The sequence below is a fragment of the Aotus nancymaae genome, unplaced genomic scaffold (genome assembly GCF_030222135.1).
Source record: "Aotus nancymaae isolate 86718 unplaced genomic scaffold, 86718_ANA_hifiasm-v0.15.2.pri h1tg000014l, whole genome shotgun sequence".
NCBI classification, from domain to species: domain Eukaryota; kingdom Metazoa; phylum Chordata; class Mammalia; order Primates; family Aotidae; genus Aotus; species Aotus nancymaae.
This window is the reverse complement of record NW_026988425.1, coordinates 45,000,622-45,288,979: the sequence shown is the minus strand read 5'-3', so window position 1 is coordinate 45,288,979 and position 288,358 is coordinate 45,000,622. Positions and strand designations below refer to the sequence as shown.

Below are 288,358 nucleotides of genomic sequence, written 5' to 3'. Positions count from 1 at the left end.
TGCTACTACCCAAATTCATGCTGCCCACTTATTTCTCCAGGACTACAACACTGCATTTCTTACTGGTTTCCACATTCACTCTTGCGCTCTCCAAGCCCATCCTCCAAATTGCAGTGAGAATAATCTTTCCAACACAGTAAGTCTCATCATGTTAAGTCGCTCTACCCTCTCTTCCACTCCCAAACACCCGTTAAAAACTCTTCCTCTTAAAAAAAATTATAGGGTCCGACTACATCTCCAGCCTCAACTCAGTTCCTTCTTTTGAGTAGCTGCACTCCAGCCAGAGCATTCTTTCTGTTCCTTGAATGCTCTGTGTTCCCTTCTACCACCACTGGGCATCTGAGCAGGCTACTGCCTCTGTCCTAATATCACCTTGGAGAAGTCTACTCCTTCACGTGTTCCTTCTCTATAGCAGCATTTCTTGACCTCTGATGTGTAACAAATCACAAAAGATATAGAGGCTTGCGACAAGACAAGTTTATTATCACACAGTTCCGGTAAATCAGGACTCTGGTTAACTGAGGTTAACTGAGTCCTCTGCACAGAGTCTCACCAGACTGAAAAAAAAAAAGGTGTTTATATGTGCAAACTTATCTAAGGCTCAAGATTCTATTTCAAGCTCATTCAGGTTGTTAGTGGAATTTAATTCCTTGTGGTTGTAAGGCTGAGGTACTTATTTTCTTTCTGGCTTCCATCAATAGGTAAATGAATAAACAAATCATGGTACATCCATACAGTTGAACATGATTCAGCAACAAAAGCAGTGCACTCTTAATGCACACAATAATGTGAGTGAAATTCAAGCTAATTATTCTGAGTGACAAAAGCCAAACAAAGAGGAATATATACTGTATGATACCATTTATATCATCAGGGAGAAAAAGTAACATCTTTTCCTCACCCATCATGAAGTTCACGGCTGAGGCTCCTGTAGCAAAAATGCAGGTTAGCAAGAGAAAAATCATACAAATATATTTTATATAAATTGTATGTGGCATGGGAGCCCTGAGAAATGAAGATGCAAAGAAATAGGGAAATGTGTGCATTTTCTAGGCTTACGTTTGGTGAACAGTGGACAATTGTGCAGAAGTGTGATTGGGCAAAGGGGTATGATCTAATGGTAATAAACTAGGGGGATCTTAGTCCTGTTTATTCAGATTCTTTTTGGCATCTCTGTGTCTTCAAGGCTAAGGATGTCTCTTTCCTCTAGATATGAAATATGCCAATGGCATCTCTAGAATGAGAGTTTTATGACTTCCTTCAAGAAAAGATCAGCTTGGTTTTATGGCCTACCTCAGGGGAGAAAGGGTGAGGGGAATTTGAGAGTGACTTTCTTGCTTTTGCAGTTTTCTCAAATGCCAACATGTCATATTTGGGGGTGGCATGTCCTGAGCCCTAGAAAATTTGATCTATCATGGCAGAAAGCAGATTGTTGGTTTCCTGGCAATGGGGCAGGTAGAGAATTGGGAGGGAGAGTGACAGACAGGCATGAGGAATCTTTGGGGAATAACAGGTGGGCTTCTGATCAGATTGTAAGTTTTAAATATGTGTAGCCATGTGCAATGACTCATACCTGTGATATCAGTGTTTCTGGAAGCCCAGGTGAGATAATTGCTTGAGGCCAGGAGTTCAAGACCAGCCTGGGCAACATAGTGAGACCCCATCTCTACAAAATATATACAAAATTAGCCAGGCTCAGTGGCATGCACCTGTTATCCCAGCTCTCAGGAGGTTAAGGTAAGAAGATTGCTTGAGTTCAAGACTTCAGTGAATGATGATCATACCACTTCACTCCAGCCTGGGTGACAGAGCAAGACCTCAACTCAAACAAAGTCTTAATTGAAAACAAATTACTTCATGCAGTTTATTACATATCCAATATAAACCTGTAAAAAAAGAAGAAGAAGAATGGGGTGTCTCATATGTCTGAAACCACTGTTTTCTCTCACCTGACCTTTGTCAGAATCCCTGGGCTTCTTTCGAGTGGTTTCTCTCAGTTCCCAGGACATGGTACACTTTGTCAGATGACCAACCTTTATATGCAATCCTAGGAAAAGCACTTGCAATTATTTAGCCCAAGGCCAATTTTGAGAATTGATGAACAAATTTCAATCTTGTCTGGTAAACGTTCATCCCTACCAAAGAGATTTATTCATATAGGGCTTTACACCAAATGGCACCTTGAACTAAAAATAAAGGATGCCACGAAGTTTTGCTGAAGGTAGCAGTGAAATTAAATTCGATGTATAAAATCTATTTTTTAGTGACCAGTAAGTCAATTCAAACTAAGCTAAGGGTTTTTCAAGTATGTACCCAAGAAATTAATTTTAACTGAAATCAGTTGTATGTTTTCTGAAATGATTGAGAGGAGCAGAACTAGAAATGTTCAAATGTCACCACAATACTGAACCTGAACCCATTTATTTGATTCAAGTAGTTCAAGTTTTTGTTCCTGACTTTGTCCCCAGCGTTACAGGCAAAACAATGTCTGTGGTTTGTGGGCATCTCGGTGTATCTCTCACCAGATGATATCCTAGTATAGAAAAATTATTGTAATTCCCCAACTTGCATGGAATAATTCTGTAATAAATGCAACTGATTAAATTCTAGTTAGAGTCGCACTAGGCTTCCAAGTACCACAATTAGAGTAAGTTTCACCGCCTAAATCTGAAAAAAAATTCCTATATGGAAGAAAACTCTAGTTACTGTCAACCACATAAATGAATACTTGAATACCACAGCATGTATACAATTAGCTAATAAACTTCAACTCAGTAATTACCTGAAATTAGGAAAGCATAAAAGAAAGAAAGGAATGTGCTACATAACAATTCTACATTTTTCCCTGAAAGCCTTGCTCTCCAGTGGTGACAGTCACAACATGTTTGGGAAAATGTTATTGGACCTCGTGGAGTTAACAATATAGTCTGGCTTTCAGCTGGAAAGAAGGCTTTAAAGCAGAGTCATAAGAATATGGTGGTAATTGTGTTCCACACCAGGGAAAAGAAGTAAAACAGCAAGATGTTGAAAATAATACATTTTAATGGAAAGAAACATAAAACAAACTTCACAATGGTGCCCTTTTAATGTACTCATGATAGCTGTTAATTTTGAAAATGAAAGTGGACTGTTTATAACATATTCAGAAGTAGAAGGTAAAGGTTAAGAAAAAAACTATTTTGGGGTAATAGAAAGTATGGTACTAAATCTTAAAGCAGTAGCTACTTAAAATCCTGTCATTTTCCAAATTTAGTCCATGACCTAGAAAACTTTGCAGTACAATCAATTTAAAAGTTTTTAAAGACTCCATCTCCAAATTAAGACTCATCTCCAAATAAAGTCACATTTGAAGTGCTGGGAGTCAGGACTCTAACCTATCATTTTGGAAGGACATGACTTAACCCATAATACATGGATTACATAAAAACTAAATTTATTTGTTGTTCTTTTTTTACTTGAATGTTACAGGTAAAATTTGTCAACTGGCTGTGAGAAAACATGTTTTCTTTTGGAACTAGATATCTCATTGTTTTAATGATTTGAGTGGGGAAGTGACCTGTGCCTCCTTCAAACTTACTAATCTCTAACTCACCATTGACTCTGTACCTAATAAAGTTGCTTCATGTAGTTCATGAAAAAACATTTAAATAAACAATGTCAAGCGAATCATTTGTTTTAATTTTCTGATTGTTTCACAAGATCTTGGATTCATATAAATAGCAAAGAAACATATATATTCTATGGTTAACACTTTCATTTGTGTTTAAATGGTTGATCACTTGTTTTATTTTATTCTTTTTTTGCAATGGTGAGAATATTGCTCAGAAGAAAAAAAAGAGTCTGACAACATGTTACAGAATTTCCTAGTCAGGTCAGGCTGCTATAACAAATTGCCAGAGACTGGGTGGCTTACAAAAAGCAGAAATTTAATTTTTACAGTTCTGGAGCCTGAAAGTCTGAGAACAGGGTGCCAGCAGGGTCAGGTTCTGGTGAGGGCTCTCTTCCTGGCTGCAGACTATGGACTTCCTGTTGGGTCCTCATGACATGGAGAGCAGAGACTCTAGGGACTCTCATGAGGATACTAAACCCATTCAAGAGGTCTCTTCCCTCATGACCTCACCTAGGTCTAACCACCTCCCAAAGGCCCTACCTCCTAACACTATCACAATGGGGGGAGTTTCAACATGTACATTTGAGGAGAATGTGAACATTCAGTCCATAACACAGTGACTAAGAAAAGAAGAAAATTGTAGCACATTTACTAGAACATTGTTGGAGAAATAAAAGCAAGTTAATACCTTGGTTAACAGGATGAATGTGAAGTCTGATGGTTCCAGGTTAAAAAAATCTGCCATCAGCTAATTTTATGATCTTGAACAATTATCCAAGCTCACTATGCCTCAGTTTACTCCTCAATATATTTGTGATAATACTATCCTCATATGGATATGAGAATTAAATTGGAAAATGTTCCTAAAAGTGCTCATAATAAGCATCTACATGTGATAGCTCTTGTTAATAAACAATGGATGAGGGTTAGGAAACTAAATTACTGCATAACTGGGAGCCCAATATTATACTAATAAGAACTGTGTAATTCAAAACTTGTAATGATACCCAAAAGGAAAACAACAATTTGGAAGCAGATCCCTTTCATTTCACTTTTTTTTCATAATTACAATAATTTCTACAGGCAACACTTAAATCATTTTTACCTCAATAATGAATTTGAGGCCAGTTACTTGTATTCACTTTTCTAGTAAGACTTTTTAACTTTCTTATTTTTATCACTTTTTTCAATCATAAGCATATAAAATCAGATATTCCTAGAAATTGGTTTTAGAGATAATTTCGTCCAACCCTTTCATTTTACTAGTAAGAAGTTGATATCTAGAAAATTTAAGTGATTTTCTTAATGTTACGTATTTAGTTTCTAACCAAAGAAGGTTTTTTGACTCTCAGTTCAACAATTACTGAAGGGTGGAATAATACTAACATATATTAGCCACACCTTCCAACAGTTTTTTTACTTAATTTTCTGCCAAGGAAAAAGATTCCATTGGATTTACTAATAGGAAATTAATTGCAGCACCAACACCTGATATCATTCAAAATCTCCCCATATAGCAAAAGCTAAAAAGTACCTACCTCATTGATACATAAACAGATATAAATTATCCTAAATTGAAATTTAAAACTAAACCATACTATACTTATTTAAAAAGGAAAGACACCCTTAAACTGACAGTATACCAAAATGAAATTAAGTTGATGCTTCAGCCCTTGGCTAAATTCATCTAATCGATCAACATGACAAACTCACTAAAAGATAAAGTAAGAGGCAGACAGGATGGTTTTTAAGGTAATCAGATCTGTCTACATTAAGTCCTCTTGAAGACAGCCAAACCCACAATGCCTTGCATTATTTGTTTGTTTTTGCACTGATCAAGAGATTAAAAAGAAACTGATGTAATTTCTATTGACAAGGTTTCTAATCATTCTCACAACTCTACTTTCCCAAGAGTTTTGAGAATAACAGCCAGAGGAACTCTTGAAATGATGAAAAGTTAAGTATTAGCATCAATTTTGGGAAGGACATCTCTGTCTTCTCTTAAGGAAAGAAGAGGGTAGGAGGGAATAGTCTGGTTCTTGTCAAAGATGTGCTCCTAGGACAGGTAAATTGCTGACATTCCAGACACTTTGCCTGGTCTTAGAGGAACTGCACAGGGCAGGTATTAGCAGAGGGAGAAATCTATAGACACTATTAGAAGGAAGAGGGTCAGAGGCAGGACCACAGTAGAGAGACAGAGTGAGCAAGTGACAGAGGCTCACTTGGTCATGTCATAGCATTAACTGTGGGCCTACAGTGTGGAATGAGCTTACGCAGGCAAACCTGTTGGGGAAAACAAACAAACAAAACTTCTGTGTGGAATGGAGGGACATAACTTGCATTTGTAAAATAAGGTTGAACTGGTGTTTAGATTTTCCAATTTTTGTTTGTTTTTATGTTTAGAGTTTGCCATTTGTCACATTTAATCTATACATAAATTCATAGGAAATGCTTAGTCCCATGCTAGTTTACAAAGCAATAAAAATAAGCTGGTTCTAGTTGTATTTTGCTTTAAAAAATGAAGTCAAATGCTTATTGGCCTTTGAATTTAAGATGTTTTTAGATGATTTCCTCATTAATTCAGTCTGATTATCCTGCAGGCCTGCTGGAGCCCTTGTTTGGTGACACTATTTCATGTCTTGCATCTAATAACTTTTTCTCATTTTGGTTTCTTATTTTGTTGAGCAAACCTTTTTAAATTTAATTTTATTGTGGACAACTTAACATTAGATTTACCTTCTTAACAAATTTTTACATGTACAATACATTATTGTTGACTATAGGTGCCATGTCATGCAGCACATCTCTAGAATTAATTCATCACGTCTGACTAAAACTTTATGTCCATTGATCAGTAACTTTCCATTTCCCCATTTCCCTAGCTCTTGGCAACCCGTTGAATGAATTTGACTGTTTTAGATATTGCATATATGTAGAATAACACAGCACAGTATTTGTTTTTCTGTAACTGGTGTATTGCACTTAGCACAATGTTCTCAAGATTTATCAATATACTAGCCAGGAGCAGTGGCTCAATACCAGTAATCTCGATAATTTAGGAGTCTGGGGCAGGAGGACTGCGGGAGTGCAGGAGGTTGTGACCAGCCTGGGAAACATAGTGAGACTTCATCTCTACAAAACATTTTTAAAATTAGTCGAACATGGTAGCACATGCCTGTGGTCTTAGCTAGTTGGGAATTTGAAGTGGGAGGACTGCTTGAGCCCAGGAGGTAGGGGCTGCTGTGAACTGTGATTGTGCCACTGCACTCCAGCCTGGGCAGCAGAGTGAGATTCTGTCAGAAGAAGAAGGAGAAGGAAAAAGAGAAAGAAGGAAAAGGAGAAGAAGAGAGTGAGGGAGAGGAATGGGGAGGGGTGGTGAGAGGGGCAGGGGGAAGGAGGAAGGGAGGAAAAGAAAGAGAAGAGGGGGAAGAAGAGGAAGAAGATTTATGCATATTGTTGAATATAACAGAACTTTCTTGTTTTTGAGGCTAATACTATTCTATTGTATGTATATGCTACATTTTCTTTATCCAGTCATCTGTCAATAGACATTCAGGTTGTTTTCACATCTTGACTGTTGTGAATAGTAAGGCAATGAACAAAAGAGTGCTAATATTCTTTGAGGTCATTATTTTTATTCTTCTGGGTAAATATGCAGAAGCAGGATTGCTGGATCATTTGGTAGTTCTATTTTTAATTTTTTGAGAAATCGCATACTGTTTTCCACAGCAGCTACACCATTTTGCATTCCACCCGACAACCTGCAAAAGTTCAAATTTCTTCATATCATCACCAACGATTTTTTTTTTTTTTTTGGTTATTTGATAGTAGCCAGACTGAGAGGTGTTAGGAGGTATCTCTCATCATGGTTTTGATTTGCCTTTCCCTGATGATCAGTGATGTTAATGTTTTTGCATATACCTCTTGGCTATTTGTGCATCTTGTGATATGGTTTGGCTCTGCGCCCCCACCCAAATCTCATCTCGAATTGTAATTCCCACAATCCCCACAGTTCAAGGGAGGGACCTAGTGGGAGGTGATTGGATCATGGGAGCAGTTTCTCCCATGCTGTTCTTGTGATAGTGACTGGATTCTTATGAGATCTGATGGTTTTATAAGTGTTCAACAGTTCCTCCTTCACAGCTTTCTCTCACCTGCCACCATGTAAGACATTACTGCTTTCCTTTCCACTATAATTGTAAGTTTCCAGGTCTCCCCAGCCATGCAGAACTGTGAGTCAATGAAACCTCTTTCCTTTATAAATTACCCAGCATCAGTAAGTTTTTTAAATCAGTGTGAAAATGGACGAATGCATCTTCTTTGGATATGGTCTATTCATGACCTTAGCTCATTAGAGGCATTACACATAATGATTTCACAATATATTACAAGACTACAGTAATCAAAATCTTATGGTACCACATTAAAACATGCATATAGACCCAAAGAAATGAATAGAAAGCCCAAAAATAAACTGTTGTATATATGATCAACTGGCCTTTGACAAGGGTACTAAGAATGAGCAATGAGAAAAACATAGTTCCGTCAACAAATGGTGCTGAGAACGCTGCAAAAGAATACACATATAAAATAATGCACAGGCAAAAGAATAAAATTGAATCTTTATATTACATCCTTATACAAAAATCAACTCGAAATAGATGAAAGACTTAAACATAAAACCTAAAAGCTTCACAACATTGGTTTTGGCAATGATTTCATAGATAGGACACTAAAAGCACAGAAGACAAAAACAAAAATAACTAAGGGAGATGATGTAAAACTGGTAAGATTCTGCATAGCACAGGAACCAACTGACATATGGAATGGGAGAAAATATTTGTAAACCATATATATGACAAGGAATTAGTTTTCAAAATATATAAGAAACTCCTACAACTGAATTATTTAAAAAATCAATAACTCAATTTTTAAAAGCAGTAAATCTTCAAATACCTTACTCATGAGAAAGAGTAAGTGGAAAGTTGGGTGTTTTTTAGACCATTATGGTCTCAGTTAACACTTGAACAACACAGGTTTGAATGGCATGAGTCCCCTTATACACATTTTTAAAAATAAATATATTGGAAATTTTTTTGGAGATTGGTGACAATTTCAAAAAACTTGCAAATGAACTGCATTGCCTAAAAACACAGAAAAAAAACAAATAGAAAATGTTATGTGTGTCATCAATGTGTAAATTATACATAGATATTAGTCTATTTTATCATTTACTATCATAAAATATGCACAGATCCATTACAAAAAGTTAAAATGTATGAAAACTTATACACACAGACTGTACATGATGCCATTCACAGTCAAAAGAAATGTAAAGAAATGTAAAGATCGAGTGTTATTAAATCATAACTGTATAAAACTAAATGTAGTACATACTGTACTACTGTAATAATTTTGTGGCCACCTCCTGTTGCTTTTGCCACGAGCTCAAGTGTTGTCAAGTATCCTCTGAAAATGCCATGTGATGCTCATCATCTCCCTATGAGCAGTTCATCTCTCCAATAAAATGCAAATCACAGTAAAAAGTGATCTCTTGTGGTTCTGGTGTATTTTTCATGTTTAGTGCAATATCATAAACCTTGAATAACACTGTAGGACCCATGCAAAGTACCTCTAGTGATGTTGGAAGTGCTCCCAAGAAGCAGAGAAAAGTCATGACATTACTAGAAAAAGTTGAATTGCTTCATATGTGCCACAGTAAGATTTGCAGCTGTGGTTGCCTGCCATTTCAAATAGACAGTTTATCTTGTAAACAGGCAACATAAATTTACAGTATGGATAAATACAATACAGTAATGTAAATGGATTTTATCTTCCCTATGACTTTCTTAATAACATTTTCTTTATTAGCCTACTTTAAGAATACAGCATATAATACATATAACATATAAAATGTACTAAAAGACTGTTTATGTTATGGGTAAGCCTTCCAGTCAACAGTAGGCTATTAGTAGTTAAGTTGTGCGGTAATACAAAGTTATATATAGATTTTCAACTGCACAGACGGTCAGCCTCCTAATCCCCCACATTGTTCAAGGGTCAACTATATTTTTCCTAGTTTCTTTTTTTAAAAACTTAATTGAGGTATAATTGATAAACAAAAAATCCCACTGCACATATAAAGTATTACATCTATTGAATAACATAATTCTATACAAAAGAAATGAACAAATCCCAAGATAACTTTTGAAAGACAAAAAATGTGATACTTGATACAAAATATTTTACATAATTTTTGAAGACAATATTGAAGATATATTTCAAAAAGTAAAACCAAAAACATGTAGGTTGAAAATAGAAGAGTCCAAATACATGATATTAAAGGATCAATATAAGATGTCCAGCACCCAAATAACAGGACTTTCAGAATAAAAGAGAATATAGGAAATTTAATAATGATTATAGTAATAATGAAAATAATAAATATTTCTGAAGTAAAAAGCTCAAGTTTCCATCTCGAATGAGCTCTCTCAGAGCCTAGATCACAAGCGAGAAATGACTCATACCAAGTCATGATATGATGACATTTCAGTTAACAGGAAAAAAGATCTTAAAGCTTTCAAAGAGAATAAAAATATGTCCTGTATAAATGATCAAGAATCAAAATGACATTAGACTTCACAGAAATAACACTAGAAGTTAGAACACAGTAGACTAAAGCCTTCAAAATTTTGAAAGAAAATTGATCAAACTTAGAACTCTGTAAGTAACTGAGTTATCAACTGGGTATGAAGTTAAAGAAATAAAATGTAAGATATTAATGGTCTTACAGGATAAATAACTTCTAGACATCTGCTGTAGTGTCTATAGTTAACAATACAGTGTTATGCACTTAAAAGTTGTTAAGAGAGTAGACCTCATGTTAAGTGCTCTTACCACAAAATAAATAAAATTACATTAAAAAGCAGAGGGACACAAAGAAACTTTGGAAGTGATAGATGTGCTTATTGCTCTGATTGTAGTGATGGTACCCAGGTGTATACAAACATCCAAATATACATTAAATATGTGCAGTGGGTTTTTATTTGAAGTAGTGAAATGAAGGGAAAGAAAGCATTGCATGGAGGAACATACTATTCATAAGTTCATGCAGCTGAAATGAATATGAGTGTTATGTATGTGTTGGGAGTGTGAGGGGCAGATGCAATGGGAAAACCAGCTGATGGAAGAATTTCCTTTGAGGAAATGTGGAAGATGGTTCAATGGGAGCCAGTTAATTGGGGGGGGGGGGGGCCTTGAAGGCTGAGTTGCAGAATTTGAAACAAATACAAAAGGTGAGGGGAGGGACTATTAACAACTATGACTCGTGATGAACGTTGCATGTGATTGAGCAGAGAAGTGGGAACACCAGTGAAGCATCTTTTCCGCATGGCAGATGAGAGGTAGTGAGAGCGATAGTGAGGCTGGGAATTCTCAAATGAACTGGATATGAAAGATGAAAGAAAGATATTGAGAAAAGCTCTTAGGAACTCTAGATGATAATTGCTAGGAACTAGATATCAGCCTATTACAGTAAGGTCACTTTCAAGTAAAGAGTAATATCAAAGAGCCTAGGGTTTGTCTTTATGATTCCGGAATGTCCACATGAAAACTGGAGTGTTATTCAATTGTTCAAATATTTCTATGGACAAGCATTTGAGGAAGATTTGGAAGCTGGACAACATTACGCACTTCTAATAATTGGTAGATTTATAACACTTATGTCAAAGGCCACCAGAAGAGAGAATACTTCATAGCTATAAAAGAGAAAACCTTTCCATGTGCAGACAGAATCCCCAAATATGTCCTATGTTACCTGGGCAAAGAAGTGAGGCTACAATTATTTCACTGAAAAGTGGATGAGCACGGTCAATTCTTCAAAAGCTATCAGGTGGAAGAGGATTGATTACTAGAATAGTTTTAGACATGGTTATTTTTCAATAATGCTTATTTTATTATGAAGAAGATAAAATCAATAACAACTATAGACCCATGCTGGTTTTACAATAACAAAGCAGATTTGAAGTTAAGCATATTCCAGTACAAAAAAAGGTAAACAGTTAATTCAAGATTTTCTTTTCTGGATTTTGTGCCTTCATAGATGTTCGGCCAAAAAACCTAATTCAGGTATAAACTTGTGCTTCGTAAAGTATGCCTTTTTCTCTGGCCAAACCAAAGCTTTTCTCCTGAAATTACAATGGTAATTCAATCAGACACAGTGTAATGGCTACGTCAACATTTGCTGGGAACATTAGGACCAGCACCTGAGTCCCAGGGAAAATAACCCTCAGCAATTTATGGACCTAAGAGGAGGTGCTCAGTTTTATCTCCTCTGAAAGGCTGCCGTTTCAGCAATTTAGCATCTCTCGTCATCACAGCAGCAGAGTGTTGATTAGTGTGATACTGAGAAAGAAAAAATATGCCACCTACAGAGTAATCAGTTCTATTTCTTTACTGGTGGGGAAGAGGGTAACTGCTACTTGTCCAGCTTCATGAAGAGGAGAGGGCCAAGTCACAATCTTTCTTCCTACCTGCCCCTTGTCACACTCTTCTCCTCTCCATGAGAACCAGAGAGTCTGGGGAAGCTGCAGCAGTCTGGTGCCTCAGGAGGAGTCTTCCTTATCTTGGGTGCAGTGGCTTGGGAACTTTAGAGCAGGAATGAACTGAGGTTAATCCACTGTGAAGGCCACCTCTGGTAGACATGTTTAATGGCTGAAGTCGGGTATTCACACTGCCCCAAACTTCTCTCCTATGAATCTCTCTTTTGTTAAAAAATATATCTAGTTCACTTTTTACATCACCCCAAAACCTTTCTTCTTGGGATTTATCTTCTTAAAAAACCTCAATATGATCATAGCATTCCTTAAAATTAGGCATGTGTGTCACCTCACTTCTAGGATTAAAATCAAAATTATTGTCATGGTCTAAAAGACCTCCATGATCCAACCACTGACTGATACTCTGTGCAGCCTCATCCCCCATCACTCCCTTTTTAGATCACCCTCTACTGTCCAGACAGCTTCTTTCTGTTACCCCAGGCCCCATGCTCCTTCCTGCCCCAGTACCCTACGGGGTCTGTTTTCTCACTGGACAATGGCCTTATCTCATTTCTACCTGGCTAATTCTTCCTCCCCTTTTAAATCTGAGGCCATGCCGCTTCTCACAGAGGACATGTTTTGCTGCCAAATTCAGATTAGATTCTACTTGTTATACACTCTGATACATTGTAGTTTTCCACCATGACACTTAGCAAAATTGCTGTGACATAATAGTTATTTGGTTGTTGGGGTTTTTTGTTTGTTTTTAATATCCCTCTCTCCTACACAGATGTAAGCTCCATGGGTCAGGTACAGAATCTTCTCTGTTTCCACCAAACTTCAGCATGGTGCTTGGCACATAATTAATGTTCACTAGGTATTTGGCGAATGTAGGATTTCACCAAATCCTTACATCCCCTACTAGGACCTGAAGTAATAGTAATGTGTTAATATCCAACATTTTGCCACAATTAATATGTATTCTAGTAGGACTTCTAGAAAAATGAGTTTAAAACATCATCTAAACAGTAAGATTTGCAAAGACTGTACTAGGTCTGAGACCTGACTTCAAAAGTCAGCTCTGGTCGGGTACAGTGTGCTCATGCCTATGATCCCAACAGTTTGGGAGGCCAAGGAGAGAGGATCCCTTACAGTCTGGAGTTCAAGACCAGCCTGGGCTATGTAGTGAGACCCTATCTCTACAAACAGTTTTATTTTGAAAATTAGCCAGGCACAATGGCATGTGTTTGTAGTCCCAGCTACTTGGCAGGCTGAGGCAGCAGGATTGCTTGAGCCCAGGAGTTTGAAGCTACAGCGAGCTATGATCACACCACTGCACCCCTGGGTGACAGGATAAGACACAGTCTCAAAAAAACAACAATAGCAAACAGTTCTGACAGCATTTCAGTATTATACCTAGAATGCAAAGAATAAAATTACTGCTGTTGAGAGAAAAGGCTACTGAGTTTCAGTGAGGTGGTCAGGAAAGGCTTCTTGGAGCAGGTGAGGTTTTGACTAAGCCTTGAAAGATGACAAAGTTTAAAAAGGTATAAAAGGGATGATAGAGTAGAGGTTACTTTAAGCAGGAAAGATGTCTGAAGTTAAGAAAGAAATTTTGGTGTGAGCACAAAGTTTCCATGGGGAGAACTAGGCAACACAGCTGGAGCAGATTGGGGTGAGACTGCTGAGGACTTTAGATAGTATCCCAGGACTTCAGCATTGTGACTGCAGCCACCACAGGAAGAGGAATCAGGGTGCCGGTGGTCATATGGGCTGAGCAGGAGAGTTGATGCAATGGAAATGGACAGGCAAGAAGGGGTTGATTGACAGTTGGAGGCAGCGGCTGAACGGGGTCAGGTGATCAACTCTTCATTGGAGAACAGATGTGGGAAGACAATGGGAAGGGATTAGAAGTCCAAGCTGATCTGATAGATCATTGGCAGCCTCTCATGTAAGTGTCTGAAGAAATAGGCGTAAAGAAAAGGAAGTAGGGAGGACTTGTTTGCACACAATTGAGAATGACCGAGGTGGCTAATGTTGAGTCTAACTGGTCTCTGTGACCTTGTAAATAACCAGGCATGTTAGTCTGTTTTCACACTGCTGATAAAGACATACCCAAGACCCCGAGACTGGGTTTTTATAAAGCAAAGGAGGTTTAATGGACTCACAGTTCCACGTGGCTGGGGAGGCCTCATAATTATGGTAGAAGATGAAAGGCACTGTCTTACATGGTGGCAGATAGGAGAGAGAGTGAGAACCAAATGAAAGGGGTTTCCTTGTATAAATCCATCAGATCTCATGAGACTCATTCACTACCACAAGAATAGTATGAGTGAAACCACACACATTATTCAGTTGTCTCCCATCAGGTCCCTCCCACAACACATGGGGATTATGGGAGCTACAATTCAAGATGAGATTTGGGTGGGGACACAGCCAAACTATACCACCAGGCTTATGACACTTTGGGTTTTTCAGATTATCTTCATCAAGAATGGGAGCCATAGAAGGTTTTGGAGTAGAGAAGTGACAAGCTAAAAATTGTCCTTTAAGAACAATCATGCAGGCTGGGCATGGTGACTCACACATGCCTGTAATCCCAGCACTTTGGGAGGCCAAGATGGGCAGATCACCTGAGGTCAGGAGTTTCAGATCAGCCAGGCCAACATGGAGAAACCCTGTCTCTACTAAAAATACAAAATTAGCCAGGTATGGTGGCACATGCCTTAATCCCAGCTACTCAGAAGGCAGAGGCAAGAGAATCTCTTGAACACAGAAGGCAGAGGTTGCAGTGAGCCAAGATTGCACCATTGCACTCCAGCCTGGGAAACAAGAGCGAAACTCTGTCTCAAAAAAAAAAAAAAAAAAAAGAAGAATCACGAATAAAGGCTAGTGAGTGACATATCTATTCTGGACAAATGAGATCTGCCACCACAAACCCTACGGATGTTGAAGGTAGTTTTACCTCTGGGTACAATGCAAGGGTAGGGGTGGGGGTGATTCTCACAGCAGTCTGATAAAATAATTAGAATCAATATGAATCTTCCCTTTTGACCAAGGGGGAAAATGTAAAATTGGCAGTGTAAGTAGCTTGTCTAAAGTAATAATTCACATTAGTGTCAGAGCAGGGAGTAAAGCTCTCTAGTTCTGAATCCATTTTTATTAAGCTGTGATTATTGTTAGATGTGTCTATACTCTCGTGTAGTCTGGTGCCGGTCAGTTCAGGGGATATTTCACAGGCCACTGCTGGGGCCTTTGGCCCTTGGTCCTTCCCTGCTGTGCAGTCCAAAGTTGGCCCCCTCCACTTGCAGAGACCTGAAACTTCTTTGAAAACCAGAGATTATACCAACAGCCTCATCTACCCACCTGCTGTAATAATTAAAATGAATATATTTCTAGGAGAGTGGGCCCAGAAGCTCAGGGCTCTAGCTGGAAGAAAAACAGTTGCATAATTTCTCACACATTATACTTCATTTATTTTAGAGAAAAGAATACTAGGATCCAGAGATGTCAGTTGACTGGTCTAAGACTGTACAACTACTTACGAGTGGATCCAAAACTAGAATATACATGTTATGTTTCAAGTTATGATTTCATTGATGAGTCTTTTAAAATTCTGCTTATTCTGTCTGTTTGCAGGTTTGGAAGGCCAGAAAGGGAATTCAAAAATCATTCTTTATTGATGCCTTATATTTTCCTCTGTCTAATAGCATTCTGTGTTTCTGCAGTATCTATGATTTGCTTGAATCAGTTCTATAGGTTAAGAACTAGTTGAGGCCGGGTGCGGTGGCTCACTCCTGTAATCCCAGCACTTTGGGAGGCCGAGGCGTGTGGATCACGAGGTCAAGAGATCGAGACCATCCTGGTCAACATGGTGAAACCCCCGTCTCTACTAAAAATACAAAAAATTAGCTGGGCATGGTGGCGCGTGCCTGTAATCCCAGCTACTCAGGAGGCTGAGGCAGGAGAATTGCCTGAACCCAGGAGGCGGAGGTTGCGGTGAGCTGAGATCGCACCATTGCACTCCAGCCTGGCTAACAAGAGTGAAACTCTGTCTCAAAAAAAAAAAAAAAAAAAAAGAACTAATTGAAGGAGAGCAACAAGCAGTCATAGATGGTTGGAAATAATCAATTCACTCCCTACCTCCCACCCTAACCTTCCTTTGGGAACTCTATAAAGTCCTTGATATCAAGATAATGGCTTCTTAATGTTTTTCTGTTACCTTAATGATGAGTTTATAGGGGATAATAAATACTAATTGACTGAGAAGGAGAAAACCCCTCTGAAAACCCAGTGCTGGAAAACATTTATAAATAGGAGTCCAGCCTGATAAAAAGGCCGGCTTCCCAGGGCCATGTGCCTCAAACAGACAATAGCAGCAGCAAATATGGTGTCAGTAGCCATCCCTCTTGGTGACTGTGTGGGTTGAAGAATAACCTTGCGTGTGGAGAACAAGGATGCAAAGCTTGGGAGTTTTCAAGAACTTCTGAATTTATTTTGAATTACTGTCATGACCTGAGATGAGGTTATTATTATAAGATAGTGTCCTGACATGAAGTCCCACCTCCAATTTGCGACAATAGACAGCATACCCTCAGGGACTAGCTTACAGTTAAACTCGAATGGAGTGGCAAAAAGAGGAAGGCCTCACTCAAGGGCCATTCTTTCCTGGCATAGTACTACCAGCTCCAAGAGGACACCTGGGCCCTGAAGAAAATGGCAATGGCATGCCATTTTCATTATGCCAGTTTTTGTTCTGACTTCTCTGGTCAAAATCTCAAGTAAGTCAAAGTGCTCTAGACTCGGAGTCATAAAACCTGGATTTTCTCCCACTGGCCAACTGTTACTTTCAGCAAGAGGTGACCCTTCTGCAAAATGGGCATAATAATATCTACCTCAGATATCAATTGTAACAATAAAATGAGATAATGGGTAAAGAATGCTTACTCTGGGGCCAGTAGCCTATAAAAACTAGATGGCACTAGGGTCACTTTGATGAGAAGGAAACTGATGCTTTGAGCAACTAGCAAGTGCAGCACCTTGAATTCAAACCCACACCTCCCCCAGACTCCTACATCCATGGCCTTCACTGATATGCTATATCGCCTTCCCTGACATTCAGTAACATTGTTTAAAAACCTCCACTCTTCTCACGCCTGTAATCCAAGCACTTTGGAGGCCAAGGTGGGCAGATCACCTGAGGTCGGGCGTTCAAGACCAGCCTGACCAACATGGTGAAACCCTGTCTTTAAAAAAGAAAAAAAAAAAAAAATCCTCCACTCTTCCACCCTTCTCTCAAAGGAATAATATTTCTTCCATTTGATTCTCAGCATTCAATGTAGTCTTTTTTAATGGGGAAAAAAATAAATCATATTTATAAATGTTTCTAGCAGCATTCCTGATGCATTTTTAGTATTCTAAAATTTTACTTCTTTCCCCTTCCCTTTTCTTTCTGTCTCCCTCTCTTCCATCACCTACTAACCTAATACACATAGTCTTTAAGCTGTCATCACATCTCTATATGTCTACAGAATATGTAGATATTGTGATGCCAGCAAAGAGAGTAATTCAAAAATATTCAACAACTGATTCTACAGTAGAGGTTGTAATTTTGCAATTCATTTTCAAACCGCATTTGTGCCTTCAGATGGCACTTTAATACACACACAAATCATATCTCAGAAAATAAGTCCTCTAGGTTTTAGAGCACAATGGAGATCATCTCAAACACACTTTGTCTCCTTCAAGGTTTTCCTAGGGCTACACTTTCCTACTAATTCTTTCTAGGATATCCTAGAAGGAATTTTGTGTCTCCAGAGGAAATCTTGTGTCTGTATTTTTATACCTCCACTTTTCTTTTTCTTTTGACTCCTCTGCCAAACCCAGATTTATGAAGGGCATAACGTTCCATTACCTATCAAAGATTTAGGTGCATTAATTATCCTCCTTCTTCCACTGCTCTCACCAGCTTTTCACTTTCCAGGCCTCTATTGGTGCAGTTCTGCTGCTGGTCAGAGCTTCAGGAAGGTTTCCATACACGGGGTGCCTGGAATACTTCAACAAACACAAATCAGATTTTCAACAACAGCCAAATTACTTCTTTCCAAAGCTGAGCCACTGACATGTACCAGAGGCATGTTTATAATGGCTTTGGAGTCCCATACTTCATAGGGGAAAGATTCATTTCAGCATACTTCTTTTTAAATTCATAGTAAAAAAAAAAAAGCCTGCTCTTTTGAAATTTTGTCTTAAGAAAGTTGCCTATTTGTACTTCAGCTTATAAGAAAGATTGAAACAAATGTTGATTTATAATAAAATACAGACAAAAACTCTAAGCATAGGGAAAAACATAATTAGTGACTTAGCTATCCCAAAATATTGTTTGTGAATGTTTCTGAAGAAGGAGGAGAACAAGTGTAAGAAAGATAGTCATAGCTTCACAAAAATACTGATTTCAGATGGAGGAAAAAATCACATGAATCACCTTGTTCAGATGCTTCATTTTATAAATGAGCAAATGAGATCCTGAGAAGGTGACTGACTTAGCCAAGGCCACCTGGCCATTGAGTGAGACTTAGTCCAGAATAGGGCCTCTGAATGAAAAGCTACCACTGTGCTGTATTCTGCGGTTACTATTTGAAAGCAATTGCCCTGGAAATACAGTGTCTTGCTCTTACACGATTGCAAGATTCCTTAAGCCTAACTGATTATTAGTACTAAAGGGGTCACTATAATACTATTAGAGTTAGCTAATGTTCAGGGGCTCACTACCATCCTCATCTCGTAGATGAGATTATCCAGTTATATCTTGAGGTCTCTAGATGATATTCATCCGTCAGCCTATCAGCACCATTTTCCTTTTGGTATCCGCTGACCTGATCCTCAAAGTCACTTGCACATGTTCTTGGACACTGCCACCACTCATTGTGCCCTCCGTTAGAGAACTGGTGTCTGCTCAGGATGGTTCCACATTAAATACAAAACTACCTTCCTCCTCTCGAGGTTACCCTTTGTCACCGGCAACCACAGGTGTACCTCTTGTGATCTCAGTTTCTAGAGTGTCAATATCACTCTCCTTTCTCCCTTTGCTGACCCAGTTTTCCCTGCTTTCCTTTTACCTGGCAGACTCCATTGCTGTGACTACAATGTAACTGTTTATATGATTCAGTTTCATGGAGAGACTTCCTGAGTATTCTGGAATTTCTTCAATTCCAGATTCACAGGAAAGAAAATCAAAATGACCCATCTTAAGTAGTATGTCTACTCCAGGTACGAAGGGATTATGTCATACACAGTATCTACAGGACATCTACCTCTAGGGAAAGAGAGTACATTTCAAAGGAGGGGAAATGGCCAGTAGGCTGAGAAGCTATCAGATGGACTTGTTATCAGTGGCAACCTCAATTCCTGCCTCCTCAGAAGAAAAGAATTTGACTGAAAGGCATAAGGCAGAAGGAGAGATCAAGGAAAGATTTAGAGCAGGAATGAATATTTATTTAAAAAACAACTTTAGAGCAGGAAGGAAAGTACACTCGGAAGAGGGCCAAGTGGGCAACTTGAAAGACAAGTGTGCAGTTGGACCTTTTAACTTGGCGTTTTACACCTTGGCACACTTCGGGAGTCTTGAGTTACTCCTCCCCTGCTTCTGCCTTTGGGGTGGGCTGCCTGCATGCACACACTTGAGCCCACTTTATCAGGAAGCTGCTGATCACCAGTTTCAGGTGTTTTCTATCTGTTAGGAGACTGCCTTTCCCTGGAACCAGCTGTGACCATTTATTATTTTAGAGAGACAGTTAACAATAGCCTGACCATCACCTGATAGTCACCTGACATTCCTGATGTGTGCCTGTGGGACAGGGGCAGCCAGCCCTCTACCCTGCTCATGTCTGACTAGCTACCTCCTGTAACAGACTCATTCTGAGACACATATCTGGGTCAGATATTATGATGCCCATCCCAGTTCCCTCCCTTTCTTCTTTTCTGCACAAAAACTTGCCCTGTGATAATCAAAAAACATAGATGATGCCACCTATTTTACCAACTTGTCAGATAATCCTGTACATCCAACAGTGAGCCAAACATGGGTTCAAGCTGACACCTAACTGCATAAATTAGCCTCTTAATATTTAAAGTAATAATTGTACAGTTCACCCAGAAAATATCATCCATTTAATAATTTGAATTTATAAGAATGTAATAGTTTGCATGGCTTAGATCTCCAGCATAACAGAGAAAATACCCCAAGCCCACACTGATTGAATATTAAGTTATAAAAGGCAGCCTTCTGCCACACCTCTCCACTCTGCAAAACCTACCTTAAAATTCTTGCCTTTGAACCACACATTTAAGTCATAGCTCTTCTTCCTGTCCAAATACTTCAAATATCCAAGTGTAATTTTAAATATCAATATGTAATCTCCTATAAATTAATTCTCTCATTTACTGGCAAAACACAGTAACTCATTTTCATAGTTCTAGAAAAGAGAAAATCGTCCCTTGATCTCCAAGTTAGTCATCCATAAAAACGGCATATTCCATTTTTTAATTGAATCAGACCTTTTTCAGTCCCCCCAACCCAGGAGGCATGTGAAGGGCTGCGTGCTTCAGAACAGCGAAGCTCTCATCAAAGGTGCCTGGCTTTGGCTTTCAGTATAGGCTTTCTCAAGCCAAGTAGTTTCTCCAAGAGAAGAACAATTTGGAGAGAAATTCAACTCATTTGTTGTAAAACATGAAAATGCAATTATGTAATTTGCAATGAAAATGAGACTTTCAATCTTTAAATTTAAATTGCTGAATCTCTTAACTTGCTGCTTACATATTGCCTTATATATTTTGTATTTCCTGAGATTATATCTCTTTTTCCAAGTGATGGCAGAGACCATGCATTAAACTCTTTACATCCGCCACAGCTATTTTTATGTTACCTTCTGCATAGTAACATCAATTGCCTATTGACTTAAACTGGGCATAAAGCACTTACATTTTAATTGCATTTTTTAGATTAAATTGAATCCTCCAAGTGAACACTGAAGGGCATAAACACAATGCTATTTACCATTCTTTATTTTGTAGAGACTCTATTATGAATTTTGAATGATCTTTATAAAATACTAAACCTTCAGCTTTCTATTAAATCTAAAGTATTTTAAATAAAATAGAAGACAAAATTATATCAGACCTAAAGTAAAAGTTGCAATCAGCAATCCTAGGTTCTGTTGCCAGCTTCAGTTGAATTTATCCCTTTCTCTGAAACAGTTTTCCCTAATCGTAACAATCTTCTCAGAGGATAAGTGGAAGCACCCACTGAGAGATGCTGATCCAAGATTCTTCTGAGCAAAGCTATTAAGGTAAACACTTGGTAGATACTGTGTCACTGAAACTCTGGTTATCTGGTCAGGGACATTTCCTTCTTGGAAATTTACTCATCACAGAGCAACCTGGGCCAGGCCAATAGTTTATCAGCAAGAATCAGAAGGAGAAGCTAGTGTCTTGCCTACTGAATCTTTTATGTTGCAGAAGTTACTAAGATGCATCCATTTTCTGATTTTTTTTTTTCATTTTTTTCTGAGTAGAAGTGTCAGATAAGGGCTCAGTGTTGCTCTGCTGAGCGGGAGTGGGAAAAATGAGGGGGGCATGACCACGGGGCATCATTTAAGCCAAATGTATTCCTGATGTTTGAGGTGGATGTCAGTTGCAGAGACACGTCATTATTTGGACCATCCTCCAGCTTAGACCACTAACAGAGACCTCTAAAATTTGCTTCTTGTTTTCATCCATTTGTAATATTTTCCAAGGGTAGCTCTGATTCTTGTACATTCCTTCTCTACAGAGTACTTTTTTTGAAATTCTACTTATAAAGAAATCTACTCTTCAATGACCAGTAAGCATCCTATATTTTCCATGGCATTTTCATTAGTTAAAAGAATTAAAAGAAACCCTTCATGTCTCAGCATTGCTTATGTTTTCTGTGAGAATAATTTATATTCCAAAGGACATCATAACATAACTGTGTATATATACGTCTAACCTTCCCAGTTAGAGTGTAAACTCTTGGCAGGTGGGAACCAGGTCTTAGGTGGTTTTGTTTTTCTCTTTGGTGTTTATTATAGAGTCTACCCCCCTTGTATTTTAGAAATAAATATTTACATACTTGCAACATGTTAAATTGATGATAATGCACATGAATTTCACTAAGATTTTTAAAAATTAAAATGAATAAAAAACATGCAGGACAAATGAATATTCTTTCAAAATCCCTTCCTGAGTGTTATAATGCATTTATGCACAAATTTCTTATTTTCAGGAACCAAATAATGTTCTTTTCCCCGGGATTTTGAACCATAATAACATTTTTAATAGAGTAGATGGCTGGAGATAAGATTTACTTCCAGAAAACTGGAATATTGCTTTGCAACATCTTCAATGCTGTATGTAGAAGCTAGCACAAGAAATCTTGCTCCTATTTCATTCATATGAACATTATTGCTGCAACTTCTATAAATAGAAAAGCCAGGATAGAATTTTTAACACAGGAAAAATAGTTGCTCAGGAAATCTTGTATAAATGGTAAATATTCAAATAATTTAGGAAGTATTAAAATAGCCATGTTCTTAGGACAAGAAAAAGAAAGGATCAGCCAAGGAAAACAATCTGAAACCTTAATTTAATATGTACTCACAACGTTAGGGGATTTGGAGAGTTTTTCAGAGGGAAAGAAAGTACTGTGCTTCCTTATCTGTGTCCTTAAATTCAACTTAATCTTACAGCCTTATTGAGTTACTTTAAAATTCCATTCTGCAGATGATACAGGGGGCAAAGAATGGGAAGCCAGGCTAGATAAAATACCCAGCAGAGAAGTACAGATCAAGTGACAACTCCTACACCGAAACCCACACATCTGATGGAGGGGGTGCATCTCCCACTTCCTCATTGGTTGATTCATTTATACAGTGATTATTATTGAACATCTACTAAATGCCAGTGACACTGCTAGATACTGTGTGTACACTGCTGAATGCAAAGGCCCACCACCTACCCTAGTAGAGCATTGCAGTTTTAGTGGAGCCGGGCAAGCAATAAAGAAGCAAATGGACAACTATAAACAAAAGCTGTGGCTAGTTCAGGCCATGAGAGCATTTCTGCTTCAGGATATGTGGAGGGGTTCTACCTAAGGCAGTGTGGTCAGAGGACGTTTTGCTGAGGAAGGCATAGTTAAGTTTGTTGCCTGAAGAATTAAAGGAGTCAGACACATGCGTGATGATGGTTGGATGTGTTCCAGGAAGAGGTATGAAAACTTGGAGAAGAGCTCAGTGTCTTTGGGAAACTGGAAGAAGCCAATGTGCTGGTGAACGGAGTCTGAGGATATGATGCAGATCTAGCTGACATCACAGAGATAGCGAAGAAGAAATTATGTAAGATTTGTCTAAACCATGGTAAGTAGCTTAGATTTCCTTTTTTAGGTCAAGATGAAATGAGAAGTTATCAAGGATTTCAAGTAATGAAATAATCTGATTCTGTTTATATTTTAAAAAGATTATTGAGGCTCCTTTGCTGAGAACAGAAAGAGCGGAAGGATGGATGGATGCAGAAAGACATGTGGGAGGCTATTACAGTCATCAAGGTCTAGGAGAGGAAGGAGGGTGGTTTGGGCAAAGAGACAGCCATGGGGCCAGAGAGAAATGGATGGACTTGAGTTACGCGTTGAAGGCAGAAGCAACAAGACTCAGTGATACCTTCACTGTGGAGGATAATAAAGAGATAAGAATGAAGAATTATGCTGAAGTTTCTGATTTGATAGTAATATCATTTTTACCAAGGTGGGGTTAACTAGATAAGGAAAGAGAAGGACATTTTGAAGTGAAGGAAATTTTGAAGTGAGATTAAATGTCACTATGCTTTTAAAACTTAAATTTTTCTTTTGTTTTTTTTTTTTGTTTGTTTGTTTGTTTCTTTTTGAGACAGAGTCTCACTCTGTTGCCCAGCCTGGAGTGCAATGGCACAATCTTGGCTCACCACAACCTCCGCCTCCCGGGTTCTAGCAATTCTCCTGCCTCAGCCTCCTGTAGCTGGAATTACAGGTGTGCACCACCATGCCCAGCTGATTTTTGTATTTTAAGTAGAGATGGAGGTTTCACCATGTTAGTCGGGCTGGTCTCAAACTCCTGATCTCATGATCCGCCCACCTCGACCTCCCAAAGTGCTGGGATTACAGGCATGAGTCGCCGCACCCAGCCTTAAATGTTCTTTTTTAAAAATAGGAGTCTTATACAGTCAAAATGCATGCAAAACTTCTATTTCTTTCCCCATGCATGCACTTTCTCTCTTTCATACAGAGACAGTTGAAAAAACTGCAGATTTAGCACATTTGGAAACTCATTCTTCTACTGGTAGCAGATAGTAAATGCAGCCATAATCTCTTGGATAGAAATTTGCACACTTTCTCAGTTCATGGTTCCTGCTATGTTCTGAATGTTTGAGTCTCCCCAAAATGTGTATATTGAAACCCTTGTTAACATGATGATTTTGGGAGAGAGGTGATTATGTTGTGAGGGAAGAGCAGTCATGAATGGGATTAGAGCCCTGACAAAGCAAGCCCCAGGGAGTTCGTTCCCTTTCTACCGTGTAAGCACACAGTGAGAAGGTGCCATCTATGAACCAGAAAGCAGACCCTCACCAGACACTTGATCTGATGGCGCCTTGATCTTGGACTTGTCAGTTTTCAGAGCTGTGAGAAATAAAGTCCTGTTGTTTGTAAGCCACCCAGTCTATGGTATTTTATTATAGCGGCCCAAACAGACTAAGATAGTAACCCTTCGTATCTCAAAACATATTTCATAAGTGTGCATACATACATGTACTGGAAGCAATTTTATTTTATGTCATCCTTAAATAACCACAATCATTTACTAATGGGTTGCATGTGTGCACCTCTCGGCACTGCACAGCTTCTCAAACCTTGTAAGCAGATTGGACACTGCCACCTTTATTTCCCCTTTTACATTGAATTCTGCATGCTACTTGCTTTTTGTCACGGAGTCCTTAAAAAACTCAACTCTTCAAAGATATGACATCATTAAGAGGAACGTAGTACAATCCAGTGGTGAAACTGTGAATGTTTTTAAGCTAATAATTTGCTTGTGTCTGACAGATATGGTTTTGCTTCGCCTGAAAATTTAAAATATTCAGCTGTGCCCCTATGAGTTTCCTGAGATGCCCTGGTGGCCCCTTAGTCATAGTGTGGGAAATGCATCTCAGTGAGCGGCTAGAAAAGCATGTAAACCTTAACCTATGTTGTTCAGCAAACAGCATTCAGACGCAACATTAGCACAGTCCAGATCTTTCCTCAAATCAACTTTTCCTCACTCTATGGCACCAAGTTCCCAAGATTACTTATTTCTCCCAAGTCATTTCCATTATAAACTTCCCACACTCATGAGCCTCCAGTGGATTCCATTTGTCTATTGGATTTCAGTGCCAAATTTGGACTCTTGACTGTAGATCCTGCATCAACTGACCGTCCCTATCATAGTTCTCCCAACTCCTTGCTGTGACACCCCATGAACACCTCACTTCAGCACAGGAAGTCTTTTCCAGCTCCTTTCTCCTCGATGGCTTTTGCTGCTTCTCATTGTGTAATGCTTCTTACCTTTCTACTACCTTTCCATGCTCCTTCAGTGACTATGAACTGTTTCATCCACAAGGCTTTTCTGAGAAAACTCCACACCATCAAGTGCCTGAGCATGGAGTTTCTTGCCCGACTGCCTGCATGTTCATCCTGTCTCTGCATGTATCAGCAGTACAGTCTGAAATCACCACACTTCTTATGCTTCTATTTCCTGAGCTGCAAAACAGGGAATAATATTATGTATCTCAGAGGATTGTGGGAGGGTTAAATAATTCATTACTGTGAAATACTTAGATCAGCACCTGACCCAGAGGAAGCACTTAGTAACTGTTAAATAATGACTATTATAGTTGTTGTCTCCTTTATTTTAATTACAAATTAAATGTGCTTATTTTTCTGTAACTACAGTAAAAGGTCCTCCTCAAAGATGAAACACAACAGTGTTTCAAGTTCTGAAATTGAACTGGACTGGAAAAACAAATCATTTTTTGAGACAATTGTAAAATGATCACATAAGTAAGTACACTATTTATATGTACTTGTTCCTCTGTAACTGCAGTAAAAGGTTCCCTCAAAAATTAACATCGCAGTGTTTCAAGTTCTGAAATTGAGCCTGAATTGGAAAAATAAATCATTTTTCAAGATGATTATAAAATAATCATGTAGGTAAGTGCATTATTTCATTAGCAATCTGAGTTTTATGTAAATAAAGTTTTCTCAATTTGACCGTTACCTGTATTGTACACTAAAAACTTTTTTTAAAAAAACGTTAACCTGTCTACTTGGTAGCTTTCCGATATACTCCTCTGCTCTCTTAAAGAGAGGCTACTGACTATAAATTATATTAGTTTTAACTCATTATTTTCAACACAAACAACCATCACCACGCAGTGGCTCTGTCTAGTGACCTCCCACCTGTGTCTCCTTTGCCATTTCTCTTCTCATCATGTTTCCCTCAAACTATCCCTTCCTTTTAGTCAGTGAGAGGAAGACATAAGAGGTTATTTCATTTGTAGCCTTACTTTTCAAGTAAGAGGTTTGTTTATCACCACAACATGTGATGGCCTGAGAAGGCACCTAACTGGGCTTGGTGAAGGCTAGAAGAATAAACTGGGACCAATGAGGCCACACGTGACGACTGAAACAACGACGTGGGCTTATAAAGCAGAATTTTACAATAATGGTTTCAAATCAGCAGAGAAAAGTTTGCTTTTTTTGTGTGGTTTGGTTCTGAAGATTTGATATTGCCAGAAAAACAAGATCTTTCCCTGTTTTTACAGTATGGTGTTTTAAAATGGTGGGGTGGGGGTGAGGCCCAGCTGTGAAGAATCCACTGGCACCAGGGCATGGTTGGTGCTCAGTTTCATTGCTATGCTTCCAAACATTTCATTTGAAGGAAGGGTTCAGAAGCCCCCTATTTTCAAAATATGAATCCACTACTTTAAAATGATGATGAGTCAGAAATCACATCTTCGGTGATACATAATGGATTCAAAAAGCCTGACTAACGCACGAGGCTGTGTTGTATGGTTCTGTGCCTGCAGGAAGCGAGCATTTAGCATGCATATCCGTTCTTTGTGTATCCTTCCTGGATGCATTATGTAGCTAATGCATGTAGAAGAGATCATTACGGTACCGATTATCTCCACATTAACATGCCTGTACAACAGATTGACTGACATCACCACCTTTATTAGATGCCTAGCGGTGGTTAAATCACAGCAAGAACATGAGCTGTGCCCTTGGACATAGTGTCACAATGATTTGCCACCACTGTACTGTAAAATCCACTTGTGATGGCTAATTTTATGTGTCAACTTGGCTAGGCTAAGATGCTCAGTTGTTTGGTCAAATGCCAGTCTAGATGTTGCTGTGAAGGTATATTTTAAATGTGATTAAAATTTATATCGGTGGACTTTGAGTAGAGCAGATTGCCCTCCAATCAGTTGAAGGCCTTAAGAGGTCCTTTGAAGAGAGAAGGATTTCTGCCTCAGTCCATCTTCGGACTCAAAGCTACAATATCAGTTCTTCTGGAGTCTCCAGCCTGCCAGCCTGCCTTGTACGTTTTGGACTTGTCAGCCCCCACATTCATGTGAGCCTATTTCTTAAAAGAAATCTCTGTTTCTCTCTCTGTCTATACACACACACACACACACACACACACACACACCTTATTGATTCTGTTTCTCTGTAAAGCCCTGATTTACATAACACCAAACCTAGCTGATAGCTACTTTTAATCTAGCTTCTTCCTCTGATTAAGAGTGAGATTTTCTTTTCAAATATAGAAGCTGACAAGCTGATATGTTGCAAATGGCTTCCACTTGGGCTGACTCCATTTCAAAATATTATTGTTATTATTATTATTACACAAATGGAAACAAATCAGAACAGTAGCACTGAATGTCCGGTGCCCTCCGAGATACAGAAGAGTGTTACTTCATACCAGGACAAAGGGAAAAGCTCTCCCAGGTTCCTGTGATAACACCACTCCTGCTACATCCCAGATTTAACATTCTAGAGTTTATATGGAGAGTAAAATGAGACCCCACTGGACAACATCCATTGTTGCTACCTAGCGAGGATTTTACCAAAAACACAGGAAAGGAAACGTCTTATTTAAAACTCTACTTCTGTAAAGCAAGAAATATTTCTCTTGTGACCTTTTCAACTAATGGAATATTCAGTTGGCTACACCTCGTCTCTTCATTCTCTAGATTGCATTTCCTTACAACAGTCAGGAAGAGGAGAAATGTGGAAAGAAAGGGTGATGCTTGACATATAGCAGCAGATTGGCCAAAGGAAGGTGGGAATTCTATGGAGAGGAGGAGTGAAAAGAGGAAATAAAAGTGGGAAATCAAGATAAAGCTGTAAAAGGGAAGCATTAATTCATTTCCATTCCAAATCTAGATACTTCTAAGCATTTGCAAAACTTGAAGTAGTTTTGTTTTGTTTCGTATCAAATCAGCAATTGAGGCCTTTTTTTTTTTTTTTTTCCAAAATAGAACCATCAGTGTTGTTATAATCTTCAAACCATGCAAATAAATTGTTGGATGAATTTCATTCCACCATGTAAGGGTTTATGCTGAAATTTCCTTCAGGTAGATAAGTTAGATGCATAAGGATATGACAAATTCTCCAGGGGCTGGTGATGAATTCTTAGAGTGTAAAGCTGCTCCCCTCTGTTGTTTGTAGATAAGGACTTTTCAAAGCAGTCTGTGGATTTGAGAAATAAAGTAGAGGGAAAATTTCTCCAAGTAGGGCATATTTCTGATGACTAAGCTGAACACACTGTATCTATCCCAAGCTAAGTCAATAATGGATTGTTCCCAGATAAGCAAACAAAAATGGGTTATATGTAACTTAGAGCTGAAAGAGCTGACATTAATTAACTAATTTAGTTCACCATAGAACTGGCCCAAAGAGACAAACAAAAAAATCCCAAAAGACCCCTCCAAATCACTGACTGGGGGAGCATAACTTTCATCAGGTGATTTCATTAAGGTCACCAATAAATGCAGGACATGATGAACTCATTCTAGTTTCTGTGGAGCAGCAAACAGTGTGCATTCTGAATTGCATAGTGCTGTTTATCTTTCAAGTTTTCTTGTCTTCACAAGCCAAGTGAAAAACAGCACTCATTGCAAGAGAGGAAAATCAAACTATAGAGTAAGTCATAGATTTGCACAGTGCTGTATTGAAAAGCACATCTTGAAAGAGGCATCACTGTGATTGATGAGAAAAACCTCTTAAAATTTTTGTAAACCATTTTTCATTGAAGATTTTTTAATCTTCTGATTTTGTTTTTAACTAAATCGTGACTGTTTTTAAAAAGGTCTCAAAAGACAGGCATTTAAATGGTAACTTTCCTAATTCCAGAGAAATTGAATTCAAACAATAATTTACCTGGAATTGAAATCAGCATAGAATGTCCCTGTTTTGCCTCTTTTCATGGTAAACCTGTGACAGTAGGGCCATGTGTTTTTCTTTACATTTTAAAACTATAAATATTTGAAAATGCTAGAGCTTTTCAAAGTATAATTAAAACTATAAAATGGAAGTGAAAATGTATAGCCTCTCATGAAAATGGTAATTTAGCTTTCTTGAAACTTAATTCACATGAAATATATAAGATACTTATGACAAGAAAAGAGACAGGGGGAGGGAGCTAGATTCTTGGGGTAGAAGATGAAAAGTGGGCCCAAGATGAAAACTGACACGTTCTACCTAAGAGAACTGTTTCTCCAGGAAATATTTCCTCTTGTAAAAATGTGTTCTTAGTTTACTTCCTAGAATTGGAAAGAAACCCATTCTCCTGAACGTTAAACAAGGAACCCAGGTGATGAGTCAAAATCCTTGCATTATGGCTGCCTCTTTATTGCTAGTGAACCCACACCAGCTGTTCCACATCTCCCTGCCTCCGTTTTTCAAGTTGTCAAATGGAGAGAACATCTTGTCTAAATATTTTATTGAGTTGAGGAAAAGAAAACAGAGATGCTATACATGAAAGACTCCTTAAAGCTAAAAAAAAAAAAAAAAAAAAAAAAAAAAAAAAAAAAAAAACTACTTGATTGCAATGTTTTATTGCTTTGATTCCCCTACTTCAATAGTTTTTTTTTTTAGATCCTGCAGGTTTTTTTTCAATCCTCATCTCAACAGCAAAGCAAACGTTCCATAAACTCCAGTGGAGAAAAGAAACCTCCTCTGACAAGCTCCTGAATTTGCTACTCAATCATGTTCTATCACATCAAAGTAAAATTGCTTTTGGAAGTTAGTGGCCCCATTAAAGAGAGTATAGCCAAGAGCTGGACTGAGATTCATTTCAGAGGGCTGTGTTCCAATGTTGAAGAAGCACTGATCACAAAGAGAGTGCAGGAAAATTCTCCTCAAGCCCTTTTCATGTAAGATCTGTCCATGGCTTCCATCTCAAATTCATTTGACGATCTTCCTTAACTCACAAAGTACAGAACAAAAAATAAAAATCACATTGTCTTAATCAGAATAACACATTTTCATATGAGGAGCTGATGCTCTTCTGTCAAGTTATAGCTGAAAGGGCCCTCAGGAATCACCTGGACAGGTGGTTTCTAAACTTTTTTTTAATGCAAACTTTCTTTTATCAGATGAGGTCTTACTCTGAACACAGATACATAAGACGGTATAGAAGTGGCTCTGCTTAGTTGAATTGGGAAAGGTGAAGTTACCCACCCAGTCGCCTCACTTACCCACTGGAATTGTCACATTTTCAGAGCGCTAAAGATCTGTGGTACGCAGTTTTAAAATAATTCATCTTTTCTCTCATTTTACAGACAAGGAACATTAATTTGTGTCCCTGGTGGAGGGACCAGAGCCCACACCTGCTAACTACATCCAGTGCTCTTTCTATTACACCAGTCCTTTCCTTCGTTTTCTTCCAGTGTCATATTCCACTGAGCGTAAATGAGTTGGTGAAACCTCTGGCTATGCTCCATGAGGGAGCCTGGGGGTAGGGAAGGATCTGGGTCTGTGAACAAAATAAAAGAAAAAGATGTAACGTGTGCCTCATAAATAAGATTCAGTCACTCAAAGGTGAAATAGAGAAATAAGAGATTAAATGAGGGTAGAGGAAGCAGAGCAGCAGTTCACCAACCTTTGGTTGCACTTTAACAGGTTTCAAATTATTGAGGATTCAAAAAAGCTTTGGCTCTTAAAGGTTTTATTTATTTATTTTTATATTTACCTAAGAACCACTATGACTGAAAAATTGTAAAATATTTATTAATTCATTCATTTAAAAAATCATGTAAATGGACTGTTATATGTTAACATAAATAACATATTTTAAAGAAAAATAACTATTTTCCAAATAAAAGATAGTGAGAAGAGTGGCGTTGTTTTACCTATTTGCAAATTTCTTTAATGCTTGCCTGAGAACACAGCTGGATTTTCATATCCACTCTGCATTTCAGCCGATATGAATGAAATCAGTTGATTTGAGTTATCACATACATGCAGCCTCTGGGAAATGCCACAGTAGGTTCAGAAGAGCATGAGAGTACAAAAGGCAAATGACATCTTGGTAGTATTGTGTAAATAATTCTGACTCCACAGACTCCTGAAAGGTTTTCCGGGACCCAGACAGGTCCTTGGATCACACTTGGAGAACTGTTGGTTTACAGAGACCAGATATATCATGGGATCAAGCCAAACCAGATAAGCAGAATGACAAAGATAGCACTTTTCAGTCGATCTTTCAGCAGTGATGTTTCTACTTGGAAACTGATAAGAAGTATGAATCAAAGCTGACAACAACAAACACCAAAGTGGTATTTGAAACCCAAGGTAGCCCAATTGATTTGTTCTGGGAACCGAAAATATATACATTGGCCATTTACTTTTAGACAGTGTAAGGATAGTGAAGAGTAAATATAAACATCATTTCAATTAGATAAACAGAAACTAGGCAAAAGGCAGAGTGTATTGCCATCACTCTATCTGCAAAATATAGAGAAGATTGTTATCACATGTAGAAAGAATCTGCAGTTCTAGGACAGGCAGAATGTCTAGAATTTGAACATGGAGTTTCTGAGTACAATATCGTAAGAAATCTATTTTATTCAGAGAGAAACTGAACTCATTAAGAACCTTTGCAATTTGTTATAATGTGTGGTCATTTTTATGTACTCCATGCCAGGCCTGTAGAGTTTAAGAATCATCTTTAGAGTGACTTGTGAGTGTTTCTATAGGGACACTCTGGACTGAACGTTAAACCTTCTACCACAGTTCTCTTTCCTTTCGAAAACTGGCCACACGCTGAGCCAATCCACTTGTCACCATTATCTCAAGTTTCTTTTGTATGCTCCCCACATCCAAATTCTCAAAACCGTACAAAGCCATGTGCCCACAAGACAATTTCAGAAGGCCCCAGGGGCACATGTTGTGAATGACTCAGCCTGAGACTTTTGGCTCCATTCTTAAACCCCTCCAACCTTGGTCTCAGGCTCTCAATTTAGGAGAACACCCATGATGCATTTTTAAATCTGAAAATGTAGCGTTTATTTTTCTTTTTTTCTGAGTGAATGGCCAGGAGAACGATAAGAGGAATGTCGCTGCATTAGGAATTCAACTCATGGAACCTTAGTAAAAAAAAAATCAATCTTGTGAAAGCAAACATATTTGTCAATTTCGCCTTTTGAATATACTGCAAATGGTACGTTCAAAGTATTTCAAATAATACCTTGTTGAGGGAAAATTGATAAAAGAAATAAAAAGCAAAGAAGAACAAATAAAAGTAGAAATTGGAGAAACTGCATAGACAAAAACTTCCTTAAATGCAATCATTATTTCTTTTGTTTCTATCCTTCCTCTGTGAAACTCACTTTAGGCTAAAAGAAATATGAACGCATTTGAAGGTGAAAACATCTTAGAAGAGAAGTATCTCTTTGATTACTTTTGAAGCATCGAGCCTCCACTATTTGTTTTTATTATTTGAATGTTATTGTGGCAGATAAAACATTAACACTTGCAGAATTTGATAGAGACACCAACAGTGGAATAATGCAATTGCATGCAAATAGAACGTCCCAACAAGAAGAAAGTGTCAGGTGAATAATGACACATACCAGAATCCTGCTGGCATTTAGGGATTACTTTAATATGGAAAAATAATGAGGCAAGCAGGAAAAAAAATAGGTAGGTGAATGTTTCCTAAAGAAATACTGGTCTGGAAAATTTACGTTAGCCTTTTCATTTTTCTAAACTAAAAATACATAGTGTAGTCTTACTGGAAAAATTTGTGTGCATACTTTTAATAGGAGGCTCCGGTTTGCCATGTAAATTACCCATCAGGGAACATAAGAAGAAAGGACCGGCTATAGAATTAAAATGACCTCAGTGGAAGCTGACACAACACAGAAGTGAGAATTTGCTGTGTTCTGTCATGGGTGTCCAATGATCAGTACCAGAGGACTGTCCCCTTTTGGGGTAGTGACTGGAGCAGTGAAACCAGAGTGGTTTTTCTGTATGGTAATTATGCAACTGAGTATAAATACATTAAACCTGATTTGAGATCAAGGAAGCAGAGAACTTGTGCTCTAATTCCTAGCTCAGTTGCTTTAGCTTGTGGCCTTGGGCAAGTCCATGAGCCTTCTTATCGTAACTGTGACAGGTGATGACAATAATAAAGCACTTAGGAGAACCAAGTAAGAAATAGAAATGTGATGTGTTTCTTTTTGAGATGCCACCAATCTTCTGTCTTCCCTTTCTTCTGGAAGAGTCAAGTGGGGTTCTGTAGACAACAGCTCAGTGCCATGATAGTTTGTGGCAATATTCACAAGTTTTTATACAACTGAAAGACTTTTGCCCAACAAAGACTTGTAACATAGGGTATTTGCTTGATAAATATAAAATAAACATATAGCCTTCATATTTAAGATTCTGTCCACATATACATACAGACTCTTCATGAGGTATTAGAAAAGTCTGCATTGGTTGATTTTCAGAGAGAATGGATCAATGTTTATCCAGAGAACTGGGGACATGACTGGGACTTGGTGTCAAATGTTTTTTCTCCCACTCCTTCTCCCCCACCATTCTAGCTTCTGTTCTTTTTTATACATTGTTTAACCTTTCTTTGGTTCCAGGAGGCTTTTCCCTTCTGTTTGCCAAACACTTTTACAACCTCCACCCACCCCTGCCTTGGGGGTGTTTGTGTGTTGTGTGTGTTCGGGTAGCACCTGTGTTCATCTTTATTTTTATGTACTACTTATGAAGTTTCTCTTTTTCTTTTGCAACTATTTATATAGTTTCTGTTCCCAACTTGCAAATAATACTCAGGCTTTGCTAACTGTTTCCACCGTGAAGCATGAAACTTACTTGCCCTGGAGATACACAGTGGCCATAGATCTGCCTTCTGCACCTAAATTTGCCTTCTAGAGAATGGAATGCTTCTGGGGTTTTCTTCCCAACTAATTCTTGGCATGGTTGAAGGCCAAGAAATTGGTCCCAAAGAAATTCTGTCTCCTAAGTTTCCTGGCCAGTACCTCTGTGAAAAGCACACCCCCGCAAAAATAAATCTCCTCTGCTGATGCGTTCTTTTTTCATTGGTTTTAAACATCTTCACACAGCTCAGAGACAGCAGCAGAGAGGCTGCTTTGGGAAGTAGTGGAAGCTCTTTTGTCTTGTAGTCTCCTCAATCTGGGCATTGCTTATAAAATAATGCTGAAATTTATAAAGCCCTATAACATTTGATTTATTTTTAATCCACTCTTGGGTTGTGTAGCAATAAAAATACAGGCAATGATGAGGCAACGTTCAATAAAACAGTATTTTATTGCCAGAAAACTCGCTCATGAAGGCCCTACTCTAAAATCACTTGGTCTGTAAATCCAGGGAGCAGCAACAAAGAACAGACACCAAGGTAACTCTCTCTTTTGTATAATTCCCCTTCCTTAATTAATACAAACTGTAAAAATGCAATTTTAGGATATCTTCTAAATACTCAATATTACATAAGGGTTAGAAAAAAAGAAAGGAAAAAAAATCACTTGCAAGCTACTGCTACCACACTTGGAGTTTATTTCTTAATATGCTGAGCACATTATTTTGCATGTTGATTTTTTTTTACTTAGTGTATCCCAGAAATCTCTTCCATATTTCTATGATGTCTTTATAACTGTCATGATTAATATTAATATAGCTGTTATTCTTCAGCAATGAGATTTCCTTCTGTGACTTCATTTCTGAGTTAGTCTAGTTGATATAGAGTTATGAGTTCTCTCTTTCTTATCTGATGCATTAAGCACAGAAGAATTGTTATTTTACTCAGTCTATGGCTTTAGTGAAGGCTTAGAACCACAAAAGGTGGGGTAAGGAGCCAGGGAACAAGCCACGGCAGGGAGCTCTGAAAGGTTTATTTTAGTGGCATGTCTGTGACTAGGAATCTCTTCCTGGTGTCTCAAGATGGCAGCACCACACTGGCCCATTTGCATCTGGGAAATGACCAGAGTACCTTGGCTTCCAAATAAGTGCCAATGACCTTGGTTCCTTATAAAGACTAACATTTGTCGGGGGAACCAAAGGAGTCATAACATACACTTGTCTTCCAAATCTTGCTTGAAATTAAATCAAGGTGCTTGAAACAAACCACTTCATGAATAGTTCAGCAGAGCTACGTTTTGTTGCTGAGCTTGGAATGGTATGTTGAATAACAGGTGATGTGACATGGTGCCTCAACCAATATCCTCAAATAGTCCAGCTCACAGCATCACTCATCATTCATCATCCACGCAGGCTTCTCAACCTGGTCATTTTCCTATGGTGCTACAGCACATTACTGAAAGCTCAGGCAAGTCTACTTTCCTATCATCCTCATCATGAACTGAGGTGAATGCAGATGCATGGTTAGGAAGTACTGATGTTAATCCATGTGGGAAGTAAACGTCACACTCTCTTGTTATTGCATCAAGATCTTTTACTGGATTTAGGATACTTGGAAACATTGTCAAGTCTCTAATGCAGTCAGGAATTCGTCTCCTAAAATCATAGTTAAAAAATACTCTTGAGATGATATGACAAAATTAACTTTAGATAGACAAAAGGATGAAAAATAAAAGAAAATGATAAAGTCATTTCTAAAATCTGAAAGAAAATATGGACAAATGTTTATTTGATATTTGGAAAAGGAAAGACTTTTGAAGCTTTATGTAAGGAAAAAAATCACAAAAGATTTGACTACATAAATATTAAAACTTTTATATATCAACATTGTAATTGGAATTCAGGTCCATTAAAAAGCCAGTAAAATACTTGCATCAGTATGGCATTTTTAATAGTCTTAAACAATAAAAATAGCAATGATAATTCATGAGTTAGAAACATAAAAATCTTAAGCACAACATTCATGAAAGAATAAAAACAAAAATCTCACAAAAATGAGAAATCAGTGGACTTCCACTTCTTGGAAGATGGAGTAGACCTATTTTCACTATTTCTCTACTAAGTACAGCTAAAAACTATTATCCATAAAACAAACAAAAGAAGTCTATGAAAGGTGGAAAAAAGATGGCAGACTGGCTAGAGACCTGGGAATTTAAATGACAAAATAGTGGTGAGTTCTCTAGGATTTAATTTTGTCTCCTATATTCTGGATTTGGAGCTGAAAAAGCTGGTAACCTGGAAACATCAACAGACACAGACAAATGCAACCCAAACAAGATCCTGTTCCCCATAGTCATAGAATTAAAAAAGGGGTAGCTTAGCATGAAAGAGAAGTTTTAGATGATAATCACTCTGTTCTTCACAAGCACACGCCACAGACCTTGTCGGGGGCCTAGACTTCATTCTCATCTGGCAGGCCTAAAGTACCTTTCCACTCCCTACTGGAGTGGCATCCGAGGATACTCAGTAGGGCCAGGGTTACCATTATAGCCCAGTGATGGTGAGGACAACACTCCTCCCTGGTTTCAGTTAAGGTTATGTGGAAAGCAGTAACAAGGCACTCTTGCCTCTCTCAGCCAGGAAGGCACTCATGGAGTCCTAGCGAGAGCCAGAACTCCCTTCTCATCCAACAGTAGCTAGAAGTCCATCTGCTCAAGTCTCTGTAGAGACTGAGTGGGCAACCTGAATTTCTACCTGACCTGGCACAAAGGAGGTAGCACCCCTCATTCCCCAGCCAAAAAGATGTGGGGGAAAAACAGCTAAAAGTAAAATAGAAGCTTTAGCTAAATCCAGAATCTTATAACTTAACACCCAAAATGTCCATGTTGCAATTAAAAATCATTTCTCACACAAGAACCAGGAATATCTCAAACTGAATGAAAAAGAGAGATGGCAACATCTAGATGGCAGAGAGCGCAGAATTTTAAACAAGCAATTACAAAAATGCTTCAGTGAGTACTTATGAACATATTTGAAACAAATGAAGAAATAGAAACTGTCACAAAGAAATAGAAATTCTCAGCAGAGAAATAGAAGGTATTTAAAAAAAGAACCAAATGGAAATTTTAGACCTGCAATACAAAACTGAAATAAAAATCTTAATAGCAGAATGGAGGACACAGAGGAAAGGATCAGTGAACTGCAAGAGAGAACAATAGGGAATACCCAATCTGAATAACAGAGAAAATAAAATGAAAAAATGAACAGTGCCTCAGGGACTCACGAGACTGTAAGAAAAAGATCTCACATTCATGTCATTGTGGGTTTCTGAAGAGAGGAAGAAGATGGCAGGATTGAAAAACTACTCAAAAAAATAATGGATGAAAATCTCTCAATTTTGACAAATAACATAAACCTACAGACACCAAAAGTGAAGTAAATCTCAAATGGGATAAACCTAAATAAATCCACACCAAGATACATCACAATTGAACTTCTGGAAAGCAAAGGCAAAAAGTCTTAAAAGTAGCTCAAGATAAATGACACCGGATCTATAGGGAAAAAGTAATTTGAACGACAATAGACTTCTTATCAGAAGTCATGAAGCCATATGGAAGTAGCAAATGTTTCCAAGTGCTGAAAAAAGGCAACTCAACCCAGAATCTTTGGATCTCCACTGGAAACATATAGGAATGAAGGGTATTCTTTGATAAAGGAAAACTAAGAGAGTTTGTCATCAGCAGACGTATCCTTCATTTTGTATCAATGCACTTGTGCTAGCATTTCCAGGTAGCACAGCAACCAAGTGGGGTTAGGGTGATGGTGGGCACTCCTTCAGGAGGAGCAGTACAAGTTTCCTACCCAACATGGGTCCATGGACCTCACAAAGTTGGTCTATGGTTGGACTTCAGAAAGGTCCACAACCTCCCAATATTGTATGCCCAATTTATCCCTCACATGGATTTCTTTGTGGTGATAGTCAAATGCTTTCATCAGATTCTCAAGGGATCCAAGACCTAAAGATATTTAAACCATGGCAATAACCCTGATGACACAGTGACTTACGTTGATGCTGTATACTGAATTAACTTCTTTGAGAAGCTTTGTCCCCATTTGAGTTAAGATAGGATATGGTGGATAAGCTAGAATAAAGAGATACTCATTTAAGAAGCTGGGCATTGTATTATTTAAATTCCTTATTAAGTATTCTAGTGAGGAATTTGAAATATAGTGGCATGGATAGCTGATGAAGAGCCAGTGAGGAAACCCCAGTGACGGGTGGTTGAAAGGATTTAAGAGCACAGAAATCGTACACATCAGTGTCCAGGAAGTGAAGGAGACCTCTTTGCATCAACACTTTATAGAAATCTTGAGTAAGGTTTTGGATTTCCACAATGCATTGACCTAGGCATTTGAGCCAATCATATCTAAAGTTCAAACGGTAAGGAAGCAATAAAATATTTTTTAAAATCTTTCAAAGCAGGTGGTGCCACCATCTCTGTGCTTCACAATCCAAGTCATCGTTAATGGCTCCTCCTCCTCCGTATGCACAGACGATGAGTCAGGTATTCCTTTCAGCAACTGGGGCTATAAGGTAAACTTAGCAAAGCTTCCAGATTAACACAGTTGTAAAAACACGGCTTCCTAATAACTTGTCATCTTTCCCAATTTCGATATAATTTTAGTCTATAGATGACATTCTTGTGGAGTTTTAGGCGACTGTCATATTGCAGCCATCTGGCAGCCTGCTTAAGAGGCACAACTCTGACATTGTAAGATGATGCATCAGTGCTTAAAAACAAAACAAAAGGTGGTTGATGTTTATTGTAAAGGAACCTCGTAAAATCTGAGAATATTAACTAATTAGTATTCATTAAAGCATCTTCAAATTGAAACATCCATTGCCATTGAAAGTCATTTTTACCTAGATAAAATATTTCCCCAGGTTGCTTTTCATGACACAAAATAAACAAAAAAAAGTGGACATTCATTGATTATAAAATGCTTGTTTTGCTTTTGGAATGGGCATATCATGTTTATCAGGGTTATCATGGATAATAATCTGTACAACTGTTTCATCCCATTTATCTATTCGTTCATTTAAATATGTGGTAGGGCAGGGTGTGGTGGCTTATGCCTGTAATCCTAGCACTTTGGGAGGCAGAGGCAGGTGGATCACTTGAGATCAGGAGTTCGAGACCAGCCTGGCCAACATGGCGAAACACCATCTCTAATAAAAATACAAAAGTTAGCCAGACATGGTGGCTACGCCTGTAATCCCAGCTACTTGGGAGGCCGAGGTAGGAGAATTGCTTGAACCCGTGAGGCAGAGGCTGCAGTGAGCCGAGATTGCACCACTGCACTCCAGCCTGTGTGAGAAAGTAAGACTCTGTCTCAAAAAGAAAAAAAATTGTGTGTGTGTGTGTGCACACGCATGTGGTAGACTCACAAATAAACATGTGGTAGGCTCTGTTCTAGGCACAAGAAATACAGCAGTTATCTTAATCAGGGTCTAAATAGAAAGTATTTTGAGTATTTACAACAAAGGGGGTTTAAAGTGGAGTACTGGTAATTCAGATGATAGAGGAGACTAGAATGCAAACAAGGCCCATGGAAGCAGCCAGAAGTTAATAATAACAGGAACCACTAGCATCCCAAGACTGGAGAAGCTAAAAGAGGTGATGTTGCAAGAGCCCAGGAGCCAGGGTCACCCTTCATAAACTGGAACCATGGCTACCTGCCTGTGAAAGCTACCTGCCTGTGAAAGCTACCTGAAACCATAAGGGAGAAACAGCTTCTGTTGGAGAGGCCACCGCAGGAACTGACTGAGGTAGAAAAACCCTGGCTGCTCCCTTCTGTTCTTCAATCTATTAGTGCTTTCCATTGTTATTAGTTCATTTGGAAGCCCGTGATTAAAAGAGCCTGAGAAATGTCATCTGTAGGTTTGGCTCGCCCAGTGATACAGAGCACAGCAGAGGAAGAGTGCAGAATGGATCGTAAGGCAAAAATGCCCAGGATTGGAACAGTGGTGAACGGATCAGAAAAAATTTCTCAGGCTTCATTAGCAGTCTGAGCACTTCATTCTATTTCATCTCTGTGTTCCTAACTCCTTTTGCGGCAACTGCACATTATAAGTGGCCAGTATACATCTTGATTACCTTAATGCATAAATGACACAAGTACAAAATAATCATTTTGAGCTCACAGTTTCCTCCACAACTCCGACAAACTGCTTCACAGGAAGACCCTTTGAATGGCAGTTTTATCACATGATATCAAATAAGCAGCACATAGCTTTCACTTCTCTTGTGGGCATTTGAATTCTTTATACATATGGTATTTTCTGTGGTGTTTTGTCTTAGGCCTCATAAATCTGATATCATTCCAAGGCTTCATAGTCCTGAGGATTGTCAGTGTCTCTGTATTCCAGATGATGTAAATTGTGACAATTTCCAGGTTTCATTCTGTTGTACTTTGCAGGACCTAGCCTCTCCCAACAGCCCTTCTTGCAGATGTTGCACTCACCATTCTGTGAGAAGATCATTGGATTTACTTTGTGCAATCTGGGCATGGGACGGGCGTTGGAATTGATCGCAAGCTTTTCTGGAGCAGACATTTCCAAGATTCTGCTGAACTTGTTGGCAAAACTCTCTAAGTGTTATGAGTAGCATTTAGATTAGCAGCTGTTCCTCTTATTCCTATAAGGATTTTCTCCCTGGCCAATGTCTTTTTCTGAGCTATTCTGAATGCCAAAATTAGTTCAGAAAACATGGATGGAGAGATTGTATGAACACTGCGTACAAAGTGATTCAGTTCAGTAAACATTTGGCCTGTGGATTCTGTGCTTAGAACTGTGCTGAGCAGAGAGTGAGGGAGACAAAATCACAGAGCCGTTAAAAATGTGAGCTTGAGTTGGATGGCTTTGACTCCACTGTTCACTGAATATGTGCCCTAGGGCGAATTGCTGTGTCTTTCTGCATTGGTCTTCTGATACATAAAACGGGGATAATAATGGCATCAACCTAAAAGTTTAAGTATTAATGAACTAAGGCCCTGTGGAATGTTGAGAACAATGCCTTGTACATAGTGTTGGGCATCATCATCATCATCCTTATTTAAAAGCACTGCAGTCTGCACACTGCTGAAGGGCAAGGATTGAGGCACCTTCACCATTCATCCCCCCAGTGCCCAGCAGAGTACCTGGGCCGTGGTAGCTATTCCCATTTTTAAAAAGTATTCAGATGCAGTGAAATGCTTCAAATTGCTTACTGTTTCCTATTAGAACATGCCCTCATTTCCATCCCTGATTCATTGTCAAGAGAAATGAGCCCTTCACCCAGCATCCTGGCCTCTAGGCTGACTCCTGGCTCTCTCAATCTCTGTTCATGTTCAGTTTGCATTTTGGGATAATTGGAGTTCAAGAGGAGAGTGAAGACAATAAGAGAAGCTACCAGCCACAAGAAAGGCAAAATCAAATTAACAGAGTGCGCCAGAATAAGATGAGACAAATCCTGGCACTAAAATGAATAGAATGAATGGAAACTATGCCCTTTCCTAATGCTTGCACACTTTATGGGTTTCCACTCTGATGAAGGCTTTCACATAGGTCCCATTAATTAGAATGCCTGCCCCTCCTTCCTCCAGGCACCCAAATCCTAACTATCCTTGTTAGTCCAAGGATGTATTTCTCCTGGGGCCCACAGGAGTATTTTCAATAGAGGACATAATTCCCTTATAGATGTGAGTAGGTATTGCTTAGAGGCCTCCAAATTTGATCTTGTTTTCACTTAATTCATTTTTTCACTGGGTAACCAGCTCATTTATCAAGGTATATTGAGTGCCTTGTCTGTATCAAGCCCAGGGCTAGAGGACAAGAGACAGATGAATAACTCCAGGGCTTTGATCTCACAAAACACAAAGAGACATCATCGTATGAACAGTTACATTAGTGAGAAAACTTTAAGCAGAAGTCTATATGAGTGCTGTGTGGGCAGAGAAGTAGGAATGACTAATGTTTTGAATACAGACATTTTTTGGCTACATATCCAGTCTTTCTCAAATCCTAACTTTCTCATTCGCTTAACATTCAATTAACTGGTCAATTCAGTTTGCTCGTTCAATAATTATTTATTGAGTTCTTGCTGTATGTTGACCTTTGCAGAAATCTAAAGTACAAATGAGGTTTCCTTTCACCTAGGAGTTTAAAAAATATTAGGAGAGAAAATAAAAACTCACAAAGCCCCTCTAAACAGTAGTGGTTATAGTTTGAAAAGAGTTCACGGAGGGGGTGGATCTTAGCTTGACCTGCGGGTATTTACAGGAGTCTAGTAACTGGAGGACAGAGAAAGAGGACCCTCTAAGCAAGGGATATGACTTGGGGGCCTCCTGACAGTGAACAGGCCCAAGTTGTGTTGAGAGGACGTACACAAAAAAGGAAAACGATTCAATTCAGGGAGTTGAGAGGCAGACATGATAGGAGGTAAGGTTGGATGGGAGAGATCAAATTAGGCAGGGCCAAAAAAACTCAGAAAAAACTATATAATTAATTAGAGTATCTTATGCATACTCTGTGCCCAACACCCCATTCTACACCTTCCAGGAAAACAGAAGGTGAATAAGTGAATCATAGGTTTTCTTTGACAAGCTGAATACACTAGATCGTTCCGTAGTGAAGAGAAGTTGCTATCTTGTAGCCTGCACTTTATATTTACCTTCTTGTCTTTGCCACCTTTATTAAACGTCAGCTGCCATCACTGCCTTTAAACCTTTTCTCTTTGATCTCTCTGTTGTTGTGGAGTCTGCTGGTGGTCATGTAGAAAATCGAGCTGGTTGCTGGATTCCTAAGCTATGCTCACATTGCTTGCCTTTTGTCTGCAACTCCTAAGATGGTGACACCTTGTCAACAGTGTCACAGCCCAATGTGGGCCAACCTTTCACCTTGTCACCTTCCAGACTGATGTCTTTGAGAAGATGTCAACAACACAGATGCTTGCAGGGCAGTTCTGGAGGTGAGGGTGTGGGTAAATGTGTGTTATAGTCACGTGGAGGAAAAAGCTTATGTATACGGATAAATACAATGAAAAATCACAGAAAAATAAACGTGTAATATTTTTGACTTGAATAGCTAGACAATTTCAAAGCAATAAAACCAAGCAAGATAAACAAGCAAGTTACTAAGACAAAGTAAGTTGCTTGAAGACAACCGAGCAAGTTACTAAGCATTTAAACAGAGGTTGAATATTTATAAAAATTAGCATGAAAAATAAGTGTGGAATAGAGTCAGGGTTCATATGGGGCTTCTAAGGAGGGGGCTGAAAAACAAATTTCTCTTGACACTCTTCTTGGTTTCAGAGGGGGCCCAGATCATCCCAGAGGCCTCTGTGTGCTCCCTCTCTCTCCCTGTCTCTCCCTCTCACTGCTGCTTTTGGCCTGGGCTTCCCTCCTCTACAGCCTGTGTGATGAATACAATTCAGGCTTCTTCCCTTCTTCCTGGTGCCCAGCTTCTTACTTCACATCAACAAAGGAAAATACACGGCTGCTCTTCTAAGGTTTTCTGAGGGCTTCTCCAATCATGCCCTCAGAAAATTCTAGAAGTTTTCTTCTCCAAGAAAACTTCAGCCTCTTGGGTTGGGGAAGCCTTCTGAAGACTCCCTCTTTTTTCACCTGCAGAAGAAAAAGTAGCCACATGGAGACCAAAATATCCATTTTAGTGAGTCTCTTGAGACTTTCATAAAGGAAGCTAAAACAGGAAGTTTGTGCCAGTGCAGCTGAGGGCAGGAGCCACTGGAGACTGGAGGCCGCACGGCTCTCCAAGAAAGGAGAGTCTCAGGGTTTAGCTTCCCCTTTTCACTCTCACTTCTGTAGCCAACAAACATGTTAATCTCAGCCAGGCCTGGCCAGGCTTTGCTGTGAGGAAGGCATGAGACAGCTGTATTTCAAGGCAAAATAGGAAACACGAAGAACAACCAGGATCTCGGGTTGAGGTTTGACATTTTCGCTTTTCTCTGAGAGGGGATTTCCAGTTGCTATCTGCACAAAAGGCAGCCATTTTGCTACACTGAATTTGTAAAACAGAGCTTAGATATAGCATCTGTCCTCAGTTTGGTTTGCTACCATTGGCGTGGAAGGGCAGAAATCACAGAAGAATGTGATGATGGCATACAATAATACTGTTTTACCTGCAAAGTTTCCAAATTACATTTTAAAAGTTTATTCACTCAAACATGCTTGCTGATTACATACTACTTACTTGGGGTGGTGGAGGACACCAGGAAACAAAAACATACAGTTTCTTACCCAAAAGAGCTTCTAGGCTTGTGGAAGAAATGCTGGGAACCGATGTCCCCCAATGCAAGATATTTAATAGCAATGAGACTGTAGGGAGGAAAGATTGCGCCTGGTGAGGAGCTTCAGACAGGAAGTCGGACTCCCTTTGAGATTTTAAGGAAGGAGGATTAAAATCAACTCTTCTGATAGTGAGAATGGGCAGAATGATTCAAATCAAAGGGAAACAGAGTGAAGAAAGGCATAGAATTAAGAAAGTCTACAGTTTGTAGATTTGGAATTAGTGGGAGCACTACTTTGACTGAAAATAAAAGGTATATGAGGTGATTCTGTCACACATTAAAAAAAAAGATAGAGAACCATTTAGTTTCTTTATAGATGGCTTACATGCAAGGATGTGTCGTCTCTATAGCAATGAAAGCCACAAGATTTATTGCACAGGATAGTACCTTGACAAGGTCTTCAAGGTTCAGCAAGAGGTTTCCTTCCATGTACCTACTCTACGATATCATGCATCATACTGAATTGTAACTGCTTCTCACATATATTCTTTTATAGACTGAAAATTCTTTTTAAGGCAAGAACTATTTTCAAAAAATGAGCTTTTAGAAAACACTAGTCAGAGCTCGGTACATATCACAGACTAAAAAAGTGTTTTGAATAAATAACTGAAAATATTAGAGCTGACAAATATTGTTCCAGTCCAGGGAAGTCAGGGGTATCTTGGATAGATACTTGACAGTTCTTGGGGACTGAGTGGACGGGGCAGGCAACAGAAATGGTTTTCAGCCTGGTGACTTTGGATGGTCATGCCTTGGACAGAAGTAAGATATTAAGAAATTGTCACTGCTATTTTGATTGGAAAATGTGCTAGCACACGCTTCCAAACCCACAAAATGCAAGCTAAAATAGCATGCTTGATCTCTATAAATGTATGACACCAGACGATTATAAAACAAAATCAATATGCTTATGAAATTTAATGTTTGCTCACATGTATATTTTTTAAACCTCCATATATTGAAAGGAAACCTGTGCATTTGTCAGGTGTTTTCTGAGAGTCAACATGCAACTTTATCTTGCTTCAGGATCAATGAACAACCAATCTATTTTACCCTCAAAAAATTAAGGAAACTCCCATAGAGAGGATGAAACAAAAGTGGTGGATGTGTTATTCATTAAAGTGTTAGAGTATGGGGCTCAATGGTAACTCTGCCCTGTTACTCCCTACAAATCATCCCGGTGATGTAAAAGTGGAGAAAGTATCAAAGAAGTGAAGAGACTGTGGTTGCCTTCAGTTCAAAGTGTCTGAGATCCCTCTTTTTTTTTTTTTTTTTTTTTTTTTTTTTTGAGATGGAGTCTCGCTCTATCACCAGGCTGGAATGTAGTGGCGCGATCTTGGCTCACTGCAACATTTGCCTCCCGGGTTCAGGTGACTCCCCTGCATCAGCCTTCCGAGTAGCTGGGACTACAAGCGTGTGCCACCACGCCCAGCTAATTTTTTGTATTTTAGCAGAGATGGAGTTTCACCATGTTGGCCTGGATGGTCTCGATCTGCTGACCTCAAGATCCGCCTGCCTCGGCCTCCCGAAGTGTTGGGAATACAGGTGTGAGCCACTGCACCTGGCCTGGACTCACTCTTTGTAACTTCCTTCAATACTACTAATTGAAATGTAAAATGCTGTTTAATTACAAGGTTTTAAAAAGTTAAACACTGAATATTTAACAGATCAAACTTACAGAATTAAGCATAACATTAACAGAGAGAAATTGTCAGTGGTGGTGGAGTGTTACGTTCAGGAATGCAATTTTTTACACAAAGAGCCCTAGAAATAGCAATAACTATAAATCAGTGCTCCAGGAGAACTACAAAATGTTTAGGTATTTGGAGCAGAGAGACATCTTTTATGGCTAGACAAAAAGTACAAGTATTCATGTACTCCAGAGTACATGAACTTGACCTTGAATTATGGGTAGATTTGCAACAGGAACAACTCAAAGAAAAAGAATCCAAATAATACACTACAGAAAGCTATCCCACTCCTGAGCTGCTGTATATTAGAACTAGAAAATTGACTCTGCCGTAAGCCTGTAACTATTAAGAAATATGTATCCCAGAAGTTAACCAGGAAACACATAAAGAATAGAAATGTTCCCAATTACAGAGCTGCAAAAATTAAGTTAGATGTTGACAGAGAAAAATGCGTAATAAAATTCAGGTTAGTTACAATTTATACTATGTTAGAAGAATGCAATTCCTTTGGAAGAAACTTCCATTGACTTATAGATGTGCTTAATTTCATCAATGATTTATTTTTATTGGTAATGAATATTAGTACTATCATTTAAAGTAGCTCTCTCTCTTGTATGTCAAGTAGTTAATGACCTGTAAATGAACTCAAGTATGCTAGGGAAGCTCATTATTTAAGGTAACTATTTAGCAAAGCAATGATCCTTTGGTTATGCAAATGACTGACATTAAATTATAACTTTCTAAGTATCTAGTTTTATGTTTCATTCTGGGCCCTCACAGTGACCTTCCAATCCAGGTATTGCTTGATCTAAAGTTAAAATGAAAATACATACTTCAAGAGTGGCAGAGAGTGTATATGTTACCAGCATTAAGGGATTTCTACATTTTCCTGCAGGTCATAGAGCTGGAAATGATGCCCAGGATGATAGTGATGATGGTGACTAGGACAGCGATAACCTTGGCTTGACATGTCCCCTCCATGGGTATTTATTTAGGTTTATGAATCTAGTATGTACCAATATAAGACATATACAAAGATTTTCTGCTTTAATGCCACTTTATTTGAAGACTGTTTTTCTCAGGTAGACATTTGTATTACTGTGCATGTGTACATCCACTTAAGTCTCAAACATTTAGTCGGTACTGGAAAGAATCTGTGCATGGTGGCATGGAGGACAGGTAGTCAGGGAGGAAACAAAAAACAGGCAGATCAATAAACCTTTTCAACACTGTGTGCTAAGTGAGATAGATGAACTATGGCCAGATACTTGGAAAAGATCTAGAAGGACCATTTGGTCTAGACTGGGAATAAGTTGAGAGTCAAAAGAAGTATAAATTGGAAATGGGGAGTGGGGCAGAAAGAAAAAGCAAGTGAGAGGAGGTGGGAAGCAATGGGCTGTTCTCAGAACTGCCAAGAATTCAGTGGGGTTGCAATGCTGAGTGGAAGGTGGTGAAAAACGAGGCTGGAGTGGGAAGAGAGGGAAAGCAGGGGCCTGACCGTGAAGGGTCACGTGTGAAAGGTTTGGTGAGAAATTTTTACTGAGTGAGAAATTGGGAGATATTGAAGGGATTTTAAGCAAAGGAATTACAAAATTGGATTTTCATTTTAGTAGGATCACTTTAGTTTCAGCATTACAAGAGTGATGGGTCAGGAAGGAGGTAGAGCCATTCATAGCCTATTTAGCAGGGACCAAAGTGCAGGAGGAAGGTCCTGTGTGTGGCTAAGCTAACATTTTTGTTGCTGCATCTGGGCCATATGACACTGGATAGAGTATCTACTAATACACAGAGGCATTCAGTATCTTACTAATCATGTCTGTACTATGTGCTAGCTGAATTTGTTCCCAGTAAAGGGTACTGGTCTCAGTCAAGGAGAGCCGCCTGGAGGATAGTGCTGTCACCGACATGAATGTTAGCAAAGGAAGTCACGGGGGGATTGAGATTGTCCAACCCATCAAGACACTCAACAAGAAAAATTAACAAGGCTTAGCTATTGATTGGAGGATGGGACTGGGTAAAAGGGAAGAGGATAGGGAATAATTTATCTTCTCAGTTGGGCACGTGAGTGGAATATGTGTCTATTCACTGGTTCAATGATAACAGTGCAAGAAGAGTACTAGAATGGTGGGGGATGGTGGCCGGGCGTGGTGGCTCACGCCTGTAATCCTAACACTTTGGGAGGCCGAGGCTGGCAGATCACCTGAGGTTGGGAGTTTGAGACCAGTCTGACCAACATGGAAGAACCCTGTCTCTACTAAAAATACAAAATTAGCTGGGTGTGGTGGCACATGCTCCAGCCTGGGTAACAAGAGTGAAACTCTGTCTCAAAAAAAAAAAAAAAAAAAGCAGTTGGGGGTGGGGACATTGGTTAGAGTTTGTTTGAGGTATCCCTGGAAGATTCAGGAAGAGATGTTTGTTTGGAGGTGTTTGATCATGTAATTTTGAAGCCCAAGGAAAAAATATAAACAAGAGCTGCAGATTTAAAAGTCATGAGACTACAGGTCAGAGTTGGAGTGAACACACAGTGGGTTTCGTCTTTCAAGTGGAGTATAAAGATTAGGATGCCACCATTCTGGGTGGTGAGTGCTAAGTGTTCCCCAGGCTAGAATGCATCTCGCGCACACACACACACACACACACACACTAGATCTTGGAAATAATAAATGACATTAAAACAGACATGAGATTTACTGCACTACTGCAACCATTCTCTTACAGCTCTCTGTATTTGGTAAGCCTGGTTTTACAGGTATAGGGGAGATTTGTTCTCAAACATGTCCCTATGTGAATCAGAATATTCTTTCTCTCTTCTTTCCCTTCACATGGCTGAGTATGTGCTCACAGACTTCTTAGCATAGAGCCAGCATAGCCAAGTCATTTGTCTTCATCAGTCCTTCTCAAAATGCTAAAACGTATGGAAGAATCTTAATTGATCTCCAATAAAAAATCAGGGGGGAAATTATTCTCAGTTTGTATTATTATAAATAAGATCTCTGTTTCCTAATTGATTACTTTTTCCTATATCCTATTTCTTATATCCATTCTTTTCTCAGTTCTTCTTCTCTAAGCCTTCACTCCCGTCAGAATTACCACAAGAGATATGTAACATTTCTTCTCACTTTCTGCCTCCTTCTCGGAAATCCTTTCTGCATACAGCTGCCAACATGCTTCCAAAACTCCACTTCATGTCACTCACCCAAGGGTGACAATGATTTCTCCATTGCCAATTACATCAAGTGCAGACTTCCTTCCTTCCAAGCTCTGTGGAGTAAAATCACATCCAGCCTATGCAATGGTATTTCAGGTTTCCCTGATAGAGCTCTTCAAGGCAGTCAGCAGTCCCTCTTCATTGACTCTTCCCACTAGTCTCCTATAATTCTTACCTTTGCTATGAGTTTTGCCAAGCTGGGATCTCAGCAGTAATAAACCCAGTTTATTAGAAAGCTCAGAGATGAGACTCGGAATCCCTGATGCTCGGTTTGGAGCATAGTGACCTCTTTGGCAAGTGATTAGCTTCTCATCCATGAGACCAGGATACCCACTAACACATTTCATAGAGTTATTTTGAAGAGGAAATAAGACAATCGATATGAAAGTGCTTTCTACATTATAAAGTGCTATATAAAGGAAAAACTGTTTAATCAAAATTTTCTCTTATCTATCTGAAAATGAAGAATACATGATTTTTAAAAACACATACATGTTGGTTATGTTTGAAAAGATCAGTCTTCTTAGATCCGCATTACAAGTCACTGTTATTGGAAATAATTAAAAAGAGGGACCCAGAAGTTGGGAACAGAAATAGAGGTGAAATAAATTCAGTACATTTTAAGTAATTCTTAACATTGGCTTTCCAATAAAGCCCCCTGTATGATTCTTAAAAGCACCGGGTGATTTTATCAGACTAGCCAGCAGCCATTAAAAGTAGGGGGACTGGGCAAGGTAAACGAAGCTAATGGAAGAGTTAGAACCACGCTCTGTCCGGCTTCCATGAGGAGGACAGATAAGTGTCACAGGAGTAATAAACATCATTAAAAATCTGAAAAATCAACAAAAAATTAAGTGCTTTCTAATATATGTATTATCAACAACAAAGGGCATGTCTTGATTCCAGTCACTCTAGAAATACTTGTTAAGAGCCCAGGACGCACCTTCACAGTCAGTATAAGGGCCAAGAGAGGATTAGATTTTGTTTTAGAATTGTGAAGTGTCTGGTGAATAAGTAAATGAAATTAATAATATTAACATTACTCATTAGTACTAATTTAAGGATTCAAGATATTAAAGGGAGTTTTCATTTCGGTTAATGCAATGGCTTGTTCTTTCCCCCAAGTTTTGCTCGCATTTGTCTTTTCCATTCTGCATTGTTCATCTTGTACTATCCTCGAATTATTTCCAAATGCGTTTGCTTTCTTTTTACAAAAGAATTGAAGGTTCCTTAAGGGCAAGATAAAATCTAATACTCTCTAGTCCTTGTACTGTCAAAAATGCATGCTAGAATCCCAACAAGTATTTCTAGAGTAACTGAAATCGAGTCTTACAAAAGAAGTTTGCTATCTGAAGCTTCTCAGTTATGACTATATCATGAGTAAAAAAATTTTTCTTATTGTAAGAATGTACAGTAAGCTCCTCATACATAGTTACTATTAATGGGTTTAGAGAACCATATTTATTTATGGACTAAGATCTTATTCAGTTACTAAGATGTATTTTATAAAAAGTAATGCTTTAAAAATCATTTTCTGATTATTTTTTAGGTCAAAAACGCTTAGAAAATTCAGGACAGTTCATTTGAAATGCTCCCTTAGATATTATGTCCAGATGTTACAAACTGACACACAAACAAACATAAAAGAATCTTTTGTTTCAATGCTATACTTCTTGACAGAATTTGAAATTAAAACGGCACTCATACGATCAATTTAAATCTATTGAAACGACATGGGGAATAATGAAAAGAGGTTTTTTTCTTTTTTTCCTTCATCTTAAAAATAAAAAGGGCAACATCAGTTTTAGAGCTTCTTGAGTCCTTCAAATACACAGTCCCTAGAAGCAAGATTCATCAAGAGGAGAATCTAAAGCCTGAGTTTTCAAAATACTGCCCACATATACCGTACTTGTTAAACAAATTCAGATTTATTGAAAGTAAACATTTACATTGGCTACAATGTTGGAACTATTACAAAGCTGGATAAAAGAGGCTTTAGTAGCAATAGAAAGCAAGAGCAATAAAAAGTGAATAGAGAAAATATCTGGCCTTACTGATCTCTTGGCAGTATTTACATTATGTACATATTGTTAAATATTTATAATAATTCTAAGGCACCAAAGGCTAAATAGCAGGTTGCAATACTATTCTGTGCACAAAAATCAAGAAATTTATTATAAAGAGGCTGTATCATTAAAGAAACATAGGCATATCTTAATGTTTACATAAAGGAGTGGCTGCATTTTTAAAAATCTCAGATGATACATTAAATAGGCAGATTGAAGGTAGTATTTTTAGAACATTAAATTATATTGACTATGTAAATAAGCACTATTTTTTACTGACTTGCTGGTAAATGCGTAATGTAATCTGTTCTTCAACACGGCTTTTTCACACTCATGGATATGTTTTGTCTAAAAACTACTTGAAATTCTTTTGACCTACAAAAACTTAGCCTAATATTTCATAGTGTATACAAAATTCCCAAGAAAAAATTTACTGGGTAATAATATACATCAAATCTATATATAATCTGACAAAAATTTAGCTGACATTAAATGCCAAAATGCTTGAATGTTGAGTCTGCAATTCTAGTGTAGCAGTTGGGTGTTTTCCTCCTTTAACTCTTTAGAGTGGGCAATTGTGGCTTTAGGTAATGGACATAAAATTGGCCCATGTAGAAAACCAATCTCAAAATAAACTAATTAATTTCAAATTTTGCAACCCAAATTCTTTCAAATAACGTATTGGGTGTTAACCCTGTCATATGTTACCAGTGACTGAAATATCCATGTTACCACATTGTCCAGAAGTAACTGACAACATCTGTGTCCAGTACGGTCTTACTGTTGAATTATTTGATGACTTCTATTTGTAAATTTTTATTTGTTCCTTACATTGAAAACCCAATTTACCTTACCAACAGTCTATCATTTGTCTTGAGGTAGTGTTATAATAAAAATTCAGCAAGACAATAGAATATCATAATGTTTGCAAAATGTGCTTCAAATGCCACCACGAAATCCATATTTATTGAGATGGTAGATGATCCGATGTTCAGTGGCCCCTTCATGACATATTAAATTACTATCTGGTGAAGTTATCCAGACTCTTTAATGAGGATGATGAGTTTTTCGTTAAAACTTTCTGAAATCCCATGGTCTAAGGCAAGTTATAGTTTTAAAAATATTTTTATTATACAAAGTACTGCTAAAATTCTTTCAGTTATTTAAAGATTCATAGACTTACATATTACAGATTTTCTTACTTGTAGCAAAGGGGAGAAAAATGAAAGAATTTCTTCTCTAAACTTAAAATTTCCAAAGAAAAACATTCAGAGCATTAACAATAGTTTGGGTTGGTTTTTTTAATACTACATAGTATTTGACAGTAACTTTAAAATGTGGCACTTTCAAAATTAAACTTTAAATTAAAAAAACAGCTTCAAACCCAACATGTGACTGAGATTTACTGAGCAACAAGTATAAAATTCATTCCAGCATAGTGCACTCAAAGGCACCAAAAGTGCCTTACTATAGTGCATTTTATAGCTCTAGATTATTTGTATATTATTACTGTTTTCTGTTCTCAAACCTTCATTTCCTTCTCATTTAATACAGTAAAAGGGAACAGATTATTCATAGTAAAATCTTTACAAAATCAGTAATGCAGGAAAAAGTAGAGCTAATAAATTAATAATTTTCTTCCCCTACTTCAAGGGTGAGAATAAATGATTGCCTTTGCCCAGTGGGTTACTAAGTAGCAATGGCTACACAATTAATAAAATCGTTACAAAGCATCAGTGAACAGATTTCAAATAATTATAAAAACACAATACAATATCAAATGTTTGGAATCATCAAATAAGTCAATAGATAATATTTTAATGAATGACTGAATCAAAGCATGATAACAGTGTTTGAATCTATAAAGTGTATGGACCTGTTTGGATTTTGGAAGCATATTTAAATGCCAATGATAGTAATTGAAATTAGATTCTTTAGAAATACAGAAAAGCATCTTTGTCAGTATATTGTAGTATCCCCAATTTCAAAAAGTTCAATTTAAAAATAAGACTGATTCTTCTTAGACTAGTTGCTTACAAAGGTTCTGACACAATTTTTTGAAACAAAATCTGTCATTCTGCATCATGACACAACACAATTAACTGTCCTAACGAGACATCTTGCTTTATCATAAAAGATGCCTAGCATTAAACTATCAACTACTTAATCTCCTCTGATTGGTGAACCTACTCATATTCTTAAGTCGGCAGCAGCAGTTTTTATTATGCCAATTTTCCTTAAACAGCCTTTCTTGAGTCCTACAAGTTACCCTTCAGTTCAGGCTTCAATACGATATTCCTTACAGATCATTCAAATGTTAAGTAAAGCCATAATGGATTAGGTCAGTGGCTTTTAAATTATGCTGGAGGCACTCTACAGAGCTTATTGGAGGTGCTCAGTGGTCCTCGTGGCCAAACAGGTGGCATTCCAAGATCCCCTCTCCCAAATCTTGGTATTACACCTTTATGCTTCTCATGTATAGACTGTCCCACAAAATTAATTTGAAAAAATAATTCTGCTGCTTAAAAATGTTTTAAAAACATAGTTAAAGTGATCTGGGAGACTTGCAGCATCTTGGCAGAAAAAAGCAAGTGGTCCTCATGTCCCACACTAATCTTCAAATAAGTGGTCACAAAACACTGAATAGGATATTATATCTTTGCCCTGCCCCATTACTAATATCCCTTAGCCTAGCCCAGAGTTCAGAGGCACAAGTCAAAACAGATCAATGTTTTAAGTAGATACTATCAAAATGATTAACATCCCAACCACTTCAAGTCTATTTTTTTTTTGCAGAAATAAGTGGCATATCAATTATTTGCAATATAACAAAACAAATGATTAGCAAATACTTCCTAAACTGCAACCCGTAACAACATGTATGACCTTTTTCTAACCTTTTATGCCAGACAAACGAAATAAACACAGCAGTTATCATATTATACTTGCAAATGACTATACATTTTTATTTTTTCTTTCGACATAAATTAAAATCAGATAGAGCCTTGATTCAGGGTTTGAACAGAGTGGCAGACTCACTAATTAAACTGCTTTCATGAATGGCCTTATTCCAAAGACAACATGTAGGAAAATAAACACCGTCAATTAAAACTTGATGAATGAGAACTCTAGGAGTCAAAGAATAAGAAATGATTTTGATGCAATTATGACTCTTGAAAAGGAAGTGCTGAGAGCTGGTGTTATTGTTCTCTATAAACTTATTTGTGGTCTTTTAATATAAAAGAAGCTTCAAAGTTTGTGTTCTTTCTCAATATGAAAAAAAATAAGCAGAGGTATTAGATGAACAAATATAAAAATGCTGGTGTGGCATAAATAAAATTGTAAAATGTTTTCTTGTAGTAAATAAAAAATATATATGGTTTCTTTAAATTCCGAGGCCTTTCTTTTAAATATTTAATCATTTGAATATAGGTTCAGTCTACCAGGCCACATATGTTCCCCAAATTATGACTTTTAGATAGCATTTTAAGAGTTGACTTTCTTTAGATAAGCAAAAATATTGTCAGCAAATATTTTCAGTGAATGAACGGTGGTAAATTTGGCTCATATCTTGGTTTATGTCCAAATTTACTGCTTATTAAATGTTATCTTCTTTCCATTAAATGAGGATAGAATTGTAAAGCTAAGCCATCTTTCTTGTCAAAACATACGTGTGAATATACACAAATATATTCACAACCACACATTTTGATGCATGAATCTATAAATGTTTATATTACATACTTTTTGGCAAAGCACTGCTACTAAGACCTAATTGTTTTCATATGAAGAAAAATAGAAGAATAGGGAACATCCCTTCCAAAACATTAGAATGCCCATACAACTAATTATATAGCACATCAGAATGTGCAAACATTATACTTATTGCAAAGTATCTGATAGATTTAGATGCTATTATAAAATGTTCTCAGTTCCATTTTGGTAACCTAAAATGTCGGTATATAATACCAAATATCCAGTGAAAGAGCTTAATATAAAAATATCAGCACAAAACTGTTTTTTCAATCTGTTTATTGTGTGAGCAACCCAAACTTCAGTTTAAGTGCTGTTGAAATTTTATTACTAGATTCCATAACCCTACAGTTGATAAATTTTATACCATTTTAGGTATTTAACGAGATACTTAGAAATACTAAGAAAAAAATCAGTATTCAAAGGGTTAATTTTGTTTATAATAACAATAAATTATTTTATCATCTTCTTCAGTTCAAAATCCAGCTTTGAACCCGAGGAAGGCTTTCAAATTATGTTATTTAAATGGTGGTCCTTTAACCAGTAGCAGTTTGATTACCAATTACTCGGAGGATCTCTTTGTGAATGCCTCCTTCTTGTGTATTAATATTTGCATCTCCCACTTGACCGTCTTCATAGCTAAAATATGAAACATAAAAAGATAAAAACATTTTAAAAGATGACAGCATTTGAAACAGCTTAGAAATGCTATTTGATATCTAAAATATAGCCCAAGAGAGTCAAAGCAAGTTGTATGGCTATTTTTCAGTTGTATTTAACAATGTGTTCTTATTACTAAACACAGAACAGCCCATTATTCTATGTCATGCCTAAATTTTCCCCTTTCTTGCATTTTTGTAATCCCCACATAAAGCACTGTCTGAGTTTTTGCATGAAGCTCCTCAGTGTCTTTGACCTTGCAGGCATTTCCCACAGCAGCTGCTACGAAGTCTACTATAAAAAAATATAACAGCTTTAACTTTATGTTGCTTAGGGTCTGGACTTCTTTACTCTACTCCTACTTCAATCATTTCTTCATTTTCTGACTGATGACATTTCTGACTGATGCCACTGCTTCTTTGCCATGTCTGCTTTCTAATAATTATTCAGCCATACCCAGTGCTGCCCTTTTTTCTTAACACTGGTTGCACTATTTAGTCTGACTGTAACCTATTCTTATTTATGCTGGAACTTCACAGAAGAATGCAGGCCTGCTAAGTTTACTTCAGCAGTAGAAGGGAAAATATAATATTAAAGAACAGCAATTACTAAGTTCTTTAAAAAGAAATAATTACATTTTAGATGATAATTCATTTTTCTCAAATAAACTTACTTGGGCAATAAGAATTTCCTAAGAATGAATTTTCAAGCTCTCATGATCATATTCAGAGGGGAACAAATGACAAATTAATTTTACTTCATAAAAATGGCTTCAAGACCGAAGCTTTAGAAAAGTGGTAATTACTTGAAAACAGATAACCAGGGATATAAGCACAGTGTCTCAAAGATTAATACTAGCCACTATCTTTTCCTGAAATAGCACAATATAGGAAAATGAAAAGATGACATACAGCAAAGAGAACCTAGGTCCTTACATAATCCACTGCTTCAACATCAAGTGATAATTGCATTTGTACCAAGTCTAAATTCTTAACTAAATGACCCAAGGTTGTCTATTTGGCTAACTCTTACCCTGTAAGTTTGTGGTTTCAGATATACTTAGTAAGCTTCAATGTACATATACATGGAAATGACACCTCATGGTAAAATATTACCCTAAGAAAAAGAATGGGATATGTGGTACACAGCCCAATTACAAGTATTTTCTCAGGACAGTAAGTGCTCTGTTACTGAGATTAATTCTCAATCACTTTTATTGCATCCTCTTCCTTGGCCTTTCATTTTGGTGATGGTTTTATACATGAATCACACCTCCGTTTTCTCTCTTCTCATGATACGCAAACTCAATTATTTCAGCCCCTTCCAAGTTTTAACTATCACCCACATGCTAATTCCTAAAACCTACCTCCTATCCTTAGATTTTTCTCTCTACATAACTTTCCTACAGATAACACAAATTCAGTATATCAAAGCCCTTATTTTTTGACCCTAGGACTGCTCCTTTTTATTCTATTCATATCTCAATTTGATATATCCTCACACAGCAACACAAAACCTTTAGTCATTCCTGGCCTTTCTCTGTGCCTAACACCAATTAATCACCAAGCCATCTCTCTTCCATTTTCCTTTTTTTTGAGATGGAGTTTTGCTCTTGTTACCTAGGCTGGAGTGCAATGGCATGATCTTGGCTCACCGCAACCTCCGTCTCCTGGGTTCAGGCAATTCTCCTGCCTCAGCCTCCTGAGTAGCTGGGATTACAGGCACGCGCCACCACGCCCAGCTAATTTTTTTTTTTTTTTTGTATTTTTAGTAGAGACGGGGTTTCACCATGTTGACCAGGATGGTCTTGATCTCTTGACCTCATGATCCACCCGCCTCGGCCTCCCAAAGTGCTGGGATTACTCCATCTCAAATAAATAAATAAATAAATAAATACATAAATAAAAAATAAAGAAAAGAGCTTGGATAATAATTTCACTTAGTCAGTGCTTTGTGCATTTAATTGAAGTAAGGTAAAATGAGCTCTATATGTTGCAGAATGCCATGTTTTTATTTAACTAGCAGCCTGTATGGGCAAAGAATAATCACAACACTGCTTTAGGAAAATGAATATGGTATAAATAGTATGATCTTAGAATTTTATTAGCATAGGAACGTAGGCTGTACAACAAAAGATTAATCCGAGTTAACTCTAAGTGGGGATAATATGGGACATTTTCTCCCTTTTTTGCTTATCTTCAATTTCTGAATACTAAAGAGGTTTATCACTAGTGTAATAATGGTAATGTTTAACAAATCTTGCATCGCACAAAAGAGGTTGAGAGTGATGAAGAAATTAGAAACAGAGAGAACTAATAACCTTTTGATGTCCTCTGTGGGAGAGAATAACATATCCATGGGAATAAAGGCATTGGGAGAAAATTGTGAAAAGATAAACTTGGGAATTGATGACTATGGTGAGCAAGGAAAAAGAAATGGAAAACTACAGCTCGGGTTTCAAGTCTCTTTGATGTATAAAATTACTGCAAAGATTGGAGAAGATGAGATGTTGGCCAGGGAATTTAAATAATGGGTTTCTATTTGTATACTGGTTTTAAGGTATTAGTAGGCTTTTCGAGGGCAAATACTCACCAAACAGTTATAACGTGAGTATTTTATGCATTCTTACATTCACATCTCCAAACCTTTTGAAAACAGCTTCTTTATTTCTACATATGGGTCTTAATGTCCTAGTACACATGCATTTCAAGGTTAGTCATGTAATCAAGCTTTACTCACAGTTTCCAGAAACTAGGAATTGGCTTGGATCTCTTTATAACATCTGAACTATTACATTTTGCCTGGAGCACTTATATTTAATTAAATTTCTTCATTTTGGAATTTTGCAACAAAAATTTTTTGAACTTCTAATTCTCCTCTTGCCTTTTTTTTAAATTGATATCTTCCTTTAAATTTTACTTTCATTTTTTTGATACACCAGCCTGTTCCCTAAAATTTCCCTCCAATTTTTCTCTCATTTTGTGTTATTTACTTGTTGGAAAACATGTGATTAGTATATTATGTGACTGTTTTATCATCTCAACTGCGGAAATCAGGTTAGCATGGGAGTTATTTTAATTTTTAATATTTTTACCTGATAACAGATTTTTAAAAAAAGATAACCACATTAACTCAAATCCTAGTCATTAGGCAAAGCTTCTAACATCCAGGATCACCAATTTATCAAAAATTAAAATAAAAAGAAAAGAATTTGAGTTTTTGTCTTATCTTCATTCTCATTGATTTATTCTTTTTCTAGGCGTTACCATGCACTAGGGAGGTTCCCCACTAGTAGAACTCTGCGATCATGTCTTTTACAGAGAAAGAAACTGATAGTTGTAATTAGAATGTACATTAATGAGTGGATAGATTCTCCTTCTGATGTGTTTTGAATTTATCAATTTTCCTTAATGAGTCTCAGAGAAAAAGGATGAAATCTCATTTGTGTTTATAAAGCAATGAAAATTATCTTAATATGATATTTCTCCTTAGATTATTTAGGAAGTATCTGAGTGTACTTCTCTTTTCTTCTTATGATTTATCCTCAATTTTTGCTTATGAAATACAGAAATGCTTTTCTCCAGTAAACATCCCCGGAACACTTACATCCCTACAGATAGGCTTTATGTATAATTTATCTAAAAGTTCAAAAGAGATAATACTAAAAATGGTACTGTCTATTTAAATATCGAAGGTTGTTTATTTAGCTTGATTAATTTGCATTTTAGCAGGATGCAGGAGTAAATGAACTGATTCAATGACAGGCTAAAAAAAGGACTCTGGAGTTACTTTTCTGTCAAAATCTCAAGATTTCTCAATGAAATAAATTCGTGACTGAAGGTTCCTTTTTGGAAGGCCAAGCATCTAACAGTGGATAACAATCAAGATAGTTAAGAAAGAAGGGAGAAAAAGATATTTAATGATCTTTTCAGTAGCCAAGACCTGCATTGTGCTAAATTAATCCTCTTAATAACCTTTAAAGGCACTGTGTGCAGACAGCTTCTCTAGGAGCCCCCAGGATTCTCTTGGAGTCCTTCTGCCCCAGGAGCCTGACCTGTAAGGACTTTCTCAATAAGCTACACTGTTCTCTAGCTTCTGGCAGGGTTTGGCCAATGGAGCTTCCCAGCAGGACTGCTTCCTGCCTGTGTCCTTTTGTACCTGGGAATGTATAACAGCTCTGGTGCTAATAGATCCAGGTTACTACACAGGACCAGCGGTTTCCCTATAACCATATCCTTGTAAATAATCTAATTGTGGATGACACAAAATTATTTTTCATGGGTCATCTGTTTCCTGTTGGATTCTGACTGATACAGAAATTGTTATTACAGAAATTATTATACAGAAATGATAAATATTATTATCATTTTACTGATGAAGCTTAGATGGGTTATACATCTAGGCAATATCACTTTACTAATTACTATTCAGCCAGGATTCAAACTATCTAATCAAAAGCAGGGCTCTTTCTACTATACTCACTGCTGCCTCACTGTTAAGAAAGAAATCTATAGCCAGTAAATATCTATCATAAGAACCATCACAGTTTTTAAATAATCCAAAAGAAAACCAGGCAGCTCATAAGTTTCACTGGGAATAGTCTGTCAACAAGCCAACAGATCCAATGCTGAATGTGCAGGGTTTTAGGGATACGCAGTATACTGAAGCAATCTTAAGAAGCAATTTTTCAGCTTCTTTTAAGAAAATGACGTAAAGTACAAAACAGATACGCTCAATTCTTCCCTGAAATCCTTTCTGTGACAAGATCATGGATAAGGTGTGAAAAGCACGGGAAAAGGGCTGGAAGCCAAGGGTAGAGTGAAAACTAGACTGGTCTATTGCACTCATTATTTAGGAATGAAAAATAATGCTTTTATATTTTAATGTAGCTCTTATGACACAGCCGTGCCAAAAAAACCCACATCAAAATGTACTGCACTGCCAGCCCATATTATATGGAATGTAGATCAATCTTTTATAGGAAGACTTTTTCATGATTGTGTTCTTCATCCCAGTTCTACATTTTTAAAATAAAAGTATATGTATGTATGTGTATATATACATGTATACATACACACAGAGAGATGGCTAGAGAGACAGAGATGATGTTTTTCTTTTCTTGTTTTTTCTTCTTTTTTTTTGAGACAGATTCTCCCTCCGTCACCCAGGCTGGAGTGCAGTGGTACTATCTTGGCTTACTGAAACCTCCACCTCTTGGGTTCAAGCTCTTCTCCTGCCTCATCCTCCCGAGTAGCTGGGACTACAGGCATGGACCACCATGCCCCCGTAATTTTTATATTTTTAGTAAAGACGGGGTTTCACCATGTTAGCCAGCCTGGTCTCAAACTCCTGACCTCATGTGATCCACCTGCCTTGGCCTCCCAAAGTGCTGGGATTACAGGCATGAGCCACTGCACCTGGCCAAGATGATGTTTTTCTTTAGTTCTAAGTTAATAGCTGTTTTTCATCAGCTCTTCTAAGTTAATAGCATTTGACCATTGTTTAGATTTTTTTAATGTTTTATTGAAAATAAAACAAAAATATTAGTTGCTGTTAAAATCAATTACCTGTTATATCTTGTCAGCTAAAGAGACCGAACAATAATTCAGTCACCACTAACCCATTTGTGGCAAAGACGGTAATATACAAATATATAAATTTGAGCATTTACACTTACACGAAAAAGAAACGTGTGCAGACATGGTCAGTATTGGGGACAACCCATATCTCTCCATGTTTGTGCAGGTCGGGTGAGGTGATCACTATAAGTGGAAAAAAAAAGTGAAGAACCACTTTATTCTAAAGGAATCCTAGTCCATTCCAACTTAATATATCCCTCCTCTTTGAAATCTAAAGCAAAAATACAAGCACTAATGAAAACACAAAAGTTGTTTAACCTTACTGTCTATCAAGAAATATAGATTAAAAACAGTGAAAGGCCATGTAACAACTTTATAATTTAAATAACAACTGGTATAACAAAAGGAACTCATCTAAGTATTACAAAAAGAAGATAGGTCTTGACTTAAGAACTATGTAGACAGCAAGTTCATGTCCTTCATAACCACTGTGTGTTGAAAACTTAAGACAGTTGACAGTAGCTACTAAAATTCCTAACACAAAAAGAAAAAATAAATTTTTAGCCAGTCATATTTTAAAGCAAGAACAAAGAAAGGTATATGATCTTGCAAATCACCCATCAATTTTTCTGTCCTAAGTACAGAATAAAATAGTAATTTCAGTGTAGGAACAGGAAGACCTAATAGGTTATCTCCTCAGTGCTTGGTTCATCTTTCACATTTTTCATCATATCATATATTCAAATACCAACTTTAAGAGGAAGGTAGCACATTAACTAAAGAGACAAGCATTACTTGATCAGAAAGACATAATTACCATTCTGGAATCATCTGCCAGAAATAAAATATATCACTGTCTGAATTCTTGCCAATTCTGCAATTTGGTTTGAACCTTTATGATCTCCACTGTATCCATTTTTGCATTTGTGCCCTCTGAGATGGTCACAAGGATTAATGCTTTCCCTAATCCACTATAAGCACTCTGTAAATATACTTATATTCTTAATTATAGATGAGCTAGGAACTAACACTACGAGGTTTGTAAAATTTTCAACTTACCTTCACATAAGGCTATGCATTTTAAGTTACGGCTTTGCAAGAATTGAGATTGCTGTCCTTTTTTCTGTGACTAAATTTCAAAAAAAAAAAAAATTAAAACTTAGAGTCAGAATGGAACACTATAGTAAAAAAAACTAACTGTTCATCATTAAAAAAATAATAGTCACTGAGATGGCTCTGGGGGGAAAAAAAGGCCTATTTAGACCAGCATCAATTTCCTTGCATTCTCTTACTGTTAAACTATTTTTGTTGTCTCATTTAATTTCTGCACATAACCATTACTAAATTATTCTTAAGATGAGTGAACTGAAAAATGTAAATTAGGGTTCAATAACCTCACAACATAGAATTATAATTATTTTTACTAAAATAAAAATTATTTTTACTAAAAGCTTGGCCTCTTTGTTTCAAGGTAAACAAAATTAAATTTGCATGATCGTTTCAAACATCTAAATCAATTACTTCAGATCATCTAACTATCCCAAACCAATCCATGTTTTAATACCATCATCTACTAGGTCACAGAGGTTTCAGGAACATCTCATGTGGAAAAACTGGGATGTTTTTGTTTTCAGATATTACATTAGCTATACTCTTTTTTAAAAATTTAAAGTCACATTATTTACCAGATGAATTTTTAATTTGCCCAGAATATACCTGCTTTCTTTGAAAAAACATGGGATTGATGGTCATTCTACTCTCTGCCCAGAATGTTCTTTCTCCTAGAGAGGCACATGACTCATGCACTCGTCTGTAGGTCTTGACTCAAATGTCACCTTCTTAGAATATCCTTTCCTGACCATCCCATTCAACATTCATCCCAGATCCCTCTTCCACTTGACGGCATTAAATGTCTTCTGTCCCTGATTTATTTTTCTTCTAGCATTCTAGAAGAATATAATATAATATCTATATATATTTATATATATCTATATATATTTATATATGTATATTTATATAATATAAATATATATTATTTGTATATTATATATTTAAATAACATCTATATATATTTATTATAGATATATTTATATAATATAAATAATATCTAGCATTCTATCTATCTAAATACTTATTTTATTTATTTATACTCCTCAGTAGAACGTAGGCTACAAGAGAACTGGAATACGTGTCTACTTTTGGCCATCACTGTATTCTACTGTCTAGGAGTATCACTGCTATTACAGTGGGAGATAAATAAATACCTGTTGAATAATCATCATGTGGAGGTAATTCAGTTATTGCATCTCAGAGTGAGTTTTATTCCTTTATAAGTAATGAACACATGAAATAATTTTGCAGACTTAAAAAGCCTATTTTTCCAAGTTCTGCTGGCTAATGAGGCCACAGTTCACTAATCATAAGCAGTCACTCAAGTCATTACAACACCTGTGATGCATTGCTGCTTTTACTGCTCGAAGCTGGCTCGTCCTTGGCCGACACTTTCTGTTTCTTGTTCATCCCTGAAAACATCAGCAAAATAATAATTTAGGGACAAAGCTGTCTGATGCAGCTCAAAGTACAATCCACCTACTATGAAAAGTTCCATTCTAGCTAAAGTTTGATCACATCAGGCTAGAGACAGTAACAAAGGGCTGTGCCCTTAGCACCTGAGTCTATTTTTCTTGCATTGAAAGCAAGAATAAAAATTCTTCTGCATAAAATTAATATAACTTAAAAATTCTAATTAGAATTTAATATTCCTTTTCATTGAGACAAATTATATTAAGTTTTTTTGTCTGTGATAGTCACAAATCTTAGCTTACTCTGTAAATGCCATAATTTCTTACTGTGGATAAATCAGAAAAGCAGAACTAAAATACATATTTGTTTTATAATAGGTAGATTTGTATCTATACTTTTTTTAGAAAGTATTCATCTATTATTAAACCAGAAGTTAAGACAGGTGTTGATTTTTGTAGTTGTTTCAGTAAATGGCTTAATAAGATGGGGAAAAGCCTGTTTACAAATTTGCAAAGTATTCAACTTTTCCAGGCCTTCCAAAAAGGTCCAGGGGTGGATGGGGATAGGTTGAGGAGAAGACCTTGCATTTCAAACACAATTCTGACCAAAAAGCAAAGGGTACATATGCAGAGAAGCTGTCCTGTTCTCCTACCTCTACCATTTTCAGCCTTCAAAATCAACTACAGATGCTACATCATCTTACTGTAGTGACTCTTACATTTGTTTCAGATCAAGAGCCCTTCAAGAATTTGACAAACCTTATGTGCTCCCTCTCCAGACAAAAGCACATATACACAGACAAATTTTTACATCCATTCACACAGTTTATACCTTTCCTCGATTCTTTCCGTGTACCCATCAAAGGTGTCTATATACCAGTATAAAAAGCAGAAAAGCACAATACTTTGATAATTTGCTGTGTTTTTTCTTTATGCTGAGGAGGTATTTATTTATTTAAGCTGATTTCTTAGCTTTTTATTTTGTACTGTTTTAGCAAGATTTAGAGTCTGATTTTAATCAATTTCTTCTTTGTTATTCCATTTCCTATCTCTAAAGTATTTTACACTTTCTGGTTTTTATTTTCTTAGTGTTATTTTGGCATATCATATTTTCAGAGATCACTGCAACAGTATTTTTTTGCAAGAGATGGAGTCTAATTCTCCAACTCCTGAGTATGAGTCAGGCTGTCTCAGACCTGCCAGTGTAGTCCATCCATCAGTTGAGTGCCGCTCAGCTGATACTTCAAGAGGCTAAAGAATCACCGAGCCAGGTCCCACCCCAGATTCCTGACCCAAAGAATCTATGACCATAATGAAGTTGTTATTTTGCCCTAAGGTTAGGGTGCTTTGTTGAACAACAATAGTTATTACTTAAATAATTATATTTTAATTTTTCATACAGTTTTTATCCCAATTTTTCTTTTTTCGTTAACATGCAACCTTCTAATTTTTTAAAGTTTTCTTTTCATAAGTATTTTAGCATTTATCAATGTTCCTGTTTTCTTTTAGCATTTCTAATTATAAATCCAGTTTTAAGCATTCCAAGTTTCCTATCACTGAGAAAAAACTTGTTATGGTTGGAAGAACATGAACTTTGGTAAATGAATTAGGTAGTTCTCATTAATGTTCAGCTAGTTATCAGATCTCTAAGTATCCTTTCCTATAACATGAGGATATTAAGGCTTACCATTCAGGCACCATGTGAATGATATCTCCTATACATATAATGTGATTGTATAATCTCACACACACACATACAAGCACACAAGCAAAACTAATTACATATGCAGTTATATGTATATAAAACCACTTAAAAGTATGAAGGAAAATACACAGAACACTGAAGCTGTAGTGGAGAAAATTTTCATTTGCTCTTCAAAAATTCTGTGTAGCTTGAATCTCTACAATGAGCATAATTATTTTATATTTAAACTAGAATAGGTAAGTTGTTATATAAATCATACTGATCATTATAAAATATTCCAAAAATGTTAAAGTGCAAAGAAGAAAACATCACAAACTCCACCAGGGATAACTAATGCTAACAATTCGGTGATCATTCTTTCTGTATTTTGAACTCACCAGGCTCCTTCGAAGCACAAGCTTTCAATTTATTCCAAAGTATTTTTTCCTACAATCTCACCATATATACAAGAAGTTGTTAAAAAGAAAGGTGATTTTGAGGGTGTTTTTCTACTTCTAATGTTTCCATAATGTTCAAAACTTCTTTATAGACAATATAATAATTCAAAGATAAGAAATTAGCATGATGTAGAATTACACTTAAAGTTATTATGTACGTGTACTTCTCAGTGCCCTACGTAATGCTTTGCATATAATACAGTCTCAATATTCATTTGTGGAAGGAATAAATGTAAGAAATATTAAATAAAATATCTTTTAATTGACAAAACATATATTCCACCTTATACACTTGACATTGAGCTTTGTTTTTGCTCTTGATATTTAGCAAATAAATTTAATAAAAATATACCTAATAAGGCACAATAGAAAGCTGTGCATGGAGTATAAACGATAAGAAAATTAAAACCTAACAAATTTGAAGTAAGAAATGAAATACAGGATTACCTGAGTAACCAAATGATATGCTTGACATTGGACTAAGATAGATTCCACTTCCATACATTGCACCATGGAGCTAAGATGAGAAGAGTGGGAGAGAGAGAGAGGTCTGTCCACGGTTTAAATGTTAATATTTGACAAAAGAAGGCAGTCATTTTCATGTCAGAACATTCAGTCTTAGAAAAAAATGATAGAGCTTCTATTCCAAGGTCTCATTTGAAAATAGTACTAATATCCTTGTGCTTAAAACTCAGTTTATATATGAAAAATGATATCTAGAGGAAAAAGATTCTTACTAAATGTTTTCCATCCTACCAGTAATAAAGACAGTCACTTATTACACTTATTATAAAGTATACTAGTAGGCCTTTACTTTAATAGAACTAAAATTTTAGAAACTAAATTTGGTCTGAAAGACACAGTAAGGCATTTTGATTAGGATTTATATATTGGTGTATAAACAAAGTGACCTGCTCAGATTTTCATTAAATAACACTATCTGTCATCCTGTTCTTATCCTTTGTTACATTTTTTAAGTTACATAAGTTTCATTAACTGAAACCCTTCAACTGGTCTAAGAAACTGCTCAGAACAACTAAACTTCTTTCTTATTATCTCTATATCCTGAGCCCTCACATGCTATTAGTATGAACTGAATACTAAATGCATTTAATGTTTAACATTTAATTGAATCATCTAAAATGTCGTCGTAATATGAGATCTGGCTCCAGTGACTGAGTTAAGCATCTCATTTCCTTACGTCCTATGCTGTCAGATGCAAACAAATTCAGCTGCATGAGAGTGAAGTGAAATCTGCAGGATGAAAGGCATAAATATAGATGAAGATGACAGCCACGATATGCTATTAACACCAAGTACTGTCTTGGAGGCGCAAAGGCAGGTATCAGATGGCTCTCTAGTATCCAATCTCGACTTCACTTATTTCTACATTTTATTCTCTAAAAGCATTCATATGGAGGCCTAGTACTCAAGAAATGTACGTTGAATTAAGAGACAGAATGTCTGTATGATTTTACTTTGTGCATGATAATGTTTTTCCACTTAAGTTAGAAGTGTGATTTGCTTTACTATTTCCTCATAAGAAATTAAACTCTCTTTCCTTTCTTTTCCCTTTTTTTTTTTTTTGAGACAGTCTTGCTCTGTTGTCCAGGCTGAGGTACAGTGGTATGATCTCAGCTCACTGTCACCTTTGCCTTTGCCTCCTGGGTTCAAATTATTCTCTTGCCTCAGCCTCCAAAGTAGCTTGGATTACAGGCATGCACTACCACACCTGGTTAAATTTTTTTTTTTTGTATTTTTAGTAGAGACAGGATTTTGCCATGTTGGCCAAGCTGGTTTCGAACCCTGGCCTCGAGTGATCTGCTTGCCTCAGCCTCCCAAAGTGCTGAGATTATAGGTGTGAGCCACTGCGACCAGCCTTTCTCTTTCTTTTCATTGTATGATCCATTTTGGGTTTAGATCATCGTGTATAGATGACTTCTGCTTCAGTTCTAGTATGCCTACGAAAAATTCCATATAATGTTTTAAAGCTCACATACTTCCTCTTTGGCAAGTAAAAACCCAACAACAGAGTTGCTTACTGAATCTCAATTCTGAAGAAGAATGAGGTCTTATTAAAGCATTCAGAAAATTTACCTGCAATCGTGTATTAGAAGCAACAACCAGACCATTCCTCAGGATGGAGTGCCAGTTTTCAATGTGTGAGCCACTAAAAAAAAATGGAAAGGAAAAAGCAAAACCAGAAAATTAGTTATCTTCAAAGTGGGTCGCAACATAACAAGTCATGACGCCTTCTGAAGGTTCTGGATTGCCAAATCGAGTATTATGTAGTTGGCTATTCAACATGAATGACTTTTTACTGAAAGTCAGTGATATCTTCCCCATACATTTCTGGAAAACTGGGTGGAGCACACCCCCATTAACATTAAGCCTTACTCACTGAAATGCAAAGGTGCTTCCAAAGAGTTTTTTAGCAGCTCTAAAATTGGATTCTTTGGCTGGTGGACTGCTGAGAAGAAGGAACTGATGTGGAGTGTGCATAAACTTCAATTGCTGCCATTTTAAAATAACAACAAACAAAAACATGTAAAACTTAACATGTATTCAGGCTGAAGACAATTGCAAATTTTATTGGTTTAAGAGTTACCCACTTTCAAACTATAGTAATTTTACACTAACCACATTAGCAAGCTAATTTGTATAAGTTTTTTTAAAACTTGACATAAATCGTAAGTCACACGGAATTACAAATACGAAGAATAATTCTTTGGGCTAATGGGAAAGGAATAGGAAACAGACAATCCAAAGTCATTTATATTTAGCTCTGGAATACAGTATGCAATCATATTTAAGCAGATCTGCCTTCTTAATTACATTTCTTTTAAGACTTATTATTGAGTCCCTAAGTATATAATAGCTATTCAACTGGGGAAATATTCTGGAGTTTGCTAAGCAGGAAAGTTTATAAACTGCAAAAATTCTTATTATGCTTTATTTACATATATTTATAAAATTGGGAATTTTTGCCTACATTCAAATATAGTCTCCCCCTTGGTCATGGAAAGAAATGAAAAGCAGAATCTTTTGGATTAATAGCTTGATGACATCTTCTAAGGAATATAGTTATACAGGAAAATAGCACATAGGAATCTTACATTTAGAGACTCATAGATGGCGAAAATGAGATTTTTAATACAGTTCTTAGGTGATGATCAGAACTGAAATTCAGAGTCTAATAGCTTTTTACAAATTATTATTTTTTAAGCTTACTAGTCTGATTAGTAAGCTGAGGTCAATAGCTTCTCAGCTATAGAAAAGTGGAAATGTGCCAACATGAAACTGACAGTGATTACAAAGCACATTAACTTCCTTCTGATCAGTCTCCATATAACATTTTTCTATTGCTTGTGGAATGACTAAATGACTTCATATCGATGTTTTTATTTACTTGAAACAGCCTGAAGATGAATTTGTTATCTTGGAAAGGCTTGGAGCTAGTGAACAAATGGCTATTTCAAACTAAATAATTAGATTTAACCTGGTTTTATTCAGTTCTTGGAGAGGCTGCCTAAAAATCGCGAGGCTACTTCTCCCAAACGATAAGTACTTCTCCCATTTCTGTATGCATACATAAAGAAACAACTTACCCTGTTAACTGGCAGTTTCACAATATGTGACCTATTACTTGATATCACCCTGAAATTAAAATGATCCATTAGTCACAAACATATGCCAAATATATTTAAAGTCCTTTTTCTTAGCTGGCAAGTGATTAAAACTTACTTTTGCTCTTCCATAAACTAAACTTAGAAATAATTTCATTTAGTTGCATAATTTAGGTTTGCTTCTTGAAACAATTTAAAGAGCTTATATAACAAAAAAGGTAATATTTTAATCTGAGAGAATACACTAGGAAGTAGTTTCCTAAAACCTAAGACATAGCTTTTAATAAGCACAACCTCGAGTATCAGCAAAATGAACATTTGAACATTTCCGAATGTATTTTCAAATAATGATAATCCAAATACAAAGACGAGCGAGTGATTCATGGATCTGCTTCTTTTATTCCTCTCTTACATTGTTTAAATTAAGGATAAGTTCTCATTTCTTTAAATATTTGAGGATCTCTTTGAGCTGATATATACAGTGGTTTATATATAAAAATCCAACATACGTAGACACTGCAATTGAAAAAAAATAAATTCAAGTATCTGAAAGGAACTGCTTTATACTTTCAGCACCTAAAATAATATGTAGGGAAGAGTACGCCAAGTTTTGGTAGACTCTCTTTATCTTGGAAAAAAGAGTGACTAACAAGCTGAAGGAAACGATCACCAGAATTAAAAGTTAATCGTCTGACTTTAAGGAAAAAAAGAAAGCAACTAGATATTGCAATTTTACCTTCAATCTGAATGTAACAATGAGAAAAACTTAAAGGTTACAATGGAGATTTAGTGTTATTTTACTTAACGTATCAGAATTTAGTAACAGATCACAACATATACAAAGAGGGAAGGCTTCTATATCTAATTTTTGTTATAATCTTGTTAAGCTAAACTAAATATGTATTACAAAATTTTAATGAAGTGAAAGTTAAGTAATCAGAATCTTGAGGAAGCCAGGTTCTTTTGCCTCTGCCCACCTTTACATGTTTTTTAAAACTTCCCGGTCACAGCATGGAATAAGTGCTCATTCATATCAATCTCTTACAAGCCTTACATTTGCATTCTGTGTGGCAAATCTCATGGAGTTGGAGTTTTCAAAGTTACTTCAAAGAGACATGTGTATAAAATCCATATAAGGAATGCTGAGTAGAAACTAGTGTCTTCATTTTGCAAATGAGAAACAAGAGGAGAAATTATTTGAAATAGAAGAGGGCAAATTATTTGGAATGGGCGCCACAGCAAGGTGACTTCTCAAACCACTTTTCCTCTTCATAGTCTGGCTCTCCTTCTAGAATTCATGCTGGGCTAACACTATATCCATCACTTGGCTCACTCTGAAACTATGCATCTTCTGCAGTGAGCAAGCAAAGAGTTAATCATATTTATACTGCCCTTGTTAAGGGAGCAACATATAAAAAACATTTACTTTAGATTAGAAAGATTTCAATAATAAAGGGTGAAACACCGAGTTTGATCACTTAGTCCTCACTCAACTAGAAAATTAAATGAACCAAAATGCCTTTGCCACATAATCTAGTTAATCACATCTTTTAAAACTATAGGCAAACTGCTGTCAAATGCACTATTTATCCCGGGTAGTGCGTGTGACAGCATTCTCCTCTCCTTGTGATGTATAAGATTTAATTAAAGTGAGAGTCATTAAGGACTCTCAGGCTGTAAAATCACCAGGTCTCATAAGCTTGTAGAACTGCAGCACTGCAGAGTTTGTAAGACAGGCTTTTTTTTTTTTTCTCTTAAAGCAAGCAGTAGAAAAGGATGCTGTCTTCATTAAGATGAAAACTAAAATTTTATACCATTGCAGTAAGGGATGAGCAAGGGGGTCCTGTTTATCCATCTGCTTCTTGATTTCCAGATAAGGTGCCTGAAAAAAAGTCATTATACTTTTGATTTTTCATAAAAATTCCTTTTTCCCTTTTTACAACAGGAAAATCAGAACAATATGCCTAATCCAGTAAGATTTAAAAATCTGTGGACTTAACATGGGAACAACAATTACTGTAGCCTTTTCTCCCAAGATGATGGGAACTATGAGCTTCCATGCCACAAAAATGACTTGCCCAAACACTGTGTTAAAAGACTTGTCCAGATTCTAGTCTGGCTTCCATTTACACTAGGCTATGTCTCTAAAGATGACCACTCTCCAGTGCCCTGTTGAGTTTCTGCTCAAGAAAACACGATGCAGCCAAACCACAAAATGTATATTGTACCAGTCCACTTTACCAAACCATTTTTGGTAATTCTCCACTTATCCCCTTCTGTAACTTTCCATTTTTACATAACTCTCCTAGTCCCATCTTCTTTTCCTTGCCTTTTCGCTTACTTGTAGCCCCTTTTGCTTCCTCTCCTCTACCTTTAAAAACCTGGAGTTGAGTTCAGTTTATGCTGCAGTCTCTCTCCCCTACTGCAGTGCTCTGAATAAATCTGCCTTGCCACCTTTACTAGTGTCCTGTAAAGATTCTCTTTGACAATGACCGTTTTAACTGATAACTAGTATTAAAGCAAAGCTTGTGAGAGCTACACTCTTGCTCATATCTGAAGGTCCAGACTTAGGTATAGATCTTTACATTAAAAAATTGGGCACAGGCCGGGCGTGGTGGCTCACGCCTGTAATCCCAGCACTTTGGGAGGCCGAGGCGGGTGGATCACGAGGTCAAGAGATCGAGACCATCCTGGTCAACATGGTGAAACCCCGTCTCTACTAAAAATACAAAAAATTAGCTGGGCATGGTGGCGCATGCCTGTAATCCCAGCTACTCAGGAGGCTGAGGCAGGAGAATTGCTTGAACCCAGGAGGCGGAGGTTGCGGTGAGCCGAGATCGCGCCATTGCACTCCAGACTGGGTAACAAGAGCAAGACTCCGTCTCAAAAAAAAAAAAAAAAAAAATTGGGCACAATTTACCTAAGATAAACCCTTCTCTAAAAAGTGTTTAATGGGATTTACCCAGAAAACCATTTCACAAAACAAAGAGCAATCTCTCTGTGACAATTTAGGGCTATGTACAGGACAGTACATTCTAGAAAACAGCACAGTATAATGTTGTATTTATTCAGCAAGGTTTGAAGAATTTGACAAGATAAACCCTGTCAAAGAGAGCATCCCTATGAAGTACACACTGAAAGAGGGTGCAGCAGTACTATTTCCACCTTGACAGTGAAGCACCAAGCAATTAAGCAACTCGCCAAGGTCACAGGCCACATTCATTGACAAGTCAGTTATACAATGTTGGCCTCTAACTTCCTAGGCTGATGCTCAGTCGTCTACATTGCCTCCTATTAAAATAGCTTACACATGACCCAGAATAAAGAAAGCAGTTTTTGGCAGAGAGCTGATTCCAGAGTCAGAGTTGGTAGCTATTTTTAAATCCAAGAATAATCAGGGTCTAGGGTATAGTATAAATACGTTCTACCAAAGTCTTTTTCATGACTAAAAATGTTTATATAACTTTGCGTAAGATATTGCAATATGTTCTTTTTTTCTCCTAAGTGGAAATGCATTTTATTGTTTTCTTTCCCTATACAAATAAGGAGTGCTTGTCTGAGAAAGAATTCAGATAATACAGAAAGGTACTGACATAGAAAAACAACCCGAAGGGAAGGTGGTTTTTAAAGCAAATAATAGCATCTGTGAATTAAAGGATCTCTTGTTTACTATTTGCCAGACACACATTATTTATTGAGTGAATGAATGAATATTTGACTACATGAATAAATGATGATCAAAAGAATCAAGAATCAAAATGGAAATGCAAAAATGTACTTTTTGAATCTTGTCTTCCTACAGAGGAGTAGAGATGACTCTGGAGGTTGGTAGTGGGAGGAGAGAAAGCTTACTGAGCACTGGGACAGGAGGGTCCCAGGATTCCCTCCCCAGAGAAAATAAAGGACCCAGGGTAATACTCATTATAAGCCTGCAAGGGTCTCTAGGTCAATGCAAGCCTTGAAACCACTACATGCAAGCTGCACACATAATGTGTGTTGTTAATCTTGGATTATTAATTTCTACTTACAATGATGAGTTTTAAACCTCTCTCCAAGTCTTTGGCAGTGGAAGGGCCTTAATAATTCAACGGTGTGTGCTTTTCCAAGTGCTTGATTATAGCCCAGGGGTGTGTAAGATTTTCATAACAAACCCCAATCCTTCCTCATCAAACTTTTCTACCAAAGCCTCCCTCAATGACCAAAAACATAAACCCATACTCTACGGCAGTCTGGCATCTTCCAAAGTGGTTTTGGGATTCTGTGTTATATAAAATATTTATGGAAAATTTCCATTTTAAAAAACATTTCTGATTTTATTTTAATACTCAAATAATGTTTTGAAATTGCTACCATCAATTAAAACTGATAGTCTAAGAAGATGGTACCAGATTTAACCTTTGCCTTAAAATATCCCGACATATCTACATGTACCCAAGGCTCTTGCCTGAGTTTGATAAGTATAATTATCTTATAATTATCCACTTACTTTCCTAAAGTCACAGTGTTACATGATAATACACTGGTGTGATTTAATTAAAACATCTCAATATAGCACAGATTTTGAAATGATTTTAATTATACCCAATACAATAGAAAAGTCTACATTTCACTACATAGCTAGAACTCTCAGACATTTTAAAAATATACTACTGTACAAGACCAGATGACATACTTACTTGTGTCATTTCTCTGATAGAAGTTATGCTATCCAGTGCTTTCATTACTCGATCATAGTTCTTTTTCTGTTTAATGAAAAAGTGATGTCAAAAAACAGCATTTGCTTATAAGTTGTTCCAAGTCTACATATCACTAGAGAAATATATTAGTTTCATATGTGAATTTTCCAATGGCGTCAATTTGAAAGCAATTACGGTTTTGTGTACATAAGAGGGAAGACTATAGTAAGATGGCTCAAGGACTTGAGTCAGAGGGAAGAAACAGAGAAAATAATGCCAATCCTTCTATAAGTATACAAGATCATATTTAGCCATGGAAGAAAAATCTAGAAACATAAAAAAGTTATGGGGCTCCTGATTCAGGTTTTCACTACTAAAACACTAAACCATAATGAATAAAGTCAACATAGAATCCTTCTAAAATACAAAAACCCACTTCAAATCTCACACATTTGCTTTTATTTTCTTTTGATTGGAATATTGTTAACAAAAGAGTATGGCTGAGAGTGTACAAATGATAGCATACAGTCATGTAGCTGACAATTTGTTTTCAAGCAAGATCTAAATATGTGCACTGTTGCCATTTATGAAGAAGAAAGTTCTTCTAAGAAAATTTTACACAGTTGTTTCTATAAAATTATTTCAAGCTGAGTAGTAATAGAAACTAAGGCAATTTTAGCTCTTAGGCAATTTGAAAGTTTTGTAATTTCAAAAGGATTCTGCCTTATCTTCAGGAACATTTATAAAATTGCTCCCTTAAGAAAGGCATGTCCATTAACAATATGAATTAAACTTTCACTAACCTTCAGATAGCTGGGGGGTAAGAAGGGAAAGAGGAAAGGAGGGTTGAAGTGAGAATGCAGAAAAGAAAGGAAAACTTGTCCCTTTACCCATGATCTTTAAAATGAAAATGAGTTTATATAAGTCAAATCCCCAAAAAGATATGATGAAATTAAAATAGTCATGAATATGCTTGATGAGATAGAGATTTCAATAGAAAGAGGAAACCTAATGAGACTACAATCTCAATTTTGTTGTAAGAAAATTTTGTGATTGATGTGCCAGGATAACAACTTACCCTGGGGTTGAAGGCCAACATCTGAGGATCATTAGGATCTACCACAGAAGGATATGGCTCGAAAATCACAACTTTTCTAGGAGATTCCAACGCAGACCTACACATGGATACTAGTAGATCTACCACCTTGAAATATACACATAAGACAGTTACTACTCTTCAAGTTTCATCCAGTGCTTTGCCATTGTGTCTCCCTCTCAAGGTAGCAGAAGTTAATGAGGAGGAACCAGGGCTACTACCAATCTCTCAAATGAGTAATTCAAGACTTGAGACCACATTTGGCCAAACTTGACCATCAATTTAAAATAACAAACATGTGCTGCCTCTCATTACTCACAAGTTAGTATCTCATTTTCAAGGGCACACATTATATGCTAGCATTGTTCTAGGCCCTATGGTAAGACAAGGCACAAGACAGACAAGTCCCTGCTCTGGTGAACTTTACATTCTAAGGGAGAAGATACACAATAAAGTATCAGTTAAACAAGAGATGATTCAGTAGGATTTCTGGTATTGTCAAATGTTATAAAAAATTAAAGTAGACACTAGAGAACAATGCAGAAGGGGGCACTGTTTTAGAGTGGCTAGGAAAGGTGGTAAATCTCAACAGAGACTTGTGTGGGGTCCAGGAAGGAGACATGTGGCCATCTGGGGAGAAACTGTAGCAGGTGAAGGAAGCCCCATGTGCAGGAAAAGACTTTGGCATGCTCCAGGAAGCAAACTGCCTGACATCATCTGACCTCTTCCTATTCTCCTCTGTCAGATGCCGCCAATGACCTTTGATTGGCTAAAGACAATGGCTAGATTCCTGTGTTATCCTATGATTCTTCTGCACAATCTACTAAGAGGTAGTACTACATAGCAGTCTTAAAGCATAGCTCCCCTTTCCAGTCCTCAAAAAAATACATTCTGGATACCTAATAAAGAAAACTGATACTGTCTAAATAATGGGAGTTAGCCTGAACAGACTTATCTACAGTGTGAATACAAGTGACTTAATGAGGAAGCAGCAGACTTTAAATATATATACATGTATCTTTAAAAGGAAAGCTATTTCTAAACAGTTTTTAGACAGGCATTCAAAAAATGCACAGTTAAGAATGGGCTAATTTTTTATTACCCTGCTTTGAAGAGATGAGTATTGTGATCTAATAACATAGGGCTCACTATGTTGCATGGGTACTCACAAAACACACCCACCCAATCACAGCATCCAGAATTTCCAGTGACCTAAAATAATTAGCAATCAACACACAAGGCACCAGACATAACATGCCCTGAGTACACAGACATGCGTATCCACAAGGCACACTCAGAAAAATGTTCCTGACTCACTATTTATGTGTGTGTATATAAATATATGCATACAATATATATATATGTGAGGTTATGTTCCAAGCAATAAACATAATAAGGACATAATAACACCCTCCTTTTTGTTTTCCTCTCCCACACTCACATTCCTTCTACCCTAGAGATGCACATTAACCCCAATACAGATTGTTTTCAGCATTATCTGTTCTCTAATGAAAACCCAAACAAGAACTCCTGACAAAGAAGAATCAGTAAGATAACATAGCCTTTTCTGAGACCTTGTAGGGAGAAGGGGAATGGCACAGATGGATACACTCTCACTAAAACCCTTTAAAAATTATGTCCTACTATGCAATTTAAGCTTTATAAAAGTTCATGTATTTTTGACCAATATTTTTACTAGTGTATTGAAGTAAATTATAATGTAATAATGGGTAGTAAATGTAATCGGTAGAATATTTCTGCTAATATATGTCCTAGCCTAACTTTAATTTAAAAAGTGTAACTACTATGGCATAATTACATGGCATGCACCAAAGTTTCAAACTCCTTGCTCACTTTCAGGACAAAGAGCTAATGCTTGGAAGCAGCTGCTCAGCAAGGGATGTTTCCACCTTTGCATCTGATCCGAATAAGGTCTTATGACTGGCTTTCACCAGATGATCAGTGGAAAGGGGCTGACCTGATTTGAAGAAAGGTATGCCTTCCTCACTTTCTCTACTATATGCCATAGAGTAAAGACAGCAGGGCCACATGATGGAAGGGGTCCAGTTTCCCCAGTCACCACACAGAAAGTGGCCCATCAAACATTCTAACTGGAGCATGTGAATGACAAAATGCTACCTTATGGTTTATCTGTTACAGAAACTAGCATTACACTTTTGAAGAAGAAAAACATTTATGATACAATTTGGATTTATATTCCCTTGCATATCTTAATTTTTCTAAATATTTCATGGACTAAAACATCCACTTTAAAAAATAAAAGGCTGGGGGTGGTGACTCACACCTGTAATCCCAGCACTTTGGGAGGCTGAGGCAGGAGGATCACTTGAGCCCAGGAGTTCAAGACCAGCTTGGACAACACAGTGAGACCCTATCTCAAAAATAAATAAATAATAAATAAAAATGTAAGAGAGGCTGGGTATGGTGGCTCATGCCTGTAATCCAAGCACTTCGGCAGGCTGAGGCGGGATGATCCCTTGAGGTCAGGAGTTCAAGACCAGCCTGGCCAACATGGCCAACCCATCTCTACAAAAAAATACAAAAATTAGCTGGGTGCAATGGCATGTGCCTATAATACCAGCTACTACAGAGGCTGAGACAGGAGAATCGCTTGCACTCAGGAGGCAGAGGTTACAATGAGCTGAGATTGAACCAATGCACTCCGGCCTGGGTGACGGAATGAGACTCTCTTGAGGGGAACAAAAAGAATTAAAAGAAAATAAAACATAAAAGTGAGCACACAGCTATGACTTCTTTTTTTTTTTTTTTTTTTGGACCAAATAATATATTTCCTCACTCTCAAAATTTAAAATTAAAGATTCTGAACAGTATCTTAGTATATATAACACATGCCTTAGGCAACAAGTTACACTCATATATCTGCCTTCTTTGACTGAATAATGTAACTGAAGAAGCAATTTGGAGGTTGACTAAGATACTTAGGATGGAAATGCAAAGAAATACTAAGTTTAAGCAAAAAAAAAAAATTAGGACATTTGATGAGCGAAGATAAAAAGGTCTGTAAATTTACAGAATCAGGTGCCTCCAAAGGACATTACCTACAGTTCAAGTGGCAGAGCAACCCTCTGTGAAAGAAAGGCCATCAAGCTCTTGCAAATGAGAAACATTTAGTCATTAGTCATTAGTCTTCTACTGACTCAAAGTCCATGTGACTAAGAAAGGCACCTACAGGAAGAGCCTACAATGTAGTCTAAAAAAGAGGACTCAGAATTATGAACCAATCATTGTCCAACATTGCAAGAGTAATTTTTAAAAAAATCTTACATGAGAGCCCCATATCTAAACAAATAAAATGGAACTGTTCTGTTGAAGTAGTATTTGGGGCGCTGGAATGGCAGCTGTTTGGACCACAGGACACCGTTGTTCAGGTGAGTCCCCTGCAGTGGTCCTGAGGAATGTCTTTGCAGGCCCTAGAGCACCACTTTAAAATGCAGGGGTAAACTGAGGCAATGAGACTACTGAGGTGGTTTCTTTTTGTTTTAATCTTTAGAATTATGACCAGAATACTGGGGAACATGTTTTAAGAAATAAAGTGTGAAAAAAATGCTGTCTTTGGAGTAGAATTATTAAACTTTCTGATCTTTGGATATTGATCTTTAGAATTAAATCACTAAATTGAGCTGATCAGATACTTGTGCTTTGTATCTATCATTATGTAACTTAAAATTCATTTCTATTCAAAACCATTAATTTTAAGATGTAACAACGATTTTAAAAAGCCAACTATTATTCTATCGACATACCATACTGTTAGCATATTAACTTTTCCTTCTAATTGATCATTTACTATTTCTAGCCTTTTATTTCTTTTTTAAAGGGAAACTTGCATAAGTGAAATGTCTAATTTTTAAGTATAGTGCTTGAAGAATTTTTGATATACATGCATATGCATAAATCTATATAAATATACACGTGTATATTTATACAACATATCCTTGTAAGGTTTTAATATTTTTACATAGCTATAAATATCACATATATTAAAGTGCCTTTTTCTTTTCCTTTTTGCAATATTATTTCCAAGGAACAAGAAAACCTTTCACGTTTAAAAAAGAAGGATGAAAAAGAAAAAATCTCTGCATGGTCAGATGCGTTTTAGTAACCCTCTAAGTATAGGCTAGCTATTGTCTTAGTTTTAGGGATGGTCAGAGTCTTTAAAATGCAAATGTGTGCATGTTGCGGGCAGGGAATACAAAGCTATAGTTTAGAAGTTTATTTTAATTATGGAATCACTTTTTTCACATCATATAAAACTAATATTCTGCTGTTTGTGTTTGTTTTTTATTTATACTTCAATTACATGAAAAATATTGCCCTAAATATTTCATCAGGTGGAGGCATCGCAGTTTTAATCAGTGAAATGACGAGGCTCAGGGATGTGCACATTCCTAAATTCTAGGGTATCGTCTGTATTACTTAACTGTTGTGCCTTCATAAGCCTGATGCACTGCCTCGTGTTGTGCATGTTCCATTTTACTCTCCTATAGTTTGTATTGGTACATAATTTTTTTAAAACTAGGTATTCATTAAGCTATCTGGAATTTGTTTTTACACGCAGTGTAAGGTAAAGTGCTAAACCAATTCAATCTCCTGTTACAGGACATTTGTTTCCACTTTACTTACTAAATAACTCTTTAGTAAGTGAGGAGGTGATACCTACTTTAACATATATTAAATTATTTATAATCTGATCCATTTTGGGGACAATCTGTCATTGATCTGCCATACCACTCTCTGCCAATACTATATTTTGTTAAAACATTATAGCACAGCAAATAATATGTTTCTGTATGTGGTTGGTCTAGACTCTCTTAATTAACGTTCATTAATTTTTAGAGGTTTTCTTTGATTTTTTTTTTCTTACAGATGAATTAGTAGTTTAGTCAGGTTCTCTAAGGGGAAAAAAACTTGAAATTTTGATGGATTGCTTTTCTTCCTATCTCATAAAAACTGCTACTGTAAAATTGAATGTTCTCTTTTTATTACATATTGGGCCTCTTATCTTTTCACCTAAGTTTTAAAAATAAATTAGCTTCCATTTTATAGCAGTATATCTTTACAAATAAATTTTACATAAAGCATGCATGAGGGTTTCAATATCTCCACCGTGTAAGAAGAAATTACAGTTATTTTTCATACAATAGAAAGTTGGTTTAATTTCTCTTCTTGGCAATTGCAAAATGACAAAGCACACATTAGATGAAGAGAGATTTAGTTTATATTTAAAAAATATCAAATGCCAGTTTGCCACTTAACAAGAAGTTATCACAAATTTCCCCCAAAGAATAGCAGAATGAAGATAACTAGTGGACTGGAACAATTTTTCAAAGCAAAATAAGAAATAATTAGTATCCTGTGTTACTACCTGAGCTCCAGTTGCTATTTCATCAGCAGCCTCATTCATTACTCCCAGGGTTTGAAAGGCAAACACACACAGCTCCCGTTCACACACAGTAGGCTACAAAAGAAAAGAGAATCAATCACAAAACTTTTTTCAAACTCTCAATTTCAAAATTAAATTCATGACATTTCACATAATAAATAGAAAATGCAAAGTTTTAGTGTTTTTTAAAAAGGAAAAAATACCACTTTAATAAGAAACAATTTCTTGAATTTAGGTAACAACTAGTAAAGAGTCATTTGCTAATATAGAATCACAAGTATTATTAAAAAAATCCTTTTCAGTTAGTTTTAGACACACTCAGAACAATTTAGCAATAGATAAAAATATTCTTAAATAGGAAAATTTATCTCTCATGCTTTAATATACATTTGCATATGAGATGCATAGAAAATGTAAATACCTAAGCTGGTGATATAATAATAAATGAGCTTAAATATGAAAGCTGTATAAAACAAACATACAAAGGAGAATTCCACCTTTTCCTAGGAAATTTTGTTTGGAAAAAAAAAAAAAGCGGGATTCTGTTTACTTGCTACCCAGTTCTTGAAAGACCCATTTTGTTACAAACACTTTTGACTTCAATAACCTCCTGAAGTCAACAGCACTGAAATATACACTCTGCAATTACTTTGGAAGAGCTCTCATCTTTCAAATCTAATATGGTGTCATCCCTCTGATTTATCTTATCTCCCAAGTTACATTGCATTAGGTAGCTGATGAAGCCTAACACGATGCAATCCACGGTGCCTCTGCACAGCAGACAAAAGGCATTTGTCAGTGCCATTGCTCCTACGCTCACTTCTTTCAGAGGCCAACTGGTCTACTGCTTAACCAGTGGGGACGTATGGCCTCATTCTGAACATCCTTTATGTTCAGAATGGGTGCATATGCGTGGCTTTATAGAGAGAAAGCCTGACCAATTACAAAGGTTTCTGGTTGATGTTGCTCCAAAGAGAATTTTAAAGAAAAAAAATGAATTGATATATTTCCTTTGTCAGACTTAAAAGTGCAGTTTGATGCCATTTTCAGAAACTTCAGAACCATGAGAGGAAGTAGAGAAAGTTCTTCATCTAGACTTAAGCTATACACTCTACAATATATATTTAGATATACATAGACCAAACTGTTCAATTTCTACTACTTTTCCTTTAAGTTGAGTGTTTATTTTAAATCTTCTTCAATTTTTTGTGTGTATCTACATATGTATATGCTTTATCCTCAATTTTCCCCATGGATATCAGATTGCTTCTTTTGTTCATTTTCTGGGGCTTAGATCATGGTAGGATCTGAAATAAGAGTGGCAACCATTTACTGCATATTTACTAGTGTCAAATGCTATTCTGGTGCTTGAATATAATGAAACAGTACCCAAACAAGAACCCAAGGAGAAGATAAACCTTGAATATCATAAAAGGCCCTGGGAACTTATTCATTTACCAGCTACTGAGGAAGTAAACAACACACAATGGGCAGTTTGTTTTCTAATAACACTCTGATAGAATAACCATCACTTTTATGTGATTAAAATCCATCAATCCCAAAGGCTCATTTACTGATGTGAGTTACGATTAGTTTTTGTCTGAACCTTGAACTACACTTTGATCATCTAAATATGTGTATTTGTGTGTGTGCAAATACATATACACACACATTCCAGGGAATATAACAATAGACATTGTTCAGTACCAAACTGTTGTTTTAAACAATGGAAATAAAATGAGATAAGATATCTTACTATATGAGATTGAAAGTTTAAGTAGTTTTCAATCCAGGAAAAATTGCAAAGCAAAGGAAAAACATGGTAGACACAGTTATTCTTATAAATCTCTATCAACACACTTTGTCACCAATCTTTTCTGGCTTTGTTGCAAATCACTTTTGGCAATGTCACCCAGACCTCTCTATTTTCTATCACGAATAACAAATAAGCAAAATTTTGGTGCTTTTTCTGCATATTTGTTTCAATGTCCCCCACCCTGGTTGTTTATATTTAAATCTTGAAAGCTCTAAATCAACTTCACTGACTTGTCACCTGACTAATTATTTTAAATAATATGCCTGCATTCTTCAGGACAAAGCTATGATTTGATTACTTCATGGAAACACTTTTCTTTCTTTGATGTTTTTGGTTGAAAGTAACCCTCTTCCCATACTCAAGTGTGTAAAGCAGATTTCTAGGTATATTCTGCTACTCCAATAGTTTGAAGAAGGAAATCAGACAAAAATCAGGCACCTTAGAAAACCTGCTTTTTAGAAACAAAAACCAAAACACTGTGCCATCATACTACAAAGAAGTAAAAGTATGCAATATGTTTTTACAAAAATAATTTTACCTTTCCTTTCTAACACAGCAACTATGAAGGTCATAATGTGATTAATTTATATACCGTACACCATACTAAGTAAATGCTAGTAAATTTATAAAGTAACAATTCTGTATCTCTTGCTCATTTTTACTAGAAGGTGCAGCAGTATTTAAGATGTAAGTCATAAATCACTTTAGTTTTGAGGCATTTGTATATTTATTTTTTGTAGAGTAGTAATCCTCCCTTTTCCTTATTTACCCACACTTTATTTCCGAGAAGTTCAAAGTGTCAACACAAGATGCTGCGCTAAGAGAAAGTTCTCAAATTATATTAAGTGATTAGATGTCTCTTTCGCTAACAGGAGGAACATCTTATTCAAGAAAGAGAAACTGAATCATTCCTCCTGAAAGACACAAAAGTAGTTACATTGTAGGACTAACCTTACCCTATTCCCACCCAATCCTCCACCCTGACAAATTCTACTATGACTATGTTATTTACACAGAAAATGCTAGCATCAATTCAAAATAGCACACAGTCATTTTAAGAGCTATTATCAGTTAAGCGTATTGCCATGTTTTATTGTATATAACTTAATACAAAGTATGTAGCTAAATAAAACAAAGTGTTGTATTACTTATTAATTCATTCGGAGTTTACAAAAAAACTGTTAGTTTCAGTTTGTAAAATACTACCTATTCTTAATATTATATTGCCTTGAAGCAATTAACCTCTGTAATTTAGACTGTAAAACCATGACAAGTCCCTCTATTATCAACACACATATATTTGCTTTAGAATACTCATTAGGCATGATTTAAAAGCATGAGGAACATATTTAATATGTGTCCCTAAAATAAGATATATTTTAGAAGTTTTTCACTAAGAAAAAAAACATTTTTAACTTTATTTGAATCGAAGCAATTTAAATTTGAGCAACAAAACATGTTTCAAAAAATGTTTTAAGCCCCAAGGAATATTTTAAACCTAATTGTATTTTAGAAAATTTGTGTTTTCCATTTATTTAAATTATCCTTTACTGGTAATAGAAGTAATACAACTCTAAAGAATCGAACTATGTATTTATGTAGAGAAAAGCATGGTGTAGGTGAGTGGTTTTCAAATACTTTTTGCCATGGTCTTTTTAGTTAAATAAAACATTTCACAGAAGTCCAGTATATAAAACAGATAAAAGTGGAGTTTGCTCCTGTTGGAGCACATGTGCACAGTTCAATTTTCCTATCTATAAAATGGAAATAAAAATATCTAGCTCTCAAGTTGCTAAAAATAGAAGTGAGATAAGGTTTAAAAAATATCCCTGAGGTATGGAAAGCTGCTTAAATATTAACAACATAAGGGAGCTTGGAGAAGCTATCTCTACTGCCTTAATTCAATGTGTATACAATGATAAGTATTTAATAAAAAATAGTCTTCTTTAAGACATATTATAAAGTAGCATTTTTATTTGTATATCCACAGTTTAAAACTATTGCTGTGTTTTTTCTTACTAAAAATGAAATAAGCAGAGTAAATATAAATTCCTGATTAAAAAACTGGTGTTGAAAAAATTGTAAGAAAAATTATATGAGTATCTTCTAGAACCACAAGTCTACAAACCTTTAATTTTCTGTATTTACGGTTTTATAGTCAATGCTTTGGGTTCTGTTTGTGGTCAAGACACACACTCAGGGAGAGGAAGGGTTTACTGTCCGTTAAGAGAGACAGAATCCACCAGCAATTAAGGCAGATCCACATAGGACAGGATCAGGTCTAATTAGGCCTAAACACGCAGTAGTCTCTATTTGTCTCATACAACTAAAGATGCTGTTTGAGTATGAAAACTAACTTCCATTCAGTTTGGATATATTTTTTAAAAATCATGTTTTTGAACTAAAAGTTTTTTGGCGTGTTTATTTTAGCATTTCAGAAGTTGATATCTGAACTTCCATGTTGAGGGTTGGGGGAGGGTTTTAATAGGATGTGCTTTTTCATCCATTCTTCAAATATTAAGGTCAGGTCTAAATACAAGCAGACCTACCTGTTTTAGAAGGTAAAATGAGATATGCCTAGGTTTATCTTCATGCTCAGTTTCTCACGAATTTTCATGGGAGAGGTCTTTGTGAAAGAAAACAGAATCAAATACTGAGACCCCAAACTCACCATGCCAGAGGGAAAGTGAAGCTTGGGAACTGAGTCAGGCCACACTACTTTCCTTTTATTCCCAAACTGATAGCTGTAATTTCACAACTCGGTGTCATAGCCTCACCCTTGAGACAGGTTTCCACAACAGTAGAAGGTCACACATCTACTCAGATGGCCTCGCCTCCCTCATAAGGAAATTCCTTGAATCCCCCGAATCTTTCAGGAGACATACCCACTATAAACTAGCCCTAAAACCAAGTTCTGTTGAAACTCATCCTGACAATGTCAGTTATCAGCTTATCTTCACAGGGCAAGAGCAAGGATCAAGACCAGAGACATCCCTGTGCCTACCCTGTGATTAATACATAACTTTTTCCTCTACTCCCTCTTTTCACATGCAAAATGTAGATTTGCTGAAGCTTATCAGAGCCTCATAAGAATGTAACCATTTGCCTCACTGCTTACCCCTCCTCTTGTTCCCTTCTGCTTGCTAATTCCCCATTAAATACTGAACTTCCCAAATCCCCTTGAGAAAGGGTCACAGACACTTTTATGATCTCCCTGGATCTCTCATTCTCAACTCTGGCTGAATAAATCTTTATGGACTGAGACCTGCCTCAGCTGTTCTTTGGTTAACACCTACAACTAGACCAAATTATAACTGAGTGTTGTTAATTTTACTTGGAAAATAAGAACCATAGTTACAAACATCTGTCTAACACTGGATACACAAAAATATAGATTCTCAGGTTTCACAGTTGGCTTTGCTTCAGTAAGAATGGGGATTACTCTAAGTGGGTGATAGACATATGCAAACATATTTGGGAATCACCAGACTAGAATCTCATGCCTCATCAAACCACTCAGAGGAAGTAATCCAGGACATTTCACATGATAGGAGAAGAGAATGAGATCGTAATTCTCATATCACATGTTGATGTGGGAAATGAGAAAGTCTATTAATCAAGGACACACAGAAAGATTGCCAAGTATCAAAGACAGAAGCCCAGCTTTGCAGGGACTTTCATATGCGGGCACACAACCATGTGGTTTTCTCCAGCAGAGTTCAGCAGCTCACATCACTGTACTGATCCACAATTTAGGTGATTAAGGTGAGTATAACTAAAAGAAAAGAGCATTAGGAATTTAGAGGCTGATAAAACTGGCATTTCTGGCAATAAATCCTTGTTTTCTTGTTTTTCAAAAACACCTGAAGACACAGACTACATTTAAAAAGGATCTCTAAAACAATAGGCATAGAATTCTATAGAAACCTGAGTTTTATCTAACCTATTTAATCACCAATGGGTTATAACTTACCCTCTTTATGTCTCTGGGACTTATTGCAGTCTGTAATATGTCATATCTAATGAATAATGGTCAATGAATCAGTTAATTGGTTAATATCCCACAGGAAATTATATATATATTTTTAATACATTACTCAAATTTATTGCAAAATATATTGCAATGTAAATATAAGTAACATACAGAAAAAAATAAGGGGGACCAACTTAGGTAAAGCCACTGTTTCACAGAATCAAGAGGTAGTTCTTCCTGTGTTTACCTTTCTTCCTTTCAACATAAAGTTTCTTTAATTTTCATTTCCTGATCTGATTTCCTATGTCACTTATCTTATTTAAGAAAGTTTTCCGATTTCCTTAGGTATCAGTCTGTATCACAGCAACAATAAACCATTTGATAATCATCTGTATTAATTTAGAAAATGCTTTCTCTCTTGCTTATATAAAAGCACGGCCACTTTTAGAAAGACAGCAATAGTCATTGTTGCAGATATAGATAAAGTCAAACAAAATTTGGAGTGAGACATCAAGAATACTAATAGTAACTATAATTTCCACTACTTGCTATGGGAATGAATTGCCCGCAATTAAACCACAAACAGTGAACTCCCAACAATTTATGTAGTACATTTCCAAAACATAAATGTAGTCAATTTAAGTCCACAAGTCAAGAGGAAGAACCTCTGCCTAGTGCCGTTCTGTCCGTATTAGAATCCTATTTCTATTACTTACTAGCACAGTAACACTGAACAAATTACTATTTTCCTCATCTATAAAGTGGGGATAGTAATAATACATATCTCAAAGAGTTATTAAGAGGATTACATTTGAGAATCCACATAAAGACTTTGAACACCCAGATTACATAAAAAAAAACATGCAAAAAGCATTTACTTTTGATAACATTACTATTATCTTTTGTGGTAGAAATGGCATTGCTATGGAGCAAGCAATAGATCAATACCAAGGTAAGCACTGACAAAGTGAAAACACAGCACCTAAGTGGGGCAGGTTGAGATGACCGCAGAATTCTCCCTGTATCCCATGGAAATGACAAAATTTCATAATTAAATGCTGATTTAGTTGATTTAGGTTTCAGAATAACATTATACCCTGAGAGAAAAGTTGGCTGGCAAAAAAATAGCACATGGATTGTTTCCCTTAAGCAAATAAAATAAAATATTTGACAGATGATTGCATTCTTAAATGGCTACAAGGAATGTTTTTTAAAAGTATAAATATTGACAGAAAAAAAGTTCTAATAACATTTTTGCTTTCCAAGTTTTGTGTTTTATCTTTTCAAACATATTCCAAAGGGCAAGACAGGCTTCTTTTAAAAAGTGTAACAGAATCTAGCATGGTGTCTTCTACTTATAAAATGTTAAATTAAGTGTTTGTGATAAAGTTTTGAAGTCAGACAGGATTAGGTTCAAAGCCAAGATTCTACCTATATATTCTGGGTGGTGTTGAACAAACTGCTTGACTTCTATAAATCTTAGTCTCTTTATTTGCAGCATGGAAGCAAAAGTACCTAAATCACAAGTTTGGTGAGGATCAAATAAAAAAAATATGCCAAATATCTACCCACAGTGCCTGGCACACAACCCTCAATTATCTTCTTCCTCTGTCAACTATGATAGATATTAGCTCAACCATTATGTCCATATTTATCTACATAAATAAGTTATTATTTCTTAACTCAAAAGCTGGACCTTGAATACTATGTAGAACCAGTACAATGTACTTGCTTGTTTAAAACTTTGAAATAAGGAATGTTAACAGCAAAAAGGGATTAGTGAGGAACCCAGACTTTCACGTCTCTATAAAATCTTTAATAGAAACTGGTAAAAATGGCCTGAGTCAATTCTTCTGGTATTCCGGAAATTAATTTAAAAACTTGCAGCAACCCAAGGAGTATTTACTCAGGACAAACAGCTGAATCTTGGTAAGAATTGCAAAACTTGTGACATTTAACCCTTTTTCTGTTTTGGAAAAAAAAAGTGCGGCTCGTTGCCAGCGCTTATTTAATTCTACATAAACATGCTCTTTGAGGCTTGAAGCAAATCTGATTTTCAATGTGAAAATAAAATATAAAAACTGTTGTTGGAGCTATTTCTAAACAGAACTAACATCAGAACTGTCCAAATCATAAGAATCATCTATTTCTGAAAAATCAGATTCATCAAATGAGTCTTCAGCCAACAACTGTTCCAGAACAATGTTAACATTAACACGTACAAGTGGTATGCCTTTTAGGATCTGACATTTTCAGCAATCAAGCATTACTACCATATTTTGTAAATGGAAATACCACTACTAAAACCAAAATGCTGTAAGTAAAATAATGTCTTTTTTTCCTAAGTAGATATACTAGAACCATGCAGAAATAATAATAAACGTGAGATATTTCATGGCAAAGTTATCTTGGGGTAAACCCTGTAGCCGTATGCGCCGCTGACAAGTCTGAGACACAAGGGAAAAGGGTTAAATGCACCCTAGTCTAATCTTCCATTCATCAGCTCAGGTAGCCTTAAAAACAATAGCCTGTATTTCTAATACTAGAAGGAGCAGAATGGAACTGATTCACAAAGAGCTGTCTGATAGTTCTCTGGAAGACAAGTTGAAAACACTTGTCTTTATTTCTGCCTGACTTGGAACTCACCCAGTACTAATCCATTACCTAGAGTGGGGATTGAAAACATTTACAGTAAATGTTTTAGTAAATGTTTTAGTTGTATGAGGCAACAGATAACAACTGAGACAAACAACAGAATAACCAAAAAGCTTAGAAGAAAAGATTAGGAAAAGAGATGTCTGTCGATAAGGACTATGAAAAATTAATATATATTCCTGAAAATCCAAAGCCCAGATGGTTGCCTATGACTGTGTGCACACTCAAGAAAAACGTCAGAAGGCCTTAAATCTCACCTCTGGCTAATCTCAAGGCTCTGTACAAGCAGAAATGAAGTCAAAAGCCTGCCAAAACAGTTTGGCTGAGATTTAAATCCCACAGTTCCAGCATTGTTATACTCAAAATGTCCAGTTTTCAATATAAATGAATAAATAAATAAATAAGAGGCATGCAAAGAAACAAGAAAGTAAGGCCTATACACAGGGTAAAAAGCAACTAATAAGGGCCAGGCGCAGTAGCTCACACCTGTAATTCCAGAACTCTGGGAGGCCGAGATAGGCGGATCACAAGGTCAGGAGACTGAGACCATCCTGGCCAGCACGGTGAAACCCCGTCTCTAATGAAAATACAAAAAAATTATCTGGATGTGATGGTGCATTCCAGTAATCCCAGCTACTCGGGAGGCTGAGGCAGGAGAATTGCTTGAACCTGGGAGGTAGAGATTGCAGTGAGCCAAGATCATGCCACTGTACTCCAGTCTGGCAAAAGAGCAAGATTCTGTCTCAAAAATAAAGCAACTAATAGGAAGGGTCCCAAGGAAAGCATAGATGTTAAATTTACTAGACAAAAACTTTAAATTGGCTATACTTAAAATGTTGAAGAGCTAAAGAAAACCATATCTAAGTAACTGAAGGAAAGACAATGTCAACAAACAGAGAGTATCAATATATAGAATTTATAAAAATAATATAAATTTTGGAGTTGAAAAGTACAACAACTGAAATAAAAAATCAGATTTGAGTAGGCAGAAAAAAAGTCAGTGAACTTGAAGATAGGTCCATTGAGATTATCTAATCTAAGGAAGAACAAAGAACAAAAAAAAAAAACAAAAAAGTGAACAAAGTGTAAGAGATCTATGGGGCACCATCAAACACACATATATACAGCTAAATTCCAGAAGGAAAGAGGAGAGTAAAATTGCAAGAAGAATATTTGAATAAACATGGCTTAAAACATCTCAATTTTATTTAAAAAATTAATCTATACTTCCAAGAAACCCAATTAACTCCAAATAGGATAAATTTAAAGAGGCAATTAGCCACACCATAATCCAGATGCCAAAAACCAAAGACAAAGAAGAAATCTTGAAAGCAGCCAAAGAAGTGAGTCATCACATAATAAGGAATCCTCTATAAGAAAATAGGTCGTTTTTCATCAGAAAACATGAATACCTAAAGGCAGCAGGATAACATATTTAAAATGCTGAAAACAGCACAAATCCCCCTCCACCACACACAAAAATTTTCAACCACGAATTCTATATTCAGCATAATTATTCTTCAAACAATAAAGGAGAAATTAAAACATTCCCAGGTAAAAACCATCAGAGATCATCATTAGCAGAGATTTCCCACAGGAAATAATAAAGGGAGTTCTTCAGATTAAAATAGAAAGTACACTACATAGTCCTCACAAAGAGATAAAGAGCTTGGGTAAAGGTAACCATACATACAGGTAAATATAAAGAATTGCACGCAAATATGTTTTTTACATTTTAAACATATATATAATACATTGATATATTTGACTTTGAATTTCTTTTTCCTGTTTTGTTTTCTGGTTTGGAAAACAACTGCGTAAAGCAATAATCATAAATTTATGTTGATGAGCACATAATATAAAGATATGACTTACATATTTATATATATAACAGCATTTATATGTAATTCCACTCTGGGAGTGGAGTTGAAGCTATGCAGGAGCAAAGTTTTTATATATTATTAAATCTTGGTACAGTGGCTCATGCCTATAATCTCAATACTTTGGAAGGAAGGGGAGGGAGAATTGCTTGAGGCCAGGACTTTAGCCTGCTCAACGTAATGAAAGCTCATCTCTACAAAAAACTTTTTTAAAGATTAGTCAGGCATAGAGGCTTGTAACTCCAGTCCTGGTTACATGAGACATGAGAGGGTGAGGCAGGCAGGAGGATCACTTAAGCCCAGAAGTTGGAGGCTTCAGTGAACTATGATCAGCACCACTGCACTCCAGTCAAGAAGACAGAGCAAGATCCTGTCTCTTATTAACAAAAAAAAAAAAAAAAAAAAGGTTGGTATTAATCCAAACTCGATTTTTAGAAATTACGATGTTAATTGTAATCCCTAGAGCAGTCACTAAGAAAAACTGAAAAGCTTCAACATGGTACACTAGAAAATACCTATTAAACACACAAAAGAAGGCAGTAAGGGAGAAGCAGAAGAACAAAAATAGATATAACACAAATAGGAAATGAATAACAAAAAAGCGGAAGTCTTTCCTTATTAGTAATTATGTTTAAGTACAAAGATTAGCAAGGATTTAAAAACAGTATCAACAATTTGCTATCAACAAGAGATTCACTTTAGTTTTAAAGACATTAATAGGTTAAAAACATAAGCATGGAAAAAGATATTCCATGTAAATGATAACCAATAGAGAGCTGCAATGGCTACACTAATATCAGATGAGACTTGAAGACAAAAATTGCTTCAAGTCTCAAGAGAAAGACAGGAAAAAAGAGTCAAAACATCAAGAAGATAAAACACTTATGAACATGTATGCATCCAGCAATAGATTTCCCAAAATACATAAATCAAATACTGAAAGAACTGAAGAAAAAACAAACAATTCAACAATAACAGTTGAACCTTCAATACCCCCACTTGCATAATGGTAAGAAAGAATAAATGAATTTGAAAGAAGAAATAGAGATATTCAGTGAAACAAAGAATCTGTTCTTTGAAAAGGTAAATAAAATCCACAAGCCTGTAGCACAACTGACAGAAAGAGGGATGATACAAATGTTCAACATCAGGAATGAAATGAAGGGTAGCACTAAAACTCTGCAGACATCAAAAGGATAATAAGAGAATACGCTAATAAATTACTCACACAAATTTGACATCTGAGACAAAATGGACCAATTCCTCTAAAAGCACAAACTATCACATTTCATTCAAAATAAAATAGATAGTTTGAATAGCCATATAACTAATAAAGAAATTGAATTCATAAATTACAAATTTTTCACCAGGTGTGTTGGCTCACACCTGTAATCCTAGCACTTTGGGAGGCTAAGGCAGGAGAATTCCTTGAGCCCAGAAGTTCAAGACCAGCTTGGGCAATATGGCAAGACCCAATCTCTACAAAAAATTTTAAAAATTAGCCGGACATGGTGGCATGTATATGTAGTCCCAGCTATTCAGGAGGCTGAAATAGGAGTATCACTTGAGCCCAGAAGGTTGAGGTTGATGTGACCCATGTTTGCATCACTGCACTCCAGCCTGAGCAACAGAGTAAGACCCCTGTCTCAACAACACCAACAAAAATATCTAAAACAGAAATCTCCAGGCCCATATAGTTGTTAGCACATATTTAAGTATCAGCATAATACAACATATTAATAGAATAAAAGAAAAATATAGTAATATCAAGAGACACAGAAAAACAAAAACAGACAAAACTGTTTTCATGATTATAAAACCACCTAACAAACTAGGACTAGAAATGGATTTTTGTCAACCTGATAAGGGGCATCTAAGAAAAATCTCCAGGCCAGGCATGGTGGCTCATGCCTGTAATCCCAGCACTTTGAGAGGCCAAGGCAGACTCGCCTGAGGTCAGGAGTTTGAGACCAGCCTGACCAACATGGAAGAACCCTGTCTCCACTAAAAATACAAATTTAGTGATGCGTGTGGCACATGCCTGTAATCCCAGCTACTTGGGAGGCTGAGGCAGGAGAATTGCTTGAACCTGGGAGACGGAGGTTGCGGTGAGCCAAGATGGCGCTTTTGCACTCTAGACTGGACAACAAGAGCAAAACTCCATCTTAAAAAAATAAATAAAAAAATAGAAAAATCCCCAACTAATAGGGAAAGACTGAACATTTTCCCTCTAAATCACAAGATGAAAATTTCTTTTCTTGCCATTTCTAATCAATCTTGTATCGAAGGTTCCAGTCAAGTACATTAGATAAGGAAAAGTAATAAACAACATCCTTATTAAAAAGGAAAAGTGAAACTATTTGCAAATGACGTGATTTTATATAGAGAAACATGAAAGAATCCAAAAATAACTTAATAGAGCTAATAAATAAGTTCAGCAATGTTGCAGGATAAAAGATTAACATGCAAAAATAACTTCTATTTCTATATAATATCAAAGAACAATTTGAAAATGAAATAAAGCAACTTAATTTACAGTAACATCAAAAATAATAAAATGCTTAAAAACAAACTCATCCAAAGAAGTGTAAGACTTGAATACCGAAAACTACAAAATAGCATTGAAAGAAAATTTTAAATGCCTAAATAAATAAAACGATCTGGTGTACAAGAATTGGAAAGGTTAATATTGTTAAGATGATGTCTTGGTCTATTCAGGCAGCTATAATCAAATACCACAGGCTGGGTGCTAGGTGGCTTATAATAACAAATATTTATTTCTTACAGTTTTGAAGGCTGGGAAGATAAAGGTGTCAGGAGATTCAGTGCCTCGAGGGACCATCTGCTGATTCATAGACCAGGATGACAGTAAGGCCACCAATTAATCTTCTTGCTGTGTCCTTTCATGGTAGAGGAGTGAGAGAGCACTCTGTGCTCTATTATAAAAGCACTATTCCTGTTCATGAGGACACCACCCCATGAACTAATCACCTTTCAAAGGCCCCATCTCCTAACATCATCACGTGGGAGTTAGGATTTCAATATATGAATTTTGGGGAGACACATTCAGTCTGTGGTCAATGGCAATAGTCTTCAAACCGATTTACAATTCCAATGCAACTCTATCAAAAGTCCAGCTGTCTTTTTGCAGATATGGACAAGTGAACCACAGAATTGATATAGAAATGCAAGAGAACCCAAACAGTCAACACAATCTTGTAAAAGAAAAACAAAGAGGATTTATGCCTCTTGATTTCAAACTTACTGTAAAGCAACATTAATCAAGACAATGTGGTACTGGCCTAAGGACAGACATACAGATCAGTGGAGAAAGACTTGAGAGTCCAGAAATAAACCAAAACATCTAGAGTCAAATAATTTTCAACAAGGGTGTCAAGATCATTCAGTAGAGAAAAAATAGTCTTTTCAAAGAATGGCGCTGAGACAACTGGGTCTCTACATGCAAAAGAATGACTTTGGACCCCAACCTAACACCATATATAAAAATTAACTCAAAAAGTAATGTGACTTAAATGTAAGACATAAACTATAAAATTTTTAGAAGGAAACATAAGTGTACTGTGTGATTTTGAATTAGGCAAATACTTTTTAGACGCAACATCAAAAACACAAGTAACAAAAAAAATTGATAAATAAGACTTCACCAAAATTATTAAATTTTATTTAATAATTATTAAATTATTAAATTCTTTTAATACTATTAAGAAAATGAAATGACAAACCATAAAATAGGAGAAAGTATTATGTATTCTGAATACAGAAAGAACTCCTACAATTCATGAATAAGAATACAAATAACCCAATTTAAAAATAGAAAAAGGGTTTAAATAGACATTTCTCCAAAGATACACAAATGGCCAATAAGCACATGAAAAGATGTTCAAAATCTATTTAGCAGAAAATCAAAATATTTTAGCATCTTTTAGTTAGTCATTAGAGGAGTGCATAAGAAAACCACAATGAGAAACTACTTCACACATAGTAGCATGGCTGTAATTTAAACAATATTAATAAATGTAGAATGATACGTGGGAGGATGTATAGAGACTGGAACTGTCATACGTTGTCAGTGGAAATGTAAAATTCTGCAGCCACTGTTGAAACAGGTTTGGCTGTTCCTCAAAAAGTTAAACAGAGTTAACATTTGTTCTAGCAATTCCATTAACTAATGAAAAGATAAACAAATGTGGTATATCTACAAAATATATATTATTCTGCCATAAAAAGAAATAAAAGTACCGACACATGCTACATGGATGAGCCTTGAAAACATTATAGTAAGTGAAACAAGTCAGAAACAAAAGATCACATATTGTACAATTTCATTCATGTAAAATATCCAGTATGGGCAAATCCATAGACACAGAACACAGATTCGTAATTGCCGGGAAATGATAGGAGGCAGACATTGGGAGTGACTCCTAAAAGTTAGGGTATTTCTTTTCGGGGTAATGAGAATTCCACTATCTGGAATTAAATAGTGGTAATGGTTATATAATATTGTGAATATATGAAAAACCACTGAATTGTATATTTTATGTAGTGACATGTTAAATTTTAACAATAAAAATTTGCAAAAAAAAAATTTTTAAATTGAATAGTTCTCCCCAAAATGCATGTATAAACTGATTCTTACTTTCACACTCCCTTGATAATGTCCCAAATGTGTCAGGATGTTAGCATTTTTGGAAATCTTGATTCTGATCCTCTCTCTACTACTGTGTACCTCTTTTAAATGGCAGAGGACCTAGACTCTCCTTTCTGTATTAAGCATCTTAAATTGTGAAGTTTCGAAGGAACACTGCCTAAGCATCCTTGTAAACACTAGTTCTTCTAAATTCCACAATTCAAATGCTTAATGTTATACAGGTATAGATGGATAAACAGCTGTTAGATAAACATATGTAAAAAACATAATAAGAAACATTTTCCTAATATCAAACTAACCATTCTTTCACAGACTACTTTAGAATACTAATTCATTTTGTCAAAATTACACGTAAATAATTTGCTCAATAAAGAGTATTTGCTTTAAACTGCATATATTTACTTATTTTTGTATTTCAAACCTTTTCTATATTTCCATATTCTAAACCAACACTAACATTCTATCAATAAGAACTTACCCTAAGCATAGGGCCATTTTGAAACACATGTGGCTCATCACAAACCACGCAGTATTCATTCAATACAGGGATCCGCTGTTCAGCAAACTCAATTGTCTGAATAAAACAGTAAGGAAAAATAAGTCAAGCTCATACATGATTTAAAAACCCAGTAAGAACCAAAATATTTCTACAATGGATAGAGTTTTGGCTCATACCTGCACCAGGAAGCCGCGGTCTCGTATTGGAATGCATTTTGCACCATTTGGCTGAAAAAGCAAAGTAAAAAAATGCAATTTTTTAAATTAAAAAATGTATAAATCACAGTCTTTTACTCTTTGCAATAGTGAATACAAAAGTGATCTAAGATCACACAAAATATGAATTGAGTCACTGGTGATGACATCAAAATTTAAAAATGTTTTTATTCACTCTAGTATAAATACCCTTTTCTATCATTACCAATGCAATTTTTGCCTACAGTAAATGAATAGCATTCTTAGTTGCTGATCTTCTAGCAAAAATGACTGGCACCTTTACATGACCAAAAAAAGAAAATTCATTTCCTCTGCTACAAATCAGTAAATGTTTATCTCTCTTCATTAGGGGACTTCAGTCTTATTTTACAATCAGATACAATTATTCCTCCAAAGAAATATTAGATAGCTACTGAAAGTGTCATAACAGAAAACTATATATTATGCTTAGCCATATAAGAGGTCATTAAGGCATTTTCTTTTACAGAATATCTGAAATGATCTTTCTTGGATGAAATTAACATGGGAAACATTCCACTATGTAATTGTTCTACATTATTTTCTCTATGTCCTTAAAACTTATCTTTGAGTAGGAATGGGCTTCCAGGATGCTCATGTGAAATTGACAACATACTCAAATTTTCATAAAATCAATAGTGCAATTTACAGTTTAAATTTAGAAATAAACCTATATAAGAATAACATTACTTTCCTAAAATAGTATCTTATCTTTTTCAATTTCATCTCTTGCTGAGTGAATACACATTAATGGTTAGAGCTAAACACATACCCCCAACAAACACACATAATATATTTAGCAAAAGGCAACAAAACTTTTCGTCAATTATTTTGAATATGTTAATAATATACATAAGATAGGTCTATGCATTTACCACTAGCGTGAAATTGGCTATCATGCCAATCATGCTAGTGATAAATTTTGTGTAAGTTATTCTTGATAAATACCGTCATAAGGACTAAAATTATTAAAGTCATCTTCTGATCCCACGTTCCCCAAAAGCAGCTCCAGCATAAAGTGACTTCAGTATAGAATGGACACCAAGAACAACTTTCAGTGAGGCTCTGGGATAAAGTGGTAAATGTTGCCTCTCTCCACAGGTAGCCACATGCATGAGCAAAGTTCTCTTACATATAATTGAAAGGAAGTTACTCTCAGTTTACCCACAAGAAAAAATGTGGTTCTCCACTACTCATGTGAGAAGACCAGAGATTAGATACACCTACTTAATAAAACATTAAAATTAAATGTTTGTTTAATAAGTAAAGGCTTTGTGAATCTAATGCACTTCCTTCTGTTTTTAGTAGCATTTGCTGCCATGACGAGAATTTGGGCTGGACCTCAAATCAGTAGCTACATTTATTTGTTTTTCAGAATCAAAACTGACATTTCAATGCCAGTCGCAAATATGTGGTAGGTAAAACAATATCCAAAAAGAAAAAAAAAGATAAATTAAAACAAAGTTTTGCTTCATTTCTCCACCAGATCTTACAAGAAAGAAAAAATTCTACTGCACCTTAGCTAACATTTAAGAACTCAAGATGAAAATATTTACGCACAGCAGGCTGAGAAGATGAAGATGAAGATGGTGTTAGGATACCAATAAGCCCTGAGGTAAGAGAGAGCCTCCTGCCCTCTGCGTTAGGTTCCTTGAAAAGCTCAGTTTTGGATGACTTGGGGGCACTGGAGTAGGATTTGCTGAGCAATTTGTGATTTTTCAGTCCATACAATTCTTCCATTCTGAGATTACTAGAGTAAGACCTGCTTAACAGTTTGTGGGGCTTCAAGTTTGTGTTGTGCTCACATCGCGGATCTCCAGAACAAGATCGAGTCAATAGTTTATGCGACTTTAGAGTGAGGCATTCCTCTGACTTAACAGCTGCAGGGCAGGGACGGTTCAAAAGTTTGTGCGATTTAATTGTTGTCAGAGCCTGTTCAGCCCTGGGATCGCTGGACAGGGAGCGGCCAAAGGTCCTGTGTGACTTTGTGGCGCACATATCATCAGTCTTCACTGTGCTGGAACAAGTCCTCCGCAGCAGCTTATGCGTTTTGGAGATTCCATCCTGCTCAGATTTCAGTTTGGATTTGCTTTTACCACAACCAGGGGGAGGATAACTTGGCGACCTTCAAAATTGAACAAGAATTAATACAAGGCAAATTACAGGTATAGCAGACCACGAAGAATGCCTGTCAAGCTCAAACTCAACCTGACTGTGCTATAAATGTTCTACCACCTCATACTAATATGGCCGACCCAGTTAAAACTGAAATCAAAGGTATGTGCAGAATGATCACAGGACTTGAATCCCATTTTTCCTGAAAAGCAAAAGAAAGATTCTAAGATGTTTTTCCCTCCTATCTATCCCACAGCCCTGTAATGAAACTAATTTTGGTAGGAAAAACTCTAGGTAATTAGAAAGCAAAGAATTTAATGTTAGAAAATTTGACCAATGTTAAATAAATATTAATAAAAACTCAAGACGTACAAATGAATATGTTTTTGATGGAATGCATCTAACTCAGTCTTTTCTTCAAAGTTATAAAGAAAATAAACAGATGTCAATACTATAGAAGGAATGCTGTAAGCATGAACTATATCACACACTCAGCATTTAGTAAGATAATGATGAAGTTGCCTGTTACCAACCTGCGCAAAGTAGAAAATAAATGCAGGGGAGACTTCACTTTCTTCTCTGACAACTTTTTACTGTGCAGGCAATTGGATTTTTCTTTGCTCTGTTTCCACTGCTGTGTAACAAACGTCTGCATGATTCTGTCAAATCCAAAGGTAATTCTGTTATCACCATTCCAAGGCAATTTCAACTAATGTTACTATATTTATTATGTAGAAAATGCATTTATCAAATAAAAATAAACACACAGAAATCAGTAAGATGCTAATTTAGAACAATACTAAATTTTTCATATGTAGGATAGCATCACATACACATAGCAAATTACCAGAACTTTACTGTGACTAGTTATATCACAGTAAGTGATAATGATTACAATTTATTTAAACAATTAAATTATAATATTACCAGGATATGATAATCCAAATGGTAGAAGAATGAAGATATAAAGAGAATTATAAAGACTGCATTTAGGATCAACAACCTGAGCTGAAGTGGCCAAAAAAAAAATTTTTTTTAAATTTTTTTTGGTGCTAGAAATTCAATTTTTAAGAAATTATTTGTTGCTAATTTTAATGCTATTTATTAAGATAGAAGTAAAGCCATTTTCTTTTTACTTGACTTGCTTCTATATCTTCTTCATGAAAAGAAAAGCAAAATACAACTATAAAATCGTATATAAAAAGAAAACACACAGAACTGGCTCTATGTAGAAATATGTGGTCAGAAATTATATCTTCAACCCAGCCATTCACCTTTAAAATACTATATTTTAAAAACTGGGTATCCTTAAATTTTAGTTAATATCATACTATATTTTAAAAACTGGGTATCCTTAAATTTTAGTTAATATCATAAGGCAGGAGGTTGGTAACTCCTAATCTCAATATTTTCTATGTCAAAATCGCTCCCTCAGTGTTTCATGGTAAAGAATTCTGGAATGTCAACTGTGGACTTGGACACAGTGTTCTTTCCTGAGAGAGGTCCCAGGTTTGGATGGCGTCTCTGTATCTCCATTTTCCACATGGCAGTGGCCCTCAACACTAATACTTCAGTAGACATAAAATTTTACAATTAAACATCAAGCATGCAATAAATTAAACATTTTTTCCTTCAAAAATAACTTCAGGATAGCCTGTTTTTCATGCTTTTATCAGTTATTTCTAATACATTGCTTTGGGATCAGGAAAATGATGCCAATATTTGTTTACCACTCACAATATGTCACAGAGTAAAACAGAAATGTTATATATACATTTTTCCCTTTGATTCTCAGAGTATCCCCAGCAAGTAACTGTTATTCCACACACTTCATAAGTAATGAAATCTGCCCAAGTTAGCATAGGCACAAGTGACAGGGCAACAGTAAGTATCTTTTCAAATATAGGTTTTGATATGTATTACACGTTATTCAAAAAAGACAAAAGTGACTGTTAGCATGAGGCCAGTTACTAAGTTCTCAAGATCCTTCAGGTCTTAACAAACTAACTGTGATCACCAGAAAGTGTATTACTTAGGCTTTCTTCTGCTAGTTTTGATAAGTTCAGGAGAAGAAACAGTTACATACAGAATTATTTTGGAGTCCTTTTAGCAGTGGAAGTGGTAAGAAAAAGAGGGTAAACTGCAATAAGGGATGCCATGATTCCAAATTCACAGTAAATTCTCTCAGTCAGCACAAGAAACATTTTATTTATTTATGTTTGAATTTTGTTTACCCAAAATTTCAGCAGGATTTTAATGTAATAATAAGATCATCATTTCTCCCTGCGCCTAATTGGAAATCTCCATTGACACAACTCTTTGTATCAAGCAGAGTTAGATTTTCTTCCCATAAAAAAATTGCTACTTCTGTGCACCATTCTCGAAGACAGTCAGCAAGTGCTTGCCTAATCTTGATAAGCTAAGTGGAACAGAAAAAGAAACAGGTCAAAATGAAATATGACCAAAATGTACAAATTTTCCCACTTTTATGTTACATTAGGATCCTAAGGTGATCCTAACGTAGATGTGAATTCACATCTAAAATCGGTAATTCTTAAACTTGGATACCCAGGTTCCTAGTTGTTCTTGGATGCAAAAGAAGTTAAGTGTTTTCTAAAAGACATTCAATGTTGCGTTTCATTTCAGAAGTAACCTGGAGTGTACATATGAGCACATTTGATATAACAACCACCTCCTTACAACAGAGAACAATGAAGGGACTTCAATATTTACATTTGAGTTTGTGTTTACTATTGCGCTGGTACCAAAAGAAACTACTATCATTGCCAGTGATTGGCTGATGGTAGGGGGAAGAAAAGAAAAAAAATTCAAGGTGAAGTATACATTTGCATCAGGTCAGGAGCAGATGATGTCACAGCCAACTATGTAAACAAAGGTTCCAGTGTAGCAGAAAAAAGCAAGTACATAGGGATGACATCATAATTTTGTACATGTTGATTTCAAAAGAACTATGTACTAGAGCAGCCAGTATTATATTCAAATTGTGGTGGTGTAACAGCTTTAGCAAAATAACATCATAAACCAAATTAATGGTATTAATGTGATTTTCAAGTATTTTATTTTGATTTGCACTTAAGTTGGAAATTGAATTTGGTTTTATAAATGTGGAACTATACATATGAAGAATTTATACCTAATTTTATGTTGTACATATATTTAAGGGAAAACTGAAGATTTGCAATGTTTTCTCTCCTTAAAAACAACTAAGGTTTGATCAGTGCAGATTCAACATAAAGTCATATAAAGTCGAAGATTATTTACATTGTCTGTGATATGCTGAGGTTTTGAATGATACGGTACCCTGTGCAAGACCGACCACTGTATCTGTGTCAGGTCAGCCATGAGAAAATACATTATGTATTTTTTCTTTCAGGTTATTTTGACTTCACATTCTCTCAATATTCATTCAATGTCAAACATATATTCCATGTCTTATCTCAAGCAAAGGAATATCTAGCATTATATGAGAGGCAGACTAGTTTACCGCTCATAAGTACTGGTTTGGAGTCAAATTCTGGCTCTATCACTTTCTCACTGTGTGACTGTAAGCAAGCTGCTCAATCTCTCTGGACTTCAGTTTCATCGCCTAGGAAATGTGATAGTAACAAGACCTGTTTCATAGAGTTGTTGTAAAGATTAAATGTCTTATTATATGTTAAGTACTTGAAATAGTGTATGACATATAATAGTTACTACATAAGCATTGGCTGTTGCTATTGTTGATTTGATTATTCTACTGTTCGAAACACACCAGAAAAAAATTTTTCTGTGGAAAAGTTATTCAGTAAATAACAGTGTCTCTGACTTACTAAAAACAAAACAATGGGCCTAGATTCTAAACTTACCTTCCTAACTTGCTGTATGTTTCTAAGAAAATAACCTCTTTATATTTAGTGGGTTTTTTTTTTTTAATAAATTATTGTGAGGATGAAATTAGATTGTTAAAATTATGGGATTTTAAACTGGCAGTGACCTTAAGGATCATAGCCAAATCTAACTATTTATAATTAGGGAAACAAACATATCAGGTCAAAATGTCTCAAGGATCATAAAAAAAATTCTAATCCACATTAACAAACTTTCCACATAGCTAATATTTATCCTTAAAAGCAAGTAACTCTTTAAAAACATTAATCACTTGGATGGAGATATTAATAAAATATGTTATATATGCTCCTAGGTACTTAAACAGTGAAAAAGGCTCCTAGCTTTCTTTAATTTCTCAGAGTTGGGATTATATACACAATTTCTTTTGTTGAGCCCATATAATGTACTCAGAAGCCATGAAGGGTAGAAAGTTATTTATTCCTAGACTTGCATGCTTTTGTAATTCTTATCTTATTTTGATCAACTCTATCCCACTTAAAAAAATAGTTCATAAGTGGCTTGCAGAAGTACACAAAGTGGAGAAGTGTAAAAACAAGGGAGGAAATCGGGTGTGAATAAAAATCATAGAATGAAAAAAAATGTGTCAAGGTGAAATGGTACCCAACTTGGGTAATGCCATCCATGCTCATCATGGAGGCAGGCTCCAGCTCATCTCCAAGACATGTAGGATACAGGCACAATGCAGGAAACAAAATCCAGTCAAAAAGCACAACCAAGTGCTCTGGGAAAGTATACCTAATTCTAGAATGGAAAGCTGAGAAAATTTATCCTGTGAGTCCTTATAAGAGAACACTGCATAATATAATATGCTAAACACACATTATAAATTGAATTTAGTTTTAGAAATGCAGAATTCTAAACATTCGGGGTTTATTATCTAATTTTATATTTGCACATCTTTGAACTTAACACTGGGAATTTATAAGAATGTTTTTTATTTTCAAATGTGGTAGGTACACAACTCACATTTGATTAGTGCTGCCTCAATTTAAGTCATAAAAACTTGAGAAAACTCTAGAACTCTGTGATATGTACAATCCTAAATATAATATATGTGGCTTCCTACATCAGGCAAAATGACCTCAGTAAGTTCTCTATTTCATATATCAAATATAGTTTCAATATGTTTTCTCTCAAAATATTGCTCAATAAAAGCCAATATATGATGATGCCAAATTAAAATTCATTAAAATAAAAATAATCATGTAGACTATATCATTATGAAAGGCCTAACCGTGCTTTAAGTATACAGTGATCTAATGGTCTTTTTTGACAAATGCACATTTAAGTTAAATTTACAGATTTGGAAGCATATATACTCCTCTGGGAATTCTCCATAAACACAAACTCTTAAAGCTGTTATTAAGTAAATAATTTATTGTTTATATTCTGATCATGGCAAACTGAGGTACGTGCCTACATTTTAAAAGTCAGTTCAAATAGGGTAGCTTTATGTCTTCTGAAATCAAGGCCCATCTGGACTCTAGGTCTAAAGAGAAAGTTATAATCCCTCTGCATGGAAGGCCGCCAAAGGAGAACACGTGGATGGCATCATTATTTTCTTCAGGAAAAACCACAACAAGCCCTCTTGATCCATACAGAAACACAGGCCAATGAGCCCCAAAAGTCTGTACCTAAGATCACATCAGTGATCATTTGATTTTAGAAAAAGTTGAGAGTCAATTCTTGTGTCTGTAATTTATCAGTGTTCTCTATTTTCTTCTAAGATGCTTTTTTTTTTTTCTGGTGCCATTGTATCCTGACTCTATCAGCGTTATCTTTTTCTGTTTTTAAAAAACAGGTCTTTATATAAAATAGACTTTAAGATAAGAAAACAAAATCAAGGTTCAAACACGAAATAGTTTATTTATAAGAAGAATGTTTCAAAGGGGTAGTTATGGGAAATAGGGATATAGTGCAGTAGTCCAGAACAAGTGGCTGCTAAACTGATACCAACTCTGGGCCCCAAGGAATGAGCAGTGGGAGCCGTCAATAAAACCCAGTAAGAGAGAAAGTCATGTAAATGCTGCAGCCTGGACAAGAGCAGCAGGTTTCAGTGGAAGGACTAGTCAGCTTGGGACGACCTCCTAGGCAGGAAACCAGGGCAGTAAGTACTTCCATCTTCCTCTCCTTCCTCCTTCCACTGATCACATTAGGGACTCACAGACACAGAGCCTGTGTCCACACAGGTCAGCCTCCTCAGACAGAGGAGGGTACTGAAAGAAAGAGAGTGGATCTGGGATGGCAATAGAAGGACCCTGGCCCAGGTGGAAAAGTGAGCCCTGCTAATAAATTTAGCATCAGGATGACTTCCTCTCTTGAGGGACTTGCTTCAAAAAGCTATTATTGAAGAGAAAGGTTTTTTGTTGTTTTCTTAAAGGAACAAAATGAGAACTCAGTTCTCTTTAACAGAAATTTATTTTTTTACACTTTGGCAAACTTACTTTTTCAGTTGATGTCCTAATCCAAATCGCTCTTTTGTGGAAATCTGAAACACATCAACAGTGGGCACTGGAAAGAAAAAAAAGAGCACAGTCACATATTGACTTGAAACTGAAACTCAACCATCAGCCAGAAAAAGACGGAAACTGCATCATATGTGTGCGTATACATATACACACTTAAAAACCATACATGCAGACCTAAACAATGCTATTTATGCTATATGCACATAGGAGATCATTACTGGTTCTTATATATTAATGTATAATATAATTATATGTAAGTAAGAATGATCTCCAAAGTAAGAAACAGCTGAACTGGCCACATGTAGGACAGTTAGTGCACTATTTCTTAAGTGGAAGAAAGACAACATATTTGCATCTACATACATCATTTTTAGAATAAAACAATGAGAGATGAGAGCAAGGCACAGCAGAGTTACTTTTCACTTGGTTCATACTTTTACCAGGTGTGTGTGTGTGTATATATATATATATTTAAATTGGCAACTAAATATATAAAAATACATATATGTACACATATTTCTTTAAATCAGTAACTATAATGTTAATTAAATTAATAACTTCTCTCTGGTTTAAAGAGTATTTCTTGAACACTTATCACGCCAGTCATTTCAGACGGAAGAGTAAGAACACACACACACACACGAATATCCCTGCACCCATGAAGTCTGAAGTCCAGCGGGAGAAGGAAGATGAAAAACAGGTAGAAAAACATACAGTGTTAGATGGCAATAAAGCTCCGGAGAAAAATAAAGCTGGGGAAAGATACATGGGCTGCAGGCTATGTGGGCTTAGGTTTAAACGTTAGATAAGAACAAGCAGGAAGAAAATGTCCCAGCCAGAGCAAAGAACAAGGGCAAAGCCCCTGAAGAGAAAATGAGCTGAAATATTCTAGAAACAGCCGGAGAGGAGTGTGGGGAGAGGAGTGAACAAGATCTTCTGTCAGGGGATGAGAGCAGGGAAGGAGGACGGTGGGGCTGCGCAGGATCAACTGGTCAAAGACCAAAGGGAAAAATAGGAAAATCAGTCAGGAACTTACTGCAATAAGTGAGGCAAGATATATAGCACTTGGGTCCATGGAGGTGATGAACATTTTGGATTCACACTTCCAGGAGAGTGGACAGATTTTGCTGGTGGACTGGATTTGAGGTGTGAAAAAAAGAGGAGTTAAGGATGAATCCAATAATTATGGCCTAAGAAACTAGAGGAATGAAATTTACCAGTTTCTACAATGTGAAAGACTGCAGGAGGAACAGGTTTGGAGAGGCAAAGAAGACTAGTCATTTGACCAAATATTTTAAATTTGAGATGCTTATTTGATACTAAAATGGAAATGTTAGGAAGACAATTGGAGAAGCTCACCATTTAGGCATTAAGGTGAGAGGAATGTACTAAAGATATAAATTTGGAAAAGTCAGAGTATATATATATATATATATATATTTAAAGGCATGAGGCTGGATGAAAAACCACTCGGTACGAGTGTAGGTGGAGGAGAGAGAAAGTCTGAGGATTAGGCCCTGAGCCCAGCTCAGCAAAGAAGGCTGGGGAGGAATGGCCAAGAGGATGGAAGATTTCAGAGTGCTGCTATCCCGACACAAATTCAAAGAAGTTTTTCAGGCTGGGCATGGTGGCTCATGCTTGTAACCCCAAGGTTCAGTCTAGGAAACATAGAGAGACTCTATCTCTATTAAAAAAAAAAAATAGCTAGGCATGGTGGCATATGCCTGGAGTCCTAGCTACTTAGGAGGCTGAGGTGGGAGGATCACCTGAGCCTGGGAGGGTGAGACTCCAGTGAGCTGTGATCATGCCACTGCACTCCAGCCTGGACAACAGAGCAGACCCTATCTGAAAAAAAAAAAAAAAAGGAAAGAAAAAAAGGGATTTTCAAGGAGGAGGTAAACAACTGTTATGAAATATTGCTAAGTCAATTAAGATAAGAAATCAAAATAGGTTATGAGTCATTTGACAAGAATGAAGTTACTGATGACACTGACAAGAGCAGTTTGAAAAATGATGAGACAAAAACCTGACGAGTGGATTCAAAGAGAGATAAGAAAAAAGAAAATGAAGTAATCTGATATAGACAACTCTAATCAAGCAATTTAACAGTCAAAAGAAGCAGAGTATTAGGGTCCCAACTGAAGAGGCATTTTAGGTGAAGAAGGTTTTGTTTTCAGTTTTTGTTTGTTTTTAAGATAAGAGAAATATTTGCTGATGTGAATCTTTCAGGAAAAAAAGAGAAATGAATAGTACAGGAAGGAGGGGGAGAACTGAATTGCTGGGATGGTGTCTTAATTAGGTGAAAGGGAACAGAAACCAGTATGCAGATGAAAAGATGACATATAGGAGCTTAGATAGTGCCATTCACAGCAACAGGTGGGGAAGGAGATAATTAGAGCAAAGATGGCATTGCTCATAGGACCTTCACAGATCACACGTGCTCTATACTGTAAGCCAAACGGTATCCCCCAATTGCTTCACTCCCTCTGTTGGCTACTACTCTGGGACACAAACGCTCCATCAATCAAGGAAACTGGCTGTTTGTACCACCAAAAAGTTAGTTCCTTTCCTAAAAACTCCCTAATCCCTGTACAGAGAGTAAGGTATAGAGTAGGCATCAATCCAATCCCACTTATCCCAAACCCATGGCTATCAAAATTCAAAAGTGAATAAAAAAATTCTAACATTTGGAAAACTTCAGTGGAATTAAATGAGAAAGCATTGTATTTACTCTAAGAAGATTTAAGAAGCTACACTGTCTTCAGAGACAGTCAAAAAAAGTGGGAAGATGAGGGCAGAGAAACAAAAGAGACCTAGCTACAAAATCGTAGAACACTCCAAAATGCACTGGAGAAAACTGTGTATGATACATACACAGAAAGAGAGAAAGAAGGGTTGTATAATACTAAACACAAACATTTATCAAAAACACACAAATTATTCTTATAAATTAATAATACAAAGACCAAAACTTAATCATGCTATGCATGACTAGAAAATAAGTGTTAACATTTATCAAAATGATAAATTTTCTAGAAAAATATACATTTCAAACATTGACTCAATAGCATAAAATCTAAATGAGCTATAATTTTGGAGTATACTAAGAGTCCATAAAATTCCAAAATTTACAAAATTCATAATTTGGAATTCACAAAATATCCCAAAATTCAAGTTCTAAAACATGTATTACTATTAAAATAAATGTAATTAATTATATTCAATGTATTAATGTAAGATGTTAATAACCAGAGAAACAGGGGTTGAAGTATATGGGAACTCTGCACTAGCTGCAATTTTTCTGTAAATTTAAAAACATTTTAAATTTGTTTTTAACAATATTTTTAAAAAGTAATAGTTTCTTGATAATAGTTAGAAAATAAAATGAACTACAAAAGTCTAATTATGCAAATAAGTATTCAGGAAAAAACAAAAGCTAAAATTAGTGACCTAGGCAAAACAAGCACACAACCACCACCACCAACAAAAAACCCAGAATTGTAGATACCTAAAACTAGAAACTACAAATAAACATTCTTTTATAAGAAAAGTAAGAACTTGACAGAATGTACTAGTGATATATTTCCATGTTTTAAAAAAAAGTCAAAGTTATTCAATGCTTTCTTATCTCTCATTTAACTCCAGTTGGGAATTGAGGGCTGCCCAAGATAAGTGGAAATTATTCTAATGCACTGATCATGCAAGCATAGAGGTACCAATAATGAGATGATATGTACAGAAATCATTTTAAAGTAATGTTAGTTGTTTATCATTTTCAACTAAAAACAGCTTTATCCTTGAGATGAAAGACTGCATCTCTATATCAGTAATTCCAAAAAATATATTATCATAAGAATGATAAATTATATCACATATTTATTTAAAGTATATTTCCCCATATAAAATACAAATAATCCTTATCTTTAGTTTCAAAGTGGATAAGGAGGTGTATTTCTTCAATTTGTATCATTCTTGTTCACTCACAGATACATTGTCAGATTATCCATAGCCAAATATTGATGTTTAAATAACTGTTATTTAAACATTTCCAAAATTTAGGAATAAATTCCTTTCAAAAAGAACTGTTAAATAGGTCAGTCTAAATCTTGAATTAGTCATACATTTTTTGCAAGTTCATTTTACTATAAATGCTGATACCTTCCAAAGACACATCGCAAATACTCTTTTTAAATTTTTTTAAATCACTGAATTTTGTTAGTTCAAAAATACTTTTCACAAAAAATATCATCAAATATCAACTTTTCATAAATATCAGTGTGAAAGACTTTTGCATTAATTGAACTCACTAGCTATCAAGGGATTTAGCTAACATACTAAAGGGATTTGTAAAATAAACAATAAAAAAATCCAAAGACAGGAAACACATTAGAAAAATAGTTAAAGGTTTGACAAAGCCACATAGAGAAGGAAAATTCTAAATCGCTAACAGATATTTGGAGAAATTCCGATTAAGTAAGTAGAGCTATGCAATTGAAACGATGATGAGTAAGTGCTCTCAGCTCAGGTTAGACCAATCCATACAAATTCCACTCTTCATAAGTTCACTGTCATAAAGTCCATAAAATAAGTTCTTTAAGGACATTCTTTGCTGCACTGATAATGGCATCAGGGATCTGAAGACAATGTAGGTGGCCATCGCTAAGGAAATATATGTAAATTGTAGTGGATCTCTACTACAATATATATTATAGTAGTGTACATAGAGCAACAGGGCCAATTTCCATCTTGGCAACAGAAGTGGTTAAGAGAATAAAATCTATAGCACAATAGCATTTATGTAAATTAAATAATGTCTAACAGCACTATGCATTTGACGAGGATATACACATAGGCAATTGCGTTTTGTTTGCTCTCAAACCCATCCCTCATTCTTCCACTTTTAGGCTGCAGTTCCACAGGTCCCTTGCCAACTACCTTCTGATTAAGTTTGACTAATGGAAGCTCTGGTTGGACTTGAGGAAGAGAAAGGAATCAAGGTATTTTTTCCATTCTCCTCTCCTCCCATCTCCTCCATTTCCCTTCCCCCCACCACCTTCCCTCTTCTCTCTTCTTCCTCCTATTCCCTCCTCTCTCTTTCTTTATCCTCTCCTCTCTGTCTTGTGTGGGCATTTTTTAGCAGTTGCCGTATCTTTTCCATGGTTGCGGCTCTTTACCAGACATGTCCTATTTCTGTGGCCCTAACTCCTACAGAGCAACTCTGGACATGGCTCTAGAACCTGCAAGACTTCCCTGATGTTTGGATTCTGCCGCATACCATCCCTTTCCCAGCGTCATTGCAGCCCCAAGGGACTGTAGTGATCTCTTGCTGTCCTCTTCCCTAGTGGTCTCCGCTTCCTACTCTCTGATGAGCTTCACCATCCTGATTTCTTTCCAACTGTTTAACCACTGGTTTAACTAATTATTTTTTTTAACCTGAGATACTAGAGTGGTTTCCGTTTTCTGATTGGATTCTAACTGAGATAGTATCAGATATTGGGAGTGGTCCCAGGCAACACACCTAAAATGGGATACTGAGATTGGGAGGCTCATCTGCTTAACCTTTAATATGGTGAAAACTTCATTACAGATGGAAACTGAAATAATGGTATTCCGTGACAGTCAGAGGCATTATGGGCATAGCGCAAACACTCTTCATAAATGTTTTCTCACTTTTTTATTTGCTAGCAATAATCCTAATCATAAACTAGGATAAAACCTAATTATTCTTCTGGAATAATAAGTTAAATGTTCCTTTTTAGTAACACTGTCTCCAGTTCTATTCACATATTATACATTACTGCACATTTTCAATCGTATTTTCCTCAAATTTTCAGTAAGAAAAAAAAATCTCTTGGGGAGTTTACTAGTAAGATGGTAATATGAGTGAATACTTTTGCACAAACACAATCATAACCAGTGTCTAATAGAAATAGGACAAAACCAGTGGAAAGACCAGAAACTTGGAGTAATGCCATCCCGATATGAGAAATGCCCAGCAAATTTTGCATAAACAGAGCAGGTGGAACTAATCTTAAGGGGCCCTACAGGATGGATGCAAAACTCTCCATCCTATAAAGGAGACAGATGCTATAATAAAAGCCAACTACCACTGATGCCTCTCAAAATCAGGAGCAAATGAACCCTAAGGCAGAGAGTACACTCCGGGACTAGTCTGGCAGGGCTTCCTCTCTCAGCAGACGCTACCTTCTTGACCCCAGACTCACCATCCTTAGGTCAGGTTCCCTCAGAAGCAGACCTTGAGTGAAGACAAGGGGCAAATGATTTATTCGGAATTGTGCTCAGGAGGAAGCAGTAAGAGCAAATGAGAAGGGGGAGGATAGGAAAAGAGAAAAGCCAAGCAAGCGTACAAATCCAGGGAAAGTTCTAGTGTCCACCCCATCTTGTGGGTAAAACTGGAGCATGAATTACAACTTAAAATTTGTCCAGACTTGAGATGGAGTAGCTAGGCCACTGTACCCTCCACACTAGTCACACCTAAAGAGTGAAGGGAAGGTAAAAAAAACTGCCAAGTGCTTACCTGCTCTCCCCAGGAAAGAAAAAGCTTATTTGTCTAAGGACAAGCTACAGAGGATCTCAAGTGTGAGCTGTCTTTAAAGAGATATTGTGAAGGAAAATCTCTGCCTTATATTCAAAATTATATCAAAAAATAAGTATCAGCGGTAAGATTACATAAAAGCATGCTTCAGTATCATCTCACACAGATGGGATTTGGGTAGAGATTAACCAACCCAATGTCATTCCTAACCCTAAATAAAGTTCAGACATAAGGGTTTCCTTTTCTTTTAACCACCATTAAAATAAAATCAAATGAGTACATTTCAAATCACTAAAATAAGAAAAAGGTTAGCCATAAAGCAGAATATGTGGGGAAAGAGCAAGAACATATACAACTATGGGCTGAAATATTCTTCAGCTATCACAAGTCATCCCCTTATAGCTTGTTTAATGACGAGTCTCATGACTTAACATTAAGGTGCATAGCTATTTATACAATTCAATGTCAACTTTATAAAAATAAATCATATGCACAGAGAAAACAGAAACAACACCAAGCCATTTAGCTTTCTCAGTACAAGAATCATGAGTAATTATTTTCATTACATTTGTATATATCTGAAATTATCAGAATAAAAATATTTTAAACATTGATTTTTTTTCTTGTCTAGCATTAAATCAGTTAGAATATGTAATTTATATTATGTGTTGATTAATTTAAATACAATGTATTATGTAAAGATGGAAAACAAGTGACTAACTTTAAAAATGGAAGACATTCCTGTATTTTATAAATTTGAAAGAACAAGCATGTTTCCTATGTGAAAACAAACAGTAGATGTATATTCCCTGATATGCCTAAAAAAATAAAAACCATGCAGACATCATAGTAACACGTGTGGCAGATTAAAGATGGTCATGATTTCACGAGGTACTGTCTACGGTCCTGTCCCTTGATTCTGGGTGGGCTCTTCAACTGCTTTGATCAATAGAATACAATGAAAGGCTCACTATGCCTTTTTCTAGTAGCTTCTACATCCTGTCTCTAGCAACACTTGCATTTGCATCCCAGTACCATGGTACAAGAAGCCCAAGCCACATGAAGAAGCTATGTGTCGGACAGGCACTCTAGCCAAAAGCCTCGACTGAGTGCCGAGATGATACCTGCATCAATTGCTAGTCATTTGAAAGTCCAGCAGCATGTGTATCCAACCCAGTGAAGCCTTGATTTGGCCCCAGCCTCACTCACATGTCACTGCAAATCATGGGAAATTCCAGGCGAGAACTGCCCAAATAACAGTAAGAGGTAAGTTTTTTTAAGCCACTAAATTTTAGAATTTTTTTAAAATTTGAAGTAGGTAACTGGAACAACATAAGAAGATACAATTGTGTGTGTGTGTGTGTGTGTGTGTGTGTGTGTGTGTGGTAGTAGGTAGGAAAAAAACTTTTTACCAAGTAAATTTTGGCATGACTAGTAATAGGGTCCTGTTTGGTAAACAGCTATCAGTTGAAATATAGCAACATTGTCCCGTAAAGATTCAGCAAACAAATACACTATTATGATCTCCATTTTCAAAGACAGAAATACATTGCATTAAAATTGAATCCTAGAATGAAAGAGAGAATAATTAAATCTAAGGACAACCAAATATATATGTATTTACTGAGTTTCTACTATATGCAAAGTACTCTTTTTGTTTTTTTTTTTAATGTTTGTGTCTCAGAAACTTGTCAGTTTCTGAAAACGTAAAAAATGAAATGTTATGTTTCTGTTTCTGTAAGTTATATTGGCAATAAACCATCTTTCATAGAACACAAGCTTCTTTAAATACCGTCATCAAGATATTTAGCACTTATGCTCAGAATTGACAAATGAACACGCATTTTGCTTAAGGCATAGTGAACAGTTAATTAATATCCAAAATAATAAAGAAAGAAAGAAAACTAACCTGGGCCATTTAAATATTGTGTAAGTGAACAGTGTAGTCGAACAATTATAGGTTCTGTTCGAATTACTTCCCAAGCCACAGCAATCTCCTCCTGCACAAATATATTTAAAAGATGAGTTAATCATCTTTTAGAGTTCAAAATGAAAAAAAGACAAACTTTTAAAACTTGTGTTTGAGAAATGCATATATCATGAAGGCCTATAAATTATCTGAAAAGCCACTGTGTATGAAAATATTGGCCTTCTTCCCCTTCCACAAACACTCCCTTCATGGAAGCCATCTTTCTCTCTCTGGATTTTCCCTCTGGAGTCCCCTTCCACATTCTCTCGTGGAAGCCTATCTTCTCCTCCTAAACTCCATCTCTCTCTATTCCCTAACACTCTCGTGGAAGCTGCTTTCCTCTCCTGGATTCTGTCTTTCTGGATTCTCTCACTCGTGTGAGAGTTAGCTGTTTCTTTCTCTCTCCTTCTCCTGTTTCTCTCTCTCTTTAAATAAATCACTTTCTACAAACAAACACACACACACACACAAAGAAAATATTGGCTTTCTATGTATGAGAACTAAAAACGAAACTTAAAATATAGTGAAGTACTATAAAAGCCCATAAATTTCAGAGTATATTAGAAGAACCAAGGCAAATATATTTATATATATTTACAAAATCTCTGCTTCTTTGAAAAGACACAGCAATTCTTCACAAAGCACCTTAACAGTCAATATGTAACTAATAGTATTATAAGCCAACTGAAAATTAAATTTCTCCCAAAATAAAATAAATGTGTTTTAAATGCACCATTCATATTATATAAAATTGATACTTACATCAAGAAAGCTAACGTCAATATGCAGATCAATATCTACATCATCAATGGCTCCATATTCCCTGAAAGCAAAGATTAGTATTATTTTTTTATTTTAATGATACTTAGAAGATAGTACGTGTTAGGTTATTTTATTTAAAACTTTAAATCACTAATTCTCATCCTTGATTTTGACAAGTAGCTCACACCTAACTGTGGATATGAAATAACTAATAATCTAGTTGGACTGTCATTTTTCTGTTTATACCACATAGATATCTTTCTATTGTCTTGTACATGCACATGCATACATAAAATCAAGAGTTGCTTGGTTCGTTGTTTTAAATATTCCCTGTTTTCTGTGGTAAATTAGTCAGTCTTCCCATATGACTGCTTTGTTTTCACTACACTCTCTGAGGATAAACAGCTGCTTCTAAAGGCAAGAAAGGAGTTTATGACATGAGGAAGGAGTGTGGGGAGGACACACAATAATGTGCCCATAATTTTTCCTTTTAGTTGGGCTTCAGTGGTTCAGAAATCAATCCAAGTGTTCTGCCACTTAAATGTCAGTGTTTTGGCTGGGCGCAGTGGCTCAAGCCTGTAATCCCAGCACTTTGGGAGGCAAAAGCCAGTAGATCACGAGGTGAGGAGATCGAGACCATCCTGGCTACCACAGTGAAACCCCATCTCTACTAAAAATACACACACAAAAATTAGCTGGACGTGGTGGCACGTGCCTATAGTCCCAGATACTAGGGAGACTGAGGTGGGAGATTCACTTGAACCTGGGAGGTGGAGGTTGCAGTGAGCCAAGATCATGCCACCACACTCCAGCATGGGTGACAGAGTGAGACTGTGTCTCAAGAATAAAATAAAATAAAATAAAATAAAATAAAATAAAATAAAATAAAAATAAATGAATGTCAGTGTTTTGACAGACAGCTCTAAAAGTCTGATAATAAAAAAATAAAACAAGCAACTGCGGTATATTCCACAGGAAGGAATTATGAAGACCAACTTTTGTACAGCCCAGGTACTGCCATGAACCAGCATAATTTTTAAGTGAATGAAAGAACATAAAAACAAGTTTTAATATTCTCCGTATATACACATCTATATATTTTTGATATTCTTATAAAATTCTGAAGTTATAAATGCTATGCATAGAGAGATAAAAACTACAGAAATAACTGAAATGCTAAAAGTTAATGACCAATATTTACTCAGCACTGATGTGTCAGAAATTATTCTAAAGATCTTACATACATGTGATAATACAGTACTCACAAAACACTAAAGGTACTACTGCCATCTCCACTTTATAGATAAATACATTGAGGCCTAGAGTACTAAAGTAACTTACCCATCATCACTCTATAGCAGAGCTGAGACTTGAATGCATGTGTTTTAGTTAATATTAAAGAAACTAGCACTTTGTGTTAGAAATCAGGTCAAGCATTAATGGATGATCTCATTAGATCCTCATCATAGCCTTGTGAGGTGGATAGTATTACTACATTCATTTTGCAGATGAGAATACTAAGATTTAAAGATGGAAAAAAGGTTGCCAAATGAAAAATAAGATAGTGGGGAAGTCAGGCATTGAATGTATGTCCAACTCAAACTGTAAAGTACAGTATCTGGCATATAGTTAAGTTCTCACTAAGTATTTATGTCTATTATGTATTCAAGTAATATAATTATAATATACAATTGTGGCACTTTTATGGAGTTCAGAGAAGACACATTTAATGATTGAATAATTTCATGTGATTTAATGAATAAAGGAATCTAGGGACCTTTTTGCTTCCTAATATATAAGATAAAAAACTGAAGCATATTAGAATATAAAGCAGCTTCTGTGCTTTGTCCATTCTCTCCATTGAAAATATATTCAAACATTGAGCACATTTTCAACTTTTATGAAATTATATTCTTATTCTTTTATGGTAATATCTTTAAATGTTACATAAAGAAAGGATGAAAATGATTTGCATAGGTATTATTCTTAAAAACCATCAAAGCATCATAAGATCTGTGCTTTGCAAACTATTTTTAAACTATTCTAAAAATTAGAAGAGGAAGGAGTTCTTCCAAACTTGTTTTATGAGGTCAGCACTACCCTGATACCAAAATCAGACAAGAAAACAATGATAACAACAAAGAAAACTACAATCCAATATTTCTGATGAACACAGATGCAAAAATCCTCAATAAAATATGAGCAAACTGAATTCAATAGCACATTTAAAAAATCATATACCATGGCCAAGCGGGATTCATCATGAAGAGTGCAAGATGATTCAACATATGCAAATCAATAAACATGATACATCACATTAACGGAATCATGAAGAAAACATTATGATCATTTCAACAGACAGAAAAAGCATTTGATACAATTCAACATCACTTCATGATGAAAACTCTCAACAAATGAACTATAGAAAGAACATAACACAATATAGTCCAAATTTACAAATCTACAGCTGACATCATATTGAATAAGGAAAAACTCAATGCTTTCCTCTAAGATATGGAACAAGACAAGGATGTCCACCTTCACCACTCTTACTCAAGCCAGTACTGGAAGTCCTAGTCAAAGAAATAAAGGATATCCAATTAAAAAAGAGGAAGTCAATTTGTTTCTGTTTGTGGATGACATGATCGTGAATATAAAAAACTCTAAAGACTCCACCAAAAAAACTGTTAAAACTTATAGCCAAATTTAATAAAATTGCAGGATACAAAATCAACACACACACAAAGAATTAATAGTGTTTCTGTACACCAATAATGAACTAGCTGGAAAATAAATAAAAAAATTCCTATTTACAACAACTATAAGAAATAAAATATATGGGAATAAATTTAACCAAGGAAGTGAAAGATTTCTGCAATCAACAATATAAAACATTAATGAAATAAACTGAATAGGACACTAAACATGAAAAGATAATTGCTTGTTCATGGATGGAAGAATATTGCTAAAACATCCATACACCAGCCGAAGCAATCTACAGATTCAATGCAATCCCTGTCAAAATATCAATGATGTTCTTCACAGGAATAGAAAAAACATCCTAAAATTCACATGAAACCACAAAAGACCCCAAATATCCAAGGCACTGAGCAAAAAGAACAAAGTTGGAGACATCACACTTCCTTAACTTCAAAATGTACTACAAACCTATAGTAACCAAAACAGCATGGGACTGAAATAAAAATAGATATGTAGACCAGTGAAACAGAATAGAGAACACAGAAATACATCAATATACTTACAACCAACTGATTTTCAACAAAGGCTCCAAGAACACACGTTGAGGAAAGGACAGTCTCTTCAATAAATGGTGCAGGGAAAACTGTCCATCCACATGCAGAAAAATGAAAGTAGACCCCTATCTTCAAATACAAAAATCAACTTAAAGTGGATTAAAGATTTAAATGTAAGACCTCAAAATATAAAATTACTGGAAGAAAACATAGGGAAAATGCTTCATTGCATTTGTCTGGACATGGATTTCTTGAATAATTCAAAAGCACTAATAACAAAAGCAAAAATAGACAGATGGGATTACATCAAACTAAAAAGCCTCTGCACACCAAGGAAACAATCAACGGAGTGAAGAGACAGCCTACAGAATGGGTGAAAATATATCTGCAAGCTGTGCATCTCATCAAGGGTTTATACCAAGAATATATAAGGAACTCAAACAGTTCAAGAACAAAGACAAACAAACAAACAAGTAATCTGATTTTAAAAGGGGCAAAAGGCCAGGCATGGTGGCTCATCCCTGTAATCCCAGCATTTTGGGAGGCCAACGCGAGTGGATCATTTGAGGTCAGAAGTTCAAGACCAGCCTGACCAACACAGAGAAACTCTGTCTGTATTAGAAATTTTAAAAAATTAGCCGAGTGTGGTGGCACATTCCCATAATCCCAACTACTCGGGAGGCTGAGGCATGAGAATCGCTTAAACCCGGTAGGCAGAGGTTGCAGTGAGCCAAGATCGTACCATTGGACTCCAGCCTGGGCGACAGAGCGAGACTCTGTCTCAATAAAAAAAAAAAAAGGCGAAAGACCTAAACGGGCATTTCTCAAAAGACAGACAGATGGCCAACAGGTACATGAAAAAAAATGTTCAACATCATTAATCGTCAGGGGAATGCAAATCAAAACCACAGCGAGATATCACATAGCTTCACCCCAAGTAGAATTGCTGTTAGCAAAAAGATAAAAAATAACAAATCTGATGTGAATGTAGAGAAAAGGGAACCCTTTTGCACTGCTGGTGGGAATGCAAATTGGCATACCATTGTGAAAAACAATATGAAGTTTCCTCAAAAATTAAAAATAGAATAATGGGTAATATTCTATATATTGGATAATGAAATTCTAATAGTGGATAATGAAAATGTGGTACACACACACAATGAAATACTATTCAGCCATAAAAAGGAAGGAAATCCTAACATTTGCAGAAACATCGATGAACCTGGAGGACACTGTTTCAATTAAAGTAAGCCAGGAAAAGAAAGACAAGCACTGCATGATCTAAGTCATTTTTGGAATCTAAAAAAAGCTGATCTCATAGTAGTCCAGAGTAGAATACCAGAGGTTGGGAAACATAAAGGGAAAGATGATGATGCAGAGAAATTAGTCAACGGGTACAAAATCTCAGCTCAATAGGAGAAATAAGTCACAGTGTTCTATCGCACAGAAGAGTGACTATGGTAAACACTGTTATAATATATATTTCAAATTAACCAGAAGAAAGGATTCTGAATGTTCTCATGACAAAAAAAAGATCAATGTTTGTGGTGATCGATATGCTAAACACCATCATTTGACCATTACACAATGTATATATGTATTGAAACATCATGCTGTAAACCACAAATATGTACAGTTATTATGTGTCAATTAAAAATAAAATTTTAAAAATTGTGTAAAGCACAATATCTGGCACTAAATAAAAATGTCTGTCTACTGAATATTCAAGTAATAGAATATAATACATAATTTGGGCACTTTTATAGGGTTCAGAGAAAAAATTTGTAATGATTGAATGGTTTTATGTAACTTAATGAGAAAAAGAATGTGGGAGATTTTTGCTTTTTGATATCTGTGACCAAAAGAAGTCAGCATATCCGAATATAAGGTAGCCTGTGTGCTTCCTCTATTCTCTCCTTAAAAATATATTAAAACCTTGGCCAGGCACAGTGACTCATGCTTGTAATCCCAGCACTTTGGGAGGCTGAGGTGGGTGGATCACTTGAAGTCAGGAGTTGAGACCAGCCTGACCAACATGGTGAAACCCTATCTCTACTAAAAATACAAAATTAGCCAGGCATGGTGGCGCATGCCTGTAATCCCAGCTATTCGGGAGGCTGAGGAAGGAGAATTGCTTGAACCTGGGAGGTGGAGGTTGCAGTGAGCCGAGATCACATCACTGCATTCCAGCCTGGGCAAAACTCTGTCTTAAAAAAAAAAAAGTATATATATAGATAGAGAGAGAGAGAGAGAGAGAGAGAGAGAGAGAGAGAGAGCACATTTCTATTTTTAATGAAATTGCATGCACTTTTTATTCATGGTAATATTTTTATAGATTACATAAATAAATGAATAAATATTCATATAGAAATTAATTTTTTTAAACTGTCAAAGCATCAGTAATGTCTGTACTACATGATAAACATTAATATTAAAGATAATATTATGTGCAAAGTTTGATATGAAAGTATACAGCAAGTATGACAAGAATAAGGGCAAGCAAATGAGCGCTTTCATCTCTGCCTCTAGTTCAGAGTACAGCAAACTTTCTGTGAAGGTGAAGACAGCAAATATTTTAGAATTTTCAGGCCATGTACAGTCTCTGCTGAATATTTCTTTCTCTTTCTTTTTTTTTTTTTGTAACCTTTTTAAAAAGCAAAACCACTTATAGCTCACAGGTCTGTTCAAAACACACCTCACAGTCCAATGGTCATAGTTTGAATGACTCTGGACATTGGCAAATAATTAATAAATAAAACAGATTCAATATCCATTGTGAGGCATGTAAAAAGAAAGAGCCGTTAAACTCAACAATGAGGAAAGAAGACGAAGGATGTTCAAGAAAAGTTTCAGGGGTGTGAAGAGGTCCTGTCTACAACCACACTTCACTTACGGAAGTTAACCCTAAGAAAATAATAACAAATATTTCCAAGTTTTACCTACAGCAATGTGTAAAAGAGCAGAAATTGACAACAAAATGGATATAAAATAATAAGGAAATAGTTAAGTAAACTATAGCATGTTGATAGGATAAAAAAATTACCCATTACTGATGAAGTTGATACAAAAATATTCATATCCTGGAGGAAATGTTCCAAATATACTCTGAAGCAGATTACCAAAAGCATAGAAGCTAAAATGATGTTGTTTAAAAAATAAAAATAGGAAAATCAAGAGTAAAAAACAGTACTTACATATCAACTCTAAATTGTGTATAAAACTTTTTTATGAAAAAATGTTATGTATTTTCTAAAAACATATGCCTACTTTTTCTGATTAAAAAGATAATATAGGCTCATTATGTAAAATGTGAGAAATTTTTAAATTCACAAAAATAACCTGTCATACCACTATACAGAGACAATTCTTTTTATTTCTATCTCATTCTAGTCTCTTCCATGTATACAAGAATTACACAGTATAATATATAAAAGATTTTGGTTCTGTTCTTTCACTTCTTCAATAATCAGCTGCTTTTCCCATATTATGAAATATTCTTCAAAACCATAATGGCCTTGTATAATGAAATACATAATTTTATAACATAAAATTATATGTTATATATGTACATATAATTATATATATTAACAGTTTTATACATAATCATATAATAAAATATTTGGCTGCTTTTTTTAATACTATAAATATTGGCAAACAGCCCTCCGAATAAAAAAATCTATGTGTGTCTGTCTTCTCATAGAATCGTGCTTCTTGAATTACTGGGTTAAATAAACATTATAACCATATTTGGGATTCTTGATGTATGTTGTTTAATTACTGTTTTAAATGGTTATAACAACTGATAATTACACCAGCCAGGTTATCACAATGACCTTTTCCTACATTCTCATCATCACCAGGCATTTTTTTCTCCCATCTTTGCCAATTTTATGGAGGAAAAAACTTTTTTTAAAACTTACTTGCATTGGCAAAACTCTGCTATGTTTAACACGCATGGAGATTAAAAAAGAAAAATCAGTAAGACCCTTATCCACAACTGTTTTCTCTATAAATAGTTTTCCAGGTTACCTCACCAGAATTTACTGTAAAGGAATAATCAGAATGTGCATGCATACTTTTGAGACCTCTTACATGTGAATTTCTAAGTATTTTGTATATGATTTATTAAACGATGTTTTGGTTAAAAGTATTTTCCCAATTTCTAACACTATCAGTTTCTCTTAAAAAAGGAAATGAAAGGGTTGCAAGTGTTCCTCTTCTTCACCATAGCAGAGCATGAATAAAGAATTTTAAGAGGCACAGGCCCTAAAGGTTTCCAATTAACTAGATTCTGCAGGTGTAGATCTATAAATATACTTTTTTGTTTGTATGCCAGATTTCAACGAATTCACAAATGATGCTGTGTATATGCAAACCCATTTCTGTTGTGATGCCCTTTTTATATAATGCCAGTAATTTCATATTTCCCACTGAGCGATTACAAAGCGTGATTACAGTTTGTCCAGATGCAGCGACCCAGTCATCAGGATTGCTTCTATATCTGAATAACTTTCAGTAGCCCAGGATCTCATGAATAGCAAATGCAGAATCAAGTTGAATGCTTGAAATATGACTACAACTTGAATTGTGAAGCTAGATATCTGATTGTGTCCTGAATGCAGTATTCGGTTTATTATAACTCAAAATAATTTCATGTTCTGCCTATATTTATTCACTGTGAAAAGATCACATCAAATTGATGAAATTTTTTTTAACATGAGGGAAACAATACAGAAATGATCTGATTAAGTTATTTCATTCTGGTCTGAAAAGAATGGCTCCACAAATCTTCTTTCCTGACATGTAAGTGGCACATTAAATTCGGGTGAGCTACTCTTTTAATCTACATATCTTGAAATCTGGTCATTTGATTTTGGATATTTAAATGTGGCTTAGTTCATTTAAGCACATATGTATAAAGGGTTTTTTTTTTTTCAATGAATGTGGACTTTTGAGGCCACTGTGTTAGAATTCTTAGCAATTTGCTCTCCAAATATACATACATGCACGCATGAATCTCTACCACATGTTCCTGGGAAATAAGCCTCTATTTCTTCTTTCAACAACTGGATGGTTATATTTTGAGAAGACAGATATTTTGTGAAGATACATACACCTTCCCGTGACATCTGAAACTCAACAGCTTGCATGTCTATCTCTGCATGCCTACTCAATGTGTGGTTTTTGCCCAGCGTGGGAGAGATGTTTGTGAATGGGCCAAGAAATATGCAAACTCAGTAGTCAAGAAGAAATTCTGGCAGATTAAAGCATTTGCAAGACTGTATCCAAGGTAGCTATAAATTTCTCTAAAGAACAACAGGGCTGAGAAAAAATTAAAAATTAGATACAGATAAGAAAGGAAGCTGATGTAAAATTGTGCATAAGATGTACAGTATAAACTGCTACAACTCTGCAGTCAGCTTAAAAATCCTCAATTTTGCTTGGAGAAAGTCCTTGCTTTGGGAGTAGTGGTTAGCGTCTAGGATCTAAGCACCTGAAGCTTACATCTAGATTATGCCCCCATGTTTTGGGGAAATGCTCTTTCCCCCTTTCTTTCCCCTCTGTGCCTCCTGCCATTATTTACCTGATTTTCAGAGTCAGGCTGTTTTTATTCCTTGACTTGGACTCAATATGCTGGAAAGGAGATTAAAAAACATTCAATCCAAGATCTTCTTTTGGTGAATGACATACATCTATGTACGCTAAGGTACGTTGTGGTAATAAGCATTCTCAGAATCTCAGTGGATTAACACAAAAAAGGATTTATATCTCACTCCCACCTTATGGTTAATATGGAATGAGGGGTTGAGGAGGAGCTGCTCACTGTCATCGCTAAGGAGCCCAAGGAAGCAGAGCTGGGGGAACACAGGAACCAACACACTAGCACTTAGCTCACATAGGACTGGCCAAAATTAGTGATATGTCCAGGCCTAATATTAAAGAGTAAAGCAAGGAAACACAATCCTACCGTAAGACCAGAACCAGAAGAACCAGATTTGTAAGCAATCCTACTGGCCACTACAAATGAGAATTCAGAAATCCAGAGAATTTAAAGCAGTGCATTCTGTGGTGTGCACTTTTTTCTTTCGTTTCAATTACCGTTTTTGTTTTTTAAAGGAGATATATGTTTGGTGGACATGAGTGTTGTGATACAGGTTCCTCAAGCCACCCCAAATCCTCAGAATGCTCGCTTCCCAAACATTACCCTACTACAATTGCCCACGCACCAAAAGTGATCGAAATAGTCACAACAGTTGACTGTTCACAATAGAACAGTCACAATAAAACAGTCACAGTTTTAGAAGCTCCCAGCCTACTTTAAGCATGAGTCACAATAAAAAGGTTAGACTATTACTCACACGGCTTCAATTTTTTTAAATGAAAGACGGCATGATCATAAGGCAAAGGATATTTTACATTAAATGGAAATTTTAAATTTCATAAAGAAACTATCAGAATCATTTCTTTCATAAACAAGAATTTTCTGATCTGCAATTCCCTTTCTAAAAATACTAATTTCAATTTATTTTCAGATGACACTGATCAATTTTATTTTCATATATAGAGAGGTACATTTACAATGAAAAACATAAAATGTATTTTGTTGAATGATTCAAGATGAGACATATTTAGACTGATCACAAAGTTCATGTTCTCCCAAGACCTAACTTACTTCCTATACAAGAGACTATAAATCAGAATTTTCATCAATGTTTATATGTATAATTCTACACAGCCAATAGTAGGCTTTTGGATAGGATGGCCAGGTAGAATTGTCATTACCTAATTAAGTAACACATCTATTATCACTCACTTTTTCTATACCTTCTTTCAGCCTTCTTTAAGAGGATTTTGCCTAAGCAATCTCAGTTACTTCCATCTCTTACAGAGAACTTAGATGTGGTTAGCTGCCTTTCTCATTAGATGTTGCATTAAAAAAAAGACTTCTAATAGCCTATTGTGCATATTGAGGTACTTTTGCTCTTCAAACTCCATTAAGTTCTTGTAAGCCCCAATTAAGTAAAAGAACAGTTAATTAGAACAGTCTGCTTTCAATAGACTTAGAACTTTGCAAGGAAGATGATTTCAAGACCTTATGCCTAACTATCCACCTCTTTTCCCTTGAGTCCAAGTCTAGGTATTTGAGACTAGACAGTAAATTCATTCTCATTTAAGTAAATCAAACTAGTACTGCTGTGAATCACCTTTATACCATGAGGCCTGTAGCAAGTTATTTATTTTGGAAACATGCTCTACAGCTAGAGAAAATCTAGAGCCAGCAGGAACACGGCTTACATTCATAAAGATTTAAACTGCATCAAAACTATTACAAGTGAAAAGGGCAAGAGGAAAAACATTCAAAACATTTATATGACTTTAGGTAATTCATTTGACTGAATTTCCAAATATTTGTTTAATCTAATTTCAATAGCTAACAATTATCACTAACTTAATTAATAATAGAAAATACTAATGCAGATCATTACAGATCGTTTCTTCACCAAATGCTTGGTGAAGAAACAAAAAAAAGACCTTCCTCTATACATGGCAATATGACTGGGGCCTAGATAGCATGGAAGTATGTTTTAGAAAAATATTTAACTATAAAAGAAATCAACATGTGCTAAAGTTGCCCATTAAACCAAAATATATATTTCAAATAAAAATAAGTTGAAGTCTATGTTGTATTATGATTGTTAATTACATCCCATAGATGTATTTTGGTGTATATGGAGAGGTAGATTATTGTGCTTAAAACCAAAGTTTTAAGCTTTCAAGCAATTACATATCAATTACTGTTTAAAAAAAATCAGCCATTGTTTTGGCCTATTCATTGATAGCCCCGATTGCCTTCACATATTCATTCTGTAACACTTATGAATATGCATATTACTTAATCTGGAGCCATAACAGAGATCAGTGTGAAATTATTGCAGCTAATTTGCTAAAACTTTAAACTTTGCAAAGACTAGCTTTTCCAAATATAATCCCAACACTCTCACTCAACTGTAGCCTAACATACCTTTATAAGTAGAATAGAGATGGTCTGAGTATACAACCCCGGTTTATCTCAGGCTACAGATGATAGGGAGTTTGTTTCTACAGTTAAAATAAAACTTTTGGCAATTATGCATTATAGCTGTGCTGTACTTCCCATTAAAATTATTTGTTTGACCTCTCAAAATATGGATATGTCCATTGAAGAAGTTACAACCAGATAATGTGAACATCTTTTTTCAGATGTTGCCACTGAAAACAGTCAAGATGCCAGCAGCCTGTATTTCATGTGTGTCCCACGCTATGCTAGATACCAGCATAGAAGAAGAATTAAAAACCAAACCAAAACAAAACAAACAAGAAAAAGCACTGCCCAATCATTCACATAATTCAGCCTAGGTGGGGAGATGTAAGCCAAATAATTAAAAGACATGAGACGTATTATAAACAAGATAAGAGCCAGATGTGATGGGAGTCCAGAGAACAGAGTAACTCATCTGCACTGGAGATTCCAAGAAGGTTCAGAGAGAAGCTGACCCACGGACTGGGGCTTAAATAGAGACAGCAATGGGATTTGAAGAGGCACATTCCTTGATAAAAGAATTACTCGTGCAAATGCCCAAAGTTAAGAGGGAATATGGCATATCTGGGTAGTCTGGGTGGATGAAGGGACCAGAACTGAGGTCAGACTGTGAAAGGGGTCTGGAATTCCATGGAGACTTTGTGACTATACTGTAGGCAAAGAATGGAAATCTGAATAACCAGAGCTGACTCCTGGAAACTATTATGGTGTCAGAAATAGCTTTTTCTTACATTAAAGAGGAAAAAGAAAAGCAAGTAAGGATGGTGGGGTCTTCTGAATGATTAAAAGCGATAAAAAATGATCCGTAAATTTATCACCAAATAATATACTAGGTAACTGCAGAATAAAATACATTATCATTCAAACAAGTACTGTGCAAAGTTACACCCTTTTTTTTTTTATTATTTTTTAGGGACCAGATGATAGTGTGATTTGGATACCAGTGGGTAGGCATCATTTACTTTTACCATTCACAAGCATGTGGCCATGACTCAGGATAACAGCATAGGTCCAGCTGGCCAAATCTATTCTAGGAATTAATGATGATACTATTTAAGATTGATATGTCTTCAAACTAACTTTCCAAAATAATTTTTAATGCAATCAGTGTAATCTTAAACCACATGTACCCCAAAATAGCAATAAATATGCCATTTTGTATAAGGAGAAACAGTAGACTCTCTCTAAAACACTTTAAAATACAATCGAAACCCAAAATTTTTCACGTACTTTAAATTACTCCAAAACTAAATTTCAAGGTCTTAACACAAAACTTTAATTTTATTCACCAATAATATTTATTTACCTGAGAGAAACTGCATGTGGCCCATATATCTCTCTCACTGCTGATAAATCAGCTTCCAGCTGTGGGTGCTTGTGGAGTTCCCCATCATAGTTCACCTGATGAAAAGTGATAATTTAAAAGTGTCTCAGAGGTGCAAAGAATCAAAAACATAAGCAATCTCTGGAGACAAGTCTCCCTGTACGTTTTGCCATGGGCATTTTTAGCCTCATTAAAGTAATATATTCACTAATTAGGTTCACATATGACTAGAATAATTGATTATATTTGGAACTTAAAGTTAGTTTACATTGATATGAAGAAAAAGCAAATGTAAAAAAGTACTGAAGTGTCTGGCAGATAATCTAAAAAACTTCAAGACTGAATCTCAAGACTGAAGAAAAGCATTTACTTCCCCTCTGTAAGAATTAGTTGTGTAAACAAAACTCAAACAGGACGAATGATTTTGTATAATGTTGAAATGTTATATTGGGAAAGGAATCATTTCATTGAGAAAACTATCTCATTGCTAGAAAGTCATTCTTGGAGAGAGGAAAGCCCATTTTATTACGTCTATCTCTCTGTGGCCTTGCACATGCTTGATTGACAAATTACTATTCTGAATAAATTTACTTGCACTCTTTTACATGATTTTGGATTTAATGTCCTTCTTTAACATTTTAGACCTTCCCATTATACTATCCATCTTATAAAGCACATTTGCTCAAGGAGTTTATAGAAAGAGAACCACATATTATATAGCCACAACCTAAAATCAATTGCTCAGTTTAATTTTAACATTATCCCTAAAAAATTCTGAAGAGTTATTTTATATATGTGGCTAGGCTATTTTCATGTATTTAAATTATGATGATCCTTCATAACAATTTTCAACGCCAAGAATTCAATGGCAATGAATGTAAATAAATAATGAAGATGCTCAGTAATTAAGGCCCATCAAATTTAATAAAGATTAACCTGCTTCTACACTGACAATATACACTTTGTTACAAGTGTCATTACCTCAAAACAGTGAATGAATACAATGTGCTTAAGAAATTTGAGGCAAAGGCACAATAAAATGCTATCTGCAAAATATATTTAATGAATTAAGATGACTTCAATGTAAACAAATTATTACAATTAAAAGAACTTCAAGGGAACCTCAATTTCTAAAAATAGGTAGAAAATGTAAAAGGATAAATTATATAGATTTTGTTAGTTACAGAACCCTGAACAACACACAGGTCCCTTAACTCTCAGGCACAGATTTCCACTAGGACCACATGGCTATTAGAACTTTAAGACTAGGTACTTGGAAGACCAGGCTTCCTTACCTGCCCTCCGTAATAAAATTCTTCGGAATCATTGTCACCTTCAGAATCTTCCTCCACTGTACTATTCTGTCTTGACTCCTTAAAATAATAAAGTAAGAAAATAATTTTAATGGTCAAATTAGTTTACCTTTCTAAAATAACAAGTGGCTATATATAGGCAGGCCTTGAACATACATTACAGATTTTGTATATAAAACATTCTTGGTGCAGTGTAACCCCGAAACCAAAGGTAGTAAGACAAATGGCTTTGTGAGTGCATTCAGCTCTTTTTAAAGCACATCTTTTTTTAAAGTTCGCTTTCATTGATTTTATAGGAAATACACAATTCAATATTTGATGTATATTAAAAACTTATATATAATCAATTATACCTTCAGTTTTGCTCTGATAAAACATTTGGCAAGTTCATACTAATTCAATTTTATTAAAAAGCTCCTCAGCATTATTTGTCCCAGGCTGTTCTTACTTCCTCTGCCAACTCTAAACAATGGTATAAAAAAAAGAAACTTTAAATGCAATAATATAAAATCAAATTATGAAAATAAATATCAAACATTATGAGGAGAACTTTGATATAAAAATTATTTGTTTCAGAATTCAGATTTCAAAAGGGTAATTTAATATGCTTCAACTTGAAGTTTGAGTTTCTAATTACCCAAGCCACATCAGCCATGTGTCTGAAGTACAAACAGTGAAAATTCATGGGGGTATTCCTATCAGTGGCCCTATTAACATAGGAGAAATGTAGCTTATTTGGACACAGGAATCCATTCACCCAGTGTTTTGGAACCATCCCTAAACTTCTACACTGAATTTCAAGTTCTTAAGGAAAACAAAACAAACAAACAAAAAGTGCAAAAGGAAATTCGAGTTTTAGAAAATTCTAACAATTATTGGTTTCATCAATCCTTTTGTTCAACCAATAATTCTCGATGTGGATAAAGAAGGGAACAATAAATGGTGCAACACTAACAGAAGGAGGAGGGGTGAATCAAATGCGTAATTTGAAAGCAAAGAATTGCCAGTCCCATTGCACTCAATTTGTTTGTTTAATATCCTGATATTTATTTATAGATTCAAGTAAAGTCTTTTGAAATGCAGAGAAAAGATAAGTTTGTATTTTTAAGTACTGACAGAAAATAAGACTATGTACATCCTCTGTATTACTTTGGCTAAAGAAATCGTCTTTTACAAACAAAATTTTAAGGATCCCATCAAAATTACGCATAGCCATCTGCAGTTATAAATCAGTTACGTGAGTGTTCCTCAGTTAATTACATTGTTTGATGAAAGAATACAGAATAAGTTAAGCTTATTCTAAAATATACATTTTATTTAGATTTAAACCAGACATTTCTTTCTATGATTTTAAAGGGAACTTTCTTCTCAAAGTTCATTTTAGGCCACTCCCTACCATATAAATCATCCCTGGGCCATTAGCTTGAGCTTCATTCACCATATGCCATTTTGGTTTCAGTAATGATGATATTAACTACCAAGACCCAGTAAATTTTAAATATATCTATACTGTTTCAAGAAAATAAAAAAATATAACTTACATACCTCCCCATTTTCCTTTTGTAATTTGGATTTTATGGATAAGCAACAGTTAATGTCATTTGTTTTTCTTAATTCTGAAAGAAAGTAAGAATTAAAAAAAATATGATTGTTATTTAGCATGCTATTTACCAAGCATTCATGAGTTCTGGTATAAAACCACCCTTTAGATGTTCTATCTCCTTTGAAAAAGAATTAAGAGATATTTTGAAATTACGTCATGTTGAAGAGTTACACAGTACACAAGCTATTCTGATTTTTCACAGTGCAGAAAGATGTGATTGAACTAAACTAAACAACCGCTTCACAAATTCCTTCAGCTCTCACTTTGTATTTCATGGTATCTTCATTGCTGTAAGTGTGGTTTTAAAGTATTCAGTCTTTCACTGTGCAGGAAAATATTTTTACAAAAGCAATGTCAGCATAAAACATTTAAACAGGATTTTTAAAAACTACTTTAAATTTATGCATTTACAAAATTGTTAAAAAAATGTACTTTAGATAGAAAATTTGACTGGAGACTGGATTTATAGATACAGAAGATAAATATCTGTTATACTGGCTAAATGAAACAAATAAACAAAAAGGCCACATACAATTTTAAAAATTAACCTAGAATAAAAATAGTATTACTATTACCTGTTGCTATTCTATGAAAAATTACTGGTATTGGCTCTGTAGTAACTAGCACATCTTCATCATTCTCCGAACTTGACACATATGTATTATCTGCCAAAAAAAAAAAAAAAAAGATCTTTAAACACATAAGTTTAAAAACTACATCCTTCATAAAAATAATAGCTAATGTATATGTACATCACTTTAGTTCCAACTCTCTAAAGCACACACTACTGTTCCGATTAAACTCAAAAAATATGATAAAGTAAATTGCAGATTTATGTGTGAAGTAACTATAAATAGTCTCTTTAAAGACGTTTGCAGAGACTATCCAGGTACATCTTTAATATCCCTTATGGCAATGAATCATTTGGATGCAACTGGGTGCCTCAACTCACTGCAAGGGGTCCTTCCCAATATCAGTGCTTACCATAGGAAACAGAGTTAGTGAGTAGAGAGAGAAAACCAAAGAAGAGCACTTGCTGCAATTAAAAAAAAAAATTCATTAGTGGGCCAGACGAAGTGGCTCATGCCTGTAGTCCCAGCTCTTTGGGAGGCCTAGGCAGGCAGGTCACTTGAGGTCAGGAGTTTGAGACCAGGCTGGCCCACATGGTAAAACCCCAATCACTAAAGTAAAAAGTAAAAATTAAAAAAGATTCATCGTGAAATCATTCAAAAATTTGAGCTGAAGACTTGGTTGTAATTTGCACCTTTTATATTGCTCTAATACATATTTTTAAATTGATATAAATCTCACAATTATCATTCTTCTATAAATTAAATTAACTGCATGCATTATACCAGTTGAATGCACAGAACACTAAATTAGCCCATAGAGTCCTTAAATTTCTTATTCACTGTTTGTTTCCTCTTTAAAAAAATTATGTTTTTATGAGTTTAGCACTCTTTCTCTGACAAATACAGGTCTCCAAGTAATGGTAATACAATCCTAGGTATTTATTTTCTTTGCTCATTGAGGATTGCAGGGCATCTCTCAGAAGAGCTTTTTAACACACACTTCATCAATTCATTAATAATGGTCCTATAATGCACCCATCACTGACCTACTAAACAGTATAAAATATCACACACAAATAATAGAAGCATAGATCAATTTCTGCTAGGGAAAATTAGTGTTCTTATGATACAGTGAATACACATTAAAAGATATTTTTGAGCCCAGTTTTCATAATATTGTGTCAGCACAGTGAGAACATGATTTTTAATTGATACATGGCTAAGTCATTATTTCCAAGGAAACATCTGTACTATTCTTAGACCTTGAGTAATAAGTGAATGATAGTGATCTGTATGTACAGGTTAGCTGCAAAAGATTCTCAACAGACCTAAGCCTTTAATAGTCATTCAGGGAGCTAAGCAGAAGTGGATATGAATTAGATTTGAGACAAAAGAAGTTTGCCTCATTATTTTGTTTGGTGCAATCACAAATTTGGCTTTATTTAATTTTCCAATATTTTCACGGAGGATGCGAGGTTTTCATGTTTATCAAGTGAGACCACAGATTAAGAAACAGGTTTAATATAAATTTATTTTAATTATATCTCATTAGTTGAGACTTCGATCATTTATCCAGAGTCTCTTCTGTCAGTAACCTCATACTTTCAGTAAGTATCAAAAACGCCTATTAGAGCCAATTTTTTTATTATGTCTTAAGCCCTCACTCAGAGTCTCATTGATTTGAAGTCGGCTGTTACTTAATAAACCTAATTATCTGTTTTCCCTATGCAGGATGGATTCCCTGGAGCTAACATTCAGGAGCAAAAGAGTATTAGAAGGGAGCCTTAGAACAATGGAAACAAAAGCTGACCACCAATTACAAGAGAAGATCCAGAAAAATCCATAAGGTAGATAGTTCCAGGCGATTTCACAGAATCATGGAATGAGGGAGATTTTACAAAAACACCAAGAGTCAAGTAAATTAAGAGAGTATGTTTAAGAAAACAGGGGAGTGAATAACTAAATAGAAAGGATTTTCTATCAAACTGCCTTACATAAAGTGTCAACACTGGAAGACAGTAAGATTTGATTCAAGAGAATATAATTTTGTGTATGTTGCATAGGCTGGACGGGATTATGCTTTCAAACATATCATTTTCTAAGAGATTTTGTACAGTTTGTATTTTAATTAGTATTTAGGCATTAGAATACATGTAATTTCTTATTTCGGCTTAATTTACCCCAAATAAAACTGTTTTCAGGTTTCATGACATTATTTATTAAATTGCCATTATTACATAATAGGCCAGATCTGATCACAGAGATAGACCCAAGTTATGGTGAGAAACGAAGGACAGGAAAGAAAGCACATCAAATCTAGAAGCTGCTTCAATTCTTTGAAAGAATTCACATCACTCTGAATTCAAAGCACTCTGGTCCTGAGCTTTTCTTTTTTGGAAGATTTTTGATTACTGATTTGATCTCCTTATTGATTATTGGCCTGTTATTTCTTTAAAATTCATCTTGATAGGCTGTATGTCTCTAGGAATTTATCTATTTCTTCTTTTTTACCCATTCAGCAATTAAAAAGGAATGAAATCCTGCCATCTGCAACAACGTGGATGAACATGGAGGACATTATGCCAAGTGAAATAAGCCAGATACAGAAAGATAAATACTGCATGATTTCACTTACATGTGGAATCTAAATAAGTTGAACTAGTACAAGCAGAGAATAAGAACAATGGTGGCCAGGGGTTGGGGAACACAGGGAGAAGCTGGTTAAAGGGTAGAAACTTTAAGCTGTAAAATCAACAAGTTCCAGGACTTAATGTGTACCATGGGTGGTGATGGATATGTTAAATTAATTTAATCATGGTAATCACTACATATGTATACACATATCACATCATCATGTTGTATACCTTGAATATATTCAGTCTTTATTTGACAAGTAAATATTTTCAGATTTAGAAAAATCTAGCACTACCGCCAACCAGCTGTTGCTCTCCTTTAGCCTAAGCCACAGTCTTTGCTATAAAATGATGAAAGGTTTGCTCATGATCTCTGATGATCATCTCATCTGTATGAATTCATTCTGTTGCCTTTTTTGTTGTTACTTAATTACTTCTAAATCTTCCTCAAATTATTCTGACATCTGTAAAAATAATATATTTGTTTAGAGGAGAAAGTGGAGTGTAAAAAGGGTTAAAGAATGTACTTAAGTGATAGAATGAGTCAGTGACAGAATAAGAATGTTTTTAAATTCAGATTCTTTCACTGGAATTCTCCATCATGACTTCTAAGCTGCCTTTTTTTTTTTTTCCCCTGAAAACCTCTGGGACAGTTAGATTTTCAATGTGGATGTTTTTTAGAGGACCTACAAATCTTTGTTAAAGCTGCTAACAGCATGGATATTTTCTCTTCATTTCTCTAACACTATGCAAGAATTATCAGAACTTTCATGGACACCTGGGACTTGGGGAGAGATGAACAGAACTATGGAAAAGTATTTACTAAACCATTGCTTTTATTCTACTTCAAATACAACATCATTTAAGTCAAGTCATTCTATTCCTCACTGCTATATAACTTAAGATAAATAATAATTATAACTCTAAACAGTAGTTATATTGATTTTATATTACATTCTGGATATTTTTGCTGAATTTTCTATATAATTTCACATCATCTCCAATGACAGTCAATTACTATCCCTATTTTAAATATTAGGAAACTAAGGCTCAGAGAAATTAAATACTTGGTTCGAACCACTTATTAATTAACTGATTATACACTAGTAAGTAGTAAAACTAGAACCTGCCTGAATCCAAAAATCAATGCTTTGTCATTGTACCATGTGCTTCTTTAAATATGGAAAATATTGTCACTAAAAAGTTGCAATATCTTATAAAATATAAATTCTTATTAGGTATAAAAACAATTATATTTTAGGGGCTATAATTTAATATAGACTGTATAGGATTCTAATTCTCAGGAGGTTTATTCACAAGCTATACATAATGCTCAAGTGTATCATGTAAGTCAAGACTCTTTGGACTCACAAGTACTAGAGGCTCCAGAAAGTACCCCTTCATTCCTCTAGATTCTAGGGATAAGAAAGTCCACTCCCAACAGCAGGTAAGCCTTTCTAATTAAAAGTGGAAAGAGAAAATTAAAGAACTCTGCTATTATAGCAGAGTCAACCTGTGACTTGTAATATACACAACTACTGTGTGATCCATTACCTTACATTTTTAAAAAACTGTCTTCAGTAAAAATCCACAAAGAAATACAAGTAAATAAGAAGGCTGCTCTATTTCTTCAGTTAATTGTGAACAGTCAACATATCATTTAGTATTTCATTTATATACATGCTATTATGTATGCTGACTCATTAAAGGCCCTTTAAATTTTCATTTCACTAAAACAAACTATGAAATAAATTTCAATAGATGGCACAAGTTAATTAATAGACCACAATTATAAAAAGGCAAATCTGTTCCCAGGGACATAAGCCAGAGTGACATAATCTTGACTTTGGAGGATAATACTAACACATTTTCATAGAGCAAAGAAAATTTCCTACATTCAAACTTAGATAATTAGCTAATAATCAATCCAAATAATTCAGGAAAAGTGGGGGGGGGAGCGGGGAAATCCCAAGGTATATTATTAAAAGGAATTAATAAAGGTAGTATCAAGATTACTACATTAAGAAACTGAACACAACATTAAAGAGAGCTATTTGTCTGAAAGAATCTTTGAAATGGGCAAATTATTTGGAAGACAAACCAATGGGGGAAGGACAGAACAAATATAGACAATAAAAATGGGCCAGAAGAAATAACCAGAGACATGGAAGATTTTTACAATTACAGACCAAATACTGTACTTTTGCTAAAAATTTGGCCATTTCACCAGCCTAGCAACTTTCAAGAAGAGCACACATTTTTAAATGACTAAGAAATAGGAAAATGGAACAGATAATAATCATGGCAGAAAAATAAGACAACTGCCCCAGAACCATCCCTTAAAAGATACTGGGCTCAGACAGATTTGTTTGCATGTCCTAGCAAATGCTCAGAGTTGTTTCATTCCTTCAGCAACTTAATTCTATTAGTCTTTAATGCTAAAGTATATGACAAAACACATAATTCTCATAGATCAACATTGAATTATTTGCTAATATAACTTGTCACTTTATTGTCTAAAGGAAAAAGTATATATGATACCTCAACAGATGCCAAACAATAGCTTGATAAAAATTTAATATTCATTTTTAAAAGAAAAATCAAGCTTGATAAATGAGAAAAAGAATCATTTCCTTTCTGAAAACAAATGGAAGCATGCTCACTAATTCTGAGAAAAAGAACAAAGCTGCCAAGTATCATATCTATTATTAAAAAATTATTCCAGTGCCAGCTAGAACAGGTATAAATGTTGGAAAGGAAGAGCAAACACATACCTTCTAAAACAATATGTCTATCTAAAAAGTCAAGCATATTAACTAACAACTCTTAGTATAAATAAATGTGAATTAAAATTTAATAATGCAGAAAACATTGTCATTTTAATGTTCACTGTGAAGAAAGCGCCATAAAAATACAAACACTAATCCCCCAGAGGCAACAGGAATCAGAACTGAATTACAGACTTGATTTTATTACCAAACTACATGTTTTGGGAAAATGTTATTTAATACTGAGCATCTCTCAGCCTGCTTCTCTAAGTATAAATTTGTATTATAAATTACCCTGTTCTGCCTTTCATACAGACTAGCATTGAGAATCAAGTGAAATTGTGTATGTGCTAATACTTGGTATACTGTGTGCTGTACAGTGTACTCTGATGTACTGGTTATATCAACCAATTGAAAATTCTGCCCCAGTATTTAAACCAGAATGCACTATTCTCCCTGTTCTGTCATTGAATTTTATTGCAGCATAACTCAACCTACTTTAATCAAACAGATTAAATATATATATTTCCACTCCTTCCTTTTGGAAATAAAGTTGTACTGGAAATTCATTGCAAACTTGCTACAATTAAAGAATTAGTAAAAAGAGCACAAATGATAATCAATACTTTATTTTAGAATTTCAATGTTTGTATATTGGCATTTCCAAGTGGGACTCCAGTAAAGTGAGAAAAAAACCCAAGTAATACCTCTTGGCCACAAGAGGGAGCTAAACACTTGGTCCACTTGGTTTACTAAAGACATCTTCTACCACACATCCTGTGCTACAGAATAATTCACTTGGTGTCTTAAGCTTGCACTTTAATTTGTACTATGATTTCTATCACCTTGACTTAAAAGTCCTGTACCTCTCATGGCTGACATCTCTATGATCTGCCTCAAATGAAAAGCACAGAATTTTAATATTTACAATAAATAGTGGGGGTTTTATTTTCCTAACATACTTGGCAAACACAGCATCAAAAACATGCTATGCCATAAGACAGGGCTGACTGCATAACCATCTACAAAAAGCACTTTTCTTATAAATACTTCTTGTCTTGGTTCTTCCATTAAAATTTCTCTAGACCACTTTTTATGTTACTACTAAAAATAGGCATAGCCTTAATGAGTAACTTCATTGTATAACTGTGCAATCATTTTATAGAATACTACACTTAAAACATATGGAGAGCATAGCAAAATAATTGTAAGGAAGTTTGTGATTTAAGAAATTATTTTCAAATGTAAGAATCTTATCAAATGATTAAATGCTTAATGCAAACTGCCACAGAAAATACTTAAATGCTAAACAAGTAACTTTCACATTATCTCTATACCGAACTACAAACTAATTACTATTTTTAATACTAAAAAGAAAAAATAGATACACACACACTTAGAGAAATGACTGAAACAAATAAGTGTTACCTATTATTTTTACATTATGAAAGGCCAAATGATGTTCAAAACTAACAATTAGACCAGGTGAGGGAATCTTTGTTTTAATTGTAATGATGTAAACGCACAGGCTGGAACTATCATAGGGCTCTTTAAAGAACTTTTCATTGGAAAATTATTTTGATTCTGGACTGTGTCTCAGAGTAAGACATGTATTTTGCAGGCAGTCAGCAGAATTCTTCTATACCTTTAAGACTTCCTCTGCCAATGCTTCACCCCTAGATATATTTATATGTGTTTTACATCTCCAGAAGAAAAAACTATTCAAGGGAATTGTGATATGAATATTTGTAATAAAAGGAGAAAAGCATACCTGGGTAATCTTCAGATACATGTACTGAGTAGGACACACTGTTAAAACAAGAAAAGAAGGCTCAAGTTACTGCTAAGGTAGACAGGCTTTTACAAAAGACAAACCAACCCCATGTTACCCATTCAGTTACACAGATACAAGTACAAGCAGGTAACTTCCAAAACAGATTAGAAAACCACTTTTATATCTGACATAAGAAATTTTTTTTAAGATACACTTTCCATTAGTCTAAATGGGCCTTAGTCTAACAGCTTTGAAATATCTTCCTCCCAACAAAGACATTTCTTTTAGTATAGATAGGTCTTTTATTTCAGCAAGGTCTATTATTTCCTAATATATGATCATTTGTTTTCTTTGCTCAGATTTCATCAAATCATCTTTTCTTACCAAAAAAGTATTTCTCTTATTTAGTACAGCACCCAAGAATTTAATTTTTTAATATTATTTCCCCAAAATATAAAGTATTTTTGATAATATTGTTTTTTCCCAAAAGAATTAACAAAATATAATGGAAGCATATCAATCTTTCATCATGAGTGCACACACACACATATATATAAATAAACTTCCTTCTATTTTCATAAGGATTGTTTCTAAATAATTTTTAAATTATATTTTAACAATTGCATAACTTCTTTCTCAGTAATCCCACTGCCTCTATGTACCTATCTCATGACATATGAAAATTGAATATATTTATCTGTTCATTTTTCCATCTCTGTCAACTAGATAGCAAGCCCCATGAAGTTAAGATCTATATTTGTAGTGTCATCATTTATTTTAGTGCATGACACACAGCACATGTTTAGCATTAGCAATCTGACTGCATCAGTGAAGCTGCCACCTGCCACAGAAAGGTCAAAATTTAGTTTGAGTTCAGCCAAATTATCTGCCTGTTAAGAAAAAAAAAAGAAAAAACTCCTTCTCTTTAAAGGAACATACAGAAGACAGAATCTGCTCAAAGTATCATTCACAGGGTGAATCCAATACAATTCAAAATCACTTAATACATGTCCAAATAGGAAAATGTAACCTAGTTTCAAGAGAAAAGACCCAAGTGTCAGGATTAGCCCATTTTAATGTTAAAACAGTTATTTTAAGTATACTTATGGATGTAAAGGAAAAACCAATCTGAAGAAGACAGAAACAAACAAAAAGACTATCAGGGATGTCTAGGGCACTAGCAAAAGAACAACATTTGTATAATTAGAGTTTTAGAAGGCTGAGGAAAAGAAGAATAATGCAGAAAATATCAAGAAGGGCTGAAAATTTCCCAATTTTAGTGAAAGACAAAGATGTGTCGAATAAAGAAGCTCAGAAAATCTGAAACAGGAAAACACAAAGTAAATTACACTCAGGTACATGCAGTCAAACTGCTGAAAACCAAATATAAGGAAACATTCTAAGAGAAGTCAGAGAAAAATAAAACGACATATTACATACAAGGAAACAGTGATAAGAATCAATGTTGACTTTTGGGGAGGGGAAGAGACAACTGTCAGTCCAGAATTCTGTATTCAGTCTATAAATTACACATGCACATCCACCAAAAACGAAGGCAAAACAAAACAACTTTCAGATAAAAGAAAATTGTGAAAATTTGTCCCCAGCAGACATGCAGTATAAGACGTCCTCAACAAAGCTCTTCAGGATTAAAAACACCAGACAGAAAGTTAAAGGAATGAAAAGCACCAAAAACTGTAAATATAAAATATGATATTTTTCTTAATCTTTTAAAAATACATCTGACTGTTAAAAGGTAAAGCTATAGCACTTCACATACATACAATTACAGCATTGTAACAGGGAGGCATAGAACGGCCTTAAACAGTTGCAATGTCCTTGCATATTATGTAAAATGAAGTTTCAAAATCCTTAATATTATGTCAAATAATATATTAATGCTAAATAATAACTATCAGAAAAGTTAAGGAAATATCCCTATAGCAAGAACACATGTATACACAAACACACACACGTACACACACGCAAACTGCTTTAAAAGCTAATAGATAAATTACACAATTCTAAAAATCATTTTGGATCATTTAATCCAAAAGAAAGCAGAAAAGGAGGAACAGAGGAATAAAAAGCAAAAGGAACAAATAGAAAACAAAAAGTAAGTAGAGACTGAGTGTAATCATATCAGTAACTGCACTGAATGTTAATGGAGTAAGACACACTGCATAAAAGAAAAAGATTACCAGAATGGATTAAAAAAAGCAAGATCTGTGCTATCTTTAAGAGATCCACATTAAATATGACACATATAGATTTATTTAAAGTAAAGACTGGAAAAGATACACCATGCAAACAATAAGCGTCGGAAGACTGAGGACTGAAGATATAAAGAGGTCATTCATAATGATAAAAGGGTCAATTCATCAGGAAGAAGGCGTATCAATCATAAATGTGTATGTACCTACTAACAAAGCTTCATAATATATATGAAGCTAAACCTGACAGAAATACAGGAAAAATGAACAACGCAACAATCATAATTTGAGTAATTAACAGAACCAGGCCAAAAAAAAAAATTAAAGACACAGAATATTTGAAACTGATTTATAGAACACTGTAATTACAGAGTATCAAGATAGACCATGCACTGAGCTGTAAGACAAATCTCAATAAATTTTAACGAATGAATGGGTGAACATGAGTCAGCACAGCTCATATTCTGGGTTCCCTGACTCATCTGGCCCTTATGGTATTTGAGTCCTAAGTCCTTGAAAAGTCATTGCCCCTTAGAATTGGTATCTGGACTTAAGGCTTTGCTACTTTGGCCAGGAGGCAATGCAACCCTTCCAGGCAAGCTTAAGTTCCCAACTCCACCAGTCAAGTCCCTGGCATGCTACTCAGTCCTTGGAAAGAGATTAGGCAGAGACATAAAACACAACTGAATAAGTAGATGAATAGAAAAGAAGTATGATTAGTAATGAGACGAAGTTTGATACATTTTTCTTTCATAAGGCATATTTAGTTGTTCAATTGTTTTTTAATTTTTTTAGAGATGAGGTCTTGCTCTGTTGCCCAGGCTGGAGTGCAATGGCATGATCACACCTCACTGTAACCTCAAACTCCTGGGCTCAAGCAACTGCCCCCTTCAGCCTCCTGGCTGGCTTGGACTACAGATTTGCACCACCACATCCAGCTACTTTATTTTATTTTTGGTAGAGACGGGTCTCTCTATATTGCCCAGGCTGGTCTCAAACATCTGGCCTCAAGCGATCCTCCTGCCTCAGCGTTCCAAAGTACTGGGATTAAAACCATTAATCCCAGTATTAATTCAAGGAGCACTTTTTGGTAACCTGGTATGAGCCAAACATTGTGTTAATGCCAAGTAAGACTTAAATAGAAAACAAAAATATCAGAGGCAACACCTTTGGATGATTAATTCAAAGAGAACCAGAGAATATGAAACATAATAAATATGACAAAGGAACATGAACATTTTAAAGCATAGTAGTATTTTTTTTTACTTTTTACTTTTTATGTAATATAGACTCACATAAAGTTGAAAAGATTGTACAAAGGTCTCATGTACATTACCCAGTTTCCTCCATTGCTTACATATCATGTGCTCACAGAAGAATATCAAATCCAGGAAATTGACATTAGTGCAAAGTTTGAGTATAGTTCTATGCTGTTTTATCACATGTTCATCATGTACCCATTACAGCAAACAAAATACAGAACTATTTGATCACACAAAAATTTCCTTGTGCTATCCTTTTTAGAGACATATCCATTTCCCTTCACATAAGCATCCTTAAGCCCAACAGCCACTAACCAGTTCCCTAGCTCTAAATTTTTTATCATTTCAAGAATGATACACAAATGGAATCATAGAATATGACGTGTAATAGTATTTCCAGGCAAAATTAGTATTTTGAACAATGTACTCTGATAGCTGTTATTTAGGATAGACTGAAGAAAAGAAAGATTGGATTAAGAAGCTATAGTAGTAAAGTATTAGCAAATATCAGTGACAAGGTATGTATTGGGCATAAGAACGCAGGAACAAATGGCAGATGTTGGACCCTAGCCAAGAGCCCAGCTTTGGAAATCATGGCCCTGAATCACATGCCAAATATTAGAAGATAAAATATCCATGACAATGGTGCCCCAAACAAGCTGGGGGAAATGTACACTATGACCCCATATGAAATTATTTTCCCATGATCCATTCCCTTATACTGTCGAATGGTACTATGTAGAAATAAAACTGATGATCAAGGCACCCTTTCTGATCTGGCAGTACTATGTGACAGAAGCCTGGCAATGCCAGAGATTATACTCAGTACTAAGCTGAATTAATTCCCAACAGCCTACTGTCGCAACCAACCACAGTTGGCTTCATTTTTCATCTAAATCAATGTCTGAATCCAAAATGAGGCCTAATTCATTCCTTTGTCTACCTCCAGCTAGAGGGCCTGTTGTAGTTCAAGATAGACAAATAGGAGTCCAATACAGCTTTGAGGCTTAACTAGCTGGGAGGCATAAGAAAAGTTAGTTAAACACTCACAGGCTCAATCTCTACTTAGTAAAATGGAAGAGTCCATATCTTCCTTAAGAGCCTGCTGTGATGATTTAATGGCTTAACAGGTGCAAGGACCCCAGGACAATGCCAGACACATAGCAGCAGGTGCTGAGTAATTTTAGTCAGCTTCCAGTATAAGCAATTAAAATTTATAGAAGTGAATTTACATGAATGAATGTTCTCTGGGGAACTCAAGTGGCTAAAAAGTACAATATGTTAAATTTATCAGAGACCCCAACCAACTGATGATTTTATTTTATGGTTGTATTGTCCTCATGATATTAGGAGACATTCCTATGTTGATGAACATACCTAATTTTTCAAATAGAAAATAGAAAACAGATATCCTACAAAATGATTCATCAGCCCCTTGTGCGACAGCATTTTCTCGGTAGTATACCAGAAGGAAAATCACCAGGACTGTAAAATCCTCATCAGTTTCACTTTGTGGCTTACAGAGTTCTAAGGGAAACAATCTAGTACAAGCAGACATGGATGATTAGCTCAAGGCTCTAACGGGTAGTACCAAAAAAAGCGCAAAGAGCAAAGCTCAAGTAGATTGCAGAGTACTGTTAGTATGTGCTGTACGTAATAAATACCATATAGCAGCCAGAAAACATTGTCAAGAAGCGGAAGTGAAAGTGAAAGAAGGTGGACATGAGAAGAAAGCAAAATCTGGAGCAAGCTCTGAATTCCTTTTAAAAGTCGTACTTATCTTTTGTCCTCACATCTCTGGAGCAAGCTCTGAATTCCTATTTAGAGAAAAAAAGCCTTCAGAATTTTGGGATAAGCTAACTTACAATTAATTACATAGAGGTGCTTTGCCAGAGAAACTCAAGTAAGTCAAATACGTGTTTGGTATATACCATATGAACAGCATGATGCAAGGTCCTTAAAGTCAAAACTTTGAAACCAGAATCTATAAATTATTTTATTACACCTCAATAATTTTCTAACAAACGGTTACTTTCACCTCTTTCTGCTCTGAAAGCATCTGGCCCAGCCAAAGACATCTCTCAATAGTCAACAACTCCTAAAGGAGCTCCCAGAGCAGCCCTCAGTTGTTCCATATCTACCTAATCCTGTATTTTGTTCATATATTTGTTTAGTCCTATAATTGAAACCATTTCATAAGATCATTCTTGTATCCTCGCTTCCCAATCACTCCATTACCATCCTTTTCCTTCTGAAATGTCTGCAATGAGCTAAGAATAGAGTTTGGTCTGAAGTCCCAAGTTCATGGATCTAAGAAAAGTCTTTCAAAAGTAGTGGAAGATGGTAGTTTTTATGTAATAAAGATTGGAACTTAGTCTTGAAGATGAAAGAATTTTAGATTTAAAAGCCTTTTTTTGATGTACCAATTCATTATCTGTATTTTACAAGCAGGCCCATAACTGCCATCTGTAACGTAAACCTCCTGGATCCTCAGTTGTTGATTTTTCAACAACACCCAGAGTTTTTGGCAGAACAAGTAAAAACCAGTATTTTATTGCACATTACCTTTTTACTTAGCTGCTAATTAAAACAATTTCTCCAATAACTATACCCTCAGATCTCTTATCCCTCCCAGTTAGATCATACTTTTAGAATTTAAATAAGAGAAAGCAAAAGGCAGAAACAAAAAATTGCACATGACAAACAATCCTCTACCCTAGCTAAGATGCTTATGAGTACCAACCTCAATTTTATTTAATTAATTAATTTATTTTTAATTTAATTTATTTATTTGTTTAGAGACAAACATTCACTTTGTCACCTAGGCTGGAATGCAACGGCCTCAGTCTCCCAAAGCTCTGGGAGTACAGATGTGAGTCAACATGGCTGGTTAGGTCTCAGTCTTTGTTTACTTGCAAGTCAGCAGCTGAAACCTGAGACCACATCTCACACCCAGAAACACTGGAGGTTTCTAAAAGAAAATTATCAACAGCACTTTTAATTCTGTCTTCCTTACTCTTCGAGTACTGCAGAGTGAAAGAGATACTGTCCCACTACCCACCTCCAGACCCAACTCTAGTATCTCAAGCTAGAAGGTGATTTGGGCCATGCTAGAAGCTCACCTTTGCTACTTTCATGCCATTCGGTCCCCAAAACATGCGCTTTCATGTTCATCATCATTTCATCTTCCAAAACCATTTTTAAATATTACAGGTCAATCAGCTACAGCATCCTCATTCTTCATCACTATGAACTACAACACTTGTGTCATTTATCTAGGATTAGGGAGTTCTAGGACCTTCTTTTCCTCTTTACCAAAAATCTTGACATCACCCACATCCATTTGGACAACATTGAACTGCACATAGTTCCATGGCCTTGTTTCCCTTACCTCTAGCTCACCAAATCTCCAAATGGCTATTACCTTCAAGCTTGATTAGAAGTGAATGGCTCCCATTCTAAAATCTCAAATTCCCATGTCCCACTTTCTAACCACAATTTTATAATTTTCCAGCTCTTACTCCTTTCCTCCTATTTATAACATCCTCAAACAATGCATTCACTCTTTCTGTCTTTACCAGCCCCTCTGGGCTTCACTGTCACCTTCCCATGACTGTAGATACGTAATTGCTCTCTCCACAGCATCTTCAACTCCATTGTGCAGCCCCTACCTTGCCGCTGCAGACTACCTGATCCTAACAGCTCCAAACTGCAGATTAAGTCGTATCTGGCATGCTCAACTCCTGGACCTGGGCTCTGAATGCTGCTGAAAAATACAATGAAACTAAGGGGCCTGGTGCCCTACAGACATGTGGTTCTCAGTATCATCTACTAACAATTTTGCTCAGTAATCCCAGAAACCTGTTCTTCATAGACCTCCTTTTTTTCTCAGTTGCTTTTTCAAATTTTCACAGCTTTCCAACACCCTGCAACAACCTACCCTTTCACTATCATCAGAATGCTTTCTTTCCACATTAAGAGAGATTATCATATGGTTATCAAGGTATTCCCTCTATTCTGTCTCCTACTAACCACCTACAAGCTCATACTCCTCTCCTTGTACCCAGGAAGAAGGAAACATCTGTCCTTGTATCTAAGGACAGTAGATTTAATCCATTTACTTGCTGCACAGAACTCCTTAACCCACACTCCATTTGGGACTTTGTTCTATTAATTTAATCTAACAATTTCACAATCTGAAATCTATCAAACATAGGTAATTATGTGAGTGGGAAAATAAAAACTAGCTACAAAAATATTAATGGTAGCACTATTTAAAATTCTAAAATGTGTTTGTTTTTAAGCCAAACTGCCAAGAATAGGATTATATGAGCTATTGCACACAATATCTGCCCCCACCCTTCTTCGGAACCACTCAACATGAAGACAAAAACACTTAAGTTCTCATTCTAAAAAATGCATCTTTCTCACCTATGAAATAAATTACGTATTACCCTTTACAAAGGTAAAAGGATGAAGATTCTTGCCCAACAAACATTATGTTCGTTTCTCAATAATATATTTTCCTATTTTCAAAAGTTATTTTGACTTTTTTTTTTTTTGAGATGGAGTTTCGCTCTTGTTACTCAAGCCGGAGTGCAGTGGCGCAACCTCAACTCATTGCAACCTCCGCCTCCTGGGTTCAAGCAATTATTCTGCCTCAGCCTCCTGAGTAGCTGGGGTTACAGGCGTGCACCACCACACCTGGCTGAGTTTTGTGCTTTTAGTAGAAATGGGGTTTCACCATGTTGGCCAGGCTGATCTCAAACTCCTGACCTCAGGTGATCTGCCTGCCTCAGTCTCTCAAAGTGCTAGGATTACAAGTTTGAGCCACCTCACCCGGGCTTTTGATAATTTTTTAACTTATACTTTCAGCAAGTGAAGTAACAGGATCGAAAGTAATGTTTTTTGTTTGTTTGTGTTTTAGGCAAGTGGCCAAGTCAGCAACTTCTGTGCTTAAATATTACACGATCGGTTAAATGTCTGGACTTCTAAATAAGCTACTTTCTCAACAGGGAGGAACTTGAGAGAACTAAGTCTGACACTGATTAGTACCATTGATACATGCTTTACTAATGATATTTTTAAAAGCAAGTGAGAAAAAGGGTTTTTTACACTACCTTAGTTCCATGCAAGAGCCAACAGTATATTTCCGACACCTCCATTAAATTAATTATACAAATCTTATTTCCATATTTTATCCCAAAAGTTTAATATCTGAACTTTTCTTCTCTGAACACTTTTGATAAATATTCACTAACATTTAGATGTCTCTACCTTCACTGTTGTATATCTAAGTTCAAGTTATGTGGTCATAAAAAGTTTAAAGCTGCTATAAAGATTTGTACAGCATACCAAGACTGAATATGACTGAATGACTCTATAGCTGAATTAAGGCTTTGTCAAGGCAAGGGAACAAACACTATAAATATTTAGAACAAACTTCGATAGTATGATACAACCCTCAGCATCTTTCTCAAATATTTAAGGCAAATAAAATAAGTTCTTTCCAAGTTAATTTCTTGTGGAATATCAAATATAATTTTTTTTTTTTTTGAGACAAGGTTCTGACTCTATTGCCCAGGCTGAAGAGAAGTGGTGCAATCACAGCTCACTGCAGCCTCGACTTCCTGAGAACAAGCAATCCTCCCATGAGACCTCAGGATGTTGCCCAAGCTGGTCTCAAACCCTTGGCCTCAAGCACCTCCTAAAGTGCTGGGATTACAGACATGAGCCACCACGCCACACTCAAACACAATTTCAACAGCACCTAAAGCCCCTGCAAGATCTTGCCTATCTGCACGTCTCATCTTTGTCTTGCCTCACTATTCTGTGTTCTCTATGCTCCAACAAAAAGCCTCCTTTCAGTTCTTGAGCATGTTGTGCTCCCTCTGCCTGGAATTCTCTCTCTCCCTTCCTCCTACCCCTTTTGACTGGTTAACTCAGTCTCAACCTTCAGATCTCCATTCAGATGTCACCTCCTAGAAAAAAACTTTCTGATGACCTTTCCCAGATTTGATCAGATCTTACTACAGAGCAGTTAGACAGTATGAAAATATGCCTGATTGTATGACTTAGTAATATTCCTGCTAAATCCATAGAGTAGAATAAACTTGTTTTCTTCCCGTTTCCAGTACCTACCATCTACCTAGCACATAGTGGGAACACTATAAATATATGTAGAATGAATACTTGTTAAAAATATATAAACCCATTGATCTTCCAAGTCTGAATAACCTTTCTCACAAAATTACTGTGTAAATAAGAATTATTTTACAACCAGGAGAAAGAGCACACACTTTAGTGTATGATAGGCTTGAATTAAATTTTGCCTTTACTACCAATGTAAACCTGAGAAAATTAAATTGGCTAACCCCTTTCTGCTTATTTGGAGAGATAATATCTACTCCCCCAGTGTTGTGAAGAGGATTACAGGGAAGATGATATATGGAAGAAAGCAGCTTATGTAGCGAAAGGAGATGATCCACAAACATGATTTCTCAACTCCCTCCCCAACCCACCAAAAAAAAAAAAATTAAGGAATGAGTAAAAGCAGAATACACCTGTAATGGACATCGGAAGGCCTCCTCAATATCCATTCCACTCCTTCCTCTCCCTCTTCATATGGAATCCCTAAGGTTTGCAAGAAGAGAATTATTTTACAGGTGGAGAGGAAGGCTGAGTGACTGGATAGCCATCAGGATAAGAGATTCCCCTCCAATAGGAGGAAAGAGGGTTACCTAGCCTGTGTCCTGCACTTTGGCCTTAATGGTTGTGGGTTTAGGGTGGTCCACTTAGAGTAAAGCCTGGGACTTTAATTCAATACCTGTGGAAAGTCTCTCCCTCCTTCTGGATGTGAATGAGGAAGCAGACAGCTCTAGTCTCTGCTGGCTGCCTTCTCACACCCACAAGCCTAGGAATGTGCTTGATACACAAAAAAGTGGTGCTTAGACAATGTCAGAGACAGAGGCAGAGCCCTGATTAAACTAAACCTAAACCTCATTATCAATAATATAATTTTTATTACATGAACAAATAACTATCCTTTTACTGCTTAAGCCAAGCTTGTCCAAGCCGTGATGCACATGCGGCCCAGGATGGCTTTGAATGTGACCCAACACAAATTTGTAAACTTTCTTAAAACATTATGAATTTTTTTTTGCAATTGTTTTTTTTTAGTTTATCAGCTATCTTTAGCGTGAGCGTATTTTGTGTGTGGCACAAGACAATTCTTCCTCCACCGTGGCCCAGGGAAGCCAAAGATTGGACTTCTTTGGCTTAAGCCAAAACAAAGTATCTTTGTTTCTTACAACTGAAATCATCCTAATTTTAGGCAGACCTATTAAAATGCTTGAGATACTTCAATGTAAGCATCTATAAGCCATTTGCATTAAAAACTGAATGTAAACATACAGCCTTGAGTTAATTCTATGATTTTTACCTGATTATTTTAATGTAGTGAATGCACACTAGCGATTTGTTTAGAGTTTGAAGTAATATTCATAAATTTTATCCAATAAATTTTAGGTCATGACCTAAAAACAATTATAATAAATTAGACATTTATACATTACGCAAGAAAAACTGCAAGTGCACGGGTTTTAATATTTTTCTGCTCGCCAAAGATAAAATCATTTTCTTTATGATTTAACCATTTTTGTCCTAGTGGTTACATGCTATTTTCATCCTTCATAGGCACTGATTCATGACTTTGTTTAAACACTCTATGTATGTAAAGCTGGATTTAGAAAGTCCTAGTCCTATCCACTGTTCTTCTTGTTTGTTTCTTTTTGGATACAGCCTTTTGGGAGAACAGCAACTAAACAGGGCAATAATAATACTTTCATAGACTCCAGAATGGTATTTCTAAGCTGTTATTAAAATCAGTTAGCCTTTCACTATTCATTAAACTTTTAGAAAATGTTTTGTTCTCCCAAGATTGTGTAAAGTATAATTATTTGAATTATAAGGGCATTGTGCTTAAATCGACATATTTTGGCAACATATTTTGATTGGTAAGTATTTAGTTAGCAAATGCAACTCATTCTTAAGCCAAAGAACATGTAACTAAAAGTCTCAGTTACAAAAACCTAAGACACCCGTGTGTACGGTTTAACCAAAGGAAAGGTGGTAGTTTAACAAGACACTTATGATTCCAATGCCAATTTCAAATATATGCCCAAACTAAACACTAAATGTAGATTTCTCATGTGGAAGCAGAGGGCAGACTGTTGACCCAAGATTCAATGAAACAGGAACTACAAAAGATAAATAACTGGTGAGGGACATTCAGTTGTGGCTATTTGTTTAGATACTGTTGATGTTGCTTTAATATTCTATTTTCTAATGCATATATGAAGAAGTTCTTCTTTTTAAGCCATATTTAATTCTGAATTTTGTGGACATTGCTTTTCTAAAATAAAACATTTTAAAACAGCATATGATTCTCATTGATCACTCCAGAATTCAGAAACTCCTAATGAGTGTCCTTATTCTCATGGCAAATATAGTTATTTTCACACGCTCAATAAGAATGTCTCCTCTTTTATTACCGTAATGTCATTGAATAACTCTATTTAGTAATCAAGACTATCCCTGGAGTATCATATTTAAAAATAATTTTCATTTAATCAGGAATAACAAGCAACTGTTAAGGAATAAGGAGAGACTCTGTATGTGGAATAAATGCCTACGCACTCCTCCCAAGAAAACTGGCCTAAGATCTAGCTTAGGGTCCCAGATAGGGTCCCAGACGTACAGATGATGAGGAAGGTCACTTTCTGGCAAGACAGGAATCTTAGTTAATTTTGGGAGCCTCAACCAGACAGAAATTCACTCAATTATATACATAGGTACTAAAGATACAAATCAGGTGGAGAGAGTTTCTTCATTTTGCTTTTCTAGCCTCAATAAAGCACTTTTTAAAGTCAAATTCCGTCTTTTTTATGAAAATTTCAGAAGAAAAGTTAATTTTATCACCTTGATCAGTAGTTGCTCAACAGATCATGGTTCTAGATTTGCAAACTCCAGGAAGCCTATAAGGTTAATGAACACTCTCACTGCAGGTTTTTTGTTTGTCTTTAGATGAAGAATCACCTTTGAAAATTATTTGTGATCACAGGAAAGAAACTCTAAAGGAAAAACTGTAAAATCCTTGAAAATGGGCAAAAAAGATCTTGGGTGTTTGCCCATTGGAATGATGCGCTTGAGTTATAAAAAACTGGTAATAATGCAAGTGATTCTTGTTCATGGCATTACAAATAAATTTTGTCTGCTAAAGAATATATACCTCAGTAAGTTAAATGCCTGCACCTCCAATTCTCATTTGAACCATCTTTATTTAGTATGCAAACATAAAGAATCTTTGGAATCCATCAATGTCTCCTTATTCCAGATTAATTTAGGTGCTGAACTGATTAAGTAAACTTTGTAAACAGAGTAGACATTGCTTAAAATACTTCTGGGTTTTGAAAAGTTAGAGGTAACTAAAATGTTCACAAATAGGGGTTGGTTAAGTAACAGCATATCCATTACAAAGATGCTGCACCATTACAAAGATGCTGCTGCCATTAAAAGAGATATAAAACGAGCCTAATGAGGCTATAACCCCATCTCTGTTAAGAACAATGCATACTCAAAGGCATACAGATGCACAGAAAAGTGTCTCTAAGGACATAAATCAGTATGTCACAAATTGCTCTCTGTATGGATTTATAATTTTAACTTTTTTTTTGCAGGGTATGCGTCCATGGGTGGGGGGAAGTTTCTTGGTTCATTGATTGTTGTTACTGCTGATGGTGTTTGCCTTCCTTTTCTTTCTAATTTTTTTAGGAAGCAATTTTATTAATAGTAATCAAACATATTTACAGGAGGAACCACTAGATTTAATTCAAAACATAAATTCCATCTTTCAAATGAGAATACATTCACTGATAAAATGGGGGAAAATTCCCCTAGATCTCCTGGCTTGATCCTACTCATCCTTCAGGTATTAATTTACATATTTACTTTCTTATGCCCTCCCTCAGCTTCTGCCCCCACTGCCCTACCTGACCTAGACAAGGTTAAGTCCCTTTCATAGAGCCCTATACCAACCACCTAAAACTTTTGATAGTTGTAATTTGGATGAATATCAGATTAATGCTTCTTCCTCCCACTAGATCTAATTTCTCTATGTATCTTATTCACTACTGTGTCCCAGATGCTCAATATATATGCAGGTTGCATCCTAAGAGATATTCAAAATATATGTATAGCTCTCCTGCCAGGAACATTGAATGACTCTTAAAAATGGCAGAATAAAAAGTATTTCATGTCTTATCAAAGATAAACAACCTGAATACAATTAACTTAAGTCTGTTTATAAGTCTGATTTTAGGGGAGATGGATAATACTTGTCTTTCACTCACAGAAACAGATTTTAGCATATATAATATTTTAAAGGATATGATTTGGCCTATGATCTGTCTGCATGAAACAAATCATTGTAATAGAATTTGATTGTACCATATAATGTAATATTAGAACAAAGGAGTCACATTGTCCGAATATACATTATGTGCAGAGCATTCAAGTGCATTCTATAATTCAACAAGCCCAAAATCATGAAAGTATTACACTTGATATTTGCAACATTGATTATAAAATCTGAACAAGCACCAAAGGGTACTTCAAAGTCTTGAAATGTCAATATTTGTAGGCCATGCAAATATGTTTAAAACAAATTACAGCATGTATTTTATTTGGGGAGCTACCCAGAAGCCAAACAAAAGTCCACCAGAATCCTGTTATAGTGCAGTACTATCACACAGGGGAAGCAAGCATCAATCTATCTTATAAAATGTTCTTCCAGTCACTATAATAGAAATTCACATTGTCCATGATGAATTTCTATTATATTAATGTTAATACTGGATATTGTAACTATATATTATTCTGCATATTTTAATATTAATTGTTATGGTTTGAAGTTTAGGAAGGGCATAAATATCCCACTGTCTCAGCTTCCCTTTCTAGGCAATGCAGGTTAAAGAGTAAATCCATGTCTTGGCATCCTTGACTTTGGCACTATGAATTCACTGAAGAAAATGAGAAAACTCCAATACTCATGAAAATTCACTTCTCTATCTCTAAAAATAAACATACCTCTAGCTCCAGATAAGTCAATGAAGAAATTTCTCAGGGCACAGACTTCGGGGAAAAGCAGACAGCAGGAGACAGTACTAAATATTTATTTGATCAATCAATTTGAGATAGAAAATATATATTAGTCATCCTGGAGACATTTGCAATTTAGATGAGAATTATATAGCTCTAAAGACATAAAAAGGGAAAAGAGACTCAATTTTACAAATCAGTAAATATATTACTGACAAATTAATTTGTCTGAAATGATTATGTCATTTCTAGCAAAGCATTTATTTGCATACTGCCCTTTGTTATCACGAAGGACTAAATATATGATTATTGTGACTTTAATCCTCATGACTTTAATCCTCCAGAGACAGCCCAAAGCAAATGAAGAACTGGACCCTCCTACACCATCACACAAACCTTTCCTTCTCCCTTTGAAAGGAGAAGGAAAAGGGCTAGTGAATTATGAAGGGAAGGAAAAGATAAAATGTCCTTCATGAAATTTCCCAACACAATTCCTACCCTTAAAAAAGAAATCCATAATAAAATATAGATTTCACATATATCAACTGACAAGAAGATAAACATCCAAATGGGATCTGAAATAAAACCTCCATAAAAAAGGAAGATGGAGGTCAATGTTAAAAGCCTTTTTATCACTCTTTCAATATGTTTATATTTAGCAACATTAAATCATAGCGTTTTCTGAATGCTTCCAAAGGTATTTTTCATAACAAAGTATGTCACTTAAATTCCTCTTCCTCATTAAGTAAAGTTACCAATTACTGTTCACAGTATGAGGAAAATACAGAAATGCTTTACATAAGACAAGAGAACTTAAGTTATGCTTTGGGAGGGAAGTGTGAAGTATTTGAGAACTTATCAGAAATTGGTAAGAACTACAGATTTAAGGACAAGAAGGACAAGTGGGGGAATCAGATCTGTAGGAAACCGTAGGGAATCTGGCTTGGTAGAAAAAGAAATAATCATATTAAATACTAAAATGAAGCCTCACAAGATAAAAAGGAAAAAGTCTGAATATTATTTAAAAACATTAGCTTCTACCACAGATACAGAAAAATTGTCCTTGTATACAATTTAATACAAGTTGTGAGGTTATGAGTCAATAACTGAAAAACTGTTTTCTAAATTATTCAACCACAGTTTCTGTCCCTGAGTATAGTTTAGTTGGCATAAATACTGCTATCTATAGCTTCATGTAATTTTTCAAAAATTGATAATTTAAGGCTATTTAGCTAAATATAATTAATCAAGAAATATTTAAGAGGTTTTAAAAAACTACTTCATCAAGAATTCTAAAATGTGAAAAAGATTTTTTAAGAAAAAAAGTATTTTTCAAAAACTATTGGTACTAACAGTTTGAATTTTCAGTTTTTTAAAAGTCAAGTTGCCCATCAGAGACTCCAACAGGCACGATCTGTTACATACATCAGGAGCAAGTTTTTCATCCATTTTTAATGTCATCTATGACCACAGATGAGAAATAAAAAAGTATTGTTATGTGAAAACTATTCAGTTTCATCTCCTACAGTTAAAAAAAAAGATACAATCTGCTGAGTCAAAGCTATTGCATGTCATTTGCATTTATCATTAAAATAACAACATTTACTACTATGTTCTCAAAGCCAAATTACTTAACGAAATACTGAATGTTTCCAAAGAAATGCTTTAATTAGTTTTTTATGCAAATATCAGTCTGCATATCTACTATTTCTATTCAGAATTTCTATTCAGATTTTAGCAAATCTGTGCAAAATATTGTTTGAATTTATAACTTAAACAGAAAACTGGTTTTAAAATTTCCATGTAATATGCAATAATTTCCACAGATAATAATATCATGTTTTTGACTTGTTAAGGTTCCCCTCCATATTGTATATAGTTCGTTTTTCTAGATTCTAATTCCAACCTTTCTTAGAACCAATCATTAAATTACTGTTTATTTATTGTATTGTATTTCTACTGCCAGTGACAGTGATGTAAGAAGCCAATGTTCTCATGTTCACATACTAATTCTTCAGGAAAATTTTTATGATGATAAAGATCATCAATATCTGAATCTCTTATCTAATTATCATCAGTTGCTGATCTTAAACCCTAGTGGCCTAATGTGTTTCAAATTTCAGAAATTTCCTTTTTTTAGAAAAGTAATCAAGTATATATTTTACACAAAACCCTCAGTAAGAAGCTGTGTCATTAAAAACAATAATATATCTGTAGAGAGATGCATGGAAACTCCCACTATGTGGCAAACGTGTGGGATATTTATAACAGAGCAAAATATATACAATCTCATGTCTGTTCGAATAGATTTACCAATAAATATGTTTGGAGCAAACTTACAAAATAACTTGGTTTGAATTTTCAGAGCTTTTAAGAATCAGAAATTCTGGATAAAGAACTGTATCCAACCTATATATTTCAAGTTTTAATACCTAAGATTGCTCATGAGACTAAGTTCTGTAATTAAGCAAATGCATAACTGAGTATTGTAAGAAATCTACAAATATATACCTAAGTGTTGAGTCCTATACCTTATGCTTTCCCAATGACTGCATCCAAGAAAAGGAACAATATCTGAAGGGGATAATTAACATTTCCCATCATACTACGATCAGGATGAATATATCTTTACAATGGAAATAACAAAAAGCTGTCTAGTGACCCTTTACTCAGGGTACAAATACATCTTTCTTCTTTAGCATATAAATAAATTTAAACTCTACCATATTTCCCAGATTTAGATGAGCCAGACCCGTACAAGCAAATGCACATTGCTATGAATTGCCTATTTTACATTTTCATTTGACTCAAGTCCAATAGTCCAACATATTCATTCTTTTGGACAGAAGAGCAAAACAGAACTCAATTGAAAAAAGAAACTCAAAATGGACAGACTTTTGATTTCACTCTCTAAAGGCCAAGCAAAGAATAGAGTTTTGGAAATTTGGAAAAAAAATGTACATATGATCTTGATTTCACAGAGTGTTAGGTTGGAACAGAAGTCAGAAATCACCCAGTTGCACATCCCTTATTTTACAGATGAACAAACATAAATTTAAAGAGACTCATTCAATTCCATGTGGAAACAGAAGCAGAGCCAGGTTTTCTGACATTTTCCTCCAAGTCACTCAGCCTCTTGTGATTTTTCACACTGAGCTTTTTTGCTATGGCAAGAAACTTCTGATTACTTTGTGACAAGAGCTAATCTTTCTTGCTCAAAGTATTCCTGAACATACAGTCAACAGTGTAAAGTTTCTGCCCCATGTGAGCCAAACTTCACTGGATAACCTGCCCTTGCACATTACTTCCTTGTCTTCTGATCAATATGCTTAAGTGTATACAGTAATTTCTTCATCTATTAACCCTCTCCTCTGATCATTATTAACAAAAGAACTTCTTCTTATTCAAAAAGTATAAAATTATTTTCAAAGGAAATCACTTAAAATATAACAAAAATACCTCAATAATTTTTGGTTTTCAGATTCCATCAACTAAGGTACTGGTTCATATTAGTACATATATTCAGTTGCATCATATCAGCTCTTTTTAAGAATTGAGAATTAGTTTGTGATATGGTTTGGCTGTGTCCCCATCCAAATCTCATCTTGAATTGCAGTCCCCATAATCCCCACGTGTCACGGGAGGGATCCGGTGGGAGGTAATTTAATCATGGAGGCAGTTTACTGCCTCCACGCTGCTGTTCTTGCTATAGTAAGTGAGTTCTAGAGACCGCTGATGGTTTTATAAAGGACTTTCCCCCTTTCGCTCAGAACTTTTCTGCCATCATGTGAAGAAGGACATGGTTGCTTCCCCTTCTGCCGTGATTGTAAGTTTCCTGAGGCCTTCCCAGGCCCGTGGAACTGTGAGTCAATTAAACTGTTTTCCTTTATAAATCATTCAGTTTTGGGTATTTCTTCATGAGAACAGACTAATACAGTTTGACATTTAAAAAATTATACAAATTAACTAAAAAATTTGGTAAAACCTAGACAAAACCAAAATCTTGTTAAAATTCTCCTACAATGTAAACTGAGAGCTCTAAATAAAACGAGTTTTTAAAATCGACTTCAATTTTAAAACAGGAACTATCTGAGGTGCTTGCCCTAATTAGTACACAAGCAAAAACACTTTCTAATATCTTAATGTATTTCTGTATGTTCTCACTTTAAGAAAGCACTTAAAATGTTTACTTGACAGTGTTTGCATTCTCTAATGCATATAGCTCCCTTCTTTTCTCATTCTGTATTGTAAAAGAAATTCTGTTCAGCTAACTGACATTTAATAAAAGATAGAAAATGTTTCAAGGCCAAGCTTCATAGTCCTAATGTATACTTTTTTTTCCTTTTAAAACCAATAAGTATTTTTATGTTTAAAGTCTGCAAGATGACAAGAAGGATACTGAAGTTGTCATCAGTGTCAAGAAGGAGTCCAAATTTATCAGTAGGGAAGAGAAGGAAAAACATTTGCGACAGCTAATCTTGAAGAGATGGATGGAAGATGCCTGCAGGAGATACTCACACCTAACTGAAAAGAAATAACTCCGAAAGAGTAAGCTTCCGGAATTACAAGAAAAAAAAAATTTACTCCCAGAACACTCATAGACTTAGAGTTACAAAATGGACCATCTAACTGTTCCTTTTTTTTACAGGCAAGAATATTAAGGCCCAGAGAGGTCTATTAATTTGTCCTAGTTACACAACACTTGGTCAAGAACTTAGGTCTCCTTTGGTCCAAAAGCCTTTCATTAGATTTTATCATTTCAACAGTTGTTTAATTTGTACAGTATATTTAGTAACTCATCTGAAATCAATTTAAAACAATTATGCAATTATTAAAGAGCCAAGTGTGAGGAAAAAGTTTTTTCCCTTGTATATTGTTTCCTTAGCAAAGCAATTTTTGTGTAGGAGGCACATCTAACTCCATTTGGCACTACATTTGCAAATTGATTAGTTATCCAGAGTTCCTATAACAATGAGATGATCCTGTTGAAAATTATTTTTACTTAATCGATAGTTACCAAAGCAATATGAGAGCAAAAATTTATCTAGTTTTATTTTGTTAGGTGAAAGAGATTTTCAGTTTACAAGAGGACCATTTCTGAACAACTGCATATTGATATGTGTTCCATAAGACTGTACCATAAAATTGTCACATATTTAAGAAAATTTATAAGAAAAAAATGCTTAACTCTCAGTCAGTTCCAATAAAAATGAGCTAATAAGTTGTCTTTTTCTACATCAATAAACATCTTTGATTTGTCTCATCACATTTTTAAGTATTTTTCAACGTTACACATGTATCTCCAATATAAAATAAGAAAAAATTTAGTCTAAAATCTTTAATATACAATTTCATTTTAAGAGTGACATCAAAAGTATACTTTATAATTATGCAACATTTTAAACTTTGATAGAGAAGCTATCAATGCAAAAATAGCTAACTTCCTTGATATTAAAATACTTTAAATATTAAAATATTAGTTTTGCTTTCTCTTTGGGAAGTATTTCTAATATCAAGTAGTCTCAGGAAAGGAAAGAGAACAAATTCTGGGAGGGCAGTAACTGACTTATTTGGATGCCAAAAAAAAGTCTGTGTAGTTCTTTAAGAGCTGAGGAAACCGTGGGACCTTAATTTAAAAGTGTGATTCCTAGGAATACAGGACCCAACATGACAATAGATTGATAGATAAACTGCAAATTAGTCATTAAGCTGCACTCAGAATATCATAGAGAAAATAGAAATGAAAATGATGTCAATTTTTAAAAATTGTATAAAAATAAATCAAAATGCTGTTAAAACTTTCTCAAAACTCAAAATATTAAGATCAACAGAATCACTTTTTTGAGTTAATTCACAGATAAATTCAAGGCAGTCTAAATGCAACAGCATCAATTCATCACTTATGCCCAACTCTAAAATTATAATAAAAAAGTTTCTACAATGGATGTTGTCAATTAATAAAAGGAACATGGTAATGACTTAGAAATATTCATTATAATTGACAGGAAATACTTAAGCCATCATTTACTTCTACCTAGAAAAATGACACAGAAGTAACCAATGCTGGCAGTGCCAAGGTCTTGCCAGTGCCAAGACCTTCCTTCTCAAATATGCAGCATCCTAACTCATTCCGGCAGTCACAAACACGACTCCAGGGAAGCCATTCAAAGCGCTGGTCCATTATGACTAAAAATACTACAAAAGGCAACTTTTAAAAGCACACGAGAGGTTTTATAAATCTGACAAATAGGAAGCCCTTGAGAGAAATGACATTCATGGAGTGAAAAGAAGTAATAAGAAACTGAATTCAAAAATTAACTCTCACCAATTATTAGTTGTTGGAACTCACACATTTATTCAACCAATGATGAAGTAAATGATTATTGAAGACCCACTCTGTGCCAACACAGCTGGAAAGTCAAAATAGACAGGGGCCCTGAATTCAAGAAGTTTCTAGTCTGGCAAGGGAAATCACAATTAAAGTATTCAAACAAATGAAAATTACCGTTCTAATTTTCAACTCTGAAGGAGGATTACACCATATATTGTGGCATCAAATAAGGGCCTATAAGTTGCCAAAGGGTACCAGGAAAGTTTCCTGCAGGATGTGATGATAGGACAAAAATATGTTGATGAGCAAAAAAAAATAAATAATTGAGGAATTTGAATATACCACCCTCATTCTTCAAAATTTTCACTTTTTCAGCCGTATAGTTCCAAATTAAATGTAGAATCCAAACCTCCCTTGAGCAGATACTATACTTTATTTCTCTATGTACTGGTAGCCCCTGGCACAGTGGAAGGCACGGACCATAACTGACCTTCACACATTTTGTCAATATTAACTGAAAACAAGCCTACGAGTAATGTAAATTCACAGAAGTATTTTACTTTTGAACAATATAGTCCACATCTACCTCTGGCCAAAAGCTGCATCAAAGCAGTCGACACAGTACCTAAACAAAAAACAAAAATCTGAAAAGAGGGAAAAAGTTTGAGTGGATCCATGTCCATCTTTTCAAAAGAACACCAAGTCTGGGTGGGAAGTGGGAGCGGGAGTGCGGACTGGGCACACTCCAACAACAGAAGGGAGTAGCTGGCACGCAGAAGCCAGGTCTGACTCACAACGTGTCTAAATGTGCCTGCAGTTCTTAGTACATGGAAGTATCTCAAATGTTCATCTAAAAAGTAGGATGAAGGAAGTCATAAAAATACTACAGTTTTCTACTGATAGGTAGAAGACTAAAGATAAAATGATTACCAAAAACTATTATCAGAGCTATGCACTGTCTCTCACAAAATGCTACTATACTAAGGAATTGCCTGTGTTAGTCTCACAACCTTCAAAAAGACCCTGAGAAATCTCAGATGGTTTTGATTTATGACTATCAATGTCATCTTTACCAGATCGCATGAGATGGCCTAGTCCTTAAATGAGAGAGTAGTTTCTAATGACACACTCTTTGGGTTATTTGCACACAAAAAAATAATACAGAAAACAGAGGGATGTGTTATTCTAAAAGTCTAATACCCTCTGCAGTATTTCCACCTAACCCTCCAAATAAAGGAGTCTTGCTTTTGAGGCAAGCAGAAAGGCCTGTAGCACGGGGACAGAGATGATCCACAGTTGTCTGGCCCTGGGCAGTCTTTTTTGTACTTGCATATGAGTGGCCTGCACAATTCCTGGTGGTTTTGCCCTTCTCAGAGAATACTGAATATTCTACATGAGACTAGGGTGCAAAACAGCTCCCTAGGAAGCTTTCCCACACGGAGGTAAGGGAATTTCCTCAGTCATCCCTGTGCTCAAGCCAACTCTGATAAATGCCAGGGGATTTTTAATTGCGACATCATTGGCAATACACAATATGCTTTATGGTGGTTAGTGATGCTAATCATGTGGCTAAACAAGAAAAAGCAGCTTCCCCTCTTGGAGTTCATGGTCAGATCTGAGGCATTCCTATCAATAAAAACGTATTTGTAAAATGGTGAGAGAAAACTAAAGCTTGAAACATAGCTAATGAACTAGATTACATGTACATCCTCCATTGGATAGATTTTTATTGAACACCGTTTTTGTACCAAGCACTTAATTATGTCATTAAATAAAACACCATAAATTCACTGTTATTATACAGTGGAGGAAACAGACTCCCAAGTTTAGAAATGCTCCCAAAGTCACTGTGCCACTCAGGGAATTAAAGTGAAGCTTTAAACCCAGGTCTGTCTGACACACAACTAAAGTAAAAAAATAAAAAATAAAAATAATAAGTTGGGAGGAGGACAAGTAGTAACAACATGGCATAAACTGTGGAATAACCAGATATAAAGCAATCAAGTTGTCAGCTTTCAAAAATGAGGCATCACAATACCATAGAGTAGGTGGCAGAACCGTAAACAACTCAGGCGCCAAAGGATGTGTCTACAGTCATGATTTGAAGGAAATCTTGTGTATATGCACAAAATTAGAAAAACTAACTTTGTATACTATCTAACATTAGCAGTGTTATTTCAGAACAGAAAAGTCAACAGAAAATAACATACTGATTATGTTTTAGAAAGACTATCTTAAGATCCAGCAGATCTACTTCTATTGCAACTTAACTAAACTAAGACAGTTGACTTAGCACAAGTGTTGTACACTATATAAACAATGGAAAATGTGGCTGGACATGGTGGCTCAAGCCTGTAATCCCAGCACTTCGGAAGACTGAGGCAGGCAGATCACAAGGTCAAGAGATCGAGATCATCCTGGCCAACATGGTGAAACTCTGTCTCTACTAAAAATACAAAAAAAAAAAAAAAAAAAAAAAATTAGCTGGGTGTGGTGGTGTGCGCCTGTAGTCCCAGCTACCTGGGAGGTTGAAGCAGGAGAATTGCTTGAACCTGGGAGGCAGAGGTTGCAGTGAGCTGAGATTGCGCCACTGTACTCCAGCCTAGCGCCTGGCAACAGAGCAAGACTCTGTCTAAAAAAAAGAAAAAAAAAATGGAAAATGTCTGCCATGGAAAAAAACAATTAGCAAATTAAAAAATTATCTTTTAATTTCTGTTAGCTAGCCCACTATTTTTGCTTTCATTAACAGCCATATTAGCAGTGAACACATGAAATATGTTTGAATTTCACAGATACCCTAATTGAACATGCATTCCTGTTAGGAAGCAATATTTAGCCAATACCTTCCCAGAATAACAGTGAGCATGTAAACGTAAGATTTTTATTTGAACTTGTGTATAACTAAGTATCTTGCTAAAAGTACAAACAGATGAATAATTCACTAATTTCTTTTTCTTACTTTAGACATTAGCCATCATTTGATGCAACATAAACATTATGTAAGATGGTTCATGAAAAATGATTAAATTTATTTTACTGGTATTAAACTATTACATCAATAAAAATTAAAAGGCTAAGTACTTAAAATAATACAAATGTTAAATATATATATTAAAGAGTAAATTAATATATTGTGCAACAAACCTAAGTGCCCATCAACTGAGTGGATAAAGAATATGTGTTATACATATATACATATATATATACACACACACATACATATATATATATATATGCACACATACACACACAATGGAATACTACTCAGCCACTAAAAAGGAACAAAATAATGTCTTCTACAGCAACTTGGATGGCACTGGAGGGCATATTCTTAGTGAAGTAACTCAGGGGTGGAAAACCAAAAAGTGTATGTTTTCACTTAAAAGTGGTAGCTGGCCAGGCACGGTGGCTCACGCCTGTAATCCTCAAATCTGGGAGGCCAAGGTGAGCGGGTCACTTGAGGTCAGAAGTTTGAGACTAGCCTGACCAACATGGAGAAACCCCATCTCTACTAAAATTTTGTATTTGTAAAAATACAAAATTAGCCAGGTGTGGTGGTGCATGCCCCTAATCCCGGTTACTCGGGACAATGAGGCAAGAGAATCACTTGAACCAGGGAGGTGGAGGCTGTGGTGAGCTGAGATCGCGTCATTGCAATCCAGCCTGGACACAAGGTCGAAACTCCCGTCTCAAAAATAAAAAAAATGTGGGAGCTAAGCTATGAGTATGCAAAGGCATAGAGAGTGATATAATGGGCTTTTGAGACTCAGAGTGGGAGGGAGGAAGGGGGTCTAGGGATAAAAACTACCCATTAGGTACAGTGTACACTACTCAGGTGACAGGTGTATTAAAATCTCGGAATTCACCACTATGTAATTCATTCATGTAACAAAAAAACCACTTGTACCCCCAAAGCTACTGAAGTAAAAATTAATAAAAAGAGAGTATCATAATATAGTCAAAATTGTAATATGTATTGCTTTTACCAAAAAAATTTAAAAACAAATAACATAATTATAATACATTCCTTAATAAAAGAATAAATTGTAGACAGATGGCAGAAGAGGAAAGAATTATCTTACATTTCACTATACATCATAAGCAGTCATTTCTGTCAAATTGTGGAAACTCATCTACATATCAATTCATGTAGCTGCAATTTTTTTCCCTGAACCAATCAACTTCTGTTTTCAGTAAAGAATAACCAAACTGATTTTTTTTTCCTTTGCTGTGCTGGCACATACACTGTGTCATTTAAAAGGAAATAAAGCAACACATTTGATTAGCTATAATTTATTTTAAATGCATCTACCAAAAACTTAGCAATTTGCATGCTTAATAAGGTAGGTAAAAGTAAAGAATCAATTTTCACACATATGATATAATTTCACTGAGCTATATTTATTTGTTCATTCCAAAAGCAGAAAGGAAAGGCATATAATATAAACAGACAATCATATTTTCAAGAATGTCTACAGCTGGTCCTGAAGAGTATTTATAGGCATATCATTTGACAGTTAGATGTTTGAAGGAGGGCGTGCCCGTAGTCCAGCTACTCAGGAGGCCAAACAGGGTGGACCACTTAAGCCAGGAGTTTGAGGCAAGCCTGGGGAACACAGCAAGATCCTATCTTTGTGAAAATAATTTTTTAAAAATTTAAAAATGGATGTTTGCCTCAAGATAATAATTTTTCCTGGAGGATTTCAAATTCTCTACTTAATATTTAAAAGGAAAACTGAATTTCTCATCAAAATATTTTAGAAAGTAATTTCAATGCCCCATGAATTTAAAACTTTGAACAAGTAGAAAACTTTTCAACAGTTCTCGCCTTCCTCCTAAAAGAATATTTTTTTAATCTAATAAAGAATAGTAAAAAGCCTGTTTGCAGAAATCTGAAAATATTCCTCACTAATATATAATTTTTTCTTATGTTTCATTTTTTGTCACCTAGTTTTGCCTTTTGGTTTTCTTTCTACATACCTTCTAGAACTTGGTTTTTCCTCTAATTGTAAAAAGAGGTTTACTTAATGTCACACAACAAGAAGGTGACAGAATTAGCACAAAAGTCTAGTATTCATCCAGAAACAAACCTACCTAAATGAAACGAAATACAAATCAACCATTGGAAAAAAATAATAATAACAATTTCTTCAAGAAACGAAAGACCTCTTCTGGTCTTTGATATCCAAACACTCAATCATATTAATATTGTAATTACCATCATCATCATCACCGAAGTCTTGAGAAGGCAACCGTTTAATCTAGAAACTGAGAGACAACAACCTATACCTAGTAGAGGATACAATAAATTAAACACTGGAAAGATATTTTATATCTTTCCACTGCTTCCTAAGAAAGAAAAGACAGGACTTCACTCTGGAATTCTGGAGTGAGTTTTGTAAAACATGAGATTTTCGATGTACCCAATTATAAATTTTTTTTAATTTATCAAAAATTTATCATTCAAGATATCTAAAAGATGATCCTCAAGAGAAATAAATGTTTAGCCTACTACTAATATTTGCATGTAAAGGAAAAGCTATCACCATATGTAAGAGGCAAGAATACACTTTAACATTCAAGTGAAAAGGCTGGGCAAGAATAACTCTTATCTTTAATCAGCAAATTATTTCGACTGGCATCTGAGAACTGTTCACTGCTGCCAAGCTGCATTACAGATCATCCCAGTAAGCAGGCTATAAAACAACACAATTAGAGAAGTTAATTATCTGCTGCAGAAATATTCATAATGTAGACCGAGCTGAAATATCTTCTTGATGCTGGACTGTCCCACATGTTCCTAGTGAGTACACAAGTTGGATCACATTACAGGATTAGCAGAGAGCTGGAGTCATACCAGATGCATAGAATCTTTAAGCATATCTAACATCCACACATGAAAATTTTAACAAAATAATTGTCAGCGGTAACACTCTATCTTCACCAAATCCCATTTCCATTTCCTCCAGGGCACAACAGTTGGATTCCATGGGCCCAATGGTCTGAGAAGTACATAGTTTTTTGGAACAATTCTTATATGACATTAGGTGAATACTACCATAAACCTAGATTTCAGAAACTTAACACAATACAGGCTTCTTGTACACATCACATTATATGAAGAAGATTGGAGGACTCCGCTCCACACAGTCACTGAGGGATCCAGGCTTATTGACTGTTGTGTCTCACCATTGGCTAAGGCTTCATCTTCCTCTGCAAATTACTAGGGAAGCTGGGAAATGGAACATAGCTGTGCCCAAGGGGAAAGGGATTTGGTAAACACATAGAAGTCTATACCACATCTTTTCACCTTAGTCATACATTTGGCTTATTATAAAATGTATTAATATTTACTTGGAAAACTCTTTCCTTAACTATCAAACTTCGATTTTCAGTGGCAGTAACAGAAATGAGAAATAAATGGCAAAGAAAAACAACTATATGTAATTTTAAAGTAGATCTCAATAAGCCTGAAAACTTTCTCAAAAACAACTGTTCAGTCCAGCTGTCCTTCAACCTTCAAATATTATAATAAAACATGTGCTAAGAAAACTGTAACATATTTTAATTGGACCCACAAAAAAAGGGAACAGCTTGGGCACAAAAAATAAAATTTGATTCATCTACTTAGTCATGTTTCTTAATATTATTACAAAGCTATAACATTTTTAGGGCATGATATAGATACAGGAGAACATAAAATATAAAAAGAAGAACAGAGTATCTTACAAGAATTAAATGTAAAAAGAAAGCAGAAAAAAATCAGAATTGTTTTAGCAGTTTTTTAATCATTACATCTTGCATACAAAGGCATGAGGTCTTACCAACCAATAAGAACTTTTTCCTGCTAATGAGAAAGCTCTTTTATGAATTCACTTTTTTGGCTAAATAAGACACTAGTATGTTTAAAAATAAAATCTAAAGAGTTACAAGAAAGCGAGACAGGTTCAGCCACAGAACATCATCAATCTCATTCTGATAGTAGAGGTTGTTGCAGCCATACTCCACCCACCTGAATTAATCAGCCACAGAAAATGGAAGACACAGAACAATACAATCGGTTATTTAGTAAGTCACAGGTCCTTGACTTTTGGAATTAAGAAAAAACACGGGAAGGGCAGATTCACTGAATTGAATAGTCTCTCTCAGCTCTGTCAGTTCTGAACTCTGAGATAAATTACAGAATACATGAACTACAACAGAAGGCATAATAACTTCACGCTTCTTAAATAGCAGGCCAATTTTTATATTCCAATAAATCACCTCAACTATGGTAGCATTACAAATGCTAACTCTACTTGGGGTGAGGGGGGATGAAACTGTAGTCTCCTGCACCCATTGGTGTCTAAATGACATGTTTTCTCAGAGGAGGAACTCACATCTGCAGCCTCCTAATGAAAGTTACACCAAGTGAGACAGACTTTTCTTAAGAGCAGGGATGTGCCATTTGGAAGTTTCACACTGAAGGCTATAAGAGTACTGGAAATACTTTATCCCATCTCAGAAATATTTCATACGCACCCCCTAAGGAAGGTAAAAAACCAATTTTTTTTACCTCAGGTGAATTACTTTAATTAGGTCATTAGATTGCTCTTCTCCCTACATGTAGCAGAGGACACAGGAGAAGATGTATCAGAACAAAGAAACAGGGCTGTCATTTATGGCTGTGCAGACTGTGCACTGCACAAGGGCTCCAGGCTGAAGGTTTCCCAAGAAGTGGCTAAGTTGTGTTCTGCTCAGTGAGACTTGCAACCTACCACAGATTGATCTGAAAGAAGAGATACCATTTTCCCATTTCCAAAGATTCCATGTTCAAATAGCTACGGTGAGGGGAGGAGAAAGAGGAAAGGTCATCTCAAGAGCATGGTGTATTGCAAGGAAGTGCAGAATTTTGTGGTGTCAGGAGTTGGATGGTATGGCAGATACTACTTCTTGACCCCAATGTTTTTTTACAACTTTTTCTATAAAAACCTGATGTTTAGCTTAGAATATGGTGAATCAAGACTATATATCACAGGCTCCTCTGCTCTTAAGATATAATTAAGTTCTGGCCAGTACGGTACAAACAAAAGTATTCTGCAATAGCTTCTGGGATCTTCTTTTCAGAGGTGGCTGGCAAATGTCTCTGCCGCCTTCTTCTTCCATTCTTCCCTTTTGTAAGAAACAGGGATACCACCCAGGGCCATAAGGCAGAGGTGAGCTGAAATGGACTGGAGGTCACTGAACAGTGATCAGACCAGGCCTGAAAGACCTATATGAGAAGGAAAACACTTCTCATTTAGAGTGATGTTGTCACCAATTTTTTTGTTATAATTGCCAAAAAACTGTGATGTGAAGCACTGGAGCTTTAAGAACTGAGAACACAAGGAAGGAGGTAAGAGGGGCCCAAAATGCACTACTTCTCAAATCCCCACTGAATGCAAACTGCTGCCGTGAGTCAGACCTTGACAGTGATAAATCAAATGTCTCTTCATGTAAGTAATGCAAAGAACAATATAAGGATGCTTTTATTGTATAAGGAGAAATAAAGGAAGATTTCCTAAACATACTACTTTTGAAAGTTTATCCACCAATGAAAATTAACATTTTGTGGTTGGTGGGACTCATAACAAGGATAGAAACATTCAGATTTTTTAAAAATTTTGCCTGAGGATTTTATGTTTTATAACAATTATACCTGACAAGACACTACCTGACAAGGTTCTGTTAAGTCTTTTAGAAGTTCAATTAACAGCATCAAACTGATCAAGGATAGACTTTGACTTTTCACAATGAAAATCATTTCTGAAGATGTACTGCGTGCTTTGTTATCAAGGAGTATTCTTTCTCTGGAGAAGCTGTGAAAATATTTCTTTTTATAATTTCTCTCTTTTCTCTTTTAAACTAGCAAACTTCTAAAAGAGAAAGGAGCCACAGATTTTAATGTGATTTCTCTTAAAACCCACAACACAAGAGCCAAAAATACCAAGAATATTTGGATGGAATAGGGAACCCAGAAATAAATCCATGCATTAACAGTCAGGTCATTTTTGATAAAGATGCCAAGAACATACAATGGGGAAAGGGCAGTCTCTTCAATAAATGGAGCTGAGAAAACTGGATATCTGTATGCAGAAGAATAAAACTAGACCCCTATCTCTTGCCATACTCAAAAATCGAATCAAAATGAATAAAGACTTAAATCTAAGACATGAAACTATAAAACTAGTAGAAGAAAACACTGAGAAACACTCCAGGACATTGTTCTGGGCAAAGATTTCTTAAGTAAGATATCAAAAGCACAGGTAACCAAAGTAAAAATGAATACATGGGATCATATCAAGCTAAAAAGTGTCTGCACAACAAAGCAAACCATCAACAAAGTAAAGAGACAACCAACAGAAAGGGAGAAAATATTTGAAAGAAAATATTTGGAAACTACCAATCTGACAAGGGATTAATGTCCAGAATACATAAGGAACTTAAACAACTCAATAAAGAAAGTCAAACAATCCAATTAAAAAGTGAGTAAAAGGTCTGAACATTTATTTTCAGAAATGTCTGAAAAGAGTTTCTGAAAAGAAGACATACAAATGGCCAACAGGTATATAAAAAAAAAAAATGCTCCACATCCCTAACAACCAGAGAAATGCAACTCAAAACTACAATGAGTTACCATCTTGCCCCACTTAAAATGGCTTTTATTGAAAAGACAGGCAATAATGAATGCTGGTGAGGATGCGGAGAAAAGGGATCCCTTGTACACTGTTTGTGGGAATTAGTACAGCCACTATGGAAAACAGTACAGAGGTTCCTCGGAAAATGAAAAATACAACTACCATATGATCCAGCAATTCCACTGATGGGTATATATTCAAAAGAAAGAAGATCAGTATGTCAAAAAGATATCTGTACTCCCATGCTTACTGCAGCACTATTCACAATAGCCAAGATATGGAAGCAAGCCAAGCGTCCATCAGCAGACAAATGCATAAAGAAAATGTGGTACATACACACAATGGGGAACGATTCAGCCATAAAATAGGAAATCATGTCATTTGCAATGACATAGATGGAACTGGAGGACATTATGCTAAGTAAAATAAGCCAGTCACAGAAAGACAAAGACTGCATGTTCTCACTCATGTTGGAGCTGAAAAAAACTGAACCGAATTACTGTTGGCACACCTTCAGGGGGAAAAAATTACATATATAATTATATGTATATATGTATATATACACACATACATACACACATAACACACACACATATACATACATACATATGCTTTCTCCATGGTTTTAAAAGTGTTTTCTACTTAGTCAATAAGACATTTATAATTTTTATCATGAAGTCATTACACAAGATTGCTTCTTAGGAGGAAATTATAAAGTCAATTTACCTGTATTACTTTCAAAGTTTGATGCACAAAAAATGTTTTATCAAAATTCTTACCTAATGTCAAATTCCCAGAATAAGAATTTTCAACTGGTCACGACTGTGTAATTCCTTGATTATATTCTCACCTCTTCAACTTCAATTGTGAAATTTTTTTAAATTCCCCTTATTTCTTGGATCACTTCCATTAGCTTCCAAACATACTCTAGTATAATCAGCACTCCAGTGTAATCTATTTTCTCATATAATCTAGTATAATTTTTCCAAGCTACTATCCTATTTCTCTGTTCCACTTCCTACAAACGCTTCTTGAAAAAGTCCCCATACTCACTACTTCCATTTTCTTAGTTTCCATTTTCCCTTTAAACCAATACCTGTATTACTTTCAAAATTCAATGGGCAAAGATTCATTGTTTTATCAGAACACTTTTGTTGGCTTTTATGACACCATCATCTCTCTCAGTTTTTATGCCTATGGTCCTTCCTTAGTTTCAATTGCAGAACCCATCTTCTTGCTTAACCTCTAAATTTTGGGAATATTCAGTCCTGGGACCTTTTTCTCTACTTTCACAGATATTGTACCATCTACTCATGGGCGTTAAATGCCATCTCTATTGCAATGAAACCCAAGTCTACCTTCCCTACACACTAACCTCACACTTGAACTCCAGACTAGAAATACTTCCGATTTGACCCGCTGATTCCCCAACTCCTGAAATCTGTTCTTCTCATACTTCTCTTTCTTTAGCATCTACATACTTGCTCAAGCCAAAAACATTATTCTCGTGATTGATGCCTTTTCTTCCCTTACCCACTACATCTGTAGATTCCATCAAAAGTCTCAGACACTTTCTGAGTGTACTTTCTGCTTTCCACTTTGCATTTCACCTTTTTTAACCCCAATTCAAGTCACCATCATCTCTCCCCTGGACTCTTTCAATAGCCTCCTCCCAGAATGCCAACTTCGTTTCTCCAAATAATCCATTGTATGCAGAGAATCCAGAATCTTCTATTTACAAATTATATAATTCATTATATATTTATAAATTATGTAACTTTCCTACATGAAATATTCCAGTGGCTTCCCTCATAGTTAGAATAAAATCCATGCCTTGTTCATTGTTGTAAACACAGCACTGTAAACACACTCAACAGTGTTTGATACATAATAGGTATGCAATTAGTATTTGTTAAATGAATTAATGGATGGAATACATATAAAGTGCATACTAAAGTTAAGAGTATGTTTATTCAAACACAGCTTACATTCACTAGTAGCAAGAAACTAAATATTTTACCAAACTCTTTCAATCTGAGATTCTTGGTGTTATGTAGGCATTAGCTCATTTAATCATAAAACTCTTTGGTAAGCAGATTAAAAATACTGTTCACTGTATGGACACAGGTATTAAACCATATTAAAGGAATTTCCTACCAGAGGCCACTGTTTTGGACGAAGCTTCTGCACTAAACCCAAAGACCAGACAAAAATAGAATGGAGTCACTCATGCTAGGTGTCACATAATCAAGATTAATTTTAAAATGGCCGATTTTCAAAAGAAAATGAGAGATTCCAACAGAAAAGAGCCTAGTCTACCTAAGCCAGCACAATAAAGAAATCTCGTTTTTACCCTGTAGGGAAAGTTTGAAATAATCAATCTGCTTTTTGTTCTTAGTTCAGCCCTTTTCTGCCTGGAAAGCTAGCACCCTCTGTTCAGCTGAGCAGAGCATCTTCCTATTTCACAGAGAAGCCGCCCAATCCATGAATCACTAATAAAAGCCAATTATATCATTAAACTCAATTTGTTGGAACTTTGTTCTCTGACAATCACAACTACCCTATATCATATAATTATTGTTTCACTTGTAAAATTCTATGCCACATCATAATCATCTTCCTTTGTAATTTAACTTCCTTTGTATTCTAATGTAAAGAATAACCAGCCTCTTCCCTTCTCCATAGAAAGCTCCAGGTTAACAATTCTCAGCCTCTATGTGGAAACCAGGGGATCTAATATGATCATTTGAATCACGGCAACTTTTTGGAAAGAATTACTATACTTATTTCGGTAAGCATAGTAAATTTGGGATTCTTACTATAACATCAATTTTATTCATTCATATGTACTTTGTCCAAGTGGGAGTTAAAGAGGAATGGAATTACAATGAGAAAGCTGGGAACTGAACACTTCAAATAAGGATCCAATATAGTGTTTATCTATTATGTTCGAAGAAGGTAGTATTTGAAAAACAGAAAAAAAAAGGTTATATTATTCTTGAGACTGAACAAAAAGGAGACAGAAGCTCTGGACATACCTGTTTGTAAAAAATCTAATAGTTTCAACTGCCAATTTCATATAGACATAGAAATTTTCTAACATATGTTAAAAAGTAAACATATTACACATTATAATTTAAATACTGAAGTTTTTTATATTCTCTCAATATTTACCTGTTCCCCTCGTTCCTATTGTCTGTGGTGTAGAGGTCTGAAAAATAATTGTTTAACAACACAAGTTTCAGGGGGGCTGTGGTGGCTCATGCCTGTAATTCCAGCACTTTAGGAGGCCGAGACAGGCGGATCATGAGATCAGGAGATCGAGATCATCCTGGCTAACACAGTGAAACCCCATCTCTACTAAAAACACAAAAAATTAGCTGGATATGGTGTCATGCCTGTAGTCCCAGCTACTCGGGAGGCTGAGGCAGGAGAATCTCTTGTACCAGGAAGGTGGAGGTGGCAGTGAGCTGAGATCACGCCACTGCACTCCAGCCTGGGCAACAGAGTAATACTCTGTCTCAAAAAAAAAAAAGTTTTAAAATTTTGATTAATCATATTATCTGTTATTTATTAAAGGACCAATTATTTACAGTTATCACAAGCTTTTATAGAAGATCCTCATGAATACCATGACACTGATGCACATGCAGCCCCGCAAAAAGCATGCACTGCAATTTCCCTTCTCTCCTCAAATATGAGGAAGTAGCTCATGAAAGTATAAATAAATTCCTAGAACAGTCATAAAAGTACAGGTGAATTCATAGGAACTTATTCAAAAATAAGAAACATATCCATTATGCATAGTTTGACAGACTGTGTAGGGGTATTTTGCCTCCTACTTATTGTTCTACTATATGGAAAGTTTACTCAAGAGCAATAACTGTGGGTGCTTTCAGAAAGACCATGTGAGATGCTTTTGACCATGTGAGATGCTTTTGCACTGCGGTCTTCTTGGCTGAATTTATGTCACTGTTTGCAGTCTTTTGAGAGTGCTGAAGTGAGAGGAGGCACTGCCCTGGGTCAAAAATTAATATGCTGCTTGAGTTGGGAATAGTTAGCTGGCCACTAATGACTGTTTCCTGATGAACACTTAACTAAAATTACAGTAAATGAAGGGGAAAAAAAGCATAAATTCACAAAGACAGAAAGAATGAAAGAGGAATCCGTGGAAGACAGATGTCTAACACTTTTAGAAAAAGAGAAGGGGCTAGAAAAATGTGAAGTGATTTAACAGTATGGAAAAGCTAGCGTGGGTTTCCTACAGGAATGACAACTAAGGTAACACAAACAATGCCTGCCTTAAAGACCCTGGAAAAGCCGCAGGCTTGTACACACAGTCAGCTACAGGAGGGAGGCTAAAACCAGGGGCTAGTTGAAAGGCTGCACATAGAATTCTAAGGCCCTGGTTCCCTCTCTGGGTGACTGCTTCCATCTTAAAGCCTATCAGTCCACAGCCCTGCTCACATCCCAGGGTTTCCAATAATCTTGGCAATAACTTAATCCCCAGAACACATTTCCTCCTTTGTGACATGGGAATAATGCCTATTTGCATTTGTTTTTTATTGATACTGTGAAAAATCACCAGTGGCTACCTAATGTATGTAAGGCTTAAAACCTAGATGATGGGTTGATGGGTACAGCAAACCACCATGGCACATGCATACCTATGTAACAAACCTGCACATTCAGCACATGTATCCCAGAACTTGAAGTAAAATAAAATTTAAAAATTAAATAAATGAATAAATAAATGGTAAAAAAAAAAAAAAAAAAAAAAGCTATAATTCTGTTCTAAGAGGATTATGAAAAGATAGTGATAGAATTTCAATGTCTTATCTCCTATCCCTTCCTAGCTTGAATTTGTTTTTGTCTATGTTGAGCCAAGCAGCAATTGGTGTTGGTGAGCTGTTGAGTATAAGGTATTGAGTTCCGAAGTCTGGACAGAGAAAATGTGGGGCTCTTTCTAACATGGGTTAGGCATTTGTCTGAAAACCAGGCTCAGATACCCTCAAAATAAAGTTTGTGCTTGATGAATGCTGAGATTAAAAAAAGAAAGAAAGAAAAGTCACCAGTGGCTTAAAATGCCACAAATGTATCATCTTACAGATCCACAGGTCAGAATTCCAATTAGATGGGTTCAACCAGACTAGAATCAAGGTGTCAGGGGGCCACATGCCTGCCAGGAGCTCCAGGAGAAAATCCATTTCCTTACATTTCTGTCTTCTACCACCTGCCCACAATCCTTGCCTCGTGGCTCCTTCCATCTTGCTAGGCAGCAGCGTAGCAGCTTCAGGTCTCTGACTCTATCACTCTGCTTCCTTCAACCCATCTCCTTTGCTGACTCTCTTGCCTCTTCTAAGGATCCTTGTGATGACACTGGGCTCACCATGATTATCAAGGTAATCCCCCCATATTAAAATCATAATTTAATCACATTGGCAAATTCCTTTTGGCCATGTGAGGTAATATAGTCACAGGTTTCAGGATTAGGATGTGAACATCTTGGTGACCATTATTCTGTCTACCACATTATATTATCAGATTATTGAAAAAAATTAAATGAGATTATCCAAATAATAATAGCAGGGTGTGATGGTTCACACCTGTAATCCCAGCACTATGGGAGGCTCAGGGGAGCAGATCACATGAGCCCAGGAGTTCAAGATCAGCCTGGGTAACATGGCAAAACCCCATCTCTACAAAAAAACACCAAAATTTGCCAGGCATAGTGGCACATGCCTGTAGTCCTAACTACTTGGAGGGCTGAGGTGGGAGGACTGCTTGAGCCCAGGAGGCCAAGGTTGTGGTGAACCGAGATCACACCACTGCGCTCCAACCTGGGCAACAGAGTGAGACCCTATCTCAAAATAATAATAATAATAATAATAATAGCTAATGTTCATTGAGCACTCAATATGAGCAAGCACTCTTGTAAGTCCTTTGGAGAATTAACTTATTGAAACCTCACCACAGATCCATGCCATATAGATGACTCACAGCCATTTTACAAATGGGGAAAATAAAACACAATTAATATACCTAAACCTAATAACACAGCAAAAATCCAAAACCAGTGGTTTAAAAAGTCAAGCCGGCCATGCATGGTGGCTCACGCCTGTAATCCCAGCACTTTGGGAGGCCGAGGCCAGCCGATCACCTGAGGTCAAGAGTTTGAAACCAGCCTGACCAACATGGAGAAACCCCATCATTACTAGTAATGCAAAAATTAGCAGGGTATGGTGGCACATGCCTGTAATCCCACCTACTCCAGAGGCTGAAGCAGGACAATCACTTGAATCTGGGAGGCAGAGGTTGTGGTGAGCAGAGATCATGCCATTGCACTCCAGCCTGGGCATCAAGAGTGAAATTCCGTCTCAAAAAAAAAAAAAGGTCAAGCCGTCTGACTCCTAATCTCACTTTTTTAATCACCACGGAAACACCGAATAAAACACTGAATAAATGTTAGTTGTTATTAGTGCATCTCCGCATTGAGTTTATTATAATTTATTTCATGCCACTAATATAAATTTTAAAAAAAAAACTAAACACAATAAAATCAAATCAAGCCTAATATTAGCAACAAAACTTAAAAAAAAAAAAACCTTGTTCCTTCCCACTTCCTTGTTTTAAACAGTCCTTATACCAAAATATCTTTCTTCTCCTCCTCCCTACCAGATCCACACTTGGTTCTTTCTCATCCTACATGCTCCCATGTCTCCCTGTACTTATCCTGTCACTTATGACATTATATTCTAATGTGTGCTGCTTTATCTTACCCCTGCTCTGAGAACGCCATCAGGACAAGGACTCTTCTATATTCAGGGTGGCCTACAGAGCCTGATCCTCAGTGCTTACTGAATGAGTGAATGAAGAAATCACTAACTACAATAATTTAAAAATCTGGTCACTTGTTTTGCCAAGAATCTTTACAATTTTTACTATTTTGTACATTTTTTACAATAAAATGTCTGATACTGACATAAAATCAATATGAAGTTGCATAGATTCTAAAAAGCTCCTGTTAGTTTCTGCTATCAACAGTACAGTAATCGAAGCATGAAAAACACAAACAATTCATTTTGCTGTATTATAGGTGCTCCACAAAACAGTACATATTCATTGTAGAGAAACAGAAGACTTCCCAGAAGTTGGGTTTCTTAAATATAAAAGGCCAAATATCTATTTGTAAATATATAACCCTGGGAGAAGTCTGCAAAATGGTAACCAACAGCCAAAGGTCAGAATATGCTGTGCTTATTATTTTGGACATAACATAATTTAGTTTCTGCTGTTTCACTTTGTAATCTATTTCAAATCACTCTGAATAAAGTGAAGAGTAGTAAAACTTAATAGTCTTAAAATTGATACAGAAGAAAATTATATTGCACCATAAATATTTGTCAGAAATGGAGGAAGTAATGAGGTCCTTAAGGATACAGATAAATCAACTTTGCAGAAAAATCATTTAGATTTTTGTTTCTCAGAAGGTTTGTCATTACCACAGTAATGCTAGACAAATAATCTGGCTTATGATTTACTCTACTTGTTTAAAAGAGAAAAGAGAATTAACAGATGTTAATAATCACTGTGGAAAACAGAAAACAAAAGATAAAGCAGTGATGTGTCATAGCAATAATGCTTTTGGCTACAACTGTCAAAAACCTGTACCGAACTGACTTTAAAAATAAGGACCTTGATTTTCTTATGTAAGTGCAGAAATGTATATTGGATTACAGGCAGGAGGGCTAGAGGGTAGGGTGGAGAAAGGTGGTCCATGATCAGCAGCTCAACCAAGGACTCAAGGACGCAAATTCTGCCCATTTTGTCTTTCTGTTTCTCACAGTATAGCAGCAGTCTCAAACTACCTCTGGGCTAACTTCCTATGTGGCTCACATGCCGGGTGCTGCAGTCCCCAAATCACATCCAGGCATGAGAATGAAAGTCAGCCCCAGAAGCCACAGAGCAAACTCTTCACATTTCAGAGGCCAGAAAGAAGTTCCTAGCCAGCCCTAACAGCTGCGGGAGGAGAGAAGAGGCAGGTAAGAGGGACAAGTCACATGACTGAATTAAACTAACTGGCTTTTATTCCTGAGCTAGAGAGAGGGCCATTCATTTTCACTGAGATATGATTTCTTGAACAACACTGGCGTTCCCTTTGCCTGGAAAAAGGTAGTAATGAATGGCTGATAAACATCAATGTTTAAAACAGCAAGACTGTCAGAAGAGTTAGCTCTACAATTGGCCTGATTCCCAAGCTCGAGGAGGTAAAATGAGGGAGGAAAGTTTGATAATAACATAATTGTGTTTATCAGAGGAGGAATCAAGATGCCATTTTACAGATGACCAGTAACAACAAAGAATTCACCGTCTAAAAGATAGTTAAACATACTAATATATGCTGAGGCTAGGAAAACATTCAAATACGTACTTCTGATTGTATGCGCAGGCACATGTGTATATGTGTTTATATACAGATAGAGACATAGATAGGGATAAATAATTGACAGATAGTTGTAAAATAGAGAAAGATATACTGTAACTAGGCAATAGATCATCAAAATTAGAACCTGTTAGATATAAAAATTTTCAATCACATACGTAGGTTGCAGACACAGAAACAAAAATTGTGTTCTTTTTCAAAAGTCTGTATCAGAGTTACACTGCTATATCTGTTATATTTAAATGCTGATAATTTGAAAAGAGACAATGAACTCCAAGAAAATTCACAAAGAAGCATCCACACAAAAACAAGCTGATCCTTATTTCTCTCTAAAAAGGTTCCTACCAGACCAGAAGTGAGAATTAGCAGGACCCAGTAAGATCTAAGTACCATCACACCATTAGGTGTTGAACTTATTCTAATCTCTAATTCTTCTAAATAAAAAAGCTTTCTTTAACTAAAAAAAAAAAAAAAAAAAAAATTTTGAAGAAATAGTTCCTTCTAAATAAAAAAGATATAAAGAAGAAGTATGAGGCATGTAAATACTTCTCTATCACTATTGCTGATAAAGTTATAAGGCAAAAGGAACCACTGCCTCAAAACTTACCTCAAAATATAGATTAAAAAATCAGTGGGAGATTGAATCTAAGGTCCATGAAAGTACAAAAAATTCAATTTATATTTCAGATTAAGCCAGACTTGCAAATGGATATCCCTATGACAACAGCAGCAGAAACGTGCATATAAGTAATGAGCTAATGGAAGGTGCTTGTTTCATCACCTTTAAATAACTGAGAAAATACTTCAGGAGCACAATGATGTAATAAAATGAAAACACAATAACTAGCCCCAGAAAAAAAAATATTAATGTAAATTTTCCCTCTTTGTCATTTTTTTCTTTCCAAAATCTAAACAAAGTTTCTCTCTATTAAAGGGTCATTAAGAACATTTCACAAATATCATATATATATATATATATATATTCTCATGGTCTCCCCCCCAACACATACACACATACACACTTGTACACACACTCAGTCCATCCATCCATCTCTGATTCTTCGTCTACTTATCTCTCTTTTGGTCCCTTGGTCTTTTTCTTTTCTCTTTTTTATATTTTTGCAACAGTACGAGGGCTTAATAACACTGGCATTTTTTTGTGGGATGAGTAAATTTCATCTCTGCATGATTCCAGAGATGAAAACAGTGCTGCTGTCAGAGTGAAGACACTGTAAGCCTGTGGTTACTGTACTCAAGAATTTTACTGATTATCTCCTACCATGATGCTTACATTATTATTAAAATATTTTCCCCACTACCTTACTCTTAAATGTGAATAGACAGTGAAACATCAGTAGACATTTGAGAAAAGCCTACAACATAAATATGAAAGACAAGAACAAATAAAAAATGGCACTTGGAGAAAACAAGCAATAAAAGAAACAGAAGAAATTTAAATTTACTTAAAAGAAATATAGATAGCCAGACTATACTTGGCACATGAAACAAGAACAAAATGCTCTGAAAAGCATTTTCAAAAGAAAAAAATAAAAGAATTTAAAACGAGCCTTTGGAAATTTAAAATACGATGTCAAAAATTAAAAATTCAACAAAATGGTTGGAATACAAAAATGAAATCTTGAAAAACCATAATAAAGAGACGAAGAGGTGGAAAATATGAAAGTAAACATAAGAAACTGAGTATCACGACAGGAAGTTCAATGGTAGATCCCAAAAAAGGAGTAGAAGGAGGTAAGAAAACGTTATCAAAGATATAATACAAAAAAAATTTCCTAGCCCAACATGGTGGCTAATAACCTGTAATCTTAGCACTTTGGGAGGCTGAGATGGAAAGATTGCTTGAGGCCAGGAATTCAAGACCAGTCTGGACAATATATTGAGGCCCCAATCTTTATAAAATAATAAATAAAAAATCAGCCAGGCTTGGTGGCAAGTGCCTATAGTCCTAGCTAATTGAGAGGCTGAAGGAGGAGAATTGCTTAAGCCCAGGAGTTTGAAGCTGCAGTGAGCTATGATTACGCCACTGCACTCCAGCCTGGTTGACAGAGTAAGACACTGTTTCCAAAAAATAATAACAATCATTTTGTTTTTAAATTTCCCAAGACAGGAGCCTCCACAGTGAAAGGCTTTGCAGTAAACACCAAGTCTGATACTTTTTAAGTCTACATCAAGTCATATCATTGTGAAATTTCAGAACTTCAGGTAAAAAAGAGGTTTGATAAACTTCAAAGATATACAAAGGAAAGTTACATATAAAGAAATTAGCGGCTGGGTGCAGTGGCTCACACCTGTAATCCCAGCACTTTGGGAAGCTAAGGCAGGCAGACCACCTGAAGTCAGGAGTTCAAGACCAGCCTGATCAACATGGTGAAAACCTGTCTCTACTAAAAATACAATTAGCCTGGCATGGTGGCAAGCTCCTGTAATCCCATCTACTTGGGAGGCTAAGGCAGGAGAATCACTTGAACCCAGGAGGCAGAGGGCTGCAGTGAGCTGAGACTGTGCCATTACACTCGAGCCTGGGCAACAAGAATGAAACTGTTTCCAAAAAAAAAAAAAAAAAAGAAATGAGAAAGGTACTAGATTACCCAGCAACCAGCAACACTGCATAGTAGTAGAGTAGTGAGCAATCTTCAAAATTATGAGGGACAATGAATTCTAACACAAAATTTCATACCCTCTCAATCTATCAACTAAAATGAGGGTAAAATAAAGGTATTTTAGACAGAGATTTTTTTTAAAAATGACCTTCTATACAACTTTTCTTTGGCTACAAAGTATTATGTTTCAATAAAACAAAAAGAATATGGCATCCAGAAAAGAGGATATGACACACGACAACAGATGTGCATCACACTCTCAGAGAATATCTCATATGTCTTTGGAATGTCTTCCAAAGGGTAAGTCTTCAAATCTTTCAATTAATTATATTTAGATTTTAAAAGGTTAGCTTGAATGACTGAATAATTTTAATCAAACCTTCACAATGGTTCAGACTCAAGAAAAAAGGAGAGCTCTGGGAAGGTTTCTAGGGAGGAGGAGAAGGCAAAACTAATTTGTTATTGAAAATATATTTGATGTGTTAGACTATTTAGGAAAATCATTGAGAACCATGACTAAAGTTCTGAAATTATTGGGGAAAAACAGTAATTGATACACAGCAAAATACAAGCTATGGGAAAAATCATAAGCAACTTTTAACTCTAGGAAAAATAAAAAGTAGAAGGAAAAAATATATACTTATGATGTAACAGTATAGTCATTGTAATATGCTGATTAGTGATGCAACCAAAAATTATGAAATGGCTATGGTGAGAGATTGTGCGGTAAAGAAACGTTAGAAAGATTAATACTCAGGGCCGGGCGCGGTGGCTCACACCTGTAATCCTAGCACTTTGGGAGGCCGAGGCGGGTGGATCACGAGGTCAAGAGATTGAGACCATCCTGGTCAACATGGTGAAACCCCGTCTCTACTAAAAATACAAAAAATTAGCTGGGCATGGTAGCGCGTGCCTGTAATCCCAGCTACTCAGGAGGCTGAGGCAGGAGAATTGCCTGAACCCAGCAGGCGGAGGTTGCGGTGAGCTGAGATCGCGCCATTGCACTCCAGCCTGGGTAACAAGAGTGAAACTCCGTCTCAAAAAAAAAAAGAAAGATTAATACTCACTAATATAACAGGCATTCAATAAAAACTGTCTAAAACAATCAATAAAGTGCAATTCAAGCATATTGCTTTAAAATATGTTAAATATGGTTGACACAAGCCTCCCAGTACTGTTTGGATTTGTAACCAAATATGTGTTTACTTGAAGAAATACATAAATTTTTGCTTAATTCCCCATAGAAAGCAAGAGATCAGGCAACTGTATGCAAATAGAAGTAAGATAATACAGGCATTCCCTCTGTTTCTCTTTCTGGATCTTTCTCTCCCTTATTTATCTCTATCTCTCTATCTCATATCTCTTTGGAATATCTTTCAAAGGGTAAATCTTCAAATCATTCAATTAATTATATTTTAAAAAGTTAGCTTTAATGACTTAAGAATTTTAATCAAACCTTCACAATTTGCCCGTTTTTGAGAAAAAGATTATGCATTCTAGGTTGCTGTCAAGTCTACTTAATTGCTATAGTGAAATGAGTAAAACAAATAACAAATCTAACTTTAAAGCTCAACAGAATGCAAAAACACCTAGGAAAACCATCAATGAGCAACAATTTTAATTTCTATGTATCGAACAGAGTTTTTTTCCTGCAAGAGTTGAACCCTGGGAGATAAACTGACTGATTATATATTTATGTTAATTGAATGATGAATTATATACTCTATCTAAAGAATTATGCTTACATTATATATAAACAACAATTTACACTGATGCATGTCTGACAAGGCTCTGATTTATTAAATCAGTAAATGCTCTTACAAATGTGTACAAAAAGGTTTTATATCAGTTTACAAAGAACATACTGATTTAGTGAACTACATAAATATATGCAAATCTAACACTTAGACAAGACTACTCAATAAAAAGTAGCATTATAGATTTTTGTGTAAATTATGAAGCTCTTGAGTAGCAATTTCATAAGCAAGATACATGCATACCAGTATATGAAAATTACAGAAAATAATCACTGTATGCTAGCATCCTAATGCACTATTAGAATCCGAATTAGGTAATACATTAACCAAGTTTTACTTAAGTAAAAGCACTCTGAAAACAAGGTATCTGTTTTCAAAAAATGAACATACTTGGTGCTATTCTTTTTCTTATTATTATTACGTCAAATTATTGTGGATACTGTCCCAAGCTCTGTGGTATTTGTACATGCGAGTATATGTTTATGTGTATTATAACACACTGTTATTCCTATTCAGAAATTCGAAAGACTAACTATCCAATTGGAGGTATAATATGCTGAGAAAATAGTTTTAAAAGCAAAACCAAAAAATAAAATAACTACCCAAAATGATGAAAAGCTTGAACTAAAATGCAAACTTTTAAGCTCTTAAAATCTTAATCACTAAAATTACTGTTAAGTAGGCTTGCTTCTGACATTAACAGTCCCAAGAAGTTTACAATCAAAAGGTCCCAGCTATAGTCAAATGGGACAGGAAGAGAACTGAATAATTTTTCAAGTTAGAAAAATTGGTAACATACATGAAAACTTTTACATCCCATAAACCAACCATCTGAAAACATAAAGGTTTCCTAAAAATTACTCAGAAAAATATGAAAACTCAATAAAATATACATAAAAGCATATTAAATGACATAGAAATAACATTCCAAACTTTCAATAAACTAAAAAAACCCCAAACTCACTAATAATCAGTAGATACAAATTAAAATAACAATGGAATATGATTTAACATATAACACTGATACCAATTTCAAAATGTAGCATCCCTTATTGGCAAGAATGAGGGAATCAGTGTATTTCTGCCTCGAATATAATTTGATAGAAACAATTTAGAAAGCAATTGTTAAGCATAAGCATATCTTAATCTAATTAGTCCATTTTAAAACCTACCCTCAAGAGAGTCTAGCACAAGTACACAAGGAGACACACAAAGATTCTCACAGAAGGACTGTGCATAATAAATGGGTGAAAACCTTCTAACTGACCCTCCATATGGGGAATGGATACATAAAAATAGCAATTAAATTCAATGAGCTGTATCTACATGAAAGTCTTAAACAAATCTCAAAAGTGTAAAAATGCAATTTGCAAGAAAATATACAGTGCAAAAGAGTTGATGTAAAAATTAAAATGCACTCTGATAGCAATATTACATGTTGCTTATGAATACATGTTAATCAAAGCATAAAAATGTACTTGAAAATGATCTTTAACTACTTCAGGACAGTGATACCCTCTGGAGAGAAAGGGAGCTGAAGTGATGAGCGGGTTAGTTTTACTGTATCTGTAACACTTCTTAAAAAAAAAGAAAAAGACATCTAAAATGTGAAAGAAAACTACTTAATCTCAAAAGTGAGAATATTATTTTCAATACATTATTTTCCTGTGTTTTTCTGTATGCTTAATTTTTTTCAGAATAAACAAAATAAAAAGAAACTATCTCAAAAAGGTGGAGTTATAAAACAGTAAGTTAAGTGCCTGTCCTAACTTGAAACAACCATAGAAGGTGGACACTTCCACTACAATGAAATTGACATAAGGTCATCCAATGGCTTGAGTAGATACATATCATGCTTTATGGAATAGATTTATGTTTCTGGTATGCTGTATCAATATATGTGTTTAAATTGGGTCTTCATTTTAAATATAAAAAAATCATTAAAATTCTTCAAATAACACACTCCAGTACTTTGAAACACACCCAGTGTTACTAAAGAATTCTTTTATGTATATGCAGTGAAGAAATTGCAATATAACTAATGATCCCTAATTGATCTGTTTTACTGAGTATCAAGGCCTTCAATTAATACAGGTTCTGTATCTAAACTAAAAATCAAGATGTTGAAGGTTAAAAATACTTCTCTTGCCCAAATCCAAACAAATATATCTCAAAGAATTAAAATTCAGCAAATCTTAATAATTTAAATATTCCGAAAGTATTTGCCTAACCTAAGCTCCTACTACCTTCTTCTTGGTCCTTTTTTAGGGACATAAGAAAGTACTTTACTTACATTACCCACAAAACGCAAGCTCTTCAGTTTTCAGTACGTTTGCACATGCTGTTTACTCTTCCTGAAATGTTATATCTAATTCTCCTGTTCAGGTCTACCCACTCATCTTTCAAAACCTCTTCCTTCTTGAAAACTTTCCCAAACTTCTCCCATTCCAAAAACCAGCAGAACTCCTCTATTGAGGCTAGCTACTTCCTCTATTTTAGTACTTACTACTCTCTTTTGCAGGTATTTGTTTACACGTTTGTTTTCTTATAACCAGACCATGAAATTATTAAAAGCACTGATGCTGTTTTTATTTATTCTTTTATTTATGAGTACATGGCCTCAGGAAATTTAAAATAATCACCTTAATACTGTTGAAACCATAAATATAAGTCCATCCAAACAGGTTTAAAATAGGAACGTAGGCTGGTATTATTATTATTGCCTATACGCCGCTACTACTTTTATTATTACCTCTATACTATGGCTCAGTAGTCACTCTGTTTCCTTTTTTTTTTCTTTTTTTTCTTTTTCCAGGGACATGGTCTCAGTCTGTCAACCATGCTGGAGTGCAGTAGAGTGATCACAGTTCACTGTATACTGGGCCCAAGTGATTCTCTGGCCTCAACTTCCTGAGTAGCTAAGACTACAGGCATGCACCACCACACCTGGTTAATTTTTTGGCTTTTTGTAGAGACGAGGGTCTCAATATTGTTGCCCAGGCTGGTCTCAAACTCCTAGCCTGAAGCAATCTTCCTGCCTTGGTTTCCCAAAGCACTGGGATTACAGGCATTAGCCAACCACACCCAGCTGATTTAAATGTAATATAGTATCTATGAAAGCTGTTAGAACCACCCTGAAGTAATGTACAATAATCTTTATTATGAACACCATGACAATCATCTCTTAAATGCCACACTCACTCACGATGACCAAACTCACTGAGCATCTACTGAGTCAGTCATACCGTAGAAGTTACGAGAGTGAGCTCTGGAGCCAGCCTGACAGTTCAAATCCCTGTCTGCCACTTCCTACCTACGTTAGCTCAGACAAGTCACTTCGTCTATGTGCCAGTTTCCTAATCCATAAAGTAGAGGTAGCAAGAGTACTTAATTTAGTTAACTAGTGTACTAAATAAAAGCTTTGATACTGTACTAAATGATTTAATAGTTTTTACACATAAAACAATTCAAAATGATGCCAACATATGGTAAGTACTCAACGAGTATTACATATCATTGTCACATTTCTATTTTGTCTATGCATAAAGTTTGCCTTATTTATTTTACAAGTTAGCAGTACTACCTGTCAGTGAAATACATTAAAATGTTTTTACAGTGGGCAATGTTGTTACCTACAGTGTGCCTTCTTCCTTCCTGGAAGAAAACAAAAAAATCCTTTTTTTTTTTCAAGGTATCCACATCTCCCTCTTTCAGGACTTAAAGTAATACGGCCCCATCCCTAGCTCCAGCGAGAATAAAGGTGAGGATCTGAGTTACTGGCTTGGGGTGACAGATTTATTCTTTTACCTTCTGTTGAAACTGAACAAGGGAGTAAACACAGTGTCTATTGTGAATGGCAGTCATCTTGAAAACAGGAGCAAAATAAGCCTTAGGACAAAGCCTGCATAACCAGGTTCCTGATGACATCGCTTAAGCCACTGATTTATGCCCTGACTACAGCTTACTGCTGCTGTCTTCTAGTCATTTGAGATAATAAATGTCCTTCATATTTAAGCCAGTTTGATTCCAGGTTTTCTGTTATCTGCTGTCAAAATATCACAGAAGCAAAGGCCGGGCATGGTGGCTCGCACCTGTAATCCCAGCACTTTGGGAGGCCCAGGCAGGTGGATTGCTTGAGGTCAGGAGTTCGAAACTGCCTGACCAACTTGGTGAAACCCCATCTCTACTAAAAAAAAAATTACAAGAATTAGCTGGGCATGGTGGCACACACCTGTAATCCCAGCTACTCGGGAGGCTAAGGCAGGAGAATCGCCTGAACCCGGGAGGCAAAGGTTGTGATGAGCTGAGGTCATGCCACTGCACTCCAGCCTAGGCAACAGAGCGAGACTCCATCTCAAAAAGAAAAAAAGAAAAAAAAAAATCATAGAAGCAGTTTGTATTTTGCAGCATAGGGTAACCTGGCTGAGACAAAGATACCATCCCTGACATGATCACAGCATACTCCACCACCACTGTGAAAAAAAAGAAAAAGAAAAGAACATATTTCATTTAGGGTTAATATTCCTATGTCCTAATTTTGTACAATTACAAAATACAAAGAAAAGACTTGCTTAGCCCGAAGACTGGGAAGTACATTGCCAACAACTTACTACTGACATAGAAACAGTTGGTCCCAATCAGCAATAGAAAAGTACTTTGCCAGTCCCAATATTATGCTGTGCATGGCTGGCTAGCGTTGTATATTACACCAATTGCTATGAACTTGTACGGCACATTCATTTTACTCATTGCTGAAATATTTTACATGTAATCACATATGTCAAAAAAAACTCAACTAGATATATTCTGTTATACCTTATAAAGGTTCTCAGACTTTAATGTTCTCAAGAATCCACTGAGAGGCAAGTTAAAACACAGCTTTCCAAGCATCACACCCAGAAAATGTGATTCAGTTGTTCTGCAGTGGGATTTAGAAATTTGCATTTTTGTGTGCACTTCAGTAATTCTAATGCAGCCTAATCCTGAAGCAGATTTTAAGCCTAATCATGAAGCAGATTTTAAGAAAGAAGCAGATTTTAAGACCAAATTAAAAATATGTGTCAAGAAAATGCAGGAAAATGGCAACAAATCGAATGGTATACGTAGTTTATGATGAAAGTCAAGTCCTAGCCCAGTCCCATCAATTCCTATTTTTTTTTTTTTAAACAGAGTCTTGTTCTGTAACCCAGACTGGAGTACAGTGGCTCCATCGGGCTCACTGCAACCTCCACCTTCTACTTCAAGAGACTCTCGTGCCTCAGCCTCATGAGTAGCTGGGATTACAGGTGAGCGCCACCATGCCCAGCTAGTTTTTGTATTTTTGGTAGAGATGGGATTTCAGCATGTTGGCCAGGCTGGTCTTGAACTTCTAGCCTCAAGTGATCCACACGACTCAGCCTCCGAAAGTGCTGGGATTACAGGCGTGAGCCACCATGCCAGCCCCATCAATTCCTTTTAAATGTATTTAGTTTCAGTTCCTCTTTGGTTTTTTCCATATCATTTATATCTTCTTATTTTACCACCTTCACATTGTTTATATATAATACAGACACTATTATTTTTAGTTTTTCAACTGTTTTGCACCTTGGTGCCTTGAAATAATATACTTCTATCCCCATTTCTTCGTCCACCAATTTTTGTCAGCAACTTGACTCACCTCTTCTCTTCATAGCAGAGCCAGATGTTACAGAAAATAGTTTCTAGATGTTTGACCAAAAAACATCAATATGTTCTTTTTATCTTTTACTCCTAAAATCACATATTCTCCTGAGCCATGCTGCCTGAGATAGAGCAACTGTTTTAAACAGTAAACTATTTTTGAAAGTAATAAAACTTCTTGCTTTTAAAAATTCATTTTCAGTAATTTCTCTCATACAATTGTTTGAAACTTTCATATCGTTTATTGCAAGCTTCTGCTTTTAAAACCAATAATGAACTTAGTTAACTAAGAATAAGTTAGACATTCTTATCAAGTTAGTATTTTTCTTTTCTCACTCGTGCGACATATTAAGAAACAGCAATTTAAAAAAGAAACAAGCTAATTAGCTACCATGGCTGCTCTCCTATAATCAAGTGCAGACTCGCAAATAGAAAACCCCTTGATTTACTCTGATGTCTGGAAACTCATCAAAGCATAACACACAGCCAAAGCAAACCCCAATACAATAACATTCAGGTCAATAATCACAATTTTAAAGTAATTGTTTACAAATTGTTTAAGCCTAAAATTTCCACCAAAACATTTTCCATTATTCACATTAGTCTCAATCTATATTGAGTAGATAATCTGGATGGCAATGAAGACACTGCTTTGTCCAGTTTGAAATTTGCCCATTTGCAAATGTCACATTCCTCCCACATGCAATATTAAAGCTTTCACTTGCTTTACAAGGAAGTAAATTATTGATCATGAAGTTGTTCTAAATTTACACATTACACTGCTCTAGAGTAATCATGCAAATCTTCAAATAGATCAACGAATCCAGGCTTCCAAAACCATTTTGAACATTCCATATGCATTCTTATTTTAAAGCAGTACTGGCCAAAAAAAAAATTGCAATCTACATTGGTAATTTTAAATTGTCGCATTAAAAAGGTAAAGAGTAGATGAAATCAGTCTTCATATTTTACTTAGTCCAATATGGCCAAAACACTATCATTCCTTTATACGATCAATATAAAAATGTTCACGAAATATGTTACTTTTTTATTACATTAAGTCTTTCAAATCCAGTGTGTACTTTACACTTATAGCACATCTCAATCCAGTCTCATTTTAAGTGCTCAAAACCCACTTTGGCTAGTGGCTACCATTTGAGGAAGGGCAGAGTAAAGGAATAACTTTCAGAAATGAAAGGTTAAAATTATCACTGCGAGTGTTTAGAGGTGAGCATATAAGGAGTGAAGATTCAAATAAAGTAAGTGAGCACATGCTCGCTTAGGCAGTTGTATCTTGGTCAGAATAGTTTTTCAAAGACGGCAGAAAAGTCAGCAACATTTTCTGATTATGTCCTGGCAGAAAACAGTTAAGTGGCCTTTTTGACTGTCAGATTGGTGATCAAGATCTACATATACCAAGGAAAATTGTGAGGATATCTATACACAAGAGCCAGCCACAAGAAGTCAATAAATATCACATCTCCCAGGACTTTGATGTGTCTCAAGTTTCAAAGGGTAGAGGAGACCAAACTCTCCTGCTTAAGGCAGATTTGGCAACCTCTCTGCTAGTGCACAAGCTGGACAATTTCTCGCTGAAAAAAAGATTTAATGTGAATTAAGAAAATAAGTTAAATGTTAAATATGCCTCAAAAGATTAGCAACACAAAACATCATATTAAGTAATCAATTAAATCTTATATCTTGCTGTACATGCTAGGTACTTTCTCCTATAACTCACGTTTAAATATAGAAAATTTGTGTTGGAAGAACGAAATTTAAGAAAAAAAAAAAACAGGGTCTCATTTTACCACCCAGGCTAGAATGCAGTAATCACTGCAACCTCGACCTCCTGGACTCAAGCAATCCTCCCATCTCCGCCTCCAGAGTAGCTGGGACCACAGGTGCATAACACCACACCTGGCTAACTTAAATTTTTTGTAGAGATAGGATCTCCCTATGTTCCCCAGGTTGGACAACGAATGAATAGAGTTAGAACATTATACAACTGAGAGGCTTGGAAAGTGAATTTTATTAAAAAAGTAGAGAACATATGGTAAATTCATTGAGATACGGAATTTCTCAGTTTTGTTCTCTCAAGTGAAAACAGAACCTGAAATACATCAGGCCCTCAATAAATATGTGTGGAATGATGAATAAGCTGTGGCAGTGATAATAATCATGAATGCTTCAAGGAACAAATCAAATCCCCAAGGTGATCTCCAAGAAATGATCTCACTGAGCAGGACAGTTCAAATATCATCTCTCATCTCCATATAGAATAAACAATGAAGACAAATTATTTCTTTATCAGAAATAGCATTTCCCAGTGACAATGGTATTACCATGTTAATCTGCTTTCATAAGACTTTTTTTTTTTTGAGACACGGTTTCACTCTGTCACCCATGCTGGAGTACAGTGATCACAGCTCATTTAGCTTCAACTTCCTGGGCTCAAGCGATCTCCCCACCTCTGCCTCCCAAGTAGCTGGGACTTAAGGTGCAAGCCAATACACCTAGCTAATATTTGTGTTTTTTGTAGAGATTGGGTTTCCCCATGTTGCCCAGGCTGGTCTCAAATTCTTGGGCTCCTTAAGTGATGCTCCCGCCTCAGCCTCCCAAAGTGCTGGATTACAGGCATGAACACACCGCCCAGCCACAGCCCAACCTATAACACTTTTTATCTTCTGTAATTATCCGGTTTGTTTGTATAACTGTCTGTCTGCTGGTCCCACTAAGATGCCAAGCTCCATGAGGGCAAGGTTCCAGGCAGCGCTGTCACCACTATGGCCATGTGCCCAACACAGAGGAAGCACTTAAGGAAGGATAGGAGAATTAAAGACAGATATTTTCCTCACCATTTCCTCTTCTGTGTAATGAATGTGTTCACGTAATGGTTGTTTTTGCACTAAGTACAATTACCTCTACAAGAACATTAAAGAAGGCTGACAATACACTAATTAAAGACATAATTTCTACTATGTTTGTTAAAGTGAGTTGAAAAAGAAACTAAGTGGAAGGAAAGAGGAGTGTTGCAGCAATGGCATTTTAGATTTTATACACTACTAGTAGTGCTAAGACTAAGATGTCAAATGCAAGAGCCTCATCTTCTAAGTTCTAAGTTTTGAGTCAATCAGGGCATTTTCACCTAGAATGAATTTAAAATACTTTTTAGAAAATAAAAATGCCTTAGAAAATCACATGACAAAATGAGACCCCCTGAAAACTGTTATTTCAGACTATGTTCAATTCTCCAGGCAGGGGTGAGTTTGAAGGTGGTATTTTCTGGAGGTCACCTGTAAAACAGAAACATATTTATCCCATCAAAGAATTTTTCTACTGTTATGCTTTATCAGGGATCACAGATCAAATTATTTATTGTCACATGATAAGTAAGTCTAATTATTGCAATTATGTTATCAATTGTGATGAAATACTTATCTTTTAAAAAAAATTGATTGTCCTTTCTTAGTGAAATTTTAAAAAATTTAACTGATGTTAAAAGTATTTTTTAAGAGTTAAGAGAAGGTGTTCCTTTTATTTCTAAAGAAAAAACAACACATAAATAGTACAAGTAAGAAGGAATACATTTTCATCAGGTTTTAAATTATATATTCTGCAGAAAAACTGCATGTCATTTCATTAAAAAGGTCAGTTGTCAAAACAAGAAAAACGTAGTAAGTTTGTGTTTCCAAGCTAAAACAATCATAACTCCCCAATTATGCCCATTATTTTCGTGGGTCAGAACTATAAGAACAAGGTCAAAAAAAAAAAAAAAAAAGAACAAGTTCAAATTCTTGAAGTTTTTAAAACAAAATTATGACATAAAAGGATCTTAGGTTCTAAATAAGAAATGAAGAATTTCTCAGTGCTTGTATATAACGGTGTTACTGACCAACAACAGCGAAACTCAACAGGTATCCCGTCTGAAGCCCTTTGAGTGAAGCAAGATTTGTGCAGGATATAGCTATAGCTATGCAGAAAAGCAAACAGTTTATTTTGGAGTTATTAATCAATACATTCTTAACTGGTCTTTCCAAACTAACATTATCTCTTTAACAAACTCATGAATTTTCCAGATTTTAAAAGAGCCAATCTTATTAGCCAAAGTCACTTCTAAAATAGTAATTCAAACTGTAAATGGAGTTACATAATTAGAATTCCACATATACTGCATGCCACTTATGAAAACTATGCAAAGGGGAGCAAATAAATATTTATAAAGAGAATTCAGATTAAAAGCATATTGCTTTTGTTAGAAGAATTAAAAGCTTTATCCCCAGATAACCAAATTCACTATGCTTTGAGCTTTGTTTTATTGATGGGCCATGATATGTATCCCACACATCCAGTCAACACCAAATCCTGATAATTCCGGAGTAAATATCTCTTCAATCCATCCACTTATACATATCCTTATAACCATTACCAGAACACTCTCCTATTATTAACGATAACTATATGAAATACTTTCCATTTTATCATTCTTTAAAAGAATTTTTAAAGAAAAAGAAATGAATGGAGAGGGAGTCAAAAAAGTAGGCTGTCAAATAGTTAATTTTGTGCATTAAAGACTCTAAGATTAAAATTCTGTAAATTCACATCTGGAAATCATATTTAAAATTAGAAGAGGGTACTCAAGGTAAGACTTGAATATACATTCTAACAGAAGAAATTCTCCTTTGAATTTCCATTGTCTCGCAGATAAAGAAATTCATAAACTCCAATAGCATCAAGAAGTGTTTTAATGGGTACTCAGATGGATCTGGAGTGCTGCTTGGAGGATTATCTACTAACTACTTTAAGTATGAGAGTGAAGATTACCAGGCGTAATGATCATACTGAGAGAAGGCTTTGCCAGATTAAAAAAAGACATGGAAGTTTATGAAACAGTAGCTGAGTTAGCATTATCGTATTAACTTAATATTGTATTCACAGAAAGAAAAACATAATTTTGAGAAATTATGCCCCAACACAAATATTCAGTTATTAAGTATAAGCAATACTCAAGAGACTGCAAACACAGTTAAAATAAGAGAAAAACAATCTAATTCTTACTAATTTAAATAATTGCCTTGAAGCATTGTTTAGTAAATTTAGATCACAGTATGTTTATTTCCTTGTAGTTGATCAAATTAAGTCTCCAATTTCACTGCATTACAGAAACATCAAACAAAAATTTATGATTAGAAACCACAAGCTACTCAAGGAAAGAAGTTTTTATCTGTAAACTTATTATCTTGTCTCCCAACTGTGAATGAAGTTATCTACGGAATAATCAATAGTTAGAAGAAACTTGGTTTTCTCTACAGAGAAGCTTTATTCTCTCAGAGAATTTTAAAGAGGAAAGCCATTTAAAGATAAGTTCATTTTTCAGCATAGTGGCAACAGATAAAAAATACTACCATTTTCACCCCTAAACCAGTGTAATTGCTTTTTCCAAAAGCTGATTCTGGCACTTCTGGGCCTTGGTATAAGGGAAAGTGGACAAGTAATAATTTAAGACTTAAATCTCACTATTTTCTTAAACCAGTGAACCATCAAAGACTAATGTTTCTCACCAGAATGCCTAATATTTAGGCTTTTAAAAATGAATAAATATTTAATCTAGCTTATTCGAAGACAGGTTTCACGAGTCACAGTCCTGCAGCATCGACTCACTGAGGATCTTATTAAAAATATGCCCATCCCATCTTGGCCTACCTCAGATCTTTCAATAGATCTGAGTCTGCATTTCAACAGAGGCTCATGTAATTACATTTAAGCCTAAGATTTATTGCATAGAGCACACTTGTGTTTTCATTATATGGATAATATAGATGGCTGTAAATAATCTGGGTGACCCACAACAGCCTCTTTAGGAATGCATGTGGGAGGAGCCTCAAGCCAGTGATAATATGGTAATAAAGATGACTAAGTAAACATGTTTCCCCTGATGTCACCACCTCTCTACATTAACCTGCTCAAGCCAACAGGGAAACTGAGGTAGCTAGGAAACAAAAGCATATGAAAGTGTTATGTATAAACACTTTGAAAATGGTAAAATCTTAAATAACTTCAGGTATTGCGATTATTTGTGAAGATTCCAATGTCAAGATCCATATCCTTTAGGGAATGTATTTATGTAGCCAGGGAGAAATCCAAAGAGTTAATGAACCCAGTGTTCCTTTCCATGCTCCAATGCTGGGGCCCTTTTCAATCTTCCATTTACTTGGGCAGTCATTTAATATACACTTACTCAAAACTGCCTGTGTGAGGCCATGTTATAGTAAAGGTACAGTCGGTGGAGAGGGAGACAGAGACAGACAGGACCCCACTCAAATGGAACTGAAGTAATCATGGCTGTAGGACAAGTGTTACCCTTTTCTAAGAGGACAATTAAAACCCAATAACACCACTGTGTCCTCATTTCCTGGACAAAGGGATGTGGAAAAATACCTTTTCACTATAGTACAGAGGAGGCAAGGGTGGAATTTTTTTCAAGATAAACTTTTCTTTTTTGTAAAACAAGGTAACATCCTGCTCTCACTCTTCCCTGGGGGAAGGGAAACAGGTCTTGAATGCATTTATTTGGTACATTTTTAGCTAAATAATTAGAAGTTAAAGATCATTTTGGCTGGCAGAATTTATAAAGCATCTACTCTTCTAATCCTTTTCTTTCCCTGAGCACTTTCAGGGAACCCCTCACCCCATAGCTTCCTTTTGAGATTTTTCTGGTTCCCTTTTAATTCTTCCAGTAGATTCTCAATCCATTAAGAGAAGGAATAAAGGTAATATCTCATCAGGATAAAAGACTGATTATTCTTTGATTGGATAGCAGTCCTTGGCCTTTTTCCTGCTCTCCACTGTGCTTTGGGGGAAAAAAATTGTATCATCTTATTTCCACTGAGATTCTGCTACATTTAAAACTCTCAGGTATAATTTCTGGCTTCATATAAAGCACAGGGTCATTTTATCACAGTAATAAGAAGTAAAAAGATGCTAAGGAATAAGAAGGGAATATGAAGAACCTGCTGGGAGAGAAATTTATTCCTCAGTATTTCAATTATAATATTCATAGATGTTCTAGGATTCTCAGGTAGCCCTGAAAACAATAAGGAACAATTTACAGTAACATGAACACTTCAAGTACAAAGGTCATGTTGAATTCATCGTCTGCCAGAGTGGTAGACAAGTAAATCAATTAGGAAATATTTTACATGTTTTGTTCTCTGAGGTTTCCTTATCTAAACCTCCAATTTAATTGTGAAGCCCAAACTCATTCATTTATTTACTCATGCACTTGATTGAGAAACATTCTGTGAGCACCTATTCACATCCATTACACCAAAAGTCCTCATAGAGTTCACAGTCCAAGAAAGAAATTAAACTTTCATTCAATAGTCATATCTAAATGTGTAAAACTGCAGTTGCAATGGCATGAGAAAACTCCAATAAGGAGGTTTAATCTAATCACAAGGAGAGAGAAAGAGACAAAAGACTTTCCTTCCTGATACTGAAAACGTAACCTGAAGGATACAAAGGAGATGAAAAAGGAAGTCGAGCCGCTGGACCAGCGCAGTGGTTATTTTCATTATTAGTAAAGTTGATTAAAGTAGCAAGAGTTTATATGCCATATGCTGAAAGAAATTATTGAGGACAAATGAGAATATTGCTTACTTAAAAGATATAGCTTTGAATATCCTCCATCTATTACTATCAATATTTTGGGAGGTTGAGGTAAGAGGACTTCTGAAGGCCATGAGTTCAAGGCCAGCCTGGAAAACAAAGCGAAACCCTGTCTCGACAAAAAAAATTAAAAATTAGCCAGGCGTGAGGGCATATGCCTACACTCCCAGCTACTCAGGAGGCTAAGGCAGGAGGATCACTTAAGCCGAGGAGTTCAAGGCTGCAGTGAGGCATGATTGTGCTACTGTACTCCTGCCTAGGTGGCACAGCAAGATCTTGTCTGAAAAAAAATTTAAGAAAAAGGAAAGAAAATAATAAACATAATTTGGATTTTTTCTGAAATTAATAAGCCTTTTAATTTATGAACATAGTGATTTAAGTACTGATTTACTTCTTAAAACACTGCTGCACTGGATTTGAAGTATGAGACAGGAGTTTTAAATAAGATTCTGGCATTCTATTCATTCAATAACTTTCCAAACACCCTAGGATTTTTTATTCCAAAGGATATGAACTTGTTTTCAGACTCATTCTTTTTAATGTCTTAGCTGAGTGGCAGCTGTGGTTGGCTCTCACTACCTTAAAGAAGAGTAAGAACACCCAAGGCAAGAGCAGTTAAATCCAAGGGCAAGAGATAAGAGCGTTTTAAGTCTTGAGGGGCCGACAGCAACTAAATTTGCAAAAGAAGAAATTCCAAAAGCTACAGTCAATTAAGAAAGAAGCAACAGATTAAGGGGCAAGCAGATAAAGACGTACAAACAGAGAAATGGAGAAATCTGAGAAGTGATTAGGGGTATAGGGAAACAAACAGAACTAGGAGAAAGTGATGTCAGTTAAGCCAAAAGACTTTCGAAATAAAGATGCACAATAGAAGGTGGCCAATCAGAGTAGTGAGAGCAAAAGACAGATATCAAAGCAAAGGGAAAATGAGCATAAAATGCTGTTGCAGAGGGAAAGAGCAAGAGAAGTCACTGGGGGGGGTAAGAGGATTCTACTTTGTATTTAAGTAATATGATTATGGCTGCCTTATCATTTTCATTCTTCCAAACGGAAGATTATGGGCTTCTTGAATAAGGATTATTCAAGAAATTTAATGTATACTTCCACATACATTAAACTATGGTAACTTGGGTGGACAAATTTAATTTAAAACTTGAGGCAATTTTTCAATTACCCAAGTTTACACTAATCTTAGCATAAAACTTTTAGCTTTCACCTAGGTAAAGATTAAATAAATTCTGATTTAATGTATTTTCTTTTTGTTATTTCTGTAAGACAGCCCAGTCTAAAAAGTGCTAACACACTAATAAAAGATAGATTAACCCACAGACGGAACTATGGTTTAGTCTGACTCGCCTTAATCCAAGACTACATTATATACCTAAGATTAATTAGATGTAACTGTTTCTCTTTTCTTCATTAAAAAGCAAAATCTTTAATCTCTCCTTTATAAGCATTAAATTATGTTTTCACAGTTCTGGTGTACAGACTTAACTTTTAAGATTTATATAATTCTTAACAATAAAGAGCATATATGTCTTTCATCTGTAAATTATGTCTTTGTTAAAAAATAAACAGTAAATTCAATTCTGATATGTCAAGCTAATGCATAGTGGAGAATGATTTTGAATTCAACCAAATGAAAAATTTTGAAATTTATAATTCCCATAGCAGCTCTAAATCACAAAAACATTGTTCAAGTACACTACAGCTTGCATTTTGCATATTCAAATGTAAATTGCAGCGCTTCAGGGAATGATAATTCCATATCTGCTGAGTTATTTTTAAATCAAAATAATTTATTATTAGAAAAAAACTTTAGAAGTAGTCCATTACTGAACTATACAATGAAGCAAGGACACAAAAATTAGAATGTAATTGAAAAATAATCAAAGGAAATAAATGACCATATTTCTTTTTTAAAAGAGCCACAAAAGATTAGCTTATATAAATGTTTGGCTCTTTCATTGACAATAATAATCATTAATTTATTAGTGCACATTATTAGTACAAATTGCAGCTTTTATGAAGTGTGTCTAATAAATACTCAATTAGCTAAGCTGGTCAGACTCCAACAATCATTTACAACCTAGTTCATTAATTTAGGAGGCCTGAATGACTAAGCATGAACCTGAACTAGGTTGTTACTTTGGTAATTTTCTAAGCATTGAGTGTGCTTTATCAGGTCATGGTGACACCTATAATTCCGATCTACATGATCACTGACAATTCAGTATTATTATCAAGGCACCTACTACAATGCAAGATTCTCACTCCATTTCTATACTTGTGAGCTGATTACTTCACAGAGTCTACATAGCCAGTGTGATGGTTAATATTAAGTGTCAACTTGATTAGGCTGAAGGATACCAAGTATTGTTCTTGGGTGTGTCTGTGAGGGGGTTGCCAAAGGAGATTAAATTTAAGTCAGGGGACTGGGACAGGCAGACCCACCCAACTCAATCTGGGTGAGCACCATCTAATCGACTGCCAGCATGTTTAGAATAAAGCAGACTTGCTGAGTCTTCCAGCCTTCATCTTTCTCCTGTGCTGGATGCTTCCTGCCCTCAAACATCAGACTCCAAGTTCTTCAGCTTTTGACTTACACCACTGATACGCCAGGGGCTCTCAGCTTTCAGACACAGACTGAAGTGAAGGCTGTACTATTGGCTTCCTTACTTTTGAGGTTTTGAAACTCAGACTGGCTTCCTTGCTCCTCAGCTTACAGACAGCCTATTGTGGGATTTCACTTTGCGGTTGTGTGAGTCAATACTCCTTTATAAACTCCCCATCAGATATACATCTATTAGTTCTGTCCCTCTAGAGAACCCAGACTAATACATGTGGTTCCAGTCTCTAGAAGGGAATATCTCAATATGTACTGTCAGGCTCATAGTTAAAACTGAGGTTCTTAAAGCCACGCTAAGGAAATGCCTCAAAATTTATAAAAGCGGGGCTGAAACCCCTTCACAAGAAATGTAGTTACAAGACCTCTTTAGCAAATGTTAATTAAACCTAGGGCAATAAAGTAAACATAAAAACATATTCAAATTCATTATCAAATAAATGCAAATAAATGCAAATCAAATCAATATCAAATAAATGCAAATTAAAACTATAAGGAAATTCAACTTTGTGACTATAAAACTAACAAGGAATTAAAAAGAATTCTAATATCCCACACTAACTCATGAGAGTGCTGGCAGGAGTTGATGTCACTTCCATAGGGCAATTTCACAACATGTATCACAACACAGTTTTCACTCCTAGGAATATATTATGAATAAATAGAAAAGTGCAGAAATATATAAGTGCAAGGATCCTTGTTCATTGCAAGATACCGGAAGCAACATAAAATGTTCAGAAATAGGTGTTTCAAACATAAAGAATTGTACAGAAGGAGGGTGTAAACAATCATTTACTTTTACTGTTAAGTATAAAGTCTACTTACAGGATGCCATTTAGTAGTTTAGGATAATCCTTCTTTATACATAATAAATAAAAGTGTTACAGTGAGAGAAAGCCAATAGTGTGTGTGTACTGAAAAAAGGAGAAAGGACATATATCAAATTGTTAACACATTATCTTTGGGTGTTTATAATCACATAAATTAATAATTATATAATTTAATCATACAATTAATCCATAAAATGATCATAATTAATCCACATAGCTTAATTATATAATCAATTTATAATTCAATTATGTGATTCAATTATATGATTGATTCATATAATTTAATTACATGATTAATTTATGTGATTTGATTATATGATTGGTCTACGTAACCGATTAATATAAATCATATAAATTAACTTCTTAAATTATAGGCAGTTTTACTTTATATCCTTCTGCATTGTCATAACAAATACGTATAACTCTGAATCATGGGCAATGTAGACATGAATATAATTTAAAAACCTTAGAATTAGCCTATATTGCCCTAGATGCTGAACTGAACATATGCTTCTATAGATGATATGTTCTATCTTGAGGTAGGGTCTGATCTCCTAAGACAATGGGCACAATCAGCAACACCTGGAGAGGTTTAATTTCCTAAGGGTTTCAGTACAAGGCTTGGATTCAAAACACTTGCTAAATGTCATTCATCCTATGCCTGGGAATCCTCTGACCCACAGTGATAAATGAATGAATAAAGGGTAAGAAAAGGCCGAGCCATAACAGCTAATTCCCATGCTAATTCAAACTATACTTGAGATAGGCCATTTAAATATTGGTAGGGGAATCTATGGCCAGTTGCTATAAATAATTCAGACAAGAAGAAAAGCATTTAAGAGATTCCTTTCCGTTATCAACTGATAACTTGGCTTAAAGTCTACCTTTGGCATTTCAGTTTGGTAATAATTTTAAGAACTCTCATGTTTAACTTATATGAAGAATTCCTAAGAGAGGTCCTCAACACCCTTATCATAAAAAAATTAAGAGCTGTTTTCCTGAGCTCGTCATTTGGAAACACAGATAAGAAAAATATAAAGTCCTGTTTCAAAGAACTCTCAGTTGAAGTCTAAGTAAAGAGATGAATGAATACAGGCAGGAAAACCAATAATTATACATAATCGTTTTAAGTGCTGTGATAGATAACACAGGGTGCCAAGGAGGTACAGAGTGCCTCTAAGACAGGAATGAGAGCCAGGTGGGCCTGCTTAAGCTGAAATTTAAGAGAGCAAGATTTATCCAGTGGATTAGAGAGAAAATAGGTATTATTTTTTTACCAGCCTATGAACGTAAGAAAAACCAACCATGAGGAGAAGGAGAATTCTCACAGGTGGGATCGTCTAATGAAGGTCCCAAGAGCATTCATTCCCTGATTCAAAAGCTTTGATTGAGTACTTCTTTAAGTCAGACACTGTGCTAAGAAGAAAAAGAAGAAGAAAAACACTGTGCTAAGAAAGAAGAAAACACCTCTTTCTGCCTTTAAAGAATAAAAAAGACAAAATCATAAATAGAACATTTTAATCATGTGATCTCTATCCCCAGATGATTAAGTATTAGGGGCTATGGTAGCTCCTAGAGGAGATGTCTAATTTTGAGAGTCTTAGGGAAGACTTCCACTGAAATAAACAGGAGTAGACAATGCAAAATAAAAATAAATTAAAAATTATAAATAATGTGGTAGAGATTAGTGGGTTAAGGATGGAAAGGTCAAGAGATGCCAGATCACAAAGACACTTTTTTTTTTTTTTTTTTTGAGACGGAGTTTCACTCTTGTTACTCAGGCTGGAGTGCAATGGTGTGATCTCTGCTCACCGCAACCTCCGCCTCCTGGGTTCAGACAATTCTCCTGCCTCAGCCTCCTGAGTAGCTGGGATTACAGGCACGCGCCACCATGCCCAGTTAATTTTTTTTGTATTAGTAGAGACGGGGTTTCACCGTGTTGACCAGGATGGTCTCGATCTCTTGACCTCGTGATCCACCCGCCTCGGCCTCCCAAAGTGCTAGGATTACAGGCTTGAGCCACTGTGCCCGGCCACAAAGACACTTTTGAATGACATGACAAAGATTTTAGATTTCACTCTGCGGTCAGTAGAACAAGAAGGAAGGGTTTTAAACAGAGGAAGTAGTATGATCAGATTTATATTCAATAAAGATTATTTTGCTATGGATTGAATGGAATGGAATGAAGCAAAACTGGATAACAGAGACTAATTTGGAAAAGGCTTTTGAATAGTCAAACTCAGCATATTAAAGTAAGAAAGATATAGTGTAAGAAAGAAATAGTGTAAGAAAGAAAAGAAGTAAGAAATAGTGGTGGTGGTTGGAATTAAGGTAGAGGAAGCTGGAATGGGAAGTAGTCACCATTCAATGTCAGCCATTTGACAGATATGATGACAAATAGTTAAAATCATTAAGAATGTGGGCCAGGAGGGTGGCTCATGCCTGTTATCCCAGCACTTAGGGAGGCTGAGGCAAGCAGATCACCTGAAGTCAAGAGTTCAAGACCAGCCTGGCCAACACGGCAAAATCCCATCTCTACTAAAAATACAAAAATTAGCCAGACATGTTGGTGGGCACCTTTAATCCCAGCTACTCAAAAGGCTGAGGCAGAAGAATCACTTGAACCCAGGAGGCAGAGGTTACAGTGAGCTGAAATCACGCCACTGCACTCCAGCCTGAGCAACATAGTGAGACTCCATCTCAAAAAAAAAAAAAAATGTGGTCATTAATTGTAAGTAGAGAGTGTGAGAGATGAAGGCATCTTAGGTGCCACCAGGTTTATGGGTAATATGGGTGAGTAGTGGAGTCAGGCACTGGCATGAGGAACTTGGAAGGTGGGTGGGTGAAGAGTTTCATTTTTAATATACTGAGTTTGAAGATTCTTAAACTATCCAGTTTGTGATTTCTAGTAGGCAGATGGATACACAGAACACAGATCTGAGCTGAAGCACAGATTACAGAAGAACAGAGGTACAACAGAGGTTCAAGGGGTCAGGAATTTGGGGTAATTTCTGGGATGTGATCTAATCAACACAAAGGAGTTGATAGAGATTTCCGAGTGTATGGATTGGGTAAAGATGAGGAAACAGAAGGTGTCATTAAATTACACTGTCATTTAAAATACTGAAACAGAAAGTGGAGCTCTATAAAAGGGGCCTAGCAATCAGAGATGCGAAGCAAAAACCAGGATTCCATCGCAGCAGCCAAGAGAGGAGCACACTTGCAAAAAGAGGGCATGATTAACCCCATCTAAGGAGATATCCCACCGGTGAAGTAAAATGAAAGCTGCTTCAGTGGAGTCCTGGAGGCACCGGCAGACTGCTGTGAGGCTGAAGAGAAAACCTGAGGATTGAAAGAAAAGAACACAAATACTTCTGTCTGAAAATCTGGCTTTGGAGGGGAGGAAAAAAAGGAGCACAGGGCAAATGAGGAAACCAGAGAGGTTTTATTTGTATGTTTATCTAAATTTATATATTTTTCAAGACAGAAAAGAGCTGGTGAGAAAAAGGTAAGTGAAAAATAAGTCATGCAATGAATTTGCTCCAGAGTATAAGGGTGGTGTCAGACATCAGCCAGAGGCTCCTTTCTAGTGAGATTTAAATAAAGGAAGAAAGGATGATGAGGACTTGTTAGGGTTGTAGGTATCTGGCAAGAAGTAGAAAGAGTTGCTACCTTTTGGATATTGACTTCTATATGAGTTTTGATATCATTTTGAAGAAGGTGGAGAAATAAGAAATTTGCAGTGTTGAGAAGGGAAGTAGAAATAGCATAGAGAACTACTATGGATAATAGGAGAGAAAACTGAACAAAGAAACAGAGTGCTTGTTTCCCACTATAACATTATTTATACCATGTATGTAGTGTCTGATATGCGATGGTTCCGTTGGGAATAGAAATCACGCATTTAAGAATATCAATTGCCACTGTTGAGTTTCTATCTCCAGAAATGCGATCTGACAGGGCATAGGAGTGGACTAGGTGAATAGATCTTTAGACAAAGTTTTGCTAGATGCGTCCAACAAAAGGATAAAACTACAAAGAAGTTGTGCTGACACTGGCAAATGATGGAACACAGATAAAAAAGGAAGAGGTAAAATTGAGAGGAAGTTTCATTTTTTATATGCTGAGTTTGAAGATTCTTGAACTGTCCAGTTTGTGATGTCTAGTAGGCAGGTGGATACACAGAACATAGATCTGAGCTGAAACACAGGTTATAGAACAACAGAGGTACAGGGGTCAGGAATTTAGGGGGATCTCTGGGATGTGATCTAATCAACACAAGCTGGGTACCAAAGTCCACAAAAAACAAGGTAGAATAACCAGGAGTTTGGTAAAAACCAGCAAAAGGGAAGAGAGAAAGGGTGGCACAGCAAAATAGAGCTTTGAAAGAGACAGAACTTTGCACAGGATGAAAAATAAAGCAGCACTAGGATCTCTCTTCCTCCTCCACACCTCTTCACAGTGGCTTTTCCAACATTTTCTACTCTTCTTAAGTTCTCTAATTCCTCTACCTTTTTCCAAAAAGAATTAGAGGCCATGAAGTAGGAATCCCTTTATCTTTTTACTATCATACATAATTCACTGATCCTAGCTTCTAGTTATAAGGAAAAGGGGTATGAACTTATGAGCAGGCCTCCTGAAGCAGCAGCAGGAAGAAGGCAGGCCTTGGGCACAGCCCAGCCTTCACTTAAGGCTCACACCAAAAAGCTGGTGTTTGTCTAAGGGTTTGTTTCCCATGTTGCAGAGGACAGAAAAGTCTCCCTTGTCCCCTTCGGTTCATAGAGAAGTAGATGAGCAAGGGAATGAGAGAACAAAAATAGATGGATGATCAAAGAGCTTTAGCTATTGAGTAGGAACCAAGAATGAATGTGAGGTACAGTGGAATGTTCCCAAAAATGCCAGCTCCAGTAGCCTTGGACTAGAATGATAGCGTTTCCAAAAGAATCCTCCAATAGAAAACATCTGCAATCCAGGTGCATGGTAGGACCCACGCCTCATTTAGGAGTTACCTAGATCTGTGGATTCCAAGAGATCCTTCTACCAACTGAGGAGGAAGACAAGGAAATAAATTAGTTCCCAACAACCTCACTAAGTGTTCAGAAATTGCAACATTTTCTGGGTCATAGAAAAATATAGCGTGGGTAATAATGCTCACCAAATACTCCTTTTGCTCCTCTTCACTGCAACCCTTATAGTCAGGTATACACGACTAATGTGAGTCCATGGAAGGTAAGAGCAAGTGATGTGTGGCACTTCTGGGCTGAGGTAGTCAAAGACCCAAATAGAATTCCCCATTTTCCCTCCTTCCCTGAAATGGAGATTAAAGAAGGAATGTTTGCAGATAATGTACATACAAGATGGTGGTTCTTCGATCTGACTCTCCAAGTGATTAAATAGAGCAGAGGCCTCAACCAGCTGAAGATGGATACAGAGAATAAGAATAAGAAATAAACCTCAGTAGAATTAAGTGGCTTTAATTTCACAGCTATTTGTTTTTTGCAGCATAGCCTAGGCTACAGTTAGACAACTTCCATGTTGGCCAAGAAAATCAAAGCTGTGACAGCTAACAAGAGTGGATGGGGTGGAAAAAAGGACAGAGAAGACAGCTTACAGTTTCAGAGAGACTATTCCTAGAAAATCACACCTCAAATAACAGGTGGATTTAAGAATCTCTTTCCCAGAAAGCAAGAGGGTCAAAACAGCAGCTTAAGAGCCCCCAGGAACAATGTAGCAAGCCCTAAATAACTTATAAAAAAAAAAAAAAGATCATTCATATTTAAACATCTCAAATACCAGCCCATTTTCTGGCACAAACAGGGAAGCAGTTCTCAGTGATGCTATCTGTCCAAGATCAAGTGTACTCAAACCATCATTTTTTTGTCTGAGTAGTTTACGCTACCGCTCAACCAATAATACATCATAATGTTCTTAATTTTCTAACCTGACAAGGCTATATAATAAAAGGTACAAAATGTATGTAACCACTCATCATAGGTAAGTGGCAGGTTTTCTTTCAGTAAAGAATTTAAATACTATAATACTTCAAGAGTCAAGCTAGACTTACTTTCTAGGTATTATATTAATGTTAATTGAGAACTTTCATACTTCCTATATAAAGATGAGAATATCTGACTTTGGATTTCTATCATATTAATATACACCGTAAACCGTATATGTAGGTTTGAAACCTGCATCAGTAGCACCATATAAGTTCTAAATAAATTGTAGAATATTGTCCAAAAAATTAAAATATTTACATCGCATATCCCCACCATACGCTTGGAAGGAGGTTATTCATTATGACATATTTTAATATATTTCCCAGTGAATCTCTGCCTCCTATGAAGTTTCTTCTTATGCAATGCCTGCTCACCAGGGATCTGTGAGGTTCATGCTAGAAATACTAATAGCAGTTACTAAAGTCTTAGTGGACTAGTGTGTTGCAGATGCTGTGTGTCAGAGTGAAGTATTCTTACACAGCAAGGTACGTTTATTTACTTAAGTCTAACTGTTCCCTAGTTTTCCAAGGTCAAGGAAAAAATGAGTTATAAAATGGAAATGGAAAAACTCTCTCTCTGGTCAGCTTTGTGGTTACTGCACCAATATCTATTTCTTAGAAATTTTCCTGCTGGCCAAGCACATTGGCTCACACCTGTAATCCAGAGCTTTTGGGAGACCAAGGCAGGAGGATCCCTTGAGCCTAGGACTTCCAGACATGCCTGGAAAACACAGCAAGACATCATCTCTACATAAATTAAAACACAGCCAGCATGGTGGCACACACCTATAGGTCCAACTACTTGGAAGGTTGAGGCAGGATGATCATTTGAGCCTGGGAGGTGGAGTGAGTAAGTCTCAAGAGATCTGATAGTATAGCAGGAGTTTTCCTGCACAAGCTCTCTTTGCCTGCTGTTGTCCACCTAAGACAGTGACTTGCTCCTCCTTATCTTCCACCATGCTGTGAGGCTTCTCCAGCCACATGGAACTGTAAGTTCAATTAAACCTTTCTTTTGTAAATTGCTGAGTTTGGGGTAGTCTTTATCAGCAGCATGAAAATGGACTAATACAGTAAATTGGTACCAGTAAGTGGGGGGCTGCTGAAAAGATACCCGAAAATGTGGAAGCAACTTTGGAACTAGTTAACAGGCAGAAATTGGAACAGTTTGGAGGGCTCAGAAGAAGACAGGAAAACTTGGGAAAGTTTGGAACTTCCCAGAGACTTGTTGAATGGCTTTGACCAAAAGCCTGATAGCAACATGGACAATAAAGTCCAGGCTGAGGTGGTCTCAGATGGAGATGAAGAACTTGTTGGGAACTGGAGGAAAGGTGACTCTTGTTGTGTTCTAGCAAAGAGACTGGCAGCACTTGCCCCTGACACAGAGATTTGTGGAACTTTGAACTTGAGACAAATGATTTAGAATATCTGGTGGAAGAAATTTCTAAGCAGCAAAACACTCAAGATGTAACTTGGGTCTGTTAAAGGCATTCAGTTTTATAAGGGAAGCAGAGCATAAAAGTTCAGAAAATTTGCTGCCTGACAATGCAATAGAAAAGGAAAATCCATTTTCTGAGGAGAAAGTCTAGCTGACTGCAGAAATTTGCATAAGTAACTAGGAGCGGAATGTTAATCCACAAGACAATGGGGAAAATGTCTCCAGGACACATCAAAGGTCTTCACCGCAGCCCTCCTACCACAGGCCCAGAGGCCTAGGAGAAAATGGTTTCACGGGCTGTGCCCAGGGTCCCCGAGCTGTGTGCAGTCTGGGGACTCCATGCCTTGCATCCCAACCATTCCAGCCCTGACTAAAAGAGTCCAAGCTACACCTCAGGCTGTTGCTTCAGAGGGTGAAACCTCCAAGCCTTGGCAGCTTCCACATAGTGTTGAGCCTGCAGGTGCCCAGAAGTCAAGAATAGAGGTTTGGGAACTTCTGCCTAGATTTCAGAGGATGTATGGAAATGCTGGATGCCCAGGCAAAAGTATGCTGTAGGGGCAGGGCCCTCACAGAGAACCTCTGCTAGGGTAGTGCGGAAGGGAAATGTGGGGTGGGAGCCCCCACACAGAGTCCTTACTGTGGCACTGCCTAATGGAGCTGTGAGAAGTGGGCCACCGTCCTCGAGACCTCCAGAATAGTAAATCCACTGACAGCTTGTACCATGTGCCTGGAGAAGCCACAGACACTAAACACCAGCCGTGAAAGCAGCCAGGGGAGAGGCTATACCCTGAAAAGTCACAGGGGCAGAGCTGCCCAAGACCATGGGAACCCACCTCTTGCACCATGTGACCTGGATGTGAGACACGGAGTCAAAGGAGATCATTTTGGAGCTTTAAGATTTAACTGTCCCACTGGATTTCAGACTTGCATGGGGCCTGTAACCCCTTTGTTTTGGCCAATGTTTCCCATTTGGAATGACTATTATTTATCCAACATCTGTACCCATAATGCATCTAGGAAGTAACTAAGTTGCTTTTGATTTTACAGGTTCGTAGGTAGAAGTGACTTGCCTTGTCTTGAATGAGACTTTGGACTGTGGACTTCTGAGTTAATGCTCAAATGATTAAGACTTTGGGGGACTGTTGGGAAGGCATGACTGGTTTTGAAACATGAGGACATGAGATCTGGGCAGAATGATATGGTTTGGCTGTGTCCCCACCCAAATCTCATCTTGAATTTCCAAGTGTTGTGGGAAGGACTTGTTGGAAGGTAATTAAATCATGGAGGCCGGTCTTTCCCATGTTGTTCTCATGATAGTACGTCTCAAGAGACTTGATGATTAGTATAAGGGGGAGTTTTCCTACTCAAGCTCTCTTTGCTTGTTGCCATCCATGTAAGACGTGACTTGCTCCTCCTTGCCTTCTGCCATAATTGTGAGGCTTCCCCAGCCACATGGAACTGTAAGTCCAATTAAACCTCTTTCTTTTGTAAATTGCCCAATCTTGGGTATGTCTTTCTCAGCAGCGTGAAAACAGATTCAGACAGTACTCCAGCCTGGGCAACAGAAAGAGACCTTATCTTTATAAAAATAAAATGAAAAATGTTCCTGCTATTCATTACTATATCATCTCTTCCTCAAGATAGTTATTTTGGTAATCACTAAGTTTACCCCTGACTCTGGGGATGGGATATGGAATTTATGCCTAAAATAATCAGCTTCTGAAAGCATCTCCCCTCTCTGGATGTGGAAAAGGAAGAACCGCAGGAGTGGTATGCAGCTGCCTTCCAATCCCATGGGAAATAATGCTAGCTGATGGGAAAAGCTGACTGTTGAAAAGAAACCAAGTCCTTGAAGGCATTGTTAGGCCCCCAACCCGTCAGCCCAGAAACCCATTTACCACTGAATCTAGAGTTAAATAAACAAGAAAATCCCCTTTTATTTTGTCCAGTCTGAGTTGAGTATCTGTAATTAGCAAATAGAGGCATGCTGACATGCACGAATGTCAAGACACACAAGCTCTTGTGCAGCTTTCCATGCATGGAGATGGTGCCCTGGCATTCCAAAAATCCTGGCTTACTTGTCATTATTCTCTTATCGACTACAAATACCATTTTAAAACTAAATGCAAAAAGAATGTTTAGGAATATCATAAAATCTGCATTTCTTTAAAAAAGGAGCTTACAGTAAAGTAGTCTCAAGCAATTGTTTTCTAAGTGGGACAGCTAAAGCAAGATCACTGTCTCCACAAAACAGAACTGAAACAGAACCAGAAGTCCCCTGACAGCCTTTCAAGCTCACCACCTACAAAGACACCGTAATCCCTCATACCCAACATGCCACTTCAGGGAAAGGGACAAGAGGCAGGAATACAAATATATACCATCTGTGACACTTCCTCAGTTCCTGGCTTCAGAGTAGCCGTCCTGATGATGATTATTTTTTCAAGCAAGTTAAGCGAGCTACGGAAATCATTCCAGATACTGGTTCACCAATAACATTAGTTTAGTCCTAAATATTGTCATAAGTTCTCTAATAGGCTCATGTGAACTAAGCTGGTGCTCTGTCAAGACTAGAGTTAGGCATTCTATACTTTTTATGACATTATATATGTTAAAAAAAGTGAATATATTTTATATATATGAATATGTATAAAATCTTCATTATCACATTATTCTCAATCCAGCATTTTTTCAGCCCCTAATTTTCATGTTAGTTCAGCATTCTTACATCTTTACAGATTTGCATTTAAGACTACATTTCTATTGTTTTATATAATCAGCCCCCTAAAATCAACATATCTACATTATTTGGCATAGACAAAGGCTACTGATTTCAGGACCACTATTTTCCTTTTTCAAAAGCACAAACCCAAACTGAGAAATAAATCAAGAGAAATTCTCCTCTTTTCTATGCTAACTTAGAAGTACAGTCTTCATTTCTTTTCAAACCCAAAGAGAATCAGACATATAATATGAATTGATCTACTTTCACTTGCTCAGACTGAGATGAAAGATTTTCAGGCTGATAGTCAAAACTGTTCATTCAAATATTATTTAATAAAATCCAAGAACCAGTTAAAAAGTCACTTAAGCTAAGTAACCTTCACCAGCCTCATGAGAAATAATTTTCTATGAGAATAGCCTATTAAGTTTTTACTGAAAATGTCTTAGTTCATATCTTGGTAACTAACATTTTAATTCAATCTGCAGAATAATATATGCTTCTTCAGTGCTAAGATATGACTATTAGATGCTTTCCTTTTTAAAATTTCTACTTAGTGATATTTTCACAAATAACTATATAAGGTTAAAATTCTTCTGAATGTAGCATAAAAGATATTTTAACGGAGAAGGTAATGTCTAGGGAGTTTATTTCCATTTTCTGTTAGAACTTGTGTCTATTCTTGGTTTTGAAAAACTGCACTGCTTACAATACAGAAAAAAACAAAATTATATTATGTATCTCTTACAGTAGAAGATAAAGAGTTCTAAATTTAGACAGAAAAAATGAATAGACACAGTGAAAATGTGTCAGTGATGTTAATCAAAGATCAATTATTGCTGAGACCTGCAATATTAAACCCGCACACAATTACTCATATTATAATGGGAATTTTAAAAAGAAAATATTAACATATAACTTAATGAGGGCAGAAGTCACCTTCATCCTTCATCTTTCTATTCCCAATTCAGGAAGCTGGTATAGTGTCTTCATCATAATTACTATTCAACAAACATTTGCAAAATGAATGAGTAAGGAATGAATGATGAGAAAAATGATAAACATATTCCTCTGTCTCCTGGGAGTTCACTGCACTACTTTCTTTTAAATTTAATTAATCCTCAATGTCCTTGTAAAATAGCCAAAGGGAAAATGTACTTACATTACTCTGAATATTGATGGAATCTATGAAAAGGGTTAAACAACTTCCTCAACGTAAATAAAACGTCCACAATCCAGCTAGAATAAAGGGATTTAAATCATTTCCTAGGTAGATGGCTTTCAGTTAGAGCCCCTGCTGCATTAACCATGGGAACTCATCTCACTCTCTTCATGATGGAGCCCTGAGTGTTGCTGCTAAGCTGTACTCTACCATTCCAATGCTTTTACGGTTCCTTTTCAGCCTTTCCTCCTCCTAATCCACAAATACCGAGACCAAGGCATTTTTTCAAGTCAGTCCTAACTTCAAGCATTCTATCTTGCCCTTCCCAAATGTACTCACACTTAGACCATATGTTCCTATATTAGTTCAGGAACGGGGGAAAAAAAAACAATCACACTTGTCTATAAGAGATAGCAGAAAAACAGTTTACTAACATGTGAAAATACAATTTATTCTCTGTTCATTCTAGTCTACTGCTAAGCAATCAGTAGGATATACATGTGCCCTATCTTCACTATTCAGTACTCATAAGGATACTACTTATGAATTGGAAGTCTGACACAACATTTACATGACCTAATTTTGAAAATTTAAAATAGTGTAAGGCCCCTAGGCTTAATTTTGTAAGGGAAAGATTAAAGGGACACAAGCAAGCATAGATTCTCTCTCTGTGCTGTGGGATGCTACTAATTTTTTTTTTTTAAATATTTGATCCTTAAAATGCCAAACTTCTACATTTCTGCAGTAACAAGGTAGTTGTCATATTGAATACCATTTCTTTCTCTCCAGTAAGTAGAGTTAATATTAGCACATGAACTGAAAATGTTAAGTGACTATAAAAAAAGTCCAAATGAGTTCATTAAAATTTAGCTTAGCAAAATGTTAGTTTCCCATTCTTGGTAGAAGCCCTTTTTATTCATATTCAAATGAAATGAACAATTCACAAACAAAGGAAATGGCATCAAATATTTGACACCCTCCCTCCCAAGGCGTATTCATTTTTGCTTTTTGCTCAGATCTAGGTTTCTCCACGCAGGAAAAGTGGGGAATGTACCCATACTTGGGAAAACAAGTTTCCAGTGGCAGAGCTTTGATCAAACAGCAAAATTCTATCCATCTATGTATTGCCATCTGCCAATATGACAAATAGTCCAATGTTCAATAGTCACACTGCATTGTAGCCAAACCTGTAAGTCAGGGGATATGAAATAATAGTAACTACACATTAAGCACAGAAAAAAACGAGACAAACAAAACAGCTTTAAACCATTCAAAAATATGTCTTATTTTGGATGTTCTGTATGTTCTAACATTCTCTCAGGTCTTTTGTCATTATGAACACAATTCTAACAAGCTTGATTATTTGATTTCCATTCACATGTGGCAAGCAACAAACTGAAAAAGTAGAATGGGGCATAGGGAGACAGAAGGACAAAGTAGAGGATTAGGGCTTGAAGTGCCCCGACCAGTTTACAGCAACCACATCTAGGAAGGACTCATGTGCATTAACGATCACACTAAGTGATAGTTGCTTTTTTACCCAGTCCTTCAACTCACAGCTTAAAGAACTTCAGGTTGAAAGAAACCCTATTCTGACTCTTGAGTCTCCTCTACAACTTCAGAGAGGACTTTCATTTTATTTTGGATCAAATGCTCCACAAATTTAATTGAAATTGGAATTAAATTTTATAAGAAGTTCTTAGATGATTTAAAGCTGTAAGAAGAAGAATAATGAATCATAAGAAAACTTGCAGCTACAGATAATAAAAAGGAATGTTATCATCCCTCATGCTAATCCTTTTCATTTAAAATAAACAGGATCTAAAAAAATAAAATAAAATAAAAAATGCTTAGAAGTCCTAGCCACATCAAGAATGCCTCAGATCAGCGACCCAAGGAAACTTAGAAAATGAATGAAATAGACACAAAGCTGAATTCACCTAATTTTAGGCCAAACAAAAAACAAAACAAGACAAAAAACCCCTTCAGATACTGAGAACACAAATCTCAATTGCTCAACTGTATTTTACAAAAAACAATTTTTCAAAGTAAAACAGGAGATGCTTAAGCATCATTAAGTCCTTGTCATTTAAAATACTAAGAAAAATACATTCTGGGGGGTGGGGAGTTGGGGAGAGATAGCATGGGGAGAAATGGTAGGTACATATAGGTGAAGGGGAGGAAGGCAGCAAATCACACTGCCACGTATGCACCTATGTAACAATCTTGCATGTTTTTCACATGTACCCCAAAACCTAAAATGCAATAAAAAAATACATTCTAATTTAATAACATATATTTGTATAATTCTTCTAACTATATCCATGGTATTAAATATTCTTTTTAGTTGGAAATAAAACCCACTTGTGCTCTATTATTAGGGAAAATACCTCTGTAAATTAGTTTTTAAGATAACTAAAGTCTACCTTCTGAATTCATAGGCATAAAATTTTAACCATTTGCAAAATTCCTAACACACTTAAGGTACTCAGATGGCTTCTCAAGTAGAGTAACCAAAGTCATTTTCACCTGTTTGTTTTAATGGCAATGCATCGACTTTATGAAAATCAGGCATGCCCTCAAGTCCTAACAAAGTATACAAAGCTGAATGGATCTATGCCAAATATGCCAGATTTTACTTTTACTTTAGTCTGATTTTATACTTCTGTCCTTTCTTACCCACAAGGCTTCCAGTATCACTTACAGACTAACTCTTAAAAAGGGGAAGGTTAAGTTACTAACATTTGGAAGGCTCATGAAAACGAAGCATACACTTACAAGTCGATAATGTTTTTATTTATGGAATGTATGTAAGCCATACACTTAAGCAAGCTTTGGGGAATGGAAGTTGGGGGAAATCAACTCTTTTATTTGCTAATTGGTATTTCCTTTAAAAAAAAAAAAAAGCAGATTTCCTGGCCTGGTGCGGTGGCTCAAGCCTGTAATCCCAGCACTTTGGGAGGCTGAGGCAGGAGTCACAAAGTCAGGAGATAGACCATCCTGGCTAACGATGGGAGATCACGAGATCAGGAGATCAAGGCCATCCTGGCTAACAAGGTGAAACCCCGTGTCTACTAAAAATACAAAAAATTAGCCAGGCGTGGTGGCATGCGCCTGTAGTCCCATCTACTCAACTGAGGCAGGAGAAGGGCTTGAACCCAGGAGTCAGAGGTTGCAGTGAGCCAAGATCGTGCCACTGCACTGTAGCCTGGACGACAGAGCAAGACTCCGTTCCAAAAAAAAAGAGAAAGAAAAATAGATTTCCTCCAGATTTTAACTGTGCTAATAGTTACTCTAGAAAAATTGGAGATTTATGTGCATATATTTCATGTTGTAAGTAGACACACACCCAGAGACACTAAGAGAGGCAGACAGGCAGACAGTAAACAGAGGAGCACTAGCCACAAACGGTTTGCAAATGACCTCTGTGCTCATTCACTCGTCTGTTTCCCACCTCGCCTTTTATAGCAACTATAGCAACAGCCATAAGAGTCATTAAAAAAAAAAAAAGGCCTGGAAGCTTGTAAAGAACCTGAGTAAAGGGGATGAAGTTTTGAAAAAAAATGAATAAAGGGCACCGATCCAGAGTATTGAAGGAAGCAGAGTGGCCAGCCTAGCAATGAGTATCTGGTCCCCCAATATACTCTCTCACAGAATCTGAACAGCTTTGCCTTTATGACACTGTTTAAACTTAATTAAAATTATCAAACAGACACTTTCCTCAAACATAGAAATGCTGAGGCAGTTCATTCAGGCTGTCAGTATGTATAAAGTTGTTCCAGCCACCTTTTTCTAACAGTTTCTCTATATCTTTTACATGGAGACAATGAAAGATTTGCTGGGGGCAATTTGGCCATAATTTAGAAGCAGGAAATAGGAAATATTTGTATCTTCTTTGCCTAACTCATATTAGTAACTGAAGTAAGCATTTATTCCATTATGGCATTTTCTTGATTGCAAGTTTTATGTTATCTCTAAAGCATATATCAAAAGTAACTTCCTAACCACTATGCAGGATGAAGTCATGGCATTTATCTGCCACTGTCAGCAAAAACATGAACTTAGCGCTCAACAGAATATTTCATTTCATTTTAGTGTCACCTCTGTTTCATTTGCATTGGAATCACCACTTGCCTGTTGGGTAAAACCAGGCTGCATCACTGAAATAAAAAGGGGTCAGACAATACAAGAAAAGCCAGTAGAAATTGCCAGATGTGTCAGAAGACACACAGGCTTTCTAAGGATATGGGAGGGTGGCCCAAGTGAGAGACCTGCCAAAAGGGCTCTTGAGCCCACCGTGAAACAGGTTTTTTGACTTCACAGAGAAATTATTTAATTTTCAATAACACAATTCAACTAAAGATAGGGAAAAAAAATACAAGGTTAAACAAATAACAAGTGAAGACAAAAGCCTAACTTTTTACATCTAAAGAAAATAATCTATTTTAAAGATACAGGTAAAGATCAGGAACCCAGAAACATGAGAAAGGAAAAGCAATTAATGCTCGCATCTGATAACAGCCAAAAGCATGGAGTCTGCAGAATCACTGGACTCTAAAAAACGCAAAAGTTTAAACTAGGACTTTATAAAGAAAAAAAAAACTGCATGCATTTATATGGATCAATGTACACTATTGTTACTTTTGAACTTTTGTGTATTTTGTAGTGTAGTTTTTTTTTAAGTGAAAGCAAGTTTATTAAGAAAGTAAAGGATAAAGGGGTGGCTACTCCATAGGCAGAGCACTAGTGTAGTTTTTTATTAGAAATTCTTACTCAATGATAGTACATTTTACAAATAAATATCATTTTAAACTGAAAATAATTTTAGACTTTCAAATCAGTTAGTGTGGTCACCCTACAAAAGGGCATTTTTTCCCCCTTAGTCTCCTTGTTCATGTTGTTTCCAATTAGAATTGGGCTAATGCTATGAATAACAACAAGAAACACTGCCTTCTCTATCAGGCCCTGTGCTGAACACTGTCTCCATATGTATAGGAAAGGGTTAACTCAGCAGGCCTTGTTTGCTGAGACTGTACATTTCCAAGAAAGGTCTGCCTTTAGGACTAGTCCTTGGCCAGCTCCTAGAGAATGAGCTCTCAGCTCTTAGAAAAATCTATCTGGTAAGAGTAGTTTTGCATGTCTGAGGTCTTGGGCCACAGAATACCAGTTTTATCGGATAGTTTATGTTAACAAGTGTGATTTATGCCAAACACAGATCTCTAATCTCCCCTTCTCTGTCATATATCTATATATCTATATTTATCTATCCATATCTATGTACCTATCTAGATCAAATATGTAAATATGTCTATAGCTAGTGTATATACACAGACAATATAGAGAGAGACATAGATAGTATTCTTCATTTTAGAATGTTATCTTGGTATGTTTAAAGAGAAAAGCTTAAGATGTGTTGGAATTGCAGTGTGTGTTTCAGGTAAACACATGTATTGTGTGTGTGACAGAGACATACACAAACACATTTCAAACATGTTTTATGGTTAAGCTCAATAGTCAAACACAGAAATATAACATCAATTCTTAATTCGTTTTATGTAAGTACTGCACCAGCATTATTAAGGATTGTATTTCTATGGTGATCAGAAGATTAGTAGGCAGAGAATTTTTGTAATGGTTCTTAATTTTTGTAATAGTAAATAGTAAATAATTACTTTTTGCTTAGTATAGTTTTATAATCTATATATGAATACATTTGATATTTCTATTCATATAAAAGTGTGATTTACTCCCATGTACTTATCTACATGCTAAAACCGTAAATTATCAATTTTAGTTCTGTGCCAAGGCACTTTTACTGAGTAAAAATAATTACCTAATTTTATATTTTCCTGATTCAATTTTCTATGTCTGTGTAATGTAAAGGCTTTCTTTTAAATTTCTATAAATCGGAATCTTTAGATGTTGAAAAAGTCTTTGCCTTCAGATTTAAAAGGAAGAAATGTACCATATCTCAAAATGCAACCCAGAGGTTGGCAATGTCAACATTCTCCTGTTATAGAAAACCTCTTATGAAAACTACTTTCATAAATTTTTATTTGCCGATAACCTACAGCCAGAAAGGATTCTGTATATCAAAGACATCAAATAGTGAGGATACTGGAAATTTTAAATTAATGACACAGAAAGTCAATATAGGAAGTTCATATGAAATCAAACTAGTAATATGATTACAAAATATTAAGTTACAAATTTTTTTCTTGGCCCCAGTATCATCATTTCTGAGCCAAATACAATTCTCACTGAAATCACCATTCTAGGCTGGTTTTCCCATAAAGATGGACTGCTCCGAAAAGAAGAATCAAGAAAGAATTTGACTCACAGTTAATTATTCGAACTTTTTCTTAGTAAACTAAAAATAAAATCTGACTGTTAACTACAGAAATCATTTCAAATTCTGTGATGATAATAAAGTAATGACTGCTTTTCAGCTGGAGGGACTAACTTTTTTTTTTTTTTTTTTTTTTGCTGCATATCTAGCTGTGGTGCATTTTAATGAGAAATGACGACTGCATCAGCTTATATCCGTGAAGCAGATTTTAGCATTCAGCTTAGGTCTCCCAGTCAATACCTATGAGTCTCTTCTTAAGGAGATCAATGACAGAAATACATAGAGACAAACAAACGTGATACCAACAATCAAGCATTCACTCAGTTAAGATATGGTACACTGACTTCCACACAAGCAATCTAGAATTTACTAGATTCTAGTACCTGTGAGGCTCCACTAGTTTCTCTGAATCACAAAAGCTACAGAGTATTTATATAGAAATACACCTACCCTAACAAGAATCATTTTAAATGTATGTATTGCCGAGTCCCCAGGCGCACACTTTAAAGCAGGGACTTCACTCTTCAATCTCTCCAGTCATGTGCTACCCAAAGTGGCATGTGGCTCCCTAAAGCTTAAGAATTGACACTGCCTTTAAAAACAGATTTGCTTCCCGACTAATGCATTAAAATTCTGAGAAATAATTTAAAATCTTTCACTAAACTTCTCATTTGGTCACATGGAGGAAAGTTATTTCACCAAATAGATACTCTCATTGATTTTTTAAATGTAATTTATCAAAGCAATGAAATATTTAGAAAATTCCAGATTTCCGCCACCATGAGCTTCTCCAAAAGTACACTCCATCATAGACTCCTCACTGAGAAGCTCTACTGCAGTCAAAGTGACCGAATTTAAGAGGATGTAATGAGTACTTCTGCTACACAGAATCATTACCCATCTCTAACACTTCCCTATGAGACGGAAGACGGACTTCTAATCAGGTACAAAAGAGGGCTCTGCTAACTTCAGGGCTTTGATGAATAAGAATGGTTGAGAGCCCTTATCATAAATGGATTCAGTATAACTGAGTGAGACAGTGAGAAAACCAGAGAAATAAATCCTCATGTAGAAAAGTTAGGGGCATGAAATGCCAAATGCCTGTTAACTGAAGTTTTCTTTGTCATAAAGCAACTTCTATAAAAATTGCTGAAAATAAATTCTTTATGGCTCAATGTAAATCAGTAATTTCCATTTCTATTACACTGTTGTTTACCCAAAACTATTTTTAATAAATAAGACTCAGAGGTTGCCAAAGTGTTTTCTACAAAACAACTGTCTTGAGATGTTCCAGATCTATAATCAAGTAAGTCTGGAAAACTCGGAATACTTCATTCACCTCCTGGATATGCATAAAGCACACTAATATATAACATTCTAAAAAGCCAACCATTAGAACTGTTTCTTATTGTTTAAGTATTTCCCAGACATATTTGGCTACAAACCTAACATCTAATTAAATAGTTTGGGAAATGCCATCACATAATGTAGGAATATTATTCTGTCATCTAGGAAACTAGAAAATATTTATTATACTCTAGACAGTCAGCTAGCAGTTGGAGTTCTAGCCTTTAAACAAAATATTGACTTATTTCTGCGACTTTTTTTTTAATGTGACTTATCACTCTTTTAAGCAGCTCTGTGCTTCACAATTTTTTTTCTGGTTTGTTTTCCACTTTTGTCCGTACTTTATTTCTTCACAGATGTGAAAAACTAACAAATGTAAACTAGTTATATTAATCAGACTCTGACTCACTTCTATACTTCAAATACATTATTTATTCTACTAACAATTCTTGGATAATAACAACCTATACTTTTTTTTTAAACAATAAAACAGGCTGGGCACCATGGCTCACTCCTGTAATCCCAGCACTTTGGGAGGCTGAGGCAAGAGCATCACCTGAGGTCACCTGAGTTCGAGACCAGCCTGGCCAGTATGGTGAATTCCCGTCTCTATTAAAAATACAAAAAAAAATTAGCCGGCCGTGGTGTTGTATGCCTGTAATCCCAGCCACTCCAGAGTCTAAGGCAGGAGAATCGCTTGAACCTGGGACACGGAGGTTACAGTGAGCCAAGATCACACCACTGTACTCCAACCTGGGCAACAAAAGCGAAAACTCTGTCTCAAAAATAAACGATGAAACAATGATGAAAACACAGTAACTACAACACTTCTGAGTGAGTTGACAAATCCACCTTTTCAATCTACATTTCAAAATGTTCAGAAAGACACCACCCTAGAAGTCAACTGGCAGCAACCTCTCCGCCAATTTTTGTACACAGAAAATTGACCTGACTGCACAAAGGTTTTAACAGATGTCTCCCTTCTAAAATTAATATTGAATGATTTGTCGTCTTCCATTTAATACCAAGAGGGTGTCAGCCGCAAACTCAAATATCACTGATATGCAAATAAATAACATTTAAGACTTCTATCGTTGTGATTGTTAATCTACAATGGATGGAGATTAATCTATTTACATTCTCATCCTATCCTCAAATTTCACTATCCTTTCCTCTCATTCTCACTTTGTTCTACTCACGTTGTCACTCTATCCTCCTATGCATAAAACGTTATATATTCTAATGAACAGAGATGCCATTCAGGAGCAAGGAAAAAATACAATGAACTGCTCTTCGTGATAAAAACCATGATCTTGAAATCCACACCAATAACGTTATGTGACACAGATGTTATCAATCAATCAACTTTACACAGCTTATTACTAAATTAACACAAACTGCTGTTGAGTGGGGGCAGGGTGGTCACTAAGCAAACAGAAGCAAGTAGGTGTTAGGAAGCGTGAGAAACATGTATCAGTGGATAGGGAAGGCAGTTCTCAAAGGCCAAGAATGTAAGTTTTAGGTCGATATGGAAAAAGCTGTGGTCACATTTGAAGGCTTCTGAACAGACGAATGATTAAATTCTTGCTTAAAGAGTTCAGGTGTAAATAAACTGGATAGGTAAAAAACTCAAAATCAACCATTTTAATACACTGGGTTGTTAAGATGATTCATCTTAAGTCAAGGCCAATAGGATATGGGCTAAATGCCGACATGGGGTGGGATGAAGAGGCCAACAATGTTTCAAAGTAGAGGTTGGTGGAGCCTCAGGAACCAGAAGAGGAAGACTTGACATGAAATCTGAAACTGTAATCTCCATACCTGGCTCAAAAGATGTGATATTGACTAGGAAAACGCTGGAGACAGAAGCTTCTTTTAAAGAGATAATGAGGGGTTGTTTTGATGTGCTGGGTTGAGGGGAAAACAGCAAATATTAAGGTGGAACTGTCCGGCATTCAGGTAGGATAACTTGAAACAGAAATCCCAAATTATGTCATGGTGAAATGGGGATAATAAGTCTTATTAATAATAAAAAAAAGTCTCACTAGTCTTTCCAGGAGAATACGGAAGATGGAATTTCAGAAATTTAAAGAATGAAAAAGGGAAAGATTACAAGGCAATCACTTGATTAAAATAGAATAAAATAAACTAATCAGTGGCAGCTATCTTAAAGCAAGATATATATCTTCTACGGCACAATCTACCCAAATGTAAATCTGGACAGAGAATTACAAAATATTTTTAGGATTGATAAAATTTCAGCTATGTCTTTTTAAAAATGCTGCAGAGAGAAATGATGGGACATTTAGATGGATTGGCCAAATATTTGCATAAGGATTCCACAGCCAATGTACATAATTTTCCAACTATTATGCTTAGCACTGGGCTCAGGCACTACCCTTGCCAACCAGTAGATTTTCAGTATTGCCCCTGGCAGACATCCCATTAGCAATTCCTCCCCATTCCCAAACATTTCCAACTCTTCTAGTCATGCCAGTTCAACCAATGTCCCTTAAACCTTACATAAACGTTGACTTACACTGAAATATAACCTATGTCTCTTACTAACTGTAACTTACTTAAATCACCCAAGCCTATGTTTTTCCTGCTATAAAATGTAAAATAGCTGACAAAATGCCTATTTGTGTTTTTTGGAAACACGGGATAAGGCAAGGCAGGCAGAGAACAGCAGAGACGATGCTTAATAAATATCATTAGTAGGATCACCTTAATCCATGAACAAAATAAATTTTTTTAATACAAAAAATTCAATAAAGTTATACTTATGTTAAATTGGTGGTTATTTTAGGTCAGCAGTTTTAAAACTCAACAATGAAACTGTTTTCAAAAAAATTGTTATACAGAACAAAAAAAAGCAGCTGCAATTTTACAAAGGATATGAAGACCCAGATTCTCACTCCCTCATTCAGCTCCCTTCACACTCCCTCCCCACAGCCACCCCAGCTCCTAAGGCAGGTTCCTAGGACTCCAAGGAACACACTTTCAAAAAAAATCAATATTTTGAATATATAAGTGATGTAACGTAAAAGTATGGTGAGAAAGTCCCCATTGCCAAGAGAAACATGTTATTTTTTATTTAAAAAATCATCACTCTTTTCATTGTGACATCTTGAAGAACACCAAATGGCTTCAAAATAACTGTATATGCCACGATTTCTGGAGTGAGCACGTTTGAACTTCTTTCATAATGAAAACTGACAAACCTTTTTAAGGGGATGGGATTGGTTCTTCATCTTCCCCCTCCCCACCCCTGCACACACATACACTGCTCCCTTCTAGAGAACTTCAAGGAAAACAAAGACCCTCTAGCAATCGAGTAGATTGTCTCCCTTGATGGCATCCCTTGAGTTTTGGAATTACACACTGGGGGCCCAGGTGGATTAGAGCCCCTAGAAAGTTTGCTTGGTCACCAGAGTACTGTTGATTTTTCCAACTGAATTAATTATTCTCGGAGTCCAAATTCTCCAGTGTGCCATAGTCCTTATCACTCCCTAGTATCTGAAATATTGCATTATCTGTCCCCTAAAAATATTTGAACATGTGACCCAGAGAAGAGGACTTAGAACTTGATTAGGCAACTTCTGTCACACTGGATTCATATGAAATTCCATAGCAAGTGACATCACCAGATTGGGGATTCTGAAGTGTTTGAGTATCTTCTCCACACCTGGTTATTTAGGCTAGGAAATTCCTTCTTGCCTTCCAGATCTTTTAGCATTCATTTTGTAAGTCATTCAACACCTACTTACTGAGAAGGAATACTGGACTAGGCAGTGTGCTAGGGGCTGGGGAAACTGCAAGGCATCAGAGAGAACTCCCATCTCCAAGAGGCTCACAGTCAAACAGACGTAAACGGGCAATTATGATATACTGTAGCAACACAGTTTTAGAAACACCTAGAAGAATCATACAGGGAAAGATGACAGGAAAGGTTTCTCAGAGAATTTGGCTTAGAGCAGGGATGAGCCAGAGGAGAGGATGGAAAGTAGGTTGTGGCTGAGTGTTCCAGGCAGCATGTACAAAGGCTCAGGAGAAAGAGAGAGCCTGTGCTTTGAGGAATATTAGATTACTATTATCAGTGTCACATTTGCTATTTATCTAGACAGAAGCTCCTAAAACAAAAAGGATACACTTCAAAAGATGCCAATATATCCGTGACCACATAAAAGAGTGTCTAGTCATATAATAAAGGGTGTGCATATGCAGGCAACTCACAACATTCTGCCAAATATTAAATTTCTAATTTTATTATAATTTCGAATGTAAACATTAGATTTCTTATTATACAGAGTCATACTCCTTGATTGGGAAACTCTCAACTTAATAAACATTCTTTAGTCTCATGTCTTTTCTAAAGGAAAGAAATTAATGCTATATTCTTGAGTGAAAAAAAATGTGAGGTCTCAAAAAAGTATAATACAATTTGAGGGTGCATATATATTTTATATGTATATAGACATGCAAAAAATCTAAAAGAATAAATTTTAATATGTTAACAGAAAACAGAAATCATGTATTTTTTACTTCTTTTCAACATATCTCTTTTTCTAACTTTTTTTTTTAACAACAAGCAATTCTTATTTCTGTACTTTTAAAATCTCACAGTAATATTTCCACAATACATTCCTGGCTGAAAGCTCACACTCGGAATCCCAGAGCAGTCCGTGGCCAGGCCCATTGGGCTCCCCTTGCTCTCTCCTTGGCTTTGGTAAACACTGGCCCCAGGGACTGAGTCTGAATTCCTATCCATCTCCTCAGTAGCTGTCACCATGTTAAGTTACCCCTTCTGTTTCTTCTACCACTAACTCCATGTCTGATTCCAAGTGAAAGAAACAGAAGCCCAAACCTTTGGGTTTTAAGGAGTTTATTGCTAATCAGTAAAACAGAAAGAGATAGGAGATAAGCATGACAAAGTATAGGGAAAAAATTACTTTTGCATAAACTTCCAAATTGTGGACAATTGAAGCCTCTGCTTTATAGTTCTTGGCACACTTCTCAAATAAGAAGGCAGTACTGGGAAGGCTCTGAACCTGTGGCAGAACCACTGATAGCTGTGGAGCTATTCCAAGGAGTCTGGGAATCAGGGGGATTATCAAGATCATTGTTAGAATAAATTAATCTTATCATATATATAGCACAAGTTTTCAAGCATACGTAAATGCTACTAATAACCAAATTATTACAACTTGTTTTTCTTTAAACTGTAACTCTCAAGTATGTCTCTACATAACTTTTTGATGGTAAAGGGTCTGCATGCTCAAAAAGCTTGAGAACACTAATGGAGAAGGAGGTCTCAGGAGTGTGACAGAACAGGTTTACATGGCAGCTCTATCATTTAACTGGTGAAAGTAACAATGTGTCTTAAACTGTCTGAGTCTCAGTTTGCACATGCAAAAGCAAGGATAATTCCATGAACCTTCTCACTTCAAGTTCACAAGGCAGAATAGCAAGATGTTAGCTGCCATTCTGAGGACCACCAAATAAAAGGACATTTATTAGGCCACTTGCCAGCATGGACACAATCACCTCTTGGCATTTTTTTCTTATCCACAGAAAAATTAAAAAATACATGTAGAACCCAATTCTCATAATATTTCTTTTTTTTTTTTTTTGAATAGTAACATGTAAGATCAATCTTTGTCTTTAAAATACTGTATAACTCATTCTTGGAAAGTGTCAAAGAGAAAATGGCACATTAAGTTTTATCTATAACTTAAATTAAAAATTATTCCTGAAATATGTTCTTAATGGTTAGATGAGATGGTAATTAAATACAATTAGAGATAATTATATACTGTCTCTCCATAAGGCTCCTACCTTCTTCAATGATGAAGTCTAGTTCACCTAAAATGACACTATTAATTTAATATTATAAGTTGATAAGCACATTAAATCAAAATACAGCAAGATTACTTAAAGAGTCTGACTGGAACGTCAGGATGATAAATAGATTAATAAATATTGGTTTCTAATGTCGGTAATGAAAACAAACACATTATTTTCAGAAAATAAAAGATCTTCTCCCCCACTAGGTACAAATCATAAAGGGATTATCTACAGTTACTACACTATAACAACTTTGAACATATTGTATGTATGATAGAACAAGCTTTTGAGACGACAAAGCAACACATCAGCAGTTTAACCAGTTGTCTTTCTCTTTTAACAAGCTGATCTACATTAGATTAGATATAAAAGGCCCAAGTACCCTTGCACTTGATTTCTTAGCCAAATGGCTGAGAAACATCCAGGCACATTCACATCAGTGACAAAAGAAAACACTATCCCTTAACAGAATTACATAAAATAGAAAACATCTCTTACTTTAAGAGCAACCATGGTACTTGTTCCTATGGTGAAAACTGATGTTATCTCCATTAGTTAATTATTTATCCCAACACCGGGCTTTGCTCCCTTTTCCACCTCTAGCTATGTTAACACTAGAGTTCAATAATTTACTGATAAAGAATCCTAACTGCAGTATCTAACAGATCTTAGAAATTAAGCATATGATTTACCCCTTGATTGTACAGATAAGTTAACTGAGGCCAAAAGAACTGAGGTATCTTATTGAAAATCAAAAAGCTAGTTAGTTAAAAAGCCCACCCAGGGCCTTCCTATCCACATGTCTCACCAGGAAAACAGCAATAGTGAAAACAGTGAAGACTGTTTTTAATGGACCACTTTGTACATTTTAAATAATATAATACTTTAAATAACAATTTAAATAAATTTATTAAAATTTATTTTTTTAAATTTATTATTTAAAATAATGTAATAATTTTAAATAATGTTAAAATAATCCAAGAGGATATTAGTCATATAGAAAGATCCTTTAGATATGATGTGTAGGAACAGCGTTAATTTAATAAAGTCTCTCATTGAATTTTTAATTCATAATTACAAAGATGACATTACAGTAAATTAAGAAATACTGTAATTTCACTCTTTCCCAAAAAGTATACACTGAACTTTGGTGATTCACTGTTATATTTTCAACTAGTAAATCAATGTGCCAATTCTGGGACTTAGGCATTGTATATACTGGAATGATACTCACTTTAATTAAATTTGTTTTGAGATGTAGAATGTAATACAGATCCTGGTGTTTTTAAAAGTTCATATCAATTTCAAGCTTTTAAAAATGTATGTATACAAGATAGCTTCTTTTGCAATTTATATGTTTATAAATGTTTCCATTAGCTAAGAGATATTTTGGAATGTGGTCAAACAATATTGAATGTCAAGTCTTAACAGCAGGGTTGGTCTGAGGAATCCCCTCTAGGCTAAATCTGACACATCTCTGATGTGGCTACTGCTCTTTTAAACTACTGTGTCCCTAAAAGGCTAAAAGGAAGAAAATCCTAACCTCACAAGTGAAGGCAGCAAGGCATAGTATTTGACTGGCTACCTTTCATTTTAACTCTATTTCCTAAATACAAAATTGGATTTGGGCTTGTTTAAAGTTGTTCACAATTTACTAACAAAATGTGCATCTCTCATTTTTCCCCCCAAAAGAGTTATCCACTCCAGCTACATATAAGTCTCCAATTTATTTCTTACAACTAAACGTGAAAACCGAAATACTACTTACTGAAAAAAAAAATTGTATAGAGAATTGGCAGGCTGCATATTTACGTGAACCTTCAGGAAACATGGAAACGTGCAGCCTCAACTCACCAGGAAAATCATCACTTGTGCTCAAACTATTTTGTGACATGTTATGTCTTTTATACATTTCACTTCATATCCAGTATTCCAGTTTTGCACAGGATTGACTGTATCAACCCCAAATGGCCTGAGAGCAATCTAGTACTGTAGCCGAACAGTTTGAACATGAAGAGTTCTGCTCATCGACTGTGGCGTGGTCTACGAAACACCTGAAATCACCAAACATTGATTTCCACCCCCCTCCCCCCTGCTATTTAAATCCGAGGGACGCCAGGCTTGGGTTGTGGGTAAAGAACACCCACAATAATCAAACAAACAAGCAACCAAAATACCCGAACACGGAACACGCTAAGAACAAAGGAAACACAAGCGTGTGAACAGGAAATGAAGCAACTCTATACACATAAATACCTTCTGGGGCCGCCAACGTAGGTAAAAGTAAAGGTGGAGTCTGAGTATCTGAAATCTGAAACAGAAAGTCCTGTTAAAAGCTACCCCTGGAGTGCATTTGTTTTAACCCCGATCATGACTTGGGCCCCCCATTCGGTGGCGTCAGGGGAGGCCTGGCTGCGCGGGAGGCGAGGGCAGGAGAGCGGCGAGGTCCCATCTCCGCGCCGCGTCCGAGGGGATGCTGCGCGCCCCCGGCTGGGTGCAGCGGGAGGCCGCCCCCCGCAACAAGTGCCGGGTGCCATGGCAACGGCGGGAATTTCCCTGTCGGGGAGGCCGGAAGCAGCCCCCGCCGGGCTCGCGGCAGCGAAAGCAAAATCTGATCCCTCTCCCGGGGGAGCAAAATGGACGAAAGGCGACCCCCAAGCAGGGGCACTGGGTGCCTTGTGAATCCGAGGAATCCCTTCTCTTTGCCAGTCGGAGGGGACTAGAGGCAGCCGAAGGGGCCGGGAATCCGCCAAGCGCTGCTCCCCGGGGGTCCTCGGCGCCGGGCGCAGCTGAGGAGCGCAGCGCAGCGCAGCGGGCTCCATTCCGGGCCGCCGCCGCTCAGCCCATTGCGCAAACCCGGCGGGTCCAACCAACCGCGCTCGGCCGCCGCTGCTGGAACCCAGGAGGCGGGCTTGGAGCTTCGGGCACTACGCTGGGCTGGAAATATCATGCACTTCCCCTTCGTCTAGACCCCCGCTCGGGCCACGCGGGTTCTGCCCTCAAAGCTGGATGCTGCCCCAGACTTGGGGGTGGGGGGAAGGGAAGGGGAGAGGCTGGAGCCCCCTCCCCCTTTTGGCTCTCGCTCTCGTTGCAGCAGCTGTTGCCAAATGAACCCCAGAATGGGGACGTGCAACCCTCCACCCCACCCCCAGCCACACACGTCGCGGTCGGAAAACTGGGAAGGGGGCGCTGGGTCCGAGGTTCTGGAAAAGCAAGAACTCACCTGCAAACAGGCAGTCCTTCTCGGCTCTGGACTTCTGGATCACGACGTCGATATCCTTCTGAATTCGCTCTTGCCTTGAACACATCCCCATTAAATAAATCCCTGGAAAAGAAGCAGCCGCTATTTCCACCCCACCCCACCCCCCTCGCACGCTTCCAGCTTTCGTAAATATTCAGATAAAAATGAAACCTCTGGCCGAGGCAGGGGCTGAAGGCGAAGTGGTTTCGGAAGTGATCCTGGGTGAGAGAGGAGGAGGAGGTGGAGGAGGAGGAGGAGGGGGAGGTCGGCTTTGCATTCCCAGATGTGACCGCCCAGCTGCTGCTCGCCGCTGCTGGATTCCAATTTCCTCCCCTTCTGACAATGGATGGTGATGACACCGAGTCTCACTTTCTCCCTCCCCCGCCCGGACCAACGGCCGTGGGGGGCCCAGGGTGCTGGGGACGGCCGGAGAGCTATCACCGGCGGGGCGGCGGGCGCCGGCGAGGGGCGAGCCCCGCTCCGGCTCACGCGCGCACACCCCTCGCGGCCCGCACGCCGGCCTTCCACACCCGCGCACACTCGCGCCCGCGGGCGGCGGCGGCCGTGCCCAGGCTGCTGCAGCGCCGCCCGCCCTCCGCAGACCCTCCGCGCCCGCCGCCTCGTCACCCGGCCCGGCCGCGGGCCGCCGGGGCTCGCAGAGTATCCGCCATCCCGGGCGCGAGCCGCGTCTCCCCACCCCGACCTCCACTCGCGCCGGGAGCTGAGTGGCAGTGTAGATAGTGAAGACTCCCTGGGGCTCCCAGTCTTCGCTCTCCGCACCCCTCCCCCCATCACTTTTATGAATTCGACTCCACTTTCGAAAGGAATTATGAGTCATGTGGCAAACCCAAACCGGAGTGGCTGGGAGGAGAAAAGGGGGGAAAAGAAAATCTTTAAAAATTACAAAAATAAATAAAACGAACAAATCTCTCCTTGTTGCCACATCTCACAACACGGAAAAAGCCTTGAAATTACTCCAGACGTGCACCCTCCCCTTCCTTCAGTGCCTGAGTCTTTTTCCTCCAGGTCGAAGTAGTTCTGCCCCTTCTGGACGCCGTTTATGAAACACAGCCCCTTTTGAGGGACTTCCTCCACTTGAAAAGACTCACCAGTTCTCCCTTCCTACGTGTTTCTGTTCATGAGAAATTGTCAGAATCCACTGGCACGTTCCGGGGTCTTCCTAAAAGATGGAAACCTGTTTGGCTTGCTTTTAAAAAACCACCCCCTTTGACAGTCAAAGGAAAGCTACAATCCTGGTGTTCAGAAATGAGATACTGCTCTGATTCTCACTTTCTGTTCTGCCTGAGGACACCTCAGGCTGACGTAGCTGCCCCACCTCTATATTGGCTTATGCCCTAGGAGAGGTCTCCAGCAGGCAAGCACTTTTCTGGTTGATCTTTTCTCCACTGAGAAGGCTGCTGCCAGTAGACCGTGTCTCGTTTTGCTTTGCATTCTCAGTGCCACGTACAGTGCCTGGAATACGGGAGGGTGGCCTAAATGTTGGCTGAATGCATGAATGGTCATTTCTTGCAGCTTCTTTTCATCACCCTGTTCTCATCAGCTTTCTTATCAGCATGAGTGCCCAAGAGTTGCCAAACTGTTTCAGACTCTTAATCAATTTAGTTCTGATTCTGACCGTGACAACATGAGGTTGAGCATGGCAGGAATGACTGCCATCCCTGAAGGAGTCTTAAGATTCTAGAGAATCAATGAAAGATCCTATGTTCTAACTCTTTTATATTTCAGGAAAAAAACTACAAAATAGTTTTGTTGTACAGCCATATTCACTGTGAGTTATAAAAGGAAACATTCTTCTGCATTATCGAGATCCACTGCAGCCTTTGATGTCGGAAAGCCACAGTCACAATAGGCTATGTCTCCTGCTCAGTCCTCTCCTGAAATGCTTCCTGTCTAGGGCAGGACAGGTTCAAGCCCTTAGTCTTTCCTGGATATGTTGCTTTGTGTAAGCCCTTTGGCTGCCAAAAACGCTTTCTTCTCTTCCACATCACCACTGGGAATCATTACTGTTTCTTCTTCCATTATGTGCTCTAACTTTTCTGAAAGACTGAAAGGCTATTAACTCACCAGAATTTATTTTATGGTTATCTAGCCACAAGTCTTGCATTCTCCAAGTAGAACCCTTACTACAAATAAATGTGAAATAGTTTTAAAGCCACCAAATCTTTTTTTGTCTAGATCAGTTCTTAGTTTACCACTCACTACTTACAATAGGCCTTCTTGTGACTTATCCTATATTTGATTTTTTTTAAGCTTCACGGGCTGCCCTGCTTTTGTTAAACAAAGCTAATCTTGCTCCGTTCATAACGTTAAGGCGTGATATATTTAATAAATATTTTTAAATTTGAAGGAGTAAGATTAAAAAATAAAAACTAACCTTTCTATCTAGTGTGGATTTCTGCAAGATAAGTTTCTTTAATGAAAACTATACCAACCTAGATCTTGCACCCAAGAATCTTCCCAGCTAGATCTTTATGGAACTATTTGCTCAAAGTCAGCCCATATCCAGGATCCTCTCTTTACCTTGCCCCATCTCCAAATATTTAAATATTTATATTACTTGTGCTCAACATACCTCTTTTATCAAAAACTATATGCACCTTTAAGATGAGACAGTTCTGTCCCTCCTTAATCACTCATAAGCACACAACATACACACACGTGCATTCAGAAACATGGCACATAGGAGGCCCTTCATCAATTTGTTAAATAAATAAAATCAGTATTCACAGTGAGGGAGAACTCAGGTGGTATCCCATACTAAATTGAAGATAATAATCTGTCTGTTGGATCATACACCCTACGGAAAAAATTCCACCAGTTTAGAATAATGATTCCAAGCCAACAGATATAATTTCTTAGTGAAAAATAAAAATTTTTTGCCTATGCCAAAAGACCCAACTGTGGAAGTGTAAGGTAATGGACATGTGACGTTAAGTTCAATAGTGTGGTGTGGGTATTAATAACTAACATTTATACAGAACTTACTATTAACGTTTATCCAGAACCTGTCCAGAATTCATTAACATTTATCCAGAACTGCTAGAAACTGTTCTAAACGCTTTACCTATAGTAACTCATTTGATATTCACAATAACCGTGTATATACGAGCTGTTATTTTTCTCATTTTACAAAAGAGGAAACAGGCACAAAGGAGTTAATTCATCTATGATGAGAAGTGGACTACAAGAAACTTTTTCCTCTCTCCAAGCCTTTTAGCTATTGAATTGAACTTAAAGGAAGAAGTATGTACAGAAGCCTCACTAGGAAGTAAATTGGCCCCGCCAGTGGCTGCAGGCCAGGAGTGAAGCCAACAAGAAGCCCTATGATGGATTCCAAGGACGGCTGGAGCCCATGGGCTCCCAAAATAGCCTCTGCTAGTGGCAGTTCTATTTCCCTTTCTTACTTTGAACTTCCTTTCCCAAATGAGCCAGCCATTATACAGTCTTAAGAAAAGTAAAAGTCTGGCTTCTGCTATTCCATAGTTATTAAGAAAAGGGTGGGAGGCAGGATTAGCAAAGAGAACAGCCTTCTTTGCCAAATGCATGACAGTGTCATCAGTGACAAATGCCCATGGAAATGCCTACCATCCTTGCTGGGCTGTGGAAACAGCATTGGGACAGTTTGCCTTTGTGGCAGAATCAGTGAAGGAGGGACAGGGTAGGGCCAAGGCATTGCTGTGAGAAGAAACCCCAAAGGGCCTTTAAACAAGGGTGAGGAAGTGGAATTTCATCTGAGAAAAATGGAGAGCCACTGGAAGGAAGATGATCTGAAAGGTTCTTTCCAATTATTAGATTGATATAGCTTCTCCTTGCAGTGGTTCTGTAATGGAAAGAAATCTGTAAAATTCAAAATGCCTGCTAAGGCCCATCTAGCTTCCTCTAAATAGAGGGACTCCTGCAATTCTTTCCTTAGAAAGCTGCTAGGCTGTCGTGGCGGCCCATGGCTAATCTCAGCACTTTGGGAGGTTGAGGTGGAAGGGTTGCTTGAGGCCAGGAGTTCAAAAACAGCCTTGGCAACATAGCAAGACCCCTGTCTCTACAAAAAATAAATCTAAAAAAAACATTAGCTGGGTGTATGGGTGAATACCTCTAGTCCTAGCTACTTGGAAGGATCCCTTGAGCACAGGTTTGAGGCTTCAGTGAACTATGACTGCACCACTGCACTCTACCATAGATGACAGAAAAGACCCGTTTTCTGAAAAAAAAAGAAGAAAAAGAAAAAGCAATAAAATAAAAAGCTGCCTTTGGAAACTAATCCTACTTTTCTGACCTCATCTGATAGGTTTACTATGAGAAACCAAAGCCAACTTTGAATAAATTTGACAAACTGAAGGAGAATTTTCGTTGTATTGTGGAATTTCTCCCACTTTGGTTTTTACCATACCCCCAAGCTAAGGTCAAAAGCAACTGCACAGCAGTGATATTGAGGTTTTATGGCCCTTTCTAGCATCTTAACTAGCCTAAGTAATACTAAAGCTACAGCATGAAACCTTAAGTCTTCTTTCTAGTTCCAAATTTCACTTTAATTTAGACCCATTTTTCCCATTAAATTTTAATTCCCCTTTCCACCTAGAAGCATCCTAGACCCTAATTAGATTAGATGCCTCACCGTGCCATGCAAGCAAACTCATTCTTAACTTATACTCACTCGTGTTAATTCCTTCTTTTGAATACCTCTCTTTTTCCTTTTTTTAGAAAGTGCAGAAATACTGTATGAATATATTATCAGCACAAACGATTTAAGAGACGTATTAGTACATAAAGCAAAACGTAAAAATTCTTACCCATCCTGACCCTTAATTCCACTCATCATCCCAAAGGTAACTAGTGTTAATAATTATGTGGGAATGTATTCCACTATTGCATTCTCCTATCTACAAACAGATGTACATATGTTGATAGATTTATACATATAAATTTTAATTTAGGCTGGGCATGGTAGCTCATGCCTGTAATCCTGGCACTTTGGGAGGCCATGGTGGGCAGATCGCTTGAGCCCAGGAGTGCAAGACTAGCCTGGGCAACATGGCGAAACCTCGTTTCTACTAAAGATACAAAAATTAACTGGGTGTGGTGGCATGTACCTGTAGTCCCAGCTACTGAGGAGGCTAAGGCATGAGAATCGCTTGAACCCAGGACACAGTGGTTGCAGTGAGCCGAGATTCCACCACTGCACTCCAGCCTAGGTGACACAGTGACTCTGTCTCAAAAATAATAATAATAACTTAATGAAACTACATAATATATATTGTTTTACAACTTAATTTTTCTACTTGTCTTGAAGAACTTGCTTTCTTTGTCATGGAAAGAGATCTAGCTCATTCCATTTAGCCAATGCAGAGAATAATATTGAATGAATGCACTGTAACAAGTGTTAACCATACTTCTGCAGTCATCATGGCTTTTGCAAAATGTTTTGTGATTAAAACAATTTACAACAAATGCACAACTTTATGCACAATTTCAGCAGTTCCTTTGGAAAGTGAATTGACTAGCTCACAGGGAACTGGCCATTTAAAAAGTTGATAGATACAAGCAAATTGTTCTCAAAATTACTTTATCATTTTATACTCCACCGTTTTTGAGAATACCTAATTCCCTGCGACATTCCCAACAGTATGTACCACTCATCTTTAAATTTTTTTCTAACCAGCTGGATGTAAAGTATTCATCTTGTTTTTATTTGTAGTTCCCTGATTCTTAGTGATAGTGAACATTTTTTCAAGTGTTTATTGACAATTTGTATAGTCTCTGTATGGTTCCCTCTTATTTCCTCTATTTTTTAATTGAATTTTCCTGTTTGTATTATTTATTTGCAGGAAGTTTTTATATATTCTAGATAGCAACTTGTTTTCTGTTATATATACTCCCTTAGCTACACAAAAGCCTTAAATTTTTATTTATTAGAAAATAAAAATATGTTTTGGGAGGTCAAGGCAGGTGGATCACCTGAGTTCAGGAGTTCAAGACCAGCCTGGTCAACATGAGAAAACCTCATCTTTACTAAAAATACAAAAATTAGCCAAGTGTGGTGGTGTGCCCCTATAGTCCCAGCTACTTGAGGTGAAGGCAGGAGAATCGCTGGAACCCAGGAGGCAGAGGTTATGGTGACCTGAGATCGCACCACTGCACTCCATCCAGCCTGGGTGACAGAGCAAGACTCCATCTCAAAAAAAAAAAAAAAGAAAAGAAAGAAAAAATTTTAAGTCAACTCAAGAGCAAATACTACCTTCTTTAAAAAATCTGTTTAATTTTTCCAACTTGCTAATCTTCCCTCATCCTTGAACTTCCCATTTCTAGACTATAAGTTTCTTGCATATAGGAACTGTTTTTATTCATCCTTGTAACCACTGAAGAGGTTATCATAGAGACTATCTTAACACACGAATGGTCTCCAACTTACAGTGTGGGGATCGCTCCAGCGTTGAGACCACTCGGTGTCCCCGCCATAATGGAGCTTGAGCCCGGACATGTTTCTCACCCCCTGGAAGCAGTCGAGACCAGTGAAAGAGAGATTTAATAGAAGTTTGAGTTTGCAGAAGCCTATTTCTGGCCCACTGACCTAAAAGGCTGGGTGAAAGCTGTGGTTTTACTAGGCATTGTTTCTTGAAGTACCTGCTCTGGGCTAGTTTTATGACTTTGTTTACCCTCTATTGATGGGTCCCATGCTTGTTCCTGTGACTGCTATTTGCAAAGTTAATGGGTCTATCGCCTCTCTGATGACTTGCATAGATCATTAACATTTTAACTATAGGTTTCCTCACCCTGATAATGAGACCCACCTCCGTGACTTGATTATACCCATTATGCGACTTGATTGTACCCATTGTGTGTTTTCCGCTGCCTAAGCTTGTAGCCGGATGGCTCTCTCTTCCCTTTATCAAGATAATGGCATCTGTTCTGATAATTGAGATGGGACTAAGAATGCTTATGTAAATGAAGTGGGGCAAAGAATGTCCCTGTAAAATGAGGTAGGAAAAGATATATATACTAATTCTGTGTACAATAAAGTTGCTGGTTTTAGGGCCAGCCCTCCAGACTCCAGCTGTCCTGTCTTTTCTTTTCTTCAGCGCACTCTCTCTTCCAGGTATTGGGACCCTCTTGCAGGTCGAGAGACCCCGGCAGACGTGCCGTTCTCACCGGCCCCCGACATCTGGCGACCACGACGTGGGGCCTGGACACGAGAGATAAAGTGACGCTCAAAGGTATTTGGAGTGAAGGCTGCAGCAGTAAGTTTTGGTCAATTTATAATCTTGTATATAAGTTTTTGATTTCAATTTAAGTATTCAATCTGGAGTAAAACATGGGGCAACTAGAGTCTAAGGACAATAAAATGTTTACTCAGCTTTTACAGTCTATGATTAAGTCTCATGGTCATGATGTTAAACTGAAAACTGTGGAGGAATTTGTGCACATAGTTAGAGAAATTTGTCCTTGGGTACCTGAAGGTGGTGTATTGGATGAAGCCGCTTGGCTCGTTATTGGTGAAAAAATTGATCAGTTTTGTCTCTATAATAAGTCTTTACCTCAGTGTGAAGTATTGCTTTCTGTTTGGTCTAAATTGCGCGATTGTGTTTGTCCTTGCAAACCTTCTCCTGCTACCGCACCTCCTTACGCTGCTGTTCCTGCTACCTCTACATCACTTTCTGCTCCGCATTCCCCACCCAGAGTTGCTTCCCCCCCACCCGATCCTCATGATCTTGCTGAACGGGGCTCGGTCTCTCATGGCCTTTATCCCTCGGTTCCTGATATTGAACCTCTTACGGAAGTTCTGGTAGATACCATACACCAGCAACAATCACCCCAATGGTCTCCCGGTCCCGTTACCTTTACAATGCCACCTGATCTTGTCAAGCAGTTTCACGATGTACTTTCACTTTGTTCAAGGGCGCTTACGGCTCAACAACCTCAATCGTGCTATCCGGTAACATGTCAGGCCTCTCTACCTGCCTCTCCCGGTTCCCTGGTTCCTGTTCCTGTGAGATCGACAGCTGCCTCCCCAATCTCTCCTCTATCACATGCTCTAATGGCTATGGACAGAGGCTTTCCCGATTCAGATAATCTACTCCCTGTTCTGTATCCTATTATTGAGGTTGTGGATAATCAAGGCAATGCTGTCCGAAATTATGAACCCATTGCTCCTAAAATCTTGAAGGAGCTTAAGGAAGCTGTTGCCCAGTATGGCCCTACGGCACCTTATACTTTGACTCTCCTTGATAATCTTTCTTTTGCTGCACTGCCACCTCTTGATTGGACTCGCTTAGCTAGAGCTTGTTTATCTGGTGGAGATTTTTTATTGTGGAAGGCTTACTATGAGGAAGCTGCTTTTGAACAGGCGCAGCGTAATCGCCAGCAACAATCTCCAGTTACACTTGATATGCTTATGGGTCGTGGCGATCATGAAGACATTCATAATCAGGCTGCTATGCCTACTGACTCTTATACTCAAATTAATTCCCTTGCCATGCACGCTTGGCGTTCATTACCCAGCTCCACTACGAAAACTGAACAGTTGTCTCGTATTCGACAAGGTCCGGATGAGCCTTATCAGGATTTTGTTTCTCGTCTCATGCAGTCTGTTAACCGACAGGTGGTGGATGGGGACACTGGTTCCATGTTAATTAAGCAATTGGCTTTTGAAAATGCAAATGCTGCGTGTCAGGCCGCCATTAGACCATGGCGTAAGAAAGGTGAGCTACATGATTATATCCGCCTTTGTGCAGATATTGGTCCCGCTTATCAACAGGGTCTCGCCATGGCTGCAGCTCAAGCTGGCATGACTGTTGCGGCCTTCCTGAAACAAAAATCTAATCAGTCTAAACCTAATCTAAAATGTTTCCGTTGCGGTGGTGCCGGACATATTGCTAAGACCTGTAAAGTGGCTGTCCCGCCTTCCCCGCCGCTTTTGGCATTGCCGGCCCCTCCCGCACCTGCTAAACCAACTTCTCGCCAACCAAGCGAGTGTCCACGTTGTCATCGTGGTAATCATTGGGCCAATGAATGCCGTTCCAAACGTGATGCTCAAGGCAACCCGTTACAGCCATGGTCGGGAAACTACCAGAGGGGGCTGCCCCAGCCCCCTCAACAACTCGGGCAATCTCTGACTCACCCAAATCTGTTTCCCAGCTCTTCCGAGCAACGCCAAATAGTGCAGGACTTGACCTCTGTCCCTCCGCCAGACAAATATTAGCCCCTGATATGGGACCACAGGCTGTATCCACTGGTGTTTTTGGCCCTTTGCCTTCTAATCATGTGGGTCTTATTTTAGGCCGCAGTAGTTGTTCTTTAAAGGGTCTTCACGTTCTCCCTGGCGTTATTGATTCTGACTATACAGGTGAAATCAAAGTTATGACCTGGTCCCCTGCGGGTGTTTATACTCTCACCCCTGATCAGCCTTTTGCTCAATTATTGCTCATACCTGTTAATTTGCAGGTTGGTTTCCCACTCGTAACTGACCCCAGAGGAAACCGTGGTTTTGGGTCTTCCTCTTATGCTTACTGGATACAATCAATTTCCACCACCAGGCCTGAACTGTGTCTTACAATTAATGGAAAATCTTTTAAAGGCCTTCTGGACACTGGGGCTGATATATCTGTTATTTCTTCCAAATTCTGGCCTACTTCTTGGCCAGCCACCCCTACCATGACAGCCCTGCAAGGTATAGGCATGAGTAATCATCCTTTACAATCTGCTGACTTACTTTCCTGGGCAGATCATGAGGGCCATTCCGGCTCTTTTCGCCCATACATTGTTGCTGGAATTCCTCTAAACTTATGGGGGCGTGATATCTTAGAGGCTATGGGGGCTCATTTGGTTACTGGCGGTAAGATTTTAAACATGATGTTACAACAAGGTTATCAGCCCTCTAGGGGTTTAGGTAAAAATTTGCAGGGCATGATTGACCCTCTGACAATTCCACAAAAATCTGATCGGACTGGTTTAGGTTATTTTTCCAAGGGACCACTGTGATTCCCGATACTCATGCTGACGCTATCACTTGGAAATCCGATGCTCCAGTATGGGTAGAACAGTGGCCCCTGTCGTCTGAAAAGATTTCTGCAGCTCGTGAGTTGGTTCGGGAACAACTTGCTGCCGGACATATTCGTCCTACTAATAGTCCTTGGAACTCTCCTGTTTTTGTAATAAGGAAGAAATCTGGCAAATGGAGATTACTACAGGACCTTAGAAAGGTTAATGAGACCATGGAAATTATGGGACCTTTACAACCTGGTTTGCCTTCACCTGTTGTTGTTCCGCAACACTGGCATTTGATTGTTATTGATTTAAAGGACTGCTTTTTTACTATTCCTTTGTCACCTGGCGATTGCAAACGGTTTGCTTTTAGTATTCCATCAACTAACTTTGAACGTCCTTACGATCGATATGAGTGGGTCGTTCTTCCACAAGGAATGGCTAATAGCCCCACCTTGTGTCAGTCCTACGTGGCAAAGGCCATTTCCCCTGTACGTCAGGACTTCCCTGACATCCTGCTTTTACATTACATGGATGACCTGTTATTGGCAGCCTCATCACAGCCTTTGTTGTTCAAGGCGTTTACATCTTTACAGCAATGCCTTGACAAAGCTCATCTTGTTATCGCCCCGGAGAAAATTCAAACTGTTACTCCTTATCATTATCTTGGTCGTCTCATTGAACATAATCAGGTGTCTTTCAAAACCCCGGTCCTTTCCATTGGCCATTTAAACACCCTTCATGACTTTCAAAAATTTTTAGGAGACATCAATTGGATTCGTCCTAGCTTGAGGCTTACTACGGGTCAACTAAAACCTTTGTTTGATACTCTTAAAGGCTCCTCTAATCCGACTTCCCCTAGGACCCTGTCACCTCAAGCTTCAGACGCCTTACAATTAGTCCACCAGGCTTTGTCACAACAAAAGTTATCTAGGATTAAAAACAATGTCTCATGGTGTTACTGTGTCCTTCGCACCTCTTACACTCCTACCGGTGTCTTTTGGCAGCAGGGGATATTAGAATGGCTACACCTCCCTGCTAGTTGTGGAAAGGTAGTGACTTTTTATTATAATTTAGTTGCAGCTTTGGTAGCTAAATGCAGGACTCGTGCCCTTGCTCTGTTTGAATACGAGCCTCCAGAAATTGTTCCTTATACAGGCCCTCAACAAACTTGGCTTTGGCAATTCTCAGAAACTTGGCAAATTGCTTTTGCTGGATTTCCAGGAAAATTAGTTTTCATCTTCCCGCTGATAAAAGTTTACAATTTTACACTCTTAATTCGCTCATTTTTCCTCAGATCTGCGTCAAGACACCTTTAACACAAGCACACCTGGCTTTCACAGACGGATCTTCATCTGGCATTGCTGCTGGCTCAGTTAATAATCAAACTTTTTCTTTTCAGACTCAGGAAACCTCAGCTCAAAGAGTTGAACTCCTTGCAGTGCAATTTGTTTTATCTCATTGGAATTTTCTTCTTAACATTTACTCTGATAGCCAATACGCTGTTCAACTTGTTCAGCACTTGGAGACTGCTCCCTTGTGCTCAACTAATTCCTCCTTTATCATTCACCTTGGAATCCCTCTGCAGGAATCTCTTCAACAGCGCTCTCATCCCTTTTTTATAGGTCACATTCGAGCTTATTCTAATCTGCCAGGACCTCTTAGTAAAGGAAATCAACAGGCTGATCTTCTCACTCATTCTATTTTTCCAGTGTTAACTCCTCTTCAACAGTCACAGGCATCTCATGCTTTGCATCATCAAAATGCTCGCAGTCTTTCTTTACAGTTTAAAATTACTTGAGAACAGACTCAACAAATTGTTAAACAATGCTCTGCATGTCTTCCTCACTTGCCAGTTCCTTTTCATTATGGAGTTAATCCTCAAGGACTACAGAGTGGCCATGTATATCAAATGAATGTCACTCATTTTACACCTTTTGGTAAATTTCAATATATACATGTAACTATTAATACTTTTTCTCATTTTTTAGTGGCTTCTGCTCATACAGGTAAAGCTGTTAATTTTAGGCCCTCCTGAAATCCTTAAAACAGCTAATGCTCCTGCTTACACTAGCAAAGGATTTAATCATTTTTGCTTTCAGTTTCATATTCATCATAGTACAGGTATACCCTACAATCCACAAGGACAAGGAATTGTAGAACACGCTCATGCAATTTTGAATTTAACTGTACAAAAAATAAAATAGGGGGAGTCAGGAGCTGATTTACATAAGACTCCTCATACTTGGCTTAGACATGCTCTATATATTTTAAATTTTTTCATTTTTGATGCAGAAGGACGTTCTGCTGCTGAGCGTTTTTGGCACCCTAGTCCCAGAGCACAAGCTGAGGTGCTTTGGAAGGATATCTTAACTAACAAGTGGAATGGACCTGATCCCGTCCTAATATGGGGGCGAGGACATGTTTGTGTTTTCCCTAGATCTGCTGAAAGCCTGTTATGGGTACCGGAGTGGTTGATGAAACATGGACCTCCTGTCGATGAGAAAAACCGGAACTTTGATCCCAAGCTTCAAATAGCTGCATCTAACACCACCACATCCACCTCTTTGACACCGCCAAATGAAAGCATCACCAGACACAGAACATCAACATCTTCCCTTGCCTACCTGGGGCCAGATGAAGCGTCTTTGCATTAAAGCAGCCCAACTTGTGAACTCACAGGGAATTTCAAAAACTTTGGCTGTAATGTTCATAGCCATGTTGGCTATTTTGACCTACAAATCATTTATGAACAGGCTTGCGTAGCCTCTCCTTATGGTATTCTATATGGGAATATATCTATAGATGAGGAAAGTGGACATTATTTTATAACTTGTCCCAACTGTGTTCTTACTAACTGTATTGATTCAACTGTATTTCCTACTCCTGTTATTATGATTGTTCATCAGCCTCCTTATGTTATGCTTCCCGTTAATCCTACAGGTTCTTGGTATGATGAACACAGTATGCAAATTCTTCATCAAATTCGAGACCTCATAGTCCGTCCTAAACGCTTTATTGGTTTGCTTGTTGCTAGTATTTTGGCCATTGTTTCTGTGGTAGCTACTGCTGCTACAGCTGCTGTTAGTCTAGCTCACAGTGTGCAAACTGCTACCTATGTTAATCATTTGGCTCAAAATATTTCTGTCTCTATGGGTACTCAAATTGATATTGATAAAAAATTGGAAGCTAAACTTAATGTTTTGGAACAAACTGTTACCCTTTTGGGGGATAAAGTGTACAATATGCAATCTCGCATGCTACTACGCTGTCATGTTGATTTTAAATATATTTGTGTTACCAATACACCTTACAATGACACTGAATGGAGTTGGCCTCTGGTCAAGGCCCATTTGCAAGGTATCTGGTGTCATGATAACTTGTCCCTTGATGTTTTCAGGCTTCAACAACAAATTCATGCCATTGATTTTTCGCGCCAGGATCTTCCACAGGATGATACTGTCGCCCGTGATATTGTTAACACTTTGTTTTCCTGGACCCACAGTTTTCACCTGCCGTCTTTTTCCAGCATTCTGGCCATTGGTGGCTGTGTTCTTCTGCTTGTCATTCTTCTGCCGTTTCTCTTTCATCTTGTGTTCTCCTCCCTCCAGCGTTTGCAGCTCAAAATATTTGAACTGCATTTAAGAAAATAAAGGAGTGGGAGATGTGGGGATCGCTCCAGCGTTGAGACCACTCGGTGTCCCCGCCATAATGGAGCTTGAGCCCGGACATGTTTCTCACCCCCTGGAAGCAGTCGAGACCAGTGAAAGAGAGATTTAATAGAAGTTTGAGTTTGCAGAAGCCTATTTCTGGCCCACTGACCTAAAAGGCTGGGTGAAAGCTGTGGTTTTACTAGGCATTGTTTCTTGAAGTACCTGCTCTGGGCTAGTTTTATGACTTTGTTTACCCTCTATTGATGGGTCCCATGCTTGTTCCTGTGACTGCTATTTGCAAAGTTAATGGGTCTATCGCCTCTCTGATGACTTGCATAGATCATTAACATTTTAACTATAGGTTTCCTCACCCTGATAATGAGACCCACCTCCGTGACTTGATTATACCCATTATGCGACTTGATTGTACCCATTGTGTGTTTTCCGCTGCCTAAGCTTGTAGCCGGATGGCTCTCTCTTCCCTTTATCAAGATAATGGCATCTGTTCTGATAATTGAGATGGGACTAAGAATGCTTATGTAAATGAAGTGGGGCAAAGAATGTCCCTGTAAAATGAGGTAGGAAAAGATATATATACTAATTCTGTGTACAATAAAGTTGCTGGTTTTAGGGCCAGCCCTCCAGACTCCAGCTGTCCTGTCTTTTCTTTTCTTCAGCGCACTCTCTCTTCCAGGTATTGGGACCCTCTTGCAGGTCGAGAGACCCCGGCAGACGTGCCGTTCTCACCGGCCCCCGACATTACAGTAGCTTGACTTAAGGTTTTATAACTTTACAGTGGTGTGAAACCAATACACATTCAGTGGAAACCTTACTTCAAGCACCCATACAGTCATTCTGCTTTTCATTTTCAGTACGGTATTCAAAAATTACATGATATATTCAACACTTTGTTATAAAATAGGCTTTGTGTTAGATGATTTTGCCCAACTATAGGCATATGAAAGTATTCTGAGCACATTTAAGGGAGGCTAGGCTAAACAATGATGCTCAGTACCTTTAGTATATTAAATGCATTTTCTCCTTTCTATATTTTCAACTCATGATGAGTGTACTGGGACATGACCCTATCGTAAGTTGAGGAGCATCTGTAATGCAGAAAAGTTGAATGCATATTTATTGGGTTACTGTGGAGTCTTAATTATTGTCTCTTATTGCTGTAGTTTTTCAATTCCTTAGGATTTCAATTCTGCCTGTGACTTATTCTTTGTTTTCACTGTCCTGCCCATAGAACAGCACTTAGTACATTAGAGGCACACAGTATACATGCGTTGATTGATTGATTTTATTCTGCACTCACTTTCAAAGTTTCATGATTTCTTTACAAAAGAGAAACATTTCCCCAGGAGTGTTTTATAGGATATTAATTTCATATTATGTCATGAGGTTTTCCCCCAAAATGGATCTAGGTCCAAGTAAGTTTGGGGAAAATAGATTAAATAAAGTTAAATAATTTCTCTCTTAATAGTCTTAAGCCTGTAATATGCCTACTATAATATTTCAAAAAGTTGCTTTTGTCTTTGTTTTTTGAGACAGGGTCTCCTATTGTCACCCAGACTGGAGTGCAGTGGTCCAGTCATGTAGCCTCTCCCTCCTGGGTTTAAGTCATCCTCCCACCTCAGCCTGCCAAATATCTACAGGCACAGACCATACCCAGCTATGAATTTTTTCTTTTTTTTTTGTAGCGACAGGGTCCCACTATGTTGCCCAGGCTGGTCTCAAACACCTGGGCTCAAACGATCCTCCTGCCCTCGCCTCCCAAAGGGCTGGGACTACAGGTGTGAGCCACTGTGCCTGGCCCAAAAAGTGTTAAATGACTAAACATTTGAGTTTGTTTGTTTGTTTGGTTGGTTGATTTTTGCAGTGCTTTCCTAGGAATAGGATTTATGTAATTTCAAAAATATATTTTTAAAATTCAGGTAAAAACTTCTGTATTGTTTCTCTTCTTTGTGACATCAATTGTCAAACCATTTTAACACTCATCTCAATAAAGTCTTGTGGTGACTGAGATTTGGAGTAAAACAGACTCAACTTCTGACTTTTACTGGGGTAAAATGGATTGCAACTTCCTAGATATGTGAACTTGGGCAAGGTACACAATTTTTTACTATATAAAATCTCAGTTTTCTCATCTGCAAAATGAGGAGAGCAAAGGCTTCAATCTCTATAGTTGTAGAAGAGAATTAAATGAGATAAACACAGGCAAAACTAAATATCTCAGTTGCTTAATAAGAATTAATTATTATTAAGGAGCCACTTTTATTCTCTCCTCACGCTTCTATACAATTGACTAATTCCTCCTTTGTTTCCCCAGTTTAGCTGGTAGTTTTCTATCACATTTTTTAGATTCATTTGTTTCAAGTAAATTGGGACTTCCTCTTATTTCTATTTGTAAGGGACTTCCTCTTATTTCTATCTGTAAGCCCCATGGGTTTGGTGCCATCTGGGAATCCAGACAGATTTAAGCAGAGAGAGAAGCTTGAAGGAATAGTAGAACAAATACCTCCCAGGAGGTACATTTTCTTATAGGCAGTCACAATCCAGTCTTGTCTCCCTGAGGTGTCATCCAGGGTCACTGTATTTGTCAGAAAACATTTGGTTGCATGACAGAACTGCAACTCAAACCAGCAAAGACAGGATACAATTTCTTGACTGGTACAATGGCAAAGCATGCTCGGGTGGCCTAGCAGACAAAGCAAGAGCCGGAGGACCCCGGGCTCAGGGAATGGAACAGAGAATTCAGCTCAGCCGAAACTTTCTCTTTTCCATTTCTGCATGGCAGTTTCTTTTTTCTTTCTTTTTTCTTTGTTTTTTGTTGTTGTTTGTTTGTTTGTTTTGTTTTTTGAGATGGAGTCTCCCTCTGTTGCCAGGTTGGAGTACAGTGGCGCGATCCTCGCTCACTGCAACCTCCACGTACAGGGTTCAAGCACTTCTCCTGCCTCAACCTCATGAGTAGGTGGGACTACAGGCACACACCACCATGCCCAGCTAATTTTTGTATTTTTAGTAGAGACAGGGTTTCACCATGTTGGCCAGGATGTTCTTGATCTCTTAACCTTGTGATCCACCCGCCTCAATCTCCCAAAGTGCTGGGATTGCATGCGTGAGCCACTGTACCCAGCCAGCAGTTACTTTTAAGTAACAGGGGAAATTGTCCTTAGGTAATCCCAAATCAATGACATTCCAATTTAGTAAACTCAGTGGGGGAAGGATAACTTTTCTTTCCATGCTCTATATATTAATCCTAAGATAAAAATGATACCATTCACTGCCCACTTTGGATTAAGGGCCTATCTTTGGGACAACCACTGTTGCCAAGTGGATGAAGTACTAAGATTTGCTGAGCCCAAGTCAAGTACCTATTCCTGAGTTGAGGGGCAGCATGTGGGCAAGGGGAAGGCAATCTCTCCCACTGGTCTACTGCTAGTCGGATAAAAAGTCCTTTGCTACACCAGTTCACTGCATTTCCCTAAGCTGGATCTGGCATAGCCACTCATCTTTTTGAGGGTGAATCATATTTTAAAAAAAAAAAAGGATGATTTTGTTCCTCACAGTTTGGATTTCTTCTAATTTTACTCTCTCAGTGCAATAATTATAGTTGCAGGCTATGCTCCATGTTGGTGCCCTCCTCTGTTCTTAGCCCAGTTATAGCACTTACCACATTTACTGTTTGTCTGCCTTTGTTAAGAGGCTAAGCAAATGTGCTTAAGCTGAGTAATTTGCTCTCTTCAGCAGTGTTTCTCCCAGACGTAAGCTAATGTGTGAAACACATAGAGCACCCAATACGTACTTGTTAAAAGAAAGAAAGATCAAAGCCTTCCAAGGTGCAAAATAGAACACAGACAAGAGACTGAGAACTCAGACTGAATTGAGGATGGAGGTTTGGGGGTGTCAGAGATGCTGAGTATGGAAGGAAGAGTAGGCGTGGAGAAAGTAAAGAACATTCTAGGTAGTGGGGAGGCATGGAGGCAGTGGTGCGCTGGAGCTGGCTCGCATAAACTTGCAAGAACACTTGGGCACTTCCCTCTTCCCAACTCCACACTCAGGGATTTCACATTGGTAGGTGGATATCAGCCACAGTGGGAGTATTTACACCACAGAAATTGCAACAACTACAAAGCAAGACTTTTGTTCTGTTGCCAGAGAGCTGACCATTAAATATTTGCCATGTCACCACATAAAAGCATGAAAGAGACAGGAATATTGCTATGATGAGGTTATAAAAATACTTGGAAATCAAATCATAAGGGAACTTAAATGTTCATCAAAGACCGGGTGTGGCGGCTCACGCCTGTAATCCCAGCACTTTGGGAGGCCGAGGTAGGTGGATCCCCTGAGGTCCAGAGTTTGAGACCAGCCTGGCTAACATGGCAAAACCCCATCTCTACTTAAAATACAAATATTAGCTGGGTGTGGTGGCTCACACCTGTAGTCCCAGCTACTTGGGAGGCTGAGGCAGGAGAATCGCTTAAGCCCAGGAGGCAGAGGTTACAGTGAGCCGAGATCACGCCACTGCACTCAGCCTGGGTGACAGAGTGAGACTCCATCTCAAAAAAAAAAAAAAAAAAAAAAAAATTAAGCACTTCTGAATTTCTTAGCCATTGAAAGATTTTAAAAGGGAAGGGCATGACATGACTTGATCAATATCTGCTGGCTAGCGTTCTTCAACAATAGTTTTGCATGGCAAACTTGGCAGAAGGTGGCATAGTCACTCTATATTAAATGCTTGCAGTTCTAGGGAAGTTATTACCTGTCCTAGCAAATCAATCTTATCCTACAGTTTACCCTAGAACTATGCCAGGCCCAATCTAAGCTTGATTCCATCAGGGACAGGTGTGGCCCCAACAGCAGCACCACTTTAAATCTGTGCCAGTAGCTCATATATTTCATATAGTACAAATCTATTTCCCTACACCACCTGGCACACCAGCCTCCATAGTGTTGACATTAGCAAACTTCCAACAAAAATGTTGGCAGCCCTAGCCATATTTTTTTTTTCCTGTCTAGGTTATTTTAGGTGTGGTCCTGCCTAATACCAGAGGCATGAACTAAATAGGTTTTCACATTGCTTCCAAATCTATAAAAACATATGGAGAAAAGTTTGTTCATGAAAGAGAGAGGAAGGAAGGAAGGAAGGGAAGGAAGGAGGGCAGGAGGGAGGAAAGAAGAAAGAAAGAGAAAGAAAGAAAGGAAAGAAAGAGAAAGAGAGAAAGAAAGAAAGAAAGAGAAAGAGAGAAAGAAAGAAAAGAAAGAAAGAAAGAAAGAGAAAAGAAGGAAGGAAGGAGAAAGAAAGGAAGCTTTTGAACAGGATGTGCCTCACCTGTTTGTAAAAGGAGCAGTGTTCTTTCCAGGATTGCTGAGAAGGTAACTTATAAAATGGTAAAAGCAACAGCAGCACATCTAAGTTGGATGAATTGAGGAACTGCACTGGAGCACTCTTTTCAAGGTCACTTTGTTGTTTTTCATGTGGAGTTTTGCTTTCCTCAAGTGTTATCAGTATACAGGCTCTTGAAAACTTCTTCCTTGACGTTACAGCAGTCAGGGTGCCTTCTTTCCCCGGTAGCTGATCTCAGTTGCCTTGAATCTGGCTCTCTTCTCTTAGAGTGTTTGGCCTTTAGACTGCCCTATATGGGGAAATTGTGTTTAAAATGGTTTCTGCAGCTGTTTAAACTTCTTATAGATTACTAAGAAAAAATTATAATGGAATAAGGAATTAGAATGAATATTGCTATTGCTAGTTATGACCATGGAAAACATTTGCAGGAAAATCTGGTGAGTTTAAACCCATTAAAAATGTGTTTTTCTTCTTCCTTCTTATGAAAGTGAGTGATCCATGAAAGAAATTGTCATAGGGCAAATTTGTGTAAATCGAAATATCATTACATTACATTAATAATCTACAGTTTCCTCAAGAATTTACAAAACAGGCCAGGTGCGGTGGCTCACACCTGTAATCCCAGCACTTTGAGAGGCCAAGGCAGGCAGATCACCTGAGGTCAGGAGTTCAAGATTAGCCTGGCCAACATGGTGAAACCCCATCTCTACAAAAATACAAAAATTAGGCTGGCATGATGGCAGTTGCCTGTAATCCCAGCTACTCAGGAGACTGAGGTGGGAGAATCACTTGAACCCAGGAAGCATAGGTTACAGTGAGTCGAGATCACATCATTGCACTCCAGCCTGGGCAACAGAGAGAGAAATGTCTCAAAAAAGAAAAAACTGAATTTACCAAACAAATTTATGATAATGTTTGTATTGAAATTGAATAGATCATATTATTTTTTAAGAATCATCTTTCCCACTAATCTACATAGGAGAAGGTGCTTCTTCTTGTTGTTGGATGTGAGACCCTCTCTGGCTTTGTGCCAGGTGGTGTGCATTGCCGCCCCTTACCCTTGAGCTTACTCATTGACTTGTTTTGAGAAATAGGCTGTTTGCAGGTATGAAACATGCAGAAGGTTGAAATGTGCTCATGTGATTGGACTTGCTCTCTTGCACTTCTGCTGAGAAAAACATAATTTGGGTAATCTATTGGTTTCCAGAAAAATGAGAGACATGTGGGGCAGTCCTGGATTCAATTTGCAACTTGGAGACAAGTCAATCCTATTCCAGCCTCGATCAGGCACTGACACATGAATGAGAAGACACGATTGTTGATTTTAAGTCACTGAGCTTGGTGTAGATTTGTTGCTCAGCACTATTATGGTAATTGCTAACTGATACAAACAGTAAAGACAAAAGGAGACGATAAAAATGAAGCAAAGAGTTCACCAAAACTTTGCTACTATAAGTAGAAAACTTTTTCTGGAAAAGAAGAGTCTTGTACAAAAATCGCCAGCTTTATGCCTGTGAAGATGCCTTCATGCTTTCATGGTGGTGCTTTTATCATGCTCAGCTCATGCCTTGTAAGCTGACGGTGGAGTCTGCAAACAAACTTTTCTAAAGTCAAATTCTTGAAATCTGAATGTATAGTTTGTCTAGAAATTATACCAAAATGTTAAGAGTGATTCTCTCTGATGACAGTATTAGAAATATTTTTATTTCCTTTTTTCTTATTTGTAATATTTCAATAATAACATAGATTACTGGTGTAATTTTTAATATTTTAGTTTATTTTAAAAGGAACAAATTTAACCTGATTTTCAAATTATAGATTTTAAAATGATCACCTATTTTCTCATGCTGTGAATTTCAAAACCCAAACAATAACAAAGAAAGAGAAAATTAACATTGCTATACATCAAGAAATACAGTATTTATTCTACTTTTACTCTATTTTTAATAAAATATATTTAAAAATAAACTTCCATAAAATTCTATTTCGAGGGGCACATTTAGATATTATTTATCTGACATTGGTGAATCAGTCTGTAAATCACAGGGGTATGCTTTTACCAGAGTTCAAGAGCAGGGATTTTCTCTTCTTTATAAACCTTCCCTCCCACCGTCCCCACTTGCCCCCCAACATCCTTTTATCCAGTATCATTTTAGGTATGTCATTTTCCACCCCTATGGGCACAGACAGGGATCACTTGTAATCCTCAGGTACAACGCTGCCTGTGGATCTGCACAGGGTAAATCTGTACAGGTGACAGAGGGGAAGTTTAGTGAGCATCACCCCTGGGGCTAGGCAACATATTCTGCTTATGCAAGAAAAGGATGAGAGTGTTGATTCAGGCTCAGCTCTCTTGGGCCCCCAGCAATACCTCTTGCTGCAGGTCTTTGCTGCAATATTCCTCATTCCTATCAGAGCGACTCTGTAAAAGTGGCTTTCTCTTGCTTGGTCTTAAATTTCTTTTCGCTTTGAATGTTTTCCTTCTGTCTTCTTCATTTTGAACCCAGAGGATTTTGGATTAGGGTTTGTTTTGTTAATTATTTGTGTAATAAGAAGATGAGGTGAAGGTTTACGCTGCTTCTAAATACCTTAAGTCTAGAATCCTCTTTATTTCCTCAGGACTTAGTACTTTAGAAACTAAAGCCAGGAAGCATTGTTTCTCTGTTTCATATTGTCACATCCCTCCCCAGAGGCAATGAGCATAGAGTGGTCTAGAAAGTACATGAAAACGTTGGATGAGAAAAAGAGAGAATAAAAAATAAAATAAATTAATAGCAATATACAGAGGTAAACAGAGCTGTATATTTAATAAATTAATGGGCATATTATCCCTTCATAATTGCTTTTCTGTACTAGTTTTTAGAAGACAGTATTTAGCTTTCCTCTTCGAGAAAGGATAACCTTCCATCCACTAGCCTGCTGTTTCCCTGGCTGGAAAAGACTATGGGACTATGGGTATCAACTATTTTAGAAAATGTGCAGTCAATATTAAAGAAAATATTATCCAATGATACTTGTTAAAGCGTGGTAAGTGTAGGCTGGGCACGGAGACTCACACTTATAATCTTTGCACTTTGGGAGGCCAAGGCAGCCAGATTGCCTGAGGTCAGGAGTTTGAGACCAGCCTGGCCAACATGGCGAAACCCTGTCTCTACTAAAAATGCAAAAATTAGCTGGACATGGTGGCAAGTGCCTTTAATCGGAGCTACTCAAGAGTCTGAGGCAGGACAATTGCTTAAAACCAGGAGACAGAGGTTGCAGTGCACTGAGATTGTGCCACTGCACTCCAGCCTATGCAACAGAGCAAGACTCAGTTTCAAAAAAAAGAAAAGCATGATAAGTGCTACAGTTTGGAATGTTTGTTCCCTCCAAACGTCATGTTGAAATTTTATCCCTAATGTTTGAGGGGGTCCAGTGAGAGATGTTTGAGTCAGGAGGATGGATCCCTCATGAGTAGATTAACGTACTCCTTGGACGGAGATGGAGAGTGAGTCCTCACTCTGTTAGTTCCCACAATAACAGGTAGTTAAAAGGAGGCTGGCCACGCCCCTTCTTTGTCTCTCTTGCTTCCTTTCTCATCACGTGATCCCTGCACACTCCGACTCCCCTTCACCTTCCACCATGAGTGAAGCAGTGTGAGGCTTTCACTAGAAGCTGATGCTTGAGACATGCTTCCTGTACAGCCTGCAGAACTGTAAGCAAAATAAACCTCTTTTCTTTATAAATTACTCAAGATCATATATTTCTTTATAGCAACACATAATGTTGGGGTCCGTGAGATCGGCACATCTGCCAGGGATCTCTTGACCAGCAAGAGGGTCCTAATACCTGGAAGAGAGAGTGCACAGAAGAAAAGAGAGATAGAGAAAGAAATGGGTCTGGAGGTCTGATAAAAGCTATGCTCAGATCAGCGATTTATTCTTTGTGCACAGTTGCTTATATACATTTTTTCATACAGTGTCTGACGTAGGTCCCATTACAAAAGTTTTATCAGGAGGGAACAGAAAATTACAAAGTAAGCATGGGAGGGGGTAGCATACAGGTTTGTCTAGAGATTGCGGAACCCAAAACAAACAAAAGATTCTAATCCTATTAAGATTCTTATCCTCTTATCAATGACTACAGTTACAGTAAATAACATCAAGGCGAGCAATAATTTGAGGGGTAGCATTTTTCTAGTAACATGTGAGCGATCACGGGATTTAGTGAATGCAGGTAGACAGAGTCATAAAACCAGCCCAGAATGGGAACTTCAAGAGACAATAGTCTCATAGATAATCACGCAGGCCTCACCCAGACATGCCATTAGCTCAGTGGATCAAGAATAGGCTTCTGCAAACTCAGGCCTCTATCACTTCCTTCTTTTTTCCTCAGCTCAACTGCCCTCAGCGTGGGGAGAATATGTCCGGGCTCTAACTCCGTCATGGCAGAGACACGGAGGGGTCTCTACGCTGGTGGAGCGATCTCCATAACATAACAGACGAAGTCGGTGAGGAAAACTTTATTCAGGACCATTGCCATAGATATAGGGACCATGGCAATGGGGTCTTGCATGGAGGAAAGAGATTGGGCTCAACTCCAAATATGGCAAGGGCAAGTAGGAATTTACAACCAAGGAACAGTGAAGGGGTCAATAGATAGAAAATTACCAAGAGAATGAGGAGCAAGAGGGAGATCCTGGCTAAACCAACCTAACAGGATTCTTGCTGAAGATAGGCCTGGCTCATCAGACATCACCTGGGGTATGATGAAGAAACTTGATCAGATAAGGAGGATGGTCAGATATTGGAGATGGGGGGGTTCTTGCTAAACTGGCTCAGAAGGGTTATTTGCTAAAGTTGGATTTTGCAAGGAAGATAGAAGTCTGACTAAAGTTTGGCCGAGCAAGGAATCTTTGTTAGTACTACTTCTTGTTTAAGGAAAGATAAGACCTTCATCTTTCCTTCAAACAATATAAGTCTCTTGTCTTGTTTGATCATCTTTCACTCATTAAGGACAAGTTGAATCATCTGTTGGGATGTGGCAGTAGAGGATATTTCCTGGATAGTGAGAGCTATTAGGCCTTTAATGCAGGAAGTTTAGTTTCTATAAAAATAAAATAAAAAAGCAAATGACTAATAGTTGGAACGAACTACAAAGACAGTTTCTGAGTCCAGAGGGCAGCTGATCAATAAAATTTCTAGATGCTAGGCTTGTAGTATCCTCAGTTGGAGTGAGAACAGCCATTGGATTAGTTTGCAGTTTGAATGTCATGAAGACTGGCCACACACAAGTTGTTGTGGTAATTTTTTTGAAGCTTATGTCAAGTCATCCAGTTTCAGTTTGGAGGATTTCAAGAAAAGAAAAGTTTATAATTTTAATGATTCCAAGCCAGAATAGCAGATAAAAATGGAAATATTTAATTTGGAGTGTTGTAACTAAATATTGGAGTAAACTAGAAAAATTCAGGATCTAGTGCAGATTGCAGGTAGATAATAAAACCTCAGAAAAAAACAAATTGAGCTAGAATCTAATATTGGGTACATGGTAGCTTTCTCCTGAAACATAAGTTTTCTCTCTACAGTCACTCCTCATTGCTGCCAAAGACAATAAAAGTCAGATTGATTTGTTTACTAAATAAGTTTAATCTCATTAAACTTGTTCTAGTCATGCATGCAAGTGAAGAGTAATGATTGACCATTTAGGCTCTTTTAAAGATGGCTTTTTGCCAAATAAGAAATCTCAGATTAAACTTTTAAAAGCCACTTGAGGCTTGGATACCAAGCCCAATCCTGCCACTAATCTGCATCTGTGACATTTATAGACTTAGATAAATTCCTGTTTTCTTTTCTTTTTTCTTTCTTTTTTTTAAAAATATATTTTATTGCACTTTAGGTTCTGGAGTACATGTGCAAAACATGCAGAATTGTTGCATAGGTACATACATGGCAATGTGGTTTGCTGCCTCTATCCCACATCACCTGTATCTGGCATTTCTCCTCCTTTTATCCCTCCCCAACCTCCCTACTCCCCACTGTCCCTCCCCTATTCCCCACAACAGACCCCAGTGTGTGATTCTCTCCTCCCTCTGTCCATGTATTTTCAGTGTTCAACACCCACCTATGAGTGAAAACATGCAGTGTTTGATTTTCTGTTCTTGTGTCAGTTTGCTGAGAATGATGGTTTCCAGAGTCATCCATGTCCCTACAAAGGACACGAACTCGTCGTTTTTTACAGCTGCATAGTATTCCATGGTGTATATGTGCCACATTTTCCTCATCCAGTCTATCATCAATAGGCATTTGGGTTTGTTCCAGGTCCTTGCTATTGTAAACAGTGCTGCAATGAATGTACATGTGCATGTGTCTTTACAATAGAATTATTTATAATCCTTTGGATATATACCTAGTAATGGGATTGCTGGGTCAAATGGAATTTTTATTTCTAGATCCTCGAGGAATCACCACAATGTCTTCTATAATGGCTGAACTAATTTATACTCCCACCAACAGTGTAAAAGTGTTCCTATTTCTCCACATTGTCTCCAGCATCTGTCTCCAGATTTTTTAACTGGTGTGAGATAGTATCTCAATGTGGTTTTGATTTGCATTTCTCTAATGACCAGTGATGATGAGCATTTTTTCATATGTTTGTTGGCCTCATAAATGTCTTCTTTTGAAAACTGCCTGTTCTTGTCCTTTGCCCACTTCTGAATGGGTTTGCTTGTTTTCTTCTTGTAAATCTGTTTTAGTTCTTTGTATATTCTGGATATTAGCCCTTTGTCAGATAGGTAGATTGCAAAAGTTTTTCCCATTCTGTTGGTTGCCAGTTCACTCTAATGATTGTTTCTTTTGCTGTACAGAATCTCTGGATTTTACTTAGATCCCATTTGTCTATTTTTGCTTTTGTTGCCAATGCTTTTGGTGTTTTAGTTATGAAGTCCTTGCCTATGCCTATGTCCTGAATGGTTTTGCCTAGGTTTTCTTCTAGGGTTTTTACAGTGTTAGGCCTTATGTTTAAGTCTTTAATCCATTTGGAGTTAATTTTAGTGTAAGATGTCAGAAAGGGGTCCAGTTTCTGCTTTCTGCACATGGCTAGCCAGTTTTCCCAACACCATTTATTAAACAGGGAATCCTTTCCCCATTGCTTGTTTTTATCAGGTTTGTCAAAGATCAGATGGTTGTAGATGTGCGGCATTGTCTCTGAGGCTTCTGTTCTGTTCCATGGGTCAATATCTCTGTTTTGGTACCAGTACCATGCTGTTTTGATTACTGTAGCCTTGTAGTATAGTTTGAAGTCAGGTAGCGTGATGCCCCCAGCTTTGTTCTTTTTGCTTAGAATTGTGTTGGCTATGCAGACTCTCTTTTGGTTCCATATGAAGTTTAAGAGGTGTTTTTTTCCAGTTCTGTGAAGAGGGTCATAGGTAGCTTGATGGGGATAGCATTGAATCTATAAATTACTTTGGGCAGTATGGCCATTTTCACAATACTGACTCTTCCTAACCATGAGCATGGAATGTTTTTCCATCTGTTTGTGTTCTCTCTTATTTCCTTGTGCAGTGGTTTGTAGTTCTCCTTGAAGAGGTCCTTTACATCCTTTGTTAGTTGTATTCCTAGGTATTTTATTCTCTTTGTAGCAATTGTGAATGGCAGTTCATTCTTGATTTGGCTCTCTTTAAGTCTGTTATCATCATATAGGAATGCTTGTGATTTCTGCACATTGATTTTGTATCCTGAGACTTTGTTGAAGTTGCTTATCACTTTAAGGAGATTTTGGGCTGAGATGATGGGGTCTTCTAAATACACAATAATGTCATCTGCAAATAGAGACAACTTGACTTCTTCCTTTCCTAAGTGAATATCCTTTATTTCTTTTTCTTACCTGATTGCTCTGGCTAGAACTTCCAATACTATATTGAATAAGAGTGGTGAGAGAGGGCATCCTTGTCTAGTGCCCGATTTCAAAGGGAATGCTTCCAGTTTTTGCCCATTCAGTATGATATTGGCTGTGGGTTTGTCATAAATAGCTTTTATTATTTTGAGATATGTTCCGTTGATACCTAATTTATTAAGAATTTTTAGCATAAAAGGCTGTTGAATTTTGTTGAAGGCCTTCTCTGCATCTATTGAGATAGTCATGTGGTTTTTGTCTTTTGTTCTGTTTATGTGGTGGATTACATTTATAGATTTGCATATGTTGAACCAGCCTTGCATCCCCAGGATGAAGCCTACTTGATCATGATAGATAAGCTTTTTGATACGCTGTTGCAATCAGTTTGCCAGTATTTTATAGAAGATTTTTGCATCTATGTTAATCACAGATATTGGCCTGAAGTTTTGTTTTTTTGTTGAGTCTCTGCCGGGTTTTGGTATCAGGATGATGTTGGTCTCATCAAATGATTTGGGAAAGATTCCCTCTTTTTGGGTTGTTTGGAATAGTTACAGAAGGAGTGGTACCAACTCCTCTTTGTATGTCTGGTAGAATTCAGCTGTGAACCCATCTGGACCTGGGCTTTATTTGGTTGGTAGGCTATTAATAGCTGCCTCAACTTCAGACCTTGTTATTGGTCTATTCAGGGTTTTGACTTCTTCCTGGTTTAGGCTTGGGAGGGTGCAAGTGTCCAGGAATTTATCCATGTCATCTAGGTTTACTGGTTTATGTGCATAGACTTGTTTGTAGTAATCTCTGATGGTAGTTTGTATTTCTGCGGAATCTGTGGTGATATCCCCTTTATCATCTTTTTATTGCACCTATTTGATTCTTCTCTCTTTTCTTTTTTATCAATCTGGTTAGTGGTCTATTTTATTGATCTTTTCAAAAAACTAGCTCCTGGATTTATTGATTTTTTGAAGGGTTTTCTGTGTCTCTCTCCTTCAGTTCTGCTCTGATCTTAGTTATTTCTTGTCTTCTGCTAGGTTTTGAGTTTTTTTTTATCTTGCTCCTCTAGCTCTTTCAATTTTGATGATAGGATATGGATTTTAGATCTTTTCTTGCCTCTCACATGGGCATTTATTGGTATAAATTTTCCTCTAGACACTTCTTTAAATGTGTCCCAGAGGTTCTGTTACATTGTGTCTTCATTCTCGTTGGTTTTGAAGAAGATCTTTATTTCTGCCTTTATTTCATTGTTTATCCAGTCATCCAGTCAACATTCAAGAGCCAGTTGTTCAGTTTCCATGAAATTGTTTGTTTCTGAGTTAGTTTCTTTCGTTTTTTTTTTTTTTTAACAGATGCCTAAACTTTTTATTTCACACAGCTATGCAAGTTGTGAGGCCAAGGACATGACTGCAAACAAGGTTTAATTTAAATGAATAGCCAGAGGCCAGGCACGGTGGCTCATGCCTGTAATACCAGCACTTTGGGAGGCCTAAGGGGTGAATTATCTGAGGTCAGGAGTTCCAGACCAGTCTGGCCAATATAGTAAAATCCCATCTCTACTAAAAATACAAAAAATTAGCTAGGTGTGGTGGCACATGCCTCTAATCCTAGCTGCTTGGAAAGCCGAGGCAGGAGAATTGCTTGAACCCAGGAGGCAGAGGTTGCAGTGAGCTGAGATAGCGCCATTGCACTCCAGCCTGGGCAACAGAGCAAGACTCCATTTCCCACCCCTCCCCACCAATAAAAAAAATTGATGACATAAATAAGCTTTCTTCCTCATGAAAATACTACTTGTTATTTCACACTTGGTCTAACACACACAAAATCCCCACCCTGTCTGGCACAGATGCACTTAATAGGCAATATCAAGTACAATTTCCATTTTATTTTTCTCCAGAGAATAGTTGTCTTCAATCTTTTACTCAGCTCCTTACATGGGTTTTGGTGGGGGTCGTGGGGCAGCACCCACAGGTCTAAATTGAGGTGGGGGTGTTCGGTCCTTGTGGGCTTCACGAGATGGATTCCTGACTACTTTACTGTGAATTGCACAACTCACACAGTAATGTAGCTTCACACAGAGCTTGGGAAGTACATAAGCATCAAGGACGCTCGCTTCAGAAGTATCCCTGACTGCTGCGGCCTCCACTATGATTCAAATGATGAATTTCTTAATGGCCTTGTCCTTGGGAATGCATCAGGCACAGTTCGTGCAGTGAATAGGCTGAACATGGCCATTGCCCTTTTTGGCACAACTGTCGTTCCTTCTTTTCTTTGTCATCTTGGAAGCTCACAGCGGAGAAAGAACCTGAGTTAGTTTCTTAATCCCGAGTTCTAATTTGATTGCACTGTGGCCTGACAGACTGTTTGTTATAATTTGCATAATTTAGCATTTGCTGAGGAGTGATTAATGTCCAATTATATGGTCAATTTTAGAGTAGATGTGATGTGGTGCTGAGAAGAATGTGTATTTTGTGGATTTGGGGTGGAGAGTTCTGTAAATGTCTATTAGGTTTGCTTAGTGCAGATCTGAGTTCAAGTCCTGGATATCCTTGTTAATTTTCTGTCTCCTTGATCTGCCTAATATTAACATTGGAGTGTTAAAGTCTCCCACTATTATTGTGTGGGAGTCTAAGTCTCTTTGTAAGTCATTAAGAACTTGCTTTATGTATCTGGGTGCTCCTGTATTGGGTGCGTATATATTTAGGATTATTAGCTCTTCTTGTTGTATTGATCCTTTTACCATTTGTCTCTTTTGATCTTTATTGGTTTAAAGTCTATTTTATCAGAGACTAGGATTGCAACTCCTGCTTTTTTTTTTGCTCTCCATTTGCTTGGTTAATCTTCCTCCATCCCTATTTTCAAGCCTATGTGTGTCCTTGCACGTAAGATGGGTTTCTTAGATACAGCACACCAATGGGTTTTGACTTTTTATTCAGTTTGCCAGTCTTTGTCTTTTGATTGGGGAATTTAGCCCATTTAGCCCATTTACATTTAAGGTTAATATTGTTATGTGTGAATTTGATCCTGCCATTTTGATGCTAGCTTGTTGTTTTGCCCATTAGTTGATGCAGTTTCTTCATTGTTTTGATGCTTTTTGCCATTTGGTAAGTTTTTGGAGTGACTGGTACTGGTTGTTCCTTTCCGTGTTTAGTGCTTCTTTCAGGAGCTCTTGTAAGGCAGGCCTGGTGGTGACAAAATCTCTCAGCAATTGCTTGTTCATAAAGGATTTTATTTCTCCTTCGCACATGAAGCTTACTTTGGCTGGATATGAAATTTTGGGTTGAAAGTTCTTTTCTTTAAGGATGTTGAATATTGGCCCCCACTCTCTTATGGCTTGTGATTTCTGCCAAGTGATCCACTGTGAGTCTGATGGATTTCCCTTTGTGAGTAACCCGACCTTTCTCTCTGGCTGCCCTTAGCATTTTTTCCTTCATTTCAACCCTGGTGAATCTGACGATTATGTACCTTGGGGCTGCTCTTCTTGAGGAATATCTTTGTGGTGTTCTCTGTATTTCCTGGACTTGAATGTTGGCCTGCCTTGCTAGGTTGGGGAAGTTCTCCTGGATAATATCCTGAAGAGTGTTTTCCAGCTTGGATTCATTCTCTCCGTCACATTCAGGTACACCTATCAAATGTAGATTAAGTCTTTTCACATAATCCCATATTTCTTGGAGGCTTTGTTCATTTCTTTTCACTCTTTTTTCTTTAACCTTGCCTTCTTGTTTTATTTCATTGAGTTGGTCTTCAGTCTCTGATATCCTTTCTTCTGCTTGGTCAATTCGGCTGTTGAAACTTGTGTATGCTTTGTGAAGTTCTCGTGTTGTGTTTCTCAGCTCCATTAAGTCATTTATATTCTTCTCTAAGCCATTTGTTCTCATTAGTATTTCATCAAACCTTTTTTCAAGGTTCTTAGTTTCTTTGCATTGTGTTAGAACATGTTCTTTTAACTCAGAGAAGTTTGTTACTACCCACCTTCTGAAGCCTGTTTCTGTCAATTCCTCAGACTCATCCTCCATCCAGCTTTGTTCCTTTGCTGGTGAGGAGTTGTGATCCTTTGGAAGAGGAGAGGCATTCAGGTTTTGGGTGGTTTCATCCTTTTTGCACTGGTTTCTTCCCATCTTTGTGGATTTATCTACCTGTGGTCTTTGTAGTTGTTGACTTTCAGATGGGGTCTCTGAGTGGACGTCCTTTTGTTGATGATGAAGTTTTTTTCTTTCTGTTTTTCAGTTTTCCTTCTAACAGTCAGGCTCATCTGCTGTAGGACTGCTGGAGGTCCACTCCATACCCTGCTTGCCTGGGGATCACCTGTGGCAGCTGCAGAACAGCAAGGGTTGCTGCCAGTTTCTTTCTTCTTTTGATATCTTTGTCCCAGAAGGATACCCGCTAGATGTCAGCCTCAGCTCTCCTTTATGAGGTGACTCTTTGGATATACAGGGGTCAGGGAGCTGCTTGAGGAGACAGTTTGTCCCTTATAGGAGCTCAAGTGCTAAGTTGTAGCTCTGCTGTTCTGTTCAGAGCTGCTGGGCAGGTATGTTTAAGTCTGCTGCAGCATAACTCATAACTGCCTTTTTTCCCAGGTGCTCTGTCCTGGGAAGGTGGGGCTTTATTTATACGTTCCTGACATGCTGCTGCCTTTCTTCAGAGCTGCCCTGCCCAGCAAGGAGGTACCCTAGTCACAGTCTGTCAGCAGAGGTGTGTGTTGCTAAGCTGCTGTCAGTTCTGCCCTGCTGCTGTGTGAACTTCCTTGTGGTTTTGTTTATACAGGCATAGTTAGAACTGCGTCAGTAATGGCGGACTGCCTCTGTAATGGTGGACCGCCTCAGTAGTCGTGGACTGCCTTGGTAATGTTGGATGCCCTTCCCCGCAACAGAGCCGGACAATCAGGCTCCAGCTGTGCTTGCTGCGAAACTCTTAGTCCAGAGCTTTTCAGATTGCTAGTCTTTGTGGGGGTTGGACCTGCTGAGCCAGATCACCTGGCTCCCTATTTCAGCCTCCTTTTTTTCAGTTGAATGGGTGGCTGTCTTTCCCAGGTGTTCCGGGCACCAGTTGAAACAGCCGCCCAGATTTGTGTGAGTTTTTGTGTGGAGACTCACTGCGCCAGCTGAAACAGCTGTGCTGGAAACTTGTGGTGCTTTCCAGCCTGGGAATCTCCTGGTCTGTGGGCAGTAATAACTCATTTGGAAATGTGGTGTTCACTCATCCTCTGCATTGTTCTCACTGGGAACTGCACTCCAGAGCTGTTCCTATTCAGCCATCTTCAAATTCCTGTTTTCTTGAGGTCCCTAAAATATCTCAAGTTTTCCAGGACTGCCAAGAAGTAACATTACCTGTAAGTCTGGAACCTAGAGCCAGGTTTTCCAAGATGGTACTTTATTGGTTCCATAAAGTCAACCTTAGTTCCATAAACCCTGCTGGTCATATCTGAAAACATGATGGTTCGGTCAAAGCCTTGGTAATATAACCTGTGTTTCCAATTTGTCCTGTTACAAAGACAACAGATTCTTATTAAACTTGCCCAAATAAATATGTTGCACTAAAAATATGAATACTCACAAATAGTTTTCAGATTCTAGAGAGCTAAGTTAGGGAGAAAAAGTAAATGTTTCCATTTTGCACAAAAGTATTCTTTACTGAATTGGTGTAAGCTAGAGATAGCTTAAAAGAAAACAGTTTTCTCAAATCTGGAAAACAAAACATTTAAAGAACTTGTAATTTTTCAAACAAAAAGTCACTTAAAAATTATTCTCATCAGTTCATTCAGTACCATGAAATTAAATCTTGTTTCGCTTGATCGTGCGTTAGTAGTTACATGAACTCATCAATTTTACTAGAGTTCTGGAAATTCTTGCCAGTCCCATTGTATGATGTTAAAGTTGTTCAGAAACCTGTATTCCAGAATACTCCTAAGAGTGTTTTCTATAAATCTCATTGAAGAAGAAGTCATTTTGGACTGTAGCTGATTTCAAAAGCTTTTAGAGAATAATTAAATTAAAACAATAATTGTCTACAGATGACAAGGACTTAAAATGTCCATAGTTAAAAAATCTAATGAGAGTTCATTACAATGATGCAATTTATAAGAAAATTTGGTAAGTGTGGCGTACAGCATTTTAACATAATCACCAAAATTGTGACTGATAACATACTAGATTTCTAGGAATCTCATACAATTTTTGTACACTTATCTCAATAATATATCCATAAATATAACTTAAAGATAGCTTAGCATCATTGATTATTTGAATGCTTCCCATATAATTCATAGAATTTAACATATTAAATAAGCCTAATTAGTTTACTATCTCTTTTATAAAAAAAAAATTCTTTGTGACTTTCTGGAGGTCCAATCTGGAGAATCATAAGTTAATTTGACGTCAAAAAGACTTAATTTAGAATGCAATTTTGGGAATATTGTCAAAAATGTCAAAAAGTTTACAACAATTAAATATGATCATTGTTATCTATTTAATAAAAGTGCCATTAAGAGGTTTTAAAGGCAAATTCAGATCACATAGTAGTGAACAAGAACTTAGCTCTTTTAATATTGAGAAGACTAACCAAAGGCCAATAAAACAACATAAAACTCAAGAAATTATCTTGATGAAATAGAGTCTGTGCTTCCAAGGCTAATTACTTAAAAGGAAAAATAGCCTTTACTTTCTCAAACCACCATTCCAAGAAAACTTTACCATTTTAACAGAGAAGATCGAATTCTACTTTTGAATCAGTGTATCACTAAAACTAACTTTTAATAAAACCTTATAAATAAATCTATACAATAGCACTCAGCTTAGACCATACAAGATAAGATTTTCACAATCTTTCTCAACATATTTTCTTTTTTACTTTTGCAACAGACATGCACCAGGCAATTAAGCAATTTATTTTTACTATATGTTCTGTTCCTAGGTTGAATTTATGGTTTTATGGCCTTAAACATCTAACGGTAACAACACAGACTTGTCTAACCAGCACAGCCAGGTAAAATAAGTATATGCTGACAATTCTGAAAATGTTTCTATTTTTATTTTACCAGTATTTTTTAAACTAGCTTTTCTTTACTAAAGATTATCCCAGATTAGGTGAACTAAAAAAAAAAAAAAAAAAAAAAATGGGTCAGTATCTACTTTTCTGAGAATTTTATACATATTTATTTGAATGCTCATTTATCCCTATGCCAATTTGGGTATTTTAGTTTGGTAATAACATTGGAGGTAGAACATTATCACATACACATAACATACTAACATAGATGCACACATGTACACATACACAAACATATAGACTGATGTAAGAAGATCTTATGGCTTTCCATTTAAAAAATTTTAATCAGGCCTGGTGCGGTGGCTCATAACTGTAATCCCAGCACTTCAAGAGGCCGAGGCGGGTGGATCACCTGAGGTCAGGAGTTTGAAACCAGCCTGGCCAACGTGGCAAAACCCAGTCTCTACTAAAAATACAAAAATTAGCTGGGCATGGTGGTGCCCGGCTATGACATGAGAATCACTTGAACCCAGGAAGTGGAGGTTACAGTGAGCCGAGATTGCCTGCACTCCAGCCTGAGTGACAAAGTATGAGACTCTGTCTCGAAATAAAAAAAGGTTTTAAACATGAGGCAGTAAAACAGAGTAATACAAAAATACAAACTCACTGGTTTGTCTCCACTTTACATTGTTATCCAAACTGTGTTTCTGATGAAAAGGGATTAAGTTGAGTTGACCTACCTAATAAAGGTTAAAGCTTTTTACCAATATTTGTGGAGAAGGATTTTAAGATTTTTTTTACTTTCTCAGTTTCCAAATAGTTTCTTTTTTTTCTCCCATTTTCAGCCCTAGGTTCTTGTTTTTGAGGGGCCCCTGAGTCCCTTGAGAGCCCCCCAAAGGAAGGTAGGATGGGGTCCTGAAGTTTAGCAGAAAAGGAATGGATCTGGCAGGAGTGGATGAGAAATAGTCAGCAGAGACTTGAGAAGAGGGGTTTCAGGTGACAGAGTTCCCATGGGGGAAGCAGGATCCAATACAGAGAACAGAAAGAGAGAGGTTTTACAGAGCCAGGAAGAACAATTTGTAGCCCAGAGAATCAGGGAATACCTCACTCAGAAAAAGAGAGCCAGGAAGAAGAGACTTCCAGTACAGGGACTCAGGGAATAGCACACTCAGAACAAGAAGCCCCCCTTCCTGCTGGAGGATTCCTTTCAAAAGAAGCCTGGGACTCTATCCCAGCTTCGGAGCATACTCATGCCTTAAGATTCAAAATCTGTCCTTAGCAGTAGATGGGATTTTGTCTGGAACAATGGCTCAGCAATCTGATTCACCAATGGATCCCTAATCAGTCAGAAATGACAACAAAGGCTTCAAAGGCCTGCATTTAGGGTCCTGAGCAAGAGGCCCAGGATCCAGTGATGAATCTGTTCCCATTTGAGTTTCAACACTATAATTGTTAAAGAAAAAATTATTCAGTGATACTTTAAATGCACATCAAAGAAGACTTTATTTAGGACCATCACCATAGGTATAGGAACCACTGCAGTCTTGGAGTTGGGGAGGGAGATGGATTTAACTCTGAATACAGCATGGGAAAGCGGGAATTTATAGCGGAGGAGCAATGCAGGGAGGTCAGTGAATGGAGAATCACTAAGAAGAAACATCCGGAGTAAGGGAGATTCTGGCTAAACCGACCTAAAAGAATTCTTGCTGAAGACTGGCCAGAGTGATCAGACGTCACCTGCAGGATGGTGAAGAACGAGGAACCTGATCAGATACTGAGAATGAGGAGTTCTTTGGTAAACTTGGCAGTGTTCTTTGCTAAAGCTGGATTTTGCAAGGAAGTGCACAGTTTAGCCTCGCTGAAGATTTAGAAGCCTGACTAAAGTTGGCCAGGCAAAGAATCTTTGTTATCAACGTATTCCATCAAGCCTCACTCCTCTGCCTTAAATGATCAAACCATCCACACTCCTGTGTGCTATCGTTCTCCATGAAAAGTTTCTTCTTATTCTTTGTCTTAACCAAAATCCAGCCATCCTAGAAAGATATCAGAAGGCTTTCTGTAGCACCTAAAATTTCCCCAGACTCTGAGCCCAAATCTTTTTCCTTTCCCTGCTGCTTTTAGATCCACATTGTGTAACCCTCAGTTTCCAGAAAGCTCAATTTCTTGGAGTCCTTCTGTCTTTTTTTTTTTTTTTTTTTTTTTGAGATGGAGTTTCCACTCTTGTTTCCCAGGCTGGAGTGCAGTAGTGCGATCTCGCCTCACTGCAAACTCCGCCTCCCAGGTTCAAGTGATTCTCCTGCCTCAGCCTCCTAAGTAACTGGTGCCTGCTACCACTCCCGGCTAATTTTTTGTATTTTTAGTAGAGATGGGGTTTCATTATATTGGCTAGGCTGGTCTCAAACTCCTGATCTCAGGTGATCCACCTGCCTCGACCTCCCAAAGTGCTGGGATTAGAGGAGTGAGCCACGTGCCCAGCCATTCTATCTTTTTATATAAAATAACTTGTACTTTTATGTAGTAAATTATTGCGATGGTTTCAGACACTCTGAGGAAAAGTATTTTACTATATCATACCCATTACCCAGTCAAGAAGTCTTAACAGGCAGATTTTAACAAAAATATGAGAGGCAACTATGCCCTGGCTTTTCTCACATACTTCCTTCCTCATACTTCACACGTTTCTTTTTCTCAGCACCCACTCTTCAGTGATAATTTTTTCCCCTGAATATTGTTTACCTTCTGTGGGCTACCTTACATATCATCTGAAAGCTTGATCAAAACAGTTATATTTGTGAATAATTTTATTTTGTTTCCTTTCTTAGCAGAAGGAGGAGTTAATAGTAACATTTATAATTTCCCAGAGATTGACAAGCAAAACATTCTCCTAGCTGAATTTATGTAGAGTTCATCATCTAAGCATAAAATATGTTATAAGGGAATGGGCCAATCAAATAACTGCTATGCAGTTCACACCATAAACCAAGTTAACTTAGTACCATTCTAAATAGTTGGTGGAAAGATAATGATTTTGAATGAAATGATCTCCAGAAATAAGTAACTAAAAGAAAAGCACTGTGTCATGCATTTATGCATGCAGATAACCAGCAACTAGAGACCAAGAATAGAAATAAAGGAGGTTTTTTTCACTTGGGGTAGTAAGGTTGAGTGATTTCTTTGGAGAGAAAGCAGAAGCCCTTCTTTAGTAAATGTAAAGCACCATGTGTTTAATGAGGATACATGACCTAAGCTTTGAAGCTCTTTTAACTAATTCAATAACCTTACCAAGTAACCATTACCACATCTCAACAATCAAATTTACAATGACATCTTTGAGTTAAATCTCTCCATAGAAGTCTGGAAACAGCTTAATTCTCTTAACATCTGCCCATTGAATGATGCTTTATTTGGTTGTAGAATTTCATGTCATTTGTTATTCTCCCTCACAACTTGGGAGATGTTGTTCCTGTATTGTCTGTTCTCATTGCTGGATAAAGAGAAGTCTGTGATCATGTAATTGTCCTTCCTTTGCAGGTGATCTGCCTTGCATCTCTGGTTGATTCAAAGGCATTCTGTTAGTCTTTAGTATCTTGCATTTTACTGTGGTATGTCTGTGTATAGATTCATACTTACTGATTTTGCTCAGAGCTTGGAGTATTTCCTCAATCTGAAAAGCCCTAGTTGGGAAAATGTGACTACAGAAAATCTTTCTTTTTTTAACTTAAAATCCTTTTTATTGGGAAACAAATTTAAGATTATAGATAAGTTTGAAAATAAAAGAATTGTTGGAACAAAAAATATTCATATGCCTTTTACCCTAATTTGCCTATTATTACTTTATCAAATTTAGGTTCCCATTTGTTCTCTCTCTCAATATATATCTCAATTTTCAGTCTTTAGATCTAAATCTTGTAGCAACCTGGACTATCATCAGCCCAGTGTAATGCTTGGCTTTGCACTTGTTAATGGAGGATAACTATTTCCAATATTTTAACCCAGCTATGTATGTCAAAAGAAGTCTTTTTCATATTTTATCTATTATTTCTGTGTGGTTGGAGTATGAGTCAAAAACCTCAAAATAGAAAGTTACATTTCAGTAATTTTTTCCTAAAATTACAAAACACTAGTGGTCAAAAACACTACTATTTCCAATTCTCTTTCCTTTGTTAACATTATTACATTTTGTATTTATGAGAGAAGAGTCTGCAATCCAAAAAGAGCAGGAAAGAAGAGAGACTTGAGACTTTTTTTCTCCCTCTTGCTCTCTATATATGAGATATCTATGTATCTATATATCAACAGTTGAACTTTAATAACACAGGTTTAAACTGTGTGAGTTTACTTATAGGTGGATTTTTTTCAACCAAATACAAATTGAAAATATAGTATTTGTGTGATGTGAAACCTGCATATGTGGAAGGTTGACTTTTCACATGTGGGCTCCATAAGGTTGACTGTGGGACCTGAGTATGCGTGGACTTTGGTATGTGCAGGGCTTCTGAAACCAATGCCCCACTAATACCGAGGGATGACTGTATATGTTTCTATCTATGTACTCTATCATATATATATATGTCATATCATATATATATATAATACATATGTATGTGCTTCCTATATTACTTTGCTAGGGTTGTTATAACAATTACTGCAGACTGGATGAGTTAAACAACAGAAATTTATTTTCTTACAGTTCTGGAGGCTAGACGTGTGAGATCAAGGCATCAGATGGGTTAATTTTATTCTGAAACTTCTCTCCTTGGCTTGTAGATAGCCATTTTCTCATCTTGTCTTCTCATGGTCTTTTCTCTGTGCACATGAATGTCTGTACCTAAATTTCCTCTTCAAATAAGGACACCAGTGATATTGGGTTAGGACCCATACATGTGACCTCATTTTACATTAGTTACCTCTTAAAAGTCTGTATCTCCAAATATAGCCACCTTCTGAGATACTGGGGTAGCAGAGGGCAGGGTACAGCATATGATTTTTGGGAAAGGCACAATTCAGCCTATAACATATGCAGTATACCCCTCCCTGATCTATATAACTTGCGCATATATTACATATGTAATTTAATATACATTTTAACCCCTTGATTAATTTTCTCACTGCAGAGAAAACAAGACTTAAAGAGAAGCTTCAGGTGACTATTCTTTTTGAATGAGTAAGAATTGAGTTTGCCCTTAACACAAGAATGAAGTAGAAATAAATTGACTAAGGGAACAGTATAAAGAAGTTCTCTTATGAGTCAAGATTTCACTGTGATGTCATCATTTTTTCTAGGGATTAAATGTTAGGATATATGGCATGCCCATATTGAGGTGGAATCATAAACTCATTTCAGACTTAATTATAATGGCTCATTTTCTCATGCCTTCACCACTGAACTTGTACTTAGCTGGGAATTGAGCTGCAAATCTGCCTTTTCTGTATCTAGCATAGTTGTACCAAATCTGACCTTAATCCTGAATTTTCCTCTCTGTAATATCTTGTTTCCAAATCTGAGGCTCACACTGAATTTTTCCTTGTTAGAAATTCAATATGATACTTTTAAAAAATAATAAAACATGAATCAAAATCCTGGGAAAATATAACTGGCAAGGCCAACCGAAGCCATTCATTCCATTCAGTTGCCTGCGAACAAACTTGATTTGCTTCATTATTATTATTATTATTATTATTAATTCATTTATTTATTTATTTATTTTGAGATGGAGTTTCGCTCTTGTTACCCAGGCTGGAGTACAATGGCGCGATCTCTGCTCACTGCAACCTCTGCCTCCCAGGTCAGGCAATTCTCCTGCCTCAGCCTCCTGAGTAGCTGGGATTACAGGCACACGCCACCATGCCCAGCTAATTTTTTGTATTTTTAGTAGAGATGGGGTTTCACCATGTTGACCAGGATGGTCTCGATCTCTTGACCTCATGATCCACCTGCCTCGGCCTCCCAAAGTGCTGGGATTACAGGCATGAGCCACAGTGCCCAGCTGCTTCATTATTAATACAGTTTCTTAAGGGTTAAGGAGAAAATTTTTTTGTAAATACCCCTCAGTTTAAGTATATATAGTTTATATTTCCAAGTAAACTATAAATTCTCTGAGAAAGGCTGGGCATGGTGGCTCAATCCCAGCACTTTGGGAGGCTGAGGAAGGTGGATCACTGGAGGTCAGGATTTCGAGACAGCCTGGCCAATGTTCTGAAACCCTATCTCTACCAAAAATACAAAAACTACCCAGGCATGGGGGACATGCCTGTAATTTCTACTCAGGAGGCTGAGGCAAGCCACTGAACCCGAGAGGCAAAGGTTGCAGTGAGCTGAGATTGCACCACTGCACTCCAGCCTGGGTGACAGAGATAGAATCTGTCTCAAAAAAAAGAAAAAAAGAAATTCTAAGAAAAGGTCTGTGATTTCCATTCTCCCTTACAGTAATTGTTAAGCACTCACAATTAGATGGTTATAACTATCACAGAAAAACAATTCTTTTAGTAAATATTTTTCATTTTCTCCTTTCTAAGCCCCATGCTATGCACTAAAAACTGCAAAGAAAATCAACATATTCTCTACCTCACAGCAGATTTCTTGGAGAGAGATGTGGGAAAAAATAAGAGTTGCTAAATGCTGTCAACATTGTAACACAACTCCAATGGGAGATAGTTACTGAGGAGGCAAAGTGCTCAGGCTCAGATTTCAGGTTGTCTAGATTTGAATTCTGTCCTCACTGCTTCTTATATGATTTACCCAAATTACTAAAGCTCTTTACACCACAGTTTCCTCATCCTTAAGATAGGGATAATGAAAAAAACCTATGTCATAAAATTGATATGAGGATTAAAAGTGATTATGAGGTGATTAAATTTCCCCAGTGCTTCATACAAAGAAAAGACTCAAAGGATATGCTAGTTCATAGCAGGGTCATAGAAGAAGATACCCCTTCTCTCCTGGGATATAGGATATATGTATCTGGCCACTATATCTAAAATTGAAGATAAAACTAGAGAAAAGTTAAAAATGAAGTATCTAATAACTCTTTAACCAATAGGAAATGAAACATGGAGGAAAGGGAAAAGTTCCAGATAAGGTCCCCATTTGTGGTGGGCCACCGAGTTCTGGTGCCGTTCAAGCAGAGGAAACCCAGAAGGAGGAGTTGTTCCATAGTTAGGGGGACTTAATGAGATAATATTAGAGAAAATTGAGGTTGAGTTGCCGGTACATACCTGGGTGCAAAGTCTCTGTAGGTCTGGAATTTAGAATAGTTTTCTGGAGTCATCTGGTTATTGTTAAAGCCAAGAGAATTGGTGAGATCATAGAATACAATAATGACCAATAAGAGAGAAGGGAAGAGAGCCAAGAATGGGACAATGGGAAGCACACATGTTTAATTAACGTTTGGTAAGATGAAAGGGTCATCAGAGAATGTAAAGGTGAAGTCATAAGAAAAATAGGAGGGCATCAAGGAGAAGGTCTTGTTTTGAAAAAACCAAAAAGGATGAATTTTTAAGAAAGACGTTGTCAATAGTTTAAATGTCACAGAATAGTAGAGTATAATGACAATTTAAAAACCAAAATCTATTGCTTTTATTAATTAAATAAGTAGTAACCTCAGCTGCAGCAGTTTCAGCAGAGCAATGAGAGTCGACACCAAACTGCAGCCGTAGAGTGAAAATAAGTGGGAGGTAAGAGTGGGGAAGTGGAGGACAGTCTTTTTTTTTTAATAAAAATATTTTCAGAATTATCTTTTTTGGAACTTCCAGCATGTCTGCTAAGAGCTTGTCTAAGTTGAATTCAATCAAACTTCTTGAACCCAATTAGTTATTTTATTTTATTTTATTTTATTTTATTTGAGATGGAGTCTTGCTATGTCACCCAGGCTGGAGTTCAGTGGCGCAATCTCGGCTCACTGTAACCTCTTCCTCCCGGGTTCAAGGGATTCTCCTGCCCCAGCCCGATTATTAGTTTTAAAGACACTGCATATATTGGCAGAGAAAACCTAGAACACAAACTCAAACTTCCAATTATCTCCCTTCAGTGCTCAAATCAACAGTTTTCATTTGTTGCAAGCACTGGGGATCTGGACTCCAGGGAGAAGAATAGAGTTTTAGTTAAGGCGAGCAAATGGAAGGAGGGTTCTTTGAGATACCAAGGACTTGCAGGACTTTATTTACAGTGCAATGTTAGTTTCAGAGAGCCCAGGAAGAATAGGTCTATTAAAGGAAAGCAAGACTAGTTGGCCTAAGGTAAAACACAAAGGAAACGACTTGTGTTGGAGCTTGAGAGTAAGTATAGTGAAGACCAAGTGAGAGACCCATTTGACTCAAACACTTCAAAGCATTGCCAATGTTAGTCTTTGCTCCATAATCAAGTGGGAAAACAGTGAAATGTCTTTGAAGAGCATTTCCTGTAGGTGGCCTTTGAGGAGGTCCTGAAAATTTCAAACCTGCAGGCATTAACGGCTAAGAATAAAAATTTGTTTATGTAAAATATTTTTAAAAAATCTTTCTAAATAGCAAGACATTATATAGAATCATTGTCAAAAGATAAAAGAATTGAGAAATATCATTAGAATTATATGCAGCAGAGAAAAAAAGGTCACTGTTTAGACTTAAAAATTATTAAGAAAACAGTGAAAACCTATATTTAAAAGAGTAGAAGATAGGGACAATTACTACACAGAAAAAGAGAAACAACAGAGAAAGAGAAATACATTGCCAGTGACTATGTAAAAAGATGCTCAGCACCAGTGGTAGTGCAAATGCAAATAGCACTGAGCAAGCATTTTTTAACTAATAAATTGGTAAAACTTATATTTTGTTAAAATCCAGTGTTGTTGCCATCATTAGAAAAAGAGCTAGGCTCACATACCTCAGAGCATGTGCACACTGATGAATATTTTTTGGCGTACAAATTAGTGCTTTCTATTAAAATCAGCAGTGTAATTCACAATCAGTAAGACATGGAATCAACCTAGGTACTCATCAATGATGGATTGGATAAAGAAAATGAGGTACATATATGCCATGGAATACTTTGCAGCCATAAAAAAGAATAAAATCATGTCCTTTGCAGCAACATGGATGCAGCTCGAGGCTATTAAGCTAAGCAAATTAGTACAGGAATAGAAAACCAAATATCACATATTCTCACTTACAAGTAGGAGCTTAACATTGAGTACACATGGACACAAAGATGGGAACAATAGAAATTGGGGAATACTTGAGCATAGAAGGAGGGAGGAGTAAAGGTTGAAAAACAACTACTATGCTGAGTACCTGGGTGATTGGATAAATCATACAGCAAATCTCAGCATTACACAACATACCCAGGTAATAAACCTGCACATGTACCCACCGTATCTAAAATAAAAGTTAAAATTATAAAAAATAAAAAAATTAAATCAACAATGTATGTTTCTTTCACGCAGCAACCACATGATGTATTTGGAATAATATACGCATAAGGATGTTCATTGTAGTGTTGTTTGCAAGGGCAAAGTGAAAACAATCTGAATAACCATCAATATGACACAGAGTGAGTAATGCATGGTACATCTGTACAATGCATCATGCAGTCACCACTGACAGCATGAGAAAGAGATACATCTATTATGAAAAGACCACTAAGACATATCATTAAATGATAAATGCAAGTTCATGAATAAATATGATGTATACTAGTATAGCATACTTCTTTGTACGAAATATAACACATAAGAATGGACAAGAAATTATTAACAATAGCTAACTTTGGTGATAAGAGTGTAGGTAGCAAAAAGCCAGACTTTCATTTCTCATTTTAAGCCCAGTGAATTATTTAAATCTAACCCTACTGCATTCATTATCTTTATAATAAAATAAATATGTATAGCAATGAAACATAGTTTTTAAGTGTTTGGTATATAAATCGAACGTTAATATATTACATCTCTTAAATTTTGTACTTTAGTATCCCAATTCTCTGTGAGAACAATGAAAGCTTCATTTTCTAGAGTTTAGATAATTCTTTGGTGTCTTATTTTGTTACTTTCTTGCCCTGAGATTAGCAATGTCAGACCTCCAAACTGCTAACTCTTCTCTTTGGCAAGTCAAATGCTTTCTCTTTAAAAAATTATTATTTTTTTTTATGTATTTCGTAGGATTTTTGTTCTCTCTCTATGTGTGTGTGCTTGTGTGTGTCTGATTAGTCTTTATCCTCTTAAAATGGGGAGTCTTGATAGACCTCTTTTTTCAAAATTTGTTTCAGTTCTTTGGCAGTTTGCTGTTAGCTTATAATTAAAGATCAATTTCTGACTTGTCTTGTTCTAGAAAAGCTCAATGGAAATTACAGCAAGCTCGATAGGATATTAATTAAAAACATAAACCTGGTGACACCCAAACATAAGTCTCCCACCCAAAGACACTTCCAGTAGTTGATGTAGCCATTCATTCCTTAAAACCAGCTATTTTTCTTTTGAATTACATTACCTTTAATTCTGTAAATTGGATGTTATGTAGTACCAGGAAAACTGCTGTGAGTAATTATAATACTCAATGGTGAGTGATGTGACTTTTTCTTCAAAGCTAGGCTATTTCTGAGGAAAATTGTACAATTTGAACTTTAGGTATTGTGGCTTGTTTTGGAAATCATGGTGGTCTTCCAGGGAGCTAATGCATCTTTAATTATTTACAGGTTCACATGAAACCCCTTACAGATATAAGCACATTAGCTCTGTAGCTAAGGGAACGTTTAAAAACAGTGACATGAAATGTGTCAGACACAGAGGAAAGATGAAGAAGCAAGTAGAAGCTAATGCAAACAGAGGAGCTGCCAGCTCTCTGTGGCACTCTGTAGCTCTCTCTGTCAGTATTTGGTTGGCAATGTAGACATAGTGCATGAGTGCAATTACATATGTTAGGCTCATTCTGAAAGCCTTTTAAATTTTCATGTAGAAGACTGACAAGCAAACTACATAGAGGATATACTTTTATATCTTTTAGTTTAGAGCCAAATTTGTTGAAGGTAAACCTTCTCCCTGTTTTAAAGTAGTGTTTAAAGTTTTAAAAATATTAATACATCTGTACGTAAAATATTTAGATACAGCTACTGCAAATGCAAATGAATTTTTTTTTTACTTCCACATTCATCTTTTCTCTTCTCCCTTTAGGGAAAACACTTTATGTGTAAAGGCCTCCAAAGTATATGTAGAGGTGTGTGTATATTAAAAACGTATATACATATAATGCATAACCAAACAAATGAAATATCCTAAACATGGACCTGAAAATTGCTTATAATAAATTTGCACTAAACATATAGGCATAAGTGTGGTTCAGAACTGTCCGTTTGAAGCAACCTCATTGTGTTAAGTCAACAAAAGTTGAGGACACCAGGATCTACTCCTCTGATTTTGTTCTAGCATTATCTTAACGGAAATGTTTACTGAAATGGAAATACATGTAGGGGACATTGTGGTGGTATCTCAGGCATTCAGTGTTCCCTGCTCTCACACACTCCAAACCAAACTATGAATTTCTCAGCCTCACAATGTTTAAGTGACATGAGTTCCGTGCCCAATTCTTGGTCATTGTAATTGGTGCATAAATTAGCATATGCCTTCTGCTAATTAAATCAGAATGAAATACAACTTTTTTTTTTGAGACGGAGTTTCGCTCTTGTTACCCAGGCTGGTGGCGCGATCTCGGTTCACCGCAACCTCTGCCTCCTGGGTTCAGGCAATTCTCCTGCCTCAGCCTCCTGAGTAACTGGGACTACAGGCCCGTGCCACCATGCCCAGCTAATTTTTGTATTTTTAGTAGAGACGGGGTTTCACCATGTTGACCAGGATGGTCTCGATCTCTTGACCTCATGATCCACCCGCCTCGGCCTCCCAAAGTGCTGGGATTATAGGCGTGAGCCACCGCGCCCGGCTGAAATACAACTTTTTCATTCCATGATTGAAGGAGAAAATTCCTTTTTTCCAAATGCAGCAGAGGAAGCACGAGGTACTAGGATTGGAAGTTTTCTAGTCACAACATGATATTTTAAAATTGAAAATGATATATTCAATTTTATAGAATAAAATTGAGACTAATATCTTAGTCCATTCAGGATGCTATATCAGAATATCAAAGCCTGGGTGGTTTATGAACAACATAAATTTATTTCTCACAATTTTAGAGGGTAGGAAGTCCAAGATCAAGGTGTCAACAGATTCAGTGCCTGGTGAGGGCTTGTTTCCTGGTTCAGAGAGCTGTCTTTTTGCTGTGTCCTCACATGGTGGAAGGGGCAAGGAAGTTCTCTGAGGTCTCTCTTTTAAGGTTACTAATCCCATCCATGAGGACTCTGTCCTCACGACCTAATCACCTCCCAAAGACCCACTGCCAAATGTCATCACACTATGGATTAGATTTCAACACACAAGTTTTAGGGGGTTACAAACATTCAATCTATAGCACTTAATAGGGTAGAGGAACAGGGAGGACTAGAAGCATTTATTTTGTATCATCAGTAATCTGCACTGGACTATCTCGAGTCTATACTATTATTCAAAATCTCTTTATTATATAAGCCAGTTTGAGTTTTGCTTTTTATTGTTTGCAACCAAAATTAACCTAATACATCAAAATGTACTGTAATGTTAAATCATAATTCATTTGCACTAGTAGTATTTGCTAGAGTGTTTCAGGGAATACTTGCTTGTTAACTTTTTAGTAAGCGTAACACTCCATGTTCAAATAGATTTGGAAAATACTGAGCATTTCACACTTTTAGAGACTCACAACAGGCAGCACATTTAAAGAAATAAAAATAAAACAATATAATATTGCATTTGGAGAATGGTATAAAAAAGATAACTTAAAAAAAGATTATTTGATAAATTGGAATTAACCGAATTCCGTGTATACAATGTGTTAGACGCTATAATAAGCCATTAAACATTTTTCAGGCTTGATACTTGAGTTTAAAATTAGTAACTGAAAGACTCATTGGAAGAGAAAAGTTGACACATTTTTTGTTATATTAATGACATAAAAATTGTCAAAGAAATTAACTGTATTATATGCCACAAATGAATGAACATAAATAATATTAAATAACTATTAGAAAGTCTCTCTGATTAAGCATAGACATAAATAGGCAGTGCTTTTGACCAATAAGCAGAGGACATACATTCTTTTCAAATAACAAAGAAAAATATTCTAAATGTAAAAGTTTTAGGCCCAACATATGTTAGTCAATTCATGATGCAAAAATTCAGCAGGTCATATTTTTGGGGTAATGTAAATGACAATAGAAATCATGGACTAAAGTGTAACTGACAAGTAATATCTAGGCAAGTGGAAATGTTATGAAGATCTTTCAAATTAACTTCTGGACTAAATGAAAAGTTCAAACTAGAATTTATCAGGGAATCAGGGAGGGTCAAATGAAGAAGCGTGGTGATTGAGGCAAAAATCCTGAAATATACTAATATTATCTCTCTTTTTTTTTTTTGAGACAGGGTCTTGCTCTGTTGCCCAGGCTGGAATGCAGTGGTGTGATCGTAGTTCACTGCAACCTTGACCTCCTAAGCTCGAGGAATCCTCCCACCTCAGTCTTTACAGACCCTCACCACCACACCTGGTTGATTAATTTATTTTTTGTAGAGATGAGGTCTCACTTTGTTGCCCAGGTTGGCCAGTATTACCTTAATGTTATAGGAAAAAAAGTAATTCTGACCGTATATAGGTACTATTCTTTGCAGTGGAATATCATTTCAGAAATTTGTGCCAAACACAAAGTTAGTTGTAGTAAAAAGTAATTAAGCTCTATAAATTATTATTACCCCTAGTATACTGGGGAATGGGTATGTGTTCCAAATGAAAAAACTTGGGATGTCTAATGAGATGCTATTTGCTGCTGCAGTAAAATGTTTTTTCTCACGTATACACTGTTGGTATTTGTGACAGCACGTATTAGCACTTTAAGAAGTAAAATAAATGTTACCCACAGTTTTCATATTTATTAGCTATAGATTTCTTTTTTAATGTAATGCCTGTTGAAAACCCTATAAATAGTTGTTTCTTAAAATAGAAAAATACTGTCTAAGATTTTCTATATATTTTCATGTTTCATTTTTCTTGTGAGATTAGAAAAAACACTTTTAGCTAAGACATTGGGACCCCCAAATTCTAAACCTTCTAGAATGTTAGTTTATTATTTGATTTTTGCCTAAATTCTTTTCTGCTTATTCAAGAACCTGAGGTCTAGTCAGTTACATTTTTATCTTTTTTATTTTAAGACAAAGTCTCACTCTGTCACCAAGGCTGGAGTGCAGAGGTGCGATCTCAGCTCGCTGCAACCTCTGCCTCCCAGGTTCAAGCAATTCTCTCGCCTCAGCCTCCAGAGTAGCTGGGATTACAGGGGCATACCACCAGGCCCAGCTAATTTTTGTAGTTTTAGTAGAGATGGGGTTTCACCATGTTGACCAGGGTGGTCTCCAATTCCTGACTTCAGGTGATCTGCCCAGTTCAGCAACCCAAAGTGCTGCGAATACAGATGTCAGCCACCATACCCAGCTGTATCCAGTTACATTTTTAAGACCAGCCAGGCTTAATATATCTTTGGTCTTCAGCTCAATTCAATTTGTTGAATTTTGCCCATTGTACTTATTGTGACACAGAAGATATCTTAATTTGAAAAGACATAAGTTTGTTGAGCTATCTGTTACATTTGTGTATCTTGGGTATGTAAAAATATAAACCACAGAAGCCAATTATGATTGACGTTAACAATAAAGAGGTTTATCACAGAAATGGTGGAGGGAGCTTGTAGAACTGTTGAGAAGACTAGAAAGACAGATGAAAGCTAGGCAGTCAGAAAATGTGCCCCAAACCATGCTGTAGAACTCATCCAGGGAGGAAACCACTGTCACCACCAGTAAGAAGTAACGCTGAAGCTGCAGATAGCAGCAATTGCAGCAGTTGCTCAATCCTAGGCTAACTGCTAAGCCACCATCACCCCTCCCACTTGTTCGCTATGCAACAGATACTGTAGCAGCTGCTACATGGCCTCCACCAGAAACAAGAGAAAGAATAACTGAATCTGTTTCTTTTTTTATTAATTCCTAAGTTAAAATTCAGCACTGGCAAACAGATTGGCAAAACCTAAATCATATGCTTGTACCCTAGCGGCAAAGGAGGCTGAGAAAGTAAGCATTTGGCATTTTAGCTTCTAAAGCAGGAAGTGGTTTCTTGTTTTCGTCAAACTGATAGGCTGAGGAATTCCTTAAACATAGAAACAAACATCAATAAATATTCACACTTTAACTTGCTCAATATCAATATAAACTTTCCCTTTTGAAAGTAAACACAAAAGACCCAAGCTTCCTTCTAACAGAGCACAACTATTTCTCTAACAATTGAACATGTAACTACGATCCATTGAACAATGAAAAAATAAAAAAATTCCAATCGCAGTGTGTACTCTGAGTCTAAAAGTTCTGGGTGGTGTCCATTCCTCTATGAAGTTCTCCACTCTACTCTCTTGATATTCTGCCATATATCATTTAAAAATTATGTTAATCAATCTCATTAAGCCCGGTTTTAAAAAGAGGGATAAATGGAGAGCAAAGAAGAAAACTTATTAAGATACATAAGTATGCACAAGACAATACAGGGAGAAACAAGGTGGTTGGATGTCAAGGCTCTTCTTTCTACAAGTGGTCACCAGGTCACTGTCGGCATCTATGGCCATGTGCCCTCAGCTAACACCTCTCCTAGTTAAGGTTTTACTTTGTGAGCTGACCCAATATTCATTCCTGACAGGGAAATGTCCTTAATAATCTATTTGTGTGAGCTTGCTATAGTCATTGTTAATTTCTTTCATTAAAAAAACTAACAGGCTTTATTTTTTTAGCAGTTATAGCTTCACGGAAAGATAGAGCAGAAAGTACAGAGTTCTCACATACTCTCAGTCTCATCCCATCCCTAGTTTACATTAGGGTTCACTCTTTGTGTGGTGCAGGTCTATGAGTTTTATGAAACGTATAATGTCATGTACCCACCATTACATTACTACCAAAATATTTTCACTCCCCCAAAAATCCTCTGTTCAGAACTATTTATCTCCCTACCCTTCCCTGACCCCTGGCAACTACTGATCTTTTTACTGTCTTTTTAGTTTTGCCTTTTCCAGAATGTCATATAGTTGGACTCACAATATGTACCCTTTTCAGGCTGGCTTCTTTTACTTAGCAAAATGTGTTTGCTTTTTCTGTGTCTTTTTGTGGCTTGATAGTTTTCTTCTTTTTATCACTGAATAATATTCCACTGTATGAATATACCACTTTTGCTTATGTAGTCACTTGTTGAAGGACATCTTGTCTGCTTCCAAGTTTTGGTAATTAGCCTTCACTAATTTTTTTTTTTTTTTTGAGACAGTCTTTTCTGTCACCCAGGCTGGAGTGAAGTGGCATGCTCTCAGCTCACTGCAACCTCTGCCTTCCAGGTTCAAGTGATCCTTCTGTCTCAGCCTTTGGAGTAGCTGGGATTATAGGCATGCGCCACCATGCCTGGCTAGTCTTCATTAGTTTTTAAGGACTGGATAGAATTAGGAGCCATCCAAGGGGATATCTGAATTCTTTCCGTTTTTCTTACAAATACCAATTTTAGGGTTAGTATTTACTACCCCATGCAACAGTGTAGCACATTTTAAATTTTAAATTTTTGACTGTTTGCCTAAAGGTCTCAGGTAACCTAAAAGGCCAGATAGCAGTCTCTCATCTCTAATGAAGGATGGATCATGAAATGGAATACTGCTAAGAATCTCCCCTTGGGTACTAATTCTGCAAAAACCTAGAATCTCAGAGACAAGAGACAAGAATTTGTAGTGGATCATTAGATGTATTGACAAAAAGAGTCGTTCCAACATTCATAACCAAGATCAAAGATTGTTGTATTTTTTTACATGAGAGACAGCAGACAAGCTTATACTTAGTTACAAGCTCAGAGCATACACCGCATCCTCTAGCATCAGTACAACCTTATAAGCCATTGTCTCCAGCTGCAACTGTGACTGAGTCTTTAATAGACTATTCATAAATTTTGGTTAGTGAGAGAATAAATGGTGGGCCAGGTGAGTCCAATGAATATCTACTTATTTGTTATACAACAAGCTCCTTGAATACAAGCAATGTAGAACAGGATATTATGACAGTATATATAAGGCATTCCATGTACTGATGGAGAGTGGTGATCAGAGAAACATGGTGTCAGGTAAAGCAAATAAAATTCAAGGATAAACAGATAAATGTAGATTACATTTACAAAACTGCCTGTTGCCTTTATCGTAGATGAACTCCAGTAAAATCAATGAGCCTGACAAAAGGTGACTGGTTTGTTCACCCAGGATATTGTGTACTTAGCCTTGGTTCTTGTTGCTTGTATGTTGGATATCTAATAGTCTTGACAGCTAAATGGGCTTTGGTAAGGGACAGTGGCAAAGTTCAACATGTTGCTGAACCTATGTATATTCTCTACTGCCACCACCAATGTTGCTGTTTATTAGCCTTCTGAGCAAGCAATGTAGTGCCTGGTGAAAGAGATTGTTTCATATCTGCATATCTGTTTGAGAACCTTTGTGATGATAGTTTTGTGAGCATTCATATTAAGCACAAATATTCTTATACTCTGGCCCATTTTCTGTGATTCATCTACATATTTCTTCCCCAAAACTCACTGCCACCAATCCTTTAATTTTTGTCCTCCAAGTCCCTAATTATCTTTTTTTTTTTTTTGAGATGAAGTTTCATTTTGTTGCCCAGGCTGCAACCTCTGCCTCCTGGATTCAAGCCATTCTCCTGCCTCAGCCTCCCTAGTAGCTGGGACTACAGGTGCGTGACACCACACCCAGCTAATTTTTGTATTTTTAGTAGAGACAGGTTTTCACTGTGTTAGCCAAGCTAGTCTCATAGTCCTGACCTCAAGTGATCCACCTGTCTTGGCCTCCCAAAGTGCTGGGATTACAGGTGTGAGCCACCATGCCTGGCCCCAAGTCCCTAATTATCTAGACAAATTATTAACTGCTACATATAAATCAATAATATCTCTCCTTCTAGACATTGTGGACTACCAGTTACATAGGCTAAATTTCTTTTACAATTGCTTTCAAGTAGGTTATAATGCCTAAGCAATCTATTTTTGGCTGTTGCTGTGATGTTATACAGTGACTTCTGTAAATCAGGCTCATTTTTTTCCCCCTCATTAATCAACTGGCCATAGAGAATGTCCCATGAAGACATAGGCATAGATTCTATTATTCCTACCTGCTGATGAAGCAGGATAGTTAATTGGAAAACACTTATTTCATGATAAGCAGCTCATGTCATATTTTGTTCCACTGGTAAGACTTTAGTTTCTACAATGGCCCAGGATCAATCAAAGTTCTTAAAAGAAAAAATTTATTTTGTCAAAGAAAGAAGCATTTTGTTCCAAATCCTAAGAACCATAGTAGGTGTGTGTCCTAAGAACATAGTAAGGGTGTGTCAGAGGCTGTACTGCATCTGGATATACAAACAAAGGGGCACAATATTCCTGACCAGTTGGAATTATCATCTTGATCTCAATCTCATCAAAAGGTGGCAGCATGACAAGTAATAAAGTAAAAGGACCAGGTGATAAAATAAGGTTTCCAAAATCCAAAGCATCAAAGTTCTCAATTAGTGGTCAGGGCTGCAAAGTGCCATAATTTTTCACTTTGGAGGGTATATCTTGACCCTCCAAGGAAGGTGTGTCCCAGACCATTAGCAAAAGTAATATATTTTATTTATATTTCTAATAAAGTATGTTAGAATATTAGACTATGCAAGCAAGGGCAACCAAAGGATTTTAAACCAAAGAGAGTATCAGTAGAAATTGTCATAATAGAAATTAACATAATGCAACTCGAATGCAGGAAAAGATGAATTACTCAGCATGAAGCTAATATAACAAGAGAGAACTACTGGAAAATGCATATTGAAAAGTCCATCTGATGCACAATTAATCATGTTAGATTATCCTAGTTAAGATGTGCTTGGTTGAAAAAATAGAAAACCTTACTAACATAGTGATATAACATAGTGATATTTGATTTTCACTCAACAAGAAGTCTTAAGACAGTTGCTCACAAGAGCTTGCTTTGTGTCTCGGTGGTGTCTTGAAAACCCAGTTTCTTTTCATTCTTAAACTCTGTCTTCCTCCGGGTGCTGAATTTCACCACAAGGTCCAGTTATTTGTAAATAAATGCTGCAGCTCTAGATAGCCCACACTTATTTAAAAATTTCCAAAGTAGAAAGGGAAAAATAAGCCTTCTCTGATGTAGCCTTCTTTTTTATTAAAGGTAAAATCTTTCTCGTAAGTTCTCAACATATTTTCTCTTATATCTCAGAAGTCAGATTTAGATCATAGATCTGCTTCTAAAACAATCAGAAGCAAAGGGGAAATAATATTACATGATAAGCTCATACCCTTTTGTGATTCATCAATTAAAACTCAGGTTCTAAGCAATAGCAGGGATCTGTTATCAAGGAGGAGTGGGAAATAGCCATTAGATAGGCAGCAAGAGATTTTTGCCTCAATCATATTTTTTTGTGGATACAGTTTTCCTGATAATTATCCAAGGGTAGAAAGGTTTCATTCTGTTCTCTAGCTCTGTAATCTATTTAACGATTTTCATGTTATAATCAGAAATAATTTCACTAGGATCTTTTCTAAAAAATTGGACTGATTGAAGACAAATTAGTTTCTGTTTGTTTGCTTTTCGCTTTCTTTTTTGGAGATGAAGTCTCACATTGTCACCTGCCACCACGCCCGTCTAATTTTTGTATTGTTTTTTTTAGTGGAGATGAGGTTTCACCATGTTGGCCAAGTTGATCTTGATCTCCTGACCTCAGGTGATCTGCCCACCCTGGCCTCCCAAAGTGCTGGAATTACAGGTGTGAACCAATGCACACCCCCAAAAGAGGAGTTTTTAACAGAGCTACTATGAGCTATTCTATTAGGTGTTCTCAAATCTTGCAGAGGTAAGCAAAAGATAAGCTTGAACTGGTCAGGAAATTGAGTATATGAGATAAGTTAAAAGATCATGTAGCCTGGTGCAGTGGTTCACGCCTGTTACCTCAGCACTTAGGGAGGCCGAGGCGGGCGGATCACAAAGTCAGGAGTTCGATCCCAGCCTGGCAAATATGGTGAAACCCTGTCTCTACTAAAAATATGAAAATTAGTTGGGTATGGTGGAACGGGCCTGTAGTCCCAGCAACATGGGAGGCTGAGTCAGGAGAATCGCTTGAACCTGGGAGGTGTAGGTTACAGTGAGCTGAGATTGTGCCACTGCATGCCAGCCTGGGTGACACAGCAAGACTCAGTCTCCAAAAAAAAAAAAAAGTTAAAAGGTCATATAAACACCTCTGTTAGCATCTGATCTTATAATAATGATCACACACACACAAACCAAACACCACATATAGAGGAAACAGTAAGAGATTAAAGGCCACAGAATAGATTTCTGTTATTACTTCTCAAAGTTCTAAAATTATGAGAAGGGACTAGTGAATCTTTAAAAAATATTGATTCTCCATCACTTTGTACTAACCAGTATAACTGCACTGAAGGCCACTGAATACGCACATATTTCTAAAATTTTTCTGTGTTATGGTGTCTGGTTTGTGAAAGTAACAAAATTAACCACCGTTCATTGGCAGTTTTTCCATCTCCCACTCTGCTCATTGGCATATATGCCATGTATGTTTCCTGTAAAATAGAAATAAGATTCAGAGGTCAAGAATCAAAGTGAGTCAGAGTCGGAAAAGCCAGACTCAAGTACAGGGATTCATTCATCAATGTGAAACAGAAGGGCAGAGCCTGTCAAACCCCAAAATTAAAGGATAAATTTAAACACAAGTAGAAGTGGTTCAAAAGCTCAGGGGATCCTCATAGTTCATGAAAAGCAAGTATTCACTCAGATAGTGGACTCTAATCTGCTGCAAGCCAATGTGCTGTTCTCTTCGTATTATTTACATCCCTCAGAATACCTCAAAGTTCCCAAGAACAGTCAGTATTTAACTCTAAACTATATCGTATTTTAATTGTGTAGTGATAACCCTCATCAAAAAAGGTATTCATTATGGTCAGTGTAGTCTGCTTATTTACCATTGAAGCTTAACACAAAATTGTTGAAATAAACATGCATATTGACATACTCAGCTAGCTATTCAGGCAATAAGGGTTTCTAGATTTAATCATTCTTTTTTTTTCACTATACACACATATGTCACATGTGTCATAATAAACCCATATGTGTGCATATATTTGTTAAATATTATATTTCTTTTAAATATTATTATTATTGTAGTTGAGAAAAGTTATCACTCTGTTACCCAGGCTGGAGTGCAGTGGCATGATCTTGGCTGACTGAAGCCTTGTCCTCCCAAAGCCCTAGAATCTGTAACATAACAGAATATGTATGTTTCTAATTTGTGCAATATCGGAGCAGGAATATTAGATCAAACTGTTATCTTTTTCTATTGCACTTATTTTGGTATGGAAAAATATAACAATTGACTTATGTCACCAAGTCTATTTCATTCAAGAATATTTGAATATAACCCAAACCATCTTAAGTACATTTTGTGATACAAGAGGATGGTATCTTCTGTTTGGAAATGTAAAATCCCAGGGTCGCAGAGTTTAAGTATGCTTTCCAGGGGTATGTGTAAAACAAGCATCTCACTTTACAAAGTTAATAGAAAAAAATATATTAATTGGAAGGAGAGGCTACTGACTGAGGATAAAGTGGAAATTTTTACACACTGCTAATTACATTTTGATGAAGAGAAAAAGAATTGGAAATAGTACCCTATAAAACTTTTGAAATGAAATTACGGTGTGTCTCCCTTTTTTTAGAATTAGGAGAACTGATTTTTTTCAATGCTAAACTGGCTCTGTACAATGTTTTCAAGAAAGTGATATGGTGAAATAAAAGAGGCTGGATAGCATGTTTTGCTAGCTCGTGTCTAGTTCTTTAAGTTCTATGAGTCTATTGTATCCTCTCTACATCTCAAAAAGAGGAGAGAAGAAACCTGCACCTAATTATTGAAGCAGTTTCATTCAGCAAATGTAATTGCACCACAGGCACATCTCAAATTTAAAATCTTCATCTTGATCTCTGTCATCTCCATTTTAAACTGGGACTGAATAACCTGTTTTGCCACTCAAAATAATAGCCAGTGTCTCCTTCTCAGTAAAATATGTGATCTTTTTGCTTGATTAACTAATTCTGTCACCTGCACCTTACATGAGGCAGATAGAAGAGTCTTCCAGTCTGCCAAAGCAGATCTGCCAAACTAGACTGCACATACAAATTACCTGGGGACCTTAATAAATTGCAGATTCTGATTTAGCTTTCAAACAAGTCCTCAAGTCAAGCTGATGCTATGGGTCCCAGGATCCCTCATTGAGTAGCAAGTTCTTAGGATTAAAAAGTGGGGGCCAGGTGCGGTGGCTCACGCTCATAATCCCAACACTTTGGGAGGCCGAGGCATGTGGATCATGAAGTCAGGAGTTCGAGACCAACTTGACCAACATTGTGAAACCCTGTCTCTACAAAAAATACAAAATTAGCCGGGTGTGGTGGCATGCACCTGTTATCCCAGCAACTCAGGAGGCTGAGGCAGGAGAATTGCTTGACCCCGGGAGGAAGAGGTTGCAGAGAGCTGAGATCTTGTCACTGCACTCCAGCCTGGGTGACAGAGTGAGACTCCGTATTAAAAAAAAAAAAAAAGTGGGCAAGCATAAGGCCAGGTGTGGGGGCTCATGCCTATAATCCCAGCACTTTGGGAGGGCAAGGCGAGTGCACCTGAGGTCAGGAGTTCCACACTGGCCTGGCCACACATGGTGAAACCCCATCTCTACTAAAAATACAAAAAAATTAGATGGGTATGGTGATGGGCACCTGTAATCTCAGCTACTCAGAAGGCTGAGGAAGAAGAATCAATTGAACCTGGTAGGGGTCGAGGTTGCAGTGAGACGAGATTGTGCCACTGCACTACAGCCTGGGCAACAAGAGCAAAACTCGGTCTCAAAAAAAAAAAAAAAAAAACATTGGGCAAGTATAAACATGGAAACACGGACAATTGTAAGCAATTTTAGAGAACTGTAGAAAACAATTTTTTAAAGTGATATGTTTAACCTATTTAGAATAAAACCCACTAGGATCCTAGGAATTTCTGGAACTGCTTTACTTGTGAGGAACATGATCTTAAGATGCCCATTTGTTTATCAGTACATCAATTTTCTCCTTCTGAAATTGGCATAATTATTTTCTTCCAAGAAGCCTAGCACATTTTTGTTGTTGTCATTGAAAAAGGGCATATAAGGGTTATGGCTGCTATTTGGAGAAATGCATCAGAGAATAAAAAGCTTGAAAAAGTTATATTACTGAGAAACAAATTGAATGAAAATAAGAAAGATTAAATTGAAATAAAGAATGAGTCAGTAAGGTATGCACTGTTAAACACTTGATGAGATTTCCCAAGTATTGACATACTGATAACTTGAAATAAGAATGGGAGAAAGGTCAATTTGAATTCTTAAAATGTTGATGGCTGGGAATAAGAAGTAATATATCATAGACTCTGATACTAAATTTTTTATTTATTTTATGGAAGAAAAAAGAAAACTAATAGACACTACGAATAGGAAATAATTAATAGAAAAAAGCAACAAGAAATGCATATGCAATTTTTAATATAATATAAGAGGAAATTGTATAGAATCATTTAAATAAAGATTGATGAAATTTAGATTTATGGGGAAAATATCCTAATAAAGGCATTATGTATAATCAACTGTTCATAATTATTATATAATTGACAGTTTTTAGGAAATAAACATAAGGCAGAATGATCTAATATAAAATGTATAAATGGGACAACATATAATTTTGCTTAGTAAATTGAATAAATAAAGTAGTGATTTAGGGCTTGCATTAATCTAAAAAATTTTTAAAATGGCTTACATTTTGTTTGAAATGGATGATAAACTACAGAATAATTTAGTACATTTGTCACCAAAGAAATATAAATTGAGGCAATAAGATGTCTTTTCACATCTTCGCCAGATTTGTAAGTATAAAAACAGTGGTAGGGCTGGGCGCGGTGGCTCACGCCTGTAATCCCAGCACTTTGGGAGGCCGAGGCGGGTGGATCACGAGGTCAAGAGATCGAGACCATCCTGGTCAACATGGTGAAACCCCGTCTCCACTAAAAATACAAAAAATTAGCTGGGCATGGTGGCGCATGCCTGTAATCCCAGCCACTCAGGAGGCTGAGGCAGGAGAATTGCCTGAACCCAGGAGGCGGAGGTTGCGGTGAGCCGAGATCACTCCATTGCACTCCAGCCTGGGTAACAAGAGCGAAACTCTGTCTCAAAAAAAAAAAAAAAAAAAAAAAAAAAAAAAGAAAGAGAAAAAAACAGTGGTAGCTGTATTGGTTAGAGAACATGAAAATGACACTTTCATATGTGGCTGATTAGAGCACAAATGAGTATCATTATTTCTGAATGCAATTTGAAAATATGTACCGTCAGCCCCAAAGATGATTATGACCAAGATTCACTAATTGCTTTCTTGGAAATAATTATTACTGCATGTATAGATTGATGTTTACTGTAGTATTACTTAATATAGTGTGTTGAGTACAATCTTCACTTCCAAAAAAAACACATGAGGTAGGGGTGAATTAGTTAAATATACAATAACAATGAGCTGTAACAAAATGCTATACAGTTACTTAAAAGCACATTTATAAAACTATTAATGGCAATAAACATGCTTTGATACAATGTTTTCAAAAAATAGGGGATTTCTATTCCCAGCATTGTGGTAGACTAGATTTGCTGAATCATTATCCTGCTACATAAAATCTACAAATACCAGACAAAACGTACATGTCATTTTTAAAAAGTGTATTACTGACTTGAAAAGAAATTAAGGTGAATGCCATAGGCCAAGCATAAGAATACATAAATTCAGAGAGGTATGAGACACCCAAACCAGAGGCTTCCACAAGGACAGAGCTGGCCCTAGTATCCTCAGCTTCAATTTTTCTGGCCACCTGGGATATGGTAGAGTGTGAGACAAAGTCTAGTGCCTGCTCAGTATAATAGTCTTGCCCGAGAAAACTGCTGAAAGCCAGAGTTACGAAGAACTATAATTTTAGAGAAAGGATAAACTAGACAAAACTTGTTCCTCAGGGTGGACAAGGAAATTTTCCTGCCTCAAACTCAGTGCTATTTAGAGGCAAAATCACAAGGCCATCTTCACGTGAATTCGTGGTTTAAATTCTCACTCTAAATATAATTTCAAAACAGGCATACACACGTCAAACTGAGAATTTATTTTATAGTTATCCCATGTTGGTATTACCTCCAAACACAAAACAAAAGCAAGGTGTCTTTGGAGAAACCCACATTTACTCCATGTCTCAAAGAATGACCACAGGTAAAATTCCATCCAAAATGAGATAAAAGCAAAACTATTACAAAACTCATAAGAAAATAAACACCATGAGCAGAAACATAATTATGCCCACAAAGATTTCAGATATTAGAATGATTATATAACTATAAAAACTATGTTAATATGTTTTTAAAAATAAATGAGGTGCGCCAAGAATATAAATTTGAGACAGTGTATTTATCTTATATTAAGCAGATTGGAACTGAATTTAAGAGATCTTTTAGATATAAAAAATATAATGAAAATTAAAAACTGAATGGACAGGTTAAACACAACATTGAATAGAGCCAAAAAGAAAATAAGTGAGTTGGAAGTTAGACACTAAATAATTATGCTGAATACAGTACAGAGAAGGAAAGGAAAATGGATACGTGAAATAGAGTTTGAAAAAATAGAGTCTGTATCCAATCAGATCTATAAAAGAAAAACCGAATTGGGGAAAGGTTATATTTAAGGAACTAATATCTGAGGGCTTTTCAGCATTGGAATTTATTAATATTCAAGTAAACCTGGAAACTTTTGGAACACTTTAAAAGAGCTTTAATTATAAGTTCCAAATTCTTCTTAAAATAAGAGAACCAGCAGGCCCAGACATTTTTACTGGTGAGTTCTATCAAATGTTTTCAAGAAATGAATTATTTTCATCTTATAAAAACTATTCCAGAATAAAAAAACAAAGTACATTTGTTAGTTGACTTCATGAGGGCAATACAACCTCGATACCAATGTTATACAAGAAATGTGTAAGACGGGAAAATTATAAGCCAACTTTCCTCATGAACCTAATGACAAACATTTTAAGTTAAAAATCAGCAAATTAAGTTTAGAGATCTATAAAAAAAGATAATATAGCATGAAAATTGGGTTTCTTCCATGAATGCAAGGATTTCTAACAATAGAAAAAATCTATTTGTAATTCATCACATTAATAAGTTAAAGGAGGAAAAGCAAATCATCATTGTAGGAGAGGCAAAAAGTGAATCCAATAAAATAAAATATTTAACTTTGACAAATCTTGTTTAGCAAACAAGAAATAGAAAAGCTTTCAGTGTTTGCTTATAATTCAGAAACTATTCTTGGTCTTTCCAGCAGAGGTGATTTAATACAGGTGATTGATTACACAAGTGATGGAAGCCAAACCAGGCTTGGTCAATCAGCAACTCAAGAGCAGGAAACCAGCACTGCCCCTAGGACTAGAAGGATAATGGGAGAAGGTGTTATCAGAGTCAGGAGGCCAGGACTTAAAGCAGGTTGCTAGAGCTAAGATTAGCATTGCCTGTTAGGAATTGGGTCCATGGAGGGAAGGACTGTTTGGTGGGAAGTAGCCCTACCAGAAAAGAGGCAGACTTTTCTGGGATCTCTCACTGGATAGCTTACTAGGAAACTGGGGGGCAAAGGAGACTGGGAAATAAATGCATTTCCCTGAAACATAGAACAGAGTTGGAGAGTAATTTGGGAGGAATCTGGGGACAAATTTATCAGGACCCAAGACATGATTAAAGCAGGAAGAGAAAAGGGAAGCTGGTCAAAGTAGTGGCCTTCAATGATATTTCAAAGTCCTAGTTTTAAAACTCAGAGGTGAATACATTATTATCTTATTACTAATCAGATATTTTAGACATATTTCATACATATTGTCTATATTAAATAATTATACTTCAAAACAGATATTACAAACATATATACTATAATCTCATTGTTTTCTATACTATTATAATATATATATATAGAGAGAGAGAGAGAGAGAGTACACAAATACCTCAATTTGAAAGAGAATTTGAATATGAGGCAAAAAGATACCCCCAAATTATAGTTACAAGAATTGATTTTAAGAAGAAAGAAGCCAAAAGATAAGACCAAGCCTCTTTAGTAATGATAATTCTAAATCCAATTGCTATAAATTTAAGGATGCACAACTGGATTGCAATGTAACTAAGAAAGTGTGTGTGTCAATAACCATATTTATCCTGTGTGAAGAAATGATGGTTTCATAGGAGAAGGTTAATTGGCATGGAATCTGTAAAAGGGAACCTTGGATAGACTATTGAGCTATATATTTGTCAAAGAATGTCTAAAGGTAAAAAGATATCTAGTTCACAGAGGTGAATCTCTGATTTGTTTTTTTGCATTAACAGAAAAAACATTGGAAAGGAGTATATTAAAATTTTAATAGTGACTATTTCTGCCAATGGTTTCTGTTTTATTATTGACTATTTTCTGTATATTTCTAATGTTTCTTAATAAGTATTTATTATTTTAAAAAGTGAGAAAACAGCAATGAGTAATTCAGCAAAATAAAAATTTTCAAAACTGTGACTGCTATGGTTATGAGCTAATTATGAAAGAAAGAGCCACAGACAGAAATAGGGTGACCAATCTTTGAACTTACCCAGGAATGAAGGATTTTCTGGATGGGGAACTTTTGTTGCTAAAATCAGGACAGTAGGGG

At 36.7% G+C, this 288,358-nt stretch overlaps 1 protein-coding gene and 1 pseudogene across 2 annotated transcripts; both read right to left on the bottom strand.

Annotated features, from left to right (window-relative positions):
* Positions 1-53,044: 53,044 nt before the first annotated feature.
* PARP8 (poly(ADP-ribose) polymerase family member 8) lies at positions 53,045-227,838 on the bottom strand. Of its 2 annotated transcripts, none has more exons than XM_064375965.1 (27): positions 227,672-227,838; positions 226,545-226,646; positions 225,578-225,632; positions 138,240-138,277; positions 131,071-131,160; positions 130,438-130,508; positions 128,875-128,952; positions 127,562-127,656; positions 114,922-114,982; positions 114,100-114,190; positions 105,611-105,677; positions 99,791-99,916; positions 98,703-99,267; positions 97,086-97,136; positions 96,889-96,984; positions 81,400-81,492; positions 75,975-76,100; positions 74,897-74,962; positions 72,035-72,102; positions 70,203-70,251; positions 68,996-69,108; positions 68,692-68,764; positions 67,042-67,111; positions 64,379-64,452; positions 62,990-63,059; positions 62,029-62,113; positions 53,045-56,330 (listed from the first exon to the last, which is right to left on the bottom strand). In XM_064375965.1, exons 2-27 carry the CDS (start codon positions 226,633-226,635, stop codon positions 56,228-56,230), a joined length of 2,565 nt encoding a protein of 854 aa, XP_064232035.1. In that variant the 5' UTR covers positions 226,636-226,646; positions 227,672-227,838; the 3' UTR covers positions 53,045-56,227. The 2 variants fall into 2 exon arrangements, with proteins under 2 accessions (XP_064232035.1, XP_021525882.2); XM_021670207.2 differs by lacking the exon at positions 227,672-227,838 and adding an exon at positions 226,734-227,090.
* A 27,468-nt stretch (positions 227,839-255,306) lies between these two features.
* Positions 255,307-255,696, bottom strand: LOC135274783 (small ribosomal subunit protein eS26-like; annotated as a pseudogene).
* Between the last annotated feature and the right edge of the window lie 32,662 nt (positions 255,697-288,358).

Bases quoted from the DNA above. Each gene is read 5' to 3' on its own strand.
- PARP8 (XM_021670207.2), bottom strand. From the start codon at position 226,839: ATGCAAAGCCGACCTCCCCCTCCTCCTCCTCCTCCACCTCCTCCTCCT. The intron at 128,953-130,437 runs GTATGTAAGTTA...TATTATTTTAAG, and splicing joins TACAAAAGGAAAATGGGGAG to GAGTCAAGACAGAATAGTAC. The intron at 72,103-74,896 runs GTAAGTATGTCA...ACTTTTTTTCAG, and splicing joins CTATCAGAGAAATGACACAA to GCACCTTATCTGGAAATCAA.